Source organism: Manis javanica, chromosome 7 (genome assembly GCF_040802235.1).
Source record: "Manis javanica isolate MJ-LG chromosome 7, MJ_LKY, whole genome shotgun sequence".
NCBI lineage: Eukaryota > Metazoa > Chordata > Mammalia > Pholidota > Manidae > Manis > Manis javanica.
This window is the reverse complement of record NC_133162.1, coordinates 58,246,634-58,534,991: the sequence shown is the minus strand read 5'-3', so window position 1 is coordinate 58,534,991 and position 288,358 is coordinate 58,246,634.

Below are 288,358 nucleotides of genomic sequence, written 5' to 3'. Positions count from 1 at the left end.
AGAATTTTTTAAGTTTTTTGTGATAGAAATAGTACATTTATTGCTACAGAGATACATCAGATTTTTATGACCTTCCTAAACTGAGCAAAACTTGTCATAAGGCAAATACAGGCATACCTCAAAGATATTGTGGTCCAGTTCCCAACCATCATAATACAGTAAATATTGCAATAAATTGAGCCAAATGAATTTTTTTTGTTTTCCAGTATATATTAAAGCTATATTTATAGTACCTTATAGTTAATTAAGTGTGCATGTCTAAAACACAATGTACACACCTTAATTAAAAAATACTTTAGTGCTAAAAAATGCCAATCATCATCTGAGCTTTTCTGATGTTTGCTGGTGAAGGGCTTTGCTTTATTGCTGATGGCTGTTGAAGGTGGTGGTTGCTCAAAGTTCAGCTGGCTGTGGCAACTTCTTAAAGACAACAATGAATTTTGCTGCATCGGTTGACTTCCTTCATGAATGATTTCTCTGTAGCATGCAATGATATCTGATAGTATTTTACCCACATAGAACTTCTTTCAGAATTGAAATTGATCCTCTCAATGCTGCCACTGCTTCATCAACTAAGGTTATGTAATATTTTAAATCCTTTGCTTCCTTTTCAATAATCTTCACAGCATCTTTACAAGGAGTAGATGTCATCTCAAGAAACCTCTTTCTTTGTTCATCCTTAAGGAGCTACTCCTCATTCATTCAAGTTTTATCATGAGATTGCAGCAATTCAGTCACATCTTCAAGGTCCATTTCTAATTCTAGTTCTCTTGCTATTTCTATCACTTCTTACTACTTTCTTCAGTGAAGTCTTGAACCCCTCAAAGTCATCCAGGAGAGTTAAAATCAACTTCTTCTAAACTCCATTAATGTTAACATTTTGACTTCTTATGAATCATAAATGTTCTTCATGGTATCTATAATGGTGAATCCTTTCCAGAAGGTTTTCAATTTATGTTGCCAAGATCCGTTAGAGGAATCACTTTATATGGCTGCTGTGCCATCACAAAATGTATTTCTTAAATAATAAGGCTTGAAAGCCAAAATGACTCCTTGATCTATGGGTTATAAAATAGATATTGTGTTTGAAGGTATGAACAAAACACTAATCATGTATATCTCCATCAGAGGTCTTGGGTGACCAGGTGCATTGTCAATGAACAGTCATATTTTGAAAGAAAATCTTTTTTTTTCTGAGCAGTGGGTCTCAACAGTGGACTTAACATATTCAGTAAGCCATGCTGTAAACAGATATGCTCTCATTCAGCTTTGTTGTTCCATTCCTAGAGTACAGGCAGAAAATATTCCACAGAATATTTATGATTATTGGAGTGGTAAATGAGTTTGGTTTCAACTTAAATTTACCAGCTGCATTATTCCTAACAAGACTCAACCTGTTCTTTGAAGTTTTGAAGCCAGGCATTGAGTTCTCCTCTCTAGCTATGAAAATCTTAGATTGTATCATCTTCCAATATAAGGCTGTTTCATCTACATGAATATATGTTGTTTACTGTTGTCACCCTATAGAATTACAAACTGAAAATCTTGTCACCATTAATGATCTTAGGTGGGTCTTCTTAAAAATTTTCTATAGCTCCTACATCAGTGCTTCCTGCTTCACTTTGTACTTTTATGTTATGGAGATGGCTTCTTTCCTTAAATCTCATAAGCCTCAAACTTTTCTCCTGCAGCTTCCTCACATTTCTCAGCCTTTAAAAGAATTAGAGCCTTGCTCTGGAGTAGGTTTTGGCTTAAGGAAATGTTCTGGCTGGGTTGATCTTCTATCCAGATAACTAAAATTTTATCTTCATATCAGCAATAAGGCTCTTTTGCTGTCTTATCATTCATGTGTTCACTGGAGTAACACGTTTAATTTCCTTCAATAACTTCTCCTTTGCAGTCACAATTTGGCTAACTGGCTAACAGGCACAAAGGACCTAGCTTGTGGCTTTTCTCAGCTTTCAACATGCGTTCCTAACTGCACTCAATTATTTCTAGCTTTTGATTTAAAGAGAGACGTGTAACCCTTCCTTTCACTTGTACACTTAGAGGCCATTCTAAGGATATTAATTGGCCCTATTTCAATATTGTTTTGTTCCAGGGTATAGGCGAAGCCTAAGGTGAGGAAGAGATGGGCAAACAGGTGGTCAGAGGAGCAGACAGATACATTTATCAGTTAAGTTCCCTGCCTTATTTGTGCAGTTTGTGGCACCTGAAAAACAATTAGAGTAGTAACATCAAAGATTATTGATCACAGATCACGATAATAAATAATAATAAAAATGAAAAAAATATGAATTTTTTTACCAAATTAATTTTGAATCACCAAAATGTGATACAGAGACACAGAGTGAGCAAATGCTGTTGTAAAAACAGCACTGGTAGACTTATTAGATGCAGGGTTGCCGAAATTTTCAATTTGTAAAAATTGCAGAATCTGCAAAGAGCAGTAAGATGAAACACAGTAAAATGAAGTATACCTATATAAACATATGCACTAATCTTAATTTTTCATTTTATGATGTTGAGTCAATAGAAAAATTTAGTTTTATGAAACATTATTTTAACAAATTGTGTGTTACTAATCAAATCCATGTATCTTAAATTTCAACTGCACCTTCAAATTTACAAAAATTAAACAAAAATAGTTGGTAGGATAAATATTAAATGAAAACATTTGCTTGTCATATCCTCACTGTTCAGAAACTTAAAATAACGTTTGTTCTTTAACACCCTTCTACAATGGCCTTAATTTTATATTTGTTAAGATTAAATTCTATTAAAGAAACAAGCATGTTTCATTTTAGGATGGGTTTAAATATTAAAATAAATATCCATAAATTTAGTCTTCTAAAGACAACTTAATATATGCTATGATCCTACACCATTTTATGGTTTACGCACACACACACAAAAATACAATTTAAATACCAAAAAATACTTGGAATTTTGCACTGGTAACTCCATGCACAAAATTGTACAGGCCACATTTGCAAATCACAAATGAGTGAAATGATTGAAACCTAGAAAATTTTGGTAAAAATTTAAGCAAAAATATTTCTAACATGTTAAAACATTATCCCAGATAGATATTTTGTCAAGGAAATTTTTCAAAGATACAACCACATAATATTTATAAATTACAAGGTGAAAAACTTCTGTCAAAATTTATGAAAAAGCTGTAATTAAAGGCATAGCCTTATTCCTGGAGAATATTTTAACAAAAAGTAGGCATTTGAACTAAGATAATCAAAACACTATAAATTCTAAGGGGAGTACAAGAAAGGAAATGTAGTGAAGGAAAAACTGAATAATATTAATAATTGAAAAACTGTGAAAATAGAAAAACTGAATAAATGAAAAGTAAAAATAAAAAATAAAATGTACGATTTTATTTTTTTTATGAAAATATAAACTGCATTTATATGCTTTGCACATGTTATTTCTTCTGCCTAAGGCTTCTTCCCTTGCTTTATTACATGGCAACTTCATACTCCTTTTCTATGAATCAGCTAAATTAACATCTTTATTCTGAGAAATTCCCTGGTTCCTCTTCTTTCACTATGTGTTGCATGTTCTTCATTTGAGATACTGAAATACTGAATCTTTTAATTAATGATCATCTATGCCATATCACTACAGATTTCAAAGGAAAAGTGAATCATGAAATGTACTGAACTGATGTGATTTTGTTGAAAAAATTACATGTATTTTTTATTTTGATAAAATGCATTTAGCGACTAGCTAGTGCTGATATATAGAAACACTGTACAAAATTATTTTCTTTAGTATTACCTGGTTTTGTGAACTTTATTGGATTTTCTAGTTTTATAATTACACTCAGAGTGACACTTTATTCTGCATATTCTAATTTCTTAATCTTTATATAAAAGCATCTTCGATTATTAAGGCAAATTAAAGGAAAAGATTTGGATATACCCAGGAATTAAGAGCATGTACACTGGCATTATTCTGCCTGCATATGAATCCTGGCTCTATTAACTTCTTATCATGTTTTTGTGCCAATTTCTTCATCCATCTTCAAATCATCTCTTAAACTTGGTGTGAGGCTAAAATGAATCAAAACATTAGATTAGTGTCTGGTATTTAAATTTTTATGCAAATTTAAAATACATAGGGCAAATACAGAAACATTTCAAGTATATTTAAGAATTTTAATCTTTATTCAACAAATATTGTATAATTACCATTTCCACCACTTTTATTTGGTGGAAACTTTACTTTCTCTGCCACATTACAAAAACCTGCTGCAAGTCATTCACAGGGTTTCTTACAATGTGTACACTTGAAGATCTTTATCTGTAAAATGTGAATTTTAATAGTTTCATCCTTTTGTGTATAGATTTGTTAAATAACTAAGGAAGATTTTTGGAACTTGTAGGCACTCTCCCCATATCCTGGGTAATAAAATTAACATAAGTCAGGCATTTAATATATTATAAAGATGTTTTATATTGAACACACAGATTAACTATTAACTGGCACTGGGACAACTGACCACTCATTCCTTACTGGTAAGTGAATAAAGTTGCTTTCTTATCTCACAATTACATCTAAACAATTTTAAATGTAAAATAGAAATCAGTATAGTACTAGAAAAAACAGAGGTGAGCACTAGTATAATTTCACAAACGCATATACTATCATGGAAAAGAATGTCTATTTTATCCTAGGGATATAATCAAAATTTATATAACATCAGAGTAGAGTCAATCGGCCTCTCATGTCTTAGAACATTAACTTTACTTATATATAGTCCAAGTTATTTTAAAATACATTAGAAGAGCCAATTGGCCTCTCAAATTCCATTATTACTCTGTTGACTCTTGTAGAGTAGAAATCATGATTAGAGAAAATTTGTTGCATTTTCCTAGCCTACACTTTGTAGAAAATCATGGAAAATAAACAGATAGCATGTTCTGTGCTTTCAAGGGATATGAATCTGGTCAAATACCTTTGAATAAAATAACTTATGAAAATGTATACAGCAGAACCCACGGTGCATGGTAAATAACAAATGATCTCTAGTCCTACTCAAATGAACAACTTTGAGGACAATTATATAATATGCAACTATATAGTTTTTGAGAATGTTAATTCTATTTTTTTGGTCACATTTCTATGGGTTTTGGCTCAGATATTTTTTTAATATGGAAAGTTAAAGTTCTGATGTTTTTTCAATAAAATAAGAAATTATTCATTCTCAATGGATTATATCACGTTTCATGTAAAATTTAACCAATTTTAATCTACGTTGTTTTTTAGTTTTTATTTTTAAGAGACAGACATAAAAATGTTTTCTCTGGGTTTTCTGTTTTTTTTTAATCTGGAAAATATAAAATACCATCATAATTCTATTTGCTAGGGGTTTTTTTCCTTTTTAATTATATAATCAGACATTATATTTAATTTTGGGGATATACTTTGCTTTAGAAAATTGGATGGTACATTAATTTTCTAAAAAGTTAACCCTGATTTATCCCTCATTAATGTTTAAAATTGTTAAAAAATATCAGTAGTGCCATCCAGGAATACTTTCCTAAAGAACAGTCATGTTTTAACAGCATTATGCTGTCCACTCACTTTGAAAAAAACTAATATAGGTACTTAGGTATCACACTAATGGATGGTATCTATTTTCAGTCTAATTAACTTAAGAATCTACAGTTTCACCCAAAGGCACCAAGTAGTCTCCATGGGGCTCATTTAAGAAACTGCAGTACTCTGAGGCTGCCATTAATCAGTTCAATTAGCTTTATAGTCACTCCTACTGGTCTTGCTGTTGAAGGTGTGGCTTGGTGACTTCTCTGATTACCATATAGAGCTTTCTGTTCCCAGAGACAGGGAAATAATAGAACTTACTTTCCTTGAAGTGTGGTTCTAGCTATATGGGTCTTCTTCCTAATGCTCTGAACCATCAACCTCATGTTGGCCATGGTATCTTTGCACTTTGCTATTTTTTTGGTCTGGAAAATTTTACCCTGAATCTCCTCATGGCTGAGTCTTTTGTGTTATTTATGTTTTATAACATTAATTTTACCTACTCTGAGTAGCTCTTCCAGATTACTCCATCTAAAACAGAATATATATCCCCACCCAACACACACAACACTCACAGTCCTGCCCACCATCACTTCCACCGAACCCTATTTCCTTTTCTTTATAATTATTCCTTATCACTGTTCTGGGTGGTTGTTTATTTATTTGTCTCAAATGTCTCCCCTACTCTAAGCTTCATGAGAGCCAGGACAGATGTCTTGTCCTGTTCTTTGCTGTACACCCAGCTCAAGGGACAGGGGTTACCTCTACTGAGTGATCCTCGAGGGTAAGATAAATGAAAGAAATAAGGCAGGGAGGATGGAAGGAAGAGCAAAAGAGGAAGAGAGGGAGGTAAGAGAGGAGACAAGACAATTAGGAGTCCAAGCTACAGGCCAGCTTATATATAGTCCAAGTTATTTTCAAATACGTTAGAAGAGCCAATTGGCCTCTCAAATTCCATTATTATTCTGTAGACTCTTGTATAAAAACCCACTTGAGATTTTAAATTCAAGGGTGCTTCACGTGGGAAAGACCAGCATGCTGTGCAGAGTCAGGATCAACACTTCAGGCTTGCAATTTTATTTTATCTGAAGTTCACATCATACTCTTGCTCTTAATTTTGTGTTTTATTTTTCTTCATTCTATTAAAAAATGTCTTGAGTTTAGACCACACCTAGTATTTTCGTAGTCCTCTTTCTCATGTTTCTTCCTTTTTTTAAAACTTGATTTTCTTTTCCTATGATGAATGACCTGTATGAAATAAGATTCAATTCAACTACTACACTCAATCTCAATATTTTTTCTACAATTTGAAATAGAACAGTGTTTCCTGAATAAATTCTGATGTAGTTAGTCATGTTTTGGTAATCATCTGCTGATGCAAACCATGAACTAAAAAGGCCATAGAGGCTACAGTGGTCACTCATTCAAGTTCTTTATCAGCAGTCACTAAATTGATAATGCTATCATCAATTGATACTGTTCCAAATAATTTGATAAAAACCTTCCCTTTATCTATGACCACATAACAAAAAAAAAAGAAGTATCCATTGTGTTTAGTTTCGTTATCTTTTCTAGAACATTGCCACCAATTCATTTGTATGATGCACACATTAATCATTACACTGGCCACACTTACAGATTGTGGCTGGAACTCAGTGGGTTAGGCTGTCTGTTCATTTCTAAGATGACATGACTGCTTTGACAGAACTTTGTCCCTTGGGTTAGTTCTTCTAATACAGCAGAGAATTGCCAAACAACTTTCAGGAGAACTAACAGTATTTCTGTGATTTTTCAGTCAGGTAGCTCCACTCCTGACAGTCCCTTAGAAACATTACAAAAGTTAACTTTTGAAGATCTGCAGCATAAACTGAAGCATATCATTGCCCCAAGAGATAAAACTCTTACACTGCTGAAATGGAATCAAGTCACTGGCACTATCAGCAACAAGCACACTGTCACTTTTTTGTAGTAATTTTGTGTGACATCCTCTAAGGACATTCAGTGTGTGTCATATTTCAAGCCTGCAAATAATTGGTTAACCTTTAATCCATAAAGTTGGAGAGTTTTTCCATTACCCAATGCATCATTCCATCCTAAAGAAAAAGTCATTGATTGAAGCTTTGTTTGAAAATCAAATTATTCATTCTGAAATAACACTGAAATGTATAGCATAATAAGAGTATTCCCTGTAGAATTTTTCTCATCATAATACTGACAAAGCAACATTAGTGGTGACGCAGTGGAAATAAGCAATTCACTAGCAAGTTACACTATTCTTTTCTTAATTTAGCTGTTGAGCTTCTATCTAAAGGAGACAATATATAATATTATGCAAAAATCATCCTCGAAACTCATCACACAAAAGTTTGTTTCACAAAAAAGATAGAAATAGAAATACTAAGGACAAATATAAACAGAGCTAAAGTTGACAAATCATTGACAATGTAACTAGTATAAGACAACTTTCTGCCTGTAATAGCCACTAGTTTATGCTAAGTAGTCTTTTTCAAATGAAGAAAAACACATGGCAAGATAGTACCTGACTGCAGCACTAAAACTGAATATTAAAGCACACATGACTTCCCAAATATTTTTTATTATGATTATATATTATTTTTATAATAAGCTAAAGACAATAAATATTAAAGACCATGTCTCTTTGTAAATAAACTTCATTATTGTCATACTGTGAGGATTCTCTTCTACATATAGTTTAGTCAGTGAATAATTAGCTCATCAAATCATATGTATTCTTCTAGGTCAAAAATCTGACAGTTAATTTACAATTGTCAAAAGAAAAGCATTTTGTCCCAAGAAATCTTTAAAAGAGAGCTGACTCACATTTCTACCTCTCTTCTGGTTGCCATAAATACAATATGGAAGATCTATCAGGTACAGAGAGCAAAATGCAACCTGGTTAGCATAAGCAGGAACAGATTAAGTTCAGCGCTCTAAATGTATTATAGAATTATTCGGAGGCCTGAAGTAATAGAATCTCTGAGTCTCCAAATGTATTAACAAAGCCACACCACAAAACCAGCCATCGAAGGCACTGCTGCCCAGCTGAATTAAGATGCCTGTACTACAGCTGTCGGGTGTTAGAGCATCCCTGTCTGCTATGAGTAGGAAATCACTACCAGATGAACTGGGAGCTCTCTCTAAGGAGGGAGACACACACTGTGAATGATACTTTGTTTGGCAATCTCTCTGAGAAAAAGTATCTCTGCACAACCAAAATTCCATGGATATTTGATTTTGCCATTTTGCAATAACACTGTATTCTGGCAACTAGTAGTATCAGCAAGAATCATACTACAATATTTTTGTTGCTGTAATTTTGTTTGACAACCTCTAAGGACATTCATAAATGTGTCATATCTCAAAATGCAATAATGTGTTAATCTTTAATCAAGAAGACCTGAATGTCCTGTCAACCCAATGCCTTAATTCATAAAACAGAAAAGTTTTAGACTGAAAATTCATTTTGGTGGAAGTCAAATTACTCATTCTAACACAAAATCTAAATTAGCAGCATATCAACAGTATTCTAGATGTGAAAAAGGTTCTTCCTTAAAATGAGTTACAAGCCACATGCCTATGATTACAATTTTTGAGTGCCGGTTAGATTCCTGTGGTTCTGGGAATAAGTCTAATTTTTCTTCCACAAAGCAGCTATTTGAAAATACTTTCTGTGTTTTCTACTTATTCTCAAAAGTCTAACTATTCTTACTTCTTTCATCTGTATAATATGATTTGCAGATTTTCTTCCAAAATGATCACTGTCTTCTGGGCTTGTTCTAATTTTCAATAGTTGTCTTAAAGAGAAGCTATTTGGAATGGGATGTAATATTCCAGAAACAATTAGGAAGAGAAAAATACAGTGGGGCCATTACATTTCTTCATTCTAATCCTCTGTGCTTATTACCAAAATGCTCATAATACCATCCAGACACTACTTTTATAATTTCATGAATGTTCTTTATGTCTACTCTTAAAGTACCTTTATCTTATTTTTTAAACTATAAAAAAAAATTACTTGTGAGGTTTCCTTAAATGCTTCTACCACATCTATCTTTGACCAGTTCTCCTTCCTGAATTGTATCCAAAATTTTCTGTAGCTTCTCAGACCTTTCCCTGTTTCCTCTTTCTTGTTCACTAGGGCCTTCCTCTCAGAGTAATCTCATCACAGTCACTCCCATAACTTGTTTACCATGTGGCCCATATTTCTACAGTTAACAAAGCTTTATTTCAAGCTTTGTAGCTAACTTCTGGGCTCTATTTTTATGAAGACCATTAAACAAAACCAGGCCAACCATGGAATTATCTTTTACCTAAACACTTGCTATTCTAAATGTTCTTTTATTCACTAAACGGCACCACCACACATCTTCTTCAACAAGAAATCCATAAATTATTCTTGATTCCTCCCACTCTCTCATCTATCCATATCAAAATTATCATTGAGCTTTGTCAATTCTAATTCCTAAACAGATGTGTGCTCTATAGTGTGGATTAAATGAGAGTTCCTTTGGTCAGGATTTTCACCTGGCCCTGGCTGACTAGCTCACTGCACACCTGTGGGCAATACATGGCTGTTGACTCTACATTAAGAGCTCCACCCAGTGCTCTGGCACGACACAGTGGCAGGGCAGCAAGGCTGCAGGAGAGCAGAGCAGAGGCTGGAGTGGTGGCAGCACCGAGGCCCAGAGGATGGCTGTGCGGGACGACTGTCCAGAGAAGCCCAGAGGACAGCTGTGCAGACAGAAGGGCCCAGAGGCAGAGACTGGCTTGCTGCATGCAGACTCGCTCTGAGTGACCGGGATTTTAGTGACTGACCTGCCACTGTGAGAATAAAGTTGGGTAAAATCCTTTCACCCCAAGAATGTTTTGCTGTCATTTTCTTTGGTCACACTGAATCCATAGTGAACTTGCCCAGGGCTGAAACCCATTGGCAAGACATAGAGGATTTTTTTTTTTTCTCATTCACATGCGCCTGCCTTCATCTCCTTTTTAACCCAATATGATATCCTCCCAATAGGTTTCTGTACAGCTTCATTTATCCGACTCTAGCCTTTTCTCAAAGAAATTGTCATAATTATTATTTTTTTCTAATCAAATATTTTATGGTTTCTGATTGTTCCCAGAAAAAAGAATGAATTCCTTCTTCTGGACTATCATTTCTTGCATTACCTCATGTGTCCAGTATTAACTTGATAGACGAGCTATATTAAGACTTGATTTAGTGCCCAAAATATACAGAAGGTTTCCAGGACTTAGAGTATGTTACATTGAGCAGACTACTGAATACTTCATTTAAGCGACTAAGCTTAATGATAACTGCAAATGATACCTTAAATAGCTATTTCATTGTTCACTCATCCATAAATATTTAATATTTTTACTGTAAACTCCATTTTTAAAGCAATGACAATCCTTCATTTGACCACTGCACTATCTTCACTACATAGGAGAGTACCTAAAAAAATAGTAGACATTCAATAAATATTGATTAATGGACATGAGTATCAATTTATGTTGAAAAATAAAATTTGCTTAGACTTCCCTGTGCCTCACAAATGTATTTTTTTCTTTGAATGTCTGAACATAGGGTCATATTTACCTTTCTCTGAATTTTGTGTACTTAATAATACATATGCTATGATTCTAAATGTGTTAGTTTTCTTGATACGTACTATTTTTAGAACTCAGTCTCACTGAAAAACATCACATCTTCATGGGCACTTTCAAAGCACTATCCTACAATTTTAACACTGTATGTAAAGAATATTGTATGCAAGCCCTAAATAAAAATGTTTCCTGTATTTCTCTTTACAACATGTGGTACTGAAACATTCCAAGAGCAAGAGAGACTGACATATTAAATAGATATTGGGTACCATTCGCAACAACATGGATGGAGCTAGAGGGTATTTTGCTCAGTGAAATAAGCCAGGTGGAGAAAGACAAGTACCAAATAATTTCACTCATATGTGGAGTATAAGAACAAAAGAAAACTGAAGGAACAAAACAGCAGCAGAAGCACAGAACTCAAGAATAGACTAACAGTTACCAAAGGGAAAGGTACTGGGGAGGACGGGTGGGAAGGGAGGGATAAGGGCAGAAAAAAAAGAAAGGGGGCATTACGATTAGCATGTATAGTGTAGGGGGGGGGCACTGGAGAGCTGTGCAACACAGAGAAGACAAGTAGTGATTTTACAGCATCTTACTATGTTGATGGACAGTGACTGTGAAAGTGGATGTTGGGGGGACTTGGTGAAGGGGGAGCCTAGTAAACATAATGTCCTTCATGTAACTGTAGATTAATGATACCAAAATAAAATTTAAAAGAATAAATAAATAAATAAATAAAAATAAAAATAAAAAGTCAAAAAAAAATAGATATTAGGACAGTTGAACAGTTTGGAATTTAGAAGAAATCTGCATTATTTCTAGCAGGCCTATGAAAACCTCACTGAAGTAAGGTACACAGATGTCATATTCAAGTGATATGTGCTTGATGCAAACAATCAAAGATGGTTAATTATTCTAAAATCTTTTTTAGAATAATATGATATACATAGGCAGTATGTTATTAGATGTTGAGGTTTTATGCAAGGCCAAAACATATGGAATAATTATAGGACTAGATAGGATTGAGGGGAAGGAATGAAGTTATATCACAGTATAAAGAACAACAAACCAAGTAACTAGCCAAATTATAGAATGAATATATATATATATATATAATACATATAATAGTACTCAATCTTTTTTGAACATATAAATTTATATAAATATTTTATACATATATGAAATATAATTTTTATATAGAATATTTTTCAAAAGTAAGGTTGAACAAAATATTTACAAACCACATTCTAAGGAAAAAAATTCATTAAGTCAGAGACTTGTGAACATGTATATTGTTTTTCATGCCATCTCTAAAACAGGCTAGTAGAAATTACCTTGTAGGAATAACTGTACTCTAAGGTTTTAGACACTTAAGCTTGAAAGTTTCCTGAAATAGCAAAGCTATATATATATACTGTGATTGTCATGCTATTTCACTGTAATGTTATTATTTCATTCTGGGCATTCAGCTTTAGAGAGAATGTGAATTGACTTCAAGCATATGTGTGCATATGCTGAATTCCCAGGATTTTGCACTGAAGTGTGAGAGAACTGCTTGTTGATATTAAGTGAGTGAATTCATCTAGACAAGCCATAAGGAAGTAATCCTCATAACACGTTAGAACTGACAACCTAAAATGAACTTTTCCAGGGAATAATTTTTAAGACTCAGATTTGAAATTTTTCACCTGCAAAAGGAGACTATTGAACAAGCTCGAGTCGGTCTAATTAAATCCTTTTATATAATGTCTCCAAGATGTTTCTGTCACTTCTTAAAGATATTTCATAATTCAATAGAGTTGTAGGGCAGTTTGGGGGCAACCTCAATGACACATTTACAGTTACATGAATCAATATACCAGGACAGATTCAGATTTATAGGCCATAAACATCATGGTTCTTGAATCTTTGAAGAATTAAAACACTTTCAAATGTTATAAAATCAACAAAAGAAGTTAAAATGAAAAAACTGATACTCCGAAGAATTTAATTCTTCATATGTGAATATGAATGTGCTGCAATTTCTCCTCTAAAAAGTTGATCATTAACTGGAAGTACTGGCCAAAAATACCAGGATGAGAAATCCTATCAGTCAAAACTGAAAAATAAACTACAAATCTGTTGTGGTTTGAGATGTGCCATCAAGTAGTATTGTCCATGTTCAAGGAAAAAGTAAAACCTACAAAATATGCAACCAAACCTAGTCTTTAGTTGGAGCTCAGAGAAAATGCTCAGGCCTGGAATTCAATTCAATCTTGTTCATTGTAGGCTTTGGGCAATCACTTGAATTTCTAACAAATCAGCTCACTCGGGTGTTCCTTTCTATCCACTTCACATGGAAAATGCAATGAGAAAATCTGAAAAGGGAAATGTACCACACAATTGAGTGGTATTGACTGAGTTAGCTCTTCCTTCTTGGGCAACCATCTACCCCCTTGTATCTAATAGTACCCACTCTGCCTCAGGCTCTGGGTTCCTTTCACACTAGCTTCCATCAACTAAGTAACACTTCCCCGCAACATGCTCTCTGCACATGGCGCCATTCACTGAGAGTACTCTTTTAGCCTCTGTGTGCTGTGCAACCTCCTGCACCTCTCTTTACTTAGTTTTGCTCTTTTCTCCTTCAGATCTCAGCACAGGCACCTCTTCCTGAGAGAAGCTTTTTACAGATTGTATCACAACCTATCTCCTCTTCCTCCAAATCCACATTGCCAAAGAGCTTAAGGTTTCTTAATATACTCACACAAATCCTCACGACCATCACACTTGTCAGAGTTTTAATTTTAAACTTATTTGATTGTTTTTGGTACTCTTTATGAGGGTAAGGATCATATTGATACTTACTGACTATATATTTCAAGAGCTTAATACAGCAATAGTTGTCCATTAAATACTTATAATGTAAATATTGGTTAGATGTATCATATGTGTAAGAATATGGATTTCAACATATCTATTTTTAGGTCTATTTAAATGTGAGGTACTTCCTTAACCACATTTTTTAAAATTATATCACATCTACTTCCAACCCTTCCTATCTGTCTTTCATTATTTTTCTCCAAAGCATTTAATTTCTTCTGACAAACTATCTATACCAATACCAGTTACATAGTAGGAATAGATAACCAAATATTGATTAAAACATATTTGGCTCTGGCTTTTATATTTAAAGACCGGTCAGACTGTTTAGTCAATATTTTTCTTAATGTGTATTAAAGTCTGACTTTTTAATTTATTTTATTTTACATCCCCTTGAAACTGGAGTTGCAGAAGGGCCTTAAAGATAACAATGAAATGGTGAAGTTGTACCATTTTAATGGTGGTTAAGAATCTGGACTCTGGATTCAGAATGCCTAGATCCAAATTCTGACATCAACACTTAGAGGCTATATGGCCTTAAGTATATTATTTAAACCCCAATTACTTCAACTATAAAATTGGAACAATAGTTTCCATCCAATAGTGTTGCTGCAAAGATTACACAAGGTAAGACATGCATAGTATTTAACACAGTGTCTGGTATAGGCAAATACTCAATAAATATTAATGTTCCTGTTACTAAAATGATGATTCCAGAGCCAGAGATCACCTTCAAAAATATGACAAATAATAGGCATTGATGCAATTTCTCTGGGAATTCAGTAGTGTCATGTTGTTTTTTTCATATAACTTGACTCTTACATACAATGCCTATCCTGATAATGACCACTGGTGTAAGTGCTACCGACATGTGTTACGTAGTAAGCAAAAACCCTTTGCTCATACAATGGTGGAGTGAGGATACTCAACCACTGAAGAGATAGACCCTTCTTCCAAAGATTTTATATTTGAACTGTAATTTAGAAGAACACATGAAACTCAGCATTTTAATAAAATAATTGATATTAGAAATATAGTGGGCAAAGAGCTTGTTTGTTGCTGTGTTAATTTCTGGAAATTTCTATGTGTAAGATTGAATTTTTACTTGGACCTTGACCAACGACTAAAGGAAACTTGCAGAGGGTAACGCCCATCAATTTATAAAAATCAATGGCACTCTTCCCCTTGCCACAAAGTAAAAAAATCAGAGAAATCAAACATTACTGGAAAATATGATAACCATCCCCAGTTAAAAGAAATTTCAATTTACAAACACTCTGGACATAAGTGCAGCTAGCCAAAATTCACTTCTCACAATCAGATACTCACACTATTAATTACAATTACTTGTTGGAAGTTCATTTTTACATAGCAAACATTTGCATTTTTAAAGGTCTTTTTTTCAACTTTAAAGTATCTATAGAAACTAGGAAAAAGATTATTTCATCAATGTGTTTGGTATCTCTTTAAAATATATGAAGTAGGAGTTTTTCATTTACACATCAATGATTTATATAAAATCTGGTTTTGTAGCACATGCTGCTAGTCCTAAATATTCCCTCTACCAACCTTATATTAGTTATATGTTCAATCACTTTTAATCTATAAATCATTCAAGTAAAAAAAATGCAATGTGTCTCTGCTAGAAATGAAATAAATTCTAAATATCTGATTCATAATATTAACCATTAGTTATAGTTTATTCAAACAGAGTATGTTCTCATTTTTATTGCTTAAAACAAGACGGGACAGAATTTTAATGTAATGAAATCTGGAGTCATCTGTTTTGGTCATTTTCATCCAGAATACTTTGTTGGCAGTTCTTGTAGAAATATTGTGTATGCAGCAACCTTATAGTGTGGGAAATCTGTATCACTTGGTATATGTCAGAAATAGAAGTTCATTTTAAGAGATAACCAGTCTGGTTTTAAAGAAGCCTGTCCACTCAACAGTGCCTAAAAATTTGTGAATTCAAGCATTCCCAAGATGACTCTGACACTATATATTTTGAGAGGCAGAATTTATCAAATTCCAAGGAAAGAGCTATTTCATCTGATTTCATGAGCATACCCTAATTACCATATTGATGTCTCCAGGCAGCTGTGAACTTATGTTATTGCTCCCTAAGGATTCAAGCACCTGAATGACCCCATGTACAGAGTTAGTTTTATTTAGGAGGATTAATATCCTCTTCTCTGAGTTTAAATGATTTTGCTTTCACCCTCAACTTTCCTGGTTTGATAAAAACAAAGTTTTCAGATTTATTATTCTATTTATGTGCTTTCCTTTTCATTTATTAATTTTATAATTATTTTTTACACAAAAAATGGATGAAATAAATGTCCTTCTTCAAGGATCTGGGGAATTAAATTATTTATCTGTGTGTGTGTATTTATATATATATGAATATGATATATACACTTTAGATATAAATATATATATACATACATATTTACTGATATCCATATGATGAATAAATAATTCCTTCTGCATCTATCACTAGGATAAATACAAACCACTAAAGCCTTTTAAATTCAATAAAGTAAATTTTATCAAAACATTTTAATATAAGTAACCTTTAATAAAGCAATACCACTCCAAAGATATTATTCCAAGGGGAAAAACATCACAAAGCTTACATGCAGAGGTATGTTATTAGGGGCTATATGTGTAGGGGCAGGGGTAGCTAGAATAAAGTAGATGTTAATTATTATATGAAGTCTTACAACATTTTGTACTGAAAAATATTAAATAACTATTCCAAAGGTTGGAGGACTTCTAGATTCAGCAAAGTGATGAACCAGGCTACCACCAAACACTCTCACTATAAACACCTAGAAATACTAAAATTGCTTCCCCACATACATTTTTTAAATCTATGGTTAATGTACAAGTAAAACAAATATGCCAGGTGCAAAGCAAAAGCTGAAAGCTAAAGCAGTAAGCAGGTGAGCTGCTATCACATCAGCCTTGGAAGGTTGGTTGTACCTTGTGCACTTCTGTCTATAGCAGTCCATTTAAAGCATACATTCACTATGTAAGAACTTGTTCACCATCTAAGAACTTGTTCATTATGCTTCAGAAGATTGGAGATTGTTGAGAATTAGGTTTGGGGTTGATTAATGATTGTGCATTGAGTTCCCTATAGAGAATTTTATTGTTGTTAACAACCATTTGATCAATAAATATGAGAGATGCCCTCTCAAAAAAAAAAAAACATACTGTAGAGACAGTTTGTGGGAGGTAAATTCCCTCAACTTTTGCTTATCTGGAAATTGTTTAATCCCTGCTTCAAATTTAAGTGATAATCTTACCAGGTAGAGAATTCTTAGTTTGAGGACCTTCTGTTTCATTGTATTAAAAATATTGTATGCCATTCCCTTCTGGCCTGTAAGGTTTCTGGTGAAAAGTCTGATGATAGTCTGATGCAATTCCCCTTTATGTGATCTTTTTTCTCTCTCTAGCTGCTTTTAATACTCTATCCTTGTCCTTCATTTTTATCATTTTAATTATTATATATCTTTGTGTTGTCTTCCTAGGGTCCCTTGTGTTAGGAGATCTGTGAACTTCCATGGCCTGAGAGATTATTTTCTTCCCCAGATTGGGGACATTTACAGCAATTATTTCCTCAAAGATACTTTCTATCCCTTTTTCTCTCTTCTTCTTCTGCTACCCCTATAATGCATATTTTGTTCTGTTTGGACTGGTTGCACAGTTCTATTATTCTTTCAGTCTTAGAGATTCTTTTTTCTCTCTGTGACTCAGCTTCTTTGTATTCCTGTTCTCTAATTTCTATTTCATTTACTATCCCTCTACCTCATCTAATTTGCTTTAAAATTCCTCCATTGTATGTTTCATTTCAATTACTGTATTTTTTCAAAGTTTCTATCTCTTTCTTGAAGTACTTCCTGAGATCCTGAATATTTTTCTGTAGCTCCATGAGTATATTTATGATTTTTATTTTTAAATCTTTATCAGGAAGATTGGTGATTTCACTTTCACTTAGCTCTCTTTCTGGCATCTGCTGAATTTTTGTTTGTACAAAATTTTTTTGTCATTTCATTTTTCTAGTGATTTCTACAGAACAATAACTTTATGTAGGCAGCACCCTCTAGTGCCCAGAAGCTCTACTCTCTGCAGCTGCCCAGCACCTGGAGCAATGGTGGGGGTTGCGGGCAAGTGGCATCAGTGCCTGCCAGAAGGAAAGAGCTCTTTCCTGCTTCCTGGCTACAGTGCTGCTTCCACTGCCAGGTCCAGTGGGCCAAGGATGCAGGGAGGAACCTGTGCATTATGCCCCTGTAGCTGCCATAGGTGGGGCCACCCTCCAACTGGCCTGGCGCAGTGGCAGAGGGGGCACAGATATGTAGACCTATGCCTACCAGGAGGAAGGAGTGACAGGCTGCAGGGGGCCTTGCGGCTGCATTGCCAACGAGGAGGATGGAGCATGTGAAGCTCCTGAAAGTTCCCTATCTGTTGGGCTGAGTGTGCCATGATGATTTTGTTCACCTGCCTTTTCTCCTGAACAGCAAGCTCTGTGTAATCTTTGCCCCTTTAGCAGCCCTCTCATTGGGAAGTCTTTCAAAGTGCCCACCTTTCATTTGTCCCAAAGCTGCTGGCTGTGGGTACCTGTTCTCCACAAGTGGCTGGAATATCAGTCTCTGAGTATTCTGCCTGTTTTTGCTTTCCAACCCCACTAACCTCCAGAGCATCATGTAATGTGGGGTTGTGCTCCTAGAGCAGATTTCCAGGAGTGTTTAGCAGCCCTGGGCTTCTACTCCCTCCCTGCTCCGTTTCTCTACCTCCCACCTGTGAGCTGGGGTGGAGCAAGGGCTTGGGTTCCACCGGATTTTGACTTTGCTACTTAACCCTTTTCTGTGACTTCTTCTCTTTTCCCCAGACATAGGCAGTCTGTTATGCAGTATTCGGGTAGCTCTTTCAGAACTAGTTGTATTTACTGTATTTTTGTATTATATGTGGTTTTAGGAGCAGGTTTCTGCCTCACTTCTCATGCCACTATCTTTTTCCACACAGTGTTAGTTGTACCTTGTAATGACTAAAAGTTTAGTTAGATTTTGAAAGCACACAAGGATGAGTTCTCTAACAACTGCAAATTCATTGAAAAGAAGAGAAAAATCATTCTACACACTCACCGGAGAGATAACAAGGTTGGTTTCTCAGATGCTACTGATGAACATCCATATCTCCTTGGCACTGTACTGTACACATGAGACTGTTTACAATTAGTACCTGTACCATTTCGCCTAAGGACATTTTCCCCCAGGCTTCAGAGACAAGACATGCAGAACATCAGCTGCAAGTCTTGGAAGTGCTAGAAGGATGCCCAGAAACCTCAACTAATGATGGGTGAGGATTTTGTAGATAAATACACCCGCTTGCTCATTCACATAAGTGAATATTCTATACTTTCTCCTAGAATTCCCCAGCAGGACTGAATTCCACTTGCCCACAGCAGTAACTTGGTTGGTAATGCAGACTCCATTGGGTTTCTTTTCCTCCCTGCCTCACTTGGCCATACCCTATTTATTTTCCTGATGCCCTGTCTCAAACTGGCTAGTTTTTTAAATTTGAGTTCTTACTTCAGGGTTCTAACTTTACTCTTGGACTCATTTTTATTCTGGTGCTGAGTAGGACAGAAAAATTACCCTCAGAAAAATTGCAACTTTTTCTTTTACTATTGTAGTCCACATTTGTTGGTTCCATATGTAGTCTACATTGTTTGGTACAGAGAATCCTAAACCAAGTTAATATTTTTAAAATATTGACATTGACTTTTCTTTTAAGTTGCTACAGGAAAGTGATGTACATAGAACACCTACAACAAGGAAATTCAAAATTTCCATACAGAGAAACTTCAACAATATCCCTTGTGGGAATCCCATGGGTGGAAAAATGATGCATGCTTGAAATGAGCTCACAGTTCAAAAATTATTAAACACAACAAGAAACAAACCGCCGTGAGAAAAGAAGATGCAACAAAGAATTGGCACACCCAAGAACTGAACAAGGAACATGAATGAAATTATAAAATACATATATTTAAACAATTAAAAGGAAAATTTTATGCTGTCAAAATAAGATAACATTATGAATGAAAAATGAGGTTTGAAAAATAACTAGATAACACCTTTTTAAGTGAAAAAGGCTTGTCTTAATACAGACTGAAAACATAAAATACAAGTAAAGACACAAATTAATGTACCTAAGTGTGGGATAATTATGTAAAATGTAGCACAGGCTGGACAATAGACTGAATACAAGACATACAGAGGGGCTTGAGAGATCTAGGCAATAGGTTCAATACACACTAAAAGTAGGAGTTAAATCTATAATATTATTAATAATAATGTTATAATGCTTGTCTTGGGTGGTTCTTTGAGATGGATTGCTAAGTGAAAGAAGCAAGAAGCAAGTAGTTAAATAAAATATAACCCCATTAGTGTAAAACAATACCAAGTATGAAAAGAAATTGTGTGTGTGCATGTGTGTCATATTATGTCATAAAGGTGACATTATTGAAAAATACCCACTAGGTTATTAAAGATAGCAGAGTCAGAGTAAGAAGAATGAGAGAAGGTTATAGAGGAGAAGAGAAGTAAGGTAAAAAAGAATAAAGCAGTTATATTTTTTAAAATATAATTATGTTTAGATAACTGATATGATCCATTTATGTAAAATTATAATGCTTTTTCCCTTATGCACATCAAAATATTCATGGAAGGATGACCATCAAAATGACAATCATAGTTACCTCCAACTGAATTTATGTGATTTTTTCTTTTTCCTTAAATACTTATGCATTGACTTTTTTCTTGTTTTTTATTGAAGCATAGTTGATACACAAATCTTATAGTAGCTTCAACTATACAACACAGTGGTTCAACAGTATCACAGATTATTAAATCCTCACTCCCACTAGTACAGCTACTGTCTGTCAATATAGAAAGAAGTTACAGGGTAATCAGCTATATTCTCCATGCTGTACTACCATCCCTGTGACCAAGTCAAATTATGACTGAAAATTTTTGTTCCCTTTTATCCCCCTCACCTTCCCCACCTACCCAAGCCAACCCTTCCCCCCATTATAACCACCAGTCACTTCAGAGTCTGTGAGTCTACTACTGTTTTGTTCATTCTGTTTTGTTTTTAGATTCCACAAATAAGTGAAATTATATGATATTTGTCTTTCTCTGCCTGGCTTATTTCACTTAGCATAATATCCTTGTTATTGTAAATGGCTTGATTTCTTTTTTTTAAAATGGCTGAACATTATTCCATTGTATAAATGTACCACATCTTTATTATCCATTCATCTACTGATGGAAACTGTTGCTTCCATATCTTGGCTATTGGAAATAATACAGCCGTAAACATAGGAGTGCATATATGTTTTCAAATCAAAGATTTTGTTTTCATTGGGTAAATTACTGCAAGTGGAATTTCTGGGTCATATGGTATTTCTATTTTTAGTTTTTTGAGGACCATCCATACTTATTTCCACAGTGGCTGTCCCAATATATTCTCACCAGCAGTGTAGGAGTGTTCCCTTTAGTCCACATCCTCACCAACACTTGATATTCTGTTTTGGGTAGTGGCCATTCTAACTGGTGTGAGGTGATACTGTGGTTTTGATTTTCATTTCCCTGATGATTAGTGATGTGGAGCATCTTTTCATGTGCCTGTTGGACATCTGTATTTCTTCTTTGGAAAAATGTCTGTTCAGATTGTCTGCCCATTTTTTAAACAAGTTATTTGCTTTTTTGGTGTTGAGGTGTATGAGTTCTGTATACATTTTGGATGTTAACCCCTTATCAGGTAAAGCATGTATAAATATATTCTCCCAGGCTGTAGGTAGCATTTTTTGTTCTGCTGATGGTGTTCTTTGCTGTACAGAAGCTCTTTAGTTTTGATGTAGTACCACTTGCTCATTTTTTGTTTTCTTTCCCTTGCCTGAGGTGATTGATGTGTGCAGGAAAAATTGCTCATGTTTATGTTCAAGAGAGTTTTGCTTGTTTTCTTCTAAGGGTTTTATGGTGTCATGTCTTACATTTAGGTCTTTCATCCCTTTCTTGTTTACTTTTATGTATGGTGTGAGACAGCAATACCATCTCATTCTCTTGCATGCACCAGTTATTGGAGAGGCTGTCTTTTCCCCACTGTGTATTTATGGTTCCTTTACCATATAATAATTGACCATATATGCATGGGTTTATATCTGGTCTCTCTAGTCTGTTCCATAATCTATGGATCTGTTCTTGTCCCAGTACTCTACTGTTTTGATCACTGTAGTTTTGTAGTATAGCTTGAAGTCAGGGATCATAATGCCACCAGCTTTGTTCTTTCTCAGCATTGGTTTGCTTATTGTTTTTTTTTTTATGGTTCCATATGAATTTTAGGATTGTTTTAGTTCATCGAAAGATACCATTGGTATTTTGATATGGATTGCACTGAATCTGCATATTGCTTTGGGTAGGATGGCCATTTGGACAATATCAATTCTTCTTATTCATGAAGATGGGATAGCTTTCCATTTATTTGTATCTTCTTTAGTTTCTCTCATGAGGGTCTTACAGTTTTCAGGGTACAGATCTTTCAACTCCTTGGTTAGGTGTGTTCCTAGGCATTTGATTCTTTTTGATGCAATTATAAGTGGAATTATTTACCTTATTTTTCTTTCTGCTAGTACATTGTTAGTATATAAGAAAGCAATTGATTTCTATTATTAATTTGGGTTCCTGCAATTTTGCTGAATCTACTTGTTATTTCTAAGAGTTTTTTTGTGGAGTATTTAAGGTTCTGTATATAATATCATGTCATCTGCAAATATGTTTATTTCTTTCTTACCAATTTTGATCCCTTTTATCTCTTTATCTTGTCTCATTGTCATGGCTTCAGTATTATGTTGAGTGAAACAGGTAAGAGTTCACAATCTTGTCTTGCTTCTCATCATAGAGGAAAAGCTTACAGTTTTTTGACATTGAGTATGTTAGCTGTGGGTTGGTCATATATGGTCTTTATTATGGTGAGGTACATTCTCTCTATACCCATTTTGTTGACAGTTATCATGGAAAAAAACTGAATTTACTCAAATGCTTTTTCAGCATCTGTTGTGATGATGATATGATTTTTCCTTCATGTTAATGTGGTGTTACACATTGATTGATTTATGAATATTGCCATATTTGCATCACCGTAATAAATACCACTTGGTCATGATGGATGATCCTTTTGATCTACTTTTGAATCTGGTTTGCCAATATTTTCTTGAGGAGTTTTGTTTCTATATTCATCATGGATATTGGTCTAAACTTTCTTTTCTTGTAGTGTCTTTGGGTTTGGTATTACAGTGATGCTGGCCTCATATAATGAGTTTGGAAGTATTCCCTCCTCTTCTAATTTTTGGAACACTTTAAGAAGGATGGGTATTAGCTCTTCTTTAAATGTTTGGTAAAATTCAGCTGTGAAGCTATTTGGTCCTGGACTTTTATCTGTGGGAAGTTCTTTGATTACCCTTCAATTGCATTACTGGTAATTGGTCTGTTCAGATTTGCTGTTTCTTCCTGGGTCTGTCCTGGAATGTTGTACTTTTCTAGGAATTTGTCCACTTCTTCTAAGTTGTCCACTTTATTGACATGTAATTTTTCATGGAATTATCTAACAACTTATTGTTTTTCTGTGGTCTCTTTAATTGTGAGTTTAGACTGTTTATTTGGGATTGTTCTTGTTTCAATGTAGGCCTGCATTGCTAGGTAATTTCCTCTTAGAACTGCTTTTGTGGCATCCCACAAATTTTGGACTGTTGTATTTTGGTTTTCATTTCTCTCCATGTATTTCTTAATTTCTGTTTATTTGTTCCTTGGTCCATTATATAGAATCATGTTGTTTAGCCTCCATGTGTTTGTAGGCTTTTTTGTTTTCTTTGTGCCATTTATTTCTAGTTACATACCTAGTTATGTATGTTTGTGCCTAGTATTTCTAGTTACATACATACCTGTATGTGACTTATTCTTGAGAATCTTCCATGTACACTTGAGAAAAATGTGTATCCTGCTGCTTTTGGGTGAAATGTTCTGTAGGTATTTGTTAAGACCATCTGATCTAATGTGTTTTCCAGTGCCTCTGTTTCCTTGTTTATTTTTTCTGTCTGGTTGATCTGTCTATTGACATGAGTGGTGTGTTAAAGTCTCCTAAAATGAGTGAGTTGCAGTCTATTCTCCCCTAGTTCTGTTAGTATATTTTTCACATATTTAGGTGCTCCATTGTTTGTTGCATAGATATTTATAATGGTTTATCTTCTTTTTGGACTGAACCATTTATCATTGTATAATGTCCTACTTTGTCTCTTGTTATTTTCTTTGTTTTTAAGTATACTTTGTCTAATAAAAGTACTGTTACTGCTGTTTTTTCTCATTATTTGTGTTAAATATCTTTTTCCATCCCTTCACTTTTAGTCCATGTATGTCTTTAGGTCTGAACTTAGTCTCTTGTAGGCAGCATATAGATGGGTCACGTTTCTTTATACATTCTACCACCCTATGTCTTTTGATTGGTGTATTCAGTCCATTTACATTTGAGCTAATTATTGATAAGTACGTACTTACTGCAATTTTATTAATTGCTTTTTGGTTGTTTCTGTAGTTCCTTTCTTCCTCTTTTATACTCTAGTCTTGTTATTTTATGTTTTTCTTTAATGTTGTGATTGGATTTCTCTTTTTCAATTTTTGTCTATCTATTATAGGCTTTAGGTTTGTGGTTACCATAGGTTCATGAATACTTTCCTAACTACAGAACAGTTTATATTAAGTTGATGATTGCTGTTGCAAACACAATGTAAAAGTACTTCCTTTTTATTTTTCTTTCTCCTCCACACTTCTGTATTAGATGTGATAATCTGTATTGTTTTTGTGTGTTTCTTGTGACTGACTTTGTGTATAGTTGGTTTTACTATTTCTGTTTTCTTTTGTTTTAATTCATGTTTGCTTGATAACTAATTGATCTCCTATCTTTACTGTGAGTTTATTTTTACTGGTGAAAACTATTTTGGCTTAAGAACATTTCCATCTACAAAAGTCCCTTTAACATATCCTGTAATGTTGGTTTAGTGGCGGTAATTCCTTCAGCCTGTATTGACATTTTTCTTAAGGGAACATGTTTTATTTATGTAATTACATATAAAAGGTACTTTCAATGTGGAAAATTCATTTTTCTATCCTTATCTTTAACTTTACTTCAACCATTCCAAAACCATTAAGTTTTTCCTATATATAGAGAAAAAAAGGTAATGGACATATTTCTGTGTTCAGGTTTGTTGATATACAGTATACATAATAACTGCTATCTTTATGTTTCTGTGTCTTTCACTTCTTATTTATTAGCAATGCCTAGTAACACTGGGGCTAAACCTCAGCACATATTGTGTTTACTGCCCTAGTTCATTTGGACACAGTCTTGTGCAAATAAAAAGGAGAGTAAATAAGCACAACTACCAATAAAAATGTACTATGTAGTTTCTAAGAAGCTGGCATACTGCTTTCTCTGTTATTTCCAGCAGTTAGGAAAGCTAATCTCAGCATTACCAGGCAATATATATAGGCTATATAATTTTAAAATAATTTTATCAATTATTTAATTATTAATTTATGCAATTAAAACAAATTATTAAAACAAATCTTGAAAATGCCATCATAGTCAATTGCTGAAATTGTCATTTTCAGACATAACACCAAACAAAAGGTTAAAAAAAAACAAAAATAAATGTGACCATATTAAACTAAAAACTTCTTCAAAACAAAGGACACCATCAACAACATGAAAAGGCAAGTAGGGAGAACATATTTGTAAAACATCCATGTAACAAGCAGTTAATAATCAAAATATATTAGAAACTCATACAAGTTAACAGCAAAAGTAAAAATCTAATTAAAAAATGGCCAGAGGCTCAAATAGACATTTCTCCAAAGGAGACATATGGATGGCCAACAGGCACATGAAAAGATGCTCAACATCACTAATTACCAGGAAAATGAAGATCAAAACCACAATGACATATCACCTTATACCTTTTAGAATGGCCAGTATCAAAACAAGAAATAAAAAGTGTTGGCAAGGATGTGGTGAAAAAGGAGGTCTGTACACTGTCCATAGAAATAGAAATTGGTGCAGCCACAATGGATAATAGTATGGAGGTTCCTCAAAAAATTAAAAATAGAAATACCATATGATCCAGTAATTCGACTTCTGGGTATTTATGTGAAGAAATCAAACACACTAACTTGATAGGATAGATGCACTCCTATGCTCACTGCAACATTGTTTACAATACCAATCTAAGTGTCCATTGACAGATGAACAGATAGTGAAGATGTAGTATGTGTATGTGTATATATATAAATATACAATGCAATATTATTCAGCCATAACGAGGAATGATTTATTACGATTTCCAACTTTTGTGAAAACCAGGATGGACTTTAAGGGCATTATGCTAAGCAAAATAAGTCTGGCAAAGAGAATTACAATATGCTCTCACATGTAAAACCTAAAAGCAAAAAACAAACAAAAAATTAATTGATACAGAGAATAGATTGGTGATTGGCAGGGATCGGGGTAGAGGGAGGTGTGAGAAACGGGTGTAAAAGTAAGAAGGGGTGAATGGGAGCCAAAGGTACAAGCTTTTGGTTATACAATAAATAAATCTAGAGGATATAATGTACAGCATGGAAACCATAGTTAATAACACTGAATTGCATATCTGAAAGTTACCAAGAGCAAATCTTAAAAGTTCTTATTACAAGTAAAAAAATTCTGTAACTATATATGGTGATAGAGTAACTAAATTTACTGTGTAGTCATTTAAAAATACATACAAGTATCAAATCATTATATTGTGCACCAGAAACTAATATGATGTATGCAAACTATACTTCAATGAAAAGTAATAATTTAAAAAAGAAACACCACCCAAAATAATCAATATTCTGAAAATATATCTTCAAATACAAACAAATTTCTATGCTTATTCTACTTAGAACTGTATTCTTGTTAGATTCAAATAAAATAGGCAGTCTTTAGGCAAAACTGATTCTAGTGTAGGTGGGGCATAGGCTTTTGTTAACCATACCTCTTAATTGACTTTAACATTATGAGTTATTATACAGTGATAAAATGTCACTAAATACCTAAATAAGATGTACGTGTCAATTTAACCTCCTCCATAAAATGTCCAACCCTAAACACACACACATAACCATGCACATGTATGGACATATGCACACACTGTAAATTTCTTCATACTTAACCTAGACAATTGATGCAAAAAGCTCTGCTTTTTAAAGGGATTGGTATCCTTTTAAAAGGGATCAGCATCAAAATCTAAAAGTCAAGATCTTGCTGAGAGTATGTGCATGTGCATGTTTTAGGAAAACCATGTTTATTCACTGGATTTTTCACAAGGATCAGACAGATACAGAAAAGTACTATGCCTATGACTGTCTAGGAAGAGTAAGAGAACAAGTGACTCACCTGCTTGTGTGTGTAATTAGCTCTTTTATTCCTTCATTGTGAGAATGAGTATCATGACTCTTAGGCAGTTGTGTTGCCACTATGTGGTTTTAATAAGAAAGTTAGAATTTTAGTGTCATTGTAAATGAATCTGCATTCAATATTTAAGTAAGATTGAGGAAAATCATTAGTCACAACTGAATAAAAAAAGTTACAGCTGGAGTTTAGCTCATTAACAGGATGCCAGCAGAACATGTAAGGTTCTTAAGAATTGCACTGTCCTGCTGTTCATATTAACATCTATTTAATCAATGCTTTTATTGTAGTGTATGAGTTGGACTCAACTCTCTCAGAACATGAGCCAAATTCATATTTGCTTCAGGAGATTGAAGAGCTAGTTTGATCAAAAGAAATTTTCTTATATTTAAAGTTTTCCAAATTTTCTTTTTTTACTGACAATGTGCTTGAATGAGCAGTTTTGCCAAAGTGAAGGTTCCCAAGTTACATGGATGAAAGAGATTGAAAGGAAAATAGAAATATTCCCGAAAATTCAGTATTGTTTTCAGCTTTGGGTAATTATTTGCTTCTATTATACCAAGTGTTTTCTTTAACTAATATTGTAGTCATTTTGATGCCAACTTTTATTTTATTTTCTTCCTCACATTCAGCACTTCCAAATAACTCCAGTAACTGAAAGTTATCCTGTCACTATGTCAATTCTCTGTTATGCTTTTAAAAACAATTTAACATACTATGCAACCAAGTAGAGGTTACTAACAGTAGAGGTGATTAAAGTATATAATTGAGGTATTAACAGCTACTGTTATGAGGAGGCTGGTACAGCAACTGCTTTCTTTGTAATTACATTAAATAGAAATTGAACAATCTGGTTAAAAGATAATGATAAAAATTAAAAAGATTTAAAAGCAATACAATACTTTTAAGAGAAGCAAATAATAGGACATTGAAAATTTAAAGTAAGATAGGAAAAGATATACCATGCACTTCCTAAGTACAGAAAGATAGCACTTTCTCCATCACTAATATATCTAATATTAAAGGGGATCCTGGGTTATATAATGAAGAATGCATGCTGCTTGCGCTGTAGCCCACACCTCCTGCAGAGCCATTTAAGACAAGAATTAGTGGGGATAAATGAAGATATTCAAAATGATAAAAGGGAATTTCCACCAGTGAGAATACACATATATACATATGTTTACATATGTATATATGATATATATCATCTCAAAACATAATAGACAAAAATTGGCAAGTAGAAAATAGTCAAATTCTCTATTATGTTGGAAAACTGTAAAGGAGCTGTTAGCGATTCATAGAAAAGGCAGGAAATAAATACTAGCAACTAGTTTGAGTTACATCTTTGATTTAATGATATATTTAAAACAGTTCACAGAATCACCTGGATAAACATTATTTTGTACTGCATATGTAACAACCATCTATACTGGCCTGTGGGGACTCTGAAAGTAAGTCTTGTTGAATTTTAAGTTAAGAAATCATATAAATCATGTTTTTTGACCACAATGAAATTATTCTAAGAAACAATTTTTAAGATAACTAAAATTATCCCATCTGTTTAGAGTTAAGTTTCATACTAACAAATTACTGAAAAGAAGAAAAATAAAAATCATAAAATTGTTTACACTGAAAACAGTGCATGTGATGAAATCTGTGTGATACAGCTGAAGTTGTGTTTAAGGAGAATATTATAGTATTAGTGTAATGTCAGAAAAAAAGGTGAACATAAGTTCTCAATAAGTTAGGGGAAAAAAAACTAAATGAAGCTCAAAGAAAGCAGAAGAAAGAAAAAATTAAGGAGAACCTCCAATTCATTTTATGACTTTCATAGTAAACCCTAATAAAGACATTAGCAGAAAGGAAGACTGTACACCTCTCTCTCCCAAGAAAATAAATATAAAAGTCCTAAACAAACATTAATAAATCAAATATAACTATAGACTTGGTTTATTAATAAACTAAAAAGAGAAATTTTTTCTAGGAACTCTTGGTTGGTATATTAATATGTATAGAAATATATAAAATTTATAAACTAAATAGAATAAAGTAGAAAATCATGATTATTTCAACAGAAGTAGAAATCACATTTGTACAAATTCTGTATCTATTCACAATAAAAATAATTTATATTAAACTTTGAATAAATAGAGTCTTCATTATCTAATAAAGGATACTAACAAACTACAGCAACTATAATAAGTTGAAGAACTAAAAAGCAAAAGCTATTCCTTTTGCAAAAAGGATAAGATTAGGTTGTGCACTAAGTCAACTTCCAGTCAATATTTTACTGGATATCCTAGACAGCTTGATAAAGCAAAGATAATACAATTATAAGGATTGATAAGGAAGTGATGAGAAACATGTTAAGTGATAAGGAAGTGATATGAAATGTGGTGATTAAGAAATGAGTGTTATTTATATATACAAATGCATGAGTATGTATGCAGAAAAACCATATATATACTAAAGAAAAACTATTAATATCAATAAGAGAATTGAATAGCTTTGGGGGACATGAGGTCAATATAAATAACATCGCAATTATGTTACTAGCAACAAATAGTTAGAAAATGAGCTTAAGAATACATCTAACACATTAAAACCCTAAAGAATCCACTACAAAACTACTTCGTCTAATATCTGAATTGAGCAAAGTTGCAGGATACAAAATTAGTACACAAAAATCTGTTCCATTCCTATACACTAATGATGAACTAGCAGAAACAAAAATCAGGAAAACAATTCCATTCAGAATTGCATCAAAAAGAATAAAATACCTAGGAGTAAACCTAATCAAGGAAGTGAAAGACTTATACTCTGAAAACTACAAGACACTAATGAGAGAAATTAAAGAAGATACTAATAAATGGAAACATCCCATGCTCATGGATAGGAAGAATTAATATTGTAAAAATGGCCATCCTGCCTAAAGCAATCTACAGATTCAATGCGATCCCTATCAAAATACCAAAGCAATCTTCAACAAACTAGGACAAATCGTTCTAAAATTAATATGGAACCACAAAAAACTCCAAATAGCCAAGGCAATCCTGTAAAGGAAGAATAAAGCAGGGGGAATTATCCTCCCTGACATCAAGCTCTACTACAAAGCCAGAGTAATCAAGAAAATTTGGTACTGGCACAAGAACAGACCATAGACCAATGGAACAGACTAGAGAGCCCAAATATAAACCCAAGCATATATGGTCAATTAATATATGATAAAGGAGCCATGGATAAACAACGGGAAAATGACAGTTTCTTCAACAACTGGTGTTGGCAAAACTGGACAGCTACATGCAAGAGAATGAAACTGAATTATTGCCTAACCCCATACATAAAAGTAAACTCAAAATGGATCAAAGACTTGAATGTAAGTCATGAAAATATAACTATTAGAAGACAACATAGGCAAAAATCTCTTGAATATAAACATGAGCAACTTTTTCCTGAATGCATCTCCTCCAGCAAGGGAAACAAAATAAAAAATTAACACATGGGACTACAAGCTTCTATACAGCAAAGGACACCATCAGTAGAACCAAAAGGCATCCTACATTATGTGAGAATATATTTATAAATGACATATCCAAAAGAGGTTAACATTCAAAATATATATAGAACTCACACATCTCAAAACCCAAAAAGCAAATAACACTATCAAAAAATGGGCAGAGGATATGAACAGACACTTCTCCAAAGAAGAAATTCAGATGCCCAACAGGCACATGAAAAGATGCTCCACATTGCTAATTATCAGGGAAATGCAAATTAAAACCACAATGAGATGTCACCTCACACCAGTAAGGATGACCACCATCCAAAAGACAAACAACAACAAATGTTGGCGAGGATGTGGAGCAAGGGGAACCCTCCTATGCTGCTGGTGGGAATGTAAAGTAGTTCAACCATTGTGGAAAGCAGTATGGAGATTCTTCAAAAAATTAAACATAGAAATACCGTTTGACCCAGGAATTCCACTCCTAGGAATTTACCCTAAGAATGCAGGAGCCCAGTTTCAAAAAGACATATGTATCCCTATGTTTATCACAGAACTATTTACAATAGCCAAGAAATGGAAGCAACCTAAGTGTCCATCCATCAGTAGATGAATGGATAAAGAAGATGTAGTACATATACACAATGGAATATTATTCAGCCATAAGAAGAAAACAAATCTTCTCATTTGCCAGAACATGGATGGATCTAGAGGGTACTATGCTCAGTGAAATAAGCCAGATGGGGAAAGACAAGTCCCAAATGATCTCACTGATCTGTGAACTATAACAAAAAACCAAAACTGAAGGAACAAAATAGCAGCAGACTCACAGAACCCAAGAATGGACTAACAGTTACCAAAGGGAAAGGGTCTGGGGAGGGTGGGTGGGAAGGGAAGTTACAAGGGGAATAGGGGCATTATAATTAGCACACATAACATAAGGGGGTCATGGGGAAGGCAGTATAGCACAGAGAAGACAAGTAGTGACTCTATAGCATCTTGCTACGCTGATGGACAGTTACTGTATTGGAGCATGTGGTGGGAACTTGATAATAGGGAGATATAGTAACCACAATGTTGTTCATGTGATTGTATATTAATGATACCAAAATAAAAAAGAATACATCTAAAGAAAGAGGGGCAATACTACTAAAAAGAAAAATATAAAACATTATTGAAATTTCAGAATATATTTAGAAAATGTGTTCTTAAAAAAGCTCTAAAATGGAGAGGGTATAAAATATTGATATATTGGATGACTCAATATTATTAAGATATTAATTTTCCCCAAATTGATCTATTTATTCAAGATAATGCCACTATAAATGCTAATAATAATTATTTTTGTAAATTAACAAGTTCATCCTAAAATTTACAGAGAAATTAAAAAACAAAAGGCCAGACAAATCTGAATCAAAAAGTTAGAGAATATGAGAATATACAGATAACCATAAAGCCTCATTTAATTGTGGGAAAAAAGTTCTATTTTTTTTAATAAACGATTTTTGAAAAAGGTCTATACTTTACAGAAAAATTTAACAGATACACAAAGTGTTCTCATATGCATTGCACCCAGGTTCCTCTTTTCATTGTCATCTTCCATTAGTATGGCATATTTATTACAATTCATAAATCAATATCAATACATAATTATTTACTAAAGACCAGTTTTTCTATTGTTTATGAAATAAAGATTGATCCAGTTTTAGTTACCCTGTCAAGGTAAAAAAAGAAAGCTTCTCACTGCTTCAACAGTTTAAACTCAAGATCCCTACACTGTTTCCTTCCATTTTAACTAGAAGCCTCTAGATGGATAGCTTTTTTTAAAACCTGTCCCCAGTCAGTCAAATGAGTGTACTACTATAGCACTTTGTCAATGCTAAACACATGAGTTGTATATAGAACAATCAAAAGTTGATATCCACTATAAAATGTGAGATGCAATGCTTCAGTTATTGTCAAATATGTTATCTGATCAGCATTCTTTTACTTATCTTTATATATTCATTTTGGACTGACATAGAGTATCTCTTCAGTAAATATTTGTTAAATGTATGTATAACTATGGCATGGCTAAAATAAATCCACTTTCTTGGATATTTGAAGTTAATCTACATTTTAAAAAACAGTGTTTATTTAGACATTTTAGTTCTAATCCAGTAAAGTAACTGATAATTTCCAAATTAATTTTAATATGTACTCAATAAACAGTGGAAATTCTTGCTTAATTATTTAAACACAATATATAGTAAGCTAATTTGCTCTTGATTAATCAACATTAACCAGTAGGTGGTAATTACGCTACCACATGCATATTATTTTGGTTTAGAGAGAAAAATATATGCATTGAACATGATTTATTCATTTGTAGTGCCCAAGCTTTAAGTTCTTTCTCAGGTCACAAAGTTACTAGATATTCTACAATTAGATAATGTAGCTTTAATAATGTTAATTATTGAAACACTTTTGGCACTTTGTAAATATTCTTAGTCTATGAACAATATTTTAAGATCTAGATATACGGTGTTGTTTATGACTATTCAATAATTCTAAATGTGCTATTTGAAATGGCTTTGGAAGGTAACATTTTCTGATGTATTATGAGCACCAACTAGGAGACACAATCTAGCTGGTATGAATTCAGTAGGGCACAAGGAAGTTTTTGCCATTATGGAATTTGTATTATTTAAGCAGAACAAAAAATTTATCCATTCTCCTCATTTATATGCCTTATTTTGTATTTTTCATCTTGCTTGTTTTCTTTGTTCTGATTTCCAAAATGAAATGTTGCTACATTTCAGAAAACTGATGATTCACAATAACTGCAATAGATTTTAATTAAACTGCCTCTTAATTAAGAGCTGACTGCTCTTATGCTTAGTTTATGAGACATGTGATTAATAAGAATTAGCAAATGTAATTGATTTCTAATTCAGCTCAAGTACATTAATTCTCTAATTCTGCCAGTATGGTATTTATGCATATGAGATTTTATAAAGATATATGCATGGAATGAAAAAGATTACTTTGGCATAAAACTTGTTTGCATAAGGAGTAACGGCATATGCAATGTCAGCTTATTGTGATTTCAAAAGTTTTCTGATTCATTAAAGAGTCAAGAGGATCTTGTCTCTTGAATAGTTCGGTTTGTCTTAGTACTTTTTTGGAAATAGTATAATTTCCTTTACTCAGTTTCAAAATCTATGTGTATTCAGTCACATAAATGGACTCTTTATTACCTTTTAATATCCCAATATTCTCATATCTCAAATTGTTTTATTCTAACCCTTCTTTAATTAATTTGATGCAGCCAGAGTAAGGGATTTGTAATAAGGGAGAAATATCTGCTCAAGTGAAAACAGCATAGTAATATATATCAGAACTCTTGTACTAAGAAAATATTAATAATTAATTTACCATTGTATCACCCTTTCACAGTAGAGTATATTATAGACAGTCTTGTTTGCTTAGTTCCTCCTATTTTTATTTCATTCATTTTATCTCAATACAAACAAGGAATAAATGCCACTACCAGTTCAAAATTAAAATAGCAATGCCTTTCTGCAAATGCACTATTGTGCAAAAAACTTTTGTACACAACAAACATAATCATATTACTTATGTGAATTTGCCACTATCCCCCATCAGGTCCCAGCCATCCTCCTCCTTTTTCTCTTCTTGCAAAGCTGAGTACAGTTCCCTCCACAAACCAGTTGAATCTATGTGTATAATATTAATGCAGCACAATTTCCAATAAAGACTAAAAATGTCTCTAGGCATACTTTCTGGATTTTTTTTTCTGACAGTAATAGGTTCAAAATGTCAATAGCAGCAAAAAGAAGACAAAAACATAGAATCTATGGGGAACAACAAAAAGAATATAAAGTGTTACTACTCAGAACATTCATCATTTGATAAAGTGAACATATAATATAGTCTTTCAAATTGTCAGCAATTTTTTTCAGAAGGATAAACAGCTGAAATAATCCCCAAATCCATTTCATTTGAACCTCCAAATTTCATGCCAAGATCTGAGAGAAGGTGCTAGGATTATTTATTTAAATGAAAATTAAAAAGTAAAATTCACCTTGATTCAGTTGGTAATATGTCATGTCAATTTAAAAAAATATAATTTTCATATGACTACAGGTATATGCCAAATAAATTTCTCAGTTAACTTGCATGAAGTAAAATATTAAAATAGTTGAAACAAGTTAATTGATTATCGCCTTTAGAATATGCTAGTTTACTAATAAATAAAAGAGAGTACCTAAAAAGGAAAATAGAGGTCATCTGAGCTGAAATCAGAAAAGCATAGTTGGCTGCCCAACAGTTATTTGCAGTATATGATTTTAGATAGTTACATGTGTGTTAGAGAGAATAAAAGGAAGAAAAGATCACCATTGTGGTGTACCTAGAGTATTTTTTTTCCCCATAAAATACTAGTCTCCTAATATTTTATGGCTAGCTCCTTATGTTTCTGGTTCCGGTAAAATATCATTTCCAGCATGCAGAATTTGACTGACAATATCTCATCTTTATCCTTAAAGGCATTAGACTGAAGGTTGGGCTTTTGGGAAAGTCTCTTTTAATTCAGCTTTAGAAAAGTACTCTGTAAGACACACATTTGTATGTATCTTTATTATTATCAAAACCCACTAGAAGACTTGTCCATTTTCTGTCACCCAATTACAATACAGACTTTCACAACTCTGTGTGTTTGTCTGTAGACATAGCCATTTGCTTCATTAAAAACTTCCATTATTGAAGATCATAAATTTGTGTTTAGAAGTCCTACTTCTTAATAAAAAATAATATTACAATTTTTATGGTGTGCCTGAGATATAAGTGGACTCATAACTAATACAGGATCAAGAGGTTTACTTTAGTGTTCCCATGTAAGGAGTGTCCACACCATTCATTACACATACTAATAGCAAGTCACATTATGCAAATTTGAGACATGTGATTTCACAAAATTGAACGTTAAATGGAAAGTGAACTAATAATTATTTGGTCCTTACATTTTTTGGTTTTACATTGACAATTCCAACCATGTTGGAGCCCATAAAAAATATACTCACTAACCCTCATATTCTGGGGAAACAATTTACTCAGCAGAGAGAAATAAGAATTTAGATTTGCTGAACTGTAAAAAGGGCAAAGCTTATAAAACTTCATTCCATATAGGTATGTCTATGTTTCATGAAGTCACAGAGCAACTCCCTCTTGACTTACAACTACAGTATACTTGTGGCAATATTTTATAAAAGATATTTGGGGGTGGAGCCAAGATGGCAGTGTGAAAAGGACAGTGGGAATCTCCTCCCAAAAACATATATATTTTTGAAAATACAACAAATACAACTATCCCTAAAAGAGAGACCAGAAGACACAGGACAACAGTCAGACTACATCCACACCTGCGAGAACCCAGCGCCTGGTGAAAGCGGTAAGATACAAGCCCCAGCCCGGCAGGACCCAAGGCCCCTCATCCCAGCTCCTGGTGGGAGGAGAGGAATCAGAGTGGGGAGGGAGAGGGAGCCCAGGATTGCTAAACACCCAGCCCTAGCCATCCGCACCAGAGCGCAGACACACAGTGCATGCATAGGGTGCTGGAAACTAGGGAAGCAGGACAGTAAGACTTGTGAGAGGGTCCCGCAGCCAGCGCCCCTGGGACAAAGAAAAGTGAGTGCTTTTTGAAAGTCTTAAAGGGACAGGGAACCCACAGCTGGACGGAAGCATCGCAGGTCACAGTCCAGCAGCTGGAAAATCCAGGGAACTCCTGGGGCACTAACCCCCTGGGCAACAGCTCTGAGACCCCTCATGGAGGTAAGCAGCCAAACAGTCCCCCGTCCATTACCCCTCTGGGACCTCGCCGTAGCAGAGCAGCGGTCTGAGGCTGGCCACGCATACAGCAAGGGAACTTCCTCCATACCGGCCGGGCAAGATACAGAGACCCAATCTACATGTAATTGCCCAACACAAGCCACTAGCCAATTTTTTTTTTGGTTGCAGTTGTCCCAGTAAAGAAAGGTCAGGAGCAAGTGGAAAGAGTCTTGACTCTCCCAGCTGATGGACAGATGAGTCAATAGCATATCACTGCACATAGCAAAATGAAAAGGCAAAAAAATTTAATCCAGACAAGACTAACCCAGACAGCTTTGACATCTTCTACATCTTCCCCTGAGAAGGAACCTGGGGAGATAGATTTAACCAATCTTCCTGAAAAAGAATTCAAAACAAAAGTCATAACCATGCTGATGGACTTGCAGAGAAATACGCAAGAACTAAGGAGGGAGAATACAGAAATGAAACAATCTCTAGAAGGACTTTAAAGCAGAGTGGAAAAGATGCAAGAGACCATTAATTGACTAGAAAACAGAGAACAGGAACGCAGAGAAGCTGATGCAGAGAGAGATAAAAGGATCTCCAGGAATGAATTTTAAGAGAACTGTGTGACCAATCGAAATGGAACAATATCTGCATTATAGGGGTAGAAGAAGAAGAAGAGAGAGAAAAATGGACAGAAAGTGTCTTTGAAGAAATAATTGCTGAAAACTTCCCCAAACTAGGGGAGGAAATTACCTCTCAGATGACAGAGGCACACAGAATTCCCATGAGAAGGGATCCAAGGTGGGCAACACCAAGACACATAATAATTAAAATGGCAAAGATCAAAGACAAGGACAAAGATTTAAAGAGAGCCAGAGAGAAAAAAAGGTCACCTACAAAGGAAAACCCATCAGGCTATCATCACACGTCTCAACAGAAACCTAACAGGCCAGAAGAGAATGCCATGATATACTTAATGCAATGAAACAGAAGGGCCTTGAACCAAGACTACTGTATCCAGCACGATTATCATTTAAATATGAAGGAGGGATTAAACAATTCCCAGACAAGCAAAAGTTGAGGGAATTTGCCTCCCACAAACCACCTCTACAAGGCATCTTACAGGGACTGCTCTAGATGGGAGCACTCCTAAAAAGAGCACAGAACAAAAGACCCAACATATGAAGAAGGGAGGAGGAGGAATAAGAAGGGAGAGAAATAAAGAATCATCAGACCATGTTTATAATAGCTCAATAAGCGAGTTAAGTGAGACAGTAAGATAGTAAAGAAGCTAATCTTGATCCTTTGGTAACCACAAACATAAAGCCTGCAATGGCAATAAGTACATACTTTTCAATGATAACCCTAAATGTAAATGGACTGAATGCACCAATCAAAAGACACAGAGTAATAGAATGGATAAAAAAGCAAGACACATCCATATGCTGCTTACAAGAGACTCACATTAAACCCAAAGACATGCACAGACTTAAAGTCAAGGGATGTAAAAAGATATTTCATGCAATCAGAGAGAAAAAAGCAGCTGTTGCAATATTAGTATCAGACAAAATAGACTTCAAAATAAAGAAAGTAACAAAAGATAAAGAAGCTCAGTCCAAATGATAAAGGGCTCATTCCAAAAAGAGGATATAACCATTATAAATATATATGCACCCAATACAGGAGTACCAACATATGTGAAACAAATACTAACTGAACTAAAGGAGGAAATAGAATGCAATGCATTCATTTTGGGAGATTTCAACACACCACTCACTCCAAAGGATAGATCCACCAGACAGAAAATAAGTAAGGACACAGAAGAGGCACTGAACAACACACTAGAACAGATGGCCCTAATAGACATCTACAGAACTCTACATCCAAAAGCAACAGGATACACATTCTTCTCAAGTGCACATGGAACATTCTCCAGAATAGACCACATACTAGGCCACAAAAAGAGTCTCAGTAAATTCCAAAAGATTGAAATCCTACCAACCAACTTTTCAGACCACAAAGGCATAAAACTAGAAATAAATTATACAAAGAAAGCAAAAAGGCTCACAAACACATAGAGGCTTAACAACATGCTTCTAAATAATCAATGGATCAATGACCAAATTAAAATGGAGATCCAGCAATATATGGAAACAAACAACAACAACAACAACACAAAACCCCAACTACTGTGGGACACAGCAAAAGCAGTCTTAAGAGGAAAGTATATAGAAATACAGGCATATTTAAAGAAGGAAGAACAATCCCAAATGAATGGTCTAATGTCACAATTATCAAAATTGGAAAAAGAAGAACAAATGAGGCCTAAGGTCAGCAGAAGGAGGGACATAATAAAGATCAGAGAAGAAATAAATAAAATTGAGTAGAATAAAACAATAGCAAAAATCAATGAAACCAAGAGCTGGTTCTTTGAGAAAATAAACAAAATAGATAAGCCTCTAGTCAGACTTATTAAGAGGAAAAGAGAGTCAACACACATCAACAGAATCAGAAACGAGAGAGGAAAAATCACGACAGACCCCACAGAAATACAAAGAATTATTAGAGAGTACTAAGAAAACCTATATGCTAACAAGCTGGGAAACCTAGGAGAAATGGACAACTTCCTAGAAAAATACAACCTTCCAAGACTGACCCAGAAAGAAACAGAAAATCTAAGCAGACCAATTACCAGCAATGAAATTGAAGCGGTAATCAAAAAACTACCAAAGAACAAAACCCCTGGGCCAGATGGCTTTACCTCGGAATTTTATCAGACAGAGAAGACATAATACCCATTCTCCTTAAAGTTTCCCAAAAAATAGAAGAGGACGGAATACTCCCAAACTCATTCTATGAAGTCAACTTCACCCTAATACCAAAACGAGGCAAAGACCCCACCAAAAAAGAAAACTACAGACCAATATCCCTGATGAACGTAGATGCAAAAATACTCAACAAAATATTAGCAAACCGAATTCAAAAATACATCAAAAGGATCATACACCATGACCAAGTGGGATTCATCCCAGGGATGCAAGGATGGTACAACATTTGAAAATACATCAACATCATCCACCACATCAACAAAAAGAAAGACAAAAACCACACGATCATCTCCATAGATGATGAAAAAGCATTCGACAAAATTCAATATCTGTTCATGATAAAAATTCTCAACAAAATGGGCATACAGGGCAAGTACCTCAACATAATAAAGGCCATATATAATAAACCCACAGCCAATATCATACTGAACAGCGAGAAGCTGAAAGCTTTTCCTCTGCGATCAGGAACAAGACAGGGATGCCCACTGTCCCCACTGTGATTCGACATAGTACTGGAGGTCCTAGCCACGGCAATTAGACAAAACAAAGAAATACAAGGAATCCAGATTGGTAAAGAAGAAGTTAAACTGTCACTATTTGCAGATGACATGATATTGTACATAAAAAACCCTAAAGACTCCACTCCAAAACTACTAGAGCTAATATCAGACTTCAGCAAAGTTTCATGATACAAAATTAACACACAGAAATCTGTGGCTTTCCTATACACTAGCAATAAACTAATAGAAAGAGTAATCAGGAAGACAATTCCTTTCACAATAGCATCAAAAAGAATAAAATACTTAAGACTAAACCAAACCAAGGAAGTGAAAGACCTATACCCTGAAAACTATAAGGCACTCTTAAGAGAAATTAAAGAGGTCACTAACAAATGGAAACTCATCCCATGCTCCTGGCTAGGAAGAATTAATATCGCCAGAATGGCCACCCTGCCCAAAGCAATATACAGATTTGATGCAATCCCTATCAAATTACCAACAGCATTCTTCAATAAACTGGAACAAATAGTTCAAAAATTCACATGGAAACATCAAAGACCCCGAATAGCTAAAGATATCCTGAGAAGGAAGAATAAAGTGGGGGTGGATCTCATTCCCTAACTTCAAGCTCTACTACGAAGCCACAGTAATCAAGACAATTTGGTACTGGCACAAGAACAGAGCCACAGACCAATGGAACAGAATAGAGACTCCAAACTTTAACCCAAACATATATGGTCAACTAATATTCGATAAAGGGGCCATTGACATACAATGGAGAAATGATAGTCTCTTCAACAGATGGTGCTGTCAAAACTGGACAGTTACATGTAAGAGAATGAAACTGGATCACTGTCTAACCCCATACACAAAAGTAAATTAGAAATGGATCAAAGACTTGAATGTAAGTCATGAAACCAGAAAACTCTTAGAAAAAAACAGGCAAAAATCTCTTAGACATAAACATGAGTGACCTCTTCTTGAACATATCTCCTTGAGCGAGGGAAACAAAAGCAAAAGTGAACAAATGGGACTATATCAAGCTGAAAAGCTTCTGTACAGCAAAGGACACCATCAATAGAACAAAAAGGTATCCTACAGTATGGGAGAATATATTCATAAATGACAGATCCGATAAAGGGTTGACATCCAAAATATATAAAGAGATCACTCGCCTCAACAAACAAAAAGCAAATAATCCAATTAAAAAATGGACCGAGGGGCTGAATAGACAGTTCTCTAAAGAAGAAATTCAGATGGCCAACAGACACATGAAAAGATGCTCCACATCTCTTGTCATCAGAGAAATGCAAATTAAAACCACAATGAGATATGATCTTACACCAGTAAGGATGGGCACCATCCAAAAGACAAACAACAGCAAATGTTGGCAAGGTTGTGGAGAAAGGGGAACCCTCCTATATTGCTTGTGGGAATGTAAATTTGTTCAGCCATTGTGGAAAGCAGTATGGAGGTTCCTCAAAATGCTCAAAATAGAAATACCATTTGACCCAGGAATTCCACTTCCAGGAATTTACCCTAAGAATGCAGCACTCCAGTTTGAAAATGACAGATGCACTCCTATGTTTATTGCTGCACTACTTACAATAGCCAAGATATGGAAGCAACCTAAATGCCCATCAGTAGATGTATGGATAAAGAAGATGTGGTACATATACACAATGGAATATTACTCAGCTATAAGAAAAAAACTGATCCTACCATTTGTAACAACATGGGTGGAGCTAGAGGGTATTATGCTGAGTGAAATAAGCCAGGTGGAGAAAGACAAGTACCAAATGATTTCACTCATATGTGGAGTGTAAGAACAAAAGAAAACTGAAGGAACAAAACAGCAGCAGAAGCACAGAACCCAAGAATGGACTAACAGTTACCAAAGGGAAAGGGACTGGGTAGGATGGTTGGGAAGGGAGGGATAAGGGTGGGATAAAAGAAAGGGGGCATGACTATTAACATGTATAGTGTGGGGGGGCAGGGGGAGGGCTGTGTAACACAGAGAAGACAAGTAGTGATTTTACAGCATCATACTATGTTGATGGACAGTGACTGTGAACGGGTATGTTGGGGGGGACTTGGTGAAGGGAGGAGCCTAGTAAACAATGTCCTTTAGGTAACTGTAGATTAATGATACCAAAATAAAATTAATTTAAAAAAAGATATTGGTTTCCAAATATACTTAGAACAGTTTCCTTCCATCTAGATATATTTTTCTCCAATGATGTCAACTGTAGTCAGAAAAATAAGTCATATTCTCCCACTGGCTTAGGAAAAAACCATCATTCTTGGTCAGTGGCAAGTGGTTAAGCTGAAAGGCTAAGATTTTCAATTGTAGCAATTCCTTTAGCCAGGTTAACATAGAACCATTGTTTTTCCTCCCAGGTAATAATGCTATTACTGCCAAACCTTGAAAGGATTAAAAGGTGATCTTATCAGAACATCTTATTTAAGTATCAAATAATAGATGTAGCCATACTGCAGATAGTTACAATTAGTTCTTGAGGTTGGTAAATGTTCAGTAGGAACTATATTAATAGAATGTTTTATTTTCAAATGGCATACATGCATTAGAACTGACTTCAGCAAAGCTATGTTAATTTTAGCAAGGCTATCTTATACCTTAGATAACTCATGGAGAATTAGGATGCTGTGCCTCAGCCAGAACCAATAAATACTAAATGCACAACTGCAGCAGTCACGCTCCCTTGTATGTAGTTCTGCTCTGCTTCTCTCTTCTTCCCCACTCTCTTTGTAAGCCAGCTACCTCTGTTCCATTAATATGAATTCTTCATATCCTAAAACAATCTTGTATTACCCCAATTTCTATATCTGAACTGTCAATGATTTCTTTTCTCCAGGCTTTGGAAAATTAGTCTCAGAGAGACTCACTATTTGGAGCTGGTGACTGCATCTGTGACACTCAAAATTGAGGAATCATTAGGTGCTAACATCCCCATTCAAAAGACACTGTTGATCCTCATTTTACATGATGCACCTCTCTGAAATAGAAAAACCTTGTTCACTGCTACTTATTAATGAAGAATCTCCACCCTTGAAAATAGTTAACATAAATAGCATTTGCTTAAAGTGCTATATAGCCACCTTAGCTTTCATGGACCCACAAATCAAGACTGTCAATAAAGCAGAATAAGTAAAATGAAATTGTGTGTGTCCTAATTGTTATATGTGCTTTTACTTCCCAACTCTAAGGGGAGAACAAAACCACTGAGGTCCCATGCAAAAATGACAAACATTTTTTAAAAAATATATTTGCTGCTATCTGATCCCTGATATTCTTGCATTCTGCCATCACCATTCTATAAGGGATCTGAGCTTTGTAATATCATCCCATATCATCAACACAGATCTACAGAGGACTTGTCTTCTAATCTTTACCTAAAAATAGAAGTAACCTCATCAAAACTTGTTTTGGTAGAAGAAATGCCCACTGGTCACTCCCAAGGAATTTATTTAACTTGTGGGTCTTCAAGTTATATACATTTTAACAGCCCACTTATCTGAGCCTTTTGATATCTTCTTGATGCAGGTCTGGCATCTGCCATAGGATCATGTTCTGGCATGACCCTAGTTATTAGTCTAGGGAAAAAGAGGGCAGGTACACTGCCAAGAAGGGCAAACATAGTCCTATAGTACAACTGACTCATTTGAGCCCTCTTTACAGTCAGTCTTCAGCCAAGGAATTTAAGAACTACTGTTCTCTACAAGAGTAGATAGATCTCTTCTGCAGGCCAAGTACATGGAGGGGAAAATAGCAGTTTAATATTTTTAACTACACATACCTACTTACCTCCTCCATAGTCACGTTTCCTTTTCAGGACCCTGACACTACAGTGTACACAGCTTTCCTAGATTCTAATACCTTCTTAAAATTAAGATCTGGGCCTGGTCTTCAGCACAATCCCTGGCTCCAGAATAGGGGTCTGTTTTACTGCTGAAAGACTGCCCTATGCCTCTCATACTCTTCCTAAATTGATGATTAATCACCCATTGTCTGTCATTTTCTCTCTGCCTGGATGCATCAGTTATGCTCAGCAATAGCTATTCTTTCCACAGCCTTTACAATTAATGTTTCTCTCATATCGCTCAAGGGCCAGAGACTACGCGCAAGGTAACGAACGATCTTCCACCCACCTCCACTTTACCATGGGCACGCTGCTGATAGCAGGTCAGGAACTTTAAGTACTCCACCTATTACCAGTGATGGGGTCCTCATTACCTTCTGGCTGGTAAGTGATCTGTGTCTGGAAATCCAGAGTCTGTGTCCTACGACGACCCCTGGTTCCAACTGTCTACAGTCGGTGTGATGGGCAGAATAAGGCTAGAACCTGGGAACGTGCAGCACCACGTGACTGAAGGGAATCACGGCTGCCGATCTGCTGACTATACCACTGAGAGATGATCCTAGATTATCCTGGTGAGCCCAGTGTGATCATCAGGTTGAAGGGGAAGGCAGAAGAGTGGGGCAGGCTGATGCAGTGAGAGGATTTCACCCACCATTGCTGACTTTGAAGATGGAAGCCACAGCCAGCTGAAAATCACAGGTAGCCTGTGGCAGCTAGGAATGGCTTGGAAACAGATTCTCCCCTAGAGCCCAGGAAGTAACACAACCCTGCCAACACCTTGAGTTTTCTTAAATTCAGGTCAGACTTCTGACAGAATTGTAGGATAATAAATTTGTAATTTTGGGGGCAACTTTCTGTGGAAATTTGTTACAGCATGAACAGGGAACTTACTTCCAGCTGGCTTGGAAGCAGCCTGTAACATGAGGATCCATCAGTAAGGGAGCTATTAAGGGAACACTCTCTAGAGAAGCCTGTAAGGGAGTAAGGGAAGCAGGCCAGGCCAGGGAGGATGCTAGGTAAGTACATGGTGTCGGCAGTAAGGCCTCACTTGGCACCCTGAAAGCTTGGTATATTGTTGTGTTCTTTCCAAGAGGCAACGGAGCTAAGCTGTTATGTCACAATAACACCCCTCTTATGGGGTGGTGACAGGTAGTGTTACCCATCACTCCTAGTAAAGTAATTCCCTTCAAACAAAGACAATATTGTGCAAAACCTTCTACAGGGGAATCCACTACTCAAACCCACAGAAGTGTGCAGGTGTGGTCCCTCACCAGCCAGCATATGGGCACTGAATGCACAGCCCACTGCGTCTGGGCAAAGTACCAACAGCATGGGTTTCCAGGCTGCACTTCCCAGAAAAGAACTTTGACTCTTTAAGTGTCTGTGTGGGTGATCTTGAGCAAGTCACTTATGTCTCACCTGTCGGTCCCTCCCTGCCTCTGACCCGTAGATAAGGGAGGAGACATGAGATATCGAAGATCTGAAAGGACCAGACAGGGGATTCGAGGCTTAACAGCGTAAGAGTAGTGCTGAGAGGGCACCTCTCATATTTATTGATCAAGTGGTTGTTCACAACAATAAAATTCTGTATAGGAGACTCAAAATTCTGTATTATCAACCCCAAGCCTAACTCTCAACAGTCTCCAATCTTCTGAAGTATAATGAATAAGTTCTTAAATAGTGAACAAGTTTCTACATGGTGAACAAGTTGTTACATGGTGAACAATGCAAGGGCAGTCATATCACAGAAACTGTTTCAGTTTTGATCATGTGTCATGAACTATAAACAAGCAAGTCAGATATGGTTATTCATTGGATTTTTATACTTGATTTATATGTGAATCCCACATTCACCTTTTAAATCCAGTAATATATCTCAACCTCACTTATGCATTGTGAGGCTCAAATACACTCATTCGTCACTGATACTTTCTTTTACATCTGTACATCTCCTATGTCTGAGACAATATTAATGTACTCATGAAAGCCCATTTCCTTTACTTCCTGAGTGGACTTCTAAAGTATATTTCCAAGCCTTCCCTCAATTTTATGGGGCCATTTGACTGTGTTCTGGCATGAAAACAGAGCCAAAGTATTCTATTCAATGTTTTATTCAGAAACCTAAAATCCCTCATGATTACTCATTTGCCTTCATTATCCTCAAATGGAGGGCTACAAGGTTTAAAGGATGCTAGATACACTAGATTTAAGGAGCTCAAGTCTTTGAATCATTTCATGGATAAAAGCTCACCTCCTGACTATCGGTTGTTATATAGAGGAGAATGTATTGTCTTAAGTCACTGAGATTTGGGGGAGATTAAATCAGCATTCCTGGCTTTCCCAAATGAATATATATCAGTGACTCTAAGACTTAATAAACAAAAGAGACCACAAGTGCCACATCCAAATTGCACTCCTATAAGGGACACATAGTCACTAGCACATACTCAGCTGGTGTTAGGTCACTAATAATATTGTCATACTCTGATAGCTCTTATAATAATATTATATAACATGTGTTGAATAATAGCTAACATTTATTGATTACATAATATGTGCCAAGTACTTGTCCACCACCTTCCATGTAAAAGGTCCACAAAACTTAATACTGTGAAACAGACATGAATCCTTATTCTACAGATGGAAAGAAAGATTGAGGTTCCAGAATCTCAGAATGTTAGGAGGTTATATAACACATCTGTGCAATTCATATGAAACTAAAAATAATTTGAACTGTATCTATCTGAAGTTGTGACTCCTGTTCTTAGCCACCTCATTAAACCATAACATAAACAAAAGAAGAAAGGTAGAATAACATCAGGGCACCAGGAATCTGACACACAGTCATTAATACTAACAATAACATGCTGCTCATGGGTGAAGGACTTCATCTCTCAAAGTAACTAATGCTCCTTCCAGTGGTATTATTTTGCGATTCCATCTCAGAAGTAGGATGTTTATAACTTCAGGGATATAGTCACTGTCTAAATCAGGTTTGCTTCATCTTTTGTTCATCTCCATAAGTGGAGGATATTTCTTGAAATCCTGATCTTTGGAGTTTGGGATGAAAAAATTACAGCAAATACCTACTTGTGTAAGAGATTTTCTTTCAAAGAATATTTTTTCCTCTTGGAGACCATGAATGAAAAAAGCATGCTGTAATTTTTAGGATTTAGGGATTGAGCACCCTTAAGTTTAAACTATATAATAAGTCAAAGTTAGCTTTTCCAATATATGAGACCAAAATAGAGAAATTTATTTTATAAGCCCATTTTTCTAAGAAAAAACAGTTGAACCGCTTTGATGGTGATTTGAGAGAAACTAAACTGTAGACAAATAAGACCATTTTTAATCTAGCCACCTTAGGGACAGGCCGATAAAGAAACAGTACATCTCTCTGCTGGAGTAGGCATCACAACTGGGAGAATCTTGGATGTGCATCTTGCTCTTCAGAGGATTTTTGGAGATCCAGCTCAAATTTGACAACTTCTCCAAGTCAAACAATAGGGTCCCAGAAACAATCAAGAAATGTCCTTTATAAACATCCATTGGAAGCCACTAAAATTTTGAGAACAAATTTCTTTTCCTGAGATATTGCTTCCCTGGATAGCAAAGATAAAATAATTTTTATATTACCAGTATATGGTGCATTACTTAGGCCATTTTCACCATAACACTCCAAAAACTGAATTCCTTTCTTTATAGGTGCTTGGTGCTTAATTTTTTTCTTAATTCTATCATGTGGATTGGGAAAGAGAAATTGAAATAGACTGTAATGTACTTCAGATAATCCATTGACAATTATACAATAACTGGAAATAGACACTGCTATATACAGATTGCCTTAGAAAGTTTACTGTTATAATTTTAAAACTACCTATAACATTCCTCATGATATTAAACTTCTATACAAATATAAATATATTTATGAAGGCTTATCTATATACCTCTACATTTATATTTACTTACAGGATTAAGAAATCAAACTAAACTGAATTTTTTTGCTTCCTTTCAATTTAACATTCATATTTAACATCATTTAAACATTCAAAAATTCTTTTTCTTAGCATCCACAAGGATACTGAATGAATGACCTTTTACAATACTTAGGTTTTTCTACTTTCAGTGGTGAAAGAGTTTTGAAGTACAGCTTTTTCCATAGATCTTCAAATCAGCTTTTTAAAATTTTGCTTATATAGCATTTTAAAACAATTGTTTTTTCATTGTTGTCTTTCAGCACTAATGCTATTTCTGAGTGAACATATTCAAGGAAACAGGCTTGCAATCTCTAGCGTAGTTACAGAGCTGAGAAAAAAGAAAAATGTGTGTGTGTGCTTGTGTACGTGAGTAGATGCATTCATATCAACTAGAAAACTAACTTCTTTTGATTAAAAGCATGATGCACATAGAGATTTTCAAAAGAATCTACTGCTTTTTAGAGAAACTCCACACAGACCTACTGTAGCCATACAAATACATTTAAGCCATGAGAGACTGTATTCAATCTTAACGTGGAATTGGCACAGATTTCCCCGGCTACCAGGAAAATGAGATAAAAATCCCAGCCAAAAGTGATGCCAAATCTTCCTTGAATGAATGGAAATGAAAGTTACCCTTTATCATGTGGGAAAAGATGGAAACAGGCTTTAACTTCTGACACTGGGTTAAATCTAAAGGGGAAAGAATTCATCTTGTCTACCTTGCTTGTCTAAGCTTGTCTAAGCTAAGCTATCACAGTCTGAGCCTCATAAAGCCAAGAGCTGTTTCCTGCTCAGTTGTATTACCTTTGACTTCATACTTTCATGTACTTTTTTGGAACCTCATAGCAGAGCCAGAGGTTTTGCCCACTCACTGCACAATGTTTACTATTCCACTCTACATTACACTCAGCTACAAGCCACTTGGGGTCGTAAATGGCTCATTTCATTCTGTAAATATTTTTTTCACCTGAGCTCTGCTAGGGATGATGGACCAGCCATTCTCAAATCTTTGTCCAGACTCCTTCATCAGCCTGTATTTAAGAGACTTTAATCTGCACACATTTATTTCCAGGTCTGCTTCCCACCATGCCCATTGCCCATGTTAGATGACTCAGTCTCTAGCATACTCGGCAGATCTGGGTTTACTCAGGATTATACCAGATCCCACACACCACCATTTGTACAAACCAATTTATAGTCTTAGCTTTGACAACTGCCTCTTCACCAAATTAGACTACCACTTACACATCCAATTTGAGCACCTTTGCGATCTCCCTTTTTACCTTTTGCAGCTTGCATTTAAATGTCAAACTATGCAAAGATGTTGGTTCACCTTTAATACTTCCTATCATCTAGGATGAATCTCTGCTTCCTCTGACTGTGATCCTCAGAGCCCCTATGTTCACAAACTAGTTGCCCTATATATTAGAGTCTTAAAATTTTATGTATGTGTATATATATATATATATATATATATATATATATATATATATATATGTTATATATAAATATATATATATTTATATAAATCAGTTGTCATTATATATTATATCACTCTATAATATTAGGACAATATATACACATATAACACACACACACATATATATATTTTGTTAGAATTATGTAGTGTCATCAAAATTAAGGTAAAGAAGATTTTTTATTTTCTAATGATGAAACTATAAGAGGAACAGTGAAGATTGTTTTCCTCCTTGTAAATGTTTTCCTTTCTCATAAATTAAAAGAAAAAATCAAGATTTTTTAAAGAAAAGTATGCTAATTGTGATTTAGTTTTTAACAATAAGAAAAATTTTAAAACATACATTAAGGTCTATTCCCCCAAAGGACCAACAGTTCTAAAATTTAGCACTTTATGTTATTGAAAATACTTTTTAAATGAAGTGTAACAGCAGTAATTGTGCTTCTCTAAATCAACTTCATGGCAAATGATGCATGAATCTATATATGATGAAACTCAGGCACCACTTATCTCTGTGTATGATCAACAATAAGTTCAAATGCATAATTATATTATCCAAGCCTGTCAAGGGGATGGAATAACCAGAGCTTTTTGCCTTAGAGAAAGACAAGGGAAAATGAAGTAAGTACAGCTCAGTATGTCAAGGTGCTGATCCTCAGTTGGAGTTTGAAACAGAAGAAAAGGTCCTAGGGAAAAACGTTTCTTCAGAAAGGGCTGATGGCCTTACATGTAGAAAATATATTCAGGTCCTAAGTTCAAACTCTTCTGTTGAGATTTGCTGTTGGCTTCTTTCAAAGGTATTATATTGGAGATATTGTTACTTCTCTGTGCTTAGGAGGCAGGAAAGTAGCTGAAATGTGTCTTATTTACTGGTTGGAAATGAGTCATAAATGACATCTATGCTCAGACTTGAAGGAAGAATTAAGAGTTATTGTGGTGAAATGATACAGGTAAACACTCAGAAAAAAAAAAGTCAAGAAATGTAGTTAATAAAGGGTGTTATACTTAATTATCAAGCCAGTAAAGTAGCATCTTTGTCTCCAAGTACCACCAAGAATTCCTAAATATCAAATATAAATTTACTCTGTTTTTGTTTTTATGCTGGAACATAAGGTCTGGGCTTTAAATAATTTCTATATCAAGCATATTGCCTGGAACAGAGTGGGTGACCAATACCTAATTTAATAAGTAATTGTAGAAATAAATGAGTAGTGGGTGCCAAAGGCTGCCCAGTTGTTGCGTATATTCACATCACTTCCTGCATTGCCTAATGTAATCAATTCTAATTATATCTACTGTCTTCAGTCTCATTTCTTTCTCTCTCTTATAAATGAGAATATGTTATTGTTCTATTTATAATCCTTTAATGACTAAACGATTACCCTGAAATATGCTAGGACAATGTAACTGTGAATAACTGTTTTGAAAAGCAATTGTTTAAGTTTGAGTCTGAAGACAGAAATAAATCCTACGTCCCAGCTTGAAAACAAGCAGAAGGATTTCCCTCTTACTTGCAGGAATGTCAGTCTTTTAATTCTATTCAGGCCTTTAACTGATTGCATAAGGTCCACCCACATTAGAGAAGACAATCTGCTTTATTCAGTCTACTGAGGAAAATATTCAAACATTAATCTCATTCAAAAATGTCCTTATAGACAAACACAGAATAATATTTAACCAAAATCAGGGCCCCCATAGCCGTATCAAGTTAGCACATAAAAATAACCATCACAGTTCTCATCCTCAGTAGTCTCTTTCAGTTTATTTTAGAATCTTAGGATATGCTTACAGTGTGAATTTTGTCACAATAGTATCAGTAATTTAGAGTAATGTACTTATTTTACAATTCTTAATCTTAACAGGTTGTACAGCCCTCAGAATTCCTATTAAAATGCCACCAGTTACTAACCTAGGATCTCATATAATAGACGCTTTCTTCAAGTCCAAAACAAAATATATTACATATTAACACATAATGTCACATCTCAGGCTCTTTAGTGAAAGAGCACCACTAGTTTTTGGCATAAATTGTAAATGTGTATGGCAGACCAGCTTCAAAATCACTTCTTCTTAGCTGTCAGATCGTATCAACCCACACAAAAATATTCTAGGACCAAATTTAATGCTAATGATGAAGACAATTCCTGAGGTGATATTTTCCAAAGTCAGTCTCTAAATTCACTCAAAACATTCAATGATGTCAGACACAAAACATGCTCCTCCAAATCTTAATTGTTTTGTAAGAAAACAATTTCTTTAACCATAAAAATATGTAGTGTTACATTAATAGTGCCTACAATGTCATGCTATTAATGCTGAAAATCTCATAGAAATGGTAACAAAATTACCCATAAAATATAAGTCATATTCTACATCAAGCAGAGTAAGTCATATTTTACAGGCTCTAGGCTTTCCACCGAAAAACCCCACCTAACAAGGTGTACCTTCTGAAGAAGGCAATTTATTCTTCCACTGTGACCAGTTATCAGAAAAAGTAAATTCATTTAAAAAGTAACTAGTTCCAAAATTCAGCCCTCATAAGCTTCATTCTACACATGACATACGTCAGATTCTTTTGGTGATATTTCCCTAGAAAGCTAACAGTCATTCTTTTTCCAGAAGGAAACTGAATAGTACTCTACCATCTACAACAACATATAATGCCTATTCAAATCAACAGATGTTTATTGTCAATGTATCTGATGTGCAATATGGAAAGACAGATTCTGCAGTGACACCAGTTTTATTTTAAAAGTGACACTAGTAATAACTACCTGATACGGTGACTTTAAAACTTAAACCTTTCAGCACTGAGTTTGGCATGGAGTAGTTACACAGTAAATACTGGCAACTGTGAGGACATTAATAATGCTCAGGAATCTCCACAAAGTAAAATCATACGAGAATACCTATCAGTGAAGGCTTTCTTTATGTAATGATTTATAAAAGATCTCCTAAATATATTGCTGATTAAACAAAAACAATTTGATGAAGAATGTATTTGTGTGTTTGTGTGTGTATGCAAGAGAGCAGAATAAGGAAAAGACCTTTCACCTAAAACAGTTGACCACCCCCTACTACACACAAACATAATTTCTCTGCACTCTAAAAGAAACCCATAAAATCTACAACACACACACACATATAATGTTTCATACCTTCTGAATCCATATTTAGGCAAGTTTTGTTCAGAAAATGAAAGACAAAAATAAAAAGATTATTATTGCAATACATTTCTTGTCATTAACCATGCAAGATAGACAATGTAGGTATAAACTTAGTGCTGAAAGACAAACATAATTATAGTAGAGTGTCTATTTCAAACAAACACTAAATGTATATGCATACATTTGTTTTCTTCCTTAGGAGGTCCTAAAAAAATTGTACCATCTCTTTCCAATGAGCTCTTTCCGATACAAAAAAAAAGAAAATGAGAATCCTTGGCTGAGAAAAAAAGCCAGTGTCACTAGCTTATACCTCATCATAATTCATTTGATCTCAATTTGGCACTTCCCTTGTAAAAACATTGCAAAACTATCTAAGAAGAGATAGAAAATGAGATATCCTTTATCTATTAAATGAAGATGTCATATGTTAAAATTTCTCCACTAAGAAAGTTCTAGATCAAGAAAGATTCAAAAGTGAATTATTTCAAACACTTAAGGAAGAAGTGATGCTAATCTTATGCTAAATATTTCAGATAATGGAAAAATAAAAGAGGACATTTACCAGCTTGCTTTAAAAAGGAAGAATAAAAAAATAGTTGACTTTGTGGTGTGACATATAAATAAAAGAATAAATACAATTTTCCCTTACAAGAAAGGAACACCAAATTAACCTGATTTTTTTTACAAGAAGGGAAAATCAGAGATTTTTCATATTCATGAACTTAGATGTTAAAAATCATAAAGAATGTATTAGGAAATTGATTCTAGCAAAGTATAAACAGCATAACACTTCAAGTCTAGTTAGGTTTATTTAAAAAATTTAAAGTGGATTTAATATTAAAATATAAATAAATATAATTCACAGAATTACATACAGAATATTATGTCTATGACCCAGAAATTCCTGGGTATGTACTCAAAAACAAATGTTTGTGTCCACCAAAATATGCATACAAGAACATATATATCAGCATTTCCATAAGAGCCAAACACTAGAAACAACCAATCCTGGGTATTATAAGGAAACAATACCATAAAGAAAACACCAAACTGTTGCTCCTTTTGCATGAAATGAATGAATCTCACTGACATAATACTGAGTAAAAGAAGCCAGATTCAAAATGAAAGTATACTATATTGTTACAGTAATATGGATTTCTACAAAAAGAAATTATAATTTGTTGTGATAGAGTCAAAGCAGTAGTTTACTTTATGGGATGATTAGGAGTGGTAGGTTGCCTGACAGTGTAGCACAGGGAAGCACACGGTAGTGATGGAATGTTTCTATTCCTTAGTCTGGATGGTGTTTACCTGGGTACATGCATATGTAAAAATAACTTAGCTATGCACTTAAAATTTGTGCCCTTATGTAATAGTTCAATCAAAAAATTTAAATCAATAATTAAAAAGGGAATCCTTCTTTCTGAATTATTACCTTAATCCTAGAAGCCTTGGAGGAAAATTATCTAGTCAAAAAGGAAATTATTACAAAATTTTTTGAAAATTATAATAGTATTGATGAAGCTCTTTAGAGAACAGATAAAAAAGTTAGTATCATCTCATTATGGTCTCAAGATTGCCAATGAAGATTGAACTGGCACAAACAAGCAGTTAAATCTAGAAACAGTCATTTCTTTTAAAGAGCACCTGGTCAAGGACTAAATGAGGAGAGCAAGCAAAACTGTGATGTGTCAATAGATTTAACGTCACCCTGATATATAGCTGGAGTGCATTCACTTATGTTAAAGATCCTCTAAACTCCTCTATTGGCCTTCACAGTAGCTGAAATTCCAAATGTTAATGTTCTTAAAAAGGGTTCAGTCCACTGAATGCATCTTTATTAAGTGCCTACAGTTTACCAAGCACTGTATTCAGTATATGAAAACAAGAGATAAAAGAACATACTGTATCCTTAAAAGAAATCCCAGTCTAATACTGACAGATTTTTGTCCTTGACCAAACTTTAAGCAACTTCGTCTGAGCTTTCTTTTTGAGTAGGTCTCCATCTTGGCCGCATCCTATCTTTTGGCTGGCAGTAGAACAGTTTTTGCATGAACCTTGCCAACTTAATTTAGCAATAATCCTCCCACCCTTCATAATCTGATCATCCTATTATCTGGTCAAATTAACTCTTCATCCTCCACCCTTGATATGTGATTACTTTGGCCTGCCTTCAGCAAGAATCCCATTAAGTTGGTTTAGCAAAATTCCCCTACCCTAGGTGTCTTCTCTTAACAATTTCCCATCCAATGACTGCCTACCCCCTGCACTTGGCTTGTTGATTATAAATTACCAACTGCTTTCCCATATTCTGGGTTGACAACTATCTCTCTCCCCTATTGTAGTAGTCTTGAATAAAGTCTTCCTTACCATTTTAACAAGTGTCAGAATAACTTTTTATTTAATATTAAGAAATCCAGGTTTCTAAATAAATATGAAAGCATATTATAATAGAAGAATGGGAAAATATGAAAGACATAAATATTACATAATAATAAGTGATTAATCTTTAACACTGTTTGGTGTGTGTTGGTATAGAAGAGAAGAGGTATCATTTGAACAAGATATTGATGGACAAGATGCATTTGCTACATAAAGAAGAGGAAAATTATTTCAGGAAAAAGCATCAGTGTTACAGAAGCATGGATGAATATGAAGTGTTCATAGAACTAAAAATAGTTCATTATCATTCAGTGATAATGCCATTGTGGAAAACAAGCATATGAATTCATCCTGAGGAACATGGGATATGGTTTATAAGAAAAGAGAAAATATTGGAGGGTTTTAAGCAAAAAAGTAACAGGAGTACATTTCTATTTTTGGTAAATGTCTCCAGAAATTTAATGGAAAATGATTTGAGTAAGTAATACAGGGGTCTGGTAGATAAATTAGGAACTCTTAGAAAAGTACAAGCAATGATGAGAACCTGGATTATAACTGTGGAAATAGAGATGTAAAGAGAAAAGCAGATAATATAGATATAGGAATTAATATCAGCAATATTTGTTCATTTAATTAATGATTAAAGCAAGAGGCAAAAATTTGGGAAAAGGCAGGTAATATTTATGACACTAAAATTGTGACAATCACATTGCCATCAGCTAAACTAAGAGACAGATTTTTTTAATGCATTTTTTAAAAGGAAGATAATGAGTGTCTGTGGAGGACTTAGTTGGAGATACTACATAAGTAAAAATTGTTAAGGAAGATAATAATCATATTCAACTACTTAATTGCATATTTGTCACTTTCCAGGCTCTTTACTAAACATTTTATATACATTAATTTATTTAATCCTCAAATCTATTATTATTTCCATTTAGCAGAAAAGGAAAATGAGGCATAAAGAAGTTAGGTAACTTGAACAAGGTCACAGAGCTAGTAACACAGAGCTAGTAACACAACACAAATTTAGAATCTAAATTTCATGCAGTAAAACGTAAAGCTTCAGGAATAAAGGAGAAGGTTCAGGCATAATGAAAAGGTAACAGTCCAGAAGATGATACACCTACATCAAAATAAGTTGCCCTCCTGGGGAAAATGTAACATCAGAATAATGTCATCTAAAACCAACTCATGAAAACCAGGACTAGCCCTACACATCATTTAAGTTTAAATGTATTGTTGTCAAGTCTGAAAAACCTCAAGGCTTGCTAGATGCACAACCTTATGCATCTCACTCATCCACACTTGTCTTTTTATTTTGATATTTGAAATGAGTTAGTTTGATATAACAATCACTCCCATACCTTCAATTTTAGAAATCAGAATTAAAAACGTTGCAAAAAATTCTTACCCTAACTCTGACTGTTGAGTTCATGGAGAATATTGCAGGGAAATGTGGAATTATAATGACTTGATATGTAAAAATTTATTACCCTAAATTCAGAAATACATTTTTAAGAAGGTCTGAAACAAATATGTTTTCTTCTCAATATACCTACATATCAGATGGTAAATTACTACAAGAACCCAATAAAAAGCTAATCCATATGTACCTGTGTCATGACAGCTTTTTTTTCTTATCACAACTACCTCTGATGATTTTAGAGACAATAAAATACGAGTTGAAATTTTGCTAGAGATTATGTCATTTTATTTAATTCAGCAATTTCAAGGTTAATTTACAATCAGCACTATTAAGGGCAAGTGGTATTTTACCGGATTCTTCTGGGGAATTGTATTGAATTCCTTCATTAGGGAAGTCAGCAATAAACTATTTTATGTCATCTAGGTCAGGTACTTATCTTACTAGAGCAGGAATGATCGTACCAAGGGATTGAATTACACAACTTAGACTGCTAAATATTCTATCAGTCAGCTCCTAGGGACCTCTGAGCGTTAGAAAAACTCACTTAGTGTTACTGACATATTAATTCCAGGACAACAGTTAAACATTCTAAAAACTGTGTCTGGAAGATTCGTATTTAAAGCTATTTATTCCAGATGAAAATCAAAGGGAGTTTTCATAAATGGTTGTTTGTTAACAGTAAGATGAAGAATGCTATGCTCTCCTTATATTTTCTTCATGTTCTTTCATGATTCATCCATGTCAATATAACTCTGTTGGTTTAAAAAATGCACAAGAAAACTCTGATATGAACTTCAGCTTTGTACCTGATTTGAAAGAAGCACTTTTGGTGTTCATGTTCCTGTATTAGGGCAAACAACTATAGCATACTAATGTCTAAAGTTCTTCAGCATATACCATGTGATTTTCAAAAGTTCAACTTCTCTAGAAAAAGCCTGTATCCTTAATGTAGGCCAAGTACTTTAAATAGTGATTAAAAGGCCAAAAATTCTGTATTCTACTTTCACTGACTGATCTAAACATAATTTTCAATAGAACAACAACATGTAAAACGGGGGTTGCACAGAATGTGAGGACTATGTGAGGACTCTAGAGCCTGAGCTGTGATTTATATCAAATTTCCACTTTTTTTTAGTTAGGAATGTAGGACAAATGAGAAGCACATGGTGATAAGGGACAGAGGTAGGACCCAAAACCAACTTTCTGCACACCAAGCCCAGTGCTGGTTTCCACTGTACCACACTTTCCCAACACACATGGCTCCTAGCAACATTTGTACAAGGACAACATACTAGAACATCACAAATAAGACCCATAGCCATACAAAATTGTAACCTCAACTAGGCAGACTCTGGCAAAACCGTGAAGGAAATTTACCTCTTCATTGTGCCCAGATAAACCTCAGTGCTTGCCTTTCCCCTTTTTATCCTCTTTATCTTAACATTCACTACCTTTCTAACAAATCCAGCTCCTTGAAATTCCCTTTACTCCCATAACAGCATACTCGATGAGGAGAGAACTCACTTTTTCCTTGCTCAAGCTCTTAATCTAAACTCTCCCATTCTGTGTCTAATTCCTTCAAAATCATTGTCTTGACTGTGTTTTATTTAGCTAATTTAGCCTAACCAACTCACACATGTAAGGTCCTGTGTGCCAAATGATTCTTTTGTTAACTTCCTTTCATAACCTGCATTTCAACAGCAATTGATAAGAAGTAATGTTATTTACGACAAAAACAAAAAAATCCTCATGAAATCTTGAGCTATTAAGAAACATTTAAATATTAGGGGAAGCAAATGACTATTCTCACCACACTATGATGTAGACTCCAGAGAGAAAATAAAATAAAAGATAATTGCTCAAAATAATTGGCCATTATGCCCGTACTGCTAGAAAATTTCAGTTCAATCATTCTGGAATAAAAAATATATATATGGAATAATAACTCTTTCACATGCAAAATACTTTTTATTACCCTTTTAAAAAGACTTTAGGGAATACACAATTCATAAAAATAATAGATCCATGCAATTAAAGAAATTTCAACTAAAATAACTGTTGAACTGATAGCTCTGATCATTACCTGTCAAAGGACTCCTGCCATCTGAGAAGACAGAATCATTCAATTAGTAAGTTACTTCTGTTACCAAACCAAGAAGAATGTTTTGGCCTTAGAAGCTAATTTGGGGGCCACAGAGTGTACCTGTGGTGTTACAAACAATGTTTACAAACTAAGGCACTGGAGATGAGAAAGTACCCAAGACCCAAAAAGAAGGGAAAAAGATAATGTCAAAAATAATATCATTATAACTCATCGTTATAGTGATGAGATTATATAATCTGAAAATGGCACAGCTGGATCCAAACAAAGACAGAAATTAAACATACGTTAAAGTGACGAGAGATCATCAGAGCTGAAACTATTGATCTACAGTCTGGAACCAGCCAGTAGCAGCTGGTAATGTGGCTTCTACCAAGTTACAGGGCCGAGAGTTCCCTACGATAGTGAGGCATGTCTGGCTCATTAGCTAAATCCAGGAAGTGAAGTGAAGCACTCCAAATTTCTGGAAGGATCTTGAAACCAAATCTCCGTTTAAAACTGTAGCTTGGATTCTATGGAATATAAAGGTACATAGCGTGTTCTAAACAGAACTAAGTCAACTTATCCACCAGACTTGTGACAGAATCTACAATACCTCTAATATCACTTTAAGTGTATCATTTAAAAAAATGCCTTAAAAAAAATCTGGTTCTGAACTGAGTTAGGCCTTCTGGAAAGAATGGAAGGACCTTACACCACACATAAGGAGGGAGAGTGGCAGGACTGGAGGAAGGGGAAGAAGCAACAGAACAAAAGAACAAAAAAAGGCCAGTTAAAACGAAGCTTGAACACTGAATTCCAAAAAACGTGAGGATACTTAATGAGGATATTTAGTGTTAAGAAACGTTTTTTAAGTTAAAACTAAACTTGTAAAAAATAACTAGAAAGGAGTGGGCCTGAAAGAGGTTTGTCCCTTATAGTTAAAGTTTGATAATATCTAGATTATGTCTCTGATGATGACAAAAGTAGTGAATTACTTTTTGATTTTAACAGTAATTTATAGTTGCATATACAGGATTTTTAAAAAGAAACAGTAGCATATTCTACAGCTTATAAAGCAAAATGTAGAAAATAGAAAGGGAGCATCTACAGTAAAAAAATCAAAGAAAAGTCAGAAAAGAAGAAAAATGGAAACAAAAAGAGGTTGGAAAACAGCACATATTAAAAATACAGAAAGAATTCTAAAAATATCAGAAATCCTAGCAAATGTAATTATCCAACCACTCGTGAAAAAACATTCTCAGACTGGATGAAGATAAAATCTGTCTTTGTTTGCAAGGTTGTTTGCAAGAAAGAAGTGTAAAACACAAAGATAAAGTTTCAAAAATAAAGAAAAAATAGAAGGTAGACACAATAAAAAATCAACACATCAAACAATAATAATAAAATCTGATGTAGTAGCAAAAGTATTTTAGGATAAAAATAGAGCTGAATGCAAAATATTGAAATAACAAATAGTACCACATAATAAAAAGCAATATGTTTACACAGATAAAATAAAAAATAATATGTCTTAGAGTCTTAAAATGTCACCCTGAAGATCAGTAGTAAGTTGCAGGGGGAAAAAAGTAGTAACCACAAAGCTGAGATCAAATAGGCATTCAATAATAAAATCATCAATGAAGCATCATAGATGGACACTGAGTAACTCCAGATGTGTACCTTAACAAAGAAAGCTCTTACAAGGTATTCAGACTGGAAATGCATCTGGTCCTTGTTCTTAGAAAGCAACAGACAGACTCCAGATAGACTGTATTCTTCAAGTATATCAAAATCCTAGGAGAAAAAAACAGCTGAACCATTATAGACTAAAAAAGACAAAGGGGACATGGAAATTAGATGCAGGACCCTCGTGTATTGGTTTGCAACTGGCTCCATACATAGAGGGCTAGGAGAGACAGAAGAAAGAGGCAGCCGCTCCAGACAGGCAAGCGGCGAGTGTAACAAGCAAGGGAACTTCTATCAGAGGCCTGTCTTGGGTGCCTATGAGATAAGTAGATCTCACTCACCTGTCAGAATTTTAAAGTTTATATAGAGGCATTGACTGGCTTCAGTCCTGTATGCCATTCACATGATTTCAACACCACACTGCTGTCTTAAGGCTGCTTACTTGCAATGGCTCCCATTGTGGGAATGGTGGGCAGTACAGACCCTTCAAGGAGAAGGGAGGGATGGGGAGTCTCTGACTGCCCCAGAGCCAGCTCCATGATGTCTCCAAAGACAAATCTGTGCGGGACAAAAATGAACACAAAGAACACTAGCCAAGTGACAAAATGGAATTGTGAATGATATATTAAATAATCTTGCATTATGTTTAAATTTAGTGAAGATGGTAACAAATCAGGTCATATAAGCAGACTCAGATGCATAGTGCATGCCTAAGGAATGTTGATTATTGTTACTTTAAGCTACTATATCTTGAGTGTTTTCTTATGTAACAATATTTCACTTACACAACCAATTCTCCTCGTATCAGTTATTAGATCACCACTTTATCTCCTAAGACTGACCTTGTTGCTAAACTTACAGGATTTGATGCTTACTAATGATGAAACATTTTATTTATTTTTCAATTTGTGCAGTCATTCAACAAACATCAATCAAGCACTTACTAAGTGCTAGGTATTTCTTAAAGGCTGGGGATATTGTGGAAAAGAAAAAAATCCCTCTGTTCTTCTGAGCAATAGGCAAGGCTATTTATTAAAAACTGCAAACGATTTCCCTGGGGGAATCCTTTCTACAAAAATTAGGTTGTAGTAAGTACCTACTGTCATATGGCTACTGAGAATCAATTAGAATGCTTAGTAGATAGTGCTGATTATAAATATGTCTCTGGGGAAAGAAAAGGAGGTAATTAAGGGTTAGAATAATTGTAGTCAGAATGAAAATGATAGTATCCAATATTTTCTTCCTTTTGTTTTTATTTGAGAAATGAGAATAGTATTTGAATTTATTGCATAATGTTTAAATATTATATTTGATTGATGTGTCTCCCATCAATCATCACATTTTGTTTAAAACATATTTGAAAAATACTGCATCAGTTATACTCTAGAGTTCCTCTTTGCAGATTTTATTGATTGCATACTCAGGGTGTTATTTAGTATGTTCTCCTGTCCCCTGCACTTTCTGTAATTTGGATGTTAGATGTGGAGATTTAGCATTCTGGCAATACATAAAAGTTTTCAGAGTTATTAATTTTAATAATAATAATAAACTTTACCCATTTCCAAAATCATTATTCATGAAGCCCAGAAGTTAAACATATACTTGTGACCTTATACAGCTAGGCCCATGAAGACAATACTAACAATAAAAGTAAGTATTAGTATTATGTTTTCCCCCACAATGGAAAAACTTCAAGCATCAACAAAAGTAGAATAAACAGAACAATGAACCCCCATATAGTTATTACCTACCTATCAAAAACAAAATAAAAATCTGTAGACAATTTTTTTTGATGCTTAAACTGGATTTTTTTGAGGGAAATTCTACAAATCATAATAGTTTATGTTTATGTGCCTATTTTTAAAGGAAAAGACTCTGTAAAAAATATAACTTCAATACTATTTTTAAACTGAAAATATAATAAGGAATTAATATAACCAGATGCCAGATACACTGCCAGAGTTCAAATTTTCCCAATTGTGTCCAAAGAAAAGTCTGCACATCAGCAGTTGGCTAGGTCTCATAAAGCTCTTCAACATATATGTTTCTCTCCCTGTTTTTACTGTTTTAACTTGCTGGTTTAATATTCAATCATTTTCCTGTCATGTTCTCACATTCTGGATTTTGCTAACTGTATCCCTGTGGGGTAGCATTTTATATGATCTCCCTTCCTTGCATTTGGTCTTAACTGGTAGGTAGATTTATAGACGTGGTCTGTTTCTGGCTCCTTCCTTCCTTCCCTCCTTTCTTTTTGCCATACTATGCCACACTGCTGTTGTGTGCACCAATCAAAAGGAAAATACCTATTGGTTGTTTCACTCACTGTTTTATAATCAGTTCATTGATGATCATTGGCCAGTTTCATTACCTTAAAAGATTTTTAAAAACAGATTCTATTCTAATTCCATTTATGCTACCTTTATCCCAATTATAGGAAAAAAGGATGACAATTGCATATACATATTTTACAGAGTACTGTTCAGACTACACCACCATGATTCAACTAGAAGGCTAGTGCCTTTCTACTCAAGACTGTCAGAACAAAAATGCAGCTTCCCCAAGACCTTACTTGAGTCTAAATTCGGTAGAGTGTCAATCAATAATTAATATGCATTAAGTACTTAATAATTCAAGCTCTCTCCTAGGTTCTGAGGATGAAGCAAGGAATAAGAGAGACAAACTTCCTGTGCTCATGCACTTCATATCCTATTAGGTAATAAGTGATTTTTTTTTGAGAAGGTATCTCTCATGTTTATTGATCATATGGTTGTTAACAACAATAAAATTCTGTATAGGGGACTCAATGCACAATCATTAATCAACCCCAAGCTTAATTCTAAACAGTCTCTAATCTTCTGAAGCATAACGAACAAGTTCTTACATGGTGAACAAGTTCTTACATAGTGAGTAAGTTCTTACATGGTGAACAGTGCAAGGGCAGTCATCACAGAAACTTTCAGTTTTGATCACGCATCATGAACTATAAACAATCAGGTCAAATATGATCATTCGTTTGATTTTTATACTTGATTTATATGTGAATCCCACATTTCTCCCTTATTTTTTTTTAAATAAAATGCTGAAGTGGTAGGTAGATGCAAGATAAAGGTAGAAAACATAATTTAGTGCTGTAAGAGGGCAAATCTAGATCAGGTCTGTGCCTATAGACTAAGTATTAATCCAAGCTAGACAAGGGCAACAAAACATCCAAGGATGCAGAAGATTTCTCTCAAAACAGGGGGTGAGGTTCTAAGCCTCACCTCTGTTGATCCCCAATTTCTCACCTGATGGTCCCCCTGCGACTGTGCCTGTCTTAGGTTGTTTCTCGATTGAGGAATCTTACCGGTCTCTGGCTAACCAGTCATCTTCCGGGGCCACACAGGGAAATGTAAAGTTGGTAAGTGAGAGAGAAGCCGTATTGTTTGAAAAGGTTAGCTTTTTACTTCTTTGCAGATTTATGCCCTGTGGCTTCTATGCACAGCATTTGACTTGAGGTATCTTTACCACTTGGAAGAATTATGATACTTAAGGGTTGTAATTAGGAAGGAAGAAGAAAAGCTATAGAAGTAACAGTCGGAAGGAAACATGGGAAGACTGATTATTTCTTTGACATATCTTCTTGTAGTGTAACATAAACATGTATAGGTTTTAAACTACTAATTAAATTGCGTGCACACATTAACATAATAGGAATACAGCTACATAACCAAAGCAGACCTACAATTACCAGCCATATCCAGTGAAACCAAGAAAACCAGTTTGGCACCCTAGGCATTTGTGAAAATTTACCATTAATATGATGGATATTGTCTAACTGAATTTGAATATTTTGAGAAAAATCAGACAATTTAAAACAACACATTCGTAGGAACTGTTAACATGCCACATGTTTTTTTTTACAGTAGATAGTCTGTAGTCTCAAGATTTTGGAGCGCTGCAACTTGCACTTCTCCTAATTCTTGGTTGACTTCTGACAGTATAGACCCAGTTAAATTTGTTGTTTTACTGTATGCACAGGCCAGCTTAGATATCTCCTTCTTCATTCCAATGGCAAGTCCAGGAACCAGTGGGATGAATGCAGCTACAACTGCAACAGTGACAGGATCTTTGTTGAACTTTTCTGATGATCATCTTCTGGAATGACTCTTACAGAGTATGTTGATGTTGGAAGTTCTTCTTCATATCGTATCTTAATACGTTTTTTGGGTAGCCAAATTAGGCTTTGATCCTCTGTATAAACACAAACAAACCCTTTGCCCACCCTTTGATATATCTTTTATACCATTGTGAAGAACTTACTGGTGATCACCACACAGGAACTGCTTTTTTTTTTTTTTAAGAGAAAGGAATATTATCAGAAAACTGTACTTCCATAGCTGATCATCTGACACCCTTTAAGTGATCAAAATTGAGGATAATTAAAGCATGCATTAATCGGTGATTTGGAGTTGGTTTTATCCTATCATGGATTAATCCCCCTTTTCTTTCTTTCTTTTGTTGTTATCATTAATCTACAATTACATGAAGAATATTATAGTTACTACCAGGTCCCCCCAACAAACCCCTTTACAGTGACTGCCCATCAGCATAGCAAAATGTTGTATAATCACTACTTGTCTTTTCTGTGTTGTACAGCCCTCCCCTTTCTCCCACCACCCCATTATGCATGCTAATCATATTACCCCCTTTCTTCTTCCCCCCCCTGATGCCTCCCTACCCACCCATCCTCCCCAGTCCCTTTCCCTTTGGTACCTGTTAGTCCATTCTTGGGTTTTGGATTCTGCTGCTATTTTGTTTCTTCAGTTTTTCCTTTGTCCTTATACTCCACAGATGAGTGAAATCATTTGGTATTTCTCTTTCTCCGCTTGGCTTATTTCACTGAGCATAATACCCTCTAGCTCCATCCATGTTGTTGCATATGGTAGGATTTGTTTCCTTCTTATGGCTGAATAATATTCCATTGTGTATATATACCACATCTTCTTTACCCATTCATCTACTGATGGACACTTAGGTTGCTTCCAATTCTTGGCTATTGTAAATAGTGCTGCAATAAACATAGGGGTGCATCTGTCTTTTTCAAACTTGAGTGCTGCACTCTTAGGGTAAATTCCTAGGAGTGGAATTCCTGGGTCAAATGGTAAGTCTATTTTGAGCATTTTGAGGAACCTCCATACTGCTTTCCACAATGATTGAACTAATTTACATTCCCACCAGCAGTGTAGGAGGGTTCTCCTTTCTTCACAACCTCGCAACATTTGTGTTGTGTGTCTTTTGGATGGTAGCCAACCTTACTGGTGTGAGGTCATACCTCATTGTGGTTTTAATTTGCATTTCTCTGATAATTAGCGATGTGGAGCATCTTTTCATGTGTCTGTTGGCCATCTGTATTTCTTTTTTGGAGAACTGTCTGTTCAGTTCCTCTGCCCATTTTTTAATTGGATTATTTGTTTTTTGTTTGTTGAGGTGTGTGAGCTCTTTATATATTTTGGACGTCAAGCCTTTATTGGATCTGTCATTTACAAATATATTCTCCCATTCTGTAGGGTACCTTTTTGTTCTATTGATGGTGTCTTTCGCTGTACAGAAGGTTTTCAGCTTAATATAGTCCCACTTGTTCATTTTTGTTATTGTTTTCCTTGCCCAGGGAGATATATTCAAGAAGAGGTCACTCATGTTTATGTCTAAGAGATTTTTGCCTATGTTTTTTTCTAAGAGTTTGATGGTTTCATGACTTACATTCAGGTCTTTGATTCATTTTGAATTTACTTTTGTATATGGGGTTAGACAATGGTCCAGTTTCATTCTCTTACACGTAGCTGTCCAGTTTTGCCAGCACCATCTGCTGAAGAGACTGTCATTTCGCCATTGTATGTCCATGCCTCCTTTATCAAATATTAATTGACCATTATGTTTGGGTTAATGTCTGGAGTCTCTAATATGTTCCACTGGTCTGTGGCTCTGTTCTTGTGCCAGTACCAAATTGTCTTGATTACTATGGCTTTATAGTAGAGCTTGAAGTTGGGGAGTGAGATTCCCCTACTTTATTCTTCTTTCTCAGGATTGCTTTGGCTATTCGGGGTCTTTGGTGTTTCCATATGAATTTTTGAACTATTTGTTCCAGTTTGTTGAAGAATGTTGCTGGTAATTTGATAGGGATTGCATCAAATCTGTATATTGCTTTGGGCACGATGGCCATTTTGACAATATTAATTCTTCCTAGCCACGAGCATGGGATGAGTTTCCATTTGATAGTGTCCCCTTTAATTTCTCTTAAGAGTGACTTGTAGTTTTCAGGGTATAGGTCTTTCACTTCTTTGGTTAGGTTTATTCCTAGTTCTTTTATTCTTTTTGATGCAATTGTGAATGGAGTCGTTTTCCTGATTTCTCTTTCTATTGGTTCATTGTTAGTGTATAAGAAAGCCACAGATTTCTGTGTGTTAAATTTGTATCCTGCAGCTTTGCTATATTTCAATATCAGTTTTAGTAGTTTTGGAGTAGAGTCTTTAGGATTTTTTATGTACAATATCATGTCATCTGAAAATAGTGACAGTTTAACTTCTTCTTTACCAATCTGGATTCCTAGTATTTTTTTGTTTTGTCTAATTGCTGTGGCTAGGACCTCCAATACTATGTTAAATAACAGTGGGGAGAGTGGGCATCTCTGACTTGTTTCTGATCTCAGAGGAAAAGCTTTCAGCTTCTTGCTGTTCAGCATGATGTTGGCTGTGGGTTTTTCATATATGGCCGTTATTATGTTGAGGTACTTGCCCTCTATTCCCTTTTTTGCTGAGAGTTTTTATCATGAATGGATGTTGAATTTTGTCAAATGCTTTTTCAGCATCTATGGAAATGATCATGTGGTTTTTGTCTTTCTTTTTGTTGATGTGGTGGATGATGTTGATGGATTTTCTAACATTGTACCATCCTTGCATCCCTGGGATGAATCCCACTTGGTCATGGTGTATGATCCTTTTGATATATTTTTGAATTTGATTTGCTAATATTTTATTGAGTATTTTTGCTTCTATATTTATCAGGGATATTGGTCTGAAATTTTCTTTTTTGGTGGGGTCTTTGCCTGGTTTTGTTATTAGGGTGATGTTGGCTTCATAGAATGAGTTTGGTAGTATTCACTCCTCTTCTATTTTTTGGAAAACTTTAAAGAGAATGAGTATTATGTCTTCTCTGTGTCTGATAAAATTCCGAGGTAAATCTGTCCGGCCCCGAGGTTTTGTTCTTGGGTAGTTTTTTGATTACGTTTCAATTTCTTTGCTCGTAATTGGTTTGTTTAACTTTTCTGTTTCTTCCTTGGTCATTCTTGGAAGGTTGTATTTTTCTAGGAAGTTGTCCACTTCTAGGTTTTCCAGCTTGTTGGCATATAGGTTTTCATAGTAGTCTTTAATAATTCTTTGTATTTCTGTGGACTCTGTCATGATTTTTCCATTCTCATTTCTGATTCTGATGATTTGTGTTCATTCTCTTTTTCTCTTAATGAGTTTGACTATAGGCTTATCTATTTTGTTTATTTTCTCAAAGAACCAGCTATTGGTTTCATTGATTTTTGCTATTGTTTTATTCTTCTCAATTTTGTTTAATTCTTCTCTGATTTTTATTATGTCCCTCCTTCTACTGACTTTAGGCCTCATTTGTTCTTCTTTTTCCAGTTTCGATAATTGTGATTTTAGACTATTCATTTGGGATTGTTCTTCCTTCTTCAAGTGTGCCTGGATTGCTACATACTTTCCTCTTAGGACTGCTTTCGCTGCATCCCACAGAAGTTGGGGCTTTGTGTTGTTTTTGTCATTTATTTCCATATATTCCATGATCTCTATTTTAATTTGTTCATTGATCCATTGATTATTTAGGAGCATGTTGTTAAGCCTCCATGTGTTTGTGAGCCTTTTTGTTTTCTTTGTATAATTTATTTTTCGTTTTATACCTTTCTGGTCTGAAATGTTGGTTGGTAGAATTTCAATATTTTGGAATTTACTGAGGCTCTTTTTGTGAGCTAGTATGTGGTCTATTCTGAAGAATGTTCCATGTGCACTTGAGAAGAATGTATAACCTGTTGCTTTTGGTATAGTGTTCTATACATGTCTATTAGGTCCATCTGTTCTACTGTGTTGTTCAGTGCCTCAGTGTCCTTACTTATTTTCTGCCCAGTGGATATATCCTTTGGGGTGAGTGGTATATTGAAGTCTCCTAAAATGAATGCATTGCAGTCTATTTCCCCCTTTTGTTCTGATAGTATTTGTTTCACATATGCTGGTGCTCCTGTGTTGAGTGCATTTATATTTAGAATGGTTATATCCCTTTATCATTATGTGGTGTCCTTCTTTATCTCTTGTTACTTTCTTTGTTTTGAAATCTATTTTGTCTGATATTAGTACTGCAACTCCTGCTTTCTTCTCACTGTTGTTTGCCTGAAATATGTTTTTCCATCCCTTGACTTTTAGTCTATGCATGTCTTTGGGTTTGAGGTGAGTTTCTTGTAAGCAGCATATAGATGGGTCTCGCTTTTTTATCCATTCTATTACTCTGTGTCTATTGATTGGTGCTTTCAGTCCATTTACATTTAGGGTGACTATTGAAAGATATGTACTTATTGCCATTGCTGGCTTTAGATTCGTGGTTACCAAAGGTTCAAGGTTAGCCTCTTTAGTATATTACTGCCTAACTTAGCTCTCTTATTGAGCTGTTAGATACACTGTCTGGAGATTCTTTTCTTCTCTCCCTTCTTATTCCTCTTCCTCCATTCTTTATATGTTGGTCGTTTTATTCTGTGCTCTTTCGTGTTTCCTTTAACTGCTTTTAGTGAGTAGTTGATTTTATTTTTTTTGCTTTTAGTTAGTATTTGGTTGGTCTGCTTTCTTTGCTGTGATTTTATTTTCTCCGGTGACATCTGTTTAGTTTTAGGAGTGCTCCCGTCTAGAACAGTCCCTCTAAAATACCCTGTAGATGTGGTTTGTGGGAGGCAAATTCCCTCAACTTTTGCTTGTCTATGAATTGTTTATTCCCTCCATCATATTTAAATGATAATCATGCTGGTTACAGTATCCTTGGTTCAAGGCCCTTCTGTTTCATTGCATTAAATATATCATGCCATTCTCTTCTGGCCTGTAAGGTTTCTCTTGAGAAGTCTGATGATAGCCTGATGGGTTTTCCTTTATAGGTGACCTTTTTCTCTCTAGCTGCCTTTAAAACTCTTTCCTTGTCCTTGATCCTTGCCGTTTTAATTATTATGTGTCTTGGTGTTGTCCTCCTTGTATCCTTTCTGTTGGGGGTTCTGTGTATTTCTGTGGTCTGTTCGATTATTTCCTCCCCCAGTTTGGCGAAGTTGTCAGCAATTATTTCTTCCAAGATACTTTCCATCCCTTTTCCTCTCTCATCTTCTTCTGGTACCCCTATAATATGGATATTGTTCCTTTTGGATTGGTCACACAGTTCTCTTAATATTGTTTCATTCCTGGAGATCCTTTTATCTCTCTCTGTGTCAGCTTCTTTGAGTTTCTGTTATCTGGTTCCTATGCCATCAATGGCCTCTTGCATCTTATCCATTCTTCTCATAAATCCTTCCAGAGTTTGTTTCACTTCTGTTATCTCCTTCTGGGCATCTGAAATCTCCCTCCAGACTTCATCCCTTAGCTCTTGTGTATTTCTCTGCATCTCCGTCAGCATGTTTATGATTTTTATTTTGAGTTCTTTTTCAGGAAGACTGGTTAGGTCTGTCTCCTTCTCAGGTGTTGACTCTGTGATCTTTGTCTGCCTGTAATTTTGCCTTTTCATGGTGATAGAGATAGTTTGCAGAGCTGGCACGAGTGACGGCTGGAAGAACTTTCCTTCTTGTTGGTTTGCGGCCTTCCTCTCCTGGGAGAACAGTGACCTCTAGTGGCTTGTGCTGGGCAGCTATGTGCAGACAGGGCTTCTGATTCCTGCCCGGCTGCTATGGAGTTTATCTCTGCTGTTGCTGTGGGCGTGGCTTACCTCAGGCTCGGCTCCAATATGGTGGAGCTGCATTGGAGGGGGTGTGGCCGGGAGGCTATTTATCTGCATGAGGGGCCTCGGTGCTCCCTCCTGCCCAGGTGGTTAGAGTGCCCAGAGTTCCCCTGATTCCCTGCTTCTGGACTAAGTGTCCCAGCATGCTTTCGTCCAGTTTTCGGGTACTTGTCCCTTTAAGACTTCCAAAAAGCACTCACACACACACACACACAAAAAAAAATAATAATAATATTAATAAAGCCACTCGCTTTTCTCTGTCCCCAGGTGCCGTCCTCAGGGATCCACTCATAGGTCTTGCTGTCCTGTTTCCCTAGTGTCCAGGACCCCACACATGCACTGTGTCTGCACTCTGATCTGAATGGCTGGGGCTGGGTGTTTAGCAGTCCTGAGCTCCCTCTCCCTCCCTGCTCCGACTCCTCTCCTCCCTCTGGGAGCTATAACTGATTTTTTTAATTCTGTTAAATACCAAGAGAAAATATTGAATTACTGATCAGCATGAGAATATGCTTTATAAAAGATGGTTCCATCCCCCCAATTATGCTCTTAGACCTTGTCCTAATTCCAGGGTATAAAACTCCCAACTTCAGGAACTTATTACTTAGAAAAGAAAAAGCAGCTAGTTGGTGGAGTTTTCATTATTTTATTTTTGTCTAAGATTTAACAGGCCACTGGCTCTTGCTATGGTGATTAAAACATACTTGGGAACATTTTCTACAGTAAAAAGTTTGGGTATGTGTACCTGGACCTTTTTCCTTTTTGTCCCTCAAACATTCCTGAATATTTCTTAATGAGAAATGCAAAGAATAAATTGCTTCTGTCTGCAAAGAAGTCAATGAGAGAAATACAGTATTTGGTCTCTATTGTCAAAAACAAGACAAACCCAAAATAGAGTTGTCTATACTAAGTCCCATATCAACTAGCTGAGGCTTAATTACAGTTTCTGCTCTCCCAAAAAATAGAGAAACAGAACCTTAAACCACTTAATCAGAATGTCTTATCAACATTAGTTAGGCGATATGCCTCATGATCTCTGCCATCCCCTAAAGGAAAGTAACCTCGCAATAATCAATCTTCTTTTTGCCTTGTACAACTTCTTTCTGCCTCTAAATGTCTTCTGTTTTTTTACAGTTCCTCTGAGCTCCTCTCTATCTGCTCATTTGGGTGCTGCCTGACTCATGAATTGTTGAATAATACCGATAAGATCTTTAAAATTTACTCAGTTGAACTTGTTTTAAACAGTATCTATTTCACATAATAAGTACCTTGCTAGGGACTGACGCGTATTCACCTCAAAGTTCATCTATTAAAGCTATAAACTCCCAAAGGGATGGTATTTGGAGATGAGACATTTGGGAGATGTTAAGGGTTTAGCTAAAGTATTCCATAACATTGCTGCCTCAGCATCCATTTTGTGTAGCCTGGGACTGACACCAGCCCCTCCCAGGAGCTCTTGCCCTAGATAACAGCCCACAGTCACAAGTAAATACAAGTTGCTAATATAACTTCATCAGCCATCATTGTGATAAGCATTCGTTCCTGCCTTCGAGGGCTGGCCCTTACATAAGACCCCTGTGAAATTTACCAAAATCCCATTCTTTTTGGTTTGAATTGGGCAATCTGGCCCTACCCTGGGAATTGCAAAGCACACTACCTAAGGACCCTAATGAAAGCATTTGCCAATGTCCTGCTGCCCTCTGTCTCTCTGCCAGCACCCTGCCCTGACCGGCCCCCACAGGTGTGATGTGTATCTCTCCCAGGACTTGTGTGTAATAAACCTTCATTTCAATTTCCTTTGTGGTCATTTGTTAAACCATAGATCATCATCCAATGCCCCAGGGCTTTACTTAACAAATTTAATTCAATGAAGTTACAATGGGTGGTAAGGAGGTCATTAGGTGAAGCCTCCATGGCGGGACCAGTGGTCCTATGAGAAGATACCAGAGAATTTGCACTGCTTTACCTACTTGCTCCCCCAACCTTTTCTGTGCTGGGTGAGCATGTAACAAGAAGGGAGCCATCTGTAGGTCAGGGAGAGGCTCTCAGCAGCCTCTGACCATGCTGACACACTGATCTCAGGCTGCCCTGCCTCCCGAACCTCAAGAAATAAATATCTATTGTTTAAACCACCCAAAGAACAAAATCTGATGTTAAGCCAATAGTCAGCTTAAGTGACTATTACAGCATTCAAATATTGATCAGTTGATTTCAACCCAGGAACCCAATCACAATCTCTTTGAAGTTGCTCACGAGTACAGTCATATATGTTCCATAATATACACAAACCTTTTGGTGCCTGAATAGAACTACTCATGGACCCAGTCACAAATTAGGATACTGTGTTTTTTTAGAGAAACATCATTTCAGAAAACATAAAAAATAGGAAAGTGACCAACTGAAGGCATAATTTTAAAGTAAATTTTGCCTATATTGCATCTTTACTGTTATTCTACTCATAACTCTGTTATTTCCTGAGAACTTAATGCCTTCATATTACTCTTTGCCTTTTAACAGACATGTCAGTGTGAATCTCCTTGGTTTGTCTGACTCTACAATGTCACATTTCAAAAGTATATATCTTTGTTCCTTTTCATAAAATTCCCCATTCCTTGCTTGGATTTAAATTGTTAGGAAAGTAAACAATTTATAATGTGATACCTTCCCTCCTGCCCAATTCCCTTAACCCCCCCAAAGACAATAATCCTAATTATAAGAATATGTAATTAAATTATACAATAGGCTTTTGAAAACAGTGGTTTTCAAATTATTTTTTAGCTTTGTACTTTTTGTTTAAAAAATCTTAAACAGAAATAAAATATACAAAATGGATAAAAACAGGGCTGCTTGTTGAAGTTTAGAGACATTTGAGAAAACTCAGAAGCCTCAGGTCTTGTTTTTCAGAGTATAATCTCCTGTCAAAATGACTAAAGTCAGCCTTATCTTGGGGATAAATGCAGGCAGAGAATTGACTTCCTTCCATCTTGGAAAATGAACTTAAATTTACAAACATGGTTACCCTATTCTCACCCACCATAAGTGTTCTCAATGTCCACCAATGTTCTCTCAAAAGAAGGAAACAAGAAGAGACAATTATGAATCCCCTTTCCATCTACTGTCAACTGTTTGTGTGAACTTTGATGCCTGAAGGATCCCAATATAATTTTTTGAGCTATATACAAAAAGAAGTCAAACACCACAGATGCACAAGGGCATTCTATTATATGAACTCTGCTTGGAATCCAGCTATATAAGGCATTATCAAAAAGTTGTTTGAATGATGGAATAAATCAATTAGACTAAATATAAGAAAGTATTTGAAAGTCTTATTTTGAAATCCCTTTCAAAGAATCTTTTGTTTTGAGGATATAATTGCTTCAGTCTGTCACACAGCTTTCATCTCACTAGTTTTAAATTGGGTAAGAGACAGAAGCCACACATAATAAAACATAATGAATAAGGGAAATGCTATAATTTGGTGCATTTGTACCCACAAAAAAATTTGTCAGATGGCAAATGACGTACTCCAGCATCAAGTTACACAAAATACATTTTAAGAAGTTAAAAGAAAAATAAATAATAATTATCATCATGTTTGGATGTGTGCCACACCCAAATCTAGGTATCTTGCATAAATTAATTCTTGTGATTCTCACTACATTTGACGTAGAGCAGGGGCCTGGGACAAGCATCATAGTTAACTTTTCCTGCCTATGATGAAAAATGCTGAGATATGAACAGTATAGTAAGAACAGGAAGAATTCCATCTTAAAACTAAGATTCCATTTTGAAAACAAGGAAGTTAGAAAGTAAGATTCCTAACATACTCTTTAGCAAACAGAAAATAACTCAATGTACTTTGGGGACAGGGCGGGAGGTCTTGATTGATATGTTCCCAGAGGGAAGCTGATATCCTGGATAGGAACTGACCAATTTCTTGTGTTAAGTTAATTTTGCAGAATTACCTGGAGGACTGATAATAGAAGAGAAGAAACAATATCTCTCACCAGAAATAAGCATTTTAGACCACTTTACAAATCTACCACTTTACCTCCTGGCCCTTTGAAAAATGCTTAAAAGAGAAACCCCCAACATTTTCCTCCTCTCTGAGGATGCCTACACTTTTCTCTCTTTAAGTGTGTGCCTTTAAATAAAGTTTTCTCATTGTTCAACTTGCTGAATTTTGTCCTTTTGCTATTTCATTCTATTTCCAAGTCCCCATTTTACCCCTGATAAGTAGGGAGGGGCTACTGAGAGCTCAGATTTAGACCTGCAAGTTTCCATTGTCTGGGTGACCTGGACAGAACTGCAGCTGCAGGAACCTGCCTGAAAATCTCCCATCTTTGGGAAGATCTCAGAACATAATCCCACTCTATCCCACGCTGAGCAGCTTTCCAAATCCTGGGGTGGAAGAAGCTAGTCCCCACACAATGCAGATCCAAGTGGACACAGGATGCCAAGTGACCCTGGCTTTAAGAGATGGCAAGGGAATACACCCTACACCAAGAAAATGTTTAGCAAACTTTCCCTCTGCACCTCTGCATTTTCCTGCTCTCAGCTGCCAGCAAGGCCACTGCCATTCATTACTATTTTCACTCTAACAAACTAATGAATGAATTCCTTCCTTACCTACACTCTTCCAACCTGCTTGAGAATTTTTCATTTTTCAGAGTCAAGACACTTCCCCATCTAGGTTGAAGTTTCACCTGGTATGCAGCAGAGACCTCCCAGATGCAGCTTCCTGGCAACACAATCATATGTAATATTTCAGTAACACTCACCATTAAGTGCAAATTAAGAAACAAAGAGCTTAAGTAACATACTGTGGTATCCACAATAAGCCACCATTTATTAAGTTCCTTGTGTAGGTACTTTTGACATTGATTCTGGGCTCATGCTGTATGTAACCCACTTTAACTAATAAAACACAATAATAGGCTTGTAGACAGTCCAGTTACAGTATTTAAGAAGGCATAGTAGCTTCACTGTTTACATTTTGGGGAGCCCTTCAACACAGGTAAGCAGTTCAGCTATGCTACTGGAGACACTACAGGGAAAAACCATGTGAAAAGCCATTTTGAGAGAGAAAAGCCCATCTGAGCGCATGGCTAAATTGGGCACAGATTTTTTTATATCTTTAATGTACAATTACTTGAACAACATTGTGGTAACTAGACTCGCCCTATTATTAAGTCCCCCACACATGCCCCATTACAGTCACTGTCCATAAGCATACTAAGATGCTATAGAATCATTACTTGTCTTCTCTGTATACACTGCCTTACCCGTGTCCCCCCACCACTACACTATGTGTGCTAATTGTAATGCCCCTTTTTCCCTCTTATCCCTCTCTTCCCATAAATCTTCCCCAGTCCCTTTCCCTTTGGTAATTGTTAGTCCATTCTTGGATTCTGTGAGTCTGCTGCTGTTCTGTTCCTTCACTTTTTCTTTCTTATACTCCACAGATGAGTGAAATCATTTGATAGTTGTCTTTCTCCGCCTGGCTTATTTCACTGAGCATAATACCCTCTAGCTCCACCCACGTTGTTGCAAATAGGATATGCACCACATCTTCTTTATCTATTCATCTACTGATGAACACTTAGGTCGCTTCCATTTCTTAGCTATTGTAAATAGTGCTGTGATAAACATAGGGGTGCATCTGTCTTTTTCAAACTGGAGTGCTGCATTCTTAGGGTAAATTCCTAGAAGTGGAATTCCTGGGTGAAATGGTATTTCTATTTTGAGCATTTTGAGGAACCTCCATACTGCTTTCCACAATGGTTGAACTAATTTACACTCCCACAAACAGTGTAGGAGGGTTCCCCTTTCTTCACATCCTCTCCAACATTTGTTGTTGTTTGTCTTTTGGATGTTGGCCATCCTAACTAGTGTAAGGTGATATCTCATTGTGGTTTTAATTTGCATTTCTCTGATGACTAGAAATGTGGAGCATCTTTTCATGTGCCTGTTGGCCATATGAATCTCTTCTTTGGAGAACTGTCTGTTCAGCTCCTCTGCCCATTTTTTAATTGGCTTATTTGCTTTTTGTTTGTTGACGTGCATGAGCTCTTTATATGATTTCGATTTCAACCTCCTCTCGGATATGTTATTTATGAAGATATTGTACCATTCCATAGTATGTCTTTTTGTTCTAGTGATGGTGTCCTTTGCTGTACAGAAGCTTTTCAGCTTGATATAGTCCCACTTGTTCAATTTTCCTTTTGTTCTCTTGCCGGGGAGATATGTTCATGAAAAAGTTGCTCATGTTTATGTCCAAGAGATTTTTGCCTTTATTTTTTCTAAGAGTTTTATACTTTCATTACTTACATTCAGGTCTTTTTCTTTTTGGTATCATTAATCTACAATTACATGAAGAATATTATGTTTACTAGGCTCTCGCCTTCACCAAGTCCCTCCCACATACCCCTTCACAGTCACTGTCCATCTGCGTAGCAAGATGCTGTAAAATCACTACTTGTCCTCTCTGTGTTCCACAGCCCTCCGCAAGCCTCCCCCACACTATACATGCAAATTGTAATGACCTCTTTCTTTTTACCCACCCTTATCCCTCCCTTCCCACCCATCTGCCCCAGTCCCTTTCCCTTTGGTAACCTTTCAGCCATTATTGGGTTCTGTGCTTCTCCTGCTGTTTTGTTCCCTCAGTTTTCCTTTGTTCTTATACTCCACATATGAGTGAAATCATTTGATACTTATCTTTCTCTGCCTGACTTATTTCACTGAGCATAATACCCTCTAGCTCCATCCATGTTGTTGCGAATGGTGGGATCTATTTCTTTCTTATAGCTGAGTAATATTCCATTGTGTATATGTACCACATCTTCTTTATCCATTCATCTACTGATGGACATATAGGTTTCTTCCATATCTTGGCTATTGTAAATAGTGCAGAGATAAACATACGGGTACATCTGTCATTTTCAAACTGCAGTGCTGCATTTTTAGGGTAAATTCCTAGAAGTGGTATCCCTGGGTCAAATGGCATTTCTGTTATGAGCATTTTGAGGAAACTCCATACTGCTTTCCACAATGGTTGAACTAATTTACATTCCCACCAGCAGTGTAGGAGGGTTCCCCTTCCTCCACAACCTCACCAACATTCATTGTTTGTCTTTTCGATGATGGCGATCCTTTCTGGTGTGAGGTGATATCTCATTGTGGTTTTAATTTGCATTTCTCTGATGATTAGCAATGTGGAGCATCTTTTCATGTGCCTGTTCGCAAACTGGATTTCTTCTTTAGAGAACTGTCTATTCAGTTCCTCTGCCCATTTTTTAATTGGATTACTTGCTTTTTGTTTGTTGAGGTTTGTGAGCTCTTTATATATTTTGGATGTCAATGCTTTATCGGATCTGTCATTTATGAATATATTCTCCCATACTGTAGGATATCGTTTTGTTCTATTGATGGTGTCCTTTGCTGTACAGAAGCTTTTTAGCTTGATATAGTCCCACTTGTTCCCTTTTACCTTTGTTTCCCTTGCCCAGGGAGATATGTTCATGAAGAAGTCACTCATGTTTATGTCTAAGAGATTTTTGCCTATGTTTTTTTCTAAGAGTTTTATGGTTTCATTACTTACATTCAGGTCTTTGATCCATTTCGAATGAACTTTTGTGTATGGGGTTACACAGTGATCCAGTTTCATTCTCTCACATGTAGCTGTCCAGTTTTGCCAGCGCCATCTGTTGAAGAGAATGTCATTTCCCCATTGTATTTCCATGGCTCCTTTATAGTATATTAATTGACCATATATGTTTGGGTTAATGTTTGGAGTCTCTATTCTGTTCCACTGGTCTGCAGCTCTGTTCTTCTGCCAGTACCAAATTGTCTTGACTACTGTGGCTTTGTAGTAGAGCTTGAAGTTGGGGAGCGAGATCCCTCCCCACTTTATTCTTCCTTCTCAGGACTGCTTTGGCTATTCGGGCTCTTTGGCGGTTCCATATGAATTTTTGAACTATTTGTTCCAGTTCATTGAAGAATACTGTTGGTAATTTGATAGGGATTGCATCGAATCTGTATATTGTTTTGGGCAGGATGGCCATTTTGATGATATTAATTCTTCCTAGCCAGGAGTGTGGGATGAGTTTCCATTTCTAGTGACCTCTTTAATTTCTCTTAAGAGAATGAGTTTGGGAGTATTCCTCGTCTTCTATTTTTTGGAAAACTTTAAGGAGAATGGGTGTTATGTCTTCTCTGTATGTCTGATAAAATTCTGAGGTAAATCCATCTAGCCTGGGGGTTTTGTTCCTGGGTAGTTTTTTTATTACTGCTTCAATTTCGTTGCTTGTAATTGGTCTGTTTAGATTTTCTTTTACTTTCTGGGTCAGTCTGGGAATGTTGTATTTTTCTAGGAAGTTGTCCATTTCTCCTAGGTTTTCCAGCTTGTTAGCATATAGGTTTTCATAATATTCTCTAATAATTCTTTGTATTTCTGTATTTCTATGGGGTCCATCGTGATTTTTACTTTCTCGTTTCTGATTCTGTTGATATGTGTTGACTTTCTTTTTTCTCTTAATAAGTCTGGCTAGAGGCTTATCTATTTTGCTTATTTTCTCAAAGAACCAGCTCTTGGTTTCATTGATTTTTTTCTATTGTTTTATTCTCCTCAATTTTATTTATTTCTTCTCTGATCTTTATTATGTCCCTCTGTCTGCTGACCTTAGTCTTCATTTGTTCTTCTTTTTCCAATTTCAATAATTGTGACATTAGACTATTTATTTGGGATTGTTCTTCCTTCTTCAAGTGTGCCTGGATTGCCACATACTTTCCTCTTAGGACTGCTTTCGCTGCGTCCCACAGAAGTTGGGGCTTTGTGTTGTTGTTGTCATTTGTTTCTATATATTCCTTGATCTCTATTTTAATTTGTTCGTTGATCCATTGATTATTTAGGAGCATGTTGTTAAGCCTCCTTGTGTTTGTGAGCATTTTTGTTTTCTTTGTAAAATTTATTTCTACTTTTATACCTTTGTGGTCTGAAAAATTGGTTGGTAGAATTTCAATATTTTGGATTTTGCTGAGGCTCTTTTTGTGAGGTAGAATGTGGTCTATTCTGGAGAATGTTCCATGTGCACTTGAGAAGAATGTATATCCTGTTGCTTTTGGATGTAGAGTTCTATAGATCTCTATTAGTTCCATCTGCTCTACTATTTTGTTCAGTGCTTCCATGTCCTTACTTATTTTCTGCCCAGTGGATCTATCCTTTGGGGTGACTGGTGTGTTGAAGTCTCCTAAAATGAATGCATTGCGGTCTATTTCCCCCTTTAGTTCTGATAGTATTTGTTGCATATATCTTGGTGCTCCTATGTTGGGTGCATATATATTTAGAATGGTTATATCCTCTTGTTGGACCGAGCCCTTTATCATTATGCAGTGTCCTTCTTTATCTCTTGTTACTTTCTTTGTTTTGAAGTATATTTTGTCTGATATTATTACTGCAACCCATGCTTCTTTCTCGCTGTTGTTTGCCTGAAATATGTTTTTCCATCCCTTGACTTTTAGTCTGTGCATGTCTTTGGGTTTGAGGTGAGTCTCTTTTAAGCAGCATATTGATGGGTCTTGCTTTTTTATCCATTCTATTACTCTGTGTCTTTTGATTGGTGCATTAAGTCCATTTACATTTAGGGTGACTATTGAGAGATATGTACTTATTGCCATTGCAGGCTTTAGATTCGTGGTTGCCAAAGGTTCAAGGTTGGCTTCTTTACTATCTTACTGCCTAACTTAGCTCTCTTATTGAGCCATTATATACACTGTCTGGAGATTCTTTATTTCTCTCCCTTCTTATTCCTCCTCCTCCATTCTTCATATGTTGTGTGTTTTGTTCTGTGCTCTTTTTAGGAGTGCTCCCATCTAGAGCAGACCCTGTGAGATGCCCTGTAGTGGTGGTTTGTGGGAAGCAAATTCCCTCAGCTTTTGCTTGTCTGGGAATTGTTTAATCCCGCCATCATATTTAAATGATAGTCGTGCTGGATACAGTATCCTTGGTTCAAGGCCCTTCTGTTTCATTGCATTAAATATATCATGCCATTCTCTTCTGGCCTGTAGGGTTTCTGTTGAGAAGTCTGATGTTAGCCTGATTGGTTTTCCTTTATAGGTGACCTTTTTCTCTCTAGCTGCCTTTAAAACTCTTTCCTTGTCCTTGATCCTTGCCATTTTAATTATTATGTGTCTTGGTGTTGTCCTCCTTGTATCCTTTCTGTTGGGGGTTCTGTGTATTTCTGTGGTCTGTTCGATTATTTCCTCCCCCAGTTTGGCGAAGTTGTCAGCAATTATTTCTTCCAAGATACTTTCCATCCCTTTTCCTCTCTCATCTTCTTCTGGTACCCCTATAATACGGATATTGTTCCTTTTGGATTGGTCACACAGTTCTCTTAATATTGTTTCATTCCTGGACATCCTTTTATCTCTCTCCTCATCTGCTTCTATGCATTCCTGTTCTCTGGTTTCAATTCCATCAATGGACTCTTGCATCTTATCCATTCTGCTTATAAATCCTTCCAGAGTTTGTTTCATTTCTGTAATCTCGTTTCTGGCATCTGTGATCTCCCTCTGGACTTCATCCCATTTCTCTTGTGTATTTCTCTGCATCTCTGTCAGCATGTTTGTGATTTTTATTTTGAATTCTTTGTCAGGAAGACTGGTTAGGTCTGTCTCCTTCTCTGGTGTCTCTGTGGTCTTGGTTTGCCTGTAATTTTGTCTTTTCATGGTGATAGGTATAGTTTGCAGAGCTGCGACGAGTGACGGCTGGAAGAACTTCCCTTCTTGGTGGTTTGTGGCCTTCCTCTCCTGGGATAACAGCGACCTCTAGTGGCTTGTGCTGGGTATCTGCATGCAGACAGGGCTTCTGCTTCCTGCCCGGCTGCTATGGAGTTTATCTCCGCTGTTGCTGTGGAGTGGCCTGGCTTGGGCTGCTGCTCCAAAGTGGTGGAGTCGTGTTGGAGGGCGAGTGGCCAGGAGGCTATTTATCTCCATAAGGGGCCTCCATGTTCCCTGTAGCCCAGGGGATTAGAGTGCCCAGAGATCCCCAGATTCCCTACCTCTGGACTAAGTGTCCCACCCTGCCCCTTTAAGACTTCCAAAAAGCACCTGCCTAAATGAAACAATGACCACAAAAAAAAAAGAAAAAAAATGGCCACTCATTTTTCTTTATTCTCTGGTGCCATCCTCTGGTACCCACTCACTGTTCTTGCTGCCCTGTTTCCCTAGTAACCAGGGCCCTGCGCATGCACTGTGTCTGCACTCTGGTCCGGATGCCTGGGGCTGGGTGTTCAGCAGTCCTGGGCTCCCTCTCCCTCTTTCTCTGACTCCTCTCCTCCCACCATGAGCTGGGGGTAGGGGCACTCGGGTCCCACCAGGCCGGGACTTGTTTTTTACCCCCTTTGTGAGGCGCTGGGTTCTTGCAGGTGTGGATGTGGTCTGAATGTTGTCCTGTGTCCTCTGTTCCTTTTTCTAGGAAGAGTTGTCTTTGTTATATTTTCACAGATATATGTGGTTTTGGGAGGAGATTTCTGCTGCTCTACTCACACCGCCATTGTGACTCCACCCTCTTGATCTCTGTTTTTATTTGGTCATTGATCCATTGATTATTTAGGAGCATGTTATTAAGCCTCCATGTGTTTGTGGGCTTTTTCATTTTCTTTGTGTAATTTATTTCTAGTTTCATACCGTTGTGGTCTGAGAAACTGGTTGGTTCAATTTCAATCTTTTTGAATTTACTGAGACTCTTTTTGTGGCCTAGTATATGATCTATTTTTGAAAATTTTCCATGTGCCCTTAAGAAGAATATGTATTCTGCTGCTTCCTTTGGGTGGAGTTGTCTGTAGATGTCCGTTAGGTCCATCTGTTCTAATATGTTGTTCAGTGCCTCTGTCTCTTTACTTATATTCTGTCTTGTTGATCTGTCCTTTGGAGTGAATGGTGCATTAAAGTCTCCTCAAATGAATATGTTGCATTCTATTTCCCCCTTTAATTCTGTTAGTATTTGTTTCACATACGTAGGTTATCCTGCCTTGGGTGCATAGATATTTATAATAGTTATATCCTCTTGTTGAACTGACCCTTTTATCATTATGTAATATCCTTCTTTGTCTCTTGTGACTTTCTTTGTTTTGAAGTCTATTTTGTCTGATACAAGCACTGCAACTCCTGCTTTGTTCTCCCTCTTAGTTGCATGAAATATCTTTTTCCATCCCTTTACTTTCAGTCTGTATATGTCTTTAGGTTTGAAGTGGCTCTCTTGTAGGCAGCATATAGATGTGTCTTGTTTTTTTATCCATTCATTGACTCTATATCTTTTGACTGGTGCATTCAGAACATTTACATCTAAGGTGATTATCGATAGGTATATAATTATTGCCCTTGCAGGCTTTAGATTTGTGTTTACCAAAGGTTCAAGGGTAATTCCCTTACTACCTAACAGTCTAATTTAACTCACTTAGTATGGCATTACAAACACAACCTAAAGGTACTTTTCCCCCCCTTTTTCTTATTTCTCCATTCTTTGTATGTTATGAATCATATTCTTTACTCTTTTTGTATCCCTTGGGTGACATCTGTTTTGCTTAGGAATACTTCCATCTATAGGAGTCCCTCCAAAATGCAATGAAGAGGTAGTTTGTGGGAGGCAAATTCTCTCAGCTTTTGCTTATCTGAGAACTGTTTAATCCCTCCTTCAAATTTAAATGATAACCTTGCCCCGTATTCTTGGTTCAAGGCCCTTCTGCTTCATTGCATTAAACACATCATGCCACTCCCTTCTGGCCTGAATGGTGTCTGTTGAGAAGTCTGATGATAGCCTGATGGGTTTTCCTTTGTATGTTATCATTTTTCTCTCTCTAGCTGCTTTTCAGAGTCTGTCTTCATCCTTCATCTTTGCCATTTTAATCATCATATGTCTTGATATCTTCCTTGGGTCCCTTGTGTTGGGAGATCTGTGCACCTCCATGGCTTGAGAGACTATCTACTTCCACAGATTGGGAAAGTTTTCAGCAATTTCCTCCTCAATGACACTTTCTATCCTTCTATTCTCTCTTCTTCTTCTGGTACCCCTATAATGCAAATATTGTTCCATTTATATTGGTCACACAGTTCTCTCAATATTCTTTCATTCTTAGAGATTCTATTTTCTCTCTGTGTGTCAGCTTTTCTGTATTCCTCTTCTCTAATTTCTATTCCATTTTCCATCTCTTTTACTTCATCTAATCTGCTTTTAAATCCCTCCATTGTAAGTTTCATTTCAGGTATAGAATTTCTTAATGACTGAATCTCCAACTTAAATTCATTCCTGAGTTCTTGAATATTTTTCTGTACCTCCATAAGCATGTTTATAATTTTTATTTTGAACTCTTTCAGGAAAATTGGTGAATTCAGTTTCATTTTGCCCTTTATCTGGGGGTTGTGAGATTTTGATCTGAACCGTGTTCTGTTGACATTTCCTATTTCTGTGTGGTTCCCATTAGTGCCCAGAAGCTCCATTTTCTGGAGCTTCTCAGCCCCTAGACTGAGGTTGGGGTTTGTAGGGGAGCAGAGCTGGTGCCTGGGGGAAGAAAAGTTCTGTTTCCTGATTCCCATCTACAGTGTCTGTCTCCAGTGTCAGAGCCAGTGGGCCAAGCACACAGGTGTAAGCCTCTGTGCTTTGTTTCTCTAGTTTTTGTAGGCAGGGCATTGCTCTGGCTGGCCTGACATCAGTGCAGCAACTGCCAGTTTGTGAGCCAGTGCTGTCATGCTAGGAGGAAGGCACAGCAGGGTGTGTGTCACAGTGGGGGTCTCAAGGCTGAGTCAGCAGCCAGGGGGATGGAGCACCTGAAGTGTGCCCAGACAACCGTGTCCAGCTCTCCCTTCTCCCGCGCTGCAAGCTCCGTGTAAACCCCACTCCGTCAGCAGCCCTCTCACTGCTAGGAAGCCTCTCAGACCACCTGCCTTTCCTCTGACACAAAGTGGCCAGGTGCGGATCCCTCCTCCACAAATGGCCGGAATCTCAGTCTCTCAAGCACTCCACCTGTCCAAGTTCCCCAACCTTCAGAGCATCACACAGTGTAGGTTTCTGCATGCAAAGCAGATCTCCAGAGCTAGATATTCATCAGTCCCAGGCTTCCACCTCCTCTATGCTCCATTTCTCTTCCACCCACTGGTGATGCATTACCCTGTTTCGTGAGGTCTGCTCTGTTCATGAGGTCTGTAAGCAGTCTGGTTCAGCCTTTTTTCTTGTTGCTGTTTTAGGGTTAGTTGTATTAATTAACTATATTTTCATACTGTTTGTGGTTTTGGGAGGAGTTCTCCATCCTACCTCTCATGCCACCATCTTGAATCTCCTTGAGCCTGGATTTTTAAGCTCTCCCACTAAGGTACTAAGTGAGAGCAAAGCCAACTTTAATGCTTATGCTCCAGCTACCAACTTACTAGGCCTGCATAAGACACTGCAAACACAGCCAGCAAAAAGTCCTATCTGAGCCTTAGTCAGCACATTGCATCATGAGAAATAATAAAATGCTTGTTGTTTTAAGCCAGTAAGTTTTGAAGTTATTTGTTAGATAAAAGTAGATCACCAAAACACATACATATGGTCACTTAGCTAGTGAATTGCAAACAGGGATTAAAATCTTAAAACCTAGGCAAAGTTGTTCAAAGTTCTGAGCTTTTAATCAGTAAGATGTTCTATCTCATAGTAAACACATAATAACCCAAAGACTTAAACAGCACTTAAGTATGATAATGAATCAGGTATGTGATGCTTGTAAGAGAGGAGTGGCAGAATTATTTTCATCTACTGAATTGTCTACAGCATTAGATGTTTTGAAATCATAATTCATAAATGCTGGACAGTCTGAAGTTTATATATTGAACCATTCACTAGAAAGCTAGACCCATATCTAACTATACTACTTATTACCTCCAACTGGATGTCTAATACTGAAAATCCTAATTCATTCCATGCCAGCCCTTGAAATGTATTCCCTTTTCTTTTTGAGTCTTCTTCATCTCAATAAATATCATTTAAATGATGACAGTTACTCAGGACAAAAATTTGCACCTATTCTTGAATTCTCTCCTTCTCTAGCACCAATTTATTAACAGTTAACTCAATCTGTTAACAATTATTATTACTTATCCCTTAAAATAAATTATAGAAGCATCTGTACCTCTGTATTACTGATCAAAACCACCAAATTCTCTTGTGTAGACTAAATCCACACCCTTGTACTTGGCTTCTAATCTTTTCTCTGTCAGTCTAATCTCAGTATAAAAGAGGAATGCTTTTAAAAAGAAAAGGGAATTCTACTTCTGTTATGGAAGTAAAATTCCCTATAAACCAACAAAAACAGATTTGTTGGGAGGAGGGTCAAACTATGAAGGGGAGATTAGCATGGAATTATTTTTAGTTCTCTTTCTTGTTTTTCTTTTTGACTTTGCCCAGAAGGCAGGCTAAAACCATGTAGAGTATGACAAATGTAGCTAAAACTGAGGCATCTTTGCTATTCAATCAATTCGTTCGGAACTCCTTGGGTGCTCATCATCCACAGAATTCTGCTTTATTAGGTTATCCCCAGTGCAATGATCCCAGCTCTGAAAGGGAATTACCGAGTTTCAGCTTCCCACAGGGAAACCTACGAACCACTTTCCCTTCGAGAACCCTGGCATGATAAAATTCCTGACATGCCATTAGGTGTATGAATTCTCTCTTTTGATCTTCCCCAGGTTTGTCTGCCCGCATGCCTGACCACTGTGAGATCTCACAGTGACTGCGCAGGTGTTTCAGCTTGAATTTGTAGGTCAGCGGTTGAGCATTTTGATAATCATCACCATTCCTTTCCTTCCTTTCAAAGGAGAGCTCTGACACAAAAGAATAGAATAGAATACAGACTGTGTCCCTAGGATCCAATAAAAAATGATATTAAAGTTTTATCTGCCTCCTTTATGATTCTTCTGGGCTATGGAAAGAATAGAAACTAAACTTTCAGTGAGGACACAGCGGTGTCAAAAATAGGGCAGGTACCTTATTAAGGGGTATAATTTGTTCCTATGAACTAAAATTTCATTGTCTCTTAAAAAACCGATGTTTGTCCTTGAGAGGAAAATCATTATTTAAATACGTTATTATTTTAATACATCAATAGTAAAGGATTAGTAGGCCTCTAGCTCCCACTGGTGGAATTACTGAAAGGATTACTTGAATTCAAAGAAAAGTGTATCTCTGGCTCATGGGATGGGATAGGAGTCCATTTTTCTTATCCCATTTCTACTCTCCCCTTTACCTCAGTAACTGTGAAATCATAATCAGACATCATACGCGTTGAACATTTATTCAGACTAAACAGCCCAAACTTGGGCCATTGCACAGATCCTAGGGACTCTTCTAGGGAGGGGATTGCTCATTATGGAGAAAGGATTGGAGTTTCAAACCAAGGGGCTTGAATAAAGCATAGTTTAAGAAGTATGTTTTAAACTGAAGACCAAAAAAACAAAACAAAACAAAACAGATTAGGGTCAGGGAACATTCTCCTGAGAACTTTGTCTCTGAGCTCCAAGAAAGGCATTATCAGCCAAAACCTTAACTTTTAACTTCCTATACTGTAATTCCATTCTAAAATTGCTCTAATTCTTCAGCAGAGAAACCTCTGTAAGGACAGTGAAACCACATTAGCCAAATTCTGGGTGGACAAGGGCTAAAATCTATTCGGCCAAAGCCAAGACTGAAGCAAAATATCACCATCCTAGAATAAACATTTGAGGTATGGGAATAAATCCAAAATGTACCCAAATACTGAGAAGCCGTAAAATAATTTTATTATTTTAAAGTGCGGTGGTGACATTTTTAAAGTTGAGTATTAAGGAAGAAGAGAATAATATTCCAGCCATGCTCACTTGCTAATTTCTTCTGCAGATGCTGTGTGGAATACTCACAATACTAAATAAATGCCCACTTTGAACTGAGGTTAGTAGACACACAAGATCAATTTTGGACAGCACAACTTCTACTGGTTCCTTGATTATGATGATGTTGCTACTGAGTTCTTATGCTTTCTTTCCACTCCAGTACAGGTGGCCAAGCTAAACATCAAAATACTGTGACCTCCTCTCTAACGCTCAGGAGTAAAGAGTTGTTCAGTAGTGATGCTGCAATTTCATTGAGGCAATCTCACACAATGGCTTTGTGCATTTTAAGATGTTTTCTGCATATTTTCAGAAACTGTCTTGCTCTATTTTATACTTCATACTTTTTGCATGCATTTGCTATTTCACACGACCACTTGAAGAAATTTTATTCTTAAACCTCAAATCAAAAACTATGACTATGTAGGTATTTGAATTTCCAATTGCATCTCAGATTTCCTTGCACGAATACCAGTTTTAATATTTTTCAGGAATGGAATAAAGGTATCATGAGAGAAATACCTACACTCTCAAAACTGCCGTTTTGGTTACACTTGAGCAGGTTTCAGTAAGTGGACTATATTCTTTAAAGCCATCAGTGGTTGTTAAATATCTACACTAGCCTTGTTTTAGTATCTGGAATATCTATATTGGTTTTTCTATCTGTAAAGTATGGAAATAGAGTTTTCTTGAATTTTTAACATCGTATATAAGTACAGGATGAGGAGGATCCAAAATTTCTTGTACATTATGTAGTTTGCCTGTGGCTGAAGAACAATAATGAAAGAGGCTCACTCTCTCTCTCTGCTATATCCAGAAATCCTGTGACACCTGCTGTTCTCTGCTTTCTAAACATAATTTTCATGTGTATGAATAAAATATGGTTGGACTCCTATATCATTCTTACCCTCACTATACCTGTTATATGATCAGTGATATTTGTATGATGTTGGGAAGTGTTGAGTTATTCAGCTTCCCCAAAGCCAAAGCAGAAGGCCCTGCCGAAGTGCAGTTTTATTTTTGGATGATGTGCTTTGCCTGGTGTATACCTGCACCGAAGGGGATGTTTGTCTTGTGGAGACTAATGGTATTGATGTGCAAAAGGAAGGAGAGCTGGTCCATCCCATCCCCTAGGCTACAGAAGAGAGCAATCATTCACTTCACAAACATACAGTGGTTTAGCTGTCCATGCAGGGGCCGGTCCTAGCAGAGGGTGATCCATGGCTAAACTTGTAAGAGCGTGCACACTGCTGAGAGACAACTGTAGCTTTTCTAGCCATTTTGCACTGCCGTTTGGAGCATGTTTTCACAGCAAACAGTTTTAAAAGACAGAGGTAGTATCTCACTTGGGGTCAGAGAACAGATTTATTTCCTGACCAGAATAATAAGAGTAATGTCTTCTTTACATTTATGCCCATGTATATCACAGCATTATTAACAATAACTAAGATATGGAAGCAACCTAAGTGTCCATTGATAGATGAATGGATAGAGAAGATGTGGCACACATACACAATGGAATATTACTCATAAGTATTATGTATTACATATATATTAAATTCATTATATTATAATATTTATAAATATCAATATTTATGAATATTACTCATTTTCAAAGAAAAATGAGATACTGCTATTTGTGACAACATGCATGGACCTAAAGGATATTATATGAAGTGAAATGAACCAAAGAAAAGCAAAATACTATATGATTTCACTTCTATGTAGAACCTAAAAAATAAAACAAATGAGCAAATAAACAAAACAGAAATAGACTCCTAAACAGAGGACAGACTAGTAGCTGCCACAGAGGAAGGGACTGAGGTGATGGGTGAAATAAGTAAAGAGGATTAAGAAGTACAAATTTCCAAAAATGAAATAAATTAGTTGTGTGGATAAAAGTACAGCACAGGGAATATAGTAAAAAATATTGTGCTATCTTTGTATGGTGACAGATGGTGACTATACTCACTGCGGGGAGCATTTAGTAATGTATGTAATTGTAGAATCACTATGTTCTACATCTAAAACAAACATAATATTGTGTATCAACTACATTTCAATAAAATTAAAAATTTTTTAAATAAGTTCTTCAGGAACAAAATTAGGCAAGTTTGAGAGCAGCTCAGTCTGGTGGTTTCCTAAGCTTAGTGTTTGTCAGCTGTGACACAGGCTCACTGTGTGCTCAGTAGTCACCTGGGCCTGCCTGCACGGCAAGCTTGTAGGACTTGGGGGCAAGGAGAATTGCTGCAAAATTCAGGATCCCGGCTGTACTGGTGAGTAATAAAGAGTCCACAGGTGCTTTATTTCCTTCTCAATTCAATCAATTCCATTTACGCAAGTGTGATAAGTAAGCAGGGCAACATGTTGCTGTTTAGGGATAAAGCTTAGGGATTGGAGCACTTGACACCCTGGATGGACATTCTGGTGAATACATTGTCAGGAAAGAACATGTAAACAAATTTTCTGGTTGTAACCACAGGCTAGAGAGAAAGCTGTTTCCTTTACTGGGGACAGAAAAGGCTATTAAAAAAATTGGCTTTATTTTACTTATGTTGAAGTTGCCTGCAATTAATTGTTCTCCCGATTGTTTACAGACATATGATCATAACTTAGGAAATTTTTTTAAAAAGGAGAATATTGATACTAATGCCAAATAACTTTAGTTAAACGCTTTTTATTTTGGTACAGGAAAGGAAATCACCTAGGCAGGGTAATTAAAAAGTTTATTTATAACAGTAATATGGAGAATACTAAAAATGTCCAGCAATAAAATGTTTGATAACAACTAAGTACGAATTCAAGCTCCAGACAGATAAATAATGGATGACTAAAATACTTAACCAACTAAGTCATTTAGACAAGAAATAAAGGCTTGTATTTTAAATGTCATGCTTGTTTCAGACTGTATTTCAGTGCTTTTGAAGAGTAAGACATTCATTAGTGTGCTGTGATGGGCTTTGTGATAAGACTCTTTATGGGGATGTGTTAAGAGTATAATAGAGTGATTCATATCGGTAAAGTAGCTCCATAGGTCACATTTACTGTTTTTATCTAAGTTTTGCAAATTCTTTTAAGGTAACAAGCATATCTGGATACTTCTGACCACAAAATTTACTAGCTGTTCACAAAATGGTACCTGAAATTGAATGTACTTATATCTAATTTCTCCTGTCCCTATGTACCATTTCTTCATACAGGTATATACTGTTTCTTAATTATATCACAAATAAATTCATATTTATGGTAGACAATTCAGAAAATATTGATACCAAAAAAAGAAAACTAAATTATCTCTCATAATCCCAACACCAGAGTTAATCACTGTTAACATTTAGGATACAGGTTTCCAGTTATTACATATATAATGTATTATAAAATAATATATAGATTATATTAAATTTCATAATCTTTTCTAAAGTTAACCATCTATTTCTATTGCTCTTATAATTCATTGATGTTTTACAAAATCAATTTGTTCTTTGGTATACTATAATGTATTTAATAGTGGGATTACATATATATACCATAAAGATGAACAAGTCAAAAAACATGTAATGATAATCCAGATAACTTGCATCCTGAATCTATTTGGTCATTTCTCTCCTCATTAACAAGAGATCTAATATGTTTTCCCTTCTAGTTATCCCCAAAGATCTGTCCCCTTTCTTCCTGAACTTATAGCTGGGGAATTTAGCACAGTGGAATTGCAGGTGAGTGGCACACACCATTCCTTTTTTTTGCTTTTCCTCCCCTGGGTCTGGAATGCAGATACTACAGCAGTGAATATACACATAAACAAAACTGCCCAAATTAGGCCAATCTCTTACAAGAGCCCTAGTTTCCTGAATGACTCAGGAAAACAGAACTGCATCCACAGACCCAAATCATTTGCTTGACGGCTGTTGTGAAAGAGAGAAATACACGTCTTTGCTCTTTATGCTGTATTATATTGTATCTTACTCTAATCAGTACACTTCCTGTTCATATAATGGTACATTTTTTTGCAGCAATATTTTTAATTTTAACTTAGTTATCTGCCTTGTCAATCAAGATATTTTCTCTAAGATTATGTAACTTTGGTCCACAATAGAAACTTGAAAATTTACAAGAAAAATGTCTTCTTTTTACAAAAGCAGAAACTTTTTTACAGAAGTGTCAGAAGATTTGTCTAATATTACATAAAAGAAAGCTTAGTTATCATGGTGCCTAGTAAAGTGACCTCACCACTGACCTAATACATCCAAGAGCAAAACAAAAAAATTCGCTTCTGACCACTGTGACCTAGAATTCATTATGGCCTCTGAAATTTTATTTTTCCCTATTGTTATCTCTTTTTAAGGATAGTTTTACTACTTCCCAGTTCATATCTTTTTTTTTTTCCTCAACTCCTTTGGACAGTCCAGATAGCCAATTGAATCTGAATTATAATCATTTGTTTATTCAACATTATTAACTATTTACAGTAAAATAAGCACTGTGCTGCTTATTTAGGACACACTTATAAGAGAATGCTGACCTTCGTATTGTAGACAGGGAATTATAATATGGTGCAACCAGTATAATGCATCATATGTGACAGAGTAGAAAAAAACCTCAAGGCATTATGGGTTACATAATTACATCCCTTCCCTAGTCTTAAAAGCTATAGGAAACTTCCCAGAGGCAGTAATATTAACACTAAGTCATAAAGAATTGGGAGATATCCACGTGAAGGAGGCAGAAGGGTAGGAAAGATTATGATATAATGGAAATCTGGGACAGTCCCTTGTGAAATAACTTCTAATGTTCTTATCTTTTCCACATCCTTTATTTTACCCACCCCATATTTTCTTTCTCTTAATCCAATTATTATTCTAACCAGTAAAATGGTAATAGAAAAGTAAAAAAGTAAAATTCTATTTGTTCTTATTGACTTCATTCAAAATTAACTGGAAAAAAATTTATTTTACGTGCAATTTACATTTCTCTTTTGCCGTAATATTACTATTCTCTACAAAAGTGAAATATATGATGTTTAAATCTATGCACTCTTCATGCATGAAGGAGCATGGTTTTGAAAGTTTCCTGAGTGGATCCTTGAAGACTGATGAGATGGTAAATCATTTGTCTGAATTTGTGAGTTGAAAGTCAAAGAAATTCAATGGGCCTTTAGTGTGGTCTCTAGGTCATATAATCACATATTTTTTCAGTCTCTGGATCTAAATAAGGATGATACTAACCGATAACAGAGGAGCAAGTTACCTCAGATACTGCTGGCCTTCCTCCTAAATCTCTTTAAAAAAGGTGTTCAGATCTGTTGTATTTTATCAAATCTTTCTTTATACAATGACTAAAGTGACATATTCCAGGTTTTGTGGTGAAATAACACAGTTGTTTATTTCATATGCCTTTAAATATCACCTAAGCCTTTAAAATTATTTTATATGAATAAAGTCCTTAAGAAAAGTATATTTGAACATTTATACATACACAAAATACAAAAAAAAAACATACAGAGTGAGTCAATATAAGGCAAAGTTCCTTTAAAGGATCTATAAATATAATATTGAAAGTTCACTGAGGATATGTTCTTTGGAATATTCTTAGATTTTTAATACATTTTAATTTGACATAAAAAATATTCAATAAATAGTTATTAAGTATATACTGTGAAAAACCTGTGCATATTTTCTTCCTATTTTACATAAAATTATAGTAATTGTATATCCAGACCAAAGGGAAAATACTCCAAACAGAGAAGGAGAAAAATGATTTTCAGAAAAGCACTCATTAGTATTAGGGGAAAATTTGCATTTTGAATAATATAAATGCAGAGATAAGAGCAAGTGGCTCTATTTAAGCAATTCAATTTTAAAATTAAAATTTGAAAAATACAAATATTACATTTAAAATGCTTTCTTCTTTATAATACAAAAATGTACCTAATATAATGATATAGGGACAGTTCTATGAATAGAACACTTTCTGTTTTATGAGAAATGAGTTTAAAAATAGAAGTATTGAAAAGGGTCAAAAATTAAGACTTTAAAAAACAAATGAGAAAACACTGTGACGTTTCATGGCCTTTAAAACATTAAAGGACTGTGTCAGTTTATGTTTTCCACTGCATTATACTTTTCTTTCAATTTAGTGCCACCATTCAGTTAATGCATATTATTATGAAGAAATTTATCAGATTTGCCATTTGCTAAAAATTAACAGAACAACAATAAGCCACCTTGTATATTCAGTTTTTTTTGTTTGTGTAGTAGTATATAAAAACAAGAAAATTTTTTTTAAATTTAAGGCATACCATATATTCTAATCTGTACTATAGCAGATAATTTGACCTAGTCTATAAAAGATTGCTCTCAACTGTTTTAAATATGAATTTAAATGTTGCAATTTAATATTAATGGAATGCTACTTTTTTTAGACAAAGTTACTCATTCACCTCCAGCCTCACCAAACTGTTTCTCATTTTCACCTAGAGATTGAAATCTAAATTAATATTGTCCTCAAGGGCACATGGTCAGGTACATAAAATAACTCTACTTATATTCAGTCCCCAGGAAAGTTTCCTCATGGTCTAACCTCTGAAAAGGTTAGGACAAACATTCTAGAATCTGAGCAGTCATTAAAAAAATTCTGAACATCTACTTGAAGAAATGGATCTGTGCACAGTGAGTGCAGAATTATCCCTCCATGAACTGTGCAGTTTATTGTAAGTTCATGTGTGGTTAGAGTTGTCAGATTTAGCAAATAAAAATGTAAAATGCCCAGTTAAATGTGAATTTCATATAACAAGTGAAAATGATTGTAGTATAACTGTGCCCCATGCAATATTTGAGACACTATCTTTTTTAAAAAATCATTTATCATTTGTCTAAAATTTAAATTTAACTGGACATCTTAAATTTTACCTGGCAACTTTGTGTGGGATTTGTGCTTTGTCAGGTCATCATACCGCTGCTTATTCCCGTGTCTGTCATTTCTCTTGTCTTTTTCCTGCCCATCCTGGTCTGAGTCCCTGCTTGCATTCCTACTCTTTTAACAACCACATGGTACCTCTGGCAAATTTGTTTATTCTGATCATCCTCTGTCAACTCTTCCTTTACTAAACTGAATACTAACCTAAACATAAGTTTTGGCTCAAATTTCTTTGACTCCCCATGTCAGGCATCTCATTTGATTCATTCATTAATCTCAGAACTACCTTATATTCTACTATGTAATACTGTCTGAGGCACATCTTGTACATATGGTCTTCCTGTGATCATTCTGCTCTCTTTCTGGCTTTTAAGAGCTAAATGATGTCACTGTTTCAGGATGACATCTCACATGTCAGCATCTTGAGGTATGAAAGGACAACAATGAATTGTTAGCATGATGAGTTATTACAAGACAAAAAAAATGTATTTTTAATTAACCTAGTTCCTAGAAGACAGCATAAGGGGTAAGCTCCTTGACATCAGTGTTGACAATGATTTTTTGGATAAGACACCAAAGGCAAAAATCAACAACTACATCAGTCTAAAAACTTCTGCACAGGACAGGAAACCAACAATAAAATGAAAAAGCAACCTACAGAAGGGGAGAACACAATTGCAAATTATCTACCAAATAAACAGTTCATATCCAAATTATATAAAGAACTCATGCAACTCAGTAGGAAAAAAAAAAAAGAATAATCCTCTCTTTTAAAAAGGGTAGAGGAACTGAACATTTTCCCAAAGACACTGAAATGCCCAACAAGTATATGAAAAGTGCTCTACATCACTATTCATCAGGGAAATGCAAAACAAAACTACAGTGAGATTTAACCTCACTGTTAGAATGGCTATTATCAAAAAGACAAGAAAAAACAAGTGTTGGTGAGGAAGTGGAGAAAAGGGAATCTTTGGGAACTCTTGGTGGGAATGTAAATTGGCATAGCCACTATGGAAAACAGCATGGAGGTTTCTTAAAAATTAAAAATAGAACTATCATGGGACCCAGCAATCCCACCTCTGGGTATATATCCAAAGGAAATGGAAACAGGATCTCAAAAAGATATCTGCACTCCTAAATTTATTGCAGTACTATTCACAAGAGTCAAAATATGGAAACAGCCTAAGCATCTATTAGCAGATTAATGGTTATAGAAGATGTGGTATATATATGCACAATGGGATATTATTCAGTCATGAGAAAGAAGATGGGCCTTGAAGGCATTATAAGTGAAATAAGTCGGATTAAAACAGATGTTGTATATTACTTATATATAAAAATCTAAAATACTCAGAACTCAAACACAGAAACTAAAATGACAGTTACTAGGGCCTGGGGGTTTGGGTAAGGCACAATGTTGGTCAAAAAATACAGACTTCCTGTTATGAGATGAATAAGTTCTGGGGACCTAATGTATAGCCTAGCGATTATAGTTAATAATATTTTATTATATACTTGAATGTTACTAAGAGAGTAGATCTTAAATATTCTCACCATGATAAAGAAATGGTAATTCTGTGATATGATGTGGCCATTAGCTAATGCTACAGTAGCAATCGTTTTGCAGTATATGTGTATCAAATGAACACATTGTACACTTATGCAATGTTATATGTCAACTATATTCAATAAAGCTGGAAAAATAACATTATATTTTAGTATTTGGTAGAATCGTTCTTCCCTGCCGGCTTTGAAGTCAGGTCATGTGACACCCACTTCCCCTGCAGTGAAATGTTAGCAGAAGTGCCAACTGTGGAAGTAAATTGAAGATCTAGGACAAGACTGACTTACCATCTTTCTCCCTGCTTCTGAAATGATTTTAGAAACATGCTTTAAAATGGAGTGTCTGAGTGACAGGTTAGCATATCCTCCTTGGTGACCCATCTTGGACACACAGTCCTAATAAGAAATAAACTTATATTAAGGATTTATAATCATTAGTATATGGAATAAACCTATTTCATGCTGATAAATGTAGCCACAATAGATCATTTGAGTTGTAGAATTAGACCATGTGTCTGAGAGGAGATGTAACTAGTCAGTCCTTGTGAGTCCTTTATTATGAAGCAATGGACCAAAAATTAAAGTTATTGCCCATTTAATTTTAAGTAGAAATTAAAGGACATTTTACTCATTTCAGGAAAAAATAGATTTTATACTCTAGATTTCCATCTACTCTAAAATAAGGGCACAGAATCAAGGACAGCTTTTTTCATTCCACACAGCTCTAAAAGGACATAACTAATTTTAGGAACACCATGCAATTTACTATCCTATGCATACTTACTGCATTATCTATTAATCATTAACATAAATGAGTTAATCTTTGATGAATTATATATATATTAATTTAAAATTAACAATCTATACAATTAATCATATGTATATTTCATTGAATTAAAGCACTCTATTTCTATTGAAAGTAATAAGATATTACAAATTGTTATTAAAATATGCATTTATTTATCATTTATTTTAGGGAAAATTAAGAGCATTATAAAATATCTAATATTCAAACTCTTTACAGCAATCTACATCACATTTAACCAGCATGAGACTTTTGGAACAGTTTAAATTTGTTTAACTTATGACTTATAAATGGTTCATGTAAAAACTAATTATAGAAAAGCACCATGTGTTGCATATAGAGAATATATTTGACCCAAAAGAATGAGAGGTACTCACAGCATGAGAAACATATTTAAATCTTTTGCTATGCTTACAGCTGTAACTCAGTATTCCTATATTAGGATCTTACACTTTGCCATTTTTGAGGAATAGGTGTCTACAGCATTTTGCTCTTCTCATTTGTTTTCTACCTAATTTTTATCTGTCTTGGGTTTCAGAGAATTTCACTTGGCTTTCATAGACAAATACATTCTCTAATGCTGAATTAGTATTTCTTATAGTTTCTCTTGGTTCCTACTAATCATTTTTAAAATTCTAAGTATTCAATATTTGAATTAAGGAAGTGAATAGTCAAAAGTGCCTAATACTCCTAAACTCATATTTATTATGCCTCATACAAGTTTAAAAAGTAGCACACGTCTAGCTTCACATATGGTATCCTCAGTGTCATCTGTAAGAAAAAGCCATGAAGAATTGCATGAGCTTTTATATTTAATTATTATCTACCTTTCACCTCTTGAGATCAACTGCTATGGTTTTCATGTGATCACTGGATGTATACATGTATTTGAAATTACCTCAGTTTACATGTGAACATTATGTTTACGAGGTTCCCCCCTTCACCAAGTCTCCCCCAAATACCCTTTCACAGTCACTGTGCATCTGCATAGTAAGATGCTGTAAAATCACTACTTGTCTTCTCTGTGTTGCGCAGCCCTCCCTGTGAACCCCACGCACTATACATGCCCTCTTTCTTTTTCCCTGCCCTTATCCCTCCCTTCCCACCCATCGTCCCCAGTCCCTTTCCTTTGGTAACTATTAGTCCATTCTTGGGTTCTGTGATTCTGCTGCTGTTTTGTTCCTTCAGTTTTCCTTTGTTCTTATACTCCACTGATGAGTGAAATCATTTGGTACTTGTCCTTCTACGCTTGGCTTATTTCACTGAGCATAATACCCTCTAGCTCCATGCATGTTGTTGCGAATGGTAGGATCTGTTTTTTTCTTATGGCTGCGTAATATTCCATTGTGTATATGTACCACATCTTCTTTATCCATTAATCTACTGATGGACATTTAGGTTGCTTCCATATCTTGGCTATTGTAAGCAGTGCAGCGATAAACATAGGGGTGTATCTGTCTTTTTCAAACTGGAGTGCTGCATTCTTAGGGTAAATTCCTGGAAGTGGAATTCCTGGGTCCAATGGTATTTCTATTTTGAGCATTTTGAGGAACCTCCATACTGCTTTCCACAATGGTTGAACTAAAATACATTCCCACCAGCAGTGTAGGAGGGTGGCCCTTTCTCCACAACCTGGCCAACATTTGTTCTTTCTGTAATTGTAGATTAATGATACCAAAATTAAAAAAAAAGAAGGGGAGGTTTTATGGAGGAAGATAAACAAGGGAGACAACTGTGAGTCTTATAGGAGTCATGGGAAATACCAAAGGAGAATGGGTGTTACGTCTTTTCTGTATGTCTGATAAAATTCCGAGGGAAATCCATCTGGCGTGGGGGTTTTGTTCTTTCATAGTTTTTTGATTACCACTTCAATTTCGTTGCTGGTAATTGGTCTGTTTAGATTTTGTTTCTTTCTGGGTCAGTCTTGGAAGGTTGTATTTTTCTAGGAAGTTGTCCATTTCTCCTAGGTTTCCCAGATTGTTAGCATATAGGTTTTCTTAGTACTCTCTAATAATTCTTTGTATTTCTGTGGGGTCCATCATGATTTTTCCTCTCTCATTTCTGATTCTGTTGATGTGTGTTGACTCTCTTTTCCTCTTAATAATTCTGGCTAAAGGCTTATCTATTTTGTTTATTTTCTCAAAGAACCAGCTCTTGGTTTCATTGATTTTTGCTGTTGTCTTATTCTTCACAATTTTATTTATTTCTTCTCTGATCTTTATTATGTCCCTCCTTCTGCTGACCTTAGGCCTCATTTGTTCTTCTTTTTCCAATTTCGATAATTGTGACATTAGACCATTCATTTGGGATTGTTCTTCCTTCTTTAAATATGCCTGTATTTCTATATACTTTCCTCTTAAGACTGCTTTTGTTGTATCCCACAGTAGTTTGGGCTTTGTGTTGTTGTTGTCATTTGTTTCCATATGTTGCTGGATCTCCATTTAAATTTGGTTGTTGATCCATTGATTATTTAGGAGCGTGTTGTTAAGCCTCCATTTGTTTGTGAGCCTTTTTGCTTTCTTTGTGCAATTTATTTCTAGTTTTATGCCTTTGTGGTCTGAAAAGTTGGTTGGTAGGATTTCAAACTTTTGGAATTTACTGAGGCTCTTTTTGTGGCCTAGTATGTGGTCTATTCTGGAGAATGTTCCATGTGCACTTGAGAAGAATGTATATGCTCTTGCTTTTGGATGTAGAGTTCTGTAGATGTCTATTAGGTCCATCTGTTCTAGTGTGTTGTTCAGTGCCTCTGTGTCCTTACTTATTTTCTGTCTGGTGGATCTGTGCTTTGGAGTGAGTGGTGTGTTGAAGTCTCCCAAAATGAATGCATTGCATTCTATTTCCTCCTTTAATTCAGTTAGTATTTGTTTCACATATGTTGTTGCTCCTGTATTGGGTGCATATATGTTTATAATGGTTATATCCTCTTATTGGACTGAGCCCTTTATCATTATGTAATGTCCTTCTTTATCTTTTGTTAACTTCTTTATTTTGAAGTCTATTTTGTCTGATACTAGTATTGCAACACCTGCTTTTTTCTCTCTGTTGTTTGCATGAAATATCTTTTTCCATCCCTTGACTTTAAGACTGTGCATGTCTTTGGGTTTGAGGTGAGTCTCTTGTAAGCAGCATATGGATGGGTCTTGCTTTTTCATCCATTCAATTACTCTGTGTCTCTTGATTGGTGCATTCAGTCCATTTACATTTAGGGTGATTAATGAAAGGTATGTACTTACTGCTATTGCAGGCTCTAAGTTTGTGGTTACCAAAGATTCAAGGTTAGCTTCCTTACTATCTTACTGTCTAACTTAACTCACTTATTGAGCTAGTATAAACATAGTCTGATGATTCTTTATTTCTCTCCCCTCTTATTCCTCCTCCTTCCTTCTTCGTATGTTGAGTGTTTTGTTCTGTACTCTTTTTTGGAGTGCTCCCATCTAGAGCAGTCTCTGTAAGATGGCCTGTAGAGGTGGTTTGTGGGAGGCAAATTCCCTCAACTTTTGCTTGTCTGGAATTATTTAATCCCTCCTTCATAATTAGATGATAATAGTGCTGGATACAGTTTTCTTGGTATGAGGCCCTTCTGTTTCATTGCATTGAGTATATCAATGCCATTCTCTTCTGGCCTGTAGGGTTTCTGTTGAGAAGTCTGATGATAGCCTGATGGGTTTTCCTTTGTAGGTGACCTTTTTTTTCTCTCTGGCTGCCATTAATACTTTGTCCTTGTGTTTGATCTTTGCTATTTTAATTATTATGTGTCTTGGTGTTGCCCTCCTTGGATCCCTTGTCATGGGAGTTCTGTGTACCTCTGTGGTCTGAGAGGCCATTTCCTCCCCTAGTTTGGGGAAGTTTTCAGCAATTATTTCTTCAAAGACATTTTCTATCCCTTTTTCTCTGTCTTCTTCTTCTGGTACCCCTATAATGCAGATATTGTTCCATTTCGATTGTTCACACAGTTATCTTAAAATTCTTTCATTCCTGGAAATCCTTTTATCTCTCTCTGCATCAGCTTCCCTGCATTCCTTTTCTCTGTTTTCTAGTCCATTAATGGTCTCTTGCATCTTGTCCATTATGCTTTGAAGTCCTGCCAGAGATTGTTTTATTTCTGCATTATCCCTCCTTAGTTCTTGCATATTTCTCTGCAAGTCCATCAGCATGGTTATGAGTTTTGTTTTGAATTCTTCTTCAGGACACCTGGTTAAATCTATCTCCCCAGGTTCCTTCTTAGGGGAAGATGTGGAAGATGCCGAAGCTGTCTGTGTTAGTCTTGTCTAGATCAAATTTTTTTGCCTTTTCACGTTGATAGGTGCAGTGGTAGGCTATTGATGCATCTGTCAGCTGGGAGAGCCTAGACTTTTTCCAAATGCTCCTGGCCTTTCTTTACTGAGACAATTGCGACCCCTAGTGGCTTGTGTTGGGCAATTGCGTGTAGACTGGGTCTGTATCTTCCCTGGCCAGTGTGGAGGAAGCTCCCTTGCTGTGGGTGTGGCCAGCCTCAGGCTTCAGCTCTGCTATGGCAGGGCCCCGGAGGAGTAATGGATGGGGGGCTGTTTGGCTGTTTACTTCCATGAGGGGTCTCAGAGCTGTTGCCCAGGGGTTAGTGCGCCTGGCGTTCCCTGGAATTTCCAGCTGCTGGACTGTGACCCAGGATGCTTCCGTCCAGCAATGGGGTCCCTGTGTCTTTAAGACTTTCAAAAAACACTCGCTTTTCTTTGTTCCAGGAGCACCGGCTGTGGTACCCACTCACAGATCTTACTGTCCTGCTTCCCTAGTTTCTGGCACCCCACACGTGCACTGTGTGTCTGTGCTCTGGTGCGAATGTCTGGGGCTGGGTGTTTAGCAGTCCTGGGCTCCCTCTCCCTCCCCACTCTGACTCCTCTCCTCCCACCGGGGAGCTGGGGTGAGGGGCGCTCATGTCCCGCTGGGCTGCGGCTTGTATCTTACCCCTTTCACTAGGTGCTGGGTTCTTGCAGGTGTGGAATTAGTCTGGCTGTTGTCCTGTGTCCTCTGGTCACTCTTTTAGGGATAGTTGTATTGTATTTTCAAAAATATATATGTTTTTGGGAGGAGATTCCCTCTGTTCTACTCCTGCTGTTGTCTTGGCTCCACCCTCATGGATGAGTTAATTTACTAGCTCTGTGTTGACATTAATGGCTGAGGTTTTGGTTTTTTAATTTTATTTTTGTCCACTTGGCAGGAGATGTAGCTAGCATATTATTCCACATTCATATGGAAATCATTCCTGCCTTCTAAAAGTTCTCTTTTTATTAGCCAGTGTCTCTACTGTCTCATAAATTTATCTCATTTTCAATATGTCACCACTTAATATAATAATAATGTTAATAACAGATGCCATAGAATAATGTCATGAAAGATCATATTAATTAGAGCGAAGTCTATTATCTCAGAAAACTTTATATCTTCTAATGTTTCCTTTTCTTCTAAGCCCTCAAAGAATGAATAGCTGTAAATCAATAATTTAACATTTGGATAACATTTTGTCTTTTTGTTCTTTTTAACACCTTCCAAAATTATTTTATATTGCCCTGATGGATTCTTAGATCTCAAGTAGCCCCATTGATAACTTTCAGTTCTACTGTTTGCAAAGCAAAATGCTTTGGTTGAAACATGAATCTTTGAGTATCTCAGGATGAGGTAAGATCTCTGAATAATTTAGGATCAGAAACTCCTACTCCCCATATTATTAGGTATTTGCATGGTCATAATGATGTAAACAGACTGGAAGTATCTAAGAGACATGTTTTAACATTTTATCTTTTTGAAAACATCTCTCTGAATCAGATTTGAAGTAGGATGCTGTCTGCATCCCATGGTATGGATAACAGTATTTCCTAATACGATTCCTAAGGGTCAACTGGCCAACAGTTCCTTTCATGCTTGAAGGTATTTCAGATACTTCAAAGGGCCACATATATTAAAAAGCAGCTATGGGGCAATGGGCTCAGCCGTTTGTATTTACTGTATTTTTTTCTTCATACATCCTTTCTTTATATACTTTTCTAATGAATAAACTGAGGCTTAGTATGGCTAAATAATTAGCTCAGTGTTATATAGCTAATAAAATGGAGAGCTGGAGATTTAACTCTGATCCTTCTGATATCAGAGCTAATGCCCATGGGCATTATTTTTTCATTCATTCATTTATTCACTCATTCAGTATTTCTGAAGCATTTGCTTTGTGACTGTCACTATTTTTTTAAAAGCTATGGATTAAGTGATAAAAGGGAAAACTGAATGTGATTCCAAGGATCACACCTGAGAAGTGGACTATAAATACAACACATGTACTTAAAAATAAGTACAATACAATGAAATAATAAGTTCTATGTGGAGAGTAAGGTAGAATGGTATGTATGACAAGAGGTGAAGGGGGAGCATCACCAGCACGGAGTCAGGGAAGTCCTCTCTGTGAAATGGGCATTTTAAGCAGAGTTGGGAAGGACAAACTGCTGGTCATCAGAAAAACAATGGTAAACAATTCCTGTGTAAAGTGTGATCTTGGTCTAAACAAGAGACTAAAGTAAGACAGTCTGGCTGGTGCATAATGGGGGAAGGAGAGAGGAGATGTTAAAGGCCAAAGCAAGAAGCTTGGATTTAATTCTAAATGAAGTATAAATCCTTGGTGCTTTTAAGTAGGAAAGCAAAAGTTCAGCTGCAGTATAGAGAGTAACTCAGAGAGAAAAGAGGATGGAGGTTGAGTACATAGGAAGCAATACAAATGGTTTAGGCTAGAGGTAACAGTAACTGAGTAGCTGGATGAAGTTGTTAGGAGAGGAGATGGAATAAAATAGATAAATAAATAAAAAATAAAAAATAAAAAATAGATGGAAAAAATAGAAAAAATAAATAAAACAAAAGGACTTCTTTACTAGTTCCTTATTGAATGGATATGCTTCAAATAATTATATGACACCAATAAAACATGCGTCATTTATGAAACACGCTTTAGTGATTTCACAAATAGCTGTTGCCCTAATGCACTTATGTTTAAGGTCGTATAAATTCCTCTTATGTGTCATCATCACTAGACCATTACTGAGATCATCCATAATGTGAAGTCATTGTGGTAGAAATAAAATTTAAAATTCCTATTACAGCTGAAGAAAAATAATTCATAAAATTTATAAGATACCCATTTATTAAATTATTTCATAGTATCTCCTCTCATTTTGTTGTGTTATTTTAATTTTAAACAGGATTAAAAGCCTTAAACTATTCTTTTAGATTGAATGCAGAAAAGTATTTTGTAATGCATGCATGCTCTGTAAAATCCATTAAATGATTCAAATGAAGAACCATTACAGAATACTTGTTCCTTATTTCTAAATTTTAAAAATCTCATTTTCCTTTAATCTCTCAATGAGGTTTAAGCAAATTGAGTCCCAAACCAAGGGATACATTTTCAGTACTATCTATCATTTAAGTTAGGGAATCAAATAGTTTCATAAATCTCAGAATAAAGTACATCTAAAGGTCCAGGCTTTTATCTTACAAAGTAACAAGGTACAGGTCCAAGGTTGCTGGCAGAAGACACGAGACTCCTAGGTCAGAGACCAAGGACTGTATTACTCAGCAAGAAGCACAAGCAAAATATTGACATTGGTTCCCATGGTTCCTCAAGTCCCATAGGAGTGATGCAGAGAGGCCCATGTGGGTAGTGCACAGGCAGCACGCTGTGTCTGTCACAGTTCATTCCTTATTATTGCTAAGTACTTTTCACAGTATGGATGTACCAAACCTGGAACACACTGAAACCAAACCTGGAGGGACCCACCGTTTTACAGTAAGTGTTAAGAAAGTCAGCCCTTGGTATTGAAAGAAGGCATTATCTCATCCGCCAAGGTCACTTGCTGTAAGTACAACCCTGAGAAACGACCTAAATAAAAAGTGCTCAGGGCCCTGCATTCTTCAGATGGTCAGCAGGAACATGTCTCAGGGCCAATGGCATGTGGCTTCAACCAATAGGCATCCATACGGTTTCTAGGATTCAGTCTAACAAGTGTAAATAAACCATTTTAAAGTGAATATAATGAGTGAGCTAATAAAACCACAATTAAGTTAAAAGATTCCTAAATTACTTTTGTTACTACCAAGACTGAAGAAATAGTGATGAAGAGTTTGCTCACTATAGCCTAGTTCCCCTTACAGTTTCTACCTTGTTTCTCTTCATTTACTTTCACTGAAATGTCCTTCAAATGTTTCTCATTTATTCTGCTGTACTTTGTGAGGTCTACAGCAATTAATCTTATAAAATATGTGTGCTATAGTATCCCCACTTGCATCCCTGGATTACAAATGCATGAAAGTATCCTTGACCTTGTTTTCCAGGCCTTCAGTTCCTAAAGACATACACAATATAGTTTTGACTTTTATTTTTAGCTGTCGCTATTCATTTCTTTGCTTCTGAAAACTTAGGTAGTTTCAGATATACCCATAGATTTTAAGAAAATTGAATTGCAAAATATTTTAATATTGTTTTGTTTTCATTTCATATGGCTGTGGGAAATGAGATTTTAAAATGACTCCAAATGACTTATAAGAAATAGAGCTCTGGAGAAGCATTAAAGATGACAGTGTGAGAGATGAGACAGAGGCTTACTCCTAAAACTGCATATAATATAAAAATATAATTAATACAACCAATACTGAAAGAGCAACAGGAAAGAGGACTGTGCCAGACTGAATACACCTGGATAAAAGAGCAGGCCTCACGGAACAGGGTAACATACCAAAGCTGTGGCCCAGTGGAATCCAAGCCCTTCCCCCACCCCAGCACACTGGTGAAAGGAAGAGAAACGGAGCAGGGAGGGAGTGGAAGGCTTGGGACTGCTGAATACCTAGCTCCAGAGATCTGCTCTGGGAGCACAAACCTACATTTCATGGTTATTTCATGATACTCTCATGATTAGGGGATTGGAAAGCTAAGACAAGTAGAATTCCTAGAGAGACTGAGATTCCAGCCACTTGTGGAAAACAGGGATCCATATCCGGCTGCTCTGGGACAAAAGAAAGGCAGACAGTCTGAGAGACTTCCTAATAAGGAAACCCTTAGCAAAAGGACTGCTAAAGGTGCAAGGATTGCACAGAGCTTACTGCTCAGGAGAAAGGACAGGTAGACAAAATTTTCTGGGTGTACTCTGCCCATCAGGTTGGGAGTTTTCATGATTTCTAGGTACTCCAGCTCCATGGGTGGCTACACAGCTCCAAGGACCCCTCTGTGATAAACAGCCTACTGCGCCTTTCTCCCAGCCAGCCCCACCTGGCTTGCAAACTGGCAAACCCTACCCTGGCATTAAGCCAGCCAGAGGGAAGATCTGTCTACAACAACTATGAACACAAAGCATAGAGGCTTATACCTGTGTGCTTGACCCACTGGTTCAGGCAGTGGAGACAGGCATAGCAGCCGGGAAGCAGGAAACAGATCTTTCCTCCCCCTGGGCACCAATACCACTCCCCTGAGACCCCTGTCATTGCTTCAGGGGCTGAGCAGCTCCAGAGAGTAGAGCCTCTGGACACTAGAGGGTGCCATATACAAATATGAAACACCAAAGGAACCTGGTTCACAGTAAAATTAATATAACTCCTGAGAAAGATGACATGGAACTCATGAATCTTCCTGAAAGGGAGTTCAAAATAAAAATCATTAACATGCTCATGGAGGGTTGGAAAGATATTCAAGAACTCAGGAGTGAATTCCGGTCAGAGATCCAATCATTGAAGAGTAAAATAGAGGGTATTAAAAGCAGATTGGATATAGAGGAGGAGAAGATAAATGAAATAGAAACTAGAAAAGAGGAATACAAAGAAGCTGAGAGACAGAGAGAAAAAAGGATCATGAAAGAATATTGAGAGAACTGTGTAACCAATCCAAATGGAACAATATTCACATTATAGGGGTACCAGAAGAAAGAAAGAAGAAGAAGAAAGAAGAAGAAGAAGAAGAAGAAGAAGAAGAAGAAGAAGAAGAAGAAGAAGAAGAAGAAGAAGAAGAAGAAGAAGAAGAAGAAGAAGAATAGGAAGAAGAAAAGAAAGAAAGAGAGAGAGAAAGGGATAGAAAGTGTCTTTGAGGCAGTAATTGCTGAAAACTTCTCCAATCAAGGGAAGGAGATAGTTTCTCAGGCCATGGAGAACCACAGATCTCCCAACACAAGGAACCCAAGGAAGACAACACTAAGACATATAGTAATTAAAATGGCAAAGATCAAGGATAAGGAAAGACTATTAAAACCAGCCAGAGAGAGAAATAAGATCACATACAAAGGAAAGCCCATCAGGCTAACATCAGACTTCACAGCAGAAACCTTACAGGCCAGAAGGGAGTGGCATGATGTATTTAATGCAATGAAGCAGAAAGGCCTGGAACCAATATTACTTTATCTGGCAAGATTATCATTTAAATTTGAAGGTAGGATTAAACAATTTCCTGATAAGCAAAAGCTGAGAGAATTTACCTCCCACAAAACATCTTCACAGGCTATTTTGGAGGGACTGCTATAGATGGAATATAGATGGAAGTGTCCCTAAGGTTAATAGCTGTCACAAGAGGTAATAAAACCACAGTAAAGAAAGTAGAATAGCTAAATACTAAGCAAATGAAAAATTAAATTAACTATCCCCAAAGTCAATCAAGGGATAGACAAAGAGTACAGAATATGACACCTAATATATAAAGAAAGGAGGAGGAAGAAAAAGGAGGAGAAAAAGAAAAGAACCTTTAGATTGTGTTTGTAATAGCATATTAAGGGAGTTCAGTTAGACTCTTATATAGTAAGGAAGTTAACCTTGAAGCTTTGGTAACCATGAATCTAAAGTCAACAATGGCAATAAGTACATACGTATTGATAATCACCCTAAATGTAAATGGACTGAATGCACCAATCAAAAGACACAGAGTTACTGAATAGACAAAAAAAAACAAGACCCATCTATATGCTGCCTACAAGAGACTCACTTTAAACCCAAAGACATACACACACTAAAAGTGAAGGGATGGAAAAAGATCTTTTTGAAACTAACAGATAGAAAAAAGCAGGAGTTGCAGTACTTGTATCAGACAAAATAGACTTCAAAACACAGAAAGTAACAAGAGACAAAGAAGGACATTACATAATGATAAAGGGGTCAATCCAACAAGAAGATATAACCATTATAAATATCTATGTTCCCAACACAGGAGCACCTACATATGTGAAACAAATACTAACAAAATTAAAAGGGGAAATAGAATGCAATGCATTCATTCTAGGAGACTTCAACACTCCAGTCACTCTGAAGGACAGATCAACCAGACAGAAGATAAGTAAGGAGACAGAGGCACTGAACAACATAATAGAACAGATGGACCTAACAGACATCTACAGAACTCTACACCCAAAAGCAACAGAATACACACTCTTCTCAAGTGCACATGGAACATTTTCAAGAATAGATCATATACTAGGCCACAAAAAGAGCCTCAGTAAATTCAAAAATACTGAAATTGTACTAACCAGTTTCTCAGATCATAAAGCTATGAAACTAGAAACAAATTATGCAAAGAAAATGAAAAATCCCACAAACACATGGAAGCTTCACAACATGCTCCTAAATAACCAATGGATCAATGACCAAATAAAAACAGAGATCAAGCAATATATGAAGACAAATGACAACAATAATTCAACACTGCAAAATCTATGGGACACAGCCAAGGCTGTGCTAAGAGGAAAGTATATTGCAGTACAGGCCTACCTCAGGAAAGAGGAACAATCCCATATAAGCAGTCTAAACTCACAATCAACAAAACTAGATAAAGAAGAACAAATGAGGCCCAAAGTCAGTAGAAGGAGGGACATAATATAGATTAGAGCAGAGATAAATAAAATTGAGAAGAATAAAACAATAGAAAGAATCAATAAAAGCAAGAGCTGGTTCTTTGAGAAAATAAACATAGTAGATAAGCCCCTAGCCAGATTTATCAAGAAAAAAAGGGAGTCTATACATAAAAAGAAACAGAAATGAGAAAGGAAAATCACTACAGACACCACAGCAATACAAAGAATTATAAGAGAATACGATGAAAAACTATATGGTAACAAACTGGATAACCTAGGAGAAATGGACAACTTTCTGGAAAAATATAACATTCCAAGGCTGACCCAGGTAGAAACAAAATCTGAATAGAAAAATTACCAGCAAGGAAATTGAATTGGTAATAAACAAAACTACCTAGGAACAAAACCCCTGAACCAGATGGCTTCACCACTGAATTTTATCAAACATTTAGTGAAGATCTAATACCCATTCTCCTTAAAGTTTTCCAAAAATAAAAGAGGAGGGAACACTTCCAAACTCATTCTATGAGGCCAGCATCACTCTAATACCAAAACCAGGCAAAGACACCACAAAAAAAGAAAATTACAGACCAATATCCATGATGAACATAGATGCAAAAGTACTCAACAAAATATTAGCAAACCGAATTCAAAAATACATCAAAAAGATCATCCATCATGATCAAGTAGGATTTATGCCAGGGATTCAAGGATGGTACAGCATTCAAAAATCCATCAACATCATCCATCACATCAACAAAAAAGAGGGGCAAAAATCACATGATCATCTCCATAGATTCTGAAAAAGCATTTGACAAAATTTAACATCCATTCATTATAAAAACTCTCAACAAAATGGGTATACATGGCAAGTAACTTAACATAATAAAGGCCATATATGACCCACATCCAAACTCACATCCAACATACTTAACAGTGAGAAGCTGAAAGCTTTTCCTTTAAGATCGGGAACAAGACAAGGATGCCCACTTTCCCGACTTCTATTCAACATAGTACTGGAGGTCCTAGCGACAGCAATCAGACAACAAAGAAATAAAAGGCATCCAGACTGGCAAGGAAGAATTTAAACGGTCCCTGTTGCAGATGACATGATATTGTACATAAAAACACCCTAAAGAATCTACTCCAAAACTAGTAGAATATCTGAATTCAGTAAAGTTTCAGGATATGAAATTAATACACAGAAATCTGTGGCAGTCCTATACACTAACAATGAACTAGCAGAGAGAGAAATCAGAAAAAAAATTCCATTCACAATTGCATCAAAAAGAATAAAATACCTAGGAATAAACCTAACGAAGGAAGTGAAAGACCTGTACTCTGAAAACTACAAGACACTCATTAGAGAAATTAAAGAAGATACTGATGAATGGAAACACATCCTGTGCTCACAGATAGGAAGAATTGATACTGTCAAAATGGCCATCCTGCCCAAAGCAATATATAGATTCAATGCAATTCCTGTCAATATACCAACAGTATTCTTCAACAAACTACAGAAAATCATCCTAAAATTCATATGGAACCACAAAAGACCCAGATTATCGAAAGCAATCCTGAGAAGGAAGAATAAAGAAGGGGGAATTACACTCCCCAACCTCAAGCTCTACTACAAAGCCTCAGTAATCAAGACAATTTAGTACTGGCACAAGAACAGATCTATAGACCAATGGAACAGACTAGAGAGCCCTGATATAAACCCAACCATATATGGTCAATTAATATATGATAAAGGAGCCATGGATAAACAACGGGGAAATGACAGCCTCTTCAACAGCTTGTGTTGGCAAATCTGAACAGCTACATGCAAGAGAATGAAACTGGATTATTGTTTAACTCATATGTAATAGTAAACTCAAAGTGGATTAAAGACTTGAATGTAAATCATGAAACCATAAAACTCTAAGACAACATAGGCAACCATCTCCTGAATATAAGCATGAGCAACTTCTTCCTGAATGCATCTCCTCAAGAAAGGGAAACAAAAGCAAAAATGAACTCTTGGGACTACATCAAACTAAAAAGTTTCCATATGGCAAAGGACACCATCAACAGAACAAAAAGGCATCCTACAGTATGGGAGAATATATTTGTAAATGATATATCTGACAAGGGGTTAACATCCAAAATATATAAAGAACTTACATGCCTCATCACCCAAAAAGCAAATAACCCAATTAACAAATGGGCAGAGGATATGAAGAGACAGTTCTCCAAAGAAGAAATTCAGATGGCCAACAGACACATGAAAAGATGCTCCACATCACTAATCATTAGAAAAATGAAAATTAAAACCACAATGAGATATCACCTCACACCAGTAATGATGGCCAGCATCGAAAAGACTAAGAACAATAAATGCTGGTGAGGATATGGAGAAAGGGGAACCCTCCTACCCTGCTGGTGAGAATGTAAGCTAGTTCAACAATTGTGGAAAGCAATATGGAGGTTCCTCAAGAAACTAAAAATAGAAATACCACTTGACCTGGGAATCCCACTCCTTGGAATTTACCCAAAGAATACAACTTCTCAGATTCAAAAAGACATATGCACCCCTATGTTTATTGCAGCACTTTTTACAATAGCCAAGATATGGAAGCAACCTAAGTGTCCATCAGTATATGAATTGATAAAGAAGATGTGGTACATATACACAATGGAATACTATTCAGCCATAAGAAAGAAGCAAATCCTACCATTTGCAACAATATGGAGGGAGCTGGAGGACATTATGCTTAGTGAAATAAACCAGTTGGATAAAGAGAAATGCCAAATGATTTCCCTCATTTGTTGAGTATAACAATGAAGCAAAACTGAAGAAACAAAAGGCAGCAGACTCAGAGACTCCAAGAACGATCTAGTGGTTAGAGGGGTGTGGTTAGAGGGGAGGGGTGTGGGAGTGTGGGTGGGGAGGGAGGGAGAAGGGGATTGAGGGGTATTACATTTAGTACACATGGTGTGGGGCATCATGGGGAGAACAGCATAGCACAGAGAAGGCACATAGTAAATCTGTGACATCTTACCGCACTGATGGACAGTGACTGCATTGGGGTATGGGTGGAGACTTGATAATATGGGTAAATGTAGTAACTACATTGTTTTTTTCATGTGAAACCTTCATAAGAGTGCATATCAATCATACCTTAATAAAAAATTTTAAAAAAGAAAAAAAGAAATAGAGCTCTACTGCAGGGATTTGGCACTAACCAGTAGGGGGCATATATAAGAAGACTGGTAACAAAACCTTGTCCCTTAAATCACTGCTATGGTCATTAGGATACAAATGACAAGGGAGAGAGAACCCCAACTCAAAGCCGGGCAAACTGTTAGTCTGTGTTAGGATATAATCTGTCTTATATTTCCTTGTATCTTTCTTTAATACATCCCATTCTCTAAGCCATCTGTACAGTTTAATATTTCCTTCTACATAATTTCTCACCTTGGGTAACACAAGAGTCCCTGTAAGGACTAAACCATTGTAATAAGGCCAAAATTTCCCTTGTGTAGCATTTCACCCATTTCATGGTTTCCCTCCATCATATGAGTAGATCACTTAGCCTTTACTTAAGCACTTCCAGAAAAAAGATCAGTTATATATTAGGCTGTCATTTATTTTTCACATAAATAGGAATTGAAAAATCAAGACTAATCTACCTCTCCAAACTTAATTTTTAATACATTAAATTTATTTTGAAAAAACTGTATATTTGTATGTAGTTCTAAGAAACAAAACAATAGATCTTATGCATCCTTTACCCAGGTTCTCCCTACAGCAGAATTATCTCACTATTCAATAACCAAAATATTGACATTAGTACAGAAAATATACTGGACATATTCAACACACAAACATGCCTCAGATTACCTTTTTATGCCATACTCACCTGCCTCCCATACTCAGTCACTCAGGGTAAGCCCTTGGCAAGCACTCATCTGTTTTCCATTTTTATAATTTTGCCATTTCAAGAATGCTAGGTAAATGGAATCATATAGTATGAAACCTTTGGGAGTTGACTGTATTCATTCAGCATAAATCTCTGGAGATTCATCCAGATAGTTGAATGAGCTACAGTTTGTTCCTGTTGATTACTGAGTACCCATGGTATGGAGATACCATTTTTTTAACCATTCACTCATTGAAGGATTGGGTTGTTTCCATTTGGAGGTTGTTACAAATATAGCTGCTATGAATATTACTTTTATAATTTTGGTGAACATAACATCATTTCTCTGGGATAAATGCCCAATGGTACAACTGCCAAGTCATATGGTCATTACATATTTAGATATTTAGGAAGCAGGCAAGTTGTTTTCCAGAGTAGCTGTACCTTTTTACATTTCTACCAGCAAAATATAAGTGATCCTTCATTTGGTGTTGTCACTAGATTTTACTTTAGTCATTGTAATAGCTGTGTAATGATACCTTTTACTTTGCATTTCCCTAATGCTAGTCATGTTGAATTTGTTTTCATGTGCTTATTCTCCAATTACATATCCTCTTGGGCAAAATGTCTATTTGTGTATTTTACCCATTTCCTAACTGGATTTTTAAATTGTTACTCTTGACTTTTGAAATTCTTTATGCAGTTTAGGTATGAGTCTTTAGATGAATACATAATTTGCTGCACATGTTTTTCACCCCATCTTTAGTTTAACTTTAAAATTTTTTAACAATTTTCTTCAGATCAAAGTTTTTAATTTTGATAAAGGACAACTTATAAATATTTCCTTTATGTATCAGGCTATTGGCTAAGAAGTCTTTACCTAGCCTTAGAAAGTGAAGAGTTCTCCTATTTTTTGTTTCATAATTTTATGTTTTACTTTTAAGTCAGTGATCCATTTTGAATCAATTTTTGTTTAAGATCTGAGGCTTAGGTTGAAGTTTAATTTTCTTTCTAAGGATGTCCAAGTGTTCCAATATCTTTTGTTTACAAGATTACAATTTTTCCCTTAAATTGCTTTCTTTTAGCCTTTGTCAAAAACCACTGGGCACATTTTTGTAGGTATGGGTTCTCTATGCAGTTTCACAAATGGATATGTTTTTTCCTTTACTAATATCATTTTGTCTTCATCATTGTAGCTATAAAATAAGTCCCCAAGTCAGGTAGACTGATTTCCTCCACTATATTCTTCTTCTTAAAAATTGTTTAGCTATCATATTTCATTAGCTCTTCTATATTAATTTTAGAATAATCCTATCAATATCTCAAAAAGTCTTGCTGGGATTTTGAGGATAGTGTTAAACCTGTACATCCAACATTACTATTAATCACTTCCATCCTGGATGGACTGATTTTAGCGTGGATAGTCAAAACACGTATACACACAAACATACATGCAAATGGTAGTTACACCTAGAGATTAACACTGTCCCTTAGTACAGGAACCTTATATCATTAACTGCTATTAACATTGACATCAAAGAACTGAGAAACGGGCACCTTTCCATTTTTCTGACAGAAAACTTATCAACTTATAAATAGCAGGTAATAACAATTGTTACTCATTTTCACAGAAATATAAAAACTTACTTGTCTTTTAGACCCACTTATTCTTTGATTGAAAGGTATGTTGAGAGAATCTGAGGATACATCTCTCTGGATAATTTATTTATGGTTAAACTCATATAACTGAGGGAGGTCTTGCCTCTTCCCTCACAATGAGAAGCAGCAGCACTGATCAAAACCAAAGCCACATGCTAAGAGGTGAAGTTTTTAGTTTGTGGAACAAATGGTCTGAAACCCCAAGCAGGCCAGGGTTCCTTTGAGATCTACGTGTTGTGCATCCCCCTTCTCTTGGGAGGCCTCTCCAATCTATTTTTTTATCTCATTTCTTACTTTCTACTTTAAAGACAGAAATAATGATACTCAGTATCTTCACCATAGATCCCTATTTACCTATTTCTTAATCCTGAAGAAACAAGCGAAGAACACTTGGAGGACAAAGCTTAAAAAGTGACCATGAAATAACTTTGTCTTTACAGCAAGGTCACGACATCTTTCACCATTAGTGCTCTTGCCCTTCTTGTTTTCTTTCTGCCTGGCCTCCCCAACCTCCTTGTATGACCTTTAATAGTGACTTACTGTGAGCATATCAGGTACGATCTGAGGACAAATTCTGGGTCATATTTGAGGCTGTGTGACTTTTGGAAGAGTTGACTCATGGTCTTGACCTATGTGAGAAAAGATAACCTATTAAAAAGTTTATTAATCAGTTAAAACTACTGTTGTTACATCTCAAAAACACAGGCAATTCTAAGCCCAAATCTGGGTTTTTTTTTGAGAGGGCATCTCTCATATTTATTGATCAAATGGTTGTTAACAACAATAAAATTCTGCATAGGGGAGTCGATGCTCAATGCACAATCATTAATCCATCTCAAGCCTAATTTTCGTCAGTCTCCAATCTTCTGAAGCATATTGAACAAGTTCTTACATGGTGAACAAATTCTTACATAGTGAATAAGTTCTTACATGGTGAACAGTACAAGGGCAGTCATCACAGAAACTTTCGGTTTTGATCACGCATTATAAACTATAAACAATCAGGTCAAATATGAATATTCGTTTGATTTTTTATACTTGATTTATACGTGGATCCCACATTTCTCCCTTTATTATTATTATTATTTTTATTTTTAATAAAATGCTGAAGTGGTAGGTAGATGCAAGATAAAGGTAGAAAACATAGTTTAGTGTTGGAAGAGAGCAATTGTAGATGATCATGTGTGTGCCTGTAGACTATGTGCTAATCTGAGCTAGCCAAATCTCTTTTAAGAGGCAGTCAATGTCCTATTTTCTTTCCTTTGTTTAGTACCTTATTGGTACTTGCCATGTGTGAGAAGCCCCGTTGTAAAATACTAAACATGGTATGTATGTTATATCTAATGATAACAACAACACAGCAAAATACGTCATCCTCCTTTTAGATTTTTTTATTTAAATTGAAGATCAGACAGCTCAAGCAATCTGCCTACCAGCACACAATATTGAAGGCTAACCCGGGATTTGGAATCTATCTGATTAGCATATATTAAGCAATGATCATTCAGTCCCAAAGCATATATTACAAGTCCTCTAGGAGCCAGACATTGGTGAGGACTAGTGAAGGAGATACAAACGCTGCTTACAAAGAATGCATTTTCACCACTGGAGCAGATAAAATACAAGTAGTGTAAATATGTAAATGTCATGCTAAAGACATAAAGGCAGTGCAAGGGAGCTTACAGGAACAAGGACAGAATGGAGATTGAAAGTCAGTCATGGTCTACACCTCAGGGTGTTCGGCTTTCCCGGGTACAGGCTCAGCATAAAAGACCTAGTGAAGAGGAATAAACACCTTCCTTTTCTCACACCTCTGGCTTCATTTCCATTTCTTTCCTCCTCCTCCTCCCAGAGGGATAAAAACTGCAGGTGATTGCACTGACTCTGAATGCCCTTGCAGTAAGTATGAACCTGCAGTCCTCCCTTTGTTAGATTGGTGCTTGTGTTTCAGAGAAAAAGTTACTCATTCTGGATTTTGGAAAGTATTTCCAAATGATGTAAAGTTCCACAAGTCGAAAAAAGGTTGTGTGGAAAAGCCAATGTATAATAAAATAAAGCACATTTAAATGACTAGTGACTCCCTGCCACAATAACTCAGAGGTACACGTGTGATGAGAAAGTGGGAAGACAGGCCTTAAGAAATAGTTTGACATGAATGAGAATCAGCACACACTTCACATAATGTTTGCCTTGGGGATCTTGCTAAAGGATCAATACATTTTGATGGATATAGCTTCAGTTTATACTGATTTTTGAAAATCTTAGTTGCTGAGAAGTTCCTATTTTCATGCAGTTTGCTCCTGTGCTAATCTAAGATGTTACAAAAAAGGCCTAAAGGCATGAAATCAATCACTTGCCACTTACACTCAAGACAGATCTTTCTTTAAAGCACTATTTGTTTTTGGCTTCCAAAAAATGGATATAACGTTTATTGGTCATGTAAATGAAAAGTGAACAGTTACATGGGCAGAGCTTGATGCACAGCAGCCATGTTGTCTGGGACTTGGTCTAATAAATGATGCATTCTATCACCAAGGGGAGGGGAGACATTACTTGTCATGTTTAGTTTTATAATAAAGAAAAATATGAAAAGGAAATATTCTGATATACATAGTCAATGATATGATGACTCTGAATGCATTCGTTGTGCAAATAATGTGGCTCACAAAGTAAGAGCAAATAAGACCCACAGAAGCCAATGACCAGCCATAGTCCAAACTGTTGGCTCTTGATCATGACAAAATTTTCCTTCCTTCCTTCCTTTCCTTCCTTCTGTATTCATTACTATAATAAATCTGAGCCATAAGTATAACTTTATGTTGAGTCGTATGAGGCCTTCCGATGAATCATTGAACCAATAGGTGGTTACAGGGCTGCAGATGCTTATGGTAACAAGTAAACACTAGAAATGGTTTTAAACCTGTTTAATCTATTACAGTTTTATAGCCACGGTGTATGCACAGATCAAAACATTTTACAACTGACTGATCAATGACAATTAGCTTCAGTAAACTCAGCTTCACTTTGAAAGTCAGTGAATGGGCTCTGGACTCCCTTCAGTTACTGTTCTTCTGAGGCTGATGTCAATTTATCCCTCCTTTGAAACCAGCATATATATGCTGTACAATTGGTGTCCATGCCCTTTAGTCTCTGTTACCAACACAATCTCAAAAATAAACTTTTCCTAAAAATCTTATATAATTTCAGCAACTTGCTTTACACAAGACTACCCCAATAGTATGACTCCCTTACATAAACAATGAATTCAACTTTTTGCTTTCATATATTGAGTGCCTACTTCATCTTTTGATTAGGTCATTATGTTGTATGTATGAGAAACTATATTGGTGATATGCAAGTAATAAGAGCAAAGAAACTTGGGTTTGCATCCCAGCTCTGCCACTTACCCGCTCATGCCTTTGGTTTAGCTAATTAGCCTCTTTAACCCTCTGTTTCTTTAGTTAAAAAGCATGAACAATAATATCTCTTTCAGTGTTGCATAAGAATGAAAAAATCCATATCGGTTGTTGGAAATTCAGGAAACTTTCATATTCTGTTTTATACCAATGAAGCCAATGCTATTTAGGTAATAATTACCTTTTTAGTTTCTTATTTATGTTAAGGTATAGAAACATACACACATGTAACAGATGATCTGTCAGTGAAGAATTTGACATGAACAAGAATTTATTTATTTGAATCAGACTTACTTGTCTTTCATATTCATAAGGCAATCTAAATTTAACAGAAAATGAATATCTTTGTTAATGGTTAAATGCTTAACTCTACACACCCGCCATATCCTTCAGCTAAATGAGGCCTTAGAAACTTCTGGGTCATACGCTCTGTTATGTGGATGAGGAATGTGAATCTTGGAAAGATTATGTGACTTGTCCAAAATCACAAAGTTCTAAAATCCTGGCAGAACAGGGGTTAACATAGTTTAGTGCGTCCCCCATACTATGTAGCCTTCAGAGGTTTCCTCAGGATTATAGACTTAGTAATTTCCTGGAGTAATTATTTATTTTAGAAGTAACACTTACTTCATGTTTTGACAGGTTTACAAAAAACTGCCTGCATAATTGGTTTCTTTTTTCGGCCTAAACTGTAATTTAAGCTAAAACTGATTTTATTTAAATCATTGAGCTCATTTTTTTTTAAAAAAATTAAACATCATCAATAACTAGAAACAAAAATCAAGGACTGCAAATAATACGCACTTGCCAAATTAAAACACATATTAAAATGTATATTTACTTAGCAAACCAAGATTTGTTAGTACTCAACAAGCAGGGAACAGATGCACACACTTTCCGGCAGTATGTGTCCCTTGAATGTAACTTAAACAAAGAGCAGTTCTCTAATAACTTTTCCAGTAACATACCTTATAAGGTCAGTAGTATCTACATATTTAACAATATTAAGTAAAAGAAAAAAAGGCAATCTAATAATAAGTTCTTTAGGATATCCTTAAGGCTATCTTGACCTAAGGAAAATATTTTCAAAGAGCTGTGCCCTCTAATATCCTTCAACCAGTAATGTGCTTTCAAGATGGCATTAGCTCAGAAGTGATAGCATACTTCAAGAGGGGTAACCGGTAGGATATACCAAACATCTTCTCTGAAAGGCAGTACACAATAGAGGTACACAACTATTTGATTTTCTCAAAGCGGACAGTACATACGAGCAGACTCAACACAGGAGGACATTCCTCCCGAGCTCTTGGACTTAACACTTCTTTTGGCACCCAATCCGTAAAGGGGAAGAGCCACTATCATGTTAGGGTTGATGGTGGAAGTTAACAGACATTAACTGAAATTTGTGATGGCCCACAGGGTATTTTTATCTCTGAATTTAGGGAAGCAATAACTTAAACTTCCACCTTAAACCCTCAGAAGAACCTTCCTTTAAAGCATGTTACTGCACATAATGCACAGTCTGCATTTCAGCCATGTTCTCACACTTCCATCTGGAACTGGATGAAAAGCCTTCAATAAGGGCTGAGGTGGTTTTCTGGCAGCAGAAAGTGCTCTGCTCAAAGTGCTCACCAAAAGCTGGAGATCCACCTGTATTAAATAAGAGAGTTCAACAATAAATCTGTAGATAGGATGGTGTAGCAGGGAGGGAGACACTTCACAGCAAATGGTGAAAGAAGACACTCTTTTCTCCTCCTCTTTTACCCTTTCCAGATTTTATCTTAAAAGAGTATTGAATTGTATTGCTGATTTATATACCCCTTTTTTTCCTCTCCCTCTTGCTTTTTGAGTTCCTTGATCTTACAGACAGAAATCCCAAGTATAAGTCTAAATCTGGTCATGTATATAAGCAGAATTGTGAGCTATAGAGCCTCAGTTTTCTTCTGAGCACAAATATGAGAATATGAAAAAAGCTTAGATGCCCAGGTACTTATGAACAGTATATACTTAATAACTGCTTGTTTTTATTATCATCATCATTATGACAACCCACCAATTACATTTTTGTAGTGATTAAATAAGATAATATTTTTTTACAGTATCTAGCAATGCTGGTCAAAGGGACACAAAATAACTTAGTTACTTGTTTAGTTATAAAAGACTGAAGAAAATACCTCTTGGATTAGTAGCAGGACCAACTTGGCTGACAACAATTTTTAAGAAATGTCTCCAAGAAAAAATGGGAATCAAGTACATGGTGCTTGAGTGTGTTCTTATGAAGTGATTTTACATTTGGCCAGCTTACTATGAAGTTAGTGTGGAATGAATCAATGTAAATAGGTTTCATATAAGCAGATGCAAAGCTCTTTAACATGAAATCTGAGATTCATAAATATGAATTTTATTGCTGTTGAAATCAAATGTTTTCTTTTTGCTCTCCCAGGCATAGAATTTCAGAAACCATGATTTTATCATTCTGGTCAAAGAAATAATTCAATACCCCTGAATTTTAATAAAGTCATTTGGTTTAGAATAAATTTTTCTTTTAAAAATCACTATGGGAGAAAGATTCTTATATTTTTAAGAGGAACTCTTATATATGTGAGAGTTATACAAACAAACAAAAACCCACTTGAATAACTACAGAAAATAAATGTCATATTTCCCTTTTAGTTCTTCTAGCCTCCTAAACTGCATTTTGTGGGATTGTGGTTAGTTTGAGAAGAGGAAGAGATGCAGGATGACCCCATGAAGGAAAAGAATCATATCACTGTGGCCAGAATAGGTCACTTTGGCTGTTGGGCTGCAGAGCATCCTGTTCTGTTACATTGTCAGGTGGTTTCCTTAACACTGTTACAAACAGTTTGTGCTTATTGTTCCAGTAATGGAGATGTCCATCTTCCTTTGTTTCATTTATAAACTCAGTGGATAGTTTTCAGTTGCTGATCAGGCTGTGAAAAGTCTACAGAAAAGTACTTTGAACATTTCACAGCAATGAAGAGTGGTAATTGCTGCAGGCCCCGTTTTGCCCACTCCATTCACCCTGTGAAAAACTGGGCTGACTGTCCTGCCTCAGCCTTCTGCGAATTACTGAGGGAAAAGAGCAGGAAAAGCAACATTCCAGTTGGGCTCCCTCTATTTCAACAGAAGTGTTCTCAGTTACAGTCGTCTGCTGTGGGCTAAGTCACCCTTCAGATAAATAGTTCCCAAATGACAGTCACTTGTTCAAATTATACTTGGAGAACTGGGATCTGGTGTGGAGCACGCAAAGCAGAACTGGAGGATCTAGTACCTGCTCAGCTCAGATGCAGACCTGATGGGATTTTAAAGGCAGTTGCTCTCTGTGTCTCTGAGTTGACAAACTACTATTTTTTCAATATGGCTTCTAGTCAGACTTTGGGATATAAAGAAAAATGGTGAGATCTTGCTGGTAATGATGTGATTTTCTTTAATTTATAAATTTGAGAGAAAATAAATTATGTTATGTCCATAAATGGAATATAGAATATATTTAGCCCTACAAATGGTGTTTGTAAAGGATTTTTAATGAACAAATGAATGCTCATAACATAAATTAAGTAGTAAAAAGCCACGAACAGCACTGTTGTTTTCTTATCTTTCTTTTTCGGTGAGGGGGTGTTACTTTGTCCTCTACACATTTAGAAGGAAATGCACTGATATGATAATAATATTTACATGTGGCCATTTTTACTTTCTATTTGTACTTTTCTGAATTTCCCAAAATTTTCACCATGAATAAATAGTATGAAAAGTCACTAGAGAGAAATCTAGACATTTCTACATGTACATGTCTTAAGATCTACACCTCTGTTACACTTCTCTAATGCTTCCCATACATCTCTGTCACATATATTTACATAAATCGTTATGTTCAAAACATTTATCCCTCTAAAAACAATTTTCTTCAGACCCATAGACCAATGAAACAGACTAGAGAGTCTTGATATAAACCCAACCATATATGGTCAATTAATATATGATAAAGGAGCCATGGACATACAATGGAGAAATGACAGCCTCTTCAATAGCTGGTGTTGGCAAAACTGGACAGCTACATGCAGGAGAATGAAACTGAATTATTGTTTAACACTACACACAAAAGTAAACTCAAAACAGATCAAAGACCTGAATGTAAGGCATGAAACCATAAAACTCTTAGAAGACAACATAGGCAAAAATCTCCTGATTATAAGCATGAGCAACTTCTTCCTGAACGCATCTCCTCAAGCAAGGGAAACAAAAGCAAAAATGAACTCATGGGACTACATCAAATTAAAAAGTCTCTGTACGGCAAAGGACACCATCAACAGAACAAAAATGCATCCTACAGTAAGGGAGAATATATTTGTAAATGAAAAATCCAACAAGGGGTTAACATCCAAAATATATAAAGAACTTACATGCCTCAACACCCAAAAAGCAAATAACCCGATTAACAAATGGGCAGAGGATATAAAGAGATAGTTCTCCAAAAAAGAAATTCAGATGGCCAATGGACACATGAAAAGATGCTCCACATCACTAATCATCAGGGAAATGCAAATTAAAACCACAATGAGATATCACCTCACACCAGTAAGGATGGCCAGTATCGAAAAGACTAAGAACAACAAATGCTGGCGATGATGCAGAGAAAGGGGAACACTTCTACACTGCTGGTGGGAATGTAAGCTAGTTCAACTACAGTGGAAAGCAATATGGAGGTTCCTTAATAAACTAAAAATAGAAATACCATTTGACTTGGGAATCCCTCTCCTTGGAATTTACCCAAAGAATACAACTTCTCAGATTCAAAAAGACATATGCACCCCTATGTTTATCATAGCACTTTTTACAATAGCCAAGATATGGAAGCAATCTGAGTGTCCATCAGTAGATGAATGGATAAAGAAGATGTGGTACATATACACAATGGAATACTATTCAGCCATAAGAAAGAAACAAATCCTACCATTTGCAACAACATGGATGGAGCTGGAGGACATTATGCTCAGTGAAATAAGCCAGGCGAAGAAAGACAAATGCCAAATGATTTCCCTCATTTGTGGAGTATAACAATGAAGCAAAACTGAAGGAACAAAATGGCAACAGACTCAGAGACTCCAAGAATGAATTAGTGACAAAGGGGAGGGGTGTGGGAGTGCTGGTGGGGAGGGAAGGAGAAGGGGATTGAGGGGTATTATGTTTAGTACACATGGTGTAGGGTATCACGGGGAGAACAGTATAGCACAGAGAAGGGACATAGTAAATCTGCAGCATCTTGCTGCACTGATGGACAGTGACTGCATTGGGGTATGGGTGGGGACTTGATAATATGGGTAAGTGTAGTAACCACATTGTTTTTTCTTGTGAAACCTTCAGCAGAGTGTATATCAATCATACCTTAATAAAAAATAAAGAACAAGGAAACCACTTTTTTGAGAATCTGATGTATGGAAGATCTGAAACTTGATCATTTCTAGGAATACTAAAGAAAGAAAAGTACACTTTCTGCTTCAAACAAAGCAGAGGGAAGATTTTGGCCACCACAGCAGTTATCTGGAAAATATTACACCCTATGATTCAATCTTCAAATTCCTTTGAAATCTACATTAAGCCCAGGCCAGGGTGTCTCGCTAAGAAGACTTCATAAATTAAAATGTTACTTCAGAAAGGATGGATTTTCCTCCCTCTACTAATTCCTTATTTTGAAACTTTTATGAATGAGAGTGGACCTGTTATATCCTGGTGCCTATTTTGTGTACTGGCTGACAAACAAAATAATGGACAATCATATTCCACCAACATGAAGAGACAATATTCCCTAGCATGTGATTCTGCTAATGATCCACTAGAAGATGCAAGGGCCATGAGGAAAAATTCCAGAAGTAAGGGTTTCGTGGAAACAGGAAGGCTAAGTAGACTCCTATGCTGCCAGATTTCCCAAGGTGATTAATATGCTAATGTGCATTGCTAATCTAAAAAAGGGAGTAAATACATTATTCAGCATTCCTCAATATTATTTAATAAAATATTTACCCAAGGAACTTTAAAAAAAAGTCCTACTGATTGGTCTTTAGTGTTTCGAGGAGCACAATTGGGGAAATGTTCTAAGGAAGAGAACTGGATCCATTTGTGAGAGTCGAGAGATGAGGCTCGTATGGGTTATCCTGTGGCACACATTTCAACAGGTTGTTTGTCTGCAGAATGAATCACAATACCAGCCAGCAGAATTCAGGTAGTGGAAAGCTGTCCCAGGTAAAGGGACAGCAATCAATCAAGGATCAATGAAAGGCCTCTGCCTGTCCATAGCTTTATGTTTTCAGAGCAACGGGTTTAAGAGGGAATTCAGTGGCCCAGATCTTGCCTGGAGGGCCCTGAAGAAACCCTCTCAATACTATACTACCTGCTCTCCATTCTCTCACACCCAGACTGGGTTCACCAACTATATGAGCCTAGAGATGAAGAGTTAGGAGGACATCCAGCAATCACGCAGATTTAGGTTTAAATTCTAGTCCCTCATTGTGGTAAGCAGAACAATATCCCCTCAAATAACATCTGTGTCCTACTCCCTGGAACCTGTATGTTATCACATAGCAAAGAGATTGGAATGGAATTAATGTTCCTAATCATCTGACCATAAAACAGGTAGGTTATTCTGGATTATCCAAGTAGGTCCAATATAATCACAAAGGTCCATAAAGATGGAAGAGCAAATAGGAAGAATCAGAAAGATGTTAGCATAGAGAAAGAATTGGCCTGCTGTTGCTGGCTTTAAGGACGGAAGAAGAGAGACAGGAAACAAGGAGAATAGGTGGCTCTGGAGCCTGAAAAAGGCAAGGAAATGGATTAACCCCAGAGCCTCCACATGGAATACAGCCCTGCCGATACCTTGATCTTACCGCAGGACATGCTATGAATTAATGCATTTAAAGTGTTTAACATAATACCTGGGCCACTGTAAGAAAATTCTTGCTATTATTAGCTTAAAACTTTGGACATATTTAATCTTCCCCAACTTCAAATTTAATGTGGTTAAATTAGGATAATTGTCCTTAGCTTCCCAGGTTTGTTGTGAGAATTAAGAGATAATTTCTGTAAATTATTGCAGATATTGAGCTCCTAAAATGCAATAGGTCCTCAGTAGATACTAGCTGAAGAGTTACATGGCAAAAAATAAAGGCAGACCTCATCAAGATCCAGTGGGATGCAGTTACAGAAACTGCTGTAAACTGTTAGTAAGACTATAAATCAGTATTACTACTGTGATAAATAATTGATTCTGTAAAGCCAAAGTTGTATATACCTTACAGATTCAGTAGTTCAACTTTTAACTATATAGTCTAGAAAAATTATTTCATAAGTGTTACTGGAAGTATAAAAACATTTATACTATCACTTAATATTAGAAAGTGAAAAACAAGTCCACTATCAAGAAAATCAATACAGTGTGGCATAGACCTAAAATTGAATACTATGGCCCCATAAGAAGTAATAAACTAATCATTCATAAACATTAATGAATCTTAAAAATATAATGTTGAGAGTAAAAAGAAAATCACAAAAGCTTACATACAACACTGTATGATATACTTAAGTCCACAAATATTCAGAACAATATTTTCTTCAGGAGTATACACATATATAGTGAGATATTAAGAAAATTAAGAGAATAATTAAGATAAAAATCCAAAACAGTATTTTAACTTTGGGAGAAACAAGAAGGAAAGCTATTGGGTATTAGGAGACAATACACAGTTCATCAAAGCATTAATAATTACTGATTCTGGCTAATTGACAGGCAAAATTACAAGATACAGAAATCATAAACTGTAGTACAAAATAAAGCTGGGCTTCATCAAAACTAAAAAATTCTGCTCACCAAGAGACACTATTAAAATGAATAGGCAATCCACATGATGAGAAAATATATTTTATATAACTATATATCTTCATAGCAATATTGTCATTCATATATATAGATATGACAAATGCTTTGTTATAAAAGTATTTACAAAGATTATGAGTGACTTGTATCCAGAATACATGAAGAGATATTAAAACATCAATATCAAAAATATGAAGAACTAAATTTTTAAAAATATGTAAAATTGTTCAATAGATAATTCAGCAGGAAGAGAAACAGAAGACCAATAAAGTCATGAAAATGTATTGCACATCATTCATCAAGAGGGAAAAGAAAATTAAAATTATAATGTACTATTGAAACAGCCCATTAGGTTGGCCAGTATTAAAAAAATCTAACACTAAACTTTGATTAGAAAGTGGAGTAATTGGAAGAGTCAGATATTGTTGGCAGGGCTGTAAGATGGTATAACTGTTTTGAAAGACAGCGTAGCCTTTTCTTAAAATGTTAAACATGCACCCTTCAAGTACAGAAATTTCGGTTCTGTGCCTCTAGCCAAAGAAAATGAAGACATATATCTATCAGATGACTTGTTCTAAAATGTTCATAATAACTTAATCCATAAAGTGCCAAACTGAAGATAACCATAAGCAATTTGTGATATGATTATGCAATGTTATTCTTCTCATCAATGAAAAGGAACTAAGGAGTTATACACACAATTAGATGGATGGGTCTCAAAATACTACATTGAATGAAAGAAGGGAGACACAAAAGACTGCATTTTATGTAAGTCTATTTATATGAAATTTCAAGGACAGCTAAAATTAATGAAAGAAATAAGAAAAATGTTCTCGTGGGGGTACTAAGAGGAGTGGTAGGTATCAAATGAATGGGAAGGATGACAAGGGAATCTTCTGTGGTGATGGGAAGTTCTGTATTTTAGCAGAGTTGAGTATTACATGAGTGTATGCATTTGTCAAAACTCACCAACCTGTTACACTGAAAAACCTGGGCATCTGTTCATTTGTAAATCGTACCTCTAAAAGAATTTTTGAAAAATACATCTTACACATGTGCCCTTTTGCATGTGTCCACCATTTTTTCAAATGCTCATTTGATTATGTCTAAACAAGGAGCATTTAAAAACTTAACTATTCTTAGGAGAGTAAAGGGATTTTAACCTCTCATTTTCTCATTTGTTGAGAGTCTACTGTCTGCCAGGCTCTGTGTTAGTTTCTTCAAAGTCTTTAGCTTATAACATTGTACAAAGTAAGTGATTTTACCACCATTTTACAGGTGAAGAATATAATTTCCAGGAAGCTTACATAAAACGCCCCATTTCACATTAATGAGGAGCCAGAATTCTAACCTGCTCTGCCCAGCTCCAAAGCAAATGCTTAGCTTAAGGCTTCTTATAAATTAAACTCAAATTCCTTTAGATCAAGATATATTGGGGATGGGGCACATATTTTTCCTCAGCCAGATAACCAGGTGTATTTCATTTCTTGCATAATGTTTTCACTGACCTCTTTTACCAGGTTGTTCTTAATTTTGCCTTCCCTCTCTCAAGAAAAGAAACCTCCCAGACCAACCACCCAGTTTAATCATGTAAGCAATAAACTAAGAAGCTTCACTAACTCACCCTTCTGACTCGCACCTCATCAACTTCGGGTGAATCTATCTTCCTAATGAATCTGAAAATTACCCGATCTCTATTGCAGCATTTCTGATGTGGACCTTAATCAATTACATCTTCAACTTTTTTTTTCTGGAAACACTTTTTGCTTTTCTTAAATCTGGTACATTTTCTCTTCAATTCATTTTCCACTCTCACACAGACCAAGTATCCTCAAATGGAGATACTACCGTGAAGGAAGATGCTATAAAATCTTTCATAATTCTGCATTGCCAAAAGGATAATGTCAAACTCTTCAGCAAGAAGTAAAATGCCCTTCACAAGCTATACCAGGTCTTCTGTTTATATAGCATGATTACGGCCACTCCTTATTTTACATAACCTCTTCTCTGGCAACCCTGAAATTCCTTACTAATCAATGTGCTAAACTCTCATATGTATTGGTTTCTTTGCTGCTAATTATTTCTACTTAGAACTTTCTCTTCTTCTGTTTATATAGCATGATTACGGCAACTCCTTATTTTACATAACCTCTTCTCTGGCAACCCTGAAATTCCTTACTAATCAATGTGCTAAACTCTCATATGTATTGGTTTCTTTGCTGCTAATTATTTCTACTTAGAACTTTCTCTTCTTCATTACCCAGTCCCCTCCCTTGCCTCATTGATTAAATCCTTCTCAACTTTCAAAGCTTACATCAAATATTGCCTCTTCTTTGTAGCCTTCTGTGATTTCAACACTAAAGTCAGAATCATGTGCTCTAACTGGTTTCCTTAATACCATTTCAAGTGATTCCATTAGAGACCCTGCTGCGTGGTATTACATACTCCTCAGCCACGTGGTAGAAACTGTAGGATTAAATAAGTACCTGGAACAATGTCTGACACAAAGGAGAAATCAGTCAATGTTAATATAATGAACTGAAGAGTCTCTGGACTCTGGAATAACACAAAAGGTGGTGTAATTTTCAAGAAAATTTAAAGAGGCTCTCATACAATTCCAAAATAAATACATGTAAAACATTTTATTTAACTTATTAATGAGCCAATCAGTAAGCTGCTAAAATTGGTTAAAAGATTATGTAAGGTGTGAGGTATTTACAGGTAATTTAATAAAAGATGTTAAGATTGCTGGATTATATTTTTTTCAAATGGAGTCTTCTGTTCCCCTGGACAGATGATTTGAATTTTACTGATAAAATTCTAAAAGTTAACATGTAACTTCACTAAGTGTAGGGACTTTAATCAACAGACTTAATAGTGGGATGGTTTTTGTTTTCATTAATGACTGCCTATTATAAAGATATTTTGGCATTAGGTAAGAAATTATATCAGGAAAGTTAGATTCCACGATTCTGATCCCTACATAATCTTACAAAATTGTGTATAACACATATTTAGGCTATTCTCAAAAATATAGGAAATCTCCTTGCTTCTGACTCTTTCTTCTCACCTCTCATCTAAATGACACTAAATTATCCAATTAATAGCTCTCACTACAAATCTATAGTGTGCAGAAAAATATATTAAGCATTCAAAGTGGCACATCTAAGAACAAAAACTGAATGACACTTTTGCTGTTGCGTAGGCTATTGCACAGGTCCAGCTGTGGCACAGGTTGGTACCAATCATTTCTTTCTGGATTACTGGAGCCATAAGAGTAAAACCAGGTCACAGATCAGACCCAGTAAAAACATGGGGTTGGTTCTGGAGCAATGAAATGAAATGGATATCCACTATATATCATGTCCAGGGTAAACATGTGAATAAAAACTAACAGCATCTTCAGACCAGTAACTTTAATAAATCACTCACTCGATCCTGCCACCAAATAGACATACACCTACCTCTAAGCTATCCACTGAGTAAGTCTTTCTGACCTGCTCCAGATCAGAAATAGAAGAGTTTGGTGAGAAAGGAAAAGAAAAATGACAGAAAACTAGTATCTTGCAATTAGTTACTCACCAAAAATATTAATCTCTAATCTGAACACAAATAAATTCAAGCATCTAGGGATTTTTACTCCAGGGTCAAATGAATAAATAACAAATGCAGCTATCTCTGGTATAATAAAATCAAAATACTTAAATATCTGACTTAACAGAGAAGATCAATTGTCAGAAAAGGTTTGTGTTGCAGAAAGATTCTTTGTCAAACTTAACACAGGCTACCTGTTTGTTCCAGTTGTTGTTAAGCAGCTTTACTGAGGCTTAAATACATACAATAAATTAGTTATGTAATTCTTTAAGCTTTGACAAATGTATTCAAAAATATTACTACCATCACTATCTTGACTTTAATCACAACAAAAAGTTCCATGTGCCCCTTTGTACTTATTCTCTCTCCCTCTCCCTGAAGACTGCTTACTGGTTTTAGTACCCATTGGATTTTATCTTATTTTTCTTGAGTCATAGTATTTGTAGCCTTTTCTGCCTTGCTTCTTTCACTTAGCATAACTTCGTTTGACTTGCCAAATCTCCGATGGGACGTTTATAATCATTCCTGCTGTTTTTGTGTATGAAACATTTTTTCCTCTGGCACTTTTATTATTTTTTCTTTATCAGTGGTATTCCTCAATTTTGTTATAATGTGACATGAGATAATTTTCTTTATGTTTTTTTGCTTGTGGTTTGTAGAGCCTCGGATCTTTGTTTAAAATTATCATCTCATCTGAAAATTTTTCAGCTATAATTTCTTCATAAATTTTTCCTTGTTCTCTTCTTCTAGGACCCCAGTTACATGAAGTTTGACTGCTTAATATCTTCCAGTTTAATATTATCCCAGAGATCACCCATGGTCTCCTCATTTTCTCTTAGTCTTTTCTCTCATATAGGATAGTATCTATTACTATGCCTTCCAGTTCACTGGGTGTTTTTGTCTTTAGTGTCTAATCTCATGTTTAGTTCAGCCATTTATTATATTTTTTCTTTATTATTTCAGATAAGTCTAAACATTCTATTTCAGTCCTTTTGTTGTCTTTATTTTTTTCTCCTTATCAACTTAAACTTTTCATCTATTTTCTTGAACACAAGGAGCACGTTTATAATAGCTGTTTTTAACATATTTGTTTACTAAGTCCACAACCCTTATCAATTCTGGGTTTCTTTCTACTGACTGATTATTCTTGTCATGAGTTAAACGTCCCCTCTTCTTTGAATGTTTGGCCAGTTTTTACAAGATGCCTGACGTTGTGAGGTTCATGTAGTTGTGTGCTGGATTTTGATATATTTCTTTAAATAATATTGGACTTTGTTTTGTCATGTGTTAAAATTGGTTGGATCCTTTTGCAGCTTATGTTTCATGCTCTGTTACAGCAGATTCAGAGCAGCCTTGTAGTAGGTAGTATGGCTATAATGTCATGATAGTATATTTCAGAGAACTCTACCTGGCGTCAAGTACATACCAGGGTCTTTCTACTCTGTCTGGTGAATCTTCAGATTAATCTCACCTTTGCATGTGCTCCAGGAATTGTTTAGCCTATGCTTTCCGCTGCTTCTTCCCCCAGGTTGGAGTCATTTCCTTTCATGCTTGTGCAGGCACCTCAAGTGGACCCCTCTCTCTGTGCTGCCTGTCCTTTTCTTGTACTTTGCCCCACAAATATTAGTCATTTGCCTTCCCTTTTCAACTTCAGTTTGTTCAACTTAATGCTCCTATAAGGCTCTGCTTGTGTTCTTCCTCTCTATGCTGTGGCCTGAAAAATGCCCTCAGGCCTTAAGACAAAGTGAGCATAAACTTCTAGTTTTGTTCACTTCACTTAAGGATCACAGTCCTGCACTTCCCATTATTTAATGTCTAAAAACCTCTGTTTTATATATTTTTGCCCAGTTTTCTATTTTTATAAGGTGGGACTTTAAATCTGGTCCCTGTGCTCCAATATGGCCTTAAAAGCATTTGAAAATAAAATGTTATAGACAGAAATTTGAATTATCTTCAAGCTTTCATTTTTTTCCCAGACATTTCTTCAAATAAACACTTTTACTATGGCCAATTTAAACTAAGGAGTTCAAGTTGCCAGGGCCTGAGGGAAATGGGAAACTGGCCTACTAATTAATAAACATAAAGTTTCATTAGGCAAGATGAGTAAGTTCTACTAGAGATCTGTTGTACAACACTGTACCTATAGTCACCAATACTGTACTGTATACTTGGTAAGTGGGTACAGCTAATGCTAAATGTTCTTACGAATATAAAATCACTGCTTTTAAAAAAAGAGAAAAATCAGAGAAATCAAGGCATCCCACTCATTTTCTCTTGAATCTTCTATACACTATTCCTTGCAGCCCCCGCTCTAAGTGGTGCCCTTATAATAGAACATCAGGTTCCTAACCCCGAATCTGATGTGACTGCTACCAACCTATTTGGTATTTTGTAAGGAGTTCCATTCTTTCTGTACATCGCCACCTTCCACTTTGTGAGTGTGAATCACAATTGCCCCCTTGAGAACCTGTGAGACAGTTATTACAAGTTTAATTTCAACCTTACCTCCTGTGCCCCTTTCTTTTCCATGACACTTACACTGACAGTTTCACAAGAACAGCTTGGGTGAAAAGTCATTTTCACTTAGAATAGAAGACATTCTTAGTTCTTAACTAAAATTTTATTACATTCTCAGATAAAAATCTTTACACTGGTAGTTTATGTTAGCAAAAAAATAGATCAAAAGTTCTAGTATTCAGGTTCCACAGTTCTTTCACATCCAGTTCTGTTTAGAAAAGTTGGCCTCATATTTTTTACATATGTACACAGACATTTACATCTTAAGTTCCTGACTCTTCTGCTTGAAAGAAAACATATAAACAGTGCTCTCGTATCTACCCAACAAATTCTCTCTGACCTCTAATTTCATTCTTCAAATGGCCACTTTCAAATAGATTTGCAAAGATGACATTGTTTTATGAATATATGTTATAAATAGGTTTTATAGTTCTTACATGTTAATTTATTTCATTTATTTTCCTTTTATTTTGTTCCAAACTATTTGGACCATAAATGAGTATGAATACAAGACTATTGCTACTTATACACTCAGTTGATCCAAACAGAACAACCAAAGTCCTGTGGCCTTCATCCGTTAATGCATGTTGTGGTTGGGGTTATAACTGATATCTGCTGACTTCTAAAGCCAAGGATATGGTTACAGAGCAATGGGAGAAGTTGACTTACTGCATCAGAAACATTGAACTCCTTGAGTTCAAATTTTATCCAATTCTATACGTTCTGGAGCACAGCTGGCCCTCAGTAGAAATCTATGGAATTGTTTTAATTAAATGATGCTGCGAACCAGTCGCACACTGCTGGCTCTAGTGATGTCTAAGGTACTTTTGGGAGGTGATGCCCTACATATTGTTAGATGTGCAATAGTACTGATGGCCTCTCCTTGTAGAACCAGTGACACAGTTCCTTTACCCACCCCCAATCCTGACAGTCAAATATGTCATCAGATTTTGACAAGATTCTTATAGGAAAAAATAGCCCCTATTTGAGAACTACTATTTTAATACCTTAACTTACACTTTTGCATCTTAGTCACTTCAGGTTGTTCAAATGTATAATTTACACTATTTAAAGTCAGTAGGGCATCTACAAGTAGTTTTGTAATCATTATGATAACTTTTATAGAATCACCGACTTTTACAGCTGTAAAAAAACATCACCTTGGAATATAGCCAAAGAATACAACTTCTCAGATTCAAAAAGACATATGCATCCCTGTGTTTATCACAGCACTTTTTACAATAGCCAAGATATGGAAGCAACCTAAGTGTCCATCAGTAGATGAATGGATAAAGAAGATGTGGTACATATACACAATGGAATACTATTCAGCCATAAGAAAGAAACAAATCCTACCATTTGCAACCACATGGATGGAGCTCGAGGACATTATGCTCAGTGAAATAGGCCAGATGGAGAAAGACAAATGCCAAATGATTTCCCTCATTTTTGGAGTATAACAATGAAGCAATACTGAAGGAACAAAATGGCAGCAGACTCACAGACTCCAAGAGTGAACTAGTGGTTACCAAAGGGGAGGGGTGTGGGAGTGTGGGTGGGAAGGGAGGGAGAAGGGGACTGAGGAGTGTTATGTTTAGTACACATGATGTGGGGGATCACAGGGAGAACAGTGTATCACAGAGAAGGGACATAGTGGATCTGTGGCAACTTGCTGCACTGATGGACAGTGACTGCATTGGGGTGTATGGGGGAGACTTAATGATGTGGGTGAATGTAGTAACCACATTGTTTTTTATGTGAAACCTTCATAAGAGTGTATATCATACCTTAATAAAAAATTTAAAAAAGAAACAAAAAACATCATATGGGAGAAAGAGAGAGATTCTTCAGCCTAACTCTTTCTAACATAGGCAAAAACAAAACAATGCAAGAAAAAAACAAAACAGGAATATAGGAAAACAAAACAAAATAAGACAAGAAAAAAACAAACAAAAAATTTACCTTCCACCCAAAGAAGTTAAATGATTTGCTCACAGCTGCTTAATTTTTTAATTGTAGAAAAAAGTTTAGAATCCAAGTGTGCTGATTTGCAATCTGGTATTATTCCCACCACCACATTGCTTTGCACAATCCCTGTCCTGTAAGATTTGTAACAACAATAACAATAATAAAGGCTAATGTTTATCAAACTCTTACTATCTTCCAGGAAATAATTTGCACAAATTTTCTCATTTAATCTCCATCACAACTTGAAGGAGATAGCTAAAATTATCTGCATTTTATAAATTAAGAGATCAAATAAATGGTCAGTCCAAGGTTACCAATCTAGTAAATGTTAGTAATTTACTTTTAGAGGTCTGTAGAGGTTACCACCTACACCTATGTCTATTGTATAATCATTGCTATTCTTTTCTAAAATACTTGTACTCATATCCTAACCAACTGCAGTCTGCAAAATATACAGCATGCCCATAACCAGAGCGTATCCTTATTTCTTTTCAGGAGAGTTCTGCTTCCACTAATAAGTAGCAGTGTCATGCATCTTGATTCTTTTCAGGTCATCCTAAATGTAAGCAACAGAATTGAAATTAATGGAAACTATCTTTATTAAATGATTTTCAATGAACCATTTGATCCACAGTCCCAGGAACAGAGGTTCACTTCAGTGTCACACAATATGTATGTAATTCTAGTAGGTAGTCATGACCTGTTTCAAAAGCAGAGCTTCGCAGTGTATTTTACTTGACCCTGAAATATAAATAAGTCCTGCAAAAGTCATAATAATGAATAAAGCCAACATCCAGTAATGCTGGATTCATTTTCTTAGAAATGTCATTTCACATTCACTTAAAATTTAAATAAAACAGTCCATAGAAGAACCAGATTAGGAAGGATGCAATAATTCTGTGTTAGTGGGCAGCATGCTGCTGAATCACAGCTGTTAACGCTGGAGGTGATTCACAAGCAATCTCCTCTGAATATTAAGAAACATGGTCTAGTGGCCTGAACATAAAAATTAGGAATAGATTATACTCTGAACCTTGGTGTAGGTACTGACTCCCTTTAGTGCAAGCTGTTGATCATGTTCTACCTGGTAATCTCATGAATAATTCTAACACATACCGTCTTTCATATATCAAAAGCCATGAGCACATGTTGCCTTGGTGATTTATATTTTCACAGATGCCAAAAGGATGAGCTAAAAGTTCTATTATATGCAATGTTTTAGAATTTCACATAAAATTTAACTTACGTCAATTACAGTTAGAATGCTCTGACAACTTTAGTGAACGCACATTATAGAATGTAACTAGGAAAGGGGCTGGAGAACATTGGGCAGAGCAACCATAGAAGCATAGCAAGTGTACAGACCTTAGAAGTCAGTTCCTCCCTATTGTCAGAATCCCCTACTTAATTCCGGTTTTAATATTTCCAACCACATGAATTTTCCCAGCTCCTTTAATTGATGAAAGACTCTAGTTGTTAGAGAAATTTTCCTTTGACACTTTTTGATCTTAAATAAGACACACACAATTTCATGTTCCTGTTTCAAAAGAACACATTGCACATGGGCAACAAGGAAGAGGAACAGGAGTGTCTGCGAATTCCCTGCTTTAATGCTCCTGTGTTTACAAATCACATATGCTCTATGCTCCTGTAGAAGGATAAGCAGGAACTTATATCTCAGTGTCCTAAGCAGACTAGATCTTAGAGCCCCTTGCAACTCTTGGATTGTATGAATCTCTGAATTTTGCTATCTATTTTCTTCAAAACATAAGATTTTCATGAATGAGACTGTAGCTATGCACTAGAAATATGAAAATTGAAGCATAAGGAGATTATAGCCAACAGTTGAATTACCTCACCTAGCTATTATGGGATTCAGAAGATAATGCTAAGTGAGGCAAGAAAGAGAACCATGCTCAAGGTTGGTAGGGAAAACCACCCTGCTTTCTATTTTTCTTTGCTTTTTTTTTCTTTTCTTTGAGTTCTCCCAGGAATGTTAGCCCAAGGAAAGTCCCTCTGAACAGAATGTACCGGAAACATTGGCACACTCTGTCCAAATACAATGACACGCATAATGATTTTCAACTGCTACAATGGAGTAAAGAGAGAAAAGGAAAGAAAACTTTACTTTTTATCTTTATGTTCCTCTTGTTATAACAAGAGACTCCCATTTCTATGCCTATTTTGAATAGCAAATAACCCTTGGTGGAAGATTGCAAAGGGAATGAGGTAATTCTTTCTCTATCATCATCCTCTCAGTGCTAAATAAGGCACAGATTTCCACTCCCCAAAGGTGCAGTCTGACATCTCTTTATTTAGAAACTAGGGCAGCATTAAGCTCAACATTTACTTCCTTGATATTAATGACGACTCTGTGAAATTGCTTGTGCAAGAATTAAACTTACTCTCCCCTGCTGCTATTGGTGATATGAAAAATCAATGTTAGTTTAATAGAGTAAGTGAGCTCTGTTTCTTAACAAAAAGAGCATCTCAGAAAACTGAACGTTTTCTGTTTAAGAAAGCAAGCCACACTGATAACTCTAAGGCCTCCCATTTCACCACTATAGAGACGGTTAGATATGTGGCACTTTGGGGTCCCCTGTTATCCAGAAAGGGAAATTGGGAAAACTGGGTTTTTTTCATTATTGGGAAATTCATCAAATCTAAATTTAATAAAGCTTTTTAATATGGTCAAACTAAAAAAATAAACTCTGACAAGTACATTTCTTAACCTGAATTTTTTCATAGTGAAGGAACATCCAAGGAATATTAAGCATTTCAGTTTAGAAAATACCTAATTAGGAGCTGCCAATATTCTTCAAGGCAAACATGTCCCAGATCTTAGGACTGTTTCAAAATAACACATTAGGCTAACAACTATTTAAAGGAAGACTGTTTTGTACTTTGAGGGGAAAAAGAATATTTTACTGTAAGGAGAAGTATAGCTTTCTTTATTTGAGAAATCACAAGTTTTTTAGACCATTAGTAGAAAATGTTTTGCATGTAATTCTCTCTTAATTTGTACAAGACTTGTTGGTTTTATTTCTTTAGTATTTCTGAATACATTTCCTTGTATCCATCCTGACTACAACCTCCTTATTTCAGGAGCTCATCTTCTCTCACTTGAATTACTGCAATAACTCTTATTTCTCCACTCCTCCCCAACCTCTCTTGCTTATTCCACGTGTATGTAAGTTATTTTTATTGTAGACTAATGAGTAAATAGAAATATAATATGAGGTGTATTAAATGTGGACTGAGAGTCTGCGTGTGGAGTGTCCTCTCCAGCAGACTGTAGGCTTTGATTTGCAGTTTATTAACGAAAGCCGTCTGACACCAAGGCCTCTCATTTGCTGTTTTTGTGCAAGAGCCACCTAAAACCACCTGGTGGTGCCTTATTTCAAAGGACCACATGTATGTGTAGGACACAGTGATAAGTTAAAGTTCCTCTCCTGCTCCAAACAAGGGCTTCCTCGGAAGTGAAGAAAAGAGGAACGTCCTCAAACCCCACTCAAACTCTCTCTCCATGTCAGCTTAGAAAAGGCGCAGTTTTTGAAGAGTCTCACAGCCAAGCCTCAGGCCTGCTGCGATGCCTTACTTAGGCAGGCTGCTAAAACCCCCTCAACCTGAGTATTTGCATCTGTAATATCATAGTGGTGTGGAGGTAGGATATACCTCACCCTACAGACGTGGGTATAAAAAAAAATACTTGGATGGGAAGGTTTTATAATGAAGAATCAGGCATGGCACATCCTTAATCACTGGTAACTACTGTTATTATTAAAGTGAACTCAAATTTCTTAGGAATGAGAAAATGGATGATCAATAAAAAAAGGGTGGGAGGACTACCTCACTATTGTCCCATGACTTAAAATGCTGACAGAGCAAAGCTGAGGCCTGCTTAAAAGTTGGTTACTTGGAATCACAGCACATAAAAAGAGCAGCACAGAAATCTTCATGGGTGATTGAAGCAGGGAAAACAGGTATTCACTGGTCCCTGGCCTAACCCTTCTCTATCCACTAAGGGTCAGATTTGTCCCAGAGCTCAATATTTGGTCAGAGAAATAGTTCCAAATTACACAAGGGGAGGATGAGGGCATTTTAAGATGCTTTCAATTCTACCCTAGCAACTCTGGGAGAAAATAAGATGACAAACGTTTCATCTCAAGGTCCAAATCCTTATCAGGGTATTTTAGGGAGCAACACTTTAAAATTTTATATCAAATTCAATGTCTCACTATTTCCTTTGAAGGAACATGCTTTTGGCATCAGTTTTAATAATTCTAACTGTAGATCCTGAAGATTTTCTCCTGTGTACTGTTATAAAAGCTTAATACTTTTATGCTTTACATTTAAATTTGTGATTGCTTTGAGTTAAGTTTTGTGCAAGGTGTGAGACAATTTTTTTTTTTGTCTGTGGATGTTCAATTACTTCAGACCATTTGTTGAAATGACTGTCCCTCTGCCATTGAATTGCTTTTACACATTTGTCAAAAGTAAATCAGTTGGCCGTAATTATGGGAGTCTCTTTTGGGAGTGTCTATTCTGTTCAATTAATCTATGTGTCTGTCCCAGTGCCAGTACCAGACTATAAATTTAATTACAGTAGTTAAAAAATAAGTCTTCAAATAAAGTAGATTCATGCATGTCTCTCACTTTATTCTTTTCACAACTATTCTAGCTTTTCCAAGTAAACTGAAGAATTATGTTGTCTATATCTACAAAAAAAAAAATTCAGGAATTTTGATAGGAATTTAGTTAAACCTATCTATTAATTTGTGGAGAATTATCTTTATTATATTGAGTCTTCAGTCCATGAATATGGTATAATTATCCATTTATTTATATCATCTTTGATTTGCTTCATTAGCATTTTGAATTTTGCTGCTTGCGAGTCCTGTACATATTTGGTTAAGTTTATACCAAGGGATTTCATTTGTTTTTGATGATTGTATATGGTCTTGTATTTTTAATTTCAGTGTTTACCTCTTCACTGCTAGTATAAAGGAACAAACTGATTTGTGTATGTTTATCTTGGATCTGTGACTGTTAATCTCATTTACTAGTTATAAGTGGTTTGCTGGTGTTGAGGTTCTTCAGGAGTTATTTACATAGATTTATTTACATGATTTATTAACACTGTCATTTGTACACAATTTTTCTTCTCTTCCAATCTGACTATTGTTATTTCCTCTTCTCTTCTCAGTGCACTAGCTATGACAGTCAGTACAATTTTGAAAAGTGGTGAGGGAAGACATTCCTTCCCTGTTCTCAGTATTAATAAGGAAGCATCCATTTTCTCTCACAGTCAAGTCTGACGCCAGTTGTAGGTTTTCGTGTAGATGCTCTACGTCATGTTGAGGATGTTACCCTCTATTTTGGGGTAGATTTTTTTCATGAATGGGTGTTCTATTTTGTCAAATGAATTTTCTGAGTTAATTGCAATGATCATGTAATTTTTTTTCTTTAGTCTTTCAATGTGGGGGATTACAAAGATTTATTTTTAAACATCATATGTATACATGGAATAAAGAGTACTTGATCATGATATATGATTCTTTTTATATACTGTTAGATTCTAAATACTAACATTTTGTTGAGAATTTGTGTATCTATGGTCCTGAAAAATATGTGTGCAGTTCACCTTAAATTTCTTCTCTCATTTTGTTATTAAAGTAACACTGGTCTCATAGAATAGGTTAGGAAGTGTTCTGTCTGTTCCCATTTTTCCAATGAGAATTGTTATCATTGCCTCCTTAACTGTTTGGTAAAATTCCCTATAGGAATTATCTGTACCTGGTGATTTCTGTAAGGTTATTAATTATTGATTAAATTTCTTTCATAATTATAGGCCTATTTAGATTATCTCTCATTCTGTGATTTTTCTTAGTCTGTGTCTTTCAAGGAAATGTCCTTTCTATCTAATTTATAAAATGTGTGTGTAGAATTGCTTATACATTTATTATCTTTTTAATGCTCATAAGTGCTGGCAAACATCTTCAACTTTCAACCATATAACTTGTGTTTCCTCTTTTTTTCTTATCTAGCCTGGCTAGAGGTTAATTATTTCATGTATATTTTCAAAGATGCAGCTTTTAGTTTTTTCTTTATTGTTTTCCTGTTTTTAATTTCATTGAAATCTGCTCTAATTTTTATTATTTTTCTCTTATGCTTAAATCACTCTTGTTTCTCTAGTTTCCTTAGACTCTTGTATTGTTGATTTTACCTCTTTTATCTTTTCTAACATATGCACTTTTCAGAGTTTTCTCACACATACGCTATATATAATATCTGGATCTTTTCTTACAAATTCAATGATTTACTTTCATTTCTAGAATTTGTGAAATAATTTGTAATCGTCTGATTTGTCTTTTTCTTCTGCACTTCTTTATTTTCTTGTTCTTTTATCTTTATCTGTTGTATGGTGTCTTGTACTTTCTTAATATGTTAGTCCAGTTTTATCCCTTGAATCACTTTAAATGTATTTATTCCTTGGTATTCCTCTGATTATTTCTTCTAGTTTTTGTGATTGTTAACCTTCTGATTTTAAAGGTTCACAATTTTTCTTCATAAAGGGTCACTTCATTGAATGACTTTTGCACTGTATGTTTGTGTGTCAGACACAGAGAAGTGGGGGAAAGAAAAGAGAAGGCAGAGAAGAAAATAAATAACCGATTATGAAGAAGAGTTGCTACAGAGCCATTTTGGCTTTTATCTGCTTGAAATCTGTGTTTCGTGGGTGAGGAATCAGTTTTCATAGGAAATTGTTGGCTTGAAAATTGCAGTGTCATGCAAGTAAATTAACTTGCATTAGAATCCATACTTGCACAAACTTCTCTTTTGCTTTTTCTGAGCCAGAGGTTGAGGGATTTTTGTGTTTTTTTTTCTTTATGAAGAATTTTTCTCTTTCAGGGGAATTGCTCTATTCAGGGTCCCTAGTAAGCAATAAATATTATCATTTAATTGGTGTTTTGATATGCTAATTAACCACTGTATTTATATTTTTAGAGAAGAATACTTTGTTAAATATGTAGTTAGCAGAGCTCTAAATAATGCCTGAATTCAAAAGTTACAAATATATACTTCTTTTAAAATAATCCATAAATTGGTGTTTTTAGTAATTCAGTTTAAGCATCCCCCATTAATCTGAATTAGTGTAATTTTGCCAAGTACTGTTGCTCTACTTACTCAAAGAGAAAGCTTTGGGTAGCGTTATTACCCAGGAGAGAAGAAGAGTAACATGCAAATAGTTACCTACCTTCATTGACTACTTTTCTGTATCTGATACTGAATTTAGCACTTTACATGTAGTATATCACTTAATCTCCATAGCAACCCTATGACTCCAGTTCTATTATCCTCATTTTACAAAGGCTTAGGGTAACTGACTTTGTCTAGAGTTATTACCTTATAACGGAAAGAGCTAATATTCAAATGCAGCTTTGACTCCTAAGTGGAAATATTAATCAGTGCATTCTGCTGATGCAAAGTTTGAACACAGAGAATTAGGAAAGATTTATACATGATGTCAGTCCTTCCAGGTTCAGTAAACACAGGTGTATGAAAAATATCTGGTATTTAATTAATATCTGGTAAGTATGAGTGAGAGGAAGGAATTATAAATGGGAGATATGAGGAAAGTCTTGGAAGTGATGGATATGTTGACTATTCTGAATTTGAAATAATCTATTGTATACTTTAAAAATGTGCACCTTATTTCATATTAATTATACTTCAATAAGACTTTTGAAAAACTCTATTCAAATGGGTGAACATCCCCCCATTATAATATCCTTTACATTAAGATGTTCTGATGTTGAACATTATCTGAGACTCATGCTTCCAGAAAACAGTAAAACAGTGATAGTTATTAAATCCCTTCACCCTTTCATGTTCCAAAATGCCTTCCTCTTTTTGTTCTGTGAAACAGCTGACCTCAAAGGGACAACCTGCTCCTGCATATTCCAAGAAAACATCATCTCTACTATTTCCCATGACTCCTATAAGACTCACAGTTTTCTCCCTTGCTTATCTGCCTCCATAAAAACTCCCCTTCTTTTTTTTTTTATTTTGGTATCATTAATCTACAATTACAGAAATAACATTATGTTTACGAGGATCCCCCCTTCACCAAGTCCCCCCCAAATACCCTTCACAGTCACTGTGCATCTGCATAGTAAGATGCTGTAAAATCACTACTTGTCTTCTCTGTGTTGCGCAGCCCTCCCTGTGAACCCCATGCACTATACATGCTAATCGTAATGCCCTCTTTCTTTTTCCCTGCCCTTATCCCTCCCTTCCCACCCATCGTCCCCAGTCCCTTTCCCTTTGGTAACTATTAGTCCATTCTTGGGTTCTGTGATTCTGCTGCTGTTTTTTTCCTTCAGTTTTCCTTTGTTTTATACTCCACATATGAGTGAAATCATTTGGTACTTGTCCTTCTTCGCTTGGCTTATTTCACTGAGCATAATACCCTCTAGCTCCATGCATGTTGTTGCGAATGGTAGGATCTGTTTTTTTCTTATGGCTGCGTAATATTCCATTGTGTATATGTACCACATCTTCTTTATCCATTCATCTACTGATGGACATTTAGATTGCTTCCATATCTTGGCTATTGTAAGCAGTGCAGCAATAAACATAGGGTGTATCTGCCTTTTTCTAACTGGAGTGCTACATTCTTAGGGTAAATTCCTAGAAGTGGAATTCCTGGGTCCAATGGTATTTCTATTTTGAGCATTTTGAGGAACCTCCATACTGCTTTCCACAATGGTTGAACTAAAATACATTCCCACCAGCAGTGTAGGAGGGTTCCACTTTTTCCACAACCTTGCCAACATTTGTTGTTGTTTGTCTTTTCGATGATGGCAATCCTTACTGGTGTGAGGTAATATCTCATTGTGGTTTTAATTTGCATTTCTCTGATGAATAGCAATGTGGAGCATCTTTTCATGTGCCTGTTGGCCATCTGGATTTCTTCTTTAGAGAACTGTCTATTCAACTCCTCTCTCCATTTTTTAATTGGATTATTTGCTTTTTGTTTGTTGAGGCATGTGAGCTCTTTATAGATTTTGGATGTCAATTATTTATCAGATCTGTCATTTATGAATATATTCTCCCATACTGTAGTATACCTTTTTGTTCTGTTGATGGTGTCATTTGCTGTACAGAAGCTTTTCAGCTTGATATAGACCCACTTGTTCATTTTTGCCTTTGTTTCCCTTGCCTGGGGAGATATGTTCATGAAGAAGTCACTCATGTTTATATCCATGAGATTTTTGCCTATGTTTTTTTCTAAGAGTTTTATGGTTTCATGACTTACATTCAGGTATTTGATCCATTTTGAATTTACTTTTGTGTATGGGGTTAGACAGTGATCCAGTTTCATTCTCTTACATGTAGCTGTCCAGTTTTGCCAGCACCATCTGTTGAAGAGACTGTCATTTCCCCATTGTATGTCCATGACTCTTTTATCAAATATTAATTGGCCATATATGTTTGGGTTAATGTCTGGAGTCTCTATTCTGTTCCACTGGTCTGTGGCTCTGTTCTTGTGCCAGTACCAAATTGTCTTGATTACTGTGGCTTTGTAGTAGAGCTTGAAGTTGGGGAGCAAGATCCCTCCCACCTTATTCTTCCTTATCAGGATTGTGTTGGCTATTCAGGGTCTTTGACAGTTCCATATGAATTTTTGAACTATTTGTTCCAGTTCATTGAAGAATGCTGCTGGTAATTTGATAGCGATTGCATCAAATCTGTATATTGCTTTGGGCAGGATGGCCATTTTGAAGATATTAATTGTTCCTAGCCAGGAGCATGGGATGAGTTTCCATTTGTTAGTGACCTCTTTAATTTCTCTTAAGAGTGTCTTATAGTGTTCATGGTACAAGTCTTTCACTTCCTTGGTTAGGTTTATTCCCAGGTATTTTATTCTTTTTGATGCTATTGTGAATGGAATTGTTTTCCTGATTTCTCTTTCTATTAGTTCATTGTTAGTGTAGGGGAAAGCTACAGATTTCTGTGCGTTAATTTTGTGTCCTGCAACTTTGCTGAAATCCGATATTAGTTCTAGTAGTTTTGCAGTGGAGTCTTTAGAGGTTTTTTATGTATAATGTCATGTCATCTGCAAATAGTGACAGTTTGACTTCTTCTTTACCATACTGAATTCCTTGTATTTCTTTGTTTTGTCTGATTGCCGTGGATAGGACCTCCAGTACTATGTTGAATAACAGTGGGGAGAGTGGGCATCCCTGTCTTGTTCCCGATCTCAGAGGAAAAGCTTTCAGCCTCTCGCTGTTCAGTAGGATGTTAGCTGTGGATTTATCATATATGGCCTTTATTATGTTGAGGTACTTGCCCTCTTTGCCCATTTTGTTGAGAGTTTTTATCATGAATGGATGTTGAAATATGTTGAATGCTTTTTCAGTATCTATGGAGATGATCATGTGGTTTTTGTCCTTTTTTTGTTGATGTGGTGGATGATGTTGATGGATTTTCGAATGTTGTACCATCCTTGCATGCCTGGGATGAATCCCACTTGGTCATGGTGTATGATCCTCTTGATGTATTTTTGAATTCGGTTTGCTAATATTTTGTTGAGTATTTTTGCATGTATGTTCATCAGGAGATTGGTCTGTAGTTTTCTTTTTTGCTGGGGTCTTTGCCTGGTTTTGGTATTAGGGTATTGTTGGCTTCATAGAATGAGTTTGGGAGTATTCCCTCCTCTTCTATTTTTGGAAAACTTTAAGGAGAATGGGTGTTATGTCTTCTCTGTATGTCTGATAAAATTCCGAGGTAAATCCATTCCATCTGGCCTGGGGGTTTCGTTCTTGGGTAGTTTTTTGATTACCGATTCAATTTCGCTGCTGGTAATTGGTCTGTTTAGGTTTTGTTTCTTTCTGGGTCAGTCTTGGGAGGTTGTACTTTTCTAGGAAGTTGTCCATTTCTCCTATGTTTTCCAGCTTGGTAGCATATAGGTTTTCATAGTATTCTTTTTTTTTTTAATTTTTTTTACCTATATAGCCTCTTTATTTTTATTTATTTATTTATTTGTTTGTTTGTTTGTTTGTTTGTTTATTTATTTATTGAAGGTAGTTGACACACAGTATTACATTAGTTTCAGGTGTACAACACAGTGATTTAACATTTATATATGATAATTCTAGGTACCAGCTATCATCATACCAAGTTGTTACAATATTTTGACTATATTCCTTATGCTATACATTACATTCCAGTTACTTATTTATTTTACAATTGGAAGTGTTTACTTTTTTTTTTTTGTGAGGGCATCTCTCATATTTATTGATCAAATGGTTGTTATCCACAATAAAATTCTGTATAGGGGGGGTCAATGCTCAATGCACAATCATTAATCCACCCCAAGCCTAATTTTGATCAGTCTCCAATCTTCTGAAGCATAATGAACAATTTCTTACATGGAGAACAAATTCTTACATAGTGAATAAGTTACATGGTGAACAGTACAAGGGCAGTCATCACAGAGGCTTTTGGTTTTGATCATGCATTATGAACTATAAACAGACAGTTCAAATATGAATATTCATTTGATTTTTATAGTTGATTTATATGTGGATACCACATTTCTCTCTTTATTATTATTATTTTTAATAAAATGCTGAAGTGGTAGGTAGATACAAGATAAAGGTAGAAAACATAGTTTAGTGTTGTAAGAGAGCAAATGTAGATGATCAGGTATGTGCCTGTAGACTATGTATTAATCCAAGCTAGACAAGGGCAATAAAACATCCACATATGCAGAAGATTTCTCTCAGAACAGGGGGGGTAGGTTCTAAGCCTCACCTCTGTTGATCCCCATTTTCTTACCTGATGGCCCCCCTGTGACTGTGCCTGTCTTAGATTGTTCCTCCCTTGAGGAATCTTACCCGCCTCTGGCTAACCAGTCATCTTCCAGGGCCATACAGGGAAATGTTAAGTTGGTAAGTGAGAGAGAAGCCTTATTGTTTGAAAAGGTTAGCTTTTTACTTCTTTGCATATTTTATGCTCTGTGTCTTCTATGCCCAGCATTTGTCTTGAGGTGTCTTTACCACTTGGAAGAATTATGATACTCGGTAAATTCGATATGAGGCACGAATTCTACTTAAGGGTTATAATTAGGAAGGAAGAAGAAAAGCTATAGAAGTAGCAGGTGGAAGAAAACCTGGGAAGATTGATTATTTCTTTGACATACCTTCTTGTAGAGTAACTTCAGCATGTATAGGTTTTAAACTACTAATTAAATTGCACACACACATTAACATAATAGGAGTACAGTTACGTAACCAAAGCATACCTGTAATTACCAGCCATCTCCAGTGAAACCAAGAAAACCAGTTAGGCACCTTAGGCATTTGTGAAAACTTATCTATAATATGGTGAATATTGTCCAATTGAACTTGAACAGTCTGAGAGAAATCAGGCAAGTTAAAAGAACCCATTCCTGGGGACTGTTCACATCCCATATGTTCTTTTAACAGTAAATAGTCTGTAGTTGTAAGATTTTGGAGCGCTACAATTTGTACTTCTCCTAATTCTTGGTTGAGTTCCAACAGTTAAGATCCAGTCAAATTTGTTGTTTTGCTGTATGCACAGGCCAGCTTAGATATCTCCTTCTTCATTCCCATGGCAAGTCCAGGAACTGGTGGGATGAGTGCATCTACACCTGTAGCAGTGCATGGATCTTTGTTGGGGTTTTTTGATGGTCAACTTCTGGCATGAGTCTTCCCGAGAGTGCTGATGTTGGAAGTTCTTTTTCATATCGTATCTTAGTTCATTTTTGGGGTAACCAAATTAGGCTTTGATCCTCTGTATAAACACAGACAGACCCTATGCTTACACTTTTATATGCCCCTTATATCATTGTGTAGAACTCATTGGAGGTCACCACACAGGAACTGCTTTTTTTTTTCATCATTAATCTACACTTACATGACGAATATTTCGTTTACTAGGCTCTCCCCTATACCAGGTCCCCCCTATATACTCCTTTACAGTCACTGTCCATCAGCGTAGCAAAATGTTGTAGAATCACTACTTGTCTTCTCTGTCTTGTACAGCCCTCCCCTTTCTCCCACCCCCCCATGCATGCTAATCTTAATACCCTCCTTTTTCTCCCCCTCCCTTATCCCTCCCTACCCACCCATCCTCCCCAGTCCCTTTCCCTTTGGTACCTGTTAGTCCATTCTTGAGTTCTGTGATTCTGCTGCTATTTTGTTCCTTCAGTTTTTCCTTTGTTCTTATACTCCACAGATGAGTGAAATCATTTGATATTTCCCTTTCTCCGCTTGGCTTGTTTCACTGAGCATAATACCCTCCAGCTCCATCCATGTTGCTGCAAATGGTAGGATTTGCCCTTTTCTTATGGCTGAGTAGTATTCCATTGTGTATATGTACCACATCTTCTTTATCCATTCATCTATCGATGGACATTTAGGTTGCTTCCAATTTTTGGCTATTGTAAATAGTGCAGCGATAAACATAGGGGTGCATTGGTCTTTCTCATACTTGATTGCTGCATTCTTAGGGTAAATTCCTAGGAGTGCAATTCCTGGGTCAAATGGTAAGTCTATTTTGAGCATTTTGATGTACCTCCATACTGCTTTCCACAATGGTTGAACTAATTTACATTCCCACCAGCAGTGTAGGAGGGCTCCCCTTTCTTCACAGCCTCACCAACATTTGTTGCTGTTTGTCTTTTGGATGGCAGCCATCCTTACTGGTGTGAGGTGATAACTCATTGTAGTTTTAATTTGCATTTCTCTGAAAATTATTGATGTGGAGCATATTTTCATGTGTCTGTTGGCCATCTGTTGTTCAGTTCCTCTGCCCATTTTTTAATTGGGTTATTTGTTTTTTGTTTGTTGAGGCATGTGAGCTCTTTATATATTCTGGACGTCAAGCCTTTATCAGATCTGTCATTTTCAAATATATTCCCCCATACTGTAGGGTTCCTTTTTGTTCTATTGATGGTGTCTTTTCCTGTACAGAAGCTTTTCAGCTTAATATAGTGAGCCACTTGTTCATTTTTGCTGTTGTTTTCCTTGCCCGGGGAGATATGTTCAAGAAGAGGTCACTCATGTTTATGTCTAAGAGGTTTTTGCCTATGTTTTTTTCCAAGAGTTTAATGGTTTCATGACTTACATTCAGGTCTTTGATGCATTTTGAGTTTACTTTTGTATATGGAGTTAGGCAATGGTCCAGTTATATTCCCCTACATGTAGCTGTCCAGTTTTGCCAGCACCATCTGTTGAAGACACTGTCATTTCGCCATTGTATGTCCATGGCTCCTTTATCAAATATTAACTGACCATATATGTCTGGGTTAATGTCTGGATTTTCTAGTCTGTTCCATTGGTCTGTGGCTCTGTTCTTGTGCCAGTACCAAATTGTCTTGATTACTATTTCATAGTATTCTTAATAATTCTTTGTATTTCTGTGGGGTTCGTCATGATTTTTCCTTCCTGATTTCTGAGTCTGATGATGTGTGTTGACTCTCTTTTTCTCTTAATAAGTCTGGCTAGAGGCTTATTTATTTTGTTTATTTTCTTGAAGAACCAGCTCTTGGTTTCATTGATTTTTTTCTATTATTTTATTCTTTTCAATTTTATTTATTTCTTCCCTGATCTTTATTATGTCCCTCTGTCCGCTGACCTTAGGCCTCATTTGTTCTTCTTTTTCCAATTTCAATTATTGTGACATTAGACTATTCATTTAGGATTGTTCTTCCTCCTTTAAATATGCTTGGATTGCTATATACTTTCCTCTTCAGACTGCTTTTGCTGCGTCCCACAGAAGTTGGGACTTTGTGTTATTGTTGTCATTTGTTTCCATATATTGCTGCATCTCCATTTTAATTTGGTCATTATCCATTGATTATTTAGGAGCATGTTGTTAAGCCTCCACGTGTTTGTGAGCCTTTTTGCTTTCTTTGTACAATTTATTTCTACTTTTATACGTTTGTGGCCTGAAAAGTTGGTTGGTAGGATTTCAGTCTTTTGGAATTTACTGAGGTTCTTTTTGTGGCCTAGTATGTGGTCTATTCTGGAGAATGTTCCATGTGCACTTGAGAAGAATGTGTATCCTGTTGCTTTTGGATGTAAAGTTCTATAGATGTTTATTAGGCCCGTCTGTTCTAGTGTGTTTTTCAGTGCTTCTGTGTCCTTACTTATTTTCTGTCTGGTAGATCTGTCCTTTGGGGTGAGTGGTTTGTTAAAGTCTCCCAAAATGAATGCATTGCATTCTGTTTCCTCCTTTAATTCTGTTAGTGTTTGTTTCGCTTATATTGGTGCTCCGGTATTGGGTGCATATATGTTTATATTGGTTATATTCTCTTGTATGACTGAGCCCTTTATCATTATGTAATGTCCTTCCTTATCTCTTGTTACTTTCTTTATTTTGAGGTCTATTTTGTCTGATACTAGTATTGTAACACTTGATTTTTTCTCTCTGGTGTTTGCATGAAATATCTTTCTCCAATCCTTGACTTTTATTTTTTTGAGAAGGCATCTCATATTTATTAATCAAATGGTTGTTAACAATAAAATTCTGTATAGGGGACTCAATGCTCAATGCACAATCATTAATCCACCCCAAGCCTAATTTTCATCAGTTTCCAATCTTCTGAAGCATAATGAACAAGTTCTTACATGGTGAACAAATTCTTACATAGTGAACAAGTTCTTACATGATGAAAAGTACAAGGGCAGTCATCACAGAAACTTTCGGTTTTGATCATGCATTATGAAGTATAAACAATCAGGTCAAATATGAATATTTGTTTGATTTTTATACTTGATATGTGGATCCCACATTTCTCACTTTATTATTATTATTATTTTTTTTTTTCTTTAATAAAATGCTGAAGTGGTAGGGAGATGGAAGATAATGGTAGAAAACATAGTTTAATGTTGTAAGACAGCAAATGTAGATGATCAGGTGTGTGCCTGTAGACTAAGTGTTAGTCCAAGCTAGACAAGGGCAATAAAACATCCACGTATGCAGAAGATTTCTCTCAAAACATGGGGGGTGAGGTTCTAAGTGTCACCTTGGTTGATCCCCAATTTCTCACCTGATAGCCCCCCTGTGACTGTGCCTGTCTTAGGTTGTTCCTCCCTTGAGGAATCTTACCCATCTCTGGCTAACCAGTCATCTTCCAGGGCCATACAGGGAAATGTAAAGTTGGTAAGTGAGAGAGAAGCAATTTTGTTTGAAAAGGTTAGCTTTGTACTTCTTTGCAGATTTATGCCCTATGGCTTCTATGCCCAGCATTTGTCTTGAGGTATCTTTACCACTTGGAGAAATTATGATACTCAGCAAATTCGATATGAGGCCCGAATTCTATTTAAGTCCAACCCTTGACTTTTAATCTGTGCATGTCTTTGGGTTTGAGGTGAGTCTCTTGTAAGTGGCATATAAATGGGTCTTCCTTTTTTATCCATTCTATTACTCTGTGCCTTTTGATTGGTGCATTCAGTCCATTTACATTTAGGGTGATTATTGAAAGATATGTACTTATTGCCATTGCAGGCTTTAGATTTGTGGTTACCAAAGGTTCAAAGTTAGGTTGTTTATTACCTTACTATCTGACCTCACTTGTATATTGAGCTGTTATAAATGCAGTGTGATGATTATTTCTTTCCCTTCTTTTTCTTCCTCCTCCATTCTTTATTGTTGGGTGTTTTGTTCTGTGTTCCTTTTAGGAGTGCTCCCATCTAGAGAAGTCCCTCTTAGATACCCTGTAGAGGTGGTTTGTGGGAGTCAAATTCCCTCAACTTTTGCTTGTCTGGGAATAGTTTAATCCCTCCTTCATATTTAAATGATAATCGTGCTGGATACAGTATCCTTGGTTCAAGGCCCTTCTGTTTCATTGCATTAAATATATCATGTCATTCTCTTCTGGCCTGTAAGGTTTCTGTTGAGAAGTCTGATGATAGCCTGATGGGTTTTCCTTTGTAGGTGACCTTTTTACTCTCTCTGGATGCCTTTAAAACTCTTTCCCTGTCCTTGATCTTTGCCATTTTAAATATTATGTGTCTTGGCGTTCACCTCTTCTGATCCCGTCTCTTGGGAGTTCTGTGTGCCTCCATAGTCTGAGCAACTATTTCCTCCCCCAGTTTGGGGAAGTTTTCAGCAATTATTTCTTCAAAGACACTTTCTATACCTTTTACTCTCTCTTCTTCCTCTGGTACCCCTATAATGCGGATATTGTTCCTTTTGGATTGGTCACACAGTTCTCTTAATATTGTTTCATTCCTGGAGATCCTTTTATGTCTCTCTGCATCAGCGTCTATGCGTTCCTGTTCTATGGTTTCTAGTCCATAAATGACCTCTTGCATCTTATCCATTATGCTTATAAATACTTCCAGAGTTTGTTTCACTTCTGTAATCTCGCTCCAGACATCTGTGATCTCCCTCTGGACATCTGTAATCTCCCTCTGGACTTCATCCCTTAGCTCTTGCACCTTTGTAGGTAGATGCAAGATAAAGGTAGAAAACATAGTTTAGTGTTGTAAGAGAGCAATTGTAGATGATCAGGTGTGTGCCTGTAGACTATGTGCTAATCCGAGGTAGACAAGGGCAATAAAACATCCATGGATGCAGAAGCTTTCTCTCAAAACACGGGGGGTGAGGTTCTAAGCTTCACCACCGTTGTTCCCCAATTTCTCCCCTGATGGCCCCCCTGCGACTGTGCCTGTCTTAGGTTGTTCCTCCCTTGAGGAATCTTACCCGTCTCTGGCTAACCAGTCATCTTCCGGGGCCATACAGGGAAATGTAAAGTTGGTGAGAGAGAAGCCATATTGTTTGAATAGGTTAGCTTTTTACTTATTTGCAGATTTATGCCCTGTGGCTTCTATGCCCAGCACTTGGCTCGAGGTATCTTTACCACCTGGAGGAATTATGATACTCGGTGAATTCAATATGAGGCACGAATTCTACTTAAGGGTTGTAATTACAAAGGAAGAAGAAAAGCTATAGAGGTAGCATATGGAAGAAAACATGGGAGGATTGATTATTTCTTTGACATATCTTCTTGTAGAGTACCTTAAGCATGTATAGGTTTTAAACTACTAACTAACTTGCACACACATATTAACATAGTAGCAATACGGTGACATAAACAGAGCAAATCTATAATTACCACCCATCTCCAGTGAAGCCAAGAAAACCATTTAGGCACCCTAGGCATTTGTGAAAATTTGTCTATGATATGATGGATATTGTCCAACTGTACTTGAACAGTCTGAGAGAAATCAGACAAATTAAAGCAACCCATTTCTGGGATCTGTTCACATCCCATATGTTCTTTTAACCGTAGACAGTCTATAGTCGTAAGATTTTGGAGCGCTACAACTTGCACCCCTCCCAACTCCTGGTTGAGTTCCAACAGTACAGATCCACTCAAATTCGTTGTCTCACTGTATGCACATGCCAGCCTAGACACCTCCCTCCTCATTCCAATGGCTTGTCCAGGAAACGGGGGGATGGATGCAGCCACAACCACAGCATCACCCGGATCCCTGTGGAGGCCTTTTGATGATCATCCCCCAGCACGAGTCCTCCAGAGACTGCTGATGCCGGAAGCTCCTCCTCATATCATATCTTAGTTCATTTTCTGGGCAGCCAAGCTAGGCTTTGATCTTCTGCATAAAAACAAACACACCCTTTGCCCACACTTTGACATGCCCTCTATACCACTGTGTAGAACTCATTGGAGGTCAGCACACAGGAACTGCTTTTTTTTTTTTTTATTAAGAGAAATGAATATTATCAGAAAAGAGTACCTCCATAGCTGATCATCTGGCACCCTTTAAGTGATCAAAATTAAGAATATTTAAAGCATGCATTAATCTTTGATTTAACAATAGTTTTATCCTATCAAGGCATAATCCCCCTTTTCTTTCTTTCTTTTTTCTTTCTTTCTTCCTTCCTTTCTTTCTTTCTTTCTTTCTTTCTTTCTTTCTTTCTTTCTTTCTTTCTTTCTTTCTTTCTTTCTTTCTTTCCTTCTTTCTTTCTTTCTTTTTTTCTCTTTCTTTCTTTCTTTTTTTAATCTTTAATCTACACTTACATGAAGAATACTATGTTTACTATGCTCTCCCCTATACCAGGTCCCCCCTAAAAACCACATTACAATCACAGTCCATCTGCATAGCAAAATGTTGTAGAATTACTACTTGTCCTCTCTTTGTTGTACAGCCCTCCCTCTCCTTTCTCCATCCCCCCCTATGCATGCTAATCTGAAGTCCCCCTTTCTTCTTCCCCACCCCCTTGCCCCTCCCTGCCCAGCCATCCTCTCCAGTTCCTTTCCCTTTGGTACCTGTTAGTCCATTTTTGGGTTCTGTAATTCCGCTGCTGTTTTGTTCCTTCAGTTTTCCCTTTGTTCTTATACTCCTCAGATGAGTGAAATCATTTGGTATTTCCCTTTCTCTGCTTGGCTTATTTCACTGAGCATAATACTCTCCAACTTCATCCATGTTGCTGCAAATGGTAGGATTTTCCCTCTTCTTATGGCTGAGTAGTATTCCATTCTGTATATGTACCACCTCTTCTTTATCCATTCATCTATCGATGGACATTTAGGTTGCTTCCAATTTTTGGCTATTGTAAATAGTGCAGCGATAAACATAGGGGTGCATTGGTCTTTCTCATACTTGATTGCTGCATTCTTAGGGTAAATTCCTAGGAGTGGAATTCCTGGGTCAAATGGTAGGTCTGTTTTGAGCATTTTGATGAACCTCCATACTGCTTTCTACAATGGTTGAACTAATTTACATTCCCACCAGCAGTGTAGGAGTGTTCCCCTTTCTCCACAGCCTCGTCAACATTTGTTGTTGTTTGTATTTTGGATGGCAGCCATCCTTACTAGTGTGAGGTGATACCTCATTGTAGTTTTAATTTTCAATTCTCTGATAATTAGTGATGTGGAGCATCTTTTCATGTGTCTGTTGGCCACCTGTATTTCTTTTTTAGAGAACTGTCTGTTAAGTTCCTTTGCCTATTTTTTACTTGGGTTATCTGTTTTTTGTTTCTTGAGGCATGTGAGCTCTTTATATATTATGGACGTCAAGCCTTTATCGGATCTGACATTTTCAAATATATTCTCCCATACTGTAGGGTTCCTTTTTGTTCTATTGATGGTGTCTTTCGCTGTACAGAAGCTTTTCAGCTTAATGTAGTCCCACTTACTCATTTTTGCTGTTGTTTTCCTTGTCCAGGGAGATATGTTCAAGAAGAGGTCACTCATGTTAATGTCTAAGAGGTTTTTGCCTATGTTTTTTTCCAAGAGTTTAATGGTTTCATGACTTACATTCAGGTCTTTGATCCATTTTGAGTTTACCTTTGTATATGGGGTGAGACAATGGTCCAGTTTCATTCTCCTACATGTAGCTGTCCAGTTTTGCCAGCACCATCTGTTGAAGAGACTGTCATTTTGCCATTGTATGTCCATGGCTCCTTTATCAAATGTTAATTGACCATATATGTTTGGGTTAATTTCTGGAGTCTCTAATCTGTTCCACTGGTCTGTGGCTCTGTTCTTGTGCCAGTACCAAATTGTCTTGATTACTATGGCTTTGTAGTAGAGCTTGAAGTTGGGGAGTGAGATCCCCCCTACTTTATTCTTCTTTTTCAGGATTGCTTTGGCTATTCGGGGTCTTTGGTGTTTCCATATGAATTTTTGAATTATTTGTTCCAATTCATTGAAGAATGTTGCTGGTAATTTGAGAGGGATTGCATCAAATCTGTATATTGCTTTGGGTAGGATGGCCATTTTGATGATATTAATTCTTCCTAGCCATGAGCATGGGATGAGTTTCCATTTATTAGTGTCCCCTATAATTTCTCTTAAGAGTGGCTTGTCATTTTCAGAGTATAAGTCTTTCACTTCTTTGGTAAGATTTATTCCTAGGTATTTTATTCTTTTCAATGCAATGGTAAATGGAATTGTTTTCCTGATTTCTCTTTCTATTGGTTCATTCTTAGTGTATAGAAAAGCTACAGATTTCTGTGTTGTAATTTTGTATCCTGCAACTTTGCTGTATTCCAATATCAGTTCCAGTAGTTTTGGAGTGGAGTCTTTACTGATTTTTACGTACAGTATCATATCATCTGCAAATAGTGACAGTTTAACTTCTTCTTTACCAATCTGGATTCCTTGTATTTCTTTGTTTTGTCTGATTGCCATGGCTAGGACCTCCAGTACTATGTTAAATAACAGTGGGGAGAGTGTGGGCATCCCTGTCTGGTTCCTGATCTCAGAGGAAATGCTTTCAGCTTCTTGCTGTTCAGTATAATGTTGGCTGTGGGTTTATCATATATGGCCTGTATTATGTTGAGGTACTTGTCCTCTTTTCCCATTTTGCTGAGAGTTTTTATCATGAATGGATGTTGAATTTTGTCAAATGCTTTTTCAGCATCTATGGAGATGATCATGTGGTTTTTGTCTTTCTTTTTGTTGATGTGGTGGATGATGTTGATGGATTTTCGAATGTTGTACCATCCTTGCATCCCTGGGATGAATCCCACTTGGTCATGTTGTATGATCCTTTTGATATACTGTTGAATTCTGTTTGCTAATATTTTATTGAGTATTTTTGCATCTACATTCATCAGGGATATTGGTCTGTAATTTTCTTTTTTGGTGGGGTCTTTGCTTGGTTTTGGTATTAGGGTGATGTTGGCTTCATGGAATGAGTTTGGTAGTATTCCCTCCTCTTCTACTTTTTGGAACACTTTAAGGAGAATGGGTATTATGTCTTCTCTGTGTGTCTGATAAAATTCCGAGGTAAATCCATCCAGCCCCGGGGTTTTGTTCTTTGGTAGTTTTTTTATTACTGTTTCAATTTCTTTGTTCGTAATTGGTTTGTTTAACTTTTGTGTTTCTTCCTTGGTCAGTCTTGGGAGGTTGTATTTATCTAGGAAGTTGTCCATTTCTTCTAGGTTTTCCAGCTTGTTGGCATATAGGTTTTCACAGTAGTCTTTAATAATTGTTTGTATTTCTGTGGAGTCTGTCGTTATTTTTCCATTCTCATTTCTGATTATGTTGATTTGTGTTGATTCTCTTTTTATCTTAATAAGTTTGGCTAGAGGCTTATCTATTTTGTTTATTTTCTCAAAGAACCAGCTCTTGATTTCATTGATTTTTGCTATTGTTTTATTCTTCTCAATTTTGTTTATTTCTTCTCTGATCTTTATTATGTCCCTCCTTCTGCTAACTTTAGGCCTCATTTGTTCTTCATTTTCCAGTTTCGATAATTGTGATGTTAGACTATTCATTTGTAACTGTTCTTACTTCTTCAAGTGTGCCTGGATAGCTATATACTTTCCTCTTAAGATTGCTTTTGCTGCATCACACAGAAGTTGGGGCTTTGTGTTGTTGTTGTCATTTGTTTCTATATATTCCTTGAACTCTATTTTGATTTGTTCATTAATCCATTGATTATTTAGGAGCGTGTTGTAAGCCTCCATGTGTTTGTGAGCCTTTTTGTTTTCTTTGTAGAATTTATTTCTAGTTTTACACCTTTGTGGTCTGAAAAATTGGTTGGTAGATTTTCATTATTTTGGAATTTACTGAGATTCTTTTTGTGAGCTAGTATGTGGTCTATTCTGAAGAATGTTCCATGTGCACTTGAGAAGAATGTATATCCTGTTGCTTTTGGATGTAGAGTTCTATAGATGTCTATTCGGTCCATCTGTTCTAGTGTGTTGTTCAGTGCCTGTGTGTCCTTACTTATATTCTGCCCAGTGGATCTATCCTTTGGGGTGAGTGGTGTGTTGAAGTCTCCTAAGATGAATGCATTGCAGTCTATTTACCTCTTTAGTTCTGTTAGTATTTGTTTCCCAAATGCTGGTGTTCCTGTGTTGGGTGCACATATATTTAGAATGGCTATATCCTCTTGTTGGAGTGAGCCCTTTATCATTATGTAGTGTTCTTCTTTATCTCTTGTTACTTTCTTTGTTTTGAAGTCCATTTTTTCTGATATTAGTTCTACAACCCCTGCTTTCTTCTCACTGTTGTTTGCCTGAAATATGTTTTTCCATCCCTTGACTTTTAGTCTGTGCATGTCTTTGGGTTTGAGGTGCGTTTCTTGTAAGCAGCATATAGATGGGTCTTGATTTTTTATCCATTCTATTACTCTGTGTCTTTTGATTGGTGCATTAAGTCCATTTACATTTAGGGTAACTATTGAGAGATATGTACTTATTGCCATTGCAGGCTTTAGATTCGTGGTTGTCTAAGGTTCAAGGTTGGCTTCTTTAGTATCTTACTGCCTAACTTAGCTCGCTTATTGAGCTGTTATACACAGTGTCTGGAGGTTCTTTTCTTCTCTCCCTTCTTATTCCTCCTCCTCCATTCTTCATATGTTGTGTGTTTTGTTCTGTGATCTCCTTCCTGACATCTGTGATCTCCCTCCAGACTTCATCCCATTGCTCTTGCATTTTTCTCTGCGTCTCTGTCAGCATGTTCATGATATTTATTTTGAATTCTTTTTCAGGAGGTCTGGTTAGGTCTGTCTCCTTCTCAGGTGTTGTCTCTGTGATCTTTTTCTGCCTGTAGTTTTGCCTTTCATGGTAATAAAGATAATTTGCAGAGCTGGTACGAGTGACAGCTGGAACAGCTTTCCTTCTTGTTGGTTTGTGGCCTTGCTCTCCTGGGAGAATAGTGACCTCTGGTGGCTTATGCTTGGCAGCTGTGTGCAGACAGGGCTTCTGCTACCTGCTTTGTTGCTATGGAGTTTATCTCTGCTGTTGCTGTGGCGTGGCCTGGCTGGGGCTGCTCCTCCAAAATGGTGGAGCCCCATTGGAGGGGGAGCGGCCAGGAGGCTATTTATCTCCATAAAGCCCTCTGTGCTCCCTGTTGCCCAGGGGGTTAGTGTGCCCAGAGATCCCCAGATTCCCTGCCTCTGGGCTAAGTTTCCTGTCCTGCCCCTTTAAGACTTCCAAAAAGCACTCTCTAAACCAAAACAACAATAGCAACAACGAACGAAAAAAAAAATTAAATAAATAATTTTTTTTAAAAAAGGGAAAAACACATGATTTTCTTTGTCCTCAGGCACCGGTCTCAGGCACCCACTCACTGGTCTTGCTGCCCTGTTTCCCTAGTATTGGGGTACCTGTCCCTTTAAGGCTTCCAAAAAGCACTCGCCAAAAAAAGAGAGAAAGAAAAAAAAAGAACCGCTCCCATTTCTTTGTTCTCTGGCATCGGCCTCAGGCAACCACTCACCGGTCCTGCCGCTGGGAGCCGGGTGGCGGGGCGCTCGGTCCCTGCCAGGCCGGGGCTTGTATCTTACCCCGTTCGCGAGGTGCTGGATTCTCGCAGGTGTGGATGTGGTCTGGATGTTGTCCTGTGTCCTCTGGTCTCTATTTTAGGAAGAGTTGTCTTTGTTACATTTTCATAGATATATGTGGTTTTGGGAGGAGATTTCCGCTGCTCTACTCACACCACCATCCTGGCTCCCCTCATCCTCTAACATTTTTGAAAACTGCTTTTACAGCACTATTTTCCTCCAGTCTCAAAAATATTCAATCTTACTTGCAATAAAGACTTGCCCTTGAGGTAGAAAATTCATTTTAATACAAAAGCAAGCAGCTAGGTACCTGGGCTAAATTATTTATAAATAAGTTATTCCAGTAAATCTTTGTCCATACTTTCTGATCCATCAGCACCTTTATTTTGCTAGCAATATAGAACAGTGAGAACAAAGAAGAGTAAAAAATGGAATACAAAACACTTATCCTATAAATGTATAAAACTTACAGCCCTCCTAAAATACCTTTCTCAGATGATAGCATTAGAAGAACAGCTTCTACAGTGTAGAAAATAATTAAGTGGTATAACAAGGATTCTAAATGGTTTTCAGTAATTTTGAAGATCATTTTCCCCAAATGCAAAAGGATGGGAAAGTTTTATTAGCAAAGAATGGGAAAGTCAGTGGTGAAATAGAGAAGTGCTATAGTTTAGCAAGCTACTTCACTTCTGGAATCCTGCAGAACTCTATTAAAATTCAACTACAGTGGGAATGACATGCTTTACTTATGTGTTTCCAGTAAATGGTTATTTCTGATATACCTAATATATTCATTGAAAGGGAAACCTTAAATTAGAAGGGATTGTTTTGGTTGTCAATTTATCATTATTACTACCTCTGTTTACTTGGGGAGAACATATATGCTATAACTTGTTAACTAGGGAAGTCTTTGAAAACAAACATTTATAAATTAATTACTAGAACAATTACAGTAAATGACTCATTAGGAACTCTTACAGGACCAGCACACTCATTTTGGGGGAAATTGCTCAGAAAATTAATTTTATATATATATATATATATATATATATATATATATATATATATATATATATGCCAAGATGTAATGGAGTAAACAAGTTACATTATAATACAAAATAATTCATAATAATAAAATCTTATTACAAACATGTGCCTCATCAAATTCAACCTGACATAGAAAATTATTTCTTATGATCATTAAAATCACAGAAGTACAACAGGTAAAATTAAATTACTGTCATTGATTTTAGTCCATACATTAAATATTAGAAGCCTAATTCCTGCTCAGTGAAAAACAATTTTATTTTTATAGTTAACTCATTTGGAAATGGAAACCAGGCTATAAATGGACTCATCAAATAGATTTTATATTATTTTGAATTTTAATATAATTATAATTTATTATAATTTATTTAAAAATATATTGATTGAAAACTTTTTCTGAAAGGTAATTACTTCTCACAGAATGAATCTTTCTCTCTATTAAGAGGAAATAGAAAGAAAGGCTAAAAGTTTATAATTATATACTTTTCCTACTAACATTTCATTACAATGAGAAAATTAATTCTATGAGAACTTTTTTCCACTTGTATCCACTGATAACACACAGTTTGCTGTCAATGAATGAGTGAATGAATGGATACTAAGCCTCTCAGGCATATATTGCTTATTGGTTGACATTCTACCACATTTGTTTACTTATTCTTATATTACATACACAAGGGACTTGTATATTCCTTTAATTCAGTGTGTTGTATTGTGATACCATCATTTGTTTTGATGCTCAAGTTGTATGAGATGCAGCCAACAGGAGGCATTTCAAGATGAATTCTCCATGCCTTTCTGTTATGTTCCAATCATTATTTGAACACATTATTAACTTGTACCATCAAATATTCCAGGTTCACTTGGTACTTTCCATGTTCAAGCCCTGGAATAAGACATTTCTTCAAGGAAACCTGGTTCCATTTGGTAGATGGTGGTAGTTGGAGGCTTAGCTCTAGGCACTCACTGTGTTTCTTACTCCTAAAATACACAATGACAATACCCACACCTGCTCCACCACTTCCCTTCCCAGCATCCTCCAACTTATTTTCCTGACTTTTTATGCTTTCACTCTATACCCCCAATTATCCATAGACCAGCCAGAGGGATCTTTTCAAAAAGTGTATCAAATCATTTAAAAAAAACCCTTCTTATACTGTCTAAAGTCTTCATTTTGCTGTCTCACAAGACCCTTCAGGAGATGTCCCATTTCTGCCTCTGACTTCTATTTCATGTCATCCACCAGTCACTATGCTCCAACCATATCAACCTTCCTTCTTTTCCCAAACACTCCCAATTTATTCCTGCCCACCCCTTCACTCTGTCCAGTGGCTTTTGCCCTTGCTGCCCTCTGTGTCTGGTCTGATCTTCCAAAAATTTCCTCCAGGTCAGCCTTCTCTCATCATTCAGCTTGAAAGTCAGCTCTTCAGTGAAGTCCTCCCCAACCCCCTTATCAAACACTAAGAAGCTAACAAAACACACACACGCACACACACACACACACACACACACACACACACACACACACACACAAATACCTCTCATGAACATAGACACAAAAGTTTTAAACAAAATATCAGCAAATTGCATCCAATAATATAAGAAAAGAGTTATGCACCATGATCAAGTGGGATTTATTCCACGTGCACAAGACTGGTTTAACATCTGAAAACCAATCAATGTAGTTCACCAAATCAACACTAAGGTACTCATCTGACACTATATAATCATTTTGAAGGATGCAGAACACTTGACAAAATTCAACACTCTTCATGATAAAACCTCTCAGCAAATAAGAAATAGATGAGGACTCCCTCAATTAGATAAAAAGCATCTGGAAAAAAAAAACTATATCTAACCTAAATAAATGTGAAAGACTGAATATCTTTTTCTGGAAGGCTGGGAATAAGGTAAGGACTTCTCTCAACATTCTTATTCAAGATGGTATTGGATGTGCTAGTTGCTACAACTACAAAGCAAAATCATAAAAAGTTATGCTGATAAAGAAAAATTACAACTGTATTTGCAGATAAAATAATTGCCTATGTAGCAAATTCCAAGTAACCTACAAAAAAAAACTAATAAAATTAATGAGTTCAGCAAAGTGACAGGATACAAAATCAATATACAAAAATCAATCACATTTCTGTATGAACAGTGAACATGTGAATACTGAATTACAATCACTAGAATATATACTGAAGGATATAAAATGAACATTCAAATAAATGGAAATATATATGGATGTAAAGACAATACTAGAAAGATGGAAATTCTTCCCAAACTTATCTAAAAATTCAATTCCAATAAAAAAGTCTCTAAGGCATTTCTCATAGAAATGCATATGTGCAAAAACAGCCAAGATAATTTTCAAAACATGGTATTATAAGTTATAATAATGAAAACAATATTACAGTGGAATAAAGTTAGATAAATATACTTATGGAACAGGCTTGGATAAATATGAACATGTATAACTACATAGATAATTTTAGAATACAGTAATTATTGAGCTTCAGTTCAGTGAAGACAATAGGAACAATTCAGGAATGGTGTTAATAAAATTGATTATCCATTCACAAACATAAACTGATACTAAAAACTGTATATGCTTGTGTAAGTGTGTATTTCCCCTGATAGATATTTATGCATGTACACAAGGAGGTATATAGAAGGAAACTCATTTCATGATTATTTATAATAATGAAAACTCAGAAACAAACTAATTGTCTATCAAATTAAGAGTCATGAAACAAATTATGGCATGTCCAAATATGAAATGCTATGCAATAGATAAAAATAAAGTACACCATATATCCTGATACGAAAAAAATCTCAAAGGCATAATGTCAGGAGTACAAAGAAATAGTAAATATTCAATTAAAATATTTTTTTTCTTTAAGAGAGCCAAATACCTACACATTGCTATCAAAAACACAATAACTTTCAGGAAGATTCAAAGCCTCTGTCTCTTGATTACTGAGTTCAGCTGTGACCTCCTAGGGACCCTTCCATCCAGGATTCTCTTCCTTAAAAAAGCAGGTTTCAGAACAACCTAGAAAATGTCTGTTCTTCCACATCTGAATCATTGCATTCTGAAGGCACTCCTTTGAAAGCTATCACTGTAGACATTCCAATCATCACAGTCCCCTTTGAATCGATAGAAAAGAGACCTAAGAATATAGTTTCTACAAAGTGAGCAGCTCTTTTGAAAAATTGTTTAGAGATGTTCTCTCATGTTAGACTAAAGTTATATAATAAATGTTTCCTAACATATTTAATAAAAAAAAGAATATATATATATATATGTAAAACTATTTTCCCTTCCATAATAAAATTTAAATTTTGTTAGAGTTAGAAGTATACCCTTCTTCCATGGCGTATTGTCTGGAGAAACACAGACCAAGCTCTCTGTCCTTCCCTGCCATGAACGGTACAAGATATAAGCCAGGCCAATGTCACACTCTTGCTGGATTTTGTATCTTGAATAGAAGCACCAAGAGGGCAGAATTAAATGATCAAATCCATTTCAGGGGCATATCACTGTTAAGATTGCTGACTAATTGTCACCGTCCTGGGGATCATACTGGCCCCTAGCCTGTCTGATTCTAAAACCTTCTACTTCAGTTTCTCCTTCACTTCTGTGAGCCTTTCCCATTTCCAACAATCCCTTTTTTCCCCTTAACAGAATCCATCTATTACTTGGGACCAATAAACAATCTGATACACAGTTGGACATATGCAGAGTTAAAGAGAGCTCAATTCACATTTGCCCACGCACACTTCCTCCACCTTTAGTGACATTTCCCATTGCAGCCGCTTCCAATTCCGTGCACAGAACTATACACACATACTGAAGGATTCTCAAATTTCCCTCCATCAAAATCTGCTCTCTGGAAGAAACATGATAAATTTTATGTAAGTATGTAGAAGAGTGGTTTGTTCTTCTTTATCCAATAACTTGTGTTCAAATCCTGCTATATTTATGATAGTGTGCTAAGAAAGAGTATAAATTAAAAAGATTTGTGCTGTGTCTTGCAGGCTGATAAATTCCCATACCCTGAAAACTGCAAACGGGATCTCTAATTACAGGGAGGTAGTTCTGAAGAGAGAGACATAGGTGGGGGAGAAGAGGCTTCTTCCAACTCTGAGATCAGATCAGATCTGAAATAGCTGCTTAAAAGTGTTCCCTATTTAGATTTGAAATAAAGCATCACAGTAGTATACCGATTTTTTCACATAAAGCCAGGCAGTGGGTTGTGCTGCTTTTTCCCAACTCTGCGTTTTTATGACCTTGTTGACACAGACCCTCCCTGTGGAATCCTCTATCGCACACACCCCATCAGAAAACACTGACTGGATTTAGAAGAAGTTTGGACTGAGGAAACTGCTCCCTGAAACTCTCTACCTAAAAAATTAAATAACTAAAAATACATAAAAATATAGTTTATCTTATTACTGAAATTATTTTGATAAGTGACTTTAGAATTAGAAAATTGAAATAAGCATAAGTGAAGTAAACAAAAACACCTCTATGCTACAAAAGAGAGACTGCCACTTTTAACAGGTTGGCCTACATATTTTCAGTCTTTGCACATACATGCATGACTAGTGCAACTTACTCATATATATTTGCTTTTAGTAAACAGGGATTGTGTTTTAAGTACCCTTTTAAACTAGGAGTGGATGATATCTTTGAGATAGAACAGAGTTAATCTTGCCAAGTACACTTTTTTTTTAATTTTTTAGTTTTTATTGAAGTATTGTTGATATACAATCTTGTATTGGTTTCCAATATATGCTTTATTCATAATGTTTACAATTTACCCTGTCAGGCACTGGTTTAGTTCATTGGATGCTTTATGCCATTTAGTTCTTGCAACAGCTATTGTTATCTATCATTTGACAGGGTAAGAAGCTGAGGCTAATAATTGGCCAACAGCTCAAGACTCCACCTAGTTAGTGGTGGATCTAGAAGTCAATCTTGCATGAAATACAGGTAAGGCGGTCCCCTGAAGAAGCGTGTTGAGCCATGCTGGCCACTTGAGAGAAAATAATGAAGACCAAAGATTTGGGATGTTTCCTTCTAGATTCCTGGGAAGGCCATGACAAAAGCTTACACTCCCATCCAGATTGTGCTCTGTGTTGCCTTCAGGAGTGAATATGACTCAACCTACCCAATTTAAAAGCTCCTCAAAGGTGCCATGGCCAGACACTGAGAGGAAATACTTGTTTCACTTGGGGCTGAACTCTGCTGACATGGATTGTAGGTTGTCGCTGCCCCACTAACCCAGAGAGGGGAGGATAAAAGCAGGGCAGCACTGAAAGGTGGAAGGCCAGCTCCGGTGACCGGCACATCATCTGTATACCACAGCAGGTGGTCTTCCTGCCCAGTCCCACCTTTACCATGGAGAGGGAGTTGAAGTGCAGAGCCCCCATACTCCCCTTGACAAAAGTCCCCACGGAGCAGATGTGAGCACAAAATGCCGCCAGGCACAAAGGCAACTGTGGCAGGAGAGCCAGGGTTCCTGATGGTCTGTGAGCATATGTTGGGCCCAGGAAAGATGCCTGAGGCTCTTGGGGCAGGGTAGACCTTAGCAAGTGGTAGAGAAGTTACTCTCTTTTGACTCTGTCTTACAGTTTTTCCTTAAGAAGGGGCACCTCAGAGGTAAAAAGGCCTCTACTAGGCCTACTGGCCCCTGAGAGCTAAATCCATGGAGCACAGAAGCTTGACTATTTCCAGCCTGTCCTGAACTCCACCTGCCACCATCAGTTCCTACCACCCTGAAGGTTTTGAGGGAAACAACTCCAAATAAATAATAATAGCAATCTAATAACAGTAAGAAGAAGCTAGCTCCACACAACAGTCTTAGGATAGCCAGCTGGTTGGTTATCTACCCAGTATCTAAAATAATAGTGAATGAGAACTTTTATTAGCCTCAGAAGAAAATATATTTTATAAATGCACAGGACTAGAATTAATGTTTGGGACCTTAGCACTTTTTACCAAAATGCCAAAGCCCTTACTGAGACAGCCTTCACCTACATACACAGGCCCCAGAGAGACGCTCAGCCCCCAGCAGCTGCGGCTCGCACCCTGCCCCTCCCCGAGAATAGGCCTGAGAAGAATCCTCCATGTCAAAAGAAAAAAAAATTCAGTTTGATTATAACCCAAGCAGGAACATCTTATTTACAGACTGGAGAATCTTGTCTAATTTTCAAGTGACTAGAATTTAATGGACCAGAGGACAAAATAGCCCAACAGAGAGAATTTTAAAAGTTGCTAGGAGATAAAAAATAAATTGCTTTGTAAGTATATCCCCATGATGTGTCATGCTTGTTCAAAGATGAAGCTATATACACATTAATGGAGTATTAGATATTTTTATAATTTTTTCCCATGTTAGTACCTTGAACATGGGAGGGACTCATTCACTCACTTGCTCAAACATTTGAGGAACTTCTATGTGCCAGTTTGTATAATCCTTGGGGTTAAAGAGGTGACAGTAATACAACCCACATCCCCAAAAAACCCTCACCAAACACTAGGGCTGGGTAATAAGAAAAATGAGGACAATTTAAACATGAAGTACCACATGGAGTGTGGTATCTACCAAGTGTCTTTGGCCACAGAGAAAGATGGGGGAGTCCCAGAGTGAAAGAGATAACTGAACTGATCAAGAACTAATTTTTTTCAACTTTATGCTATTTAGCTTACTAGATTGTTGCTGCTCTATGAAAGTATGTGAATTCAAAGGAGGTAATAATTTTGGATAATTGCACTGCAGTTAGTGAAAATCCTACAAATAAAATAGAACTAAATGCCAACTCTTAGAAGTCACATGCAATTGTGGAAGTAGCTATTATTTCTAAGGCAGAAGCAACATCACAACAAGGGGACTGTCTCTGGTACACCACTTCAGGAGCGCCTGGGTCAGGCCTCTTTATATATCCTAAAATACCTGCCTCACTCCCTTCACTGCTGTCTGAAACAGTGTAATGAGCAATTTATTCCTTCACCAATCCTGAATATTTTTCCATTAACATGAAATATCTTTTGAGAGGAAGATAATATTACTCTAGCATGGAGTTATTTTACTATTTCCTGAGGACAAAGTGTAATAAAAAAAAAAACAGAGTAGTGCATGAGTTTCCTGGGTACCAAGGGAACTAAAAGGGCATCATTGAGTCTGATCAGAACCAGAGATAGATCTGAAACATGGACAGAACATAAATTCTTGTGTTTTATTATTTTGCCCTGTTCTTCTTATTTCTTCCTTTACTCCTTGAACTTATCTCAACACTAACCATCTGCCCATCTCTTCTCCACATTTCTGAATTCCCAAGGTTCCCCACAAGAAAACAAATGAAAAATTCTATTTAAGATCTCAGAAGTTCCTCTAAGGATCGCACTTTTTCTGTTGAGATCAGTCATTGGAGGTCAAAACAAAATGATTCACAGACATCACAGATCAAAGTAAACACAACGTGTATTGGTTCTTTCTGCTAAGAAGTACACTTCTAAGCACTGTCCCATGGTATACCAGTGAGCACTAGGGACTCGGAGAAGACACGTTATGTACAACAGATGTTACACAACCAGCATGGCTTGGAAGCAATTATTTCTAGTCCTGTAGATCTTTCAGTTTTGGTAAGGGGCCAAAATTTCTCATTTTACATCATAGATTTCTCTAGTGCCTGGGAATTTGCAGCAGTCCTCTTAGCCTCACATCCAAGAGGTTGATATCTAAAGCCCCCTTCACAGGCAAAAAACGCATGAACACATTCATTTACTCAAAATACATTTCCTTGGTGCCAGGAAATGTGCTTGGCAATGGGGATAAAATGATGAATGAAACACAGCCCCAAACTTTGGGAATCTCAAAACATTCTCCTTTCAAAAGGACAGAAGGGACTTCGATGTTTTCAAACATAGGGAACTATTGACTTACTGGAAAGGAAATTATTTACCTGGCCAGAGAATCTGTTTCTCCAAAAATGTGAAATATTCCTTGCCAAAATCTCAACAGAAAAAATATCAGCAGTGTGAATCCTCTTAAATAAGCTTCTGCTGTAAGTATATTACCTAAGGAAATAAAAAAAAGAAAAAAGTCTCTGTATGATCACAGTTGGCTCTGCCAGCTACAATTTTGGGGGTAGATGTTTCAGTGAGGAAATAAACACTCTATGTCTGTTTCTGTGTTTGATCAGTCAACCACATTGGTCCAATAAATGGTCGCAGCTGAATAATTTATTGATATCCAAGCCATAGAACAGACCATGGAGATGAAGCCTTTTTTTCCCAAAAGAAAGAAGAAAGAAGAATGAAAATTAAATAATAAAAATATCTGTAGTGTAAACACTTTGGACTAGTAAATCCTTTCAATATCCAAATGAAATGTCAGCATCCAGAAGCAAATAAAGAATCAGTGAGTCTTTGTCTAATTCTTCCAAAACCCTGAGATTTCTTAAAGATTTGTCTACTTTGCACCTGCCAAATGAATCATGGAATTTATGAGGTGCAGTTAAGCCAGAGCTACTGATCACTGAAACTGGTCCCAACAGGGTGGATCAGCACCGCTGAGAACTTGGGCGATAACGATATCACTGAGCATGAAGGGTCCTGCTGTGAATCATTACAAGGTGGCCTGAATGTGAATGTCTGGCTCAGATGAGAAGTCGCTTTAGGAACCTTGTGAAATTTCTAAATGATACCAGGCCATGACTTGCCAACTTAATAAGATTAGAGTTCAGAAGGAATGTGGCCTGAATTGGCCTTTGTCAAGATGTTTCATAAAACCTACTTTATAAAAAACAACCATTTCGTTTTTTTAAGTTGTCTTTTGACAATTTATCTAATCTCTTATTTTTAATTTATCTGTTATCATAAGCAAACTCTAATGCAAAGTAAATGTCATATTTGTGTGAAACTGCCTAACCCTAAAATGATAAATTACTCTCTGGTTTTTGTTAGAGATTGGTGAACCTAGAGTGGATTGTAGCAATCATAAGTCCCTAGGAAGCATTTGTGATTAATTTTTTTCTCACTTTGTTCTCAAATCAAGGAAGCTAAATATACATTTTGGTGAAGAGAGTCAGGTGATCTGCGAGTTCACTTATTGCAAACAGAGTTTTCATTTATAAGAGGAAATGAAAGCTACTCATTTGTGATTGCTAAGTGAGTTACAAATGGTTACAAAAAGCTGCATGTTGCAAGAGTTTACTGAAGAAGCTATTTCATTAATCTACTGTTAAACCATGGCAACATTTAACAACATAACAGAGTTCCTACTACGAACATGAATTTTAGGAATACCCAAAAATTTTAGGAAGACTTCTTGTCAATGCATTTTGACTATTTTCTTGAGGTTTTTATGGTTTTAAATGCTGTTGTTTTATTTTTATTTACAAATTACTACTAGTGTAGCACCATCATGATCAAAGTGGTTTCTAGCAGGTGTCTTGCTTAAATCTACAATATGTAGTGACATACATTTACCTCAACAGTATTTTTGGTACATCATTTTCCAACACTACTTGTATGAATTATGTTCCATAAACAAACATCAGAATCACTATAGGCTTGCAGTTAAAGCACATATATATATAATTTGCCAGCCTGACAGTGTAACTAATTGCTCACCTCTGCAGAACCTGCTAGGTAAAACTAGGCAGCACTTTTGCCTGGAATGTGGGTGGGGTTGGGTGAACACTATAGGGTGAATGAAGGGCAATGGCATATTCCAGCGATTTGCATGGGATGGACATTGATCAATGTTGATTTGCATGGAACAGAGAAGTCTATGATGCCCTTGTAAAAACAAGCTATATTGGTGAAATTATGTGGAGTCAGGGTAAAATCAAGCTTAAAATAAAATGTTTGCTGAAATTCTCAGGACCTTTTGTGTGTTAATAGGCATTGTATGAATCTATGAATGGTATATATTGTGCAGAATTTCTCAAATATATTTTATTGTTAAATAACTATTAACCTTTTCAAGAATGCAGGTTGGAAAATTACTGCTTAGAGGAGTGCTAATATTGTTTTGAATCTCATCTATGGGAAAATAAAAGTTTTAAACCCTCTGAATTTTTTGAACCTCTGAAAGTCATTGGCATATGCTATAGTTCCATTGGGCTAAAGCTTTAAAAAGCCAAAACTAAGAACTGTGATAGACAAAATGCTGTTTACTCTGTGGATGCCATCAACCAAAGATGACCAGAAATACATACTTAGGCCACAAAGTTAGGTTTATGAATTGATGTGGCAGGAAAGACCATACTTCATGGAAATCCCTGAGGTATCTCAAAAGAGGGGAGGTGGAAAGAGTATCTGCATGATTTGGGGGAGTCAGTTAGTCATTGATAGAATCCGGACCTGAGTACCTACCACCTTTCGAATAAGCCCACCCACCATCTCAGAGAGACCTAAGTGTCATCTTACCTAGGCTACAAACATTCTCCAGAGGACACGTCAGCAAGCCACAAGCCCACCTTTCCCCTGACCCCTCCCCTCAAAGAGCCCACCAAAACCCTGGCCATAAAAAGCTACTTGACCTGTTAGAGACTCTCTTTCCTTTGTTCTGCTGGCAGGACAGAGGGGTCCCTCACAGGTTCAACAATAAACCTGCTTGGACTGTTAAGTTCGCATCCCTTCTTTTTCTTTCAGTCATAGGATGGTGTTGGCAGAGAATGATCAGGATTTATGAACTGGGGATAGGAGAGAAGAGGCCAAAGACCTTAATTTTTTAAGACATGGGTCTGAGTGAACTATTCTTCAGAGAGTTTGAGCTTAGGTATTCTGTGATACACATCACGGTGTGGTCTGGCACAGTTTGTGAAGGCAATTTTTCATTCTATTTGCCTTTCCAGGAACTGGCTTCCTATAGCAGTCTACCAAGCAGTCTGTCCTTTCTTTATCAAAGCCCGAATCTTTGATGGAGCTGATTTGCCTTCTCCTCCCCTTCACATAGACGGTTGAGATGAAAAAATACACTGCTTGTTGTGATATCACAGATTTCAATAACCAGGGGCTCAGGATGGTGACATTTAGGAGTAGCTTCTAAACATGGAGAAGCAAGGCTCTGAACTTCAGTTATCCTACTAGATCATTCCAACTGGTGAAAAAAAATGTCATTTCAGTGGCACATAATAAGCATTTGTTTGTCAATGGTCAGCTAGGATGGCTCTGTTTGGAGGTGCAACTGAGGGTAGAGTAGGACAGCATGCTCTGTTCATTAACCCAGGTGCTAGGACAGAGGGGCAGCACCTTCCTGCAGCATGTGGTTCTTGTGGTCGTGGTAACAAGGCAAGCCCAGCAGTGAAAGAACATCAGGGACCTCTGCAGGGAGTACCTTAAAGTTCTTCTTTACTCTCCTCATTCTCTCATACCTTCATCTAATCCATCCACACATTGCAGCAATCCTGTCTTCAAAACCTGACATCTGATTACCACCATTTCCATGCGTGCGTTCATGGACCTTGACCTAAATGTTTGCAATAACCTCCATCCGGCCATCTTCAGGCTTTTCTCCTCTTGGCAATGGGTGTCCTTTAAAAAAGCATCAGTCAGACCACATTGTTATTGTGTTCAAAACCCTCCAATGACTTCCCAGTCACTAAGAGTAAATTCTGTAGTACCAACTGCAGCTCACAAGGCTCTGGCTGAACTCATATTTCCAATCTCACTGGCCTCAGCCCCTATCCCTTTTGCTGCCACTGTGCTCTAGCTACTCATACATAGCTTTTCCTCACCAATGTATATCTGCACACTGTATTAACTATAGCCACCAAACTCCTTCGAAAGGCCTTTTCATAAAAATTCTATATAAAATGGTCACCCCCTCACTTATTCTCAAGCAGCTTTACTTCTCCTCATGGCATGAATCACGATCTGACATATTACTAGTTGTTGGTCACTTTTCTGTATGACTCCCCCTAGATTGTAGACTCATGTGTGCAGAAACACTGCATGCTTTATTGGTGAGCATATCCCCAAAGTTCCAAGTAGTCCCTGGAACATAAGTGCTGAATCAGTATTTGTTAACAGATAAAAAGGTATGCTTCAGTGCATACAAAACTATGTATAGAGTCTTGAAAAAGAATGAAAGAGCAACTTGAAAGAGGCCCTCCAATAGGGCACTTTTACTGAATTGTTCTTTATGACTTAGAATCTGAGCTCTAAGGAACCACATGGGCAAGAGCATTAGCCTCAGGTTAGCCCCAGATGGTTAGCCTAGCTAGTCCCACCAGGCCATGAAAAGACTACAAACCACCCTCCTAGCCCCATCACATATACAAAAATGAGTTACAAATTTTCCAAAGAAAAAATAATACAAAAGAGATATTTAATCTAGGACTTGGACTGTCAGGGGGGTTAAAATCTAGGAAAATGAATATACCAGCCAGCATGTTGCCAGTTAATGGGAGGTTTGAATCCACAGCCAAAAACAGGTATCTGATGCCTAAAGCTTTTGGTCAGAAGCTTTTCCAAGATAAGTGAAACAGTTTCAAGAAGATTTAGGGTGGAGCTCTCCTACCATGAGGCAGCAAATTGTGCAAGGCAGGTTCTCTGATACTGACGGATAGGTTTAAGGGGTATAAGCACATTCTGAAGCTGAGGAAAAGAAATCACATATCCAGTTCATTCACTCCCATTTTTTGTGATTCAATATCTTTTCATTTTATTTATTTACTATCATTTTTATCATTTCTAGTATATAGTTCCGTTGTTTTCAACCATGACCATGCACCACAATTGCCAATGCAGTTTTCTGAAAATACAAACATCAAGGATGTCATCTGGACAATCTGACTTCTGTGTTATATTTTTAGTTGCTGTTCTCTGTGTTTTAGTTAGAGGGTCAACCCAAAAGTCAATCAAGTTTGACAACTGCTGACTTAATTTATACAAGGCACACAACCACTCCACAGTCTCTGATCGTAAGTCACAGTTGAGAATATGTTATCTCTGGATGCTGGGATTACAGCTGGCATTTTTTTAAATTCATGTTTGTCTGCATTTTGTAAATGATGAACATATGTGAATTTCATCAATAAAACAAATACTGTTTTTTTAAAATACATGAGTCTTGAAATATTTTTGCCTTACTCTCTTTAGTTTGTACCCAGACCAGAGAAATCATTAACCAATATCCCTAACTCACTGCACATGGACATTATTGTACTACATAAAGGCAATGGCAATTCTGAAACTTTTGTTTGTTTCGCTTTTTTTTTTCTTGAATGAGTTTAGTTTACAGGAGCTTTTGAAAGTTTTAAAGAGTTAATCATAGATAACCCTCTTTAAAAAGACAGTAAAAATATATTCCTTAATCATCTGTCTTTCCCAGTGTCAAAAACCACTGATGAGGTAACACGGTAGTAGTTATTAAGCTGTGTAAGTCTGCTGCTAAAATGAAAACCTCTCTCCTTGCTGGGCTATGAACAGCCCTTAACCATGGTCTGTTTACATTCATTAGATGCTGAGTCACTTTCTCTCTGCTAAGTGAGATGTCTACAAGATTCACATGCTGCCTGTTGAGTGTTCTGACTTCAGTTTTTTTGTGTCTGGACGTTGAAATTCTTTCAGAGCCAGGACCACGCAAAGAATCTGCAGGCAGCCCTCACTACCATTATCCACAAAGCTGCTTGCAGCAAGTAGAAATCAAAATCACATGTAGAGTCTCCACTGTGTTGTTAAAAATCTGGCTCAGACCGACAGCTCAAAGGAAAGTTAACAAATATAACCTTCTAAGAACGACTGAATACGAGTCTGGCCACATTCACAGTGCGACATCAGAGCACACAGCTCAGGGCCCCGTAAGTTACATGGCCTCAGGGGGCTGCCTTGTTTCCTGATGCCCCCGGGCACCCCTCCGCAGCGTGTGGGCTGACCTCACTGAGGAGACCCCCCTAGCCTAATAATAGGTTTCGAATTGCACTGACCCAGGGTTACTGGGATGGTTACCTTTACAATTTCTTTGATTTCCTATTTATCTTGAATGGGTTCACTTGGCTGGTGCTGTGTTTGGCTCATTCCCAGAAAAGTCGCCACAGGGGGAAATTATCAGTGTTTGGAAGGGAAGTCTTACAGAGGAGCAGGTGCAGAGAGAACAACATGCTGGGAAGACAAACATGCCTACCTGGATCAATTCATTACACACAATGTAGGCACAGTGAGGGCCATACTAAGGAGAACACACTTTTTCAGTTCACAGAATTTGGTGCTAAGGAAACAAAACAAAGGGAGCAAAGGCATGATAATAAAAAAAATAATTACTATGAGGTTGTAGTATTGGATCTAATCCCAATATCAATTAAAAATAGGAAAAATTTTGCAAAGGGCTATTCTAAAACGTCACTGTTCTAAAATCTGCCATTTGCCAACACAGTTCTCTGTATGTAGTAGTATTCAAAAATTAGAGAAGGTTATTAATATTTGTGCCTTGTGCATGCCCCCTTTCACATATTATTTTATTTCTCAGAGAAACCTTTTTGCAGATGTTATATTTTATAATTTGCAGATGAGAAAAGAAGCTCACAGTGTTTAGTTACATGCTGTGGGATGCTGTGGGTCTCTGAGCTACTACCTGGAAGGGTCTGTGTTCAAATGCAGCCTCTCTCAGTTATACCACCTGGGGTCCCAAATTCTTATTATCTTCCTTTCTTTTCTACTTGTAAGTATTCATGTAATTACAGTGGATCTGCCTAGGTAATCCAGAATAAGCTATCTGAAATCCAACCAATTAATAACCTTAAATACATCACGAGTTTCTTTTTTTTCCTGCAAGGTAACCCATTCATAATGGTAGTGTTTCATCATATTCATATTCACAGGATTAGGATGTGTGATCATCTTGGGGATCATAATTCTACCACAACCACCCGAGAGACCTAAGCCCCAAGTACCACAGTTTTAAGATGGATGCTATACTTGCCCATATATCATCAATATTGGGTAGCAGAATACAAGAAGCATCCTATTAAGTGCCCTGTGCAACAAACATGCTTTTTTCCTTTTCCTCATGTAAAGCACACAATGTGATCAAGGTCAACAATCCTTGGCAGGGTAGTAACTCATTTCCTTGCTCATTGGTCTCTTGGCACAAATAGTTCAAAGTGGCTGTGAAACAGCCCGAGCTTAAGGTTTAATGAAACACTTGCTATATCCCTTTGCAGAAGAATCTCCACCTTGAGAACTTCTGTCTCTAGACAGACACAGTTCAGAGTTGCAGATTTGCAAAGTACACATTTCTCAAAGGGTTACTGGAAGCAATAGTAAGCAAGGCCACTCCTTAGTTCTTGGGTCTAGGTATTCTACCTGCTGGAGTGCATCATCGTATGCCTTGAGTCTTTGAACATGTGTGTTGACTCTCAGAGAATGATATCTCATGCTTGGATGGAATCAATTCCAAATTGCCACCTCGGCTAAACTTCACAAGGCCATTCCATTTCTCTGTCTATCAAGTAAGTAGCTTTTGGGATGAATGGTATCTAACAGTGCCCCTGGCTACATTTCCTTTTACTTAAAATGGGTTCCTTGCCCTGATTGTATATGGAGTCATGTGTTAATTAAACACTCAGATAATAGTACTGATTGAGAGTTAAGGACAAAAGAAAAACTCATATTCAGAATAGTGTCAATTCCAGTCAAGAAAAATGGCTGTGCTTTCCAGGTAGAAAATGCCTGATGTAATTACCCTCCAGGAACAGACTATCCTCAAGAGAGGTGTCATACTAGAACTTAGTGTCAATCTCTTCCACGGCCAGTTGGACATTCAGCAATACAGGAAGAGGATTAGCCTTGATGATAGAAACTCATGCTCTGGGATCCAAACATGGCCTCAATTTTCCTAATGCTTTCACACATCTGTGACACCTCACCAACTGGCACATTCCCTTACCCTATTCCATCCTAGTTCAGCACCTGAAAAAAATTTTACCAGTCGCACCACTACAAAAAGCTGAGACTGTCAGTAATCACACCTACTTCTACTGAAACGTTCCTCACCCAGCAGAATCGCATTTTAAGCCTGTTTCCTTGGACCACCATTGACACCCACAGTCTTAGTTTGGGTTCCTCAGGAAACAGACTCTTATGATTTACCTGTAGGAATTTTTAACAGGAAGGTTCTCAGAAACAGAACTTGTAAGAAGTGAGGGAAAGAGGTTAGAGTAAAGTTATCAAGAGGAGCTCTAGAACCCAGAGTGCCCTTTAGAGTGTCTCCAACCAGAATAGGATACCAAACTTTGTTCACCTATTTTAACTACTCACCAGATTCTGACTACTACTAGGAAGAGGACACACTTTGAGTGAGGGTGCTACCTCTTGCTGAGGTGGTTCCCAGAGAAGAATCAAGTCTGAGCAATCAGCAGCCTGGGGAATAAGATCCTTAGTCTGGAATGGGAATCTGGGCAGGAAATGACAATATCTATTATACCTTTAAGTCACGGGAAAGGAAAAAATTTGGAAGTTTGGGAATTGGGGAAGTGTCTATATTTATTTCATGTAATTATTTTCACTTTCATCCAATCACTCTGGTTACATGTATATTCATCTGTAATAGGATTTGGCAAACTTATATAAAAAGGGCCAAGAGTAAATATTTTAGGCTTTATTGGCTACAAACAGTTTCTGTTGCATATTCTTCTTTTCCTTCTATGTTACAACCTTTAGAAATATATTAAAATCATTCTGACTTTGCAGACCCCAAGAAAACAGGACACCACCAGATTTGGCCCCCAGGCCATAGTTTGCTGACCACTGATCTACAGACTTTAAAAAACAGCCAGCAATAATTCCTTACCTTCTTTCACTTCTTTGCATCATTTCCTTCTATAATAAAAAAGATCAACTAATACTTATTGTAGCTTTTATAGGCCAAAAATTTTTTTAATGTACTAACTCATTTAAATTATCACAACTCTGTGAAGTAAGAAGTATTAGTGACCCCATTCACACATAAGAAAACTGAAGCATAGAAAAGGGACATAACTTGTTCAAAGTTGCACAGCTAGAAGGCAGTGTAGCCAGGAATTCAATCTAGGCAGTCAGAACACAAAGTCCACAGTCATAACCATTATGCATGTCCTACTACTTTCCATTTGTTAGAGAATGAATGCCAAGCTCCTCAGCATGTTATATGAGACTTTTTATAATTTAGAGTCACTGGATTTTGGGACAACTCTTGTTCAGTCTTCAAGATGCTGCTCAAGTATTATCTCCCTAGAGTCAAAATTGTTCCTCCTTCTTTCTTTACCTTCCACATTCTCACCCCTACCCATCTATTCCTGTTTATATATGAATCAGCACATGTCACCTTTTCTGAAGATCTTTCTGACATTTCCACCATACATAAAAATAATTTCCTCTCTTTCTAGTTGTACTTTGCACATATATTACTCTGCAAGTATTCATGCCCACATCCCCTTTTCTAGTTTATGCTTTTCAGAGTGAAGGTTGTATGCATTAATGGTTTGTTAAGTTAATTGAATGAGTTATAAAAACTGTTTTTTAATGAAATACAAAAGAAATCATCACATAGTATAGGTCAACATATCTCCAGGAATCTTTTGTTTCAATTCTGTGTGTATGTGTATTTTAAACATAGGGTTAGTTTTCAAATATTAGAGTTAGAGCCCCATGATTTTTAAGTATATATTAAACCAAGCCAACAAAGATTTAAAAATGTGATTGTATCTAATATGATGATTCCAATCTTTGTCTTTTAAGTTAAAGCTGTTTGTTTTCAATTATAACTCCAATTAATTTGTTGCTAAAATAAATACTGGCATTCATTTCACTTTGGTATGTAAATAAGTGAAAGTAATGAAAAGTTAGGCAATCTGTCCAAATATCTTAAGGTGCTTGAAAATACTGTGAGAATTGGGGAAAATCAGACTTAAATATTGTGGATCATGCACCATGATTCACCTTGGAACTAAAATATAACCAAATGTTTTCCATGTCCTCTGAGCATAGAAATAAAAAAAATAAACATACTACATAAGAAATTACATTCACTATAAATATAAGTATAAAATATTATTATTTCCTTTTCTAGAAAGCTTTAAGAAGCATGATGAAGACTTTGTAATCATTTGTATTACTATCAGCAAATATTTTTATGAGAACTGGGCCTCAAAAACTTCATAATAATCACATTTATGTTCAGTGTGGCTAATGTCCCTACCACCTAAAGGGTTTTACCAGATTTCCAAAGTACTCACACTGGCTAATTCATGTTTCTTAAGAACCCCCTATTCATCTATGGTGTTTTTAATGGTACTTAACATTTATTATTCACATATCTATGACCATTGAGAAAAAGAAGAAAACACCTAAGCTTAAAATTTGCCAGCTTTTGCATTATTTTTCTGTCTAGATATGGTGTCAGATTTGACCTGCAATTTTAAGAGTTTAGTGACTGCTTATTTTGCAGTTTTACAAGGACAATTTCTAAGATTCCTGTTTTAAAAAGATGTTTTGTAGTTATGTAATATAAAATGGTGTGTTAACCAATTCAGTATATGGACAAAGTGCACATCATTAATGCTCATTTGGCAGTGCTTGTTAGAACTATGTAAAATTTGGTAGTAGCCTTGTTTTGACCATACTTTTAAACGTCTTATCACTTTATACAATAATAATCAGTTTTTTCTAATGAGAATAAGTACATTTATAAATGTAGTTAGAGATCTGGAAAACATTAATACCCTCAGATTCACCAGCATTACAGAAAGAAATTGGGCATATTGATAGTATAAGGGTACTGGATTTCTCAATGAGAACATGGTAACTAATTAATGACATTTCAGAAACAATCTAACTCAACTACTCTATTTTACAAATGAGGGATTTCATCCCATAAAGCTCAAAAAGCCAATAAGAAAACATCACAGAAAGGGGCAAAACAAAATATGGAACTCTGAATTTTTCATGTTAAGTAATTAATTAATTTCCTTATTTACTCTCCTCTATTAAAAGATTTCCCCATCCACCTGCCCATGGCAAAGCAGAGGATTGGATTATAAACATATTTTTCTTTACAGATTTACATGTTTTCAAATTTTTGCAGGGGCTTAAAATATTTTGTGGCTGATTTTTTTTTGCTGGTCTCCTAAGTGGAGACTATGCAGGTTATAAAGATACAGAAGATTGCAGATGTCTTCTTAGAAATATGGCATCTCAGTACTGGAGAGGACTGGCTAGTACAACACTCTTACTTTTCCTCTAAGGTACATAAGGTAGATTCATAATTTAACACCAGGGAGAAAAGTACACAGGGGCAGGCTTAGTTTCTGGGCCATTAATTCTAACCCCCAACCTTTCTTTCTCTTTCACTGAAGAAAGAGTATCTGAATGCAACAAATACGAGAGAAATTATTAAAATGTTAGCCTTAATTCACTTTATTATAAAAATATATAATTACCCAAATTTACTATTTTAACTCTAATTGTAATAAAATACTTCAGACAACTTACAACCATTAACAGCACATAGAGTATTACTGGTCATAACCAACACATTTAGTAAATTCCCTCATGCACTTGTAAGGGAGGGAAACTGCAAGATAAATCTCCGTTGCTCACATCAAAACTGAGATTCTGCCCTTAGCATCCAGATTAAATCATTTTATGCAAGATGGCTGAAGACTGAAATGTCCTTAAGCTATTTTGCTCATAATTCTGACTTTGAAGGCTGATAAAGTGATTCATTCAGGCTGCTGTACAAACTGGACAACTGCTCAGTGTGCTGAGATTAGGATGTGACACAATATACTGTGTCAGGACATAGATCTCATGCAGAAGAAGAGCACCAGCATTTTGATATTGTTGTTAAAAGAGTGAGGTTTATTATTAAACCCTCCTTGCAGGGAAAGACCAATGGTGAATTTATCAATACTGTGAGCATTCTTGAAGTGAGTGATTTATCTGCATCTCAAAGAAGAGTTTCATACAGTTATCAAAGTTAGCCAAGATAAAATGTCAAAAACATGACATGAGGGATTCATACGTATAAGTGATGTTATTAAACCTGAAAAGATGTCCTTCTACTTAAGATGACCTTCTAACCAGATGGTTTTCCTGACATAGATTTTTCACCTTAACAGCCTCATTTGCTTCCTACCTGTCTAAATGCTGATTTGGTTTTCATTCACATACCTCAGAAAATAAATCTGAGAAAAATACTTCCTACTTTTTAGACATTATCAACAAAGTTGTAAGAAACTTCTCCTTCTGCCAGTAAAAAGCTTCCATTAACTCTCCTCAGAGAGAAAGTGGAGCATTACACAAGACAGGTAAATGTCCAAGGAACATCTTGCAAAGGGCCAAGACTCTTGTCAAATAACCAGGTTTGGAATTTGTGTTGCAGGACGGAGCTAAAATCAGTTATTCTACCCCTGATGCACCTAGAAGGGGAGCAGGTTCTTAGAGATTGCCGCAGTCCTGCCAAGAAGAGGAAGACCAGCCTGCAGGCCAAAAGCAGGGGCTGTGATGTGACAAACATAAGGACTAGGTGCCAGACAGAAGGTAGAAACAGGATGTGAACAGGGTTGGGGGCAAAGCAAAGAGGGCTATAACTGATCATAGTAATTGACTATAGCATATAATTTAGAGGACTATAAAACTGATTTTAATGAAAATAAAAATAACTGAGAACAGGCAATGGATTGAACTGCCTTAAAGGTATAAGAAAGGCAGGCAAAAACCCTGATTATTGACATTTTTCTTAGGATACACACTGACTTTATACATAATATATATAATAAGTGCAATTTAAGGGATACCAAAACATCTGTCTTCTTAAAATCACCTACCTTCTTTGGCAGCCATATTCCTAATACTTGTCCAGGCCCTTATATTAGACTGTTGTATTATGTTGGCCAGTGTGACGTAATCTCAGGATCTCATACCCTGGGCATGGCTGGTGAGTCCCGAGCATGTACTTCATCCCAAACCAGGCAACCCATCATTGGCCCAGCAACCAAGGAAAGTATTTTTCTTTAGAAAGATGTTGGATATATCTCAAGTGCAGTCACTGACTTAAAGGTGCTACAGCCAAAAGCCTATGCAGACTCTGAGATCTCCATGTGTCTGGTACATCTGGATAACTAAGTAGAAGAAATCAATCTCCACATAAAGACACTGCAACAGAAGTAAAAGACTGGAGTTCTAGAAAGACTGAGAGACCAGTAGGAAGGCTATCTGACTTGGTAACTAATAGCTTAGCAAATCTCACCTTTACTTTGTATATCTACCTACATAAACTTTATATAGTTATGTCTCCATATTCCTACATCAAACCCATGCCTCTTGATTTGGGCCCACAGTGGGCTTCTATCATATTTTGCACCCAAAAATGTCTTTGGTTAAAGAGCATCATTATTGTTATCATTCTTATCTGTTGTCTCCACTGTTTTCAGAAGCCCTGAGTGGACAAAGAAGTCATCTAAAGAAAATAATAACTCTGGGAAAAGAATAGAGAAAGAGGATTAGAGAAGATACTAAGGATAAGCTTTGACAACATCTATATTATCATAGGAGGTAAACCTTTATACTTTGAATTGTGTCAGTATATATGCACATTTGCATAAAAAATAGCATCAAATTATCATATATCCATCATGTAACTTAAAATCACTGTAGTTTTTGTTGGGCTTAGAGTTAATTTCATGCATAGTTTATAATTGTTCAAAATGACTTAACGTTGTTCCTTTTTCCCTAATCTTTCTTATTCTCCAAATTAACAATGACTATTCTATATTCTACTCAAGAGGAAACCTGAAATATCTATTTTTTTGTGTCCTATAAGATGAAGTCTAGCTGGTTACAAGAAAAGTTGAGCTGAGAAAGTGAAAAAGGACAATTTCACTATTTTCATGTTGAAAAAGGGAAAATTGAATAACTTTGCCTCTGAACCTTTAAGGGAAAGAAAGTCCAAAGGGAAAAGTTCTTATCAAAGTTTGAGGACTGCAACACACAAAATTTCAAATAAGAAAGAATAACCAGAAAATCTAGCTGATAAATGGGCATCTCCAAGTTCTATATAAAGGCCCAAAGATATGTTCCTTTAGTAAATGGCATAACTGGTATTTGAAAACAATGTAATACTTTCTTCCTTTAAAAAAGAGTAATGTATGGATTTTTAAATGAAGTTATCTTCTTCTGTTTTATTTAATTATGTGTATAGTTTTCTTATTTTGTTTTGTTTTGTTTCAGGTTATGAAGGATAGGTCTTTGATAACTTTCTAAAATTCCTTAACAGTTATAGAAAAAAAGTCAGTTTTAGCGATTGTAGATTTAATTGTGATCATTTATAATTTCTTAGGAATCATCTATTTTATCCAGACTTCCAAAGTTACTTATATACTGTCATTTAATTATCTTGGTATTTTTCAAACTATTATTTTGGTATTATTTCCTCTTTTTTCTTTTAGGCTTTGTACTTTTTATACCCTTGGATAGGTTAGTCAATGATATGCATATTTTAGTGGTTCATTAAAAATATAGCACTTATAACTATGTATCAGTTTTTTTACATTTTCTAAAGCATCAGTATTCTTATTTCCTCTTTCTTCCTTTCTTTCTTTTTTCTCTCTTCCTTTTCATTGTTTGTGCTGCAGAAATCTTTCCTTGCCAGACATTGGAGAGGTAGACACAGTCTACTGATTGGGGACACCTGGACATTTTAAGAATATTCTGTATAAAGCCTTAGTATAAAAGAAAATGATTCTATAGTTCCTTATTAATGCTTTTAGAATCTTACGCTTTTAAAAGATGTAGTGTATTTAACATCCTCATGCCTTATAGGCAAACCAAAGAAAATAAAATGTACCAAAGTGATTCTGTGTGACCACCTCAAGCCTTTTAAATAATATATCCTGACTATATAAACCAGCAACTTAGAAAAATATTTACACGTATAGTTTCTTATAATCAATTCATAATCAAAGTGAAACCTGTAATTTTTCTGTCTTCCATCTTCCCTAATTGAATGTTCAGTTTTTTAGTTTTCTGCATTTTTTTTTTTGAGAGGGCATCTCTCATATTTATTGATCAAATGGTTGTTAACAATAAAATTCTGTATAGGGGAGTCAATGCTCAATGCACATAACATGTTTAAAACTGCTGAATTTCTTCTGTGTATAGCTTTTGACATGACAGATGGATCTAGATTATGAGGCACTTTCATTATTTTTGTTTCTATATAGTCTGTCTTTTGTATTTATCTCCAATGAAAAGAAGGAGAGAGAGAGAGATTATTGGATTTTTAAACTTTTTTATTGTTAATTTTTAATTGTATTGCACTATGGACAGAAAATGATTCAAACCCCATGTTAACCTTCTCAGGAACAAGATTTATCTCTGACTACAAGTATTTTAACACAACTGTATGAAGGAAAGCACAGATTAGATTCACCATTTGTGACTGTCCAGACACCAACTAAAGCTGTCCTCTTCTCCAAGAACTCCTTTTACCTCCGACTGTGAAGCTCTAAGGGAAAATAAATATGCCAAAGGTAGGTATCAAGGGAATTAAATGGCTTGTCAGGCAAATGTTAACCAAAATAAAGCTGGATTGGTTATGTTAATAACAAACAAGGCAAAAAATCCTGGGAGAAAATGGCAAAGAAAATAAAAAGGCACTTAATCATGATTAAGGGAAAAATTCACAAATCATACTCTATCTAAAATATGCCATCGGCCAAAGCATGAAACTTAAGCTACACAAGGAAAAACACACTATTGTAGGACAGTGAAATTTACTCCTACTAAGTGTATTATAGGTCTAGTGGATAAAAATTTAAGCAAACATGTAGTTTCTGTCCTTTAGACATAGTCATTCACCATGTCACATAGGAGCCCCCATTCTAGTCTCTTACCCATGCCCACCCCATGCCATCATTCACCTCTACCTAATGTCATACACATGTCCAACATTCCAAGATTTTTCAAAGTGTCATTGCTTCCAACTTGCTCTTCTACCACTCTGTCTTGGCATATATTTCCTTCTCTTTGCAATACATTTACTATCTCCTTCCTCCATTAGAGTTTATTCCACTGCCCAAATAATGCCATTATATGGGAGGTAGCACTATGGGATACTAAAAGCATGGGTTCTGGGGTAAGATCTGGCTAAGATCCCATTTACAGACTTACACTGGCAATGAAGTTTAACCTTACTGTGTCTCAGGTCCTTATTTATTAACTGGGAATAAAAATAAAACCTAACTCACAATGTTATGGTTGGAATTAAATAAATTAAGTCTCTGTGCTAGGAAAACATAATATCAACAAAAATATTGGACTACTAAAGTGCTGCTTTTAAGTTTCTGTTAAGTGTTGTTTTTAAGATTTTAAAAATACACTAGATTTTAGAAATTATGTAAACTTAAAATTGCACACACAAACACATAACAGAAACCATTTTAAATTTCACTGAAATATCCAAATTTGTAATCCCTTCCTGGCTAATTAAAGGTCAGAAAAGGTTAATAAGATACTCAGTCTTAAGTTATTCTGACTAGATTTTGCCATATGATGATAAAAGGTATTACAGTGACCTGAAAAGAATAAGTATCTTCTAAATAAATAAATAAATGCTTCTAAACAAATACTTTTCTAGGCAAACATATTTGTTCTGTTTTTCATATAGAAATCCAAATTTGCAATTCTAAGAAGTTAATAAAACTAAGATTTGGAGGAACAATCAATTACCTAATATAATTTGAGATAGATAGCATTCTAGATTATACACAAGATCTTAAATGAAAGTCAACAAAACAAGCTTCAGATCAAGTCTACATTTAGAGTGTTCATTCACAGCTTTAATGGAGCAATTATAACATTTATGCGGCTGATCTTGCTCTATAAAATCGGAGAAAGCAATCTTCTGAGGCATCCTGGTAAACAGATGCTTCAATATCCTCAGATACTCAACTCATATGTGTGGAGTCCAAGTTTCCATTCTGCTATCATTTTCAGATCTGACAGGCAAAGGAAAAATTTACTTGTAGATTTACTACATTCAAGTAATTTTTTGTATAACGAGAAATTTCATTGAATTTTATGGTACTTTTGATGTAGTATGAAGAATATGGATATTTAATATATATGTATGTGTGTGTATACATATTTATAATTAGAAAACATCAAAACTTAAATTTTTGATCAAGGAGAAAAAAATATCTCTGCCATGTCCCTGGTTTATCTCTTATTTCAAGTACCAATGAAAAATCTACTCTCATTATAGCTTTTTGCCCCAAAAGAACAAGTTAAATTTCTAAGTCAAAGATACTTACTTGAAAGGGAGCTTTCAAGTTTTGTTATTGTTGTTTCTTTGTTTATATTTTAAGTCAATCTAACAGTCTACTAGACAATACATCACCATCTGGCAAAAGGATCATTTACTTAATCACTATAATAGTCTTTAGCTATTTAGGCTTTATATTTTTAGTCATTCATTTTCCCCACTGACAGTCTTTGTGAAAAAAATAATTTCAACAAGGAATGAAGATGATCTGTGCTTTCTGATGGGTGTACTCACCCACTTATTTTTTTCTCCACACCCTTTAGGAGCCTGGATGTCCTTATATTGCTGATTTTTTCATTTCTTTTTATCTATCTGGGCTTTTGCATGTGTTAAAGTATAAAGCAGATAAAACAAAAGTTACCAAATTCCAAGGATAAAATTATAGCACACTACAGCTAAAAAAAACCTGAGGAATCTTGGTATAAACACCTGCTCATCTTGTATATCAGACTGAGGACCGGGGAGGCAGAATGCTAGTATAAGTCCACCCAGTTGGTAAACGTCTCCCTCACAGGTTTGTTACAATCGTCAGTTCCTGCCAGCAGAAAAAGGTTATTCATTATGACATCCACAGACATTACAAAAGTAAATCAAATGCTAAGATCTTTTCAAGATGATTCTGTCCATGTCAGCTTTATGGCATCTTTGCAACAGTAATGCTGCCACCACTCCGCTTAGCAGCGGGACATCACCAGGAGGGTGATGGGCTCTGACATTCAGCAATGGATCTAACCATAGCATCACCGGGCAATTAGGTAGCACTTGCCCTTGGTGCAATGCTTTCCAAGCCATTCTCTCATTCGTTCATGTTTGCTGAGAACCTCCCTGGGGGAGGTGCCACAAATGGCCCTAAAGAACTGTAGAATGTGAACCAGACAGGAAGGTCGCTGATGGCATGGAGTTTATTGTCTGTGGGGATATAGCAGCACATAAAACAGGAAACACAAATGCGCAGAATTAGAATATGTGATAAATGCTGTGAAGAAAATAGGTATTATAGTTTTGATGAAAGGGTTACAGGAGAGCCCCTGTGAAGAAGGAAACTTTAAGCTGAGGACTTTTGTAAGAAAAGTTAGAATAAAGCTAATTTATTTTTCCAGTCGTACTTTTCTAAAAATGCCATCTGTTAATACATTTCAAACTGAAAGCTTACAAAGTCAACTTTATTGTCATGTTCATTCTGTTTTCTACCAAAGAAGTGCTTGTTGAAATTCACCAACTAATTTTCAATAGCCCCTGTCAGTCAAGTAGCTTTTCCATCTCCAGCTGATTCACAGAGCGAGGGAATTATCATAGAGATTGAATTGTTTGGTAAAGATGAAACATGATTTTTCTTTGAAAGTGTTTCCCAGGAGTTTCACCCTAGCAAACAATTAAATTACTATGAATGAACGTGAATATTAACGTCAGACTATGAACAGTTTCTCTGCCACCTCTGTTGTATTTTCTTACCCAGAATAAGAGATTGCCCCCACCCTCATTAAAAAAGTGAACTAAAGAAAATAATCCATTTTATTAGGAGTCTCAAGAAAGTGACTTTAGCTCTCTCAAGTCTACGCTTATCTCCTGAAAAATGGAATAAATGAACATTTCAAAAAATATATATTTAAAAATTTATCAATAATTCTCAATCTGATGCCCATTTGGACAATATTTTTTCAAAAATCCTTGACATAGTCCACCCTAAGGTAAATCTTAAATAACATTAATAAATGTCATTCACAAGAAGGACAATTGCATTTAAATCCTCATCAAGGTAAACTGGCAGAACCCTAGCTTAAAGCAGATCCTATTTGCAACCGAGCATTTGTATTTATTTACCAGTTGATAAAGCAGTATCTTATGCTAACTGAAAATGCTGGTTTCATTGGGAGACTTATATAATAATAAAGCTGTTTATACTGATTAACACATTAATGAATGACATCTGCATTTCTAAACATCTGTTTGATACCTGAAACATTTGCCTTACCTCCTAAGACCTAAACCCTTTTCAATAGGCACAACCTCATTTAGCTATGTTTTTTGCTATGATTATTAATTAGAGGAGTTACAACCAATTTTTAAAGGAATAACTAGCAAGCAGGTGGCATTCTTCACTCAAAATGTCCTGTAGTAATAAAGCTCTTAGGATGAAAGCAATGAGGAAAAGTGTAACATGCTGGTAAAATGGTAAACTGAGTAAAATTTCAATGAAAAGAATAGGGTCCCTTGATTCTGCTGGAAAGACACTGGGATAAAATGGGATCCATTGTTTACTTACTATATTTTTTAAAAATCTAAAGATAAATTCAGAGAAACAAAGAGATAAAACAACAGATTCTCTGGATGCTAAGTGGAAAACACCAGTGAGATTTGGATTATGCCTTTGCATCTTGCCTTCATCAAAAATTCAGAGGATCCTTCTTTGATGAGCAAGCCATTAAAAACATTGATGCAGAGCCTCCATTAAAACGGGATTAGTGTCTATTTGAAAGAAATTCATAGGATTGTAGGAGTGGAGAGGAGGAAAAGGATGATAAGTAATTCAATTTTAAAATTTCATCCAAATATGATGATAACATCAGAAAACCTGCATAGAGACACTATAAAATTACTTTCACAGTGTGTTAATATCACAGCCACTCTTAGTCTGTCATAATATTCTTCAGGAGATTTTTGATCCAGGCACTTTACATTTTACATTTTAGCTTTACATTTAGCTTTACATTTTAGCTATTGGCTGATAAGAGCCTACAAAACATCAGCATGAATTAAACATGGAAGTGTCACACAACCCTGAATACTATAAGAGGAAGCTGATCAGATTTAATTTCATATATGTGCAGTTAAAACATATTAGAAAAAATTTTCAGAAAGTAGCTTTATAAAACAGTGATAAAATAAGTGATTGAAAAATGTACCTTCTGCAATAGATGTTCTAAATTAGTATAAGAAATAAAAGATTCTGGGGAAACAATGGCATGGCAGTGTAGAAAGACAAAGCAAAAACCTCCTCCCCAAATAACATAAAACATGAAAATATAGCAAATACAACTAGACTTGAAAAAGACCTGAAGACTGCAGAACTGACTACCTATATCTGGGGAAGAAGAGAAGACCCTACAGAAAAGGTTAAAGTGGCAAAGCTGCAATCCTGAGGGACTCAAGCCTTCCCCGCACCTCAGCCCCACAGGTGGGAGGAAGAGGAACAGAGTGGGGATGGAGTAGAAGCCCAGGACCACTGAACACCTGGCCCTGGAGATCTGCTCTGGGAACACAAGCCCACATTGCATGGTGCCCTGGTTATTGGTGGGGCTGGATAACAGATGGGCAGAACACTCAGAGGCTGAGATCAAACCGCCAATGGAGAATAGGCACACTCCGCCAGAAACCCTGAGAAAGAAAGCAAAGCGGGCAGTTGAAAGACTTCCCAGCAGTGAGAGGGTGCCAGAGGGGCAAGGATTGCACACTGCTCTCTGTTTAGGAGAAAACTCAGGTGGACAATACCTCCCCAGCCTGCCCTTAGCCCAACAGGTTGGGAGCCCTCAGGAAGTGATGCTCCACCAACCCTTGCTAGCAACACAGCATAGAGGCTCCTCACTGTAGTGTGAAGCCTGACAGATGGCAGTGAAATCAGAGTTTGCTCCCAGGTAGGTAGGAGAGAACACCTAGACTACTCAGCCCTATTTTGAGCCAGCCAGGAAGTTGTGTGCAGGAACCAGTCCCAGGAGCTCTTTCCTCCGAGCAGGCAACAGTCCTGCTCACCTGTTATAGTGGCTGGAGGGAGGATGGCTCTGCCCATGGCAGCTCCACAGAGTATTCTCCCCACTCCGGTGATCAGCTGACAGCCCACACAGCCCACTGGAAATCAGATCACTCTGAGAAAGGCAGAAAGGTGGCACACCCACTGCACACCAACAACTGGGGCTCCGCACAGGAAATTGAGCTTCTGGGCACTAGAGGGCACATCTTACCCAAATCTGTTATCCCATAAGAAACACTAAAAAAAAAAAAAAAAGAAGAAGAAGAGGCAGAGGAATTTGGTCAAAACAAAAATTCAAGTAAAAATGCCAGAAAGAGGGTGTAGTGAAACTGAAATCCCCAATCTTCTTGAAAAAGATTTCAAAATAAACATCAGAAACATGCTCGTGGATTTACAGAAAAGTATTCAAGATCTCAGGGAAGACATCAAAAAAGAAAAACACTGAAAAAAGCCACTCATAGCTGAAGAACACAGTATCTGAAATGAAACATACAATGGAGGGATTTAAAAGCAGATTAGATGCGGTAGAGGAGACTGTAAATGAAATATAAATTAGAGAACAGGAAAACAAAGAAGCTGAAGAATGGAGAGAAAAAAGATCTCTAGGAATGAAAGAATAATAAGAGAGCTGTATGACCAATCTAAATAGAACAATATTTGCATTATGGCAGTGCAAGAAGAAGAAGAGGGAGACAAAGGTATAGAAAGTCCCTTTGAGGAAATGTTGAAAACTTCCCAAATCTGGGAAAGAAAATAGACACTCAGGTCATGGAAGCACCCAGATCACCCAACAAAAGGAACCTTGGGAAGACAACACCAACACATATAATAATTAAAATGGCAAAGAACAAGAACAAGGAGAAAGTACTGAAAGCAGCCAGAGAGAGAAAAAAGATCACTTATAAAGGAAACCCTATCAGGCTATCAGCAGAAAGATTATAGGCCAGAAGGGAGTGGCATGATATATTTAATGCAATGAAATAGAAGGACCTCCAAACAAGAATACTCTACTCAGCAAGATTATCATTTAAATTTGAAGCAGGGATTGAACAATTTTCAGATAAGAAAAAGTTGAGGGAATTCACCACCACTAAAACATTTCTATAGGATCTCTTAAAGGGACTGCTCTAGATGGAAGTGTTCCTAAGGCTAAATAGCTGTCACCAGAGAAAATAAACCCACAGTAAATGTAGTAGACCAATAAATTACTAAGCAAATATGAAATTAAACCAACTACTCACAAAATTAGTCAAGGGATACATAAAGAGTGCAGAATATGATACCTAATATATAAAGAGTGGAGGAGGAAGAAGAAAGCGGAAGAAAAGAACCTTTAGATTATATTTCAAATAGAGTAATAAACAATTTAAAATAGACTGTTAGATAGTAAGAAAGTTGCCCATGAGCCTTTGGTAACTACAAATCTAAAGCCTACAATGGCAATAAGTACATATCTATTGATGATCACCCTAAATGTAAATAGACTGAATGTACCAAATAAAAGCAGAGTTGAAGAATGGACAAAAAAACAAGACCCATCTATATGCTGCCTACAAGAGACTCATTTCAAAAACCCAAAGACATAAACAGACTAAAACTGAAGGGATGAAAAAAGACATTTCATGTGAAAAATAGGAAGAAAAAAGCAAGAGTAGCAATACTTGTAGCAAACAAAATAGATTTCAAAACAAAGAAAGTAACAAGAGACAAGGAAGGGAATTACATAATGATAAAGGGGTCAGTCCATCAAGAAGATATAATATAACCATTATAAATATTGATGCACCTAATATAGGACAAATTAATTATGTAAAACAAATGCCAATAGAATTAAAGGGGGAAATAGAATGCAATGCATTAATTTTAGGACACTTCAATATACCACTCATTCCAAAGGACAGAACAACCAGACAGAAAATAAATAAGGAGACAGAGGCTCTGAACAAAACATTAGAACAGATGGACCTAATAGACACCTATGGAGCATTCCACCCAAAATTAGCAGGATACACATTCTTCTCAAGTGTACTTAGAACAAACTCCAGAATATATCACATACTAGGCCACACAGAGCCTCAATTCAAAAAGATTGAAAATGTATCAACCAGCTTTTCAGAACACAAATGTATAAAACTATGAATAAATTACGGAAATAAAATTTAAAAGTGCACAAATATGAAGGTTTAATAGCATGCTCCTAAATAATCAATGGATCAATGACCAAATAAAAACAGAGATCAAGCAATATATGGAAACAAATGAAAACAGCAACTCAACAGCCCAAAACCTGTGGGATGCAGCAAAAGCCATGCTAAGAAGAAAGTATATAGCAATACAGGCTTACCTCAAGAAAGAAAAGCAATCCCAAATGAATAGTCTAAACTCACAATTAATGAAACTAGATATAGAAGAACAAGTGAGTCCCAAAGTCAGTAGAAGGAGGGACATATTGAAGATGAGAGCAGAAATAAAAATGGGAAGAATAAAACAATAGAATCAATTACACCAGAAGCTGGTTCTTCAAGAAAATAAACAAAATAGATAAATCCCTAGCCATATGTATCAAGAAAAAAGAGTGTACATACATAAACAGAATCAGAAATGAAAATGGAAAAAATCATGGAAATACAAAGAATTATTAGAGAATACTATGAAAAATTATATGCCAACAAAGTGGATAATGTGGAAGATAGGACAACTTTCTAGAAAAGTACAACCTTCCAAGACTGACCAAGGAAGAAACACAAAATCTGAACAGTCCAATTACCAGCAAAGAAATTGAGTTGGTAATAAAAAAAGTAACCAAGAACAAAATCCCTGTACCAGATGGCTTTACCACGGAATTTTATCAGACATTTAAGGAAGAGCTAATACCCATCCTCCTTAAAGTTTTCCAAAAAGTAGAGAGAATGGAATACTTCCAAACTCATTCTATGAGGCCAGCATCACTCTAATACCAAAACCAGGCACAGACACCACAAAAAAGAAAATTACAGACCAATATCCCTGATGAACATAGATGCAAAAATACTCAGCAAAATATTAGCAAACTGAATTCAAAAATACACCAAAAAGGACATCCATCATGACCAAGACGATTTATTCCAGGGATGCAAGGATAGTACAATATTTGAAAATGAATCAATATCATTCATCACACAACAAAAGAAGGACAAACATCATATGATCATCTCCACAGATGTTGAAAAAGCATTTGACAAAATTCAACATCCATTCATGACAAAAACTCTCAATAAAATGCATATAGAGGGTATGTACCTCAACATAATAAAGGCTATATACAACAAACCCACAGCCAACATCATACTTAACAGTGAAAAGCTGAAAGATTTTCCTCTAAGACTGGGAACAAGACAAAGATACCCACTCTCCCCACTTTTATTCTACATAGTACTGGAGGTCCTAGCCACAGCAATCAGACAACACAAAGAAATAAAATGCATCCAAATTGTTAAGGAAGAAGTTAAATTGTCACTGTTTCAGATAACATGATATTATACATATAAACCCTAAAGACTCTACCAAAAGCTATTAGAACTAATAAGTGAATTCAGCAAAGTTGCATGATGCAAAATTAATACACAGAAATCTGTTGCATTCCTATATACTAACAACAAATTAGCAGAAAGAAAAATCATGAAAACATCTCTATTTGCAATTGCATTAGAAAGAATAAAATACCTAGGAATAAACCTAACCAAGGAGGTGAAAGATCTCTATTATGAAAACTTCAAGACACTTAGAAATTAAAGAAGACACCAATAAATAGATAGACATCCCATGCTCATGGGTAGGAAGAATTAATATTGTCAAAATGCTCATCCTTCCTAGTGTAATCTACAGATTCAGTGCAATCCCTATCAAAATACCATCAGCATTCTTCAAAGAACTAGAACATATAGTTCTAAAATTTATATGGAACCACAAAAAAAAAAAAAACCCTAATAGCCAAAGCAATCCTGAGAAGGAAGAACAAAGCTGGGGGGATCACACTCCTAACTTCAAGCTCTACCACAAAGCCATAGTAGTCAATACAATTTGGTACTGGCACAAGAACAGAACTATAGATCAATGGAACACACTAGAGAGTCCTGATATATACCCACCCATATATGGTCAATTATTATCTGATAAAGGAACCATGAGCATACAATGGGGAAAAACAGCCTCTTGAACAACTGATGCTTGGAAAACTGGACAAATACATGTAAGAGAATTGAACTGGATTATTGTCTAACTCCATATACAAAAGTAAACTCGAACTGGATCAAAGACCTGAATGTACGTCATGAAACCATAAAACTCAGAAGAAAACATAGCCAAAAATCTCTTGAATATAAACATGAACAACTTTTTCCTGAACACATCTCCTCAGGCAAGGGAAACAAAATAAAAAATAAATAAGTGGGACTACATTAAACTAAACTTTTGTACATCAAAGGACAACATCAGCAGAACAAAAATGCATCCTACAGTATGGGAGAATATATTCATAAACAACTTATCCAACAAGGGGTTAACATCCAAAGTATATAAAGAACTCACACACCTCAACACCCAAAAATCAAATAACACAATTAAAAAATGGGTTGAGGATCCGAACAGACACTTCTTCAAAGAAAAAATATGGATGGCTAACAGGCACATGAAAACATGCTCCACATCGCTAATCATCAAGGAAATGGAAATTAAAACCACAATGAGGTATCACCTCACACCAGTTAGGAAGGACACTATCCAAAGGACAAGGAACAACAAATGCTGGCAACGATGCAGAGAAAGGGGAACCCTCCTACACTGTTGGTTGGAATGTAAATTGGTTTAACCACTGTGGAAAGCAATATGGAGGTTCCACAAAAAAACTTAAAATAGAAATACCATTTGACCCAGGAATTCCACACCAAGATATGGAAGCAACCTAAGTGCCCTTCAATAGATGAATGGATAAAGAAGAGGTGGTACATATACACAATGGAATATTATTCAACCATAAAAAGAAAATATATCTTATCATTTGCAACAACAAGGATGGATATAGAGGGTATTTTGCTCAGTGACATAAGGCAGGTGGAGAAAGGCAAATACCAAATGAGTTCAATCTTTTGTTGAGTATAAAAATAAAGCAAAAGTGAAGGGACAAAACAAAAGCAGACTCACAGACTCTAAGAAGGGACTAGCAGTTATCGAACGGAAAGCGCTGGGGAGGGTGGGAGCGGAGTGAGGAGGGGATTACAGGGCATTATAATTAACACTCACAATATAGGTAGGTTACAGGGAAGGCACTACAGCATGGAGAACACAAGTAATGACTGTGTAGCATCTTACTATGCTGATGGACAGTGACTGCAGTAAGAGTGGTGAGGACTTGATAATATGGGTGAATGTTGAAACCACAATGTTGCTCATGTGATACATTCATAAGACTGTATATCAATGATACTTTAATAAAAAAAAGAAATAAGATAAAAAAAACTCCAGAGACAGTGCTTCAACCATTTATTCAATGAATATGTGTATTCTTACTATGTGCCCGGCCACACACTCAATGCTGGGGATAAAAATAAATGAAGAAGGCAACAAAGTTCCAGCCTTCACAGAACTTACATTCTAGACTAAGAAGTGGGGAAGTAGATGATAGATAAGTAAATAGTGACAAATAAAGATGAGGACTCTATCCTCTGGGGTCTCACAAGTTGGAGAAAAACATGTGAAAATAAATAGTTATACTAACATAAGAAGCAGCAAAGAAAACGCTATAGACATAGATGGTCAATCTCTGGTCATATATTAGCAGGTTTTCATTTGATGAACAATGGTTTCTATAAGGGCCAGTCCAAGCTACAACAAAGTTACATTTTATTGATGATGTTAATTATAAATGAGAGAGGGAGGCTAAACTAAATGTGGAGGCATGTAAAACCCTTAGGAAGTTGGGGTACCATAGAGGTCCCCCATCCATGATTAAGGGTCATAAACAATCAACCTATATATATGTGGATACAAATGTATATGTAGAAAACACAACATACACAACAAAACCTTGCTGTCTATGCTATAGGAAATGGCTCTAAGAAAGGTTTCCCTAACTGAAAGCTTGATTCCTTATTGGCCAATACTTAGGCTCCTCCTATACTGTTCCCTTTGAATCCTGAAAATCCAGCTCAATGTTCTCTCTCTGGCTTAGAGGAAGAAAGCTGGGGTTCATAGTTTTAATATGTTATGTGGAATTTATGATCTTTCAAACCATCAATCACCCAGTTATCATGCATGGCTTCTGTGATAACATAACTCAGGGCAGTAGTTGTCCACTACATTTTGCAAAATTCCAGATATCCTGAGTAGGTGACCTAGAGGTCAGGTAGGGAAGCCAGGGGAAAACAGGATACTTTCATGTGCTTTATAGAATGAGACTTACGGCTGTGAAAGACTTTTAAAAGCCTCTTATGTAGATACCATACAGCAGTGTCACTACCAGCCGATTTAACCTGCAGATTTTGGATGATGCCAAGCCTTCATAATTCTATGAGCCAATTCCTTAAAATAAATCTCCCTCTTTCTCTCAGTCTCTCTCCTATTCATTTTCTCTCTCTCTCTATTGGTTATCTTTCTGTTGGTTCTATTTTCTGGAGAATCCTAACACAGAGGGTTACTGTGAGGATTTAATAAAATGATGCACAAAATTGGCTAAAATCTAGTTAAGTGCTCAATAAGTAAATCGGTATCTACTTGCTTAGTAGTGATGAATATTTAGACTATTTTCTGATGTAAATTGCATAGCATAATTTGGCCAGTTGGTTGGGAGAACGGGTTGAGCTGGGGAGGAATATTTAGACCTGACTGAGCTCTTACTCTATCCTGCTGTCTGTACTGAGTGTTCTCACCCACATTACATAGTATATCCCTCTATCTAACCCTATTTCAGAAACTATTATTTTACGGAGAAGGAAACTGAGGTCCAGAAAGATTAAGCACCATTGTCAGGGTCAACAGAGGTAACTGTTAGTAAATCTGGCTACTAAATCAAGTCAATCTAGCCCCGGGACCTATGCTTTTAAATTGTACATTACAGTTCTTCTAAATAAAACATACTTGAATAAAATAAAAATAAAAATTTTAAATGGAACTTCTGCTTCACAGTGTAATGTGGCTTTGAGTTTAGTCTCAGGAACTCTTCAGGGACATCAGAGGTATTCACAAAAGTCCATCCCTAAATGCTAAAGTGCAGACAGGGGGTTAAGCCATTTACCTTGTAAAGGCAGGGTCAGGCCTTCTCTGCTGCTCTCCTGACCTCACCCTCAAGAAAAACTTCACTATGGATTGGACCACTGTTCTTGGATTTGCATTTGTTCAAAGGAGTTAAATATCATGTCTATAAATAACCTCTTTTTTTGTTTCTCCTTGGTGGCAGGAAAATAAATGGAAATAACTCCCAAACTCAGTTCAGAGTGGGAAAAAGGGAAGTGGAAGAGATGATTGAAAACAGATGATTATTGAAATCATCCCATGTCTAAATCTGGCAGCTGCTAGTCAGCTGGAATCAACTGTTTTTATGCAGACAAGCAGGGCCAATTCCCCAAATCTCCAATTTTTCAAGAGAAACCAGAAAAATGAAATTTTATAAGGAATACCTGATGTGTAAGCTTTAGGACTGAGTAGAAACTTAAAAAATACGTTGAGAGGGCCAACACATTTGAGCAAATTACATCTGTAGGAGAGTTTTGACAAAGGGAACCTCAATTTACATACGTTTGATGTAATTAACAGGATAATTAGAAGGATGAAAAAAATCAACCTAGTTTCACTTCAAAAACAAATCACAGATTAATTTCAGAATATATTTGTATTATAATTTAACGGAGACTGAAGAGAAAGAGATCTATTCATTCTCTGCTAACAGTTCTTCTGGTTCCCAATCAAAAGTTAATAATTTTCTGTTTCCCAAAGTGCCCATTGGCCTAACACTAAACTCAAGAAATGACTGATGCAACTACCGTAATGAGCAGGAAATTCATATGGAGTCCAGGATATTCCATTGACATTATTTCAAAGTAGGAAAATCAATGTTATTAGTAAGTCATATAAAGACTGGTTATCCTTAGACAAAACTGTAGAAGAAATATGAAAATACATCAACCCCGATCCCTCTTTTATTTTTTTAAATCAAATGTACCATTTCAGGTAATCTTTGAAAGCACCTTTTGGTTAGCAGAGGAGTCTGACTGAAGGACATATGTGTGTGTGTGTATATATATATATATATATATATATAATTCCCTACATACTACTTTCTTAACCAATGACTGCTAACCCTGTGACTTTAGACTTTTAGTTATTATGCTCTACGAGCAAGCAAGCTGAGCTAAATTAAATTAAAAGAAGCCATTCTTTCCAATCAGCACATTGTGATTTCTGTGCCATCCAGAGGGCATTTGAGTGGTATAGTGTTTCCAATGACAATAGAAGAAATCGTGAAACTTGTTTCTTGTGAGTATAAAAAAATAAAAGCATTCAATGTAAAATGAAAAAAATATATGTTGCTCAAACTCTATCTCTGAGCTAAGTTTCAAGACAATATTTTTGCCCTAATGAAATATTTATGACATTTTATGCTGAGAAATAATTGCACTCTCCCTAAATGCCCATATGAAAAGTCTAGTGTGGGAAATTAAGCTGGTTTTTGTTTTATTTTTTTACTTTACATAACTTCCAAATGATAGAATATCAACCAGTGACTGAAGAGTCCTAAGAGTTTTTCTCTCCTTACATGTACATGGCACAAGTGTACTACGCAAAACTTAAAGGAATCTGGTTGCCCAAAACACATGTTGATCTGCCTTGGATGGAGACCTTACCTACACATTTTGTCCTTCCTGTGCTGCAGTGTAAACATTCCTTAGGAACTAGATGAAGGTCGTGGTAAATACTGGGAAGTCAAACAAGGCTGTTTTTCCAAATGATGTGTTTTTGAGATTGATTAACCAGATGGATAACCAGAGAATACCAAATGTCGCTAGCATGGAACTGATTTTGGTTAGCACTTTCCTGGTGTACACTAAAAAATGTATTCCACACTTTTACAGAGAAAGGTTCTAGTGAAATTTAATGACAAAGCCAGGGGTAGGCAGCTAATTCAGAGCTAATAGAAAAGACATTTCCCCAAAATGGAAAAATTTTCTCTATCTGGGAATTTTAATAGTTGAGGCCAGCAAGGTCTGGCTGGCTGTGTAATGACAGCACATGTGAAACTGTAGATAGTACCGAATCCTATGTGTACTATGTTTTTTCCTATACATACATACCTATAATTAAGTTTAATTATGAATTAGGCATAGTAAGAGATTAACAATAAATAATAATAAAACTATTACAATAATATATGGTAATAAGAATTATGCGAATGTGGTCTCTCTCTCACTCAAAATATCTTATCGTACTATACTCACCAGTCTTCTTCTTGTGATGAGGTGAGATGATATCTCCTTGTGACGATGTGAAATGCCTATGAGCCTAGACAATGCGAGATGAATGATGTAGACATTGTGATGTAGCATTGGGCTACTCCTGACTTCCTGATGATACGTAGGAAGGAGGCTCATCCTCTGCTTCCAGACCACAGGTGACCGTGGGTAGCTGAAACTGTGGGAAGTGAAACCAAGGATAAAGAGAAACAGATCAACCCAGAGGAAAAAAGTAACAATCAGGCAGATTGGTTCACACAAACTTTGCTGATTTATAGAACTTTCCACCTCTTAACCCATTTCTGTGATAATGATAAACAGCTTCAGCTCAGCAGCAATTCTGTCAAATCCCAGAAACCACACACACACAGAACACCTGTCATCTTACGTAGCTGAATTTCAGTCTCTCCATTTTTGCCTTTTGGGAATAAATTTTATTACATTGCCTCCTTCATACAGTGATCTTGGCCAAAGACAAAATAGCAAAGCCTGCTTTGGGGGATGCTCCAAATCCCCTAATCAGAGGCTTTCTACTTTTTGATAAAATTTCTACCATTTTCAGTCTCCATCATTCTTCAGATCACCTGTGAATTTCTGGGCCACACCACACTCAACCTCCCTCTCCCAAGAACACCTAACTTCCTAAGTTCCCCTCAGCTTCGATTTTAGTGTTTTATTGGTGGCTTTTGATAAGGTAGTAAAATTTTTGAGGACTAAGAAGCTAAAGACTATTAATGGACTACATTCCATATAATTGTTCAAACCTTAAAATGAAAGAGCAGGTTGTAAGGTTTTAGCACATGTGAGGTTGATCCTGAAGACCCTACCTCTCTTATGCTTAAGAAGTTACAGATGTCACTCCAAGGACAGAACTCTGTAGTTTTTCAAAGAGGCCCCTCCCTGCCTGTTACCAACCTCCAGAAATCCCAACTGACTGCATCTAGGCAAGACCCAGACACCTTTATTTCTTAACAGCTACATAGGTAAGCTTGAAACACAAAGTTGATGCCATGTGACTAGATTGTAGTTGCTAGGTGATCACCCAGCACCTGAGAAAGAAGCCAGTCACCAAAGATCACATAGTATATGATTCCACTTACATGAAACATCTAGAATGGGCAACTATGTAGAGACAGATGGCAGAGTAGTGGTTGTTAGGTATCTCACCTGAGGGGGATTGCCCCTGTGCAAGTTCACTCTGGATTTGGTGAGACTGAACAACAACAATGAAACGTTAGGGGTAAAAAGGGTTATACCAAGCTGTATTCTCATGGTGGCAGGTCGAGTGCTGGAATCACATCTGTCTCTAGGGTGTCCACAATCCCTTTCCATCTCTGCCTCTGGGGGGAGGGCCCTGGGCGGAGCTCTTTACATAGTAACACTTTCAATAATGGCTCATTGCCAACAGGTGTATAAGCATTAGCCTAGCAGGAGGCCAATTGCATCATCAAGTAGATTAGGGTCAGGGGAGGCTCCTAGATATACGGCCTTCCATTTTCCCTACACTGGGCCTAGAGGGGAGCAAGGAATGGGGACTAGAATGGTGATAGCTACATTGTATGGAATTTCTTTTGGAGGTGAAGAAAGTATCCTAAGATTGTGGTGATGTTTACATATCTGGGAATATATACTAAAAACCATTGACTGGTGCATGTTAAATAGGTGAATTTTATGGTATGTTAATTATATTTCAATAAAATTATTATAAAAATTTTATATGCTGTGTAGTCAAATTTCTATCTTTGTACAGTTGTGAGGGAAAAGTACATCATTCTGCGCCATTGTTTTTGGGCTTGAAAGCTCATAAGAAGTTACAGCAGGAAGAATGCTGCCAGGTTTTTAAATCCAGATATTATTTTTCTTCTAGCACTCACCATCAACGATTTAGTGATCGAACTCTATGAAGGCTGTACTCCATTACCGAAATGAAGCGACAGACCTTTAAAACACGTCAGGTAAAGTTACTCTCCTGGCCACCCATCAAATGTTAACTGAACACTCTGTCCTCTACTGAGCAAAGCCAACACAAAAATCTGTTAGTCTTGAAAGAAGAGAAGCTATTCTCACTCAGGCAGAATTCAGTTTTTGCTTTCTATAGCTATAATCCATTCAACAATGCTTTCAGGACCCAAAACAACAATCAAGAGACCAATGAGAAAATGCATGATCCTCTAAACAGATTTTAAACAAAAAGTTTTAATCAATGTTTTTGAATGAATAAATAAATAATGGGACATATAAAAACTTTACATTCATTTTGGCAAATATTACTCATTAAAATTAAGTGAGGCAGTTTAAAGATCATGTATTGAGGTGCTCCTATTGATTCCTGATTTAAATAATCTTGAAATGAATGGTATAATTGTTAATAAAGTGAATGGTATAAATGTTATAAATTGCTAGTAATTGTTAAATACATGAATGTCAATTAATTCTTGGGTATATTTATTGAGATATGTAAATTTATTGAGGTTTAAGATTGCATTCCTACCCAATAAATATTTACACATCAAATCAGAACATATTTTAACCATTTTGTCAACACCACACTTTCCTTTACTAAGCTTAGATACATTCAGTTTACTTGGAAGGAAATTTAATAAAATCTCTCATTTCCTAGAAAAGAAAATGAAGACCAGAGGCATGAAATTACTCGTACAATATCACACAGCCAGGAATTGGCAATGCTGGGACCAGATCCAGAGCTCTAGCATGGAAATCTTACCTAGAAATAAAGATCCAATTAAGACTACACTCATAGTCAGATCTGGTTCACAACAATAGACTGGGTGGCTTACACAGCAGAAGTGTATTTCTCACAGTTCTGGGGGCTGGAAAGTCTCAGATCAAGGTGTTGGTTGACTGGGTTACTGGTGAGGAACCTTTCTTCCTGGCTTGCAGACGGCCAGCTTCTTCCCCTGTCCTGACATGGCCTTTCTTCAATGTGTACACACACAAACACAATGAAACAGATTTCTCTCTCCCTTATAAGGCCACTAATCCTATTGAACTGGGACCTGATCCTTATGATCTTATTTAGCTTTACTTACCCCCTAAAGCCCCATCTCCAACTACAGTCATAGTGGGGGTAGTATCAACATATGAATTTTGGGGGGACACAATTCCACTCGTGGTATACATCAAACTCAGATATCGTGATTCAAGGAAACAGGTAATGCTGGCCAGATTATTGTGTTGCCTCGACCTACTGGTTCTTAAAAGCCAAGAATAGTACTTCCTTTCGTTCTTACCCTCAAGTTTCAACAACTGACTCATTCAACAAATATTTAGTACCTCTATGGGCCAAGCAGTGTGCCAGGCACTAGAGATACAAAACGAATAAGCCCACTTTTATCTACAGGGTGCTTCTGGTTCAGCTTCACTAGCTGTTGAGAAATGCTTCAATAATTGCAATTCCTTAACCATCAAAGTAACACAAATATGTAAAACAAACTATTCCAGCAGAGTGAACCAGACTCTCCTCTTCCTGGTAGTTTATAAATGAGCATAACCTGTCAATACTTAATTTGTCAATTATCAGCTGAAAAAAATATCCTAAAATTGTGGTGAAGTTTACATATCTGGGAATATACTAAAAAAAACATTGACTGGTATGTGTTTAATAAATATTATTCATTTAATCCTCACTCCAGTATGAGATAGTATGTTTACTCCTCTGCTGAGGGAAACAAGACAGATATGAGAGAGGCCATGTCTAGGCTGCTCAGTGATCGGTGTTCTGCTCTTACAACTGTATGACCTGCTCCTATTGTCTACTTATCCTCAGCCCAATGGGAACAACAAAAACCTTAAAGTTATAACACTTAAATTTGTTACAGAAATTGAAATTAAGAATTTCCCTGTACCACTAAATAAGCAAGCTATGGTTGTCCAGTTGGCTGGGTAGGGAAGTATGTGCTTGCAAACCCAGTTGCAAAATCAAATCTACCTTTATTTGCAACAAAGTGAATTTTGCATTTTAATATCTGCCTGTCTGCTAATTCTTTGGGCCTAGGTCTCTTAAGTCACACACTGTTTTCTTTCTCTTTCTCCATCCTTTCCAACATCTCCCCTTTTAATACACACATACCGTCTGTTCCATATCCTAACTTTTAAAAAATAACCTTGTCACTAGTTACTGTCCCTGCAGAGATACATACTCTACACATGCTGTTCTTCCCAAGGCACCTCAGTGTGGATTTTGTATGGGATTATTGTAAAAAAAAAAAAATTAATGCCAGCTATTCCAAAATGACTGTTAAAGAACATTCAAACTCCTCTTTTCATGTCGGTCACCTTTATGTAAACTCCATTCATACTGCAGGTAGAAACGGAAAGGTAGTTTTGTTTTCACTTTTAAAATCTATGGTATTTTTTTCTATTTAAACAGAATCACTTGTTTTGTAGAACCAGGTAAAGAAGTGATGGGCAAGTCAATGCATCTTCCAAAATTGGTCAGCTTAAGTCTTTTAATACCTCCCTACCCATGGAGAGTTTCAGGATATATTATATTGCTGGGGTAGCAATGAGAGATAAAGAAAGAATTTCATACAGAGAAATAACAATGACACCAAAGTATAGAACCAATTAAGAACCTTCTTTGTTTTAAAGAAACTATCTTTTACCAGCAACTGGCTACATAAAATCAACTATCAAGTATGATTTTCCCAAATTGAAACATAAAAATATATAATAGTTGGTTTATTTTTTTCTTGTTTACAGAAAACAAAAATTTATTGAGAAAATCAAGATCATTGTCAAGCATATGTGGGGAAGAGAGAGTTATTAGGAAAAAAATAGTATTCAAACATTAAAATATTTTTTTGTAAAAATTGATCTTCCTTTAAGAAGCAAACATTATTGTTTCATTACATATATTCTCTTCAGTAGATGAAAACAATGCAAATGCACAAACGGTTTCTATAGCCTGGTGGATGTTCTTCCATTCCCATTACCACTGACTGGCAGGGCTCATGTAAAGGACATATGACCTTGACAAAGAGTGAACTTAACTGACCGGCATGGACATGGCATGTGACTCATGCAGATTAGCACACAATCCTACATGGTTCTACAATCTGTCTATTTTCACTTCTTAAAATGTTCATTTACTCACAAAGTAATGTGATAGTAATATTCTTAGACTTGTATTTTAATGTACACATTACCAACCATACTTATCTATTCACTAAAATAAGCCATACAGGAAGTTTGAATGTAAATAGGCATGTAGAAGAAATTTATAGAACCCACTTTTCCCTAAATATTCTTACTCTAACTTTTCTTCTAGTTTGCATTGACTCAGTTAATTTTAATGAGTGACATGGAATGAGGACTATATAATTTTGTGTCATGCTATCTGTTGACCCTGTATAAACCACTTTGTGTTCGTGAGTTTACTATATGGGTTTTCCACATTTCTTTTGATTAAGAATTATTATATATTCTTAAAGCCCAGCAAATATTTTAATATAAATTTTACTCTAAAAAGTAAAAGAAATATAATTAAAAGATAATCCACAGAAACACACATGTAAATATGAATATCTACTTAGGATCACAAAAGATGTGATCCTGCCATTTTTTCATATGCCTTCCATTGAAAATATTGATATTCTTGGCAAGGCATGTTTCATTCAAGGCAAGAAATAATATAATCTGTCATCTGGAAATATCCATTTTGCATATGGGTGATGGGAAGGAGACACATTAACTGGAAAAGAAAATGCATTGATCTGGCCACATGGATAGAAAGTCACTACAGTACTTTATTAGCAGGGATCTCTTGATAGGTCCCCTACAGTCAATTTTCCACTATAATTTCAAACATTTGGAAGTCAGTTTCTTTCACCAAGTTGCAAAATTATTCTTTTCTTGCATCAAAAATTGATTCTTCTTTGTGTTTTCTATTTTAACACAAAGAACTTATTGCTAGATGCCCTTGTGAGACAGCAGGAAATATGCTTACCTCTTCAATAGCCTTTCAATAAAAATGAACTGGAATTCACCAGAAATATTTAGTCACATCAGGAAGGAGGGAAATTTGACTAACTTTTGTCATTTTCTTATGAAAGTGTTGGGAAGGGGAATTTTCTAAGTAAGTTCTGATTTTTGTTAAATTTCTTTCCTAGAGAGAAAGGCAATATTTGACTGAAGGAATGAGGAAAATGCATCTGCTATTTATCCCCTCTGCATGATTTGGGTAGAAAAGCATACAAAGTAAAGGGGAAATCTCATATTCTGTAAACTCTAGAAACTCTGTTGTGACTAATACAATAGTGTCATGTACAGAGGAGCCTCTCCTTTGTTAATTATTGAAGGAAATGAAATGAGCATCCTCATTATTACCAACAGTCTTCCATTCTATGCTTGATATAGGATTCTTTTTTTTTTTATTTTGGTATCATTAATCTACAATTACAGAGAGAACATTATGTTTACTAGGATCCGCCCTTCACCACGTCCCTCCCACATACCCCTTCAGAGTCACTGTCCATCTGCATAGTAAGATGCTGTAAAATCACCACTTGTTTTCTCTCTGTTGCACAGCCCTCCCCATGACGCTCATGCACTATACATGCTAATCGTAATGCCCTCTTCCTTTTTCCCCGTCATTATCCCTCCCTTCCCACCCATCGTCCCCAGTCCCTTTCCCTTTGGTAACTAATAGTCCATTCTTGGGTTCTGTGATTCTGCTGCTGTTTTGTTCCTTCAGTTTTCTTTTGTTCTTATACTCCACATATGAGTGAAATCATTTGGTACTTGTCTTTCTCCACCTGGCTTATTTCACTGAGCATAATACCCTCTAGCTCCATCCATGTTGTTGCGAATGGTAGGATCTTTTTTTTCTTAAGGCTGCGTAATATTCCATTGTGCATATGTACCACATCTTCTTTATCTATTCATCTACTGATGGACATTTAGGTTGCTCCCATATCTTGGCTATTGTAAATAGTGCAGCGATAAACATAGGGATGAATCTGTCTTTTTCAAACTGGAGTGCTGCATTCTTAAGGTAAATTCCTAGAAGTGGAATTCCTGGGTCAAATGGTATTTCTATTTTGAGCATTTTGAGGAACCTCCATACTGCTTTCCACAATGGTTGAACTAGTTTACATTCCCACCGGTAGTGTAGGAGGGTACCCCTTTCTCCACAACCTTGTCAACATTTGTTGTTGTTTGTCTTTTCGATGATGGCGATCCTTACTGGTGTGAGATGATATCTCATTGTGGTTTTAATTTGCATTTCTCTGATGGTTAGCAATGTGGAGCATCTTTTCATGTGCCTGTTGGCCATCTGGATTTCTTCTTTAGAGAACTGTCTATTCAACTCCTCTGCCCATTTTTTAATTGGATTATTTGCTTTTTGTTTTTTGAGGCATGTGAGCTCTTTATATATTTTGGATGTCAAGCCTTTATCGGATTTGTCATTTATGAATATGTTCTCCCATACTGTAGGATACCTTTTTGTTCTACTGATGGTGTCCTTTGCTGTACAGAAGCTTTTCAGCTTGATATAGTCTGACTTGTTCATTTTTGCCTTTGTTTCCCTTGCCCAGGGAGATATGTTCATGAAGAAGTCACTCATGTTTATGTCTAAGAGATTTTTGCCTATGTTTTTTCTAAGAGTTTTATGGTTTCATGACTTACATTCAAGTCTTTGATCTATTTGGAGTTTACTTTTGTGTATGGGGTTAGACAGTGATCCAGTTTCATTCTCTTACATGTAGCTGTCCAGTTTTGCCAGCACCATCTGTTGAAGAGACTGTCATTTCCTCATTGTATGTCCATGGCTCCTTTATCATATATTAATTGGCCATATATGTTTGGGTTAATGTCTGGAGTCTCTATTCTGTTCCACTGGTCTGTGACTCTGTTCTTGTGACAGTACCAAATTGTCTTGATTACTGTGGCTTTGTAGTAGAGCTTGAAGTTGGGGAGCGAGATCCCCCCACTTTATTCTTCCTTCTCAGGGACTTTGACGGTTTCATTTGAATTTTTGAAGTATGGTTCCAGTTCATTGAAGAATACTGTTGGTAATTTGATAGGGATTGCATCGAATCTGTATATTGCTTTGGGCAGGATGGCCATTTTGAAGATATTAATTCTTCCTAGCCAGGAGCATGGGATGAGTTTCCATTGTTAGTGACCACTTTAATTTCTCTTAAGAGTGTCTTGTAGTTTTCAGGGTATAGGTCTTTCACTTCCTTGGTTAGGTTTATTCCTAGGTATTTTATTCTTTTTGATGCTATTGTGAATGGTATTGTTTTCCTGATTTCTCTTTCTATTAGTTCATTGTTAGTGTATAGGAAAGCTATAGATATCTATCTGTGTGTTAATTTTGTATCCTGCAACTTTGCTGAATTCTGATTAGTTCTAGTAGTTTTGCAGTGGAGTGTTTAGGGTCTTTTATGTACAATATCATGTCATCTGCAAATAGTGACAGTTTAACTTCTTCTTTACCGATCTGGATTCCTTGTATTTCTTTGTTTTGTCTAATTGCCATGGCTAGGACCTCCAGTACTATGTTAAATGACAGTGGGGAGAGTGTGGGCATCCCTATCTTGTTCCCGATATCAGAGGAAAAGGTTTCAGCCTCTCCCTGTTCAGTATGATGTTAGCTATGGGTTTATCATATATGGCCTTTATTTTGTTGAGCTACTTGCCCTCTGTGCCCATTTTGTTTAGAGTTTTTATCATGAATGGATGTTGAATTTTGTCGAATGCTTTTTCAGCATCTATGGAGATGATCATGTGGTTTTTGTCCTTCTTTTTGTTGATGTGGTGGATGATGTTGATGGATTTTCGAATGTTGTACCATCCTTGCATCCCTGGGATGAATTCCACTTGGTCATGGTATATGATCCTCTTCATGTATTTTTGAATTCAGTTTGCTAATATTTTGATGAGTATTTTTGCATCTACAGTCCTGAGGAATGTTGATCTGTAGTTTTCTTTTTTGGTGTGGTCTTTGCCTGGTTTTGGTATTAGGGTGATGTTGGCTTCATAGAATGAGTTTGGGAGTATTCCCTCCTCTTCTATTTTTTGGAAAACTTTAAGGTGAATGGGTGTTATGTTTTCTCTGTATGTCTGATAAAATTCCGAGGTAAATCTATCTGGCCCGGGGGTTTTGTTCTTGGGTAGTTTTTGATTACCAATTCAATTTCATTGCTGGTAATTGGTCTGTTTAGGTTTTCTGTTTCTTTCTGGGTCAGTCTTGGAAGGTTGTATTTTTCTAGAAAGTTGTCCATTTCTCCTAGGTTTTCCTGCTTGTTAGCATATAGGTTTTCATAGTATTCTCTAATAATTCTTTGTATTTCTGTGGGGTCCATCGTGATTTTTCCTTTCTCGTTTCTGATTCTGTTGATGTGTGTTGACTCTCTTTTTCTCTTAATTAAGTCTGGCTAGATGCTTATCTATTTTGTTTATTTTCTCAAAGAAGCAGCTCTTGGTTTCATTGATTTCTTCTGTTGTTTTATTCTTCTCAATTTTATTTATTTCTTCTCTGATCTTTATTATGTCCCTCTGTCTGCTGACCATTTTTTCTTCTTTTTCCAATTTTGATAATTGTGATATTAGACTATTCATTTGGGACTGTTCATCCTTCTTTAAATATGCCTGGATTGCTATATACTTCCCTCTTAAGACTGCTTTTGCTGCATTCCACAGAAGTTGGGGCTTTGTGTTATTATTGTCATTTGTTTCAATATATTGCTGTATCTCCATTTTAATTTGGTCATTGATCCATTGATTATTTAGGAGCATATTGTTAAGCCTCCATGTGTTTGTGAGCCTTTTTGCTTTCTTTGTACAATTTATTTCTAGTTTTATACCTTTGTGGTCTGAAAAGTTGGGTGGTAGGATTTCAGTCTTTTGGAATTTACTGAGGTTCTTTTGTGGCCTAGTATGTGGTGTATTCTGGAGAATGTTCCATGTGCACTTAGGAAGAATGCATATCCTGTTGCTCTTGGATGTAGAGTTCTATATATGTCTATTAGGTCCATCTCTTCTAGCTTGTTGTGCAGTGCCTCTGTGCCTTCATTATTTTCTGTCTGGTGGATCTGTCCTTTGGAGTGAGTGGTGTGTTAAAGTCTCTCAAAGTGAGTGCATTGCATTCTATTTCCTCCTTTAATTCTGTTAGTATTTGTTTCACATATATTAGTGCTCCTGTATTGGGTGCATATATGTTTATAATGGTTATATCCTCTTGTTACACTGAGCCCTTTATCATTATGTAATGTCCTTCTTTATCTTTTGTTACTTTCTTTATTTTGAAGTCTATTTTGTCTGATACTAGTATTGCAATACCTGCTTTTTTCTCTCTGTTGCTTGCATAAAATATCTTACTCCATCCCTTCACTTTAAAGCTGTGCATGTCTTTGGGTTTGAGGTGACTCTCTCTTAAGCAGCATATAGATGGGTCTTGCTTTCTTATCCATTCTATTACTCTGTGTCTTTTGATTGGTGCATTCAGTCCCTTTACATTTAGGGTTATTATTGAAAGATATGTACTTATTGCCATTGCAGGCTTTAGATTTGTGGTTACCAAAGGTTCAAGGTTAGCTTGTTTATGACCTTACTGTCTGACCTCACTCGCTTATTGAGCTGTTATAAACACAGTCTGATGATTATTTCTTTCCTTCTTTTTCCTCCTCCTCCATTCTTCATATGTTGGGTGTTTTGTTCTGTGTTCTTTTTAGGAGTGCTCCCATCTAGAGCAGCTCCCTCTAAGATACCCTGTAGAGGTGGTTTTTGGGAGGCAAATTCCCTCAACTTTTGCTTGCCTGGGAATTGTTTAATCCCTCCTTCATATTTAAATGATAATTGTGCTGGATACAGTATCCTTGTTTCAAGGCCCTTCTTTTTTATTGCATTAAATATATCATGCCATTCTCTTCTGGCCTGTAAGGTTTCTGTTGAGAAGTCTGATGATACCCTGATGGGTTTTCCTTTGTAGGTGATCTTATTTTTTCCCTGGCTGCCTTTAATTCTCTGTCCCTGTCCATTTTAGTTATTATGTGTCTTGGCGTTGACCTCTTTGAATCCTGTCCCAGGAGTTCTGTGTGCCTCCGTAGACTAATCAACAATTTCCTCCCCCAGTTTGGGGAAGTTCTCAGTAATTATTTCTTCAAAGACACTTTCTATACCTTTTTCTCTCTCTTCTTCCTCTGGTACCCCTATAATGCGGATATTGTTCCTTTTGGATTGGTCACACAGTTCTCTTAATATTGTTTCATTCCTGGAGATCCTTTTATGTCTCTCTGCATCAGCTTCTATGCATTCCTGTTCTCTGGTTTCTATTCCATCAATGACCTCTTGCATCTTATCCATTCTGCTTATAAATCCTTCCAGAGTTTTTTCACTTCTGTAATCTCCCTCCGGACATCTGTGATCTCCCTCCAGATGTCTGTAATCTCCCTCCAGACTTCGTCCCTTAGCTCTTGCATATTTCTCTGCAGCTCTGTCAGCATATTTATGATTTTTATTTTGAATTCTTTTTCAGGGAGACTGGTTAGGTCTGCCTCTGCAGATCCTTTCTCAGGTGTAACTATCTTGGTCTGGACCAGATTTTTTTACCTTTTCATGGTGATTGCAGTGGCTGTAGGTAGGTTGCGGGTCTGTCAGCTTGGAGAAGAAAGTCCTTTGCTGCTTGCTGGATGCCTTGCCTTTCTCCGCTGCCTGTGACGGTGACCTGCACTCCTGGGACAGCCACCAGATTAATCCCCTAAGCTGCTGTGGGTGGTGTGTCCATCAGAGCATTGTGAAGCCCTGCGGAGAGTGACTGGCATGCCAGGTGCACTCCTCCATGCTAGCGGTGACCCTGCTGGGCAGCTGTGTGGCAGCAGTGGCCTTTGAGTCTGGCCCGGGCAGCTGTGCCCTGGGCTAGGATTCTGGTTGGCTGCTGGGAGCACGCCTGCTCCCTCTGGCTCTGCTGCAGGTGTGCGCAGGGCTCTTCCCCACAGGCTTCTACTGGGCTCTGGTTTCACTGCCGCCGGTGTGCACAAGCTGTGCCCAGGCTGTTTCAACACACCACTGCAGGTTAGTACAAGCCTCTCCTGCGGCGCACGGATCTGCTCTCAGTTCCTTCCGGCACTGCTGTCCCCAGTGTGCGCTGCCACTCTCCTGCTACTGGGCCTGTGTTTCATGGTCCACGCCAGTTGGAGGAATGACTGGCAGGCTGCTTATTGCTGTGAGGGGCTTCAGAGCTGCACTGCCTCCATTTAGGGTGCCTAAGTTTCTCCAGTATTCCCAGCTGCCGGGACAACTTTGCCCAGCTATGGGGTCCCTGTCTCTTTAAGACTTGCAGAAAGCACTCGTTTTTCTTTTGTTTCAGGGGTGCCAGTTGTGGGGACCTGCCCCCAGGTTTTGCTTTTCTGTTTCTCTAATATCCAGCACCCCGTGCACCTTGTGTCTGTGTTCTGGGTGCGGATTTCTAGAGCTGGTTGTTTATCAGTCCTGGGCTTTCACTCCCTCCACATTCTGACTCCTTTCTTCCCACCGGTTTTGGGATGGGAGAGCATTTGGTTCCTGCCTGGCCACAGCTTGTATCTTACCCCCTTCATGTGATGCTGAGTTCTCGCAGATGTAGATGTATCCTGGCTGTTGTGCTGCATCCACTGGTGTCTCTTTTAGGAATAGTTGTATTTATTGTATTTTCATAAATATATATGTTTTGGGAGGAGATTTCCTCTGAACTACTCACACCGCCATCTTCCCATGATCCTCTTGATATAGGATTCTTTTAAAGAAACAAAGAATTGAGAAACGTGCGTTCTTTTTAATTACAAGTATTTTTTAAAAATTATTTGAGATGGATCTTGAAGATCACCTTTCTGTCCACCTTTCTGTCCATCACACCCACAAAATACTCTTCCAGCAACACCTAAATTAGCATTTGATTAAATACTGAGGATCACAGCCTAATCAAACTGACAGATAAAACTGAGCATCACAAAACCTAAGTGACTTGTTCAAGGTCAAAAAATAACTAACAGTATTCTAACTTTCAACCTAGTCAAATATTAAACTACCACTCAGATAAGCTTGCTAACACAGACAAAATATGAATACCCTAACATTTATTTGTATATACAGGGGACAGTGAAAATAATGATAGGGTCTCACCCAAGTCAACCTTATAAAACATGGCACCAAGAATTGAAGAAAGCAAAGATTTATCTGCAGATGAATTGGAACAAGCAAAGGCCCCCCAGGTTCGTGTTTGTATAATAATAGATGGTGACTGTCCAGCTAACTAAAAGAGCTTTTGTTGTGGGAACTCTTCCTTTGTTGAAGGAAAAATAAACTGATACAGAAAACATAGGTTCTTCTGATGGCCTGTGAGAGGAAAGGTAAAAAAGAAAGTTGGAGCCAAGGAATTCAGGACAAAGCCTGAATTGACAAATTTGATTAAGTGGTTGTTTTTATACCATGTAAATCCTGGTCTATATATCATCAGTAAATTATTTGTTTCTTTTTAATATTAGAGGAATTTGGGTCCATTGGGGTTTACATCAAGATGAGTCCTCCTTCAAGGTGAGCCCTTTTCAAGAACTGTCTGTCCACAGGAGCTCTGCTACACTGGGATTTGACCAAGATGACCTTAACTAACCCTCCCTCAGCTTGATTAAACTTTAGACCATTTTTTTTCCTGACTATAAACCAACCCCCCCATCTCCCTATTCTTAGGGCATTTACTTTAGAAAACCTGTGATTGTCAATCCTTTCTCTGACCCTTTTCAGATGTAATTCCTCTCCCAGTCTCTTTCCGGTATTACAACCCAGGAATGACTTTCTTAAGGACCTAGGAGACATCCGTTGATATGTGGGAGTGTAGGATCCTAACTTTGATAAGCACCAATTAGCAGTCATAGATGGCTAAATCACATTGAGCAACCTCCCCATTAATGTCCTCCACTACTTTTCCACTGGCTCACCCCAGTGCTTTCCTACCTCTCATTTCAGTGGAGTTTAGTTCAATCTCTCTCCTCTACTGCAGCAGTCTTGAAAAAAGCCTTCTTTGCCCAAAAAGCCCTATTCAACACAATTTTTCTTTGACAGTTCACATGAATCAGAGCTTCCCAATCATGTGGCATGGGCATGAAGGATGTTACCCATGAGTCAGGGATATGATGAAATATTGACCCCCTTAGCACTCAGGGCAGCTACACGGAACCAGTGTACCCCGAGCCTCAGTGCAAGGACCCACTTCCATTTACCTATATCCATTTATAGTTGTATCATTCTCTGTGTGAGCTCTTATATGAAAGAGATGGGAGATGATTGACATGGATGGTAGCAAGCACTTAATTCCTTTTTAAATTATATTTTTAGAATGTTTCTTATGCAAAAATTCTGCATTCAAATCTAAAGTCATTTTGAAGATGCAGGGGAGGAGAAGCAAAACTAAAGAAACTTGATGTATAACAAGTATAACATCAAGTAATACAAATTATAAAAAGAACACTTCAAAGAACGTAAGAACAAGTTATGCAACAATACAAGCAAAGATCAATAGGAACTGTATAAACTGAATTGATGGATATAAATAGAATGTCAGGTTAAAAAATGTAGTTTTATATATAGGGAGTGAGGGTGAGATTTAGCAAAGGACCAAAGTTGGGTGAGTTGTGGACAGTGTTATTCTGGGAAAGCCTCCTAGAGAATTTGAGTTCTCCAAATCTGACATACTCCGTGGGGTTAAAGGTTTAAAAACAAACAAACAAACTTTCATTTGTGCCTGATGGACAAACAGGGCAGGCTCCTGAATGCTTCTGTACTGACCCAGAAAAGAGCTATGGAATCTTTAAAGGACTTGCTTCCTCATCAGTGAAGCGCTGGCCCTCATTGCAAAGTGTTGGCCTGGCATGTGATGTTTCTTTACCTGTCCAGCCCTGAAAGCTCTCCCTGAAACAAATGATTCCTGCTCTGCTCCTGTGATATTCAGGCTAAACTCTTCTAACTAGTTCCTGCATCTCAGCTTTCAGGAAATTGGGGTGAATCCCTTCAATTCCTGGGTTTCAAAGGGCACCCCTATTTTGGTGCTTCAGCCTAACTTTCCTTTCCCAGGAAAGACTGCATTCTCTGAGATCCCTCCAAGTCCACCCAGATGAAAAAGGAAAAGGTGAGTTCCTGCCTCACATTGTCCTGGGACCTTTGACAACAGCGCTCTGAAAGCAACATTCCCACTCCACCACCAACAGATTTGGCGAGCAGTGAAAGTCGTATTTTCTCCTGTGAGCCCCTTGTTCCATTTTGATGGCATCACAGACAAAATGAATATAATAGTATTGTTATAGTTGTTACATTTTAAAGGAAAATTAAAGAGGAATATTAGTAATTTCTGTTAAGCAACTTGCATCCAAAATACCCCTCATCCCCTCTCATGCATGCACTTCATCATAATCTTTGCCATCATCATCTGTTTGCTAACATGGTGGAAGTACATACAGACACTGTAAAGAGACTCAAATCATTTAATCTGTCCAACAATTCTATATTAATATTATTACCTTCCAAGCTTACAAATAGAGAAATGAGGCAAGAGGAGATTAAATACCTTGCCAGAGGTCAAGAGAAGTCATGCCTAGGAGCACATCACGTTCCTTTATTTCTCAAGTATCTGCTTCCAGAACCTCCCCTCACTGTGCCCCAGCATTGTTTTCTGTGGTCTGCATTAAACGCCAGAAGCAACCTGGTGCATCCTTTTCTTTCTGGCACCACAACAGAGCTGTCTTTTACATGCTGCAATCACAGGAAATTACCAGCCACTTCTTGAACAGGCAGACACACAGATTTACAGAATGTGGTAGTGCTCCACACAACAGTCACCACTGGAAAACTGATTTCATTGAGAGGTAGAGAAGCAGCAGGGAAAATGAAAGCTTCCTGCCAAAAGTGTTAGATGCTCTTTTAAACAACATCAACCTCTATTTGCAGGCAACAGCATGTGCATCCATCAAGCCTCATGACTTATTGCCTTTATTCCAGTCTCTGGATTAGGTTCACAAAAGCAAATAAAGAAAGTATGATGCTATCAGAGAGTCCTGTGTCTTTTTGCTACTTTGGTCGTTCTGGCTACTGATTATCACCATTGATACACAAGATAACAATGAGATACTCGTTCATTTTCTCAGTTGAAATTCATGGCAGGCTTTCTTTAGAACGTACAGGAAATTGAAAGTCTCAGTATATGCCCGAGGCCCTCTTAGCAGGCCATTTTCAAAAGAAAGCTGAATCTGTTACCTTTTGGGGTATACCCAAGAATGTTCTATATAGTGAGGTAAAAATAGAGGTAAGACTGTGAACGAATGAGCCAATAAATAAATACATAAATAAAAGCATTTTTATGCCAATAATGTAGTCACCTCAGTAAGCTATACACTTAATGAGAAAAAGTCAAATAACTTATTTGCTGAATGAGCCTGACCACTCTCCCACCCTCACCCATTACACTGTCTAGCAAAGAGTTAGCTCAACAGGAAGTAGCTGGATGAGCTGAGGGGCTGCAGAATCACTAGCCTATACTGGTGATAGTAGAGAAACTCCCTAAGTTACTGATTTCTGGGATTTAACTTCTCCATTTCCAAGAAAGCTTACTTCTTATAAACAGAAAGTTTCTGTTGCCACAGAGTTAGCCCAATGTTTTCTGTTCAGTCCATACTCTCAATAAATACATCAAGCAGCACTAGAGTGAGCTACTTCCATGGAGAACTTTCCATGGTACACCCAGTTATGCATAAGAATCTATCTTTACCGGGTTTTAAGAGATCTAGGAGCACTGGGTATCCAGGCTAGGATTAATATACATATATACTTTTTGCCCAGGAAATGGGGGTGTATAGCAGTGAGTTGAGTTTAGCAGTGTGTTTAATGAATGGGTGCATTGTGCTGACTCTTTGCTTGAAAATCTTCTCTAATAAACCATGACTTACACTTAGCCATTTACTTGACCCTCAACTGGCCTGCCCTACTGATTTGACATGCCTCAGGCAATTCATTATTTTCTCAGATATAAATTGGAATACTAATATCTTTCATGTAAGTTCCTATAAGGATTAAGTAAGGAAATTCATGTAAAGTACTTAGCACCATGACTGGGCCAAGCATGTACTCAGGTAGTATCAGCAGCTATTTATGCAATGTTTGGCTGAAGATCTAGCGTATAGTACATTTAAAAAAATTATTCTCCCTCAGTTCCACAACTACTACCCCATACTGTTTAACCTTTTTCATTAATTAACAGACTAGACTCAAATTGCATTTGGCCTGTTTGCAGAAATCACATTGGGTTTCACAAAACAAAATTCATCAGCTGAAAATATAATACCAAAATGGCACTGACTCTGAATTTCAAATCAGCAGCTCTCAAGAGGTATTCAGGAATAGAAGCATTATTTTTGAAAGATTTTGAAGACAACAGGCATTTTTTTGTATGAATGTTAACTTCTTCGAATTAAATTACTGAGATGTCAGAGAATAGTCAATCATGTTGGGTATTTCACCTCAATTTAATTTTATAAACATTTGTTAAGCAACTGTTCTCAGTGCTAGGCTCTGTAGGGTATACAAAATTTCATTAAAATGACATATGCATTTGAAAATTCATGGGGTGGTTAAAAAATTAAAATATACATGTTATAGTTTTCATGAATGTCTAAATAAGAAAAATATTACTCAAGAATTTTTCAGCTGCAAATGACAAATCTAGCTTAAAAGTGAGGAAGGGGAGTAGTATAGGAAATACACAATGTGTCAAGAAACTGAAGTGAACCCTGGCATTTAGTTTCAGGCCTGACTATACCAGATTCAGAAGCTTAAGCGATGACATGATGTTTCTCTCTCATGCTCTCTCTCTTTCAGCTGAGTTTCCTCTGTGTTGACTCCATTATCATTGTAATTCTCCTTTGCTGTGCTATTCGCTTTTAGCTAGGTCCAGATTCATATTTTCACAGTTGAACAATTATAAAGGAAAGTGAGGCTTTCCTTCCCAAAAGGTTCTGCAAAAGACCCAGGGATCTGAACCTGGGATTATTCTCATTTAGATTGTGGAACCATCCATGAAGCAATCACTCTGGCCCAAGGGATGAGATTTTCTGTTTGATCAAGCCAGGGTCATGTACTCATCCTGGAATTTAGGAACTAGAGTTAGCCTTATAAAAAATATTTAGATTCAAAATAGTATAATTAGAGTAATATTTTCTGAAGAATTAGGAAATGTATGCTAAGCAATTGAAAAAAAAATTTAGGCTGCATTAGTTAGGATTAGATTGGAAAGTCATATGGAATTACTGAAAATAACAGTACCTTAAACAACCTAAGAGTTTCTGTCTTTCTTACTGTCAAATCTTAGGGTAAGATACACCATGGTGTAAGTATATGGTATGCAGGTAAGGTACACCATGGTATAAGAATTCTAGGCTCATGTCTCTTGTTGCTTCAAGATGGGTTTTATTCTCAATAGTATAACATGGTCCAAGATAGTTGTTGGATCTGCAGACATTGCATCACATTCTAACAGGGAGTAGGAAGGATGAACATGTAGAAGTCCTCCTCCTTTCAGGATGTGTCCTGGAAGTTGCACATACAACTTCCAGTTACATCCTATTAGTTATTACAGAGTCACATGGCCACATCTAGTTGCAGGAGCTGGGATATGTTGTCTTTATTTTGCTCAGCTAAATCTTGAGAGTTACATTATTGTGGGAAAAAGGGAGAATGGCGATATAGAGGCAGTACATGGGAATTAAATATAATGCATAGTAAGTATTACACAGACACAGTAAGAAAATAATGGGTTTAGGTTTTACCTTTCTGGAAAACTATGAAACTCTAAAATCAAACCAGCTTCTTGATAACCCTGCCAATTTAGGGAAATGCCAATCCTCCTGTATATTGGGGTAATGCTAAATGATAGCAAAAATGAAACTGTGGCAGCTAGATGCTTCAGGCACATCGTAAACATATCGTTGAAGATCTATAAGGGACAATCTTTTGAGAATGTAATAACTTCTTAGCTTTGGGATTCAGCATTTCAGATCTTTTAATCATGTAACATCATAACAAGCAGTTAACATGACAATTTAAGAATGAAATTAAGGAAATGATGCTCCCATTCTAGCACTAAGAAATGAGAATTCAAGAGGCAAGATGATTTAGTTTAGGTCATAGTGAAAAACAGAACTAAAACAAAGGAAATAATCTTTAATGATTCCACATAGTCTTGTACAGTGGCAGCAATTATTTTCTGTAAAGGGCCGAACAGTAAATATTTCAGAATTTAAGGGCCATACACAAGTTCTGTTACATCAACTAATTTCTTCTGTTGCAGCATAGGAGCAATCAGAGCCAACATGGAAACGAGTGTGGCTGTGCTCCAATAAAACTTTATTTATAGATACTAAAACTTCAGTGTAAATTTCATGTCATAAAATATTCTTTGGTTATTTTTTTTCAACCATTTAAAAATGTAAGAACTTATTAGCTCATAGGCCACAGAAAACTAGGTGGCAGGCCAGATTTGGTTAACTTTGTAATGCTGAATAAAATACACACTCTTTAGTCTTGAATTTAAGATTCCAAGTATCACAGATCCAGCATACATTTCTAGTCTTATCATCCACATATTCCCTACATACCAATGACTACATCAAAGTCAGATTATTCATCCTGAATGTTTGCCCATTTTCCCACTTACATCTCTTGGTATGCTATTTAGTCACTGAAACTTACTGTAAACCTTATAATTTGTTAAAATTTATCTTTTCCTTTCCAATTGTAAAACCATTACCAAGGAGAGAGAATAAACAACTAAAACTAAGACCATCCTATCAAAATGAAAATGCACTTACTTCAAAACTCCATAATACATAAGAAAATTTAATGTTGAAAAAAGTATCTGTGAAAATCAACTAAATAGTTTGAAAACAATCAAAATAAGTACGTTCAGAATGACAGACATAAAGTAAGAGCATTTTGTTAAAAACAAAAAAATTCAGAAATTCTAGAGATCTAAAGTACTCTCAGAAATGGATAGATAATCTTTCCTGATAGATAATCAAAAAAGGATGATACATAGGCAGCAGAGATAACTAAAATCTGACAAATTAAATTAATGATCTTGATACATTCATATGAACAAAACTAGTAAAAATGCATGAAATGAGAGGATGAACATCAACAAAGCTGATCGAAAATGTATGCTAAAACATTTCCTTCAATTGTAAAAGTCTGATGAAAAGGTATTTTTAAAATAAAAAGCTTGAGAATTTCATCTGTCTTCAACATATTGAAGGGTATTATGCATTAGTAGAAAGGCCATAGCTTGGAACTCAAAAACCAATTCAAAGTGATCCATTATGTTTCATACAATTGACACCTAAAATTTAAGCATTATTTTAAACCATTTTTCAAGTCAAATGTAAATATATCTTAATTCCAGGAACATCTCCAACTTTTAAAAAATCATTCCTAATTGTTACTGTCATGATTAGAACTAGAGCAAACATATATCTAAATATAGCAATATATAATCACTTCAAATATACTTATATATATGAAAACTGAATTTTTCTTTTTGTTTATAGTGATGAAAATATTTGATTCTTTAATTTAATTTACATTAAATAAAATATATTTCATAAAATTTATTCCATGATAATGTACATACTTGCAAACTTGATTTTAGTGTTTTAAATATTTTCAATGATTAATTTCTAGTTCTTAAAATAGGTGATGGTTGAGAAACTAACAGACTACTTGAGAACCCAATATTTTCAACTAAAGAACATACCCAGGAAAAATAACACTCCACATAAAATTAAATTATAATAAATTTATTTGGTAACTATGAAATGCTTTTGAATAACAGTTAGAAAGTTAGTTTTAGACATGCTCTAACTCTACATAAGTATTAATTATCATAAAGATATGTTTTGGACAACATTCTTAATATTTGATATTACTCTATTATTTATTCAAATTCTGAAAAGTACTATTCAGCAACACATTTCTACAGAAAGGATAACCAAATGAAGATGTATAAAAATGAAATAAAACAGACTTTTCAAATTACTTAAAGGAAATATACGAAGTTTCAATGTTCCATATTGTAGAAGCTGAATTGCAAAAATATATATTACAGGGTTTATCACTTCTTTAAAAAGCAGTATATTCATTTTCCCTACAAATGAAATATTTTTGGGTAAAATACTTTCCCTGAGAATAACTGCCACATTTCAGAATCTCGTCGTCATCATCATCATTCCTCCGCCTTTCCCTCTCCCTTTCTTCCCTCTTGCTCCTCTTTTGCCTGTCCTCCTTCCCCTCCTCAACTCTTCTTCAATTCAATTACGTAAGTAGATGCAGACACACACATCTAGGTACAAACATATAGATGTCTGTGTTGTATGCATGTTGTGTGTGTGTGTGTATACATAGTTTTAAAAATAAAAGGGAAACTTTGCTTTTGAATGAAATGATTCTAAATCATTTCACCAAGTAGCAATTTGATATGCTGGTCTGAACTTTATAATAATTATGAGCCTAAACATAATTTATATGTGAAGTAGATTTTTTATGAACTTCATATATAGTCAAAAGAAATATTAGGAAGATTAACTTATGATTTCAGGATACTAATAACTCACTAGCTTAGCTATGGCTCATGTTCAAGAGATTTATTGATAAATTGGCTAAAGAAAGTTAACTGAACCTTTGAATACTGAACAATGGTTTTATTTTGTTTAGACTAAACAGGTGGCTAATCCATGTGGCACCACTGTCTACATCCAGTTCCTAAATTCCTTCAATCTTCATTTTCTAATAAACTACTAATTAGTTTTACTGAATATGATTATTAAAAAGTTAATCATTTTTTTAAAAGTATAAGAAGAGTATCACATAGAATCAAATATAGAACTTTTACATAGCCTACTTTCTGGCTCTTCAATATTACTGACCCAATCCTTTTAAAGTGAAAGCAGCCATCAGTTGAATTGTCTAACATATTTCCTAGTATAACAGATGAATGCTTCCTGTCATCAACATATCCCTGATCTTTTGTGTTGCTAAGAAACACATGAGCAAAATCTATCATTTGTACATCTGTTTCTGCATTCTGCAGAAAGGTGCTAGAAAATGTTTCCCACTTGGAAAAGTGTATTTCCATTTAAGTATTCCTATTAAATACTTGCCCACACACTGTCTTTCTTCATATTTTCAACTTTCAATGAAATCTAACTATGCTGCTTTTTAAAAACACTTTCTCATGTTAAGCATACAGCATTCACAAGTTTTGTCTAGCAGATCCTTTATGTTTCTATTCTCTGTAGAACTGAGGATGTCAAAGTTATTATGGTACTCTTTTATTTCTGTGCCTGACAGTTGTTCTTTAAAAAAACTTGTCTGCTAAAATTTTCATTCAGTTTTACACTGGGTGGCTAATGTGAACCTCTACAAACAGTAATAAACTTGCATAAAAACTAAGTTGCTCCAGCTTAAAAACCACTGCAGAATTTTTTTCTGGCTTTAAAATACTGATAGAAACATAGTTTCTTCTTAAGAAGATCCAGTGATTAAAAAAAGTAAATATACACTATTAGAATAGCCCAAATCTGAAATACTTATGACAGCAAATACTGAAGAGGATGTGGAGAGCAACAAGAACTCTCCATTAATTGCTAGTGAGAATAGAAAAATGGTTCAGCCACTTTGAAATACAGTTTGAGATTTCTTACAAAACTAAACATACCATTCCTGTAGGTTCCAGACATCATGTTCCTTGGTATTTGCCCAGAGGATTTGAGAAGTTTTGCCCACACAAAAATCTGTATGGGAATGTTTATAAAAGCTTTATTCATAATTACCAAAACTTGAAAACAAGCAAAATGTCTTTCAGTAAGGAAACAAATCAATAAAATGTAACACAACCAGACAATGGAGTACTACTCAGTGCAAAAAGGAAATGAGCTATCAAGCCATGAAAACACATGGCTTCATTAAGAAACCTTAAATGCATTAATACTAGGTGAAAGATATCAATCTGAAACTACTCCCACTGTATGACATTTTGGAAAAGGCAAAACAAGGGAGATAATAAAAAGATCAGTGGTTGCCAGGGGTTGGAAGGAAGGTGGAATGAACAGGCAGAGCATAGCTTTTACAGGGTAATGGAAATTTCTGTATGATGTATTGTGGTGGTGTATATATGTGTAAACCCATAGAATGTACAACACCAAGAGTAAACAGTATTGCTAACTCTGGAATTTGGAGGATAATGACATGCTAATGTTGTTAGTGGAAATGCTTACAGAAAAGAGACTGAAGATGAAATCTAAAAATATGGCACCATTTGCTTCATTTTGAATAAAATTTTAAGATGAGTATCTGGAGGCTGCTGAGATTGCCTTTAATACCTCTGTTCACATTCCTGTGGAGATATTTCTGAGAGACTGCTTTCTCTACCATATAAAATTCATACATGCTTTATCCCCTGCAAATAGCATTGTTAACACTACAGTAAGTTGCAAGCAAGAAGCAAATGACTTGTCACATTAAAAATGTATGTATTGATAGATTCAGTGTTCATTTAAGATATATATGTGTATATATATATATATACATATATGTATATACACACACAGTTTTTAACGGGGCAAACCCATTTCTACCCTAACTTTTTGTTATGTAGCAATTGCAGAATTAGAAAAACAGGTTATAAGTCGATAGGTAATTTTCTATATTAATCACTGATACACATACTTTCAGTAAACAGTATGCATAGATTTGGAATTATTTTTTCCTAATAATGATTGTTTTGCTTATGTTTATTGAAATATATTTCTTATTTGTTTAATCTAATATTTAAAATGGGCTTATATTTTGTATATATTTTTTCTTTCTTTTAATAATTTATACTTATTGTGCTTTTACAAAAGTCTAGAAAAAAATTGAAAAAAGCCCTTTGCTTTGGTTAATTTTATAAATGCATTTTAGAATTTCTTCTTATTATTTCTCTGTCCTTGGCCCTGAGCTGGGGAAGTATGGTAAGCAGTCTCTACAATGACCCACAATGATCCCCGTCTCTTGGTATTTGCAACCTTGTGTCAGCTTCTCCTCTTGAGTGTGGGTTGGGCTTGCTGATGTCCTTCTAATTCACAGAATATAGCAGAAGAGATGGGCTTTCACCTCTGAGATTAGGCAACAGTATTACCTTCCCTGTTAGGCTCCCTTTTTGGCTCCCTTGCTTGCTTGCTTGTTCTGAGGGAAGCTAGGCTGCTGTATTGGGAGGTACCATAAGGAAAGACCCTGGCAAGAAAATGACCTCAAAAAAGTCCCAAAGCTACCAACAGTAATGTGAGGAGGCTTGGAAGGAGATCTTCCCCCACGTGAAGTTTTGAGGTAACTGCAGATCCACAGCCACCTTGGATGCTGGCTTGTAAAAGACCCTGAGCCAGAGGCACTCAGCTAAGTGGTACCTGGGATCTTGACACATGGCAATTTGGGGATATAAGGTTTGTTGTTTTAAGCAGTTACATTTTGGGGCTAATTTGTACAGCAGTAGACAGAATATAGAGAGTCTAACTAAACCTTATGAGAGGCAATTGTGGTAAAAAGGTACTGGAATCATTGTGTTAGGGTATAAAGCTTGGCAACAGTGAGGTTTTTGCTTTTTATAGTACATATATGCTGCCTTGCCACCCAAAGGGAGGTCTGAGAGAAGTGGGGGGAAGGGCCAGTGAGCAAAGCATTAGAGGGCTCTGGAAAAATGCATCGCGAACACCGATGTCTCTAAATGAACAGGTTCCTGGATGGAGTTGTTTTCTGCCTACATTGTTTGGGTAGTAACATTGTAATATCATGTGGCCTGAGGCAAATGGAAAAATCACTAATAATGATTGAGTCTTTATATACAATTTTGTTATTTTGTAATCATGATTTTCTGCATTAATTTTGACTTTTGAAGTACTCTATTGAAAAAAGTGCAAGGAAATATTATTCATCATAATTATTATCTTTTTTTCCCTTTATGTGTACACCTGAGGTGAGTGCCTTTCTCACCCCATGTTAGTCCTGGTCCTACCAGGTTGTCCCCTGGGAGGTGCCCCTTCTGCCTTCTGCACAGCTCCACAGAAAGAACAGTGAAGGTGTGGGTCACTGAAGCCCTCTCTGCCTCCTCAAATCTGCACTATTCTCTTTCCCCTTTCAGTGATGTGGGTGCCCTTCAAGAATATCACCTGTGGCCCACACCACAAACACTGCTGTGAAATTTTTTGATTTTTGTTGATGACTCAAGGCATGGGGAAGACAAACAATTTAAGATGCAGAATACTGCTAGTACCTTCATGTATTCATTTATTCTCCCATTTAACTAACGTTTGTGGAATACTAATTCATATTCGTCCAAATGAGAGTACTTCTCTCATGGGGATTCAGTAAGAGGAAGAGTCGATTGATGAGTTTTAAAGTCCACGTTAGCCTTCTGATAGAGTGTGCTAATCATGATAAAATATGACTAGCCAAATACTAATTCATAAATATCTACTCTGTAGCTAACAATGTGCTTAATGTGAATGTTTAAAAGATAAACTAATTGTGAATATTCCAATGCTATTGGTATTGTGAAAAAATAAAATTCAAGGAATAACAAAAATTATATAAGGTATAATTTAAGGATCTAAAATATTTTTTTTTTTTTGGCCAGTTTAAGCCAAAACTTGGAAGCTTCTTTTTTTATTAATCCCGTGTGAAATAACAATGTGGCAAGAGATCACAGAATGGAAAACTCAGAGGAGTCAGTTCACATATTTTAATGGTCAGATGGGTCTTTCAAGGTTAGATTGCTAGTCCTGATAAAATGTGAAGTCTTTTCCTGGATAAAATATCTGAACATCATTAAGTGGTATTGTGTATTTCCAAAAGCCTTTCAACAATGCCTGCTAGTAAATTCAAAAGGATTCTTTCTGAAATCTGCAACTCTGATGACCTTTCAATTTGGGTTTAGTTCATGATTTAAAAAATACAGAAAAAAATACTTTTTAATAGTGTCTAGAACCATTGCTATTAATTTTATTTTAGGTGAACGGTAATTTGATGTCCCTTTTAATAAACATGTATAGATTGCCTTTCTCTCTCTCTCTCTCTCTCTCTCTCTCTCTCTCTCTCTCTCTCTCTCTCTCACACACACACACACACACACACACACACAGGAACTTGCATGCATGCACAGCCCACATATGGAATTTAAAAGTGGATCAATGATGCTTAAATGTGGGGTTCATGTGTATTCCTACTAAAGATAGAATTAGGGAAATAAAAATTAAAACTTCAATGCAATACCATTACACCCTCTATTTTTCTAAAGATGACTATAATGAAAAAGGACAATATCAAGTGTTGAAAAATGATTAACTGAACCCTCACATATTGCTCATGAGAAACTAAATTGGTACAAACACTTTAATTATATTATGATCCAGCAATTGCATTTCTAGGTATATACACCAAAATACATATAAATTCACTAAAAGACATATGCTCTAAAATTTTCAGTAATACTGCTCATAATTACCCCAAAGAGGAAAAAATCCAAAAGTATCAAGAGTAGAACAGATAAAGAAATTGTGGTATATTTATGACATGTATTACTATACCACAAAAAGAATGAATACAAAATTGTGGGTGAATGTCACAAATAAAACTTTGAACAAACTATGTAAGATGTAACAGTTTCTTTGTGATTTTACATAATAGAAAATTCAAACACAACTCTAATTAATGGTATAAAAAACCAGGATAACAGTTACCTTTGGAAGGGTAATGAATAGAAGGGGATATGAGAGGGTACTTGGTTGCTGTTTTATTATTTTTCTTGATCTCGGTGCAGGTTAACAGATTTGTGAAACTCAGCAAGCTGTATACATATGATTTGTTGCAATTCTCATTGTATTTATCCTTTACTCAAATTTAAGATGAGAATTAATGGACATCGGAAAGGAAACAGATCTGCTTCCTTACAGTTTTTAGGTATTGTTTCAAATATGAACTTTTAAATAATTTCAAGTAACAAGAACTGTTAAAGACATTAAGCATTGAGAGGGAAACTTTACCTAAATTTGTTCATAAATTGCATTACCTGTAGATTTGTGTAACAGCATTTTCCAGTAGCAACCAATTAATTTTATAAATCCAACCCATGAAAATCACCTTGATAATTTTCTGAATCTTCGTAACTATGGAATATTCTGCATATCTTTATTCCAAAGCATGAGTCTGTAAGTGGTTAGAGGTCATTATAAATTAGAGGTAGTACATAATTTAGAATTAACCCTACAACGTTATTTTCTGTCATAAAGCCAGTAACTCAGGAACATATCCACTACACAACAAAATTACTCAAGGATATAAACCAAAATATAACTAAATAACTACTAAATTTTATATAATAGTTTAAGTAAACAATATTTTAACACCTTTCTACTACCTCTGGGTTTATGTAAATGTATGAGTATTTATAGAAATAAATTTTAACCTGGTTCTTTCCCTTTTCTTCACTTATTTTGCAATACATATTTTTAAGGGAGACATAAATTTAATATGAAGATGTTTATCAAATAGCTAAAATATTTCATAGTCTAATGCTTCTTTCTTAAAATAAAATGATTAACCTGTCAGAATACTGCAGTTCTGAGTTTATTATAGCAATTCTAAAAAAGAAATACATTTATAGATCATCAGTGGAGAAACATGAAATGTTGAAAGGAAAGCAAATACAATTAAAATTCCAAATATAAAGCAACTGTAAAGGTGGACCTAATCATGTAAAGTCTCTCACAGGTACTTGATTAACACTATTTTTCATTGCCATAAATATGGTCAGTGGGATTTTCATACCCAATACACAACAAAATTACTCAAGGATCAAAATGTCTATTTACATCGACAGAATGTCTCCTACGTCAAGCTCTGTGGCCTCCCCTGCTTAGAGCTTGTCAGTTTGTCAGGAATCCACCACAGAAGAGCTACCCTTAGTAAACATCTTTCTCCAATATCCATTTTAGGAGAATATCCTTTCCCTTCTCCTTGTCTTACAAAACATTTTGCCATCCCTTCTCCCCTACCAGAACATCTAGAATTGACTTTTAAGAGGTTTAGGGTTTTTATCAAAGACAAGATGAACCATTAACTTCAGTCTACTTCATTTTCTAGAAATAAAATGTAGAAAATTTCTCAGTCAAGGAAACACAAGTGGGCCTGATTAAACATTTGAAATGGGGTAAAGGGGGATATATATGGAAGACACACAAACACTATTTTTAAAAATAAATTACCCTTCAAAATAATAAGGTAGAGAGTTTGGGCTCCCAGTACTATTAATGAGCAAGGCTTCAAAGTTAGAATAATGGAAAAACATAAAATTGGTTAAAGTAAATAGAAAAAGTTCAAGTGATACTTTCAACTTCTTTACATATATAGAAAAGTTAGGGCAAGCCCTTGGCTTTATCTCTATCTCTCTGGAAAAGTGTTCCTCCACTTCTGTGTGCTTATGTCTATCTGAAAGTGTATGTATATGTGCAATTGTGTGGGCACACACACGTGTGTATCCACATACCTACACATATATGAGTGAGAGCAGGGGAAGGAGAATGAGTTCCATTTTGATCAGTTAACTGATTATAGTTGGCTGTGCTCACAGTTTCTAATACAAATCTAAATAGTTCTGATATACTTTTTTCATTGAATATGCACAGTATTCTGAACTAGGGATTTAGCAAAATAGGGATCCACTAAGGTTTGGTTTGGAGAATATTTTTATGGTCTACTCATATTCTGAATCAATAGTCTGTTTTTAGTTTCCCTTAATTCTAAGGTTTTCATAAGGGTTTTTTGTTATTGTTTCACTTCTTTTAGTTTATTTTTACAGAAAGTTCAGATTTACCAAAAGAGAAAAATTTGTTACATATTTAATTTAATTAAAATAATTTAATTATTTCATGTGGCCTCTGTGAATTTAAGAAGATGAACTACAAAGGAATACGGAAAGTTTTATATGCCTCTTCCTTGGCCTCACACAATATGCATTCAAGAGACCTGGGAGGATGATATGATCTACAAGATTAAGGGTTAAGTTGGTTTTACTTTTTCTATCTAGTCCCATAAAAGCTTTCTCACTATGAGACCCCAGGATTCTTTGGAGAAATGATAAATTCTAGGACTGGGGTAAGGTATACATAATAAGAAACAGAGGAAAACCTACTGGGGTCATAGTAATACTAAACAGGAGAAAACAAAATTTAAGATTAGAATATTTGAATATCAAAAAGAATCGTGAATGCAACTAACTAAAACATATCAGATGAATAAAAAACATGTTTCTAACAATATTCTGAATGCTCATTTTTTTACAACTTGAAGTTGTTTCAAGATTTGACAAATAAAAGTAAAGGATCACATGTAATTCTACATTTCTTATACAAACTGTACTTCAGGGCAACCAAATAGTGAATGAGGAATGTTTATTCTTCATAAAATTATTCCAGATAATAAATGCAAAAAGCATAGTAAGAAAATTACTATTCTGCAACTCCTTATGAAATAATGGATGTAGGTGCTGATTTTAATATCAACTGAAACCATGTGGTGTAAGGCTGTTAGGGAACTCTATGATAGAGGGATCAGTCCTACACCATATGGATCCACTATTAATATCAGAAGCACTGAAAGCAGGACAACTAGACATTTGTGCATCTCATGCTTTGATGCAATGATTTCAAACAGGATCCACAGATTTGCTTCGGAAACCCTTACAGTTAATGTAAAATGTCATATCTTGGGATAGAGAATATGCACTGTCCTAAAAGAGAACAGAATCATCATCAGATTATCAAAAAGGACTATGAACCTCCAATGAATATAAAATCCTTGGTTAAACCGCTAAATTTATAAATAGAAAGGAATTTGCTCAAGGGTACATGATTTATTAACTTGAGTTCTAATAATCATATTTTTCCTATTTAATGCTCTTCCTACAATATGAAGCTAATTACTCTCATATATAAACTTGAAAAATGTTTCCAATATTGTTTCAACTTTGTGTATTAGACAAAATATTTTGTAATGGTACAAATTGGTTTTAAACACAAAATAGTTGCCTGAATTAAAATCCATGTTGTGAAAAATGAAGTGGAATAAATGAAAGCAGTGTTGCTAAAGAGTAAATTTGAGGCATTAAAATTTAAATAAGTGCTTTAAATTGAATGAGTAGGAATATGTAATTTGGGGAGTCTGCTATCCATGGTGATAACAATTACGTTTTTGTCTATGAAAGAGCAGTAAGAAATAAGAACCTGTCCTTCAACATCCTGGTACAAGGGGAATCACAGAATATAACCTGTGTTTAGGAGTAAATATGTTGAATTCAAGGCTGCTAAGGTCTCAATCAAAGCAGGCAATAATTCTCACCAGCACATATTCACAACTTGATAAATCCAACTTGATAGTGAAAACATTTCATACATAGGGCAGAAAAGCCAGCTAGCCATAATGGAATTACTTTATTATTAATCTGTGCTATAAACCCTATGACTAGGAGGGATTTCTAGCTCTAGTTACTAGTTTCACAATGGAACCACACTTAATGTTAGAAAAAATCACCAGAGCATTGCTGAGTTAACTGGTTTAACGTAGGATAAACTTGCCTTTACATCTTTTCTAAAGAATGTCTATATCATAATATTACACAGATGTGCACTAATTTTTCTTCTAATATACTTTTAAGATTGAAATATTTAATGCATATATTTCATTTTACTAAAGATTCAAGTCTTTAATGTATTCATATGTTGCTGGTTGTGTGATAATAGCCTAGCTAATTTTGACAATATCATGTTTTTAAAAATTCCTTTCTCTGCTTAATTAAAACAGCAGCTTTCTCAAACATTTAGTTTTCCTATTCATTTACATCTATTTATATTTCCTATTAATCCTAATGTTCTATTTTTTTGTTTTGTTGGCACTATGTCATTTTATTATAGTAACTGAAATAAATTATAATATCTCAACATTAAAAACAAGCAGCTATAATTACATGAGGTATATTGATGTAAAGAGGACATATGAGAGTTTTTACAACATGGAATTGGCAGGATTTTATGACCATCTTAATATTATGGATAAGAGGGAAACCTATATAGAGTAATGTTGAGTTGTAAAGGTTTTGCTACAAAATTTACATTAGTAAATTAACCAAAATAGCATCATATGAATAGACTGTATAGTAAGAGACAAAAGTATTAGTTTAAGACAATGAATTTGAAGAAAATAAGAAAAAATGGGTGATAAGTACCCAAATGTCACCATGATATGCACAGGGCGTTGAGGGGAACTCATCACGAGGGAGGTATAATGACCAGGTGGCTCAAAAGTCTGTAAATGTGCCTGTATCGCTGATACAAAAACACTTCTTCAAACAAATAGCCCTATTTAATAAAGTATGCATCTCCTTAAAACATCAATTCACCGTGAAGGATCCTTAACTACATCAACTTTTATCTGTTTTCACAGGATGATAAACATCACAATAAATCATTAGAAGCTCTGAAGGGCTGAAACATCATTTTGAGACTCCTTTGGTCCTGGGAGGAACCACTTTGGTAGACTACTTGGTATTGCATTCATGAGATACTCAGTATTCTTGGGGTAGAGTTGTTTTCAGAAGCCAACGGATCATTTGGACCTGGTTCCTGATGCAAAAAGTGCTCATTTTCCTAATGATAAGAAAGTTGGTTCCAGCCACCTAGTGGCACCCCAGGAGCTAGCTATGGAGATTGGCAAAGGGTTTTCAAATTGAATTTGCTTTTGTAGGTTTCAAGAATAAACACTTTTGGGGGCAATTATTGAGTCTTAAGAATAATACCATTTGAAGAACATTAAGAAGGTTCAAAAGAAACAATTGGCTTTCATAACCAATAATAGAATTATACTCTTAAAAGAAGGGAAACTTTCATCAGGAGCATAAGCTAATCAGTATTAAATTAACAACAGATAAATTACAGAATAGATATAGATGGCTGGTTGACGTGAGCAGTGGGTAAATAGGATAAATTTGTGAATATAATTGGGAAACCATAGTGATGAAACTATTAATTTCCTGCAACGGCACTGAATTTAGTTTATGCACCAAGTAGATATATACAAGAAATGCAACTGCACTGTAAAGATGCAGTCTGGTGAAACTTAGAAGACAGAAGTACCATATATTAATTTTTTAATATTTTAATGTCAGCTTTCATCTACATATGTGTGAGAGTCCTGGTTGTATCTTTAATTTATTGAATATATAAAATGTATTATTAGTGGATATCATTCATTAGGAGTTACATCCATCATAATTTTTAAGAAAGGCAACTTTTTGACCTCATGCTAAACTTACATATTGCAGAAGTAGGCATGCTCTTTAGTCATAACAAAGTAGATTTTAGGTAAATATCAAACTATTGACTGAATTTATCATTTTCTCTCAAAATTACCATCATCTGATAACTTTTTATTCAAACTACTTTCTATACAGAAAAAAAGAGAAAATTGCTACCTTTCTTTATTTCACATATTCATATTAATTTTATTATTCCTTTTTGTTTCTAATATAACTTTAAATAAAAAAGGAACTGAAATATATATATTTGCCTTGTATAATTTTTAAAGATCTCTTCTGGAACATTTTCTGTGTGTAATATTTTTGCCTAAATAGAAGGTAGAAGATGCCCATTTTAAAAGTTATTTAAATTTCTTAGCAACTAAAGGAAAAAAGAAGAGGAAGTATAATGAAATTTCCTTGTGATATATTTAATTTGTGAAAAAGAGGTAACTCCTCGAATTTCCATAATAGTTCAATAGTCCAACTATTACCCAGTAGCTCAAGATACATCCATCTCTAAGGTTGTTGAATTTTTGCTTTCATGCAATAGAATATAGTTCCTTTATTTTAAAATGTAAAAAGAATCTTCTAAGTGACATATAAAATGATTGTGACCTTTACAAAAGATAGTTTTTATTATGTGCTATGGTAAAACTTGATATAACAATTATCCATATGCAGCAGTCAGAAAATGATCTGCTGGCCTCTTTGAGTAGATTGGCCTCTACTACAAGATTACATAGAACAAGAAGGCAGAAATTTTAGTGGTATGGAAAAGAGATTGTAATTATAGGTAAAAAAAGTATAGAAGGCAAATGGCATAAAGAGGTGAAATGAAAAATACAGGCAAGCAAAAGGCACAAAAGGTTGTGAGGTGAAGGGATGACAAGTAAAATTGGGATAAATTTCTTTCATTGTTTATAGGAAAGGTAAAATCTTAATTTCCCAGGTTTACTGTCATAATTTTACATTATACATTATGTTTTTTTTCCTTCTAGATCAGTGCTACCTGATAGAACTTTCTATATAACAGGAGCATTCTATATCTACACTGTATAATATAGTAGGCACTTAAAATGTTGCTAGTGAGTGTGATAGAGGAACTGAATTTTTTATTTTATTTAGCTTTTATTAATTGAAATGTAAAGAGCCATAAGTGAACAGTGGTTCCTACATTCAATAGTACTATTAAGGATTGTTGTCTCCTAAGAAAGTACAACCAGATTTGTTCTTTAAATTACATAATTCTTGAGGAGACATTTTCACATATATTGAATATCCTTGTACAGCACTGTTGAAATATACAGTATATTTACTTCAATAAGTAAGAAGCTTCCAACAGAGTGATTTAATCAAATCAGGCAAATAATGTGACATAGCTCTCATAATACAATAATGCTTATTTATAACATGACTGGGTTGGTAAAAACTTGGCATTGCTTTCATTAATTTCAAGAGCAGTAAGCAATGTCTAAGAGTGAATGAAAAATTCATTAATTCATTCAACATACAGTTATTACATGTCTAACAAGTTTTATACTCCTCAGACTGTACCCAGAGCAAAGATAAATAAAACACTGTTTCTTCCACTTAGTGAGAGGGCAGTCAGGCAAATAATTACAAACAGTATGGTAAGTGCTATGACATTGCTGTGCTTATGTGCTATTACACTGAGAATCATCTTTCCCAGTTGGGACATTTCTAAGAGAGTGTGATTGGAGTTACACACAGAGTGAGATTAGATTATAAATACTTTCTTACACATGCTATATCAAGCATCAATTAACTTTCATAAGAAAGCACATGATATAATCACATTTTCTCTGTATTTAGAGTCCTTTGGGGTCAGTCATGGATGTCACATTTGATAGGGAGCAAGGAAGCTAGTAATAATGCTACTACACATGTCCAGCAAATAACCTACCAGAATCTGAACAAATATAGTGGCAAATACAGGAAAAGGGAAAGAAAGGTTCAAGAAAAATGCTAGAGGTAGAATGTAGAAAATTTGGTAAAAATATGTTACGCAGTGCTTTCATAGATTAGGGAATTAAATGATGGCATGGAGACTTCTATCTTAAGTAAATGGTAGCGGTATAAAGATAAGGAATACAGCCATAAGAATATGCTTAAAGAGAAAGTATGTTCAATTATGCAAATAATGTATCTGAGGACTTTAACATACAGATTTCCAGAAGGAAGTTAAATATACACATTCCATTATACGTATACCTGACTTTTTTTTAAGTGCATTCAATTTCAATTTATTAACACTTAAAGGAAAAAGTGGATATCCCCCTATCATCTCACTTCTCCAAAATATTAATCAGGAAAGGTGATGCCATGCTTCAGCGGCACATAAAAATAAGGTTTTATTTTTTATTTGCATAAGAACTTATACTGAAAAGGCAGCCCTTCTCCATCTCACAGAAATGCTATCAGAGCACATAATCTCCAGAGAGTTATTTATGGATAGGTGCATAAGGACACACTTTTATTATAACATTCCTGCCCTATCCTGCTAATCAGAACTGAGTTATACAACCCCAACATAACTAAAAGAGGCTCTGAGAAATGGAATCATTCATGTGTCCAGGAAAAGAAATAGAAGTGATGAACACGTGTATTATCTGTAATACATGAAGAACAACTACTATTAAAATCTGGCTTATATTATACCAGATAGTTTTATTTTTTAATTCTATTAAAAATGTAAACAAAGATGATCATGTGATATATACAATCATTTTATTTTGTTAAACTACTTAATACAGTCAATCTTTCTAAAAGATACTGTATATATTATCTTACTATTTTAAATCATGGCATAGTTATTCTTTTCAATAAAGTTAATATGAAAGTCGAATGAAAGAGGTACTCAATCCCCATTACACACATACATAGACACACACACACACACACACACACACACACACACACACATGCTGAGTGTTTGGTATGTGATGTATATGGTTCATTTGCTTTGAAATCAACATTTTTTTTACTGACTCAATGTGCATAACTTACTAACCATTATTTCCTAGCACTAAATTTTTTATAAAGGAAATGTCTTAGGCAGACCCTTCCTGCTCTATATTTAATCCATCATCAATCCTCAACAGAGTTACCTGGAACAGGATGAAATGTAGGAAAATCCATCAATATAAAATCCATTCGTTTCCCATTTGTTGGCTATTGTAAATAGTGCTGTGATAAACATAGGGATGCATCTGTCTTTTTCAAACTGGGCTGCTGCATTCTTAGGGTAAATTCCTAGAAGTGGAATTCCTGGGTCAAATGGTATTGCTATTTTGAGCTTTTTGAGGAACCTCCATACTGCTTTCCACAATGGTTGAACTAATTTACTTTCCCACCAGCAGTGTAGGAGGGTTCCCCTTTCTCCACAGCCTCACAACCTAAGTGTCCATCAGTAGATGAATGGATAAAGAAGATGTGGTATATATACACAGTGGAATATTATTCAACCATAAGAAGAAAACAAATCCTACCATTTGCAACAACATGGATGGAGCTAGAGGGTATTATGCTCAGTGAAATAAGCCAGGTGGAGAAAGACAAGTACCAAATGATTTCACTCATATGTGGAGTTATAAGAACAAAGAAAAACTGAAGGAACAAAACAGCAGCAGAATCACAGAACCCACGAATGGACTAACAGTTACCAAAGGGAAAGGGACTGGGGAAGATGGATGGGAAGGGAAGGATAAGGGAGAGGAAAAAGAAAGGGGGCATAATGATTAGCATGTATAATGTGGGGGGGGCATGGGGAGGGCTGTACAACACAGAGAAGACAAGTAGTGACTCTACAGCATCTTACTATGCTGATGGACAGTGACTGTAATGGGGTTTGTGGGGGGAACTTGGTGAAGGGGGGAGTCTAGTAAACATAATGTTCTTCATGTAATTGTAGATTAATGATAACAAAATTTTTAAAAAGTCCATTCATTTTTTTAAATTAAAATTATCATTCACTCTGATGGAATCAGATCAATTGTTGACATTTGATCTGTAAGTTTCTATAGATTCAAGACTTCACACCATTCCTGACAAATGTAAACTAATCATAAACATAATCAGAAAGAAAAATGGAAAAATTGGCAGCAAGAGGCCATGCTGCCTCAGGAGAAATTAAAACTTCTGCTACTTTTAACTTTCCATGTTCAGTCCTTATGTAGAACACCTGTATCCTATCTTTGGGTATCCATTAAGATTGAATAATATGAAATTTGGAGATTGAATAATATAAATACAAAAATCTAATTTACTAAATAAATAAGCAGTAAGATAATACATATTGGAAAAAATATCTTAAACAATCCTGTGATCGCCCCCTTACACTTTTTTATGAAAGAGAGGCTTGGACTACATTCCTCACTAAACTAGTATTATTGCTAATGAAATAATTAATAACATGGTTTCGCTGGCACTTTACTTTCTGAACCAACACATCCTCTCCTCTTTCTCCTGCAAAGAACTCCTCATTCATACTCCATGGGCCCATCCATCTGCATAGATCAAGCCCAAGCCCCAAAGTGACCTATTGCTTTACGTTTTCACATTTTCCAAAGGAATTTGTGTAAGATTAGTGATATTTCTTTTTGAAATTTCTGAGAAAGAAACCACAGGTACCCAAAATGTTCTTTGTTGTGATATTTTTCATTAAATTCAATTTCCTTAAATGCTATTCAGATTTTCTGTTTCTTCTTATTTTTCATGGGGTATATTTATTTCGTCTAGTTTGTCATACTTACTTAAATGTTGTTCATAACATTCCCTCATGATCCTTTTGTTTTATAAGATCTCTAGTTGTATCCTTCTTTTATTTATGATTTAGATGACTTTGCTTTTTTCTCACTTTTCTTGAAAAGTCTCAATAGGTGTTTCTCAACTTCTTTTTATTAGAGAAACAACTCTTGCATGGATAATTTTTACTACTGTTTTCCTGTTTTCTTTTTCCTCTGCTCTTACTTTTTATTACTTTCTTCTTTAACGTATCTGTGGATGGGCTTAATTATCCCTGTTTTTTCCAGTTTCTTTCTTTGGAAAGTTTGAGCACTGATTTCATATGCTTTATTTATTTATGTTTCTAATACAAGCATTGAAATTTCCCTCATTTTTCTTTCTTTGTGTACAATAACTTTTGGTATACTGAGCTTTCATTATTATTCACTAAAAATTATTTCTAATTGTCCTCATAAGTTTTTTAACATGAGTTTTGTAGATGTATGTTTTTATAATATTTTGAAATTTTATAGAAACCTTATTACTTATTTCTACTTTAATAATCTGTGTTCAGAAACACTACTCTGCGAGATTTCAGGCTTTTGACATTAGTGACACTTGTATCATGGTCCAGTGTTAGGCCTATATTGGGAAATGTGCAATGAACACCTAAAAGTGATTTGTTATTTTCTAGTTGTTGAATATTTCATTTTGTAGATGTTTATTTATAATGTTTAGATTCTCTATTTCTTTATATTTTATTATACCTTTTCTTTCAACTTCTGATACAGGGACGTTAAAATTTTCAATTGAGATTGTTGCCTTTTTGTCCATTTACAGCTCTCAGTTCTTGCCTCATATATATTGAAATTCTGTAATTAAGTATCATGTTTTATTGCTAAATTAACTTTTATTATTACTGAACTCCCCTGTACTTTTGTTAATTATCTTTTTCTTGAGATTGGATATCATTAATGATATTTTTCTGGTATTAATACTGCATGTAATCTTTCTTATTCATATATTTTGCAAAATGTATCTTCTTCCATTCTCATACTTTCAACCTATCTATAATTATATTTAAAGTGTATTTAATGCCAGAACTTCAATTTTGTGTATGTTTGGCCATTTGATGTTATCCTAAGGTCAAGTCTCTGTGCACTTAATTTTTGTTGTTCTTTATTCTTCAGACTGGATCATTTCTATGTATTGCCTTCAAGTTAATTCTCCCTTTCTCCTACTGTCTTTAATTTACTGCTCAGATAACCAGCCAATTTTTTATATCAGATATTGTACTTTTAAATTGTTGAAATTCTATTTGATACTTCTTTATGGTTTTCATTTCACTCATTATTTTAAGCTGTATTAAGTCCTTCTCTACTAATTCCAATATTTTAGTCATGTTGAGACCTATCTCCTTTGACTTATCTTTTCTTGATTATAGGTTGTATTTTTCTGTTTCTCTGCATATCTAGTCATATATGACTGTATATTGGATATCATTAATGATACATTATAAAATTAGGAATATAGGTAAGAAATAAACTTCTTACCATGAACATTATTTTATGATTTAGGATGATCCACCTACTGCAAATTAATGTGAGCTATGTACATATATTACTAATATAATGGACACTAACTATGGGTTGAATGACTTTCAAATTTTTGTGTTTTGTCTAATAAATAACTGCCAATCACCTTTTTTATGTCCTATAGGTATATATACTATATATATAAAATCTTAGATTACAATTCAAATTTTATAAACCATACACTTACATGGTTCATTTTTGCTATTATTCAGAGACTTCCTTCTGCTGGATTTTTTCGTTGGCACACTCAGTAGGAAGGTGGAAGGACAGAGGTGTTCTCTGTTGTAGATCAGCCTCCAGCAGTGTAGAGAAAGGTGAAAAGCGGACATATCAGGGAAGATAGAAAGTATTTAGCATACTAATCAATTATTTGAGTAAAACAACCCTGAGTTACACTGGAAGCAATTTATTCACTCACTAGATAAAACTGCGCTCTCCGTAGAATCAAAACTACTCCTGTAGGTAGAGCTTCCGAATGCATTAGTTCTATAGTGTCACCTCATCAGTAAATTTATGATTCTTTATATCTGCATGATAATATTTCTGATGTATTTATCATAATAATTCATATTTGCCCATTATTTTATCCCAATGTGATTGAATATTGACAATTTTCTTTAATGAGGATGAAACTTATTGATCCAATATGAAAAAAATAACATTTAAAAAAATTTACTGTAAACTCAGCTGAAGTTCTGAATTCAAACTCTATTATACAAGCCCTGTTGGGGAAAAGAAAAACACTGTGGCATCTGAGTCATTTCTAACAGTTTACTCACACTTGGCATTCCAAGTTTAACTACTCCCATGACTGAGTCACTTCCTCATTAATAACTTGCTATGTTCTAATATCCTGATACTTTAGCACAAACCTCACATATTACAGTTGAGTTTAGATTAAATAAATGATAAAGTAAATAAACATATAAATTAATGGGATTTTTCATAAGATAAAAAATTATTCAAGGGCCATTACTTAAATCCATACAGTTGATACAAATTTGAATTAGCATTAGTTGAATAATAGCTCTATGAACCACACAAGCACTGTTATACCTTATGATCTGCATGTAATTCATGGTCCAATGATTAGGTCAGAAAAAGGCTATACTGGGTAATACATATTTATATATCTATAAAACATACCTGTAAATACCATTCACATATTACATGCATATGTATATTTCTATTGTAAAACTGCAACACAGACACATATGACTGTTTTGTGATTGAATTTCTTGCTAACACATAGTGATCTGAAATTTTCACATAAAAACATGAAATACAGTTTTTCTTGTAAAATCACTGGCCTATAATTTTGTATGGCAATTACCTACAAGCCTGATTGGTAGACTTCCTACCTTGCTTCACTCATTTACATTGCCTTCCAGACCACAAAAGCCACTGAAATTTATAAGCAACCACTGAAAAAGACTAATTTAAATAATTAAAAAGTAAACTGACAGGTTTATATAGAGCCTTGTAGAATACGGCATCCTTTCAGTTTGACCATTATAAATCAGGTTCTATAAAAAATATTCATGTAAATTAAACTCTTAAGAGAATTATTATATACATAAAATTCTATTTTATTCATTCACAATGGAGATTGCACAAATTTCAAACATTATTACACTGTTTAACTCTCCTTGGAAAATGACTTATGAATCTAAAGTTTGTGTGGGAAAAGCAGGAAGTGAGGACTATTTATTTACTGTCAGCCATGAACCAGATAATTTCCTACACACAGAGAAACACATAAAATATACATACAATGGAATAAGAATCATCAACTAAAAGGAATGAATGATTGACATAGGCAACTATGTAAATGAATTTCAAAAATCTTGCTGAGTGAAACAAGTTAAAAATAAAAACCCATATTGTATGGCTGCATTTATATAAAATTCTGGAAAATGCCAACATATCTATAGTGAAAGAATATAGTGAAAGGAAGAAAGCAGATATTGTTCCTTGGACACAAAGTAGGTGGTGAGTGGACATACAGGGTTGGGTGGAAGGGATGACAAGAACATAAGGAAACTTTTAGGGTGATGGTATGTTCATTATCTTTATTGTAATAAAGGTTTCATGGGTTTATACATGTTTCAAAGTATATTAAATTGTACACTCTACATATATGTAGTATTGAATGTTAATCATACCTCAATAGGAATTAAATCAATTAACCAAAGTCACACAACTAGTGAGTTGAATGAAAGTTTGTCTTATATGCAAAGCACATTCTATCTCGGGTAATATTTTGTATTTGGACAGTTATTGTCACCTGCCCTAATCATTCTTGACCCGTATTATTTCTTCTGTCCTCCTGTATACTTTAAACCAGGTTTTGCACATATTATGTCAACAAGCAATTTTAGAATAAATTAAATCATTGACTAAAAAGGTATTACTATTTTATATATTCTCCTTTAACACTCCAAAACAGTAAATATTTTTGCCTTAACATTCTTATCTTACAAAGCCAAGTGAAAATAGGAATTCAGTGGATTTTCTTATTGTCTTAGTCTTTTGCTTTTATACTCTGTTCTTCTTATCTGGTCATTTTATGCTCTTGTGATTTGGGTACATGCTCTCCACCCTTGTCTCAGTGGACAAAGATTTACTTGACAGGCTGCTTCTGACAGGAAAGCTACACCTTGAAAAACACCTACTTCTGTCTGTAGACAAATATCATACATGATCAGATGTTTCCTTTTTGAGATAAACAGATATTTGACACCAAAGAAATACAGGCATTCGTGATGCCTATTAGCCTAGAAATAATTACCTTATAGAAAGGTTTGCTTTTTTGACGCCTGCTCATTACTGTGTTGTTTCACAAGTTGTTATCTGAACAACACATATTTATTGCTCTACCAAAACTGAGCAATCAACTCTGACAGTTGAAACACATTTTCGTCTATTATGTGCCAGAAATTCTGCAAAATATGCATTACTTTCCTCACATGACAATGACCTTTATAAACTCAAAATAGCAATCTTACATTTTAATGCCAACTGAGCTGTCTAAAGCAGGAACACTTGATATTAAATTCTGAACTCACAACAGGAAACCAAAGACACAGTTTACAGAAATTTCTATGACAGAATAATTAGTTTTAAAAATCAGGTAATAGGTGTAAACATTAAGATGATTATAATTTATCTCAAATATTTCTACTAACATATCATTTGCAACCCTTCACCTGAAAAGAAGAGGCTAGGAAAACCTAATAAAAATATTTTCAGCAAAGTACAACTTTAGGATTGCTAGTGATACGGATGGCTTCACAAAGAAACCACAGTTTTAAAATTGTGTATTATGTGTTAGAAATGGAAGAACACTTCATTCATGATCATAATACCCTCTACAGAAGGCGTGTGATAGAAGAAAAATTGGTAGTAGGCAAAGACTGAAGTTTACATGAGCACTTTCATGGCGACTATTTGGACAAGTAACTTAACTACCATGCAGTTTGGTTTCCTCGCTGGAAAAAGGGATCAAAAATAGTGATCTTACCTACTTAACAGTGTTTATATATGAAAATGTGTTGAGTATTATTTAAATGTATGGCATCATTATTTATCCTCTGATAGTCAGAAAATGTATACACATTCATTGTCTTCTGAGGCAGCAATACTTTTCATAATCTAAATGAAAAGAATGAATCTCAATACAAATTATTTGCCCATTGCCTTTTGAGTAGTCTAACAAGCCAATATCTTTTGTCAGCCCCCTGTGATGTAATTTGGCTTACATCATTTCTTCTGTTTGTAACTCACAGAAAACTTTGCAATGATAATTGTAGCATTCTTCATCTTGATAACTGTCAGTGAACTCACTGCCTATTGTAAAATATGAATAATAAGAAAATATGAAAAATCTAAAATGACCACATGTGTTTGACTAAGCTATCTTTCCCTTTTATTTGGAAATATAGGTACTGAATACATTGTTTGTGTCAAAATAAGTTCAAACATAGAACAAGATAGTAAATGAGCATTACTTTCAACTTTGAAGATGTAACGAGTAAAAACTGAAGAAACTTGAGGCAACAGATGGTGATTTAGATACTGTGCTGGAGGCAAATGGCAAACAATAAAAGGAGAGAGCTAGCTGCCACAAAACTTTCTAGGTTTGTCCTTTTCTCAACTCGGTCTCTCCTTTATGACTTCACCAATACCACCTTGGGACATGAGACAAAATGTGTCCCTATATCATGAACGGAAAGGTGACATACTAGGGCAGCCCTTAGGACTGGCTGGGATTGGAAATGGACACGGAGGCCGGCTGACTGTGAGGTCTGAGAACTCTATTTGTTCCTTTCCTCTCCCCACAAAACAGTGGGCTACATAAGTGTAACAGATTGTTGTGTTCCTTATTCAGAGAAGAGCAGGATTGCTTGAGGCAGGGAGGGAGAAATTTAAACCAGACAGTCACACCAGCAGTTCCTAGACCTTACATGCTTCCCTTATGTTCCCTTCCACTTACTCTAAACATACTGAGACACACAATCTAATGCTGCTCAATCATCTCTCCCTTCTCCCCAACTACACATTCCTAACATGCTGTCTCTGGAACACACTGGTATTTCCTCACTGCCAAGTGAAAGGGACTTCAAAACTACATAAAGATTTGGCAGATGTGCTCTCAAGTTTAAGAGAAATGGGGTTGTTGATCATATTCATGCTTCAAAAGTTCTAAAAGTTGGAGGCTGGTGGCAGGGCTTGTAGAGACAGAGACAAGGCTGCACTGGAGGGCTTAACTTCCAGCGTTTGATGAAACAAATGTGTATTTCCCTTTCAAAATAGAGGCTCCAAGGCAGGGATCTAGGCGTGGTTGATCTTGGTAAAAATACACAAATTAAAATAAAATGAAAACTTAACTAAGAGAACCACCTGGAGATGAGAGGTGACAGAAGGAGTCAGTAAGGAATAGTGGCTAGAAGATCGGAGAGGTACGTGTTCTAAGTAGTTAGGGAAATTTTTGGACAGCCCAGAAAACAGTGGGACAGTGTCTGGAGAACCTAGAAAACCATCTGCATGGGGGAACTGACTGAGCATGCAACATCATGAGAGAGCAGCAACACAATTACAACTGCACTAATTGGTAAAACTTTTCTGCCACCTTTCTCCTGTCTCCTAAATCTCATTAATTTAAAGGTATTTCATGTTTCTCTATATTCTAAAATTCCCAAGACTTAGTATTTTTTCCAATCAATATTAAATTATTAATCAGTACATTTACTCTTTCTAGCGTTTTTTGTTCCCTCCTACATAAAATATTTTTATCTGAAAATATTTTACTTCTGCCTGAGGACCCCATTTTAATAGATCCTTTTTGCAAACTTGATTGTGATAAATCTTTTCAAATTTCATTGTTAAGGAGCCTTCAGTTCACCTGTGCCTTCGAAGGCTGTTTCTAAGTGAGGATGGCCAGTTATTTTACCTTAGCATTTTAAGTAAGTGATTCCATGGTATTTATTCTTCACTGCATCATTGTGATATGAGCCATCATTTGTGTGCATGTGTGTTATTGAAGATAGTATGTCTTCCTTCTCTGGCTGCTTTAACAATTTTAATTTTAATTTTTTTTTAATTGCAGCTATTTGGTTAATGAATAGTTCATATCCTTTATATTTATCCTGCTTAGGGTTTGCTGGTTGAATCTGTGTGCTGTATCTTTTAACAGCTTTGGAAAATTCTCAGCCATATATTCCCAAATAGTATTTCTACTTCCTTATTTCTCCCCTGTATTTCTAGAAATCAGATTGTTACAATACTAGCATTAGTATTTCTCTATTCGTCTCTCTTGACAGAAATCATCTTATTGACAGGAATCATAACCTACTTGAATTTATCTTTTAATATCACCTAACAGGGGAACTTCTCCATAAATTTAAAAAATTATGATTACTATTATTGTTAGAATTGTAGGGAAAATAACATGGTAAAAATTCACATTATAAAAATGCTGTCGAGGGGATTCAAGATGGCAGCGTGAGAGGTGAGACAGAGAACTCCTCCCAAAACCATAAATAGTATGAAAATATAGTTAATTGCTACAACTAACCCAAAAACAGCAACAAGAAAGAAAGCTGAACCAGACTGCATGCAGACCTAACAAACAGAGCAAACCTCACCAAACAGGGTAACTTACGAAAGCCTTTATCAAGCGGGACCCAAGCCCTTCCCCCACCTCAACTCACCTGCAGGAGGAAGAGAAACACAGCAGGTGAGGGGGCCGAGGGAGTGGGGTTTGCATGGAGCTTGGTGCACGTGGGAGGGGAGAGCTGGACGAGATTGTCCAGATTTGCTCTGCCCAGCTGGTTGGGAACTTTGAGGAGCTTCAGGCACCCCATCCTCCTGGCTGCCTATTCAGCTCTGAGGCCCCCCACTGTGACACGCAGCCTGCTGCGCCTTCCTCCTAGACAGCTGGCACTGGATCACAAACCAGCAATCACTGCACTGGTGTCAGGCCAGCCAGAAGGAGGAGGCTAAGCCTACAACAGCTATAGACGCAAAGCACAGAGGCTTACACCTGTGTGCTTGGCCCATTGGCTCTGACACTTGACACAGGCACTGCAGACAGGAATCAGGAAACAGATCTTCCCCCCCACCCCCAGGTTCCGGCTCCATTCCTCTACAACCCCCAGCCTCACTAGGGGCTGAGCAGCTCCAGAGACTGTGGCTTCTGGGCACTAGTCAGCACCACACAGAAATATGAAATGTCAAAAGAACATGGTTCAGACCAAAATCTCACAAACCACAGAAAAAGGATCTAATGAAACTGAACTCACCAATCTGCCTGAAAGAGAGTTCAAAATAAAAATAATAAACATGCTTATGGAGGTACAGAAAAATATTCAAGAACTCAGGAACGAATTTAAGTCAGAGATTCAATAATTAAGAAATTCCATACCTGAAATGAAACATACAAATGAGGGATTTAAAAGCAAATTAGATGCAGTAGAAGAGACAGTAAGTGGAATAGAAATTAAAGAGGAATACAAAGAAGCTGAGCCACAAAGAGAAAAAAGACTAAGAATGAAAGAATATTGAGAGAACTGTGTGACAAATCCAAATGGAACAATATTCGTATTATACAGGTAATGAAGAAAAAGAGGCAGAAAAGGGGATAGAAAGTGTCTTTGAGGAGGTAATTACTGAAAACTTCCCCTATCTGGGGAAGGAGATATTCTCTCAGGCCATAGAAGGGCACAGATCTCCCAACACAAGAGACCCAAGGAAGACAACATCAAGATATATAATTAAAATGGTAAAGACCAGGGATAAAAACAGACTTTAAAAGAAGCTGGAGAGAGAAAAAGATCACATACAAAGGAAAACCCATCAGGCTATCATCAGACTTCTCAACAGAAACCTTACAGGCCAGAAGGGAATCGCATGATATATTTAATGCAATGAAGCAGAAGGGCTTGAACCAAGAATACTTGGCAAGGTTATCATTTAAATTTGAAGGAGGGAATAAACAATATATAGATGAGAAAAAGTTGAGAGAATTTACCACACACAAACCATCTCTAGAGTGCATTTTGGAGGGACTGCTATAGATGAGAGTATTCCTAAGGCTAAATAGATGTCACCCAAAGGATAGACGAAGAGTACAGAATATGATTCATAACATACAAAGAATGGAGGAGGAAGAAAAAGGAACTAAAAAAAAAGAACCTTTAGGTTGCGTTTGTAATAGCACATGAAGTGAGTTAAATTAGACTGTTAGATAGTAAGGGAATTACACTTGAACCTTTGCAAACCATGATTCTAAAGCCTGCAATGGCAATAAGTACATACCTGTCGATAACCACCCTAAATGTAAATGATCTGAATGCACCAATCAAAAGACATACAGTCACTGAATGGATTAAAAAACAAAACACATCTATATGCTGCCTACAAGAGACTCACTTCAAACCCAAAGACATACACAGACTGAAAGTAAAGGGATGGAAAAAAATATTTCATGCAACTAACAGGGAGAAAAAAGCAGGAGTTGCAGTACTTGTATCAGACAAAATAGACTTCAAAACAAAGAAAGTAACAAAAGACAAAGAAGGACATTACATAATGATAAAGGGGTCAGTCCAACAAGAGGATATAAATATTATAAATATCTATGCACCCAAGGCAGGATAACTTACATATGTGAACCAAATACTAACAGAATGAAAAGGGGAAATAGAATGCAATGCATTCATTTTAGGAGACTTTGGCACACCACTCACTCTAAAGGACAGATAAACCAGACAGAATATAAGTAAAGAGACAGAGGAACTGAACAATGTATTCGAACAGATGGACCTAATGGACATCTACAGAACACTCCATCCAAAAGCAACAGGATGCACATTCTTCTCAAGTGCACATGGAACATTTTCAAGAATAGATCATCTACTAGGCCACAAAAAGAACCTCAGTTAATTAAAAAGATTGAAATTTTACCAACCAGCTTCTCAGATCACAAAGGTATGATACTAGAAATAAATTACACAAAGTAAATGAAAAAGCCCACAAACTCATGGAGGCTTAATAACATGCTCCTAAATAATCAATGGATCAATGACCAAATAAAAACAGAGATCAAGCAATATATATGGAAACAAATGACAACAATAATTCAACAACAAAAAATCTGTGGGACTCTGAAGGCCGTGTTAAGAGAGAAATATATTGCAATACAGGCCTATGTCAGGAAAGAAGAACAATCCCAAATTAACAGTCTAAACTAACAATTAAAGAAACTAGAAAAGGAAGAACAAATGAGGCCCAAAATCAGTAGATGGATGGACATAATAAAGATTAAAGCAGAAATAAATAAAATTGAGAAGAATAAAACAATAGAAAGAATCAATGAAAGAAAGAGCTGGTTCTTTGAGAAAATAAACAAAATAGATAAATCCCTAGCCAGACTTATAAAGAAAAAAAGGGAGTCTACACACATAAACAGCATCAGAAAAGAGAAAGGGAAAATCACCACAGACACCACAGAAATACAAAGATTTATGAGAGAATACTATGAAAAATTATATAGTAACAAACTGGATAACCTAGAAGAAATGGACAACTTTCTAGAAAAATACAACCTTCCAAGGCTGACCCAGGAAGAAACAAAAAATCTGAATAGAACAATTACCAGCAAGGAAATTGAATTGGTAATCAAAAAACTACCTAAGAACAAAACCTCTGGACCAGATGGTTCTGAATTTTATCAAACATTTAGTGAAGACCTAATACCCATCCTACTTAAAGTTTTCCAAAAAGTAGAAGAGGAAGGAATACTCCCCAACTCATTCTACGAGGCCAACATCACTCTAATACCAAAGCCAGGCAAAGACACACACACAAAAAGAAAATTACAGACCAATATCCCTGATGAACATAATGAACATAGATGCAAAAATACTCAACAAAATATTAGCAAACCAAATTCAAAAATACATCAAAAAGATCATCCATCATGATCAAGTGGGATTCATCCCAGGGATGCGAGGATGGTACAACATTCAAAAATTCATCAACATCATCCACTACATCAACAAAAAGAAGGACAAAAAGCATGTGATCATCTCCATAGACACTGATAAAGCATTTGACAAAATTCAACATCCATTCATGATAAAAAATCTCAACAAAATGGGTATAGCGGGCAAGTACCTCAACATAATAAAGGCCATATATGACAGATCCACAGCCAACATTATACTTAACAGTGAGAAGCTGCAAGCTTTCCTTTAAGAATGGGAACAAGACAAGGATGCCCATTCTCCCCACTTTTATTCAACATAGTTCTGGAATGCCTAGCCACAGCAATCATACAACAAAAAGGAATACAAGGCATCCAGATTGGCAAGGAAGAAATAAAACTGTCCCTGTTTGCCGATGATATGATACTGTACTTTAAAAAACCCTAAAGAATCAACTCCAAAACTACTAGATCTAATATCTGAATTCAGCAAAGTTGTGGGATACAAAATTAATATGCAGAAATCTGTTGCTTCTTATATACTAATGATGAACTAGCAGAAAGATAAATCAGGAAAACAATTCTATTCACAATTGCATCAAAAAGAATAAAATATGTAGGAATAAACCTAACCAAGGAAGTAAAAGACCTATATCCTGAAAACTATGGGACACTCTTCAAAGAAATTGAAGACGACACTAATAAATGGAAATTCATCCCATGCTCTTGGCTAGGAAGAATTAATACTGTCAAATGGCCATTCTGCCTAAAGCAATCTACAGATTCAAAGCAATCCCTATCAAAATACCTACAGCATTCTTCAATGAACTAGAGCAAATAGTTCAAAAATTCATATGGAACCACAAAAGAACCCAAATAGCCAAAGTAATCCTGAGAATGAAGAAAAAAGCAGGGGGATTTATGCTCCCTGACTTCAAGCTCCACTACAAAGCCACAGTAATCAAAACTATTTCATACTGGCACAAGAACAGACCCATAGACCAGTGGAACCAACTAGAGAGTCCAAATATAAACCCAAGCATATATGGTCAATTAATATATGATAATGGAGCCATGGATATACAATGGGGAAATGATAGTCTCTTCAACAGCTGGTGTTGGCAAAACTGGACAGCTACATGTAAAAAAATGAAACTGGATTATTGTCTAACCCCATACACAAAAGTAAACTCAAAATGGATCAAAGACCTGAATGTAAGTCATGAAATCATAAAACTCTTAGAAAAAAACATAGGCAAAAATCTCTTGGACATAAACATGAGTGACTTCTTCATGAACATATCTCCCTGGACAAGGGAAACAAAAGCAAAAATGAACAAGTGGGACTGTATCAAACTAAAAACCTTCTGTACAGCAAAGAATACCATCAGTAGAACAAAAAGACATCCTACAGAGAATATATTCATAAATGATATATCTGATAAAGGGTTGACATCCAAAATATATAAAGAGCTCACACACCTCAACAAACAAAAAGCAAATAATCCAATCAAAAAATGGGCAGAGGAGCTGAATAGACAGTTCTCCAAAGAAGAAATTCAGATGGCCAACAGACACATGAAAAGATGCTCCACATCGCTAGTCATCATAGAAATGCAAATTAAAACCACAATGATATATCACCTCGCACCAGTAAGAATCACCACCATCCAAAAGACAAACATCAAGAAATGTTGGCGAGGCTGTGGAGAAAGGGAAACCCTCCTACACTGCTGGTGGGAATGTAAATTAGTTCAACCATTGTGGAAAGCAGTATGGAGGTTCCTCAAAATGCTCAAAATAGAAATACCATTTGACCCAGGAATTCCACTTAAGGGAATTTACCCTAAGAATGCAGCAGCCAAGTTTGAAAAAGACATATGCTCTCCTATGTTTATTGCAGCACTATTTACAATAGCCAAGAAATGGAAGCAACCTAAGTGTCCATCAATAGATGAATGGATAAAGAAGATGTGGTACATATACACAATGGAATATTATTCAGAAGAAAACAAATCCTACCATTTGCAAGAACATGGATGGAGCTAGAGGTTATTATGCTCAGTGAAATAAGCCAAGTGGAGAAAGACAAATACCAAATGATTTCACTCATTTGTGGAGTATAAACAACAAAGAAAAAAGTAAAGGAACAAAACAGCAGCAGACTCACAGAACCCAAGAATGGACTAACAGTTACCAAAAGGAAAGGGACTGGGGAGATTGGGTGGGAACGAAATGAGAAGGGTGTAAACAGGGCATTATGATTAGCACACATAATTTAGGGGGATGGGGACATTGGGAAGGCAGTATACACAGAGAAGACAAGTAATGATTCTATAGCATCATACTATACTGATAGCTAGTGACTGTAATGGGGTATGTGGGGGACTTGATAATAGAGGGAATCTAGTAACCATAATGTTGCTCAAGTAATTGTACATTAATGATATCAAAAAAATGTTATCAGAAACCTAATGTCATTAGTATCCTTAATTATATACATTATAACAAGGAGTGCAACTAACACTATTAGACAATGTGATTCAAGATGTTACAGGCTAGAAATCAAGTCACAAAATAAGTATGAGGTACAAATATGAAAATAATAGAAATTTAAATTATAATTAATTGCAAGTAATATATTAAAACATAAAGCATTCTAAAAGAATTAATTGAAAAAGCATTAGAATCTAAATTACCATTAAATAGTAAATCAATGTGAATATGAAATAGAGCAATCGCTTCCCAAGTTCTAAAAGTAATACAACTGGATCAATATTCTTATATATAGAAAGAGCTTTATAACATAAAAAAATTGACATTGAATAATTTGCAAAATACAGAAGGTAAATAGACAAAAGACTAATGACACAAGGAGTGCATATTTATTAACAGAAAATTAAAGACAAATTATTAGCTAGAAAACTTATAAATTGATGTTAGACAAATCACTAAATGAAAGAAAAAAGCCTTGATTTAAAAATGAACAAGGATATTCACCACAATTCTCAGAAAGTAGATGTGTAAAACATTTACATAAATTCAAATAATTTGGCAATGAATTTATTTTCTTTTTAATGAGATAACAAATGTCAATGGAAGTATAGAGAAGGATTCATCTATTTCAACTTGCAATGAGAGTTTAAGTCTATGTAATGGTTTTAGGGGAATATTTCACAAAATTTACATAATGGCTTTTGATTAAGAAATGATATTCAACTCTAAAAATATTATGCCAACAAAATAATAAGAGATTTCAGAAATATTTCTTAATATGAGTACCAGTGTATTTATTACATTTTATCCATGAAAAACTTAAAACCACAAAAATATCAAATACTACATGATTGCTTAAATAAATCATGGATATTCATTACTATAAAATTATCAAAGTATTTAAGTTCTGGTGGCAAAAGAAATTCAAAGATCTTCCAATAATATTCAAGGTACCGACTTTTTTTAAAAAGGTATAAGGCAAATTTGATATAACTGCTGAAGTGTCTTAAACATCTTTACGGACATAGATGGAAATATTAGTAAGTAGACAAATAATTTGGAAAGAATATATCATTAACATTAATAGTTACTGTTATGTGTTTTTTATGCATTACAATGTTATGCTGCATATTTATTAGCTATATGATTATAAAAGTATCAAATTACTTCAACAATATTGCTATAAGCAGTAGATTAAAAACTCATCTGACTATAATATAATTCTAAGTAAATTTAGAGCAATTCATAGTGCCTTAATTAACCTAAAGTCTATTCTTTTCTGTTTGGTTAGTTTTTTTAAAGGTACTGGTAATATGTCACTGAATCCATAAGGAAGTAACATTTCATGGACAAGACTTTATGACTTTGAGTCTATCCTCATTCAAATATTTCTGAGAGTTTTCTCAGCTTTGAAGTTTAGAGACACAAGAATAATGTATTGGGGAGGGGCGGAGCCAAGATGGCACCATGAGTAGAGCAGCGGAAATCTCCTCCCAAAACCACATATATTTTTGAAAATACAACAAAGAAAACTCTTCCTAAAAGAGACACCAGAAGACACAAGACAACATCCAGACCACATCCACACCTGTGAGAACCCAGCACCTCACGAAGCAGATAAGATACAAGCCCCATCCTGGTGGGACCCGAGCGTCCCACATCCCAGGTCCCGGCGGGAGGAGAGGAGTTGGAGAGGGAATGAAGAGGAAGCCCAGGACTGCTAAATACCCAGCCCCAGCCATCTGCACCAGAGTGCAGACATAGTGCATGCGTGAGGTGCTGGAAACTAGGGAAAAGGACACTAAGACCAGTGAGCAGGTCCCTGCACATGTTGCACCCAGGACAAAGAAAAGCGAGTGCTTTTTGGAAGTCTTAAAGGGACAGGGACACCACCGCCAGATGGAAGCATTCTGGGACACTTAGTCCAGCTGGAGGAAATCAGGGGATCTCTGGGCACTGTAACCCCCTGGGAAGCAGGGAGCACAGAGGACCCTCACAGAGATAAATAGCCTCCCAGCTGTTCCCCCTCAACACAGCTCCACCATCTGGGAGCAGCAGCCTAATGCAGGCCACGCCCAAAGCAAAAGCAGAGATAAACTCCAAAGCAGCTGGGCAGGAATCAGAAGCCCTTTCTGCATGCAGCTGCCCAGCACAAGCCACTAGAGGTCGCTGTTCTCCAGAGAGAGGAAGGCCACAAAACAACAAGAGGGAAGTTCTTCCAGCTGTCACTCATGCCAGCTCTGCAAAATATCTCTATCATCATGAAAAGGAAAAATTACAGGCAGACCAAGATCATAGAGTCAACACCAGAGAAGGAGACAGACCTAACCAGTCTTCCTGAAAAAGAATTCAAAATAAAAATCATAAACATGCTGATGGAGATGCAGAGAAATATACAAGAGCTAAGGGATGAAGTCTGGAGGGAGGTTACAGATGCCAGGAAGGAGATTACAGAAGTGAAACAAACTCTGGAAGGATTTATGAGCAGAATGGATAAGATGCAAGAGACCATTGATGGAATAGAAACCAGAGAACAGGAACGCATAGAAGCTGACACAGAGAGAGATAAAAGGATCTCCAGGAATGAAACAATATTAAGAGAACTGTGTGACCAATCCAAAAGGAACAATATCCGAATTATAGGGGTACCAGAAGAAGAAGAGAGAGGAAAAGGGACAGAAAGTATCTTGGAAGAAATAATTGCTGAAAACTTCCCCAAACAGAGGGAGGAAATAATCGAACACACCACGGAAATACACAGAACTCCCAACAGGAAGGACCCAAGGAGGACAACACCAAGACACATAATAATTAAAATGGCAAAGATCAAGGACAAGGAAAGACTTTTAAAGGCAGCTAGAGAGAAAAAGGTCACCTATAAAGGAAAACCCATCAGGCCAACATCAGATTTCTCGACAGAAACCTTACAGCCCAGAAGAGAATGGCATGATATATTTAATGCAATGAAACAGAAGGGCCTTGAGGCAAGGATACTGTATCAAGCACGATTATCATTTAAATATGAAGGAGGTATTAAACAATTCCCAGACAAGCAAAAGTTGAGGGAATTTGCTTCCCACAAACCACCTCTACAGGGTATTTTAGAGGGACTGTTCTAGACGGGAGCACTCCTAAGAGTAAACAGATGTCACCAGAGAAAAAAAATCACAGCAAGGAAAGCAGACCAACCAAATACTAACTAAAGGCAAAAATTAAAATCAACTACCCACTAAAAGCAGTTAAAGGAAACACGAAAGAGCACAGAATAAAACAACCAACATATAAAGAATGGAGGAGTAGGAATAAGAAGGGAGAAAAGAAAAGAATCTCCAGACAGTGTATATAACAGCTCAATAAGAGAGCTAAGTTAGGCAGTAAGATACAAAAGAGGCTAAGCTTGAACCTTTGGTAACCATGAATCTAAAGCCTGCAATGGCATTAAGTACATATCTTTCAATAGTCACCTCATGTAAATGGACTGAATGCACCAATGAAAAGGCACAGAGTAACAGAATGGATAAAAAAGCAAGATCCATCTATATGTTGCTTACAAGAAACTCACCTCAAAGCCAAAGACATACACAGACTGAAAGTCAAGGGTAGAAAAACATATTTCAGGCAAATAACAGAGAGAAGAAAGCAGGGGTTGCAGTACTAGTATCAGACAAAATAGACTTCAAAACAAAGAAAGTAACAAGAGATAAAGAAGGACATTGCATCATGATAAAGGGCTCAGTCCAACCAGAGGATATAACCATTCTAAATATATGCACCCAACACAGGAGCACCAGCATATGTAAAACAAATACTAACAGAAGTAAAGGAGGAAATAGAATGCAATGTATTCATTTTAGGAGACTTCAACACACAACTCACTCCAAAGGACAGATCCACTGGGCAGAAAATAAGTAAGGACACGGAGGCACTGAGCAACACACTAGAACAGATGGACCTAATAGACATCTATAGAACTCTACATCCAAAAGAAACAGGATACACATTCTTCTCAAGTGCACATGGAACATTCTCCAGAATAGACCACATACTAGCTCACAAAAAGAGTCTCAGTAAATTCCAAAAGACTGAAATTCTACCAAGCAACTTTTCAGACCACAAAGGTATAAAACTAGAAATAAATTCTACAAGAAAACAAAAAGGCTCACAAACACATGGAAGCTTAACAACATGCTCCTAAATAATCAATGGATCAATGAACAAATTAAAATAGAGATCAAGGAATATATGGAAACAAATGACAACAACAACACAAAGCCCGAAATTCTGTGGGACGCAGCAGAAGTAGTCTTTAAAGAAAAGTATATAGCGATTCAGGCACACTTAAAAAAGTCCCAAACGAATACTCTAACATCACAGTTATTGAAACTGGATGAAGAAGAACAAATGAGGCCTAAAGTCAGCAGAAGGAGGGACATAATAAAGATTAGAGAAAAAATAAACAAAATTGAGAAGAATAAAACAATAGAAAAAATCAATGAAACCAAGAGCTGGTTCTTCGAGAAAATAAACAAAATAGATAAGCCTCTAGCCAAACTTATAAAGAGAAAAAGTGAATCAACACATATCAACAGAATCAGAAATGAGAATGGAAAAGCCAAGACAAACTCCACAGAAATACAAAGAATTACTAAAGACTACTATGAAAACCTATATGCTAACAAGCTGGAAAACCTAGAAGAAATGGACAACTTCCTAGAAAAATACAACCTTTCAAGACTGAACAAGGAAGAAACACAAAAGTTAAACAAACTAATTACGAGCAATGAAATTGAAAAGGTAATCAAAAATCTACCCAAGAACAAAACCCATGGGCCAGATTGATTTACCTCGGCATTTTATCAGACATACAGAGAAGACATAATACCAATTCTCCTTAAGGTTTTCCAAAAAATAAAAGAGGAGGGAATACTCCTAAACTCATTCTATGAATCCAGCATCACCTTATATCCAAATCGAGGCAAAGACACCACCAAAAAAGAAAATAACAGACCAAAATGCCGGATGAATGTAGATGCTAAAATACTCAAGAAAATATTAGCAAACCGTATTAAAAATATATCAAAAGGATCATACAACATGACCAAGTGGGACTCATCCCAGGGATGCAAGGATGGTACAACATTCGAAAATCCATCAACATCATCCACCACATCAACAAAAAGAAGGACAAAATCCACATGATCATCTCCATACATGCTGAAAAAGCATGTGACAAAATTAAACATCCATTCATGATAAAAACTCTCAGCAAAATGGGTATATAGGGCAAGTACCTCAACATAATAAAGGCCATATATGATAAACTCACAGCCAACATCATACTGAATAGCGAGAAGCTGAAAGCTTTTCCTCTGACATCGGAAACAAGAAGGGGATGCCCACTCTCCCCACTGTTATTTAACATAGTACTGGAGGTCCTAGCCACAGCAATCAGACAAAACAAAGAAATACAAGGAACCCAGATTGGTAAAGAAGAAGTTAAACTGACACTATTTGCAGATGATATGATATTGTACATAAAAACTCATAAAGACTCCACTCCAAAACTACTAGAACTGATATCAGAACACACCAAAGTTGCAGGATACAAAATTAACACACAGAAATCTGTGGCTTTCTAATACACTAACAATTAGCCAACAGAAAGAGAAATTAGGAAAACAACTCCATTCACAATTGCATTAAAAAGAATAAAATACCTAGGAATAAACCTAACAAAAGAAGTGAAAGACCTATACCCTGAAAACTACAAGACACTCTTAAGAGATATTAATTGGGACACTAACAAATGGAAACTCATCCCATGATCTTGGCTAGGAAGAATTAACATCATCAAAATGGCCATCCTGCCCAAATCAATATACAGATTTGATGCAATCCCTATCAAATTACCAGCAACATTCTTCAATGAACTGGAACAAATAGTTCAAAAATTCATATGGAAACACCAAAGACCATGGATAACCAAATCAATCCTGAGAAAGAAGAATAAAGTTGGGAGGGATCTCACCCCCCAACATCAGGCTCTACTACAAAGCCATAGTAATCAAGACAATTTGGTACTGGCACAAGAACAGAGCCACAGACCAGTGGAACAGATTAGAGACTCCAGACATTAACCCAAACATATATGGTCAATTAATATTTGATAAAGTAGCCATGGACATACAACGGGGAAATGACAGTCTCTTCAACAGATGGTGCTGGCAAAACTGGACAGCTACATGTAAGAGAATGAAACTGGACCACTGTCTAACCCCATACACAAAGGTAAACTCAAAATGGATCAAAGATCTGAATGTAAGTCATGAAATCATAAAACTCTTAGAAAAAAACATAGGCAAAAATCTCTTGGACATAAACATGAGTGACCTCTTCTTGAACATGTCTCCCCAGGCAATGAAAAAATAGCAAAAATGAAAAAATGGGACTATATTAAGCTGAAATCTTCTGTACAGCAAAAGACACCATCAATAGAACAAAAAGGTACCCTACAGTATGGGAGAATATATTTGTAAATGACAGATCCAATAAAGGCTTGACATCCAAAATATATAAAGAGCTCACCCACCTCAACAAACAAAAAACAAATAATCCAATTAAAAAGTGGGCAGAGAAACTGAACAGACAGTGCTCCAAAAAAGAAATACAGATGGCCAACATACACATGAAAAGATGCTCCACATCGCTAATTATCAGAGAAATGCAAATTAAAACCACAATGAGGTATCACCTAACACCAGTAAGGATGGCTACCATCCAAAAGACAAACAACAACAAATGTTGGCGAGGCTGTGGGAAAGGGCAACCCTCCTACACTGCTGGTGGGAATGTAAATTAGTTCAACCATTGTGTAAAGCAGTATAGAGGTTTCTCAAAATGCTCAAAATAAACTTACCATTTGACCCAGGAATTCCACTCCTAGGAATTTACCCTAAGAATGCAGCAATCAAGTTTGAGAAAGACAGATGCACCCCTATGTTTATCGCAGCACTATTAACAATAGCCAAGAATTGGAAGCAACCTAAATGTCCATCGGTAGATGAATGGATAAAGAAGATGTGGTACATATACACAATGGAATACTACTCAGCCATAAGAAGAGGGAAAATCCTACCATTTGCAGCAACATGGATCAAGCTGCAGAGTATTATGCTCAGTGAAATAAGCCAAGAAGAGAAAGAGAAATACCAAATGATTTCACTCATTTGAGGAGTATAAGAACAAAGGAAAAACTGAAGGAACAAAACAGTAGTGGAATTACAATACCCAAAAATGGACTAACAGGTACCTAAGGGAAAGGAACTGGGGAGGATGGGTGGGCAGGGAGTGACAAGGGGGAGGAAGAAGAAAGGGGGTATTAAGATTAGCATGCATATGTGGGGGCAGGAGAAAGGGGAGGGAGGGCTGTACAACCCAGAGAGGATAAGTAGTGATTCTACAACATTTTGCTATGCTGATGGACAGTGACTGTAATGTGGTTTTTAGGGGGGACCTGATATAGGGGAGAGCATAGTAAACATAGTATTATTCATGTAAGTGTAGATTAAAGATTAAAAAAAAAAAGAAAGAAAGAAAGAAAAGGGGGATTACTCCTTGATAGGATAAATCTATTGATAAATCAAAGATTAATGCATGCTTTAAATATCCTTAATTTTGATCACTTAAAGGGTGTCAGATGATCGGCTATGGAGGTACTCTTTTCTGATAATATTCCTTTCTCTTAATAAAAATAAAAATTAAAAAAAAAAAAGCATTTCCTGTGTGCTGACCTCCAATGATTTCTACACAGTGGTATAGAGGGCATGTCAACGTGTGGGCAAAGGGTCTGTTTGGTTTTTGCAGAAGATCAAAGCCTAGTTTGGCTGCCCAGTAAATGAACTAAGATACGATATGAGGAGGAGCTTCCAGCATCAGCACTCTCTGGAGGACTTGTGCTGGGGGATGATAATCAAAAAGCCTCCACAGGGATCCGGGCAATGCTGCAGTTGTGGCTGTGTCCATCCCACCGTTTCCTGGACTTGCCATTGGAATCAGGAGGGAGATGTCTAGGCTGGCATGTGCATACAGTGAGACAACGAATTTGACTGGATCTGTACTGTTGGAACTCAACCAGGAGTTGGGAGGGGTGCAAGTTGTAGTGCTCCAAAATCTTACGACTATAGACTATCTATGGTTAAAAGAACAAATGGGTTGTGAACAGATCCCAGAAATGGGTTGCTTTAATTTGTCTGATTTCTCTCAGACTGTTCAAGTACAGTTGGACAATATCCATCATATCATAGACAAATTTTCACAAATGCCTAGGGTGCCTAACTGGTTTTCTTGGCTTCACTGGAGATGGCTGGTAATTATAGATTTGCTTTGTTTATGTCACCATATTCCTATTATGTTAATATGTGTGCATAAGTTAGTTAGTAGTTTAAAACCTATACATGCTTAAGGTACTCTACAAGAAGATATGTCAAAGAAATAATCAATCCTCCCATGTTTTCTTCCATATGCTACCTCTATATCTTTTCTTCTTCCTTCCTAATTACAACCCTTAAATAGAACTCGTGTCTCATATCGAATTTACCGAGTTTCATAATTACTCCAGGTGGTAAAGATACCTCGAGACAAGTGCTGGGCATAGAAGCCACAGGGCATAAATCTGCAAAGAAGTAAAAAGCTAACCTTTTCAAACAATATGGCTTCTCTCTCACTTACCAACTTTACATTTCCCTGTATGGCCCCGGAAGATGACTGGTTAGCCAGAGACAGGTAAGATTCTTCAAGGGAGGAACAACCTAAGACAGGCACAGTCGCAGGGGGGCCATCAGGGGAGAAATCGGGGAACAACAGTGGTGAAGCTTAGAACCTCACCTCCCCACCCCCCGTTTTGAGAGAAAGCTTCTGCATCCGTGGATGTTTTATTGCCCTTGTCTAACTCGGATTAGCACATAGTCTACAGGCACACACATGATCATCTACAATTGCTCTCTTACAACACTAAACTTTGTTTTCTACCTTTATCTTGCATCTACCTACCACTTCAGCATTTTATTAAAAATAAAAATAATAATAATAATAAAGGGAGAAATGTGGGATCCACATATAAATCAAGTATAAAAATCAAATGAATATTCATATTTGACCTGATTGTTTATAGTTCATAATGAGTGATCAAAACCGAAAGTTTCTGTGATGAATGCCCTTGTACTGTTCACCATGTAAGAACTTATTCACTATGTAAGAATTCGTTCACCATGTAAGAACTTGTTCGTTATGCTTCAGAAGACTGGAGACTGACAAGAATTAGGCTTAAGATGGATTAATGATTGTGCATTGAGCACTGACCCCCCTATACAGAATTTTATTGTTGTTAACAACCATTTGATCAATAAATATGGGAGATGCCCTCTCAAAGAAAAAAATTATACTTGTGAAAAATGTTCCAGAGCTTTTTCTTTTTTATTAACATATAATTTGTATATAAAAAACTAGACACACTGAAAATGTATAATTTGATAAGCCTTGTATATATACATCCCCAAACCACTGCAATATTCAATATGGAAAATATTTCCAGTCCTCCAAAAGATTCCTTATGTGCCTTGGTAACTTCTTTATCCAGTTCTCATCACCTCAAGTAACCATTGATCTGCTTTTTGTCACTATAGATCAATTTGAATTTTCTGAAATTTCATATAAATTGGATCATACAGTATAAAAAAATCAAATGAATAATGTCTGACTTGATTGTTTATAGTTCATGATGTGTGATCAAAACCGAAAGTTTCTGTGATATGACTGCCCTTGCACTGTTCACCATGTAAGAACTTATTCACTATGTCAGACCTTGTTTGTTATGCTTCAGAAGATTGGAGACTGTTGAGATACAGGCTTGGGGTTTATTAATGACTCTGCATTGAGTCCCCTATACAGAATTTTATTGTTGTTAACAACCATTAGATCAATAAATATGAGAGATGCCCTCTCAAAAGAAAAAAAGATTAATGTATTGGGGAAAATATAGTTGCATATTACATAACATTAACAGTCATCTGTGAACTCAATAACTCTAATAACAGTTGCCAACATACTGACCTGAGACAGAATTATCTATCAAATAACTTGTAATAGGACTGTGAGCCTGATACTATATTTTAGACCAGTGGGTTGTGATCTTAAGAGATAATTGGCTAAATATTGCTGGCCTTAGCTTTAATAAATAAGAAGCTAGGTAAAATCTCTTTCTAGTCCGATCTAGGAGACATTCTTATATAGTTATATGGGCTAGAATTAATGAAGCGCTCGCAACATCAACAGTTCCAATCTCTAGGGCTTTGTGAGCTTCTATGAGCACAGTTCAAAGAAACACAATTTCAATTTTATGAAAAACAGCAATTACACTTGTTGCCTACAGATTAAGTTCCTCACAATTAACCTTCCAATTACCCTCCCACCACTCCTTTCTTAAAGAGAGCCATAGCTCTCTCTCTTTTTATTAAATGAATACAAATAAAATTGGGGCAATCCACATAAGATTGGTGAATTGTATCTGTGTCCATATCCTGTCTGTGCTATTTTTTCATAAACTTTTGCTATTAGGGAAAACCAGAAAAAGGTTCTTTTTGTATTAGTTCTCAGATCTGATGTAGATCTACAATTATTTCAATAATGTCCAATTAAAATTAGACTGTTTTTAAATGTTAAATTAGTATAAACTTACAAGTTTTAATATTAGTTGAATGTAAAAACACCCAAAATAAAAAATTTGGCTAATTTTATCTGATGATTATACAGATCTATACAGAGCTTTACAAATAACCATAAAAAATCATCTTTGGGGAAATAAAATTAACATGCTCAAGGTTTAGAAGCACCCCAGGTTGCTAAGGTAAATACAGTAACAAGTTAAAAGAGAATGAAAAGTGCCCAAATCATTTAAAAACCTGTAGTTTTGTTTCTAGAGGAATTAAATGTGAAAACTCAAGACATTCTTAGGAACGATAATTGGTTAACGTATTTCTACAGTCTGTAATGAAAGTACAAAAGAAATTATGACAAATGGATGACTTTAGGCCCCAATTTTGCATTTCATCATAAACATTGATTAAACTAATAGTAAAGAATATCAAACTTATGATCTCCAAAAATAAATCAATTATGTCTAGTTGAAAGGCTATTTTAAAATTAAAAGTGACTGATATTTGAGGTTATTTCTTCATAGATTTAAATGTTCATGGATCAGAGCAGGAATGCCCATATTTATTTATTTTTAAGTTGCAATTAGGTCTTTGATCAATGACCCAATAATTATAATCATCAGATAAAATTAGCCAAATTTTTTATTTTGGGTGTTTTTACATTCAACTAATATTAAAACTTGTAAGTTTATACTAATTTAACATTTAAAAACAGTCTAATTTTAATTGGACATTATTGAAATAATTGTAGATCTACATCAGATCTGAGAACTAATACAAAAAGAACCTTTTTCTGGTTTTCCCTAATAGCAAAAGTTTATGAAAAAATAGCACAGACAGGATATGGACACAGATACAATTCACCAATCTTATGTGGATTGCCCCAATTTTATTTGTATTCATTTATGTATGTATGTGTCCTTTAATTTGATACAATTTTATTGTATGTGTAGGTTCATATACTCATTACTACCATTAAGATTCAGAATAATTTTATCATATGGATTTTAAAATTTTGTCTAGATATTCTAATTTTGAGGAAATATTTTTTAATATTAACCCTTTACATACAATTAGATATCTCTCTTCACTTAATCGAAAGAGAATACAAATATAACTCTTACATGAATGATCATCATTAAAAAAATGGTTCTTGTCTGGAACCTCATTTGTGGCTTTATGAGAACCAGAACAGATTTTAAGTAATCTGCTGTCAAAAATCCTTTCTGTTAGCTTATTGTCTTTGCAAGACACTCATAAGGGATGGCAGATAATCTGACAAATAAAACATCCTCTCTACCAAAATGTTGCCTGTGAACAGCTGTATAATAGCTCTCTGATGGTTCTAGGATCCATACCATTAGCTGTAGTATCTGTCTCCATATGGTCTTGAGAAAGTTGAGATAATAATTCACGCTGTATAGTATCCATAGATGTTGAACAAGGTAATGCTTTTCTAAGAATAAGAATAATTTATGAGTTAAGTTTTACATTGAGGGGACTACCTAGATCTCTTTCACAAGTATGTTAAACACATTGATTATAAATGACCTACAAAATTAAACAATAGCAACACATTATAGGAGCTGTAGAAAATAACTAGGAAATAAATGTATTCTTTGGTTAAGCTGGAACTACTGCTTGCTGACATTGTATTTAAGCTTATTGAAACTTAGAAAACTTTGTTTTGATAAAAACAGTGGCTTAATAAATTATTAGACCCCTGAGGGTCTAAGTTATTGAAATTTAAATTTGCTAGAAAACTCTCAGTGTTGTGGGATATACAGTGTTTTCTTTTTTCCTAGTGCAGGTGTGGGACAGGCCAGGAAACTAAAAGTGCAATAAACAAACAAATGAGCCATCTTTGTTCAAGTTTAATAGCAATAATGAGTTCTATTAAAAAATTTAGGAAAAAAACAATTTTTTTTTGATGGGGGACCCCCAGTGGATGCCTGAAACCATGGATAGTACCAAATCCTATATATACTGTTTCTCCTATTATGCATAGCTATGACAGTTTTATTTATAAATTATGCACAGTAAAAGATTAACAGCAATAATAATAAAATAGAACAGTTGCAACAATATAGTGTAATAAAATTTATGTGAATGTGGTTTTTCTCTATTGTACTGTGTTCACCCTTGTGATAATGTGAGATGACAAAACGTCTCCCTAATGAGATGAAGTGAGGGGAATGACACCAGCACTGACACAGCATTGCATACTGCTGACCTTCTGCTGGATGATATGGTTAAAAGGAGGATCATCTGCTTCCAGACTGCAATGGACCACAGGTCACTGAAGTCATGGTAAGCAGAGTCTCCACTAAGGGGAGACTGCTGTATGCTGAAGTCCCATCCTCCAGCACCTCAGAATGGGACCTTATTTGGAAACAGAGTGGTTGCAGGCATAATTAGTTCAGGTGAGGTCATATCAGAGCAAGGTGGACCCTTAATCCAATACTGCTGGTGTCCTCATAAGAAGATGGCCATGGGAAGACACAGAGAGAGAACTCCACTGAAAACAGAGACAATTATTGAGCAATACATGCTCAAGCCAAGGAATGCCAAAGACTGCTGGCTGACACCAGAACCCAGAAGGGAGGCTTGGAGCAGATTCTCCCTCAGAGCCCTTGGGAGGAAGCAGCCTGGCCAACACCTTTATTTCAGATTTCTAACCCCTGCAACCCTGAGAATACATTTTTGTTTTTAAAAGCCACTCCATTTGTGGTATTTAGTTGTGGCAGACCTAGAAAACTAATCCAGTTAATCTTAAGAGTTACCTTTGTTCAGAAAATTTCATCTATTAAGTTAAAAAACAAAAAACAAAGCAAAGCAAAACATAATCACTGTTTCTGAACATGTGGGATGTTATTGATGGACTATAGATTCAAACAGGCAAGTTTTTTTTATGTTTTTTGTTTTTTGGAGTTTTGTTTGTCTATTTTTTGGAATGCTAGTCTATTTGACAATAATAGAGAATGGTGTTTATCAGGATTTTTACATTCATCTCCCAATAATAGTGCCACATCAGAAAAACCTAGGAATGCATAATGAATATTTTGATATATCATTTTAACATGACCTTCGTTTCCATGTTCATGATGTAACTGATCCATGGCCATTTTTACTTTGAGGATAGGTGACTTCTCTGTATACAAAAACCCTTTCCTTCCTTTGTTTTTTCTCTTTTTTCCAAAACCAGCTGAAAGTATGTCGCAGACATCATGACACTCTCCTCTAGGTATTTCTGCAGTATCCCTGAGATTCAGGGCCCTCTCCCTCATACTCATGGTACCACTTTCACATTTAATACAATTTAAAAGATTTTGTGATATTACCTAACATAGAGTTCATTTTCAGATTTTCGTAATAGTCCCTAAAGTGTCCCTAACTTATTTTTTGTTGCTATTGTTTTTCATGTCAGTGCCCAGTCCAACCCTGTGCTGCGCTGGGCCACCGGCTCTCAGTGCTCTCTCTTCTCTCTTCAGTCTGACACAGTCCATTCCTTTTTTGTTTTCCTTTTCACATGATTGGCTATTTTTTTTTAAGATTGAACTGCAGAATGGTCCATGTTTTAAATTTATCTGAATGTTTTCATATGATTATATGCCGACTAAATATTTTGCCAAGAATATTAAATAGGTGATATGCAGACTGCAGATTTTACCATATCAAAAGCATGACACATCAAGCCACCTCACTTTCAGTGACACTGATTGTGGTCACTAAGATATTAGCCATCAGATATCTTCATTTTAAAAGGACAATCTCCATTGTAAGCAATCTGTAACATAGGTCATGTATTTAGAATGTTCATTAATGTTCTTCCTGTAGTTTTTTATTAATTACGGGAGGCAAAGAGTACCCTTTGTCAAATCTAAAAATAATACCCGAAACTAGGTAGGTTTTGTGATATTGGATTAAAAATTGCACCACTGTTCATCCTAGTTTTCTAATAGGTAAACCTCGGATTCTAAGTGGATTAACAAAATAGATGTTTATTTCTCATGTTCATTGTACATTCAGGAACCCAGATTCTTTTTATGTGGATTCCACCCTTTTCTAGGCCCTTGGAGGTCTTTTTCATTCACATGGAAGATGGAGACAGAGATAGCAGAAAAAGTACATAAGCTTCATAACCATTTCGTCCAGGAAGGGACACAAATCGCTTCTGCTCACAGAGAACACATTCAAAAGTGTAACTGGACAAGTATGTATACAACTGTCCTTTATGAATTTGTATGTCATACTTCACAGAAAATACATTATCACACTCTAGATCAATTTTTTTATTTTTACCTATTTCTAGATGAACTTGGTTATTTCCTTTTTTACTATGTTTCCTTTCCTTTTTTTCACACATCTAATTTGGTTTTCACTAATGGACTTTTGGCAGTAAGTTATAAGACATTTGATAAAACAACAAATTCTAAAATGGACACTAAAATTTGATATATTATCCATCGACTTATTTCAAATATTGGTATTCTCTAAAATTGTTTTTTCCTGTGTGTTTTCACAGCCTCCATGTTCTGAAATTGGATTCTATTTGGCAGTGTTCCTCATATGTTTTTGTCTCTCTCTGTGATTTAATTTCCTCTTTAGCATGAGCTGTGAGAAGATGTCTACTCTTGGGTCTCATCTCAGCTCTTTTCCTACTACTTTGTGGCCCTGATCAAATCACACAGGCTCTCTTGGCCTCTGCTCTCTGGTCAGCAAGCTAAAAGATAGGCTTCTAAACAGCTCCTTAAAAGTCCTCCCACAGCTAATGTTCTGTAATTCCAAGACCACTGGCGTTAAACAGAATTAAAATATTGTATATTTACTCCCACAGCCCACTGTGAATCATTAGGTTGTTGTTCAGGAATTTCAACAAATTTAATCTTCAATAATCTTCTACCTTAGCCTCTGAAATAAAAGCAATTATAGTCAGACATTTGTCATCACTGAAGCTTTCAGGAATCATTTGTGGCAGACTGAACTCATTACTTTCTCTCATCGGCAAACTAATATTACCTACAAATCTAAGAAGAAATAAAAAATTCTTGAAAAATTCTAGATTAAAATTAATAAAAAATATATATAAATCCTTAAAAAAGGGCTTATGAACCCAGACTAGAGAATACAAGAATTCCTAGGAAATAGGGAATATTAACTTAGAATCACTTTAAGTAATGTAGGTGTGCCTTAGAGAATCAACTGTGACTTAATACTTTTTCACTTTCACTGTCAGTAACCAAATTACGTAATAACGCATGACATTTATAAAGTGTTTACAGTTTTTAATGTATTTTTCTATACCTTTTCATTAATTCCCTGCTCACAGCTCAAAGGGGTGAATAATCATAACAGCATATATTTTTGAGCACTTGAAACATGCTGTTGTCTTGCTTATTTCATTAAATCCTTATAAACCTTTGAAAAAGGTCACTGAAATCATACTCCATTTTATGATGAAGAAAATGACACAGAAACATTAAGTTACTTGTTCAGGACGGTCCCGCTGGTAGGAAGTAGTGCCAGAAAGCTCAGCAGCCATAGTCATGTGACTGGCACGATGCTGACATGATTTGCAGCCTGTAAGTGCTGTGCGATGTGATGACAGTGCTTAACTTGTGGGAAATGATTCCCAGAGAGGTCGCAAGATGACACACATTTTTCCTGCTTGATATACAAGCTAAGCTTCGTGTTTAGATGTTCTATTTCAAGCACCATATGATTTCTGATGCACTATATTTTGTTCTTTGTAGCTAAAAATATGGCATGGAATAGACATTCAGTACAAGCTGTCTTAAATGATTTCCACTTACCTGACCCATTTGATAACCTAATACCATTCCTTCTGGAAAAGGTACTAATTCTCCTAACAAGGTAAAGACTTGCAACTAAAAGCTCTCTGTAGAGTCCTCACACATTACTGGCCCACCAACCAAACCATTTCCAGCCCAGCTTCTGTTGTAAACCGGGGCTTCTACAGTACTCATAAATGAACCAATGCACGTTGATTCAGGCTTAGTAAAACATAATCCATTTCGATCACAAAATCTGTCTTTCCATCCTAGCAACTATAACAGGATTGCAGGCTTGAAGGAAGGCAAATAACAAAGGCCCTTTGGGAGAGAAACTGTTAAGACTTTCAGGAGAGCAATGAGTTGCCCACAGTTGCCTGAGACTTCACACTTTCATTTTCAGGCATTGTTATTTACAACTTGCCCATTTTCAGAAGCCATATCTTAAACCAGAATATACTTTATAGGAGAATAGGATGCTTTCTAAATTTTAGCTCATTGTTTTATCTCCAATGCTTCAAAAAGTGTCTACCACTTTTTGTGGTAGAAGAGGGGCAATGAATATTTGCTAAATCAGTTAGTAAATGAAAAAACAAATTCCCAAAAGTCTTCACAAAACTCAGATATTTTTCTGGTGATAAAAGTAGGTCATACTTCAAAATATGATGCAGACTTATTGCATTATAGATGGGGCTCTGTTACAAGTCCTCATAGGTAAAACTGAAGCTCTGAAATCATATCCACAAAACAAATAATGAATAAGATGGCAGATGTTAAATGATCTTACACTACACACCGTCTCACTTCATTAACTTTTTAGACTTTGAAGTATATAGCCAGTTGTAGATGCAGAGAAAGATTCTGTCTGCTCAACTCAGTAGATTCCTATAGTTTGAAGTGATCATTTTGGATGACTAGATCTTCACTAAGAAAACAGGACAGTAGAAGGAATAATGAGTCTTGCTAATTGCTAGTTTGCTTTACATGCTCTCAGGAGAAACTATGGCATTTTCCCTTTATAATATATTAAAAGATGATATTTCTTGTTCAGTTTTATACTAACCTAGAGAAAAGAGACTTTAATTGCCCAGGAATATTGAGAGAATTATAAAATCAAACAGATTATTTTATTTTCAATTTCCTTTTCTCCTCTATATTTCATGTGTATCATGCTCTTCTGCATCATGTGGATAAAATTGGGGAGGGGTGGTGGCAATGAATTATGATTAGCAGTTTTTTTTTAACTGGGCTAAGCTTGGTAGGGGCACACACTACTTCTGCTCACACTTAATTAATGTCTCTATATTCACTTATGTATTTAAATCCAGAAATCAGTCACATGGTAACATCTGAACATCAAGGAATGCTGAGAAATAGTCTTCTAGTACTCCCAGAAGTAAAAGGAAATGAGATGCTAAACAATTCATATCACAGAATGAAATATAAAAGTTAATAAAAAGATTAGGTATTTTCTCACATTTGATTCTGTGAGCATTGTATTTTCTTAATATATTCTTGCTATCATCCTCTTTCTTTCCAGCATTCCTTCTTTCATTCTTTCATGTCCTTATTAGCCTGGAATTCCACAAATACCTGTTGAGCTGCTAATAAGTGGTCTCCCACAGAGTTCTACACACACAGAGTTCAGGAGTGCCAGTGTGGTTAGAAGGGGAACTTGAAACCTTTCCTGAAACATCAAATATAGGCATTACATTCCACAGAGTGTAATCCCATCATTTTACTAGATTCCATCATTATTTGGATGGAACAGTGAAGGAGGAGGGTGAGATTTCAAGAGGGAGCTTGTTAAGTGTTTAAAACCCCTCTTTGCCCTCATTTTTATTCAGTTTGCAAATGGTAAGTACACTGTAGATCACAGCTCATATGCTCAGTATAGGGCTCTAATAATTTTCTTAAACTCTATGATTTTAGCAAACCATTTTTGTTCTTTTTAACTTTCAAGCCTAATACCATCTACTATATTTTGAATGTGGTAGATGTTTAACAATCACAATATTAAATAAAATATTGCCAGTATTGCTTTTATTTACTTATGTATCAAAATAAATATGGGAAAGCATTTGTTTTATAGCAGAGAGTATACAAATTAGAAACCACTAAGATAAGGTTTCATTTATCAGTGCAATTAGAAAAGAATTATTACAACCTGTCTTTTGTTTATAATGTGCTCATATTAAACTAAATCTTCCTAGCTATTACTTTGAATGGCTTTGAGAGAACTGAATAATGAAAACTATAACTGTGATGATATTCTTTAAAATAATTATAAGGAGGTCACACATTTTCAGTGTTACATATTATCTCTAGCTGATAGATTTTGCTGATTATGAAAGCCTAAGATTATAGAAGTAAGTGGTTATATTTGAATAAAGAGAATAATTTTGTTCCTAAATAAAAAATCAAATAAAGCCATTCTCTTTTGTAGTTAGTGTGCAGTTAGACATTAGTGTCTTAATGAATGGTAGATATTATTTCAAGGCACAATTTTTGACATTGTGTTGAACGTTAAAAAATGTATCAAATACGATTTATTCCATCAAATAGTTGGAAATAGAAACTGTTATATAATTATAAAATAAAAGTGTTTAACATAAAAGTTATTTAAAGAGTAAAGTAGTTAAATTGGTATATCCAAGGATGCAGATGTTTCTGGGTGCAAGGAAGTCTTTACGCAATGCAAAGAAATGACCTGGGTCTTCACCATAATTTTTGTTTGTTTTGGTAGAGGTAAGGAAGGCCTGTTTCCTAGTAAAGGGGAAGTGTGTGAGCAAAGATATATTGCATGCATGTTCGAGATGACTATGCAAGAAATATTAATCTAAAATATTTTGGTTTCAAATGACTAATATCCAACCTAAACTAACTAAAATAAAGAAGAAATTCATTGGTCCCCTCAACTACAAATTAAGTCATTGCTGAATCCAAGGGAATAATCAATACAGTTAGGACCCAGTCCATCTCTCTATCTCTCCATCTCTGAGATCCAGTTCCCTTCATTTGTTGGCTTTATTTTCAAAATGGCCCTGACCAGATAGGAGGAAGGAAGGCAGCTGTAGACATGTACAACATGCATATATTCAACATTTGGAAAAGTTGATCGATTCTGTCAGCTGCCTATCACTGAATTAATTAATGTGATCTGAATAATATAATGTTGTGGTTCAGACTGGTTAAAAGGCCCATCTGTCAATTGGTGATGGAGGAAAATCCCATCTGAACTTTATGAAATGGGTTGTCTTCAGGTAAATAACTTCAGGTGGAAAGGCACAAAACAACCTATATTCATTACAGGAACATCTAGTGCACTACGCTGCCATAATAAAGAGATGTTTCTGGAAGTATCTGGCAATAAAGGAGGAAAATTAATTTATGTCAGATTGCGGAAGACTATAAAAACAAACATGGCTTCCTTTATCTTCTAAATAATCAAGGCAATTTCTCTGACTGAGTATTGATACTCTGAAGACCATATATTTGGAAGGTTAATCTGGCAGGGGAAGCAAAATAGATTTCAATAAGTAGCAAGCAATAGCAAGAAGATGAATTTTGTGACACATCTCTGACCATGGTTGATGACTGTGGAAATAATAATGTGGGTATATATCTATGCTTATGTCTACATCTACATCTACACCTTTATGTATATCTATCTATAAGTTTGCTAAAGTAACATTGATATGACTTGTTGAATGAGAGGACAAAAACAATTGAGAACTTAGAAAACCTTTTAAGGAAACTTGAAGATACTTGATCAAAAGTAAATTGAACTGGCAGTTAATTGGTAAAGAATTTTGAAAATTCTCCCTCTCCATTTTTCCTGGGACTGAATATTCTATTCCAAATCTAAACAGTTCTGTGCTTACATAAAAAAAAGCATTTTATTCCCACTCATGGTTCCACTGAATTGCTCTAGGCTGTTTCTCCTATATCCAGTTTTTTTCACAAAGGGACTTAAACTCCTACTGCTTATATCAAGTTTTTTGATTTGGAATCTTCAAGCATTATGTTAGATTTGTGTGGAAGTTGACTGAGAAGCCTAGGAATTTGCATATCAGAAAGAAATTAAGACTCTGACTAGCAAATATCCAAGCCCTTTCTCTTGTGTGTGTACCCTGTTATTCTGACAGGAGAGAGCAGAATTCAGAACCCTTTAACAAAGTAATAATAATGAAGCTAACCCCTCCCATCTCTTAGGGTTATCTGGGGGCTCAGGTGGATATAAAATACGCAAACATTTTGAAGGCTTAAATGTGAGATATTATTATTTAATTATTCCATTTTATTCTGTGGTTTTACTTAATCATAATACAAGATTAGGTATTTGGTGAGATAACAACTGAGGTGGAAAAGACAGGTTCAATATTTGAATGTTTAGTACTTTATGCCAATAGTTAGCAAACAGACTGTAGACTGCCTTACTTGTAATTGTACTTACGGCATTGCATATTCTTAGCTATCTTTAAAAAAAACAGGAATGAAATGGATGCAGGAATTTATTAGGGCTAAAAAGAATCCTAACTGCTACCTGTCAATTCTATACAAAATAAAATCACTGAACTTAAGACTGTTCATTTTTCTGATGTCTTATATGTAAGGCATTTATCAACACTATGAAGGGACTACACTAGCATTTACTGCTTCCTTATAGTGTACGGGGATTTAGATGGGAAGGGGCAGCCTGGTTTGGGGCCTCTAGTTCTTTGGTAGTACAAATGTATGAGTGCTTTCTTGAGGGGAAATCACAAATTACTTGGAAAGGGCAATACAAAACTAGCTTTTGGATTTCAATACCCGGAGTCAATTTGACATTTAGAGCAACTGGGAGTGTTGTGTTCATTTATATGCATTCTTTTGCATGATTTTCAATGCTAAAGAAGAAAACAGAGAATAAAAATCTGGCCACCAAAATTCCTTACTTGACTGAAGATAACTATTTATATTTTCTTTATTCCAAAATATATTTCATTATGTTTTCATTTGAATATGTGTTTAAATTAAGTTGATATGTAAGGAAATACACAAAGTAACACATTTTATTTATTTATCTTTTATTAGTTTTATTTTGGTAGCATTAATCTACAATTACATGAAGGACATTATGTTTGCTAGGCTCCCCCTTTCACCAAGTCCCCCCCACATACCCGTTCACAGTCACTGTCCATCAACATAGTATAATGCTGTAAAATCACTATTTGTCTTCTCTGTGTTGCACAGCCCTCCCCGTGCTCCCACACACTATACATGTTAATCATAATGCCCCCTTTCTTTTTCCCACCCTTAAACCTACCTTGCCACCCGTCCTCCCCAGTCCCTTTCCCTTTGGTAACTGTTAGTCCATTCTTGGGTTCTGTGCTTCTGCTGCTGTTTTGTTCCTTCAGTTTTCTTTTGTTCTTATACTCCACATATGAGTGAAATCATTTGGTACTTGTCTTTCTCCACCTGGCTTATTTCACTGAGCATAACACCCTCTAGCTCCATCCATGCTGTTGCAAATGGTAGGATCAGTTTTTTTCTTATAGCTGAGTAATATTCCATTGTGTATATGTACCACACTTTTATCCATTCATCTACGGATGGACATTTAGGTTGCTTCCATATTTTGGCTATTGTAAATAGTGCTGCGATAAACATAGGGGTGCATCTGTCTTTTTCAAACTGGGCTGCTGCATTCTTAGGGTAAATTCCTAGAAGTGGAATTCCTGGGTCAAATGGTATTTCTATTTTGAGCATTTTGAGGAACCTCCATACTGCTTTCCAAAATGGTTGAACTAATTTACATTCCCACCAGCAGTGTAGGAGGGTTGCCCTTTCTCCACAACCTCGCCAACATTTATTGCTGTTTGTCTTTTGGATGGGAGCCATCCTTACTGGTATGAGGTGATATCTCATTGTGGTTTTAATTTGCATTTCTCTGATGACAAGCGATGTGGAGCATCTTTTCATGTGTCTGTTGGCCATCTGAATTTCTTCTTTAGAGAACTGTCTATTCAGCTCCTCTGCCCATTTTTTAATTGGATTATTTGCTTTTTGTTTGTTGAGGTATGTGAGCTCTTTATATATTTTGGATGTCAACCCTTTATCAGATCGGTCATTTATGAATATTTTCTCCCATACTGTAGGATAGCTTTCTGTTCTATTGGTGGTGTGCTTTGCTGCACAGAAGCTTTTCAGCTTGATATAGTCCCATTTGTTCATTTTTGCGTTTGTTTCCCTTGCTCGGGGAGATATGTTTAAGAAAAGGTCACTCATGTTTATGTCTAAGAGATTTTTGCCTATGTTTTTTTCTAAGAGATTTATGGGTTCATGACTTACATTCAAGTCTTTGATCCATTTCGAATTTATTTTTGTGTATGGGGTTAGACAGTGATCCAGTTTCATTCTCTTACATGTGGCTGTCCAGTTTTGCCAGCACCATCTGTTGAATAGACTGTCATTTCCCCATTGTATGTCCATGGCCCCTTTATCGAATATTAGTTGACCATATATGTTTGGGTTAATGTCTGGAGTCTCTAATCTGTTCCACTGGTCTGTGGCTCTGTTCTTGTGCCAGTACCAAATTGTCTTGATTACTGTGGCTTTGTAGTAGAGCTTGAAGTTGGGGAGTGAGATCCCCCCACTTTATTCTTCCTGCTCAGGATTTCTTTAGCAATTCGGGGTCTTGGTGTTTCCATATGAATTTTTGAACTATTTGTTCCAGTTCGTTGAAGAATGCTGTTGGTAGTTTGAAAGGGATTGCATCGAATCTGTATATTGCTTTGGGCAGGATGGCCATTTTGACGATATTAATTCTTCCTAGCCAGAAGCATGGGATGAGTTTCATTTGCTAGTGACCTCTTTAATTTCTCTAAAGAGTGTCTTATAGTTTTCAGGGTATAGGTTTTTCACTTCTTTGGTTAGGTTTATTCCTAGGTATTTTATTCTTTTTGATGCAATTGTGAATGGAATTGTCTTCCTGATTTCTCTTTCTACTAGTTTATTGTTAGTGTATAGGAAAGCCACAGATTTCTGTGTGTTAATTTTGTATCCTGCAACTTTGCTGAATTCTGATATTAGCTCTAGTAGTTTCGAGTGGAGTCTTTAGGGTTTTTTATGTACAATATCATGTCATCTGCAAATAGTGACAGTTTAATTTCTTCTTTACCAATCTGGATTCCTTGTATTTCTTTGTTTTGTCTAATTGCAGTAGCTAGGATGTCCAGTACTATGTTGAATAACAGTGGGGAGAGTGGGCATCCCTGTCTCTTGTTCCTGATCACAGAGGAAAAGCTTTCAGCTTCTTGCTGTTCAGTATGATGTTGCCTGTGGGTTTATAATATATGGCCTTTATTATTTTGAGGTACTTCCCCTCTGTACCCATTTTGTTGAGAGGTTTTATCATGAATGGATGTTGAATTTTGTCGAATGCTTTTTCAGCATCTATGGAGATGATCATGTTGTTTTTGTCCTTTTTGTTGATGTGGTGGATGATGTTGATGTATTTTCGAATGTTGTACCATCCTTGCATCCCTGGGATGAATCCCAGTTGGTCATGGTGTATGATCCTCTTGATGTATTTTTGAATTCGGTTTGCTAATATTTTGTTGAGTATTTTTGCATCTACGTTCATCAGGGATATTGGTCTGTAGTTTTCTTTATTGGTGGAGTCTTTGCCTGGTTTTGGTATTAGGGTGATGTTGGCTCCATAGAATGAGTTTGGGAGTATTCCCTCCTCTTCTAATTTTTGGAAACTTTAAGAAGAATGGTTATTATGTCTTCTCTGTATTTCTGATAAAATTCCGAGGTAAATCCATCAGGCCCGTGGGTCTTGTTCTTGGGTAGTTTTTTGATTACCACTTCAATTTCATTGCTAGTAATTGGTCTGTTTAGATTTTCTGTTTCTTTCTGGTTCAGTCTTGGAAGGTTGTATTTTTCTAGGAAGTTGTCCATTTCTTGTAGGTTTTCCAGCTTGTTAGCATATAGGTTTTCATAGTATTCTCTAATAATTCTTTGTATTTCTGTGGGGTCCATCGTGATTTTTCCTTTCTCGTTTCTGATTCTGTTGATGTGTGTTGACTCTCTTTTCCTCTTCATAAGTCTGGCTAAAGGCTTATATATTTTATTTATTTTCTCGAAGAACCAGCTCTTGGTTTCATTGATTTTTGCTATTGTTTTATTCTTCTCAATTTTATGTATTTCTTCTCTGATCTTTAATATGTCCCTTCTTCTGCTGACCTCAGGCCTCATTTGTTCTTCTTTTTCCAATTTCGATAATTGTGACATTAGACCATTCATTTGGGATTGTTCTTCCTTCTTTAAATATGCCAGGATTGCTAAATACTTTCCTAAGACTGCTTTTGCTGTGTCCCACAGTAGTTGGGGCTTTGTGTTGTTGTTGTTGTCATTTGTTTCCATATATTTCTGGATCTCCATTTTAATTTGGTTATTGATCCATTGATTATTTAGGAACATGTTATTAATCCTCCATGTGTTTGTGAACCTTTTTGCTGTCTTGGTACAATTTATTTCTAGTTTTATGCCTTTGTGGTCTGAAAGGTGATTGGTAGGATTTCAATCTTTTGGAATTTACTGAGGTTCTTTTTGTGGCCTAGTATCTGGTCTATTCTGAAGAATGTTCCATGTGCACTTGAGAAGAATGTGTATCCTGTTGTTTTTGGATGTAGAGTTCTGTAGATGTCTATAAGGTCCATCTGTTCTAGTGTGTTGTTCAGTGCCTCTGTGTCCTTACTTATTTTCTGTCTGGTGTATCTGTCCTTTGGAGTGAGTGGTGTGTTGAAGTCTCCCAGAATGAATGCATTGCATTCTATTTCCTCCTTTAATTCTGTTAGTATTTGTTTCACATATGTTGGTGCTCCTGTATTGAGTGCATATATATTTATAATGGTTATGTCCTCTTGTTGGACTGAGCCCTTTATCATTATGTAATGTCCTTCTTTTTCTTTTGTTACTTTCTTTATTTTGAAGTCTATTTTGTCTGATAGTAGTATTGCAACACCTGCTTTTTTCTCTCTGTTGTTTGCATGAAATATCTTTCCCCATCCCTTGACTTTAAGTCTGTGCATGTCTTTGTGCTTGTAAGCAGCATATGGATGGGTCTTGCTTTTTATCCATTCTGTTACTCTGTGTCTTTTGATTGGTGCGTTCAGTCCATTTACATTTAGGGTGATTATTGAAAGGTATATACTTATTGCCATTGCAGGCTTAAGTTGTGGTTACCAAAGGTTCAAGGTTAGCTTCTTTACTATCTTACTGTCTAACTTAACTCACTTATTGAGCTATTATAAACACAGTGACATGATTCTCGTTTCTCTCCCTTCTTATTCTTCCTCCTCCCTTCTTCATATGTTGGGTGTTTTGTTCTGTGCTCTTTTTAGGAGTGCTCCCATCTAGAGCATTCCCTGTAAGGTGCCTTGTAGAGGTGGTTTGTGGGAGGCAAATTCCCTCAACGTTTGCTTGTCTGGGAATTGTTTAATCCTTCCTTCATATTTCAAATGTTAATCGTACTGGATATAGTGCTCTTGGTTCAAGGCCCTTCTGTTTCATTGCATTAAATATATCATGTCATTCTCTTCTGGCCTGTAGGGTTTCTGTTGAGAAGTCTGATGATAGCCTGATGGGTTTTCCTTTGTAGGTGACCTTTATTTTCTCTCTGGCTGCCTTTAATACACTGTCCTTGTCTTTGATCTTTGCCATTTTAATTAGTATGTGTCTTGGTGTTGCCCTCCTTGGATCCCTTGTCATGCGATTTCTGTGTACCTCTGTGGTCTGAGATGCCATTTCTTCCCCTTGTTTGGGGATTTTTTCAGCAATTATTTATTCAAAGACACTTTCTATCCCTTTTTCTCTCTCTTCTTCTTCTGGCACCCTTATAATGCGGATATTTTTCTGTTTCGATTGGTCACACAGTTCTCTTAAAATTCTTTCATTCCTGGAGATCCTTTTATCTCTCTCTGCATCAGCTTCTCTGCATTCCTGTTCTCTGTTTTCTACTCCATTAATGGTCTCTTGCATCTCGTCCATTCTGTTTTGAAGTCCTTCCAGAGCTTGTTTTATTTCTGTATTCTCCCTCCTTAGTTCTTGCATATTTCTCTGCAAGTCCATCAGCATGGTTATGACTTTTGTTTTGAATTCTTTTTCAGGAAGATTGGTTAAATCTATCTCCCCAGGTTCCTTCTCAGGGGAAGATGTAGAAGATGTCAAAGCTGTCTGGGTTTGTCTTGTCTGGATCAAATTTTTTTGCCTTTTCATGTTAGTAGGTGCAGTGGTGTGCTATTGATGTATCTGACAGCTGGGAGTGTCAAGACTCTTTCCACTTGGCTCCTGGCCTTTCTTTACTGGGACAACTGTGACCCCTAGTGGCTTTTGTTGGGCAATTGCGTGTAGACTGGATCTCTGTATCTTGCGTGGCCAGTATGGAGGAAGCTCCCTTGCTGTGGGCATGGCCAGCTTCAGGCTGCTGCTCTGCTATGGCGGGGGCCTTGGAGGGGTAATGGACAGGGGGCTGTTTGGCTGTTTACCTTTGTGAGGGTCTCAGAGCTGTTGCCCAGGGAGTTAGTGCACCCGGAGTTCCCTGGAATTTCCAGCTGCTGGACTGTGACCCGGGATGCTTCTGTCCAGGTGTGGGGTCCCTGTCCCTTTAAGACTTTCAAAATGTACTCAATTTTCTTTGTCACAGGGGCACCAGCTTTGGGACCTGCTCACAGGTCTTACTGTCCTGCTTCTCTAGTTTCCAGCACCCCACACATGCTCTGTGTGTTTGCACTCTGGTGCAGATGGCTAGGGCTGAGTGTTTAGCAGTCCTGGGCTTCCTCTCCCTCCCCACTCTGACTCCTCTCCTCCCACCCAGAGCTGGGGTGAGGGGCCTCGGGTCCCACTGGGCTGTGGCTTGTATCTTACCCTTTTCACCAGGCGCTGGGTTCTCACAGGTGTGGATGTAGTCTGGCTATTGTCCTGTGTCTTCTGGTCTCTCTTTTAGGGATAGTTTTATTTGTTGTACTTTCAAAAATATATATGCTTTTGGGAGGAGATTCCCACTGTCCTACTCATGCCGCCATCTTCTCTTCTGAAATCTTTGAAATGGTAGTAAGTAAAGCAAGGATCTTGGCTCATGCACGAGGTTGCCTGGTTGCCACAGTGCCTGCGTTTTCTCCCCTGCGTCGGTCATGCTGTCTCTGCACAACAGTCTCATGTCTCCCCTCAGCTTCCTTGCGAAGCTGAGATGCCCAGACTGAGCGGGCCGTCCAAAGCTGGGTGGGATGCACCTTCCTACTCTGCTTGGGCCCCCACCTCGCACAGGCTAGAAGATCCAGGACAAGCCCCCAAATTGTGTGAAACACACTCACTGGTCCAAATTTAGTAAGTGGACACAGAGACAAAGAGAATAGTGGAGCGAGGTTTTAATGATGGTCTTGCAAGATCAGGTGTCAAAGTAACACATTTTAGAACAAGAAGTTACAGAGATGTAAAGACATGAATGTATTTATGATGAATTCTCAGTGATACACACTAGTACAGGAAAATGTTTCTACAGTGTTAAAACATCAAATCTGAATTTCTTAAATTCTCTTGATAATGTGCCATTAGTAGCAAGACCTCTCTTGCTGTCCTTCCTTGCTACAGTGTCCCAACTATCCTCAGCCTCTCTGCCAGGCTTTAATCTATTTTCTTATTTTAGACATATCACTCCCATCCAACTGGCTACATGGTACTGATATGTATAGACTTTTCACCATGCTTGGATTATTCTAATCCTTCCCTCCTTTAATGGATGATTAGATTGGGAGATATACATTAAGGCAAGATCACCTTCACTTAATGTCTTTGTCTACTTGGAAACACATCCCAATAAGTAGGTTTTGATAAATAACCCATTACCTCAAGGACACAATAACATGAATTTAACAAAACCAAGGATTTGTCATCAGTATATTTTGTCACTAAAAAGCACAAAATTGGGGGGGAGGAGCCAAGATGGCGTCATGAGTAGTTCAGTGGAAATCTCCTCCCCAAGACATATATATGTTTGAAAATAGAACAAATTCAAATATTCCTAAAAGAGACACCAGTAGATACAGTACAACAGCAAGGCTACATCTACATCTGTGAGAACTCAGCATCACATGAAGGGGGTAAGATATAAGCCGCGGCCCAGCAGGACCCGAATGCCTCCCCCGTCCCAGACCTCAGTGGGAAGAAAGAAGTCTGAACAGGGAGGGAGTGAAAGCCCAGGACTGCTAAACAACCAGCTCTAGAAATCTGCACCAGGAGCACAGACACACAGTGCATGGGGAGCTGGATATTATAGAAAAGGAAAAGCAAAACCTGTGAGCAGGTTCCCACAACTGGCACCCCTGAGACAAAATAAAAGCGAGTGCTTTTTGCAAGTCTTAAAGGGACAGGAACCTCACAGCTGGATGAAGTTGTCATGACACATGCATCCCAGCACCTGGGAATCCAGGGAACTCTAGGTGACCTAACCCCCTGGGCGGCAGCACAACTCTGAAGCCCCTCACGACAATAAGAAGACTGCCAGTCATTCCCCCAACCAGCACGGACCCTGACACAATGGCCCAGTGGTGGGAGAGCAGCAGTGCATGCCAGGGGAGGCAGCAACACAGGGGCCCAGGAGTGATCCACATGAGCCCACAGCAGTAGCACCTGAGCAGCCTGGGACCAGCACGCATGGGCTGGCAGTGGTGGCAAAAGAGTGGTCCACATGAGCCCGCGGTGGTGGCACTGGAGGGGGCCAGGAGCGGCCTCTGCGAACTTGTGGCGGCAGCACCAGAGGGACCTGGGAGAGGCACTGAGGAACTGGCGGCGGTGGAGGAGGAGCAGCCCAGGAGCAGCCGTGCCCCCAGCAGCCGCTCAGCCTGGTGCAGTCACCCAGGCCAGACCTAAAGGCTGCTGTTTGCACACTACTGCCTGGCAGAGGCGTCACTTTCATGGGAGAGTGCATCTGACGTGCCTGTCACTCCCTGCAGGGCTCTGTGCTACTCTGACAGAGATCCCACCCGCAGCAGCTTAGGGGATTAACCCAGTGGCTGCTCCAGGAGTGCAGGTAACTGACACAGGCAGCGGAGAAGGGCAAGGTGATTAGCAAGCAGGAAAGGACTTTGTTCTCTGAGCTTATACACAGGCTACTGGCCTACAGATACCTCTTTCAATATGAAAAGGCAGAAGAAATTAGTCCAGTCCAAAATAGTCCAGACAAACCCTGAGAGAAGGCCAGGGGAGATAGACCTAGCCAATCTCCATGAAAAAGAATTCAAATAAAGGTCATGACCATGCTGATGGATCTTCAGAGAAATATGCAAGAGCTAAGGGATAAAGTCCAGAGGGAAACTAAAGAAATGAAACAATCTCTGGAAGGACTAAAGACCAGACTGGATGAGGTGCAAGAGGCCGTTAATGGGATAGAAATCAGAGAACAGGAACACAGAGAAGCTGACACAGAGAGAGATAAAAGGATCTCTGGGAATGAAGGAATATTAAGAGAACTGTGTGACCAAATGGAACAATATTCACATTATAGGGGTACCAGAAGAAGAAGAGAGAGAAAAAGGGAAAGCGTCTTTGAAGAAATAATTGCTGAAAAATTCCCCAAACTGGAGGAGGAAATAGTTGCTCAGACAACGGAGCACACAGAACTGCCAACAGAAGGGACCCAAAGAGGACAAAACCAAGACACATAATAATTAAAATGGCAAAGATCAAAGACAGGGACAGAGTACTAAAGGCAGCTAGAGAGAAGAAAAAGGTCACCAAAAAGGAAAACCCATCAGGCTATCATCAGACATCTCAAAAGAAATATTACAGGCCAGAAGAGAATGTCATGATATATTTAATGCAATGAAACAGGAGGGCCTTGAACCAAGAATACGGTATCCAGAACAATTATCATTTAAATATGAAGGAGGAATTAAACAATTCTCAGACAAGCAAAAGTTGAGGGAATTTGCCTTGCACAAAACACCTCCACAGGGTATTTTAGAGGGACTGCTCTAGATGGGAGTATTCTTAAGGCTAAATAGACATCACCAGAGAAAATAAAATCACAGCAAAGAAAGAAGACCAACCATAGACTAACTAAAGACAAAAAATAAAATCAACTACCCACAAAAGCAGTCAAAGGAAACACAAAAGAGCACAGACAAGAACACGCAACATATGAAGAATGGAGGAAGAGGAATAAGAAGGGAGAGAAATAAAGAATCACCAGACACTGTTCATAACAGCTCAATAAGTGAGTTAAGTTAGACAATGAGATAGTAAAGAAGCCAACTTTGAACCTTTGGTAACCACGAACCTAAAGCCTGCAATGGCAATAAGTACATATCTTTCAATAATCACACTAAATGCAAATGGACTGAATGCACCAATCAAAAGACACATAGTAATAGAATTAACAAAAAAGCAATACCCATCTATATGCTGCTTATAAGAGACCTCAAACCCAAAGACATGCACAGACTGAAAGTAAAGGGATGGGGAAAGATATTTCATGCAAACAACAGGAAGAAAACACCAGGTGTTTCAGTACTAGTATCAGAAAAAATAGATTTCAAAACAATGAAAGTAACAAGAGATAAAGAAGGATATTCCATAATGATAAGGGGATCAGTCCAACAAGAGAATATAACCATTATAAATACATATGCACCCAATAGAGGAGCACCAGCATATATGAAACAAATACTAACAGAATTAAAGGAGGAAATAGAATGCAATGCATTCATTCTGGGAGACTTCAACACACCACTCACTCCAAAGGACAGATCCACAAAACAGAAAATAAGTAAGGACACAGAGGCACTGAACAACACAATAGAACAGATGGACCTAATAGACATCTAGAGAATTCTACATCCAAAAGCAACAGAATACACATTCTTCTCAGGCGCATATGGAACATTCTCCAGAATAGACCGCATACTAGGCCACAAAAAGCCTCAGAAAATTCCAAAAGATTGAAATCCTACCAACCACCTTTTCAGACCACAAAGGCACATAACTAGAAATTGTACAAAGAAAGCAAAAAGGTTCACAAACACATGGAGGCTTAACAACATGCTAGTAAATGATCAATGAAACAACAACCAAATTAAAATAGAGATCAAGCCATGTATGGAAAGAATGACAACAACAACACAAAGCCCCAACTTCTGTGGGACGCAGTGAAAGCAGTCTTAAGAGGAAAGTATATAGCAATCCAGGCATATTTAAAGAAGGAAGAACAATCCCGAATGAATCGTCTAATATCACAAATACCGAATTGGAAAAAGAAGGACAAATGAGGCCTAAAGTAAGCAGAAGGAGGGACATAATAAAGATCAGAGAACAAATAAATAAAATTAAGAAGAATAAAACAATAGAAAAAATCAGTGAAACCAAGAGCTGGTTCTTTGAGAAAATAAACAAAATAGATAAGCCTTTAGCCGACTTACTAAGAGGAAAAGAGAGTCAACACACATCAACAGAAGCAGAAATGAGAGAGGAAAAATCATGACGGACCCTACAGAAATACAAAGAATTATTAGAGAATACTATGAAAATCTATATGCTAAGAAGCTGGAAAACCTACAAGAAATGGACAACTACCTAGAAAAATACAACCTTCCAAGACTGACCCAGAAAGAAACAGAAAATCTAAACCAATTACCAGCAAAGATATTGAAGCAGTAATAAAAAAACTACCCAAGAACAAGACCCCCGGGCAAGATGGATTTACCTCGGAATTTTATCAGAAATACAGAGAAGACATAATACCTATTTTCCTTAAAGTTTTCCAAAAATTAGAAGAGGAGGGAATACTCCCAAAATCATTCTATGAAACCAACATCACCCTAATACCAAAACCAGGCAAAGACTCCACCAATAAAGAAAACTACAGACCAATATCCCTGATGAATGTAGATGCAAAAATACTCAACAAAATATTAGCAAACCGAATTCAAAAATACATCAAAAGGATCATACACCACGACCAAGTGGGATTCATCCCAGGGATGCAAGGATGGTATAACATTCGAAAATCCATCAACATCATCCACCATCTAAACAAAAAGGACAAAAACCACATGATCATCTCCATAGATGCTGAAAAAGCATTCGACAAAATTCAACATCCATTCATGATAAAAACTCTCAACAAAATGGATAGAGAGGGCAAGTACCTCAACATAATAAAGGCCATATATGATAAACCCACAGCCAACATCATACTGAATAGCGAGAAGCTAAAAGCTTTTCCTCTGAGATCGGGAACAAGACAGGGATGCCCACTCCCCACTGTTATTTAACATAGTACTGGAGGACCTAGCCACGGCAATCAGACAAAACAAAGAAATACAAGGAATCCAGATTGGTAAAGAAGAAGTCAAACTGTCACTATCTGCAGATAACATGATATTGTACATAAAAAAACCCTAAAGACTCCACTCCAAGACTACTAGAACTGATATTGGAATACAGCAAAGTTGCAGGATACAAAATTAACACACAGAAATCTGTGGCTTTCCTATACACTAACAATAAACTAGTAGAAAGAGAAATCAGGAAGACAATTCCATTCACAATTGCATCAAAAAGAATAAAATACCTAGGAATAAACCTAACCAAAGAAGTGAAAAACCTATACCCTGAAAACTATAAGACACTCTTTAGAGAAATTAAAGAGGTCACTAGCAAATGAAACTCATCCCATGCTTCTGGCTAGGAAGAATTAATATCGTCAAAATGGCCATCCTGCCCAAAGCAATATACAGATTCGATGCAATCCCTTTCAAACTACCAACAGCATTCTTCAACGAACTGGAACAAATAGTTCAAAAATTCATATGGAAACACCAAGACCCCGAATTGCTAAAGAAATCCTGAGCAGGAAGAATAAAGTGGGGGGATCTCACTCCCCAACTTCAAGCTCTACTACAAAGCCACAGTAATCAAGACAATTTGGTACTGGCACAAGAACAGAGCCACAGACCAGTGGAACAGATTAGAGACTCCAGACATTAACCCAAACATATATGGTCAACTAATATTCGATAAAGGGGCCATGGACATACAATGGGGAAATGACAGTCTATTCAACAGATGGTGCTGGCAAAACTGGACAGCCACATGTAAGAGAATGAAACTGGATCACTGTCTAACCCCATACACAAAAATAAATTCGAAATGGATCAAAGACTTGAATGTAAGTCATGAACCCATAAATCTCTTAGAAAAAAACATAGGCAAAAATCTCTTAGACATAAACATGAGTGACCTTTTCTTAAACATATCTCCCCGAGCAAGGGAAACAAACGCAAAAATGAACAAATGGGACTATATCAAGCTGAAAAGCTTCTGTGCAGCAAAGCACACCACCAATAGAACAGAAAGCTATCCTACAGTATGGGAGAAAATATTCATAAATGACCGATCTGATAAAGGGTTGACATCCAAAATATATAAAGAGCTCACATACCTCAACAAACAAAAAGCAAATAATCCAATTAAAAAATGGGCAGAGGAGCTGAATAGACAGTTCTCTAAAGAAGAAATTCAGATGGCCAACAGACACATGAAAAGATGCTCCACATCGCTTGTCATCAGAGAAATGCAAATTAAAACCACAATGAGATATCACCTCATACCAGTAAGGATGGCTCCCATCCAAAAGACAAACAGCAATAAATGTTGGCGAGGTTGTGGAGAAAGGGCAACCCTCCTACACTGCTGGTGGGAATGTAAATTAGTTCAACCATTTTGGAAAGCAGTATGGAGGTTCCTCAAAATGCTCAAAATAGAAATACCATTTGACCCAGGAATTCCACTTCTAGGAATTTACCCTAAGAATGCAGCAGCCCAGTTTGAAAAAGACAGATGCACCCCTATGTTTATCGCAGCACTATTTACAATAGCCAAAAATTGGAAGCAACCTAAGTGTCCATTAGTAGATGAATGGATAAAGAAGAGATGGTACATATACACAATGGAATACTATTCAGCCATAAGAAGAAGACAAATCCTACCGTTTGCAACAACATGGATGGAGCTAGAGGGTATTATTGCTCAGTGAAATAAGCCAGGTGGAGAGGGACAAGTACCAAATGATTTCACTCATATATGGAGTATAAGAACAAAGAAAAACTGAAGGAACAAAACAGCAGCACAATCACAAGACCCAAGAATGGACTAACAGTTACCAAAGGGAAAGGGACTTAGGAGGATGGGTTGGAAGGGAGGGATAAGGGAGAGGAAAAAGAAAGGGGGCATTATGATTAGCGTGTATAGTTGGGAGGGCACAGGGAGGGCTGTACAACACAGAGAAGATGAGTAGGGATTCTGCAGCATCTTACTATGCTAATGGACAGTCACTGTTATGGATTTTGTGTTGGTACTTGGTGAAGGGGGAAGCCTAGTAAACATAATGTTCTTCATGTAATTGTAGATTAATGATACCAAAAAAAAAAGCACAAAATTGAAGATGGAGAATCAACTCACAAAGAGTTTCAGTTTTCAGGGAGCAGTCACTTGCTAAAGGTCCCTGTTATCCACCTCCAAGCTCCCGGAGCAGATAAGAGGTTTGGGCAGAAGACAGCCTATCATTACTTGCCATATGTCAAAGCTTGTTACCACATCTACTGTATTTGAAAACCTATGAAAATGCGTGCTTATTGTAAATGCAAAACTGTGGAATGAAAACCAAACTAATCACAAAAGGAAGTTTGTACCAAGGTTGTACCATATGCCATGGAGATGACAATTTATAAAGCCTAAATTAGGCTGACCTATTGAACTGTAGCACAAGGAAACTTATATTAGTATTAGTTGCCAACATCTGCAGAGGGAATAATAGTACCATTGGTAGGAACAAAAATATTAGTAGTCAAGAACTGAGTTCTAGCTTCTGATGTTATTAACCAGTTGCAGTTAAACCCCTTTGTCACTCAAGCAATCAGTATTGTATAGACATTTTATATAGCTCTATAGATCTACAGATAGGTGTAGAGATGTAGATTTATATATTGAGAGAGAAAGCGCTATGTGTGTGTGTAACAGGAGGTTGGAATAATCTTACAGTCTAAAAAAAATTCTTTTTCAGAAAAAGCAAATATTTCCATTAAAGATGACTGGACATTTAACCAGAAACTCTCAAGTTTCTAAGCATTCTGTTAGCATTTCAATTGAATTAGCAATCTAATCCTCTGTCCAGCCTTTCTTTTCTCAAATGGAGGTGAAGAAGTGAAAGCGGGGTGGGGGGCGGGGACAGAAGGAAAGTTGCAGGCAATGGCAAGCAACTCGAACACTAAAATCAAGAGACTGAGGATGGATCATCACATTCCTTTGTTCTTCTGACTCAGTCTCTCCAGAAGAGGCGCATGGGGAATAACTAAATGGAAGACTCTTGAAGTCTTAGCCATTCTTCTGGAAATCCCAACCAGTCACAGGACCCAGAATTATGCCCATGGTATTTACGGGATAGTAGATGATCATCACCAGGTATTGCCAATTTGTAGTATGTCCCAGGGCAGAGTTTGATTCTACAATTACATGCCCAAGCTCTCAGCCAGGTACCTAAATATGCAGTGATACATCATTTCATTAACTCTAAAAATAATGAAACCTCTCATTTTACAATATTGGAATTTTGGTTCTATTTATCATGTTATGTTGAGATTGTATATTATTTGATTGAAGAAGTGTAAGAGCCAGAATCATTCATTATCTTGAAATGTAGTAGTTACACAGGTATATGAATATCTAAAAATTGAGTTGTACACTCGTTTAGTGCATTTTATGTACATTATATATTTCATACATCAAAAGAGTTTTAAAATGCTTTTTAAAACCATAGCCTTTTGGCTGGAAGAAATTGGTGATAAAATAGTGAAGAAAGGTGCAGTAGAGAGAAAACAGGAAATAGGAATAGCTAGGTTCATGTAATGTCTCTTTTTAGGATACTCCGATCTTCATAAAGCCCCTTCATCTCTCTTGACCTTGTTTCCAAATCTTGAAATAAATGAACTGAAAGTTCCTTTGAGTCCTGCTCTTCATAATATTCACTACAAAACAACTGTAGGTTGAGCAATTATTAAAACAATTTTATTAATGTACAATGTAGTCCCATCACATTCCAACCAAAAATAAAAAGTTCTGAATTATTCTGCATTGTTAATGCCTTCCAAGATTTCATTATGACATTAAATTCATTATTAAATAATTTTTATAAACTGCATGCTATACTTTTTCATAAAACAAACCAGTTTCTGTTTTATCAAAATCTAGAATTACATATTGGAGAATTCCTTAAAATTACCTTACAATTGATCAGTAGAGATAACAACATATGACCATGGATGCTTTGATTTCTACATCAAACATTTTTTGGTTTTCCTTTTTCTTTAATTGGGGTGAAATTAATACATAAGTTTCAAGTATACATAATATACTTGAATGATATTTATATATATATTATGTATATTTATATATACATAATATACTTGTATGATATTTATATATACCACAAAGTGATCACCACCGTAAGTCTAGTTACCATCTATTATCATACAATTGAGCCCCTTTACTCATTTCTGCCACCCCTGACCCCCTTCCATCAGACTTTTCTTTGAATATTAAAAATAAAATTACATTATTAACAGAAGGTGATTATTGTGTCTTTTATGATACTCAAGTCAATGAGCTGTGGCAGAGAAGAGAAGAGAGACACATCAGTAAGATTTACATTTTCTACTCTGTTCATTCATTCATTCATGTATTCATTAAGAAAATGTTTAAGGAGCCTCAAACACTAAGAAAGAATCTGGAGAGTAAAAGATAAGATGAAGAAAGACACCCTTAAGTAGCTCATATTCTAAATGAAGAAATAGAAACAAAAGAAAATTATAATAATGTATGATATAACCTCTTAAATTAAATAGGCAAATGAATATAGGAAAACAATGAAGAGACTTACTTGCATGCAGTTACACTGATGCATTTAGTATTAGAAATAAACCTGTTTGTTGTTATTTTTGGAGCTTTATGTTAAATTGCAATAGTCATAATGAATTATACACATTCTAATGCAACTATTTAGTTACTAATATAAGCTAATCATGCAAAGATTGTTAATCAAATTGAGAAGTATGCCTAAATCACATTATCATCAAAGCCATTTAATTCAAATTATTATAAAAAACACAAACATTTGGTAGTTTCAAATTTCCTTACCAACTAATAGGTGACACTTTTTGTGAGTGTGTGTGATGCATGTTTGTCACTTCAGGAAACTCTAAACCTGCCTTCATGGAGTCCAGCCCTGAGAGGAAACCAAAGCTGAAGGGTCACAGAAATATAATGATCATCTCCAATTTAAACGGTAATCATTAATGTAGGATGAATTGAGATAAACGATTTTGTTGCATTTAAGAAAAAGGGTGAATGATTTCCAAAGGAAATGAATATAATACTCATATTTGATAAACTGGCCTTTTATCTCTTTATCTGTCTGATTGCTGTCACTAGAACTTCCAGTATTATGTTGAATACAAATGATGAGAGTGAACATACTTATATTCCTGATTTTAGAGGAAAAGCTTTCAGTTTTTTGCCATTTAGTATGCAATTGGCTATAGATTTGTCATATATGGCCTTTATTATATTGAGGTACATACTCTACACATTTTGTTGAGAGTTTTTATCATGAATGGATGTTGAACTTTGTCAAATGCTTTTTTAGCATTGATTGAGATGATCATATGGTTTTTATCCTTTTATTTTGTTAATGTGGTATAATATACTGATTGATTTACAAATATTGCGCCATCCTTGCATCCCTGGATCCTATTTGGTCATAATGGACAATATTTCTGATGTATTTTGTAAGTTGGTTTGCTAATATTTTGTTGATAATTTTGCATCTGAGTTCATCAGGGATATTGGTCTATAACTTTTTTCTGTAGTGTCTTTGTCAGGTTTTGGTATTAGAATGATGCTGGCCTTATAGAGTGAGTTTGGAAGTATTCCATCCTCTTCTACTTTTTGGAATACTTTAAGGATGGGTATTAGCTCTTTTTTAAATGTTTGGTAGAATTCAGCTATGGAGTCATATGGTTCTGGAATTTTGGGGGGAATTTTTTATTACCAGTTCAGTTTCATTACTGATAATTGGTCTGTTCAAATTTTCTGTTTCTTTCTTCCATCAATCTTGAAAGATTGTATTTTTCTAGAAAGTTGTTCATTTCTTCTGGTTTATCCAATTTATTTGCATATAATTTTAATAGAATTTAGAATTCTATAATAATTCTTTGTACTGACTTGGCTCCATGTAGCATTTCATTTCATTCTACAAGAATAAGAACATCTCATATATAAGGCTCATTACTTCATAACAGACTTCTTTAAAGCAGTAATTTAAGATTTACTATTTATTCTCTCTAATGAATTAGATATTTCTGTCTAATTTGATATATTATAAAATAATGATCCTGTAGTCTTTTCTTTTCCTTTAGTTTGAAATGTTCATTCAGTTGTCTAAAAACTATTGTTATTTTTAAGTACCCATGATATAATTTGTTTCATTTCATATTGTTATTGCTTCAAGAATTATTGACCCACAGCTTTACAATTTAATTTTTCTTTTTCCTAATGATTACATTTGTGTGGGATCACACCTTAAAAAGTTAAAATACACATCTTTTTATCATCTTAAGTCCTAAGACTAAGAGATAGATGAGATGAAATTAAATATACTGAGAAACTGTGTGTTTTAATATCATAAAAATGATAAATGTTTCCTGCCCTGCTCCTATCACTACTGATGATAGCACTTAGTTCTTGAGTACATCATTTTTGGAAGGTTTTCACTGGCTCAACGCTGCAAGAGAAATTCACCACAATATGGATATTAGCAAGCATTCAATCTAGCTAAAAAGCTGGAACAGGTAAAAGAAGACAAGAATATGTGAGAATATACAGAATGTGCAAACCGCCTAGTCTAGGGGGATTCTTCAGGCCAAGGGTCTCAGAGGAAGAAGAGATTTTTTGGTGTCACCTATAAGGTAAGGAGCCCAGAAGAGATGGGATAAGAGCAGACTTAAAAAGTGGTAACAAAATGAATGACATTGCAGAAAGGAGGAAAAATTGCAGCAGTTTTTTGCAGGAAAATGGCAATGATCTTAGCCCAATTTTAATATATCATGGAAAACAGTTTGGAAGAGAAAAAGCTTTAAACAGGAGCACCTGTTAGAGATTTAATATATAACCTTACATTATTATTATTATTATTAATTATTATATGATAATACTAGATATCATTGAGAGCCCTGATATGACATGATGAAAGTCTGAGGATATAATTACTTTTCAAAATGATGATTTATCTAGAGGTCAGAGATGCTTCTTGGGTCTTTTCTTTTTAATTCTAGTTGGAAAAAAGACTGTCTGGAAGCCCAAAAATTATACTAAGAAGAAATTAAATAAAGAAAGAATAAGAGAAGAACTCTGGTAAAAAATTAAGCATTTGAAGTCAATATTTTCTTTCACTCTGAAATGAAAGCTAACTATGAGCAAGGAATACTGAATATTAAAAAGCAATGAGTATAACTTGTAGCTTAAGCACTTCTGCAGTGGAAGATCATATATCTTTACATTCCTGTTGTTCGGCACAATATCTGACACATTGTACACACTGAAGAATTCTTGGCTGTTGAAATAAAATAAATGACTCCTTACATACAGATTTCTCCCTCACGAGGGACAGATGCAGTACTGTACAACAACAGAGTGGGCATATGTAATAAGGAGTATATACAAAGTGCTGCGGGCACTGAAGGAGATGAGGAGGTGCTATGTTAGGGATTTAGGAAATGTTAAAACAAAGGTGTAGATCCTTAACTAACTGACAAAATATGAATAAGAAGTTGG